This window comes from Diabrotica undecimpunctata, chromosome 8 (assembly GCF_040954645.1).
Source record: "Diabrotica undecimpunctata isolate CICGRU chromosome 8, icDiaUnde3, whole genome shotgun sequence".
NCBI lineage: Eukaryota > Metazoa > Arthropoda > Insecta > Coleoptera > Chrysomelidae > Diabrotica > Diabrotica undecimpunctata.
Window position 1 is genome coordinate 58,738,801 of NC_092810.1, and position 288,358 is coordinate 59,027,158.

Consider the following 288,358-nt stretch of genomic DNA (forward strand, 5'->3'; position numbering starts at 1 on the left):
GAAGAAGATCTGAACGACCCCTATAATATATACACATGAACTAAGCGATATACATTTATGATACAGGGGTATTAACGGGCTCCAAAAAATTTTTATTAATTATTAAACTCTACATGTTGATGAATCGACTGAACCAATATTACGGAATTGTCAAGTGAGCTCCGTATATCGGTATCCACTTGACCACGGAGCTCAATTGAACCTGAATTTTAACATGGGCGGAGTTCACTTAATGCCGTAGATATATATATATATATATATATATATATATATATATATATATATATATATATAAATATATATATATATATATATATATATATATATATATATATATATATATATATATATATATATATATATATATATATATATATAAGAATTGTAAGTAAATATTTATTCATTCAAATTCTGTGACAGTGTCACTGAGACATTTTTTTTATTATCTATTCTATTTCTGTTTACTGATCTCGTATAGTTTTGACTGCTTTAACAAATTTTATGTCTCATCTCTTGCATAGACATCTCTCCTTATAGGCAAAAACAATAGGTGTATAATATACAAATTATTTATTACATATTAAAACATAGAAACATATCCAAACATGATTATCACACTCTTTGACACTCTCTAGCACTTTCACAAATAAAGTAAGCTTCCAATTGACAATTTAAATCGTTCCAGGTGAAGCCACCCCATTCTCGAATTTCCATACAATTTTCTGTAACATTAGATGAACTTTTTCCACTTGGTTCACCAGGATACCAGTTCGTATATGTCATATCCAGACCTGTTGACAGCCAGATCCATTGGTCATCACCAACTAGGTTTACTCCGGATGTAAAGTAGCCTCTGTGTTTAAAACCAGCTAAAATATAATTATTATATTAAATCAAATACCAAAAATATAATATAATATATGTTAAAATCAAAAACATAATTAAATATTTATTTGACAAAACATTGTCTTTCTTTTATGCCTTTTGCTTAGCCGCACGTTCTAGCATATATAAAATTAATAAAAACAATTTTGGTACGCTCCTGGGCTATATATAAAATTTCTTTTAAAAGTTGTTTACAAAAACGTGTTGCGACGTATTCAAGAGAACTGTGTAATAAAATAATTGATATATATTACGTCTTAGTTCTACAATTTTAAAAGCAAGCAATGATTCAAGGACATTGCGATGTGTACGTGTTTGAAAAGAATTACGTTGCGAAGACGGGTAGAGCGATGAGAAGCAACACTGGATGCCGATACGGTAGGAGGCGTCAGGTCAGGAATTGGAAGAATCTTTGAACAGTCAAGACGCTGTGGGTGTCGGCGTAAAGAACCGGCAAATTTGTTAAAAAAAAAGTGATTTATACTCAATGCAATGTGTCAGTTCTAATAAGAGTAATCACTGTTTTTGTTTTATGTCGTCTCTCACCTAAGATAATTGTATCTAAGAGATTTGCGGCGTTTCCAACAGATTTGAAAGGTACCCACATGTGTTCCAGTTTTTTAAGAAGCCGAGTCTAAAATTTGCGTCCCAGTGAACAACTTTCAGTCTCAATTTGTTTGTCCTAAGAAGCCATTTCAGAATATTTTGACTACCACATAGGGTATTATTATAAGGGGTTGAAAATTTGGGACAGAAATTATTGGGATGAAGATAGAGCAAGCAAAATAAAACGAAACTGTTGCGAACGGCTACTCAGGGGTTATTTGGATAACTGTGTCGTGGATAAGTGAATAGCAAGGGAGTTGGGATTGGGGCAACTACAAAAATGAAACAAAGGGGTACTCACATGAGTCTCTTGGACAAACAAAACATAAGAAGGTTCTCAAGCTATGAAGAATCTTCCTGCTGGATGAAAGAAAAAGCTCTTCCATCGTAAAAGCACAAAAAAGGGTTAGAGAGTTAGTTAAGTAAATATTAACAATAAATACAAAATACCAAAAACAAACTTACTATGTCCTCTCCGTTTACAAACTCTAGAAGTTGGAGATGCTACAAGAACTTACAGTTGTTACTGGGCGATAATTTGTAGCAGAAATAAATTATTACAAATGAAAAATATCTTTTTAAATGGGACTTTACATAAAAGTTAACTTAAAAAAAAACATAACAAAAAACAAGATCTGTTATGATTAGGTATATGTGTCAAAAAAATGGCAGGAGACACGAGAGAGCGACAAGGTAAGTGAAATGAGGTGCGTGTCCACTAAGGCGCAGACGGATGACGAAAAATGGCACACTTGATATCTTATCGCGGCTCTGCCTTCCACTTGGAGGCAGGGTCGCAATGCGACTGAAATAACAACGGTCGGGAGGTATGTATGTGTGTATATATGTAAGTATGTGAGTATGTATGTATGTATGTATGTATGTATGTATGTATGTATGTATATATATATATATATATATATATATATATATATATATTTGTGTATGTATGTATGTATGCGTAGGAATGAAAGCAAAGCAGAAAATCTAGTCATGCAGAGGAGGACATGGTGGTAGCATGAGTGTGAGACAAAAGCTGATGTGTGATGGGGAGCAGATGAGACTCGGGCAAAAAAAGGACGTCGAGGAGAAGTTATGTTCTAAGCGACGACCTCAATGCGATGCCCTAGTATAAGAGTGGTGGGGTTTAACTGGTCCCTGCTACATCGGAATTACGGAGAGCAGGCAGGTCCAAGCTGGTTGACGTGAGTCTGATGGGGTTTTTACTTTAGGAATGAAAAAAGAGGCTCATTGGCTTAATGAGTCACTTACTAAAAAATGTAGACATAATTAACCCTCAAATCAGATCTAGAAAGGTTTTGATAAAGCCGTCATGAAAAATTGTTGACTAGACTACAAAAAGAAGGTAGAGGGATAAGACCTCAGCATAATTTAAAATCTTTAGTGGAACCATAAAACAACCCTAAAAACTTCCAATCATACTACTAAAAGCGTGCATATAAAAATAGGTGTCCGACAAGGCTGTATGATTTTTCATATGGCTTCGCAAGATCAAAGCTTGGACAGGTATGAACGTTCAACAATTATTAAGAGCGGAAAAGAATAGAGAGGATTTTGATGTAGGGATCACAAACAATTAGTAATGGAGTGCACCAGAAGAAAAAGAAAAGAAGTAATGATATTCTTTCATAAGAAAAACGTTAGAAGACACGAAGAGAACTTAAGAACAAAAACGATACGAATGCACGTGTACTACAACGACTTAATAAAGATATTAATAAAGCAGTGAGAAGGGACGTACGGCAATATAACACAAAAAAGATTACACCGGTTCTCGAGGGAAATAAAAGTTTAAAGGTGCTGAAGAGATGTCAAGCTCTAGGTAAGAAGAATATTGTTAAGCTCACAGATCGAAATGGAAAAGTGGTAACAGATAAAGATAAGATAATTAAGGTAGTTGAAGAATTTTACACAGAATTATATAAGAAAGGGGTAAGAAAGACGGCACTAAGTTGAGAAAAGTCCAGAATGTGGGTTCAGAGGATATCCCAGAAATAACAATCGAAGAAGTCTCAAAGTCATTAAATCGAATGAAAAACAATAAAGCAGCTGGTAATGACCAAATCGTTATTGAGGCAGTTAAAGCAGGAGGAAAGACAGGATTGAAAGCATTGACACAATTATATAACTTATGCCTTTCAAAAGAGGTTACACCATCTCAGTGGAATAAAGCTGTTATAGTAGTCATGCACAAAAAGGGAGATATAACAGAGCTAAAGAACTATAGACCTATTAGCTTGTTATCTCAGGTTTATAAATTGTTTATGAAGATAATAACTAATAGGTTGACATCAAAACTAGACTTCTATCAACCTAGCGAGCAAGCAGGATTTAGAGCTGGATACGGAACAAATGATCATTTGCAAACCATTAAGTCGTTGATTAAAAAAAAATGAATATAATAGACCCCTGATACATGTCTTTGTCGACTTTGAAAAAGCATTTGATACGGTCAATCAAAGTGAAATGCTCCAAGCTCTAACACAATGTAGAATAGATCACCGATACATATCCCTCATCAGATACATCTATCAGCATGCTACAGCCTGTGTAAGACTTAATGAAGATACTGGGACCTTTCGTATTGAAAGAGGCGTTCGGCAAGGAGACAACATGTCTCCTAAATTATTTGCAACTTTGCTAGAATACGCTTGTAAAACAATAGATTGGAACGAAAAGGGCATCAATGTAGATGGAAAATTTTTAAATAACCCCAAATTTGCAGATGATATCGTTTTTATTGCAGACAGCTTTGATCAGGCACAGATAATGCTCCAAAAACTCCATACTGCCACAAAAAGAGTTGGTCTTAAAATAAATTTTTCAAAAACACAATTTATGACAAATTTAGTCCACAACAAAAATATCTCAGTAGAAGACAAAGATATTGAGCCAGTTGACTTCCATAAATACTTGAGCAATGAGATCAGAATAAGTCGAGACAACCAAACAATCGAACTGAAAAGAAGAATAAACCTCGCTTGGGCTGTATTTGAAAAGATGAAGGATGTTTTTAGATCTAAGATTCCAATGCAAGAATTTAATCAGTGTATTTTGCCAGTGATGACCTATGGCGCAGAAACCCTAACACTCACAAGAACAACAGTGAGTAAACTACAAATTGCGGAAAGGGCAATGGAGAGAATAATGCTAGAGATTTCTCTACGTGATAGAATACCCAATGCTACTATACGCAAAAGATCAGGAGTAGCAGACGTTATTGAAAGGATAACAACACTAAAGTGGAACTGGGCAGGTCATGTAGCAAGATCAGTTGATGACCGGTGTACAAAAAGAATTTTGGAATGGAGACCCCGAATACAAGTTAACAGAAATAGAGTTCGACCCCCAACGAGATGGACAGATGATATAAAAAGAGTGACTACAAATTGGATTCAGATGGCGCAAAATCGGACTAAGTGGAAAAGCATGCGAGAGGCCTATGTTCAGCAGTGGACGTTAGAGGCTAGTTGATGAAGAACAACGTGCAAAATAGACAACATAACGGAGTGAGTGCAATGGAGTAAAAAAGAATGAAATCGATATATTAATAACAGAATCGCCGAAAGCAGAACACTTAAAATAGTTTTAGACAAATCACCAGGGGAAATGGAGGGATATTGTTTCATCATGATAAGAAGCAAAATTAAAAAACTAAAAAACTATGGCCGAAAAAAAAGAAGAAGGAAGAGAATTAGAAGAAGAAAAAAATTAAATTTTGTTTATGAACTGTGTTGTATAATAAATAACTTACTTGTTGCTTATTTTTCACGCTATAGATTGAGGTGCATACATTAGACAGATATGTAGAATATTTAATTATTAGAAGCTTATTAAAATATCTTACCGTTCGTTTCAATATGATTTTTGATGAGATCACTCTCTTCTTGATTTTTTAAACTTAAAAGATGCATTCCCTGTTGTCTACAAAACTGCAACGATCGATAGAAGTTTGTCTAAAATGTAATAAAACACGATTAATAATCTAAACTTTTTTCAAAAACTATTTAAAGTCAAACTTTGAGGAAACAAATTTTGTTCAACAAATTTTGTTCCTTAGTACTTGGAACGCGACGTTAGGTAAACGCGGCGTCCAACGCCCTTAACTTGTGTCCAGTCCATCCCAGTTGATATGCCAAGTATACCTATTTTTTTTAGATGACATTCTAATTATAGGAAGAAATAGGAAAGAACACACTAAGAATGAAAGCTTCTTCTGTTCATAAACAACATATATTTTTTCAAAATAAAAAAAATTGCTCAAAAAATTTTTTTTAGTATCTTTTACCATACAAATAACGTAAATTTAGTCCGTAAACTTTTTTGCAACGAAAAATAAAAAATTATGTGGTGAAGTGTTATATCTTGATTTTAAACATTTTCGGTGATAACAGAGAGTTGTGAAAAACTAAAGTCAAACAATCTATTCCAACCAGTTTATAGTTATATATTCTTTTCTACCAATGTTCACGACTTTCAAAGGAATTTGAAGAACTATGGAATTTTCCTCAATATTTAGCTGCTACTTATGACAAACACGTTGTAATACAGACACCAACAGCGTCAGCACATATTTCAAATATAAATCGTTTTTCAGTATTGTCTTATTAGCAATCAGGGATACCAACTACAATTTTGTATTTAACCCTTATCTGGAGAGACCCTATTTTAATACACAGAGAGATATGCTGTCTGACAGACTGCAATGTAGGAGAGGGGATAAGAACTAAACTTACAAACTTTTTTAATATATTTAATAGTACTCTAAAAGCTGTTTGTATTTGCTATTGAACACAGTAAAGAAACTCAAAATATTATCAAAGAATAAAAAAATAACTACGACTTTCTAGCAGCTAATCATTTACAGTTCGTGACAGTCACATGTTTTACTTTTCATTACAGTGAAAAAATAAATATACATCAAGTAAGTTTTTTTATATGAAAGGCACTAACACATACTGGGTTACGTAAAAATTAACTCGCGAAATTATTTTGATGTTGAAAAAAATGTCCAGCAACTGTAAAAGTTACATACAATTGGTACAAATTGGCTTCGTACACTGAAGACACACAGGTTTTCTACATCGACCACAAAGGTATTTTGTCATACGGACTTCTTGCGAGGGCACAAATAACATATTTTTCGCTTTTCTAGTACTAATGGCTCGTTATCATCTACTTGATTATTCTCAGGAATTCCAAGAATACTCGCTATAGACCATGTCTATAGCGAGTATTCTTGGAATTCCTCTTGGTATAGCATATAGACCATGTCTATATGCTATACCATGTCTTATCCAGATAATATATTTTCCGCTTCTACTCTCTATAAGCTCTTATCTTTTGAAGATATTCTCTTCGCCACATCACAATGTCGTCTCTATCTAGTAAAAGAGCGTTTCTTCCCCTACGTTTATATTGAAAATTAAGTTTTTAAATATTCGGTAAAATGTGGTTTTCGAAAAATTTGGCAAATCAGGGTCATCGTTCACCTTCTTTAAAACCTTATCAACGGTGGGTATTTCGTTGCTCATAAAAAAATTATGAAACAGTCTTCTAATGGCGCTTTTGTCAAAATCATCAATTTTGTCAAACTTCTTTTTCCGGGCAGACATACTTTTGGTCCAGCGAGTTGATGATTCGTTTTGTATTCCTTTATCACCGTAAACACACTTCTATCACAAACTCCAACTTTATTAGCCACTTTTTTCACAATTTCTTCAATCACTAACCCGAGATTTTCTTGTCTTTCACATTTAAAATGATTTCTTTAACTTCAACGCCAAGAGGGCTTCTTTTACTTCGTTTTCGAGGAGGACTCCATGTATTTTCAACCAATTCATCAGCAGAATCAGTGGAGGACATTTTTGGTTTCAATATCAGTTATTGAAATCCATGGTTATTGTTACAGTAATCACAATCACGTATAGATAGGGTCGTTATACAAATAAAAATATATACTTAAATAGTTTTAAATCGCACAACAAATAATTGCTAATTCAACATTAACAGCATAAATATAATTTATTGTCCTTTAACCGTCAAGATGACTAAAAATATACTCACAAATCGATTCAAATTACAAAATTTCAATACCGAAATATAATACCGAAATTAAATCGTGTCCGAACCTGTATGAGTTCCGACGACGTCGGCAGTAACGAAATAAAGATGGACATTTCGGTTAGTTTTTAAATATTCTTGAAGAACTGTTACTTGCATGTATGCATAAAATATTCATTAATTTTATAAATCGGATTATTTTTTTACTTACTATGTATTCAGCGATAAAAATAATTTATATACTATGCAATAAACACTAATAGTTGAGAAAATAAAAAAATTAATAAAGTGTCATAATTATACTGTTACTTATCGGAACGAGTAGACTCATTTGGAACATCTTTAACAATCATCTGTTAAATTTATCTTTGTTTATACGCCCTGCATCGCTTAATGAAAGTAGGTATAGCACGAAATAGTCGCGGTACATGAAAATTACCCATTCTTCGCTTCATATGATCTTCTACTAATTGTTTTGCTAATATTTTAGCAAAAAAGTAGATTTTTCTTGAATTTTAGAATTGTTTTTGTAACTTTGGTGCAGTATGCATGCATTTACAATAGCAATATCTATTATACGAAAGAAAACAGCAAGAGTCCATCTGCGAGTTCTTCGACTACACGAACTTTTAGCACATTTTTCGTCGATGCAGTCTACACCTCCTTTGTTGGCATTATAATATGAAATTATTTCTGGTTTTTCTATTGAAGAATCATTACAGGCTCTATCATGCATTGATGATATTAAAATTGTAGCTTTGTTTTTTCTGGCTACATAAGATACCATTGTACACTCTTTTCTAAATCCATAAACACTAGAACCAGGTTCTCTGGTTTTATTGGCCAAAAATGACGGAGGTATTTCACGTTTGTTCTTTTCAAAGTTCCTACATACGCAAGTTTATTTTTTAGCAAAACATCTATTAGCTCTAATGACGAAAACCAGTTGTCCGCAGTTATGTTTCTGTTGCTGCCAATTAAAGGTTTAGTTAACCGCAAGACTGCTTGTGTTGGTTTTGAGTATTTTTTTTCTTCGGGTAAAAGACTTAAGCCGTCCGAGTCTTTGCCACAGTATATATACCCGTTATAGAAATAACTGGTTCTTGCATCAGTAAGAGCCATTATTTTGATGCCATACTTACATGGCTTATTAGGCATATATATTTTAAAACGGCACCTTCCGCTAAAACTGACAAGCATTTCATCAACAGTTGCCGATTGACCTAGACTGTTTATTGTATTGTAACTAGGCAAAATTAAAACTATGGTGGACTGTAAAACACTGGCTTTAATGCTGTTTAAAACAAAAACATTGCCTTTTGTAAAATGAAAACTTATACGAATTTATTGTCTTTTACCGAAACTGCCTCACTGTTTGCTGCTTGATGTCTAGTAGTCTCTCTTCCCCCTTGTCGTCTTTTCGGTGCGCGCACTGCTGGGTGAAGACACGCACACTGTTGCCGGTTGTAATAAAAAGTCTAATATAATTGTTTGCGGCGCAAACATGCCCCCGGCCTTGAAAGCAAAGGGCCTTAGCTTTCAATTGGTAATGGACAAATTTTTGTAAAGCTCCGCTTAACGATTCCATCTTGGGTCTTGATTGATGCTACTCTTGCGACGTTATCAGAGCCTTTGAAAATATGAACGATGCGACCTAGACGCCATTGAGTAGGTAGAGTATTGTCCGACTTGAGTAAAACAAGAGAACCCTCAGATAGGCTGCCATGGTTGGTTTTCCACTTGGTTCTGTATTGAAGTTCGGCTATGTATTCGAGACTCCAACGTCGCCAAAAATGCTGACACAATAACTGGATGTGCTGATATCTGGTAAGACGGTTTACCCTTTCTTCAGTAATGTTGCGGTCTGGACATGCAACCAATGGTCGACCAATTAAAAAATGAGCAGGAGTTAATGGAGTATAGTCGGATGGATCGGATGATAGCGGACAGAGCGGACGGGAATTTAATATAGCCTCAATTTGATTTAACATAGTATTGAATTCCTCAAATGTAAAATGAGTGTTTTGAAGAACTCTCTTTAAATGGTGCTTACAACTCTTAACACCCGCTTCCCAGATTCCGCCCATATGTGGTGAATACGGTGGGTTGAAATGCCATGAAATAGCTTCTTGAGTATATGCTTTCTGCAAGGTTAGTTCGTTATTAGAAAGAAAAGTACCTAACTCTTTAAATGCCCCAACAAAATTAGTTCCGTTGTCGGAAAATATCTTTATAGGCTTGCCCCTCCGTGCAACAAATCTACGAAGAGCAAGTAAAAATTCGTTTGCTGAAAGACTTGAAACAAGTTCCATATGCACCGCCTTTGTAGTGAAGCAGATAAACAAGCTGATGTAACCTTTAATTATAGAACCACCACGCCCCTTGTGCGTTTTGATATTGAAAGGTCCAGCATAATCTACTCCGGTATAGCTAAAAGGACTAGACAAATTGAGGCGCTCCTTAGGTAAGTTACCCATCATAGGTTGTATGGTCTTTGGATTAAATCGAAAACAAGTGAGGCACGATTTAACTGTTGACCTGGCGAGTCTTCTGCCCCCGATGGGCCAGAATTGTTCTCGGATAGTGGCTAACAAACCCTGAGGACCAAGATGCATTAATCTATAGTGCTCAAATTGAAAAAGAAGCTGACAAAACTTGTGCTTTGAGTCTAAAACAATAGGATGAATTTTATTAAATTCATAGGAAGAATTGATCAGACGACCACCTACCCGCAGAAGTCCTTTATCGTCCAAAAATGGGTGTAGACTAGCTAGTTTGCCCTTAATTATTGATTTGTTATTGGTTAAGAGTTCAATTTCATTTGAGAAAGATTCCTTTTGTGACATTCGAATTAATGAATGAAAAGCTTGATCTAATTCGTCAATGGAAATAGGAAATTTATTAAGAGATCTTTTATCCTTATCTGAGCGAAGAGAATTTGATTTGAAACGAAAACACACAGCAACCACTCTTTTTAAATGACTAAGACGTGAAAAGCGCTCAAATGGAAATAACTTTGAGGCAGTGGCCAAATGAGTGAAATTCTGTTGCTTTAATTCTGGTAGGTCTAAAATATAGTCGAACTTTGAGGTGGGCCAAGAGGATTCATTCAACTGAAGCCATGGAGGACCTGACCACCATATCTCGTGATTCAAAATATGGCTGGGAAATAGACCTCTGGACAAGATGTCACATGGATTGTCACGTGATGATACGTGTCGCCATTTGCAATTGGAAGTGAGAGATTGAATTTCGGATACTCGATTACTGACGAATGTGTTCAGTAAATTTGGACTGGTGCGAATCCAGGATAGTACTATAGTAGAATCCGACCATAAAATGGTTTCGTTTATTGTTATTCTCAAAGATTGCTTCACTTTATTGAATAAACGTGCTAACAAAAGTGCTCCGCAAAGCTCTAACCTAGGAATACTAATTGTTTTTATTGGAGCTACCTTTGACTTGGAGCAAAGTAAATGAATGTGGACCTGATTGTCATGATCTAGACTACGCAAATAAATGCACGCCCCATATGCAATACTAGAGCTATCGGCAAATCCATGAATTTCAATGTATTTGTAATTCTTGCATATGGCATGCCTAGGAAGATTGACTTGACTAAGCTGGGCTATTTCAGATTGGAATTTAATCCAACGTTCTGCTAAATCGTTTGGAATGGGTGCATCCCAAGAAATCTTCTCGAGCCAAAGTTTTTGCATTATAGTTTTGGCTAACACTGTGCATGGACCTAAAAGTCCTAATGGATCAAAATTCTTGGATATTGAAGAAAGAACAGATCGCTTCGTAGGAATTTTATTGATGGGTAGTGTTTCCACCTCAAAATGTAGTAAATCCGCATTACATGACCATGTTAGTCCAAGCGTTTTTGCCTTTTCTTCTGGATCAAACTTCAAAATACATGCATCGTTTGAATGCTGCAAGCCATCTAATACTTTATTGTCATTAGAATACCATTTTCGTAGATTAAAACAACCTGCCTTTAAAATGTTTGAGACGGTTTGACAGATATGTTGGGCGTCTTCAATAGTGTCTGCTCCAGTAAGCATATCGTCAACGTAGAAATCGCGCAGAATAATTTCCGCTATCTCGGGAAAAGTTTTTTCATTGTCTGTGGCGAGTTGGATGAGACATCTTATTGCTAAGTAAGACGCACATGCTTGTCCGTATGTAACGGTGTTTAGAACAAATGTTTTTATTGGTTCGGAAGGATCGTCCCTCCATAATATTCTTTGTAAGTTTTTGCATTCATCGTCAACAGTAATCATGCGATACATTTTCTCGATGTCCGCTGTTACGACATATCGGTGCTGACGAAATCTAATTAGTATTGAAAATAGATCATCCTGTAAGGTAGGCCCGACGCATTGAATATGGTTCAAAGACAACCCTGATGTGGTCGGTGCTGAACAGTCAAATACTACTCGTAGTTTGGTAGTCAAACTTTGTTCACGAAGCACTCCATGATGTGGCATATAGTATACAGGATGAGGATAATCGTTTTCTTCTATCGCAGTCATGTGATTAAGCTCTTGGTATTCTTGCATGAACTGAACGTACAATTCACGGAATGATGGATTTCTTTTTAGTTTTCTTTCAAGGCTGTAGAATCTCTGTTCTGCTTGAACCTTGGATTCACCTAGTGATTCTGGTGACTGCTTTAATGGAAGACGCACAATAAATCGACCGTTCTCGTTACGACGTGTATTTTCCTTGAAGTGCTCTTCACAAAATTGCTCTTCAGTAGAGAGAATCTTCGTAGATTGGCATTCCTCCAATTCCCAAAATTTTGCTAATTGCATTTGCAAATCCAAATTAATGCTAGTGCTGAGGTGGCATCTGATATTGTTTAAACTAGAGAGGCCGACCTGACCCGATGCAACCCATCCTAGATGAGTCTCTTGGAAAACGTACTGGTTGATTTTGATTTGGTTGGGACATAATAGTTGCCAAAATAGATCTGCCCCAATTAAAATGTCAATAGGTCTAGATTCGAGAAACTTAGAATCCGCTAGGAAAATATTGCTTGGGATATTCAAGGTTTCATTATCGACAAATGTTGCAGGTAGATTGCTAGTTATTTCCTTTAGAATAAAAAATGTAACATCAGCTTTAAAATAGTGATATTGTGATTCTATACATATATTGCACTTTCTGGAAGAACAAGAAGTCTGATTGCTGATGCCAGTGATAGAAAGATTGGTAGCTTGACCCTGAAAACCTAAGAGATTGAAGAAGCGCTCGGTTATGAATGATTTCTGAGAACCTGAATCTAGAAGCGCACGCGCAATGTGATATTTACCCCTCGAATCTGCTATTTTTACACAGGCAGTTGATAAAATTGTTTGCTGCACAGAGGGCAATGCAGTTATGGTAGTTAGAGAAGTGTTATTGTTTGCTATAGTTTCATTGTTTTCATGTTTATTACTAGAGATTTCCTCATGAATAAGAGTATTGTGCCATTGCTTACATTTTCGGCAAGGTCCTAGTTTGCATTTAGAACGAATATGGCCTGTTCTTAAGCAGTTTAGACATAATTTGGCTTTATTGACAAAATTGCGCCTCTCAAAAATAGAAAGCCTAAGAAATTGCTCACAGGAATAAATTGAATGATCGCCCTTGCAGAAAACACAACCTTTGCTAGTACCGTTAAACTCGCTTGTAGAAGTAAAACTTCGAGCATACCCTTTAGACCGTTGTTTGGCATCGAATTTACCCGATTTCTCTTGTATTGAAGGCTGCTTTTCAATCTTACCCTCTATTTTTTCTAAATAGTCTGCACGATCCCTTAGAAATCGCTTTAAATCGCTCCACGTTTCGTCTTGCATCTCTTTAGTATGTTTTTCCCAATCACGTAAAATATTGTTGTCAAATTTAGATGTAATCATATGAATCAAGAGTAGATCCCAATTGTCAGTACTTTTATTTAAATTCTCTAATGCCTGCAAATGATTAGAAACTTCATCAACCAATGCTCGTATTTTGTGTGAAGTTTCCTTGCTTATTGTTTCTATATTAAAAAGTGCTTTTACGTGCTTGTGAATTAACATTTTAGCCCTATCGTATCTTTCGCATAGTGAGTTCCAAGCACTGTTGTAATAAGAAGCCCCGAATTTAATTTCTTTAATGACTTGTGCCGCGGAACCTTCTAATGAACCTTTAAGATAATAATATTTTTTCATATCGTCCAATTTTTTATTGCTGTGTATCATGGCTATGTAAGTATCGCGGAATTCGATCCAGTCCTCGTAGTTACCGCTAAATGTTTTTAGATGCATTGGAGGCAAAGAACTCAAATTTATATTGTCATTATCAGGAATATTGCTTGAATTTGAATTATCGTATTTGCTTATCAAGTGTTTGGCTAGTGCCACAGAATCGAAATAATTATTTTCGAAAGTGAACCTTTCGTTATCCTGAGTTTGTTGTAATTCTAGTTCTCCCTCAGCATTGATATCGATATCGCTTTGAATACTATCGAATTCCCCACATAATGGTTCTATCTTTTCTAGTCTTAATTTTAATTTTAAAATGTCCTGTTCTGAAATATTTGCCTCATTTGCCATATTGTTAACTATGCTAGTAAAGCTTGATAGTTTAGAATTTAGCGATGTGCGGCGCGAAATGAGTTTTTTCAGTTCTGCTTTCATGTTTAATCGAGTGCAAACACCACCAAAGATCGTTTAAATATAGTGTAATGTTAGCTAGATATGTTTGAAAAGAAAGAAAATAAAAAATATTTTAAGTTGAAAATTGATTCACCCTGTATATTGAATTTGCAGTAATTTTAACCTACTTAAAATAAATATCGTATTTGAGGTGACTGTAATATAGTTCAAACTTAAATTTATAGCTTTATTTTCAAAACAAATAAATTAAATTAATGAGGCTATAATAAAAAATGTTATTGTTTGGAATAGATAAAAAGGATCGCTCACCAATTTGCCGGTAAAAAGTGTTTGTCTTTCTTTTCTTGGCGTCGACACAACCGTAGAAACTTGAATTTCAGCCTTTCTATAGTTCGTCAAGAAATGTTCCATCCGTGCTCGTTTGGACCAATAATGTTTATTGTATTGTAACTAGGCAAAATTAAAACTATGGTGGACTGTAAAACACTGGCTTTAATGCTGTTTAAAACAAAAACATTGCCTTTTGTAAAATGAAAACTTATACGAATTTATTGTCTTTTACCGAAACTGCCTCACTGTTTGCTGCTTGATGTCTAGTAGTCTCTCTTCCCCCTTGTCGTCTTTTCGGTGCGCGCACTGCTGGGTGAAGACACGCACACTGTTGCCGGTTGTAATAAAAAGTCTAATATAATTGTTTGCGGCGCAAACATAGACCATATGCGTTTTGACAATTTTCAATAAAAGAATTGAATATATAAGAAACTGCTGCTACTGGATCATGTTTTTTTCTTTCTTCTCGATCATCTGGATTATCAAAACGAAGAACTGATAAAATGACTGCAAAACGCTTTTGATTCATGACAGTTTTAAAAATTTCCCTGCCAGTTCCATCTGTTGCAAAAAGCGTTTTTATATTCTCATGGTTCGATTTGAATACCGCAGAATATACGAGGAGTCCTATGAAAGCTTTAATCTCCGTTATGTCAATATCCTTGAGGTCATGTTTATTTGAATCATTATACTTTATTTTGATTAAATTCAATTTATGATTGGTTCACTGAATAACACATACTAACATATTTTCGTCAAACAATAACTGCCATACCTTTAGAGGATCAGCTTCATCTCCAAGACTTCGTGCTTTTGTTATTAGGACGGGAATTTTTGTTACTAAATTATGTTTCCTTGTACGAGATACTGGTCGAACTTCAGATTTACACCACCTGAATCGGTTTTTTCCGTAGAAATATGTTTGATTATTAGCCTCAACTATATTTTTTTCCGAAATATTTTCTTCATCACTTTCCGTAGAAATTTCTGAATCCGTCTGGCTATCAGATTCCAAATAAACATCATCTTGTACTCGATCAACATCACTAGCGTCACTATCTAATTCGTCAAACCACTTCAAAGCTGTATCTTCAAAATCAGCATCGGTAAAACGGATTTTTTTTATGGACCGGCCATGATTGTAACAAATACGCGACGTTTTCAATGAAACAAAATGTAACCTGAACCGAGACGTGCCGTCTAACAGACTAACTAAAACTGATTTTCGGTTATAACTTTTAAAATACTTAAGTCGGGTCACTAATAGTCAACGAATAATATAAAGAATAAATGAAGTGATGTGCCGATGGGCGGAGTTATTTGTACAGGGTGTTAAAAATTCTTTATGCTGTAGTCTGTCAGACGGCACGTCTCCAGTTAAGGGTTAAAATGATATATGGTTGAATGCTCGAATAAATAAACTTTAATCAAATAAAAAAAATTGTATTTGCCGATGTGAAGTCGGAAGACCAGGTATAACAAAAATCGCCGAACATTTCTCAACCTCCAGTACTTTAAGGATGTTCAAACACTGTACCTTATGTAATATTGATGAAGTAATGAATACACGAAAATGTATTGGAACTTTATTCTGGCATATGAGTGGAGGCCAAAACAAAATATTCAACTATTGTTTGTCAAGAGCTCGGTGAGTTGTTGAAAAAGTTTTGCCATACTCTGTGTTTAGAAGTTTCAGAAAACCTATAATCTTGCAATCTCAAAGAGACGTGGTTTTGACGACACTTTATTTGCATGACTTTTATTGATGAAGTCAATTCAAATATTTGTATGCGCCTTACAGTACTTTTGAAAGTGAACGAAATGATGGTAGAGTAATTGAAGTAGCTCGGTGACGAGAAACTATTGAGTCATCATTAGAAGGCTTAAAAAAGTACCCTGGAAAAATTGTTCGACCGCTAAAACAATCTGTTAGTTATTTTGTTTCAAATGACATTTATCTTGGTAAGACTATTAAGCTTGAATTGAATAGAATACAATGTTTTGTTAAGATTTCACAAAGAATAGGAGTTAGATTAAAGACCCTTCAAACAACAATTGGATACAATCGACTTACACCTACACAAATTGAAACACTACTTACGCCATGTAGGCGAAATAGAGGATATTTCTTAATCACTATAAGATGCAATGAAATTGAAAGTTTTAGAAGCAATCAAATATATAAAATGCGACGCAATATCAACGGGAAAGCCAACATACTGGCCTACTGACATAAATGAAATCCCAGACCTTATCGACTTCTTTGTAGTCAGAAATATTTCAACAAATTACACTGAGATAGAAGAGGCATTGGATATGAACTCGGACCATTCTCCAATTATTCTCACACTCAATGACACTGTTATCAAAACAGAAAGCCCCCTAGACTTGTTAACAAAAAAACTGACTGAAAAAGTTTCCAGATAGACCTTGAAGAGAAGATTAACCTCTCAGTTCCATTAAGGACCGTTGATCAACTAGAGGCAGAAGTAGAATTACTCAATAAAAATGTACAACAAGCTGCTTGGAACAATAGCACGAACAGTGTTGAAAGAATAAAAGGAAATAACTACCCGAAAGAAATCAGAGAAATGATAACCGAAAAAAGAAAACTGAGACGCAAGTGGCATCAGTCTAGAGCACCAGTTAATAAAACTAGATTAAATAATGCCACACATAAATTAAACAGAGAAATTCATAAAATTAAAAACGAATCGGTTAGCACCTACCTAAGTGAACTATCAAATGATAGCGCTACTGATTACTCATTGTGGAAGGCTACCAAACGATTAAAAAGGCCAATCTTACAGAATCCACAAATTAAAAATACTAATGGTAGCTAGGCAAGAAGCAATATACAAAAGGCCAACAGGTTTGCTGACCACCTAGAAAATACTTTTCAACCAAATGAAGAACAAGAAATAATTAACTGGGAGCTCCCTGATCAAGATGAAATGGAGATTAGCCCTGTAACTCCAAAAGAAGTATATTTGGAAATAAAAGAAAATATAAATTCAAAGACAGCTTCTGGATTTGATCTAATTACTGGGGAAGCGTTAAAGCAACTTCCAAGGAAAGTTATAATAAAATTAACACATCTTATAAACGCTTCCTTTAGGCTGAGGTACGTACCAAAGTTATGGAAGGTGGCAGAAATTATTAGGCATTTCACTGCTACCTGTCATGTCTAAATTATATGAAAAATTACTCTTGATTTTAACTAAGAGACTAAGAGACTAAAACCGATTATAGTAGAAAAAATCTAATTCCTAATCATCAATTTGGGTTTAGAGCAAGCCACTCAACGATAGATCAGGTGCATAGAATAACAACCTAAGAAGGAAAAGTCTGTTCCGCAATTTTCCTCGATGTAGCGCAGGCTTTTGACAAAGTGTGGCATGACGGATTATATCATAAAATGAGATGCTACTTACCAAAACAATATTCTGAACTACTAGAATCATATATATCTGACAGATACTTTCGAGTTAAATATGAGGAAGTATACTCAGAATTAATGGAAGTTAAAGCTGGAGTTCCACAAGGAAGTGTCCTGAGGCCAGTGCTATACCTACTCTATACCAGCGATATTCCATCATTAGAACCTAACACAATTGCGACATTTGCAGACGACACATGCATTTTAGCAGTCGGACAAAACCACGAGCATGCAGCAACCAAGCTACAGAACTCTGTTGAACAAATTAACATCTGGACCAGGCGATGGCGTATCAAATTAAATGAAACAAAATCTGTTCATGTCAATTTTACTAACAAAAGAGAACAACATATCCCAGTTATAAATAGAAACCAAATACCTTATGCAAATACTGCATAATATTTGAGTATGACATTAGAATCCAAGCTACGTTGGAAAGCACATATTAAGAAAAAACAAAGAGGAATTAGAAATTAAGTTCAGAAAGATGTACTGGTTGATGGGGAAAAAATCCACTCTGTCTACTTATAACAAACAAATTATACAACGATATCAGAATAAATTATTAAGTAACATCGTTAACGCTCCATGGTACTTCAGAAACTGTGATCTTCATCGAGACCTCCAGATAGATACGGTTATCCAGACAATAAGTAAGTTTCCAAGAGTCATGAACAAAGGCTCTCCAACCACGTGAATGCCGAGGCCGTCAAACTCCTAGACAACGCCAACCAGATAAGAAAACTTAAGAGAACGAAGCCGTTTGAGTTAGTGCTATAAGTGAGTGAAAGTGAAAAAGCAGAGCAAATTGCGGCTAAAGTGTACACGTTAGCTAGTAGTACTATAATGTATTAGAGCCTAAGGAATATTGCTGAATGTAACCTTAGATAAGTTTTTCGTAATATTTGTATATAGAACTAACTTGCTTATTGATCAGAGTGAATGACCAGATAGCAATAATCATAAGATTCCTGTTGGAGTTTTATTAAATAAATAAAAAAAAAATATAAGATGCAAAAAGTAGTAAACATATGTTTATAAACATACAAGACGCAAAGTCAATGAGCAAAATCTGTGATCAAAGAAAAGATGTATTTGCATGCTTGGTGGACTTCGTAAAGGCATTCGATAAAGTAGAGCATGTAAAATTAGTGCAGATAATATAAAATAGTGATAATATATATTTTAATGAATATAAAAAAATATCTAAAAAATATTAAATATAAATAGTACTGGAATGAAACTGCTATCGTAAAAATTGGAGACAACTACTCAGACAAAATCTCCATACAACGAGAAGTCAGACAAGTTGCATTTTCTCTCCATCATTGTTCAACGCTTAGTCGGACCACTTATTTTAAAAGGCACTTAAGAGACAGCATATGGAATAAAAATCAACGGTGAGCCCGAGCTACTTAATGTAATTGGATACGAGGACGATAAAGCAATTCTATCCGAAAATGTTGTCTCCAAAATCTGCTTGATCGTATTTACGACTTAGAAGAGGAAATGGGCATTAAAATTAACTCAAATAAAAACACATTTTTAGTCTTTAGTCGTAACCCACATTCAGATGCAGAGCTTTAATTATATGGAGGCCAAGTAGAAAAATTTCACAAAATTGCATATTAGATCCAGACATAGAGAATAGCAATGACTAAAACTGCTTTTATGAAAATGAAGACATTTATTTGCAATAATCATCTTAGTTTAGAACGAAGACAAAGAATTTTAACTGTTATATTTGGTCTGTACTTTTGTATGGAGCCGAAGTATGGACACTAAAAGTATGAAACATGAACAGAATTGAATAATTGAAAATGTGGATTCATAGACGTATGCTAAAGGATACCTTGAAACGCAAGAAAAACTATTGAGGAAGTACTAAGGAGGGTCAACAAAGATAGAGAACTGCTAAAGATTGTTAAACATCAAAAAATGTCTTATCTGGGACATATAGTGAGCGGAAATCGATACAGAATACAACAACTAATCCTTAAAGACAAATTGGAAGGCTGTAGAGGAGTAGAAAGAAAACAGGTTTCTTTTTTAAAAAACATTTGCTAATGGACCAAGATACCAAATTCAGGACAATTATTTCATGTGGCAAAAATCGAGAAGTTGGTGATCACTAACGTCGGATAATTCTGATATGGAACGTAAAGAAGATAGATAAAAGAGATAGAGAAGTTGAAGATGATACTTTATATCAATAAAATCAAGATAATGAGTTTAAAGGCAAACATTCAAAGATAATAACATACAAAGGTGGAAACCTAGAGAAGGTCTCAACATTTGAATACCTAGCAAGTATATTTTCAAATGATGGAAAATGTATTATACGCTAGACAAAACAAGATACGGAAAAAATTAAATAATCAACAAAACTAAATTGCTAGTATATAATACGATTGTAAAAACATAAAACATAACAAGAATATTAAGAACTAAAAGAGAAATATAGTTCAATAAAGAACAATTAATTAAAGCTATTAATATTTAAATAACTGTACTAAATATGTTTCAAGTGCTTCCTTACTTTGTCCTTTTTCTTCTTATAGTGCCGTGCACCTATAGTGCGTTGGCGAATTATCTTAAGGCCAGACGTCTTTTGCGGCGTGCATTTGTCCAGTTTCCTTTAATTTTTTTGCATTTCTCTTCTGTATGAAGATAGTTAGAGAATTCATCTTGGTCTTAACTTAAAAAAAAAACGCCTTAACTGGACAAATTAGAAAAGGCATAACTCTAGGAAGTATGCTTGCACCTCCTCTTTATAATATTTACACTAACGATTTGACACATCATCTCGGAACAAGACGTGTTATTTATATATAATATAAATAACACGTATAACGATACCTCGCTGGAAAGACAGATCTATCTCTCAAAATAGCAATATGAGACTGGTGAATGCCCTTGTATTCTGAATATTTTTATACGGGGCAGAGACTGGGACTCTTCGCGGACGCGAGTGCTAAAAAATTGATGCTTTTGAGATGTGGTGCTGGAAAAAAATGCTGCGCATACCTTGGACAGCTCATACGACAACCGTTTCCATTCTAAACCAACTCGAGGTTAAAAAAAGACTCTCCACAATATGTCTACAATGTATTCTGCAAGTTTCGGTCACGTGATTCGCAGAGGTGACAATAGTTTGGGTAGATTAATTGTTTCTGGAAACGCTCCAAGGTCAAGACGACGATCACCAACTAGATGGTCCGACCAAATTAAGAATTCAGCTGAAAACTCATTCTGCGAAGCTCTAATGGGAAAACCACAAGAGAGATATATAACTCGTTGGCTGCTCAAGAAAAAGGTTTTAAAGAAATAGAAAATAAATTGTCGGCTGCAACAGAATACTACAACAAAAAATCGCTAAGACGAAACCCTAAGGAAACTCAATTACATATAAGCTTATCATCTAAACGACATTGCTACATGAAGGTTGAATAAAAACTTGGGGAGTAAAACTCTTAGACCATTGAACAAAAACAAAATATTTGGGGCTAAAATTGAATCACATTCTTAGATTTAAAGGTCAGTGCACGGACATCAAAGCAAAAATTTCCTCAAGAAATAACATACCTAATTCGTAAGTTAATCGAAACAAGTTCGCGACCTTAGCCAACTGGGTTAAGAAAAACAGTCCTGACTTTGTGTTTATCTGCTGCAAAGTATTCGGCCTCCAGTTTGGACCCGCCCTGCTCACACCGCTCACTTAACTAATAACTTATGTGAAATATTTCCAAAGGTTACAAAATGGGATAGACAGTATCGGATTCAGTATCCGAAAAAAGCTCAAATAAAAAAACGCAAAAGAAATAAACGCACAAAAAAAACTCACACAACTTCACAAGAAATATCCACACGTGTAGAATTGCACACATGGATTAATTCGCACAAAAAACCTTTCATGTATCTTTTTTTTCTTCTGATGCACGTCATTACTGGAGCTTTGCGATCACTACATTAAAATGTTCTAGATTTCTTTGGTATAGCTAAGAATTCTGAGTTAAGCCATTCCTTTATTATTACGTCTTCAAAGTATGTGGGTATCAGTAAATATTTTATTTTACCAAAAAGTTTCATTTTCTATAAAGTTTAAATAAAAAATATGGATGTTATCAATTTCTTATATACCTAGGTATTAATATTACTAATCGATTTGACTGAACAAAACTTATTGTAAAATAATAATACCTATAATAAAAAAATTCTTAATAACAGTACCTAATTATCCCATACAATTAAACAGTAATATCAAATATTTACGTTTTATGAACACAAATGCTCATAAGTATTAAAACTTCCTATTTTATCCCTGATAACTTTTATGTTATTGTAATCAGGAAAAATAGAGAATTTTTTTTTTATTAAATACAGGGTATTCTACTAAAGAACTACAACTTTGGTTTGACACCGTGTTAGAGAAGGCTTAGTACCTCCATAATTTTAAAATGGGTAAGAGGTCTAAAATTATTTTTATATATACCTAACAGGTATTTTATAATAACGTAACCAGTAATTTGACTATTTTAAATTAAATACTTTGTACCTTTTTGTTCTATCAAGAAGTGTATTTTTACTCTACTTTCAAAGATATATTATAAGCAAAACGAGAATATCTACAATTACAATAAAAATAAAGGTTTCAACTAACTGTTGCGTTCTGCACATACGATGACCTCAATATAACAATTGGGGTCATCCTGAAGGGGGAGGGAATGATATTCTGTTCAATCTAGAACTCGCTGGTTTCCCCCTTTCGGATTGGGTATGTATATTTAACTAAAGAAAAGAAATGAAAGTTGGACTGTATAAAACTCTATTTTAAAAAGAGGTGTAATTAAACATAAATATACATAACCCAATATACAATTATAACTAAAGAAGAATATATACAAACTTAAATATTAGTCAATACGAGAAACGACACACAAAAAGAGAACCATAAACAAAACAAAACTGTCGATTCTAAAAAATTACTGATCGAAAGCAGTAAAATAATTTGGTATATATACCACGTTATACAGAGAAATAATATTATAAAAAAATAAAAATATGAATATATATGTCATATAAAAACAAATTATTAAACTCAATTCAAACGTATACTCATAATACACATTATTAGTTAATATACATATATAAGGTAATAAACTACACAACGCTGTGATATACATACAAAAATAATAGTGAAATTATTATAATCTAATAAATATACAAATCTCCGTAAAGGTAATAAAGTTTAATGTTCTCAATAAAGTTCAAAAGTTCAAAATCGCGACACAATATGTAATAATTGGGCACCAAATAAACGTACTTAGCCCATGCAGCAACAAAATTAATGGTGTATTGTTCCTTACCCAATGAAAAGATAGCACCCCGGCCACCGCAAAAGATGTCTTCACCGACAAACAACAGGAACCACAAAATTCCTAGTGCAACTTTTCTGCATCAAACGACTTTCTCGGTCAAAGGACCGATGCCAAGTGTCTTAGGTACCTTTTACCGAAACGCCTATACACATGTGTGTGGTTTGAGAGATAAAACTCGACTCTGATTGTGTATGAAATGCATCCCCTATGGTGATATTTCGCAGATGGCTGGTCTTGCAAATTAGTTCTTAACACAGATGTATTTTTGTACGGGCTGTAAGCTGTAATCTTGATATACGGGGAGAATCAAAACTACTACAAAGTCTGTTAATATTTTATAAATGTTTATACACAGTTGCGAAACTGCAACATTCTCCCCGCGTTGGCATACGTGCCAATAAATCATAACTGTACTTTGTACTCCCGACGCACTGTACAAATTACGAAACCGTAAACACATCTTCGGTTACGAAACGAACGCCACACTTACAATACTACGAAGAAATACATTTACAAAAGAGTACAAAGAACAATAACTTATACATCAAACGATAATAGAATAGAAATACATAACTACATACTAAATATACATCACTACAATTATACAATTATCAGTACTATACATAAAACAGATTTCCTCTCTTATAGGAAGTGCATTCCTCTATTATCCTAGGATACAATACATGAACTTGACGCCATCGAGATGTGACTACTCAAGCGAATCCTCAGGATATCATGGACGGACCAGTTAACCAACGGAACCGTATGAAAAAGAACGAGGAAAGAAAGAAAAGTGATGTATATGATTAGAAGACAGAATGTCTCGGACACATGATGAGAGACGGCACTCAATATAAATACTAAAAATAACCTTCTAATAGTTTTCGAATAGCAAAGAATTAGGAGAAGACAAATATCCTGGTTAACAAACCTAAGGAAATGGTTCTCCGCAACAACAACTAAGTTAAGGACAAATAAACAGAATAATTGTAGCCCGAATGGCCACTACAATATTCAAAACGAATAAGCAGCAAAGGCAAAAGAAATATCGTATGAATTGTAACACTGTCCCTAGATATTAGCAATCTACCTGGACAGACATAATCATGACGAAAATACGAAAATGTAAAACGAAGAAACTATATTCTTCCATAAGCTTTATCCATAAAAGATAATTATGATAATTTGAACAACAATAAGCAAATTATATCTCAGGTTGAGACTTAGCTCCCTCTCGATAAAAAGCGGCGACTAATTCTAAGCTAGGAGTAGACTTAGTCAATTAGAATAAATCAGAATTACGATAAATAAAGAGATAACAGAATAGATAAAATACGAACATTATAATATTTAATAAACCAGGTCTTTTTTTTTACATAAAAAGGCAATTTTGAAACGAACGAAAAACAAAAGTGGTGCGACTTCAAAGAATTCTTTGTACCTTAAAGAATTCGTACAATGTTACAAGAAATGTCTTAACTATTAAAACGTTAAAACCGTTATTTTAATATAACGTGGCGCAAATACATAATCAGATAAAGCTATGTAAGCTTTAAGCAAAAAATATATTCCATAATCTATGGCAATAAAAAGAAATCTCGAACAGGTAACACAATGATAGATGGGACTCTCAACATTATAAAATGTGCAACAACTAAGTCCGAAATGATGTCTACAATTGGACGTACCTTGGGGCCTTACACGGCTCCACCGTTTGTGTGTTTTAAACATCTTTAAAGCAACTAGATTGTTCGAAGAAAGAAGAAAATGATGCTTTTGAGCATAAGGAATGGTAGCATTCCTCAACATACCGCTAACTTTCGCACGGTGAATAATTTCATCTGGAAATAAATTCGGAATATCCAACTGATTATCCGGATTGGCAATACCGGATGGCAACGATTCCAATAGACGAGGAAACGAGAGACTTTTTAAGTCTTGAACAATAAGCAATTCAGCTTGCTTTTTACGAACGTTTCTGATAAAACAAAATACAAATGCCTTTACTCGGCTTAAACTAGAAAGATAGGAGTACGTTTTAAACATATGCACTCCGAATGCTAAATCTAGAGATAGGTGTAATGCCACTCTAGGAACTTTTGACCCAATTATGGTCGCAATATCTAAGTTAATAGCTTCTTTAGAATTGTCTCTGTCACGAGACGATAAGAATTTTGGCTCACAATACCAAGATTTCGATCGAGCAAGTGTATCGGTGTTAGCTCCCCGCGAAGCTGTATCGGCGACGTCATCATCAGACACCCCATCATGGAAATCATGCAAAGAAAAATCCTTGGGCAAGGATTGAATATTAGAATGGACCTGAGGCCCAGAGAGATGTACATCATTAAAGGATAGCCCCGTAGAATAACTCGCGTTTGTAAGAGCGTCACGAGTCTCGTAGGACTCACTATCATTTACCATTGTAACAGGTGGAAGGGAATATGCAATACTGCTAAGGCCCGTAGGTAACGCCTTACGGACAGTATCTACATGAGCTAAAGTCGAGGATAGCTGACCTGACGAACTAGGCGCCATCACACGAGGTATTCGAGACGTGGATGTCTCGAAAGAAGGTTGAGGTTGTGAAAAAGATGAGTCTTTTGACATATAATTTTGAGAAGATTTAACTACATTGAGTAGATGGCATAAATCTGAAATAAGTGTGGAAGGTCTTTCCCCCACATGTAACCTAGAAGAACAATGGGATGCACTACCTACTTTATAATACGTAAAGGATGAGAGGACGGGCTCCCATATTATAAGTCCCATTGCCTTACAAAACAAATCATCTACAATGTTTCGATCCTCGCTATCTTCAGCGGAATCTACCAATAAATTCTCGATTGCATCCTGTGCGCATTCATATTTATCATATTCAACCTGTAAATACTCACGACGAACTTTCAAAAGATAATCAATATCCACCAATGAAACATTTTCTCCAATCCAATTACAGTGACGAATAATTGCATTCTTTGCAGACCGTCTCTTGAATTTGAGGGTATCCATTGTTTAGACAAAAATTGAGCAGCTAATATTTAAAACTGACAAGACAAAAAAAAAGATTGTGAATGAGTAAGAGTAATTGTAAATCCCTGGATTTTTTACAGAAACAAACCAAAGAGATACTTGTAATAGTCGAAAGCAGGTCTCTATAATAAGACAACTACAAACAAAATAAAAAAGAACAGTCTCCACAGACCAGGTATCTTATCAAGGAAAAGATATATCCCAAGATAAAACGATTACAATCTGTTACTAATGTCCCTACAATCAGGAAAAATTAAACAAAAAAATGGTTGCAATAACCGAAAATACTTTTTCCACCCTCACAAACACTAACGAACACCAAAGAAGAAACGTCTCTACGGACTGGGTATCTTTTTTCACAAAATAAATACCCCAATGTAAATGGTTATACTAACCGCAAAAAGGTCTTTAGCATAAGAAAACCCTGAAAAAGTAAAAGTAAGAATGTCTTTCGGCAGACTGAGTATATGCTTAGACAAAAGAAATACTCCACTAAAAGCACTATCAAAAAATCAGCAAGAAATAGGTATAAAAACCTGAAAAAGGTCTCTGTCATAAGAGCACCTTGAATAAAGTGTATAAAGAATAAATAGTCTTTCGACAGACTAGTTATCTTTTATGGTTATAAAAACCGTAAAAAGTCTCTGTAAAAAGAGCACCTTCAAAAAAATTAAAGTAAAGAACAAGATCGTCTTTCTGCAGACAACTGGATATCTTTTAGTATAAAAGATATACCGTAATGTAAAATGGGTATAACAACCGCAAAAAAGGCCTCTGTCAGGAGAACCACGAGAAAGCAATGTGTAAAAAAAAGAAATATGCAATAAATGGTTATAACAACCGCAAAAAGAAGGTCTCTGTCAGAAGAGCACCTGGAACAAAGAATGTAAAGAAGAAATAGTCTTTCGGCAGACTAGATATCGTCTTTCGGCAGAAGATTAGGTAACCTTTTTCATAAAAGAAATACCCGACTATATAGTTATGATAACCGCAAAAAGGTATACAGTAAATAAACCTTGTACAACGTAAAAAGTAAAATGTCTTTCGGCAGACTGGGTAACTTTTCAGATAAAAGAAATACCCGACTATACTATGGTTGTGATAACCGCAATAAGGTCTCTAGCATAAGAGAACTTCGACAACGAAATAGTCTGTCGGCAGACTAGGTATCGTCTTTCGGCAGACGACTGGGTATCTTTTCCAGATAAAAGAAATATCCCAACAAATAGTTATCACAACCGACTAGGCTCCTACCATAAGGAACCCGTGAGCAAGACAAATAAAATGGTTATCATAATTGATAAGCCTCCTACCATAAGGAAACCGCAACTACACATGAAAAAGAACATGGAAAAAGGGTATCTACTACCAGAGAACCCCAAATACACACAAAAACAGAAAAAGAAGAAGAAAATCCGGCTCGAAGGACCATTATGTTGCGTTCTGCACATACGATGACCTCAATATAACAATTGGGGTCATCCTGAAGGGGGAGGGAATGATATTCTGTTCAATCTAGAACTCGCTGGTTTCCCCCTTTCGGATTGGGTATGTATATTTAACTAAAGAAAAGAAATGAAAGCCAGTGGACTGTATAAAACTCTATTTTAAAAAGAGGTGAAATTAAACATAAATATACATAACCCAATATACAATTATAACTAAAGAAGAATATATACAAACTTACATATTAGTCGATACGAGAAACGACACACAAAAAGAGAACCATAAACAAAACAAAACTGTCGATTCTAAAAAATTACTGACCGAAAGCAGTAAAATAATTTGGTATATATACCACGTTATACAGAGAAATAATATTATAAAAAAATAAAAATATGAATATATATGTCATATAAAAACAAATTAATAAACTCAATTCAAACGTATACTCATAATACACATTATTAGTTAATATACATATATAAGGTAATAAACTACACAACGCTGTGATATACATACAAAAATAATAGTGAAATTATTATAATCTAATAAATATACAAATCTCCCTAAAGGTAATAAAGTTTAATGTTCTCAATAAAGTTCAAAAGTTCAAAATCGCGACACAATATGTAATAATTGGGCACCAAATAAACGTACTTAGCCCATGCAGCAACAAAATTAATGGTGTATTGTTCCTTACCCAATGAAAAGATAGCACCCCGGCCACCGCAAAAGATGTCTTCACCGACAAACAACAGGAACCACAAAATTCCTAGTGCAACTTTTCTGCATCAAACGACTTTCTCGGTCAAAGGACCGATGCCAAGTGTCTTAGGTACCTTTTACCGAAACGCCCATACACATGTGTGTGGTTTGAGAGATAAAACTCGACTCTGATTGTGTATGAAATGCATCCCCTATGGTGATATTTCGCAGATGGCTGGTCTTGCAAATTAGTTCTTAACACAGATGTATTTTTGTACGGGCTGGAAGCTGTAATCTTGATATACGGGGAGAATCAAAACTACTACAAAGTCTGTTAATATTTTATAAATGTTTATACACAGTTGCGAAACTGCAACACTAACACCTAATTAAAATTAAGCACTTGCTAATCTACTCAGAGTCACTGCTATCACTAGTATATCTTATAAATTTATAGTTAGTTTGGTTAATGCTGGTAAATAGTTGACATAGTCATTTTCCTCTCCGATTACATATTTGATTACATTTTTCCAGTTGGTTGTTGTGAGTTCTCTTCTAATTAACTGGAAAACAGTGGACGGAAATTTAGGAGCCACGTTTCCTCTCCTGATATTTTCTTTAATTTGAGCCCATATTAACTCTATTGGGTTCACTGTACAATAATATGGAGGAAATCTAAGCACGGTATGCCCATTACTGCGTACACAGTTATCAACAAAATATTCCTTCTGATACAGTCTACTATGAGCAACCTCCAACAATTGCTTTTTACTACATGATGCCTCAAAATGCAAATCTTGTATTTCTTATCTTCAGTTGTGTCTACGAATTGGTTGTTTGTAATTTGAATATGTATTATAATTGTTGAGACTGTGCTACATTTTATAATTTATCTATAATAAATATTAAAGTGAATCTTGTTGTTGCATTAGCTCTGTTTGATACGTTAGTGAATACAGATAAAGAAACTGGGGACTCCTGTCCAAGGTATTTGTAAAACTGGTTGGGTTGAAAGGCATGAAGGTCATCTTCAGTTCCAGGGCGAATCAATCATCAAAATATACAACGCTCTTGAAACAATTTCTACGTGGAAAGACAGTAAAATGTCAGCTGATGCATTTTCATTAATGGAAACTATTAGGGGCCCAGAATTTCTCATTTCAGTAGTTTGTCTTAGTGATGTTTTAGGTACAACTGTATCAGTTAGTCGTCTTCTTCAGTCACCAAAATTAGATTTGAAGAAGGCTACTGAGGCCATAGAGGACGCCAAATGCATTCTTCAAAATAAAAGATCTTCAAATGCTAATCCTGTTTTTAGCAAACTTTACTATGAAGTGAACAAAATAGCTGAACAACTAGACATTGAATTGAAGATGCCTCGTATAGTTTCTCGTTAAACCTGTCGTCAAAACCAATCTGCTAACTCTTGTAAAGATAATTTCCGAAGATCTATTTATTTACCCCTTTTAGACAATATCTTAACTGATTTAGAAGAACGACTTTCACCGAAAGTATGAATCTATTTAATCTTGAGTTATGTTTTACCTAAAACTTATAACATACCAGAAGATAAAGTTGCATTAAAAAAATTGTTGACGTCTTCTAGGATATTATTAGACCAACTACTTACTGCATATTCCACAGTAGAACAAGAGTTTTCACTGTGGATTCAAAAGTGGAAAACAGTCGTGTAAAATAATGGAAAACTTTCAGATTGTATTTTAGAAGTATTAGAAAACTGCGATATTCATATGTATCTAAATATCACAATATTTCTGCAAATATTAATTACACTGCCATTGCTATAATTGCGTGCCCTCCAAGTAAAGACTTGGCAGGACCCTGGGCTACCTGGCCTTTCGGCATACGCCCGTTAGTGAAACCTCTGCCCCTACGAGTCCGACACCAAACTCCCGTGGGTCCCCCCGTGGGGGTACCCCGTGGGGTTACCACGACACGTCTACTATACGCGACCCGTGGGGGCTCCACCTTCCCCGTAGTACCTGTGTTGTGAGTACCTTGCCTACCCGTTACTCCCACACTACAAGCGGGTGTCAGTGCAGCAACAGCAGAGCGTTCCACGCTCAAGCGTCTAAAGACTTGGCTTAGAAATAGAACTTCGAAGAAAAGGTTAACTGGCGAAAAGAATATATTTTATAAAATGATATAATATTTACTTATCTTATTCTTATAGTATTTTTAATCACTGAAATTTTATTTACTACTTGTTACCGGCTGTTACTGACAATTCGTGAGAAAAATTTCAATACCGAGTAAAAAAATATTTTACTCACTTGTAGCCTAATATGCCTAATTATAGACCTAACTATTCTTAAATTATATTATGTTTTTTGTTGAATAAATTAATTTAAATAAAATGCTGTTTACACTTCCTCTTAAGGTTCCTTCTTCATTACGGAAGGGTGGCTATAACTACAGCAATTATCTTGAGCTGTTCTTAGTATCGAATGTGTGTCCATGCCTGTCCATGTGTTGTTTACAATATTTAGGAGTTCTATCAGTCTTCATTATTCTCAGCACCTCGTTGTTGGCCACGTGCTCTGTCCAAGAAATCGTCAGCATCATTCGAAAAACACACATTTTAAAGGCTTCTATACGCCTCATACTTGTAATTCCTAGAGTCCATATTTCCACACCGTATAGCAATGTTTTTTGTTGAATAAATTAATTTAAATAAAATGCTGTTTACACTTCCTCTTAAGGTTCCTTCTTCATTACGGAAGGGTGGCTATAACTACAGCAATTATCTTGAGCTGTTCTTAGTATCGAATGTGTGTCCATGCCTGTCCAGTCTCTTACATTCTTCAGCCAGAAACATTTTCTTCTTCCTGGACCTCTTTTTTCTTCTACTTTCCCTTCCATTATGAGTCGTAGAAAGTTATATTTTTCTGCTCAGTAAATATGTCCTAGATCACTCGTTTTTCTGTTGTTTACAATATTTAGGAGTTCTATCAGTCTTCATTATTCTCAGCACCTCGTTGTTGGCCACGTGCTCTGTCCAAGAAATCGTCAGCATCATCCGAAAAAAACACATTTTAAAGGCTTCTATACGCCTCATACTTGTAATTCCTAGAGTCCATATTTCCACACCGTATAACAATAAGGAATAAATGAATGTTTTTACAAATTGATAACGGATATCCAACGATAAGATAGAGTTTATTAGGAATGTTTAATACATTCATTAATGTTTACACTTACATTGAGTTATTGCATTTAAATTACTTAACATTGGTTTATACTTATTTATCTTTGGTTTGTTCTTGATTTTGTAGCCAAAGGATAGGTGGGTTTAAATTAATTGTTTTTCAAATACCTAGTTTAAATTGACAGTCCTTGATTTTTCAATATTTATATTTTAATAACTTTCCTTTAGTTTAATAGTTTTGTACACTTGATTTTACTGTCATAGAGTATGTGGGTATAAACTATTTTTTTTCTGGTTTAAATTTAAGACCCCTTAATGTTGTACCCTTCTTTGCACCCCTAGGGTATTTAGGTTTTAATAACTTCTCATTCGTTTAATGAGGCGCAAATCATATCAATCGTAAAGGTGCAAAAATCTAAATTCTATATCAAAATCACCCTCAAGACCCTTGACCCCCTCACTTGACAAAAAATTTGTGGGGATCAGCCACTGAAAGGTGCAAAAACCTAAATCTTGTATCAAAATCACCCTCAAGACCCATGACCCCCCCTGACAAAAATTTCTGGATCTGCTACTGTAACTACTCCTGGTGGAGTACTTTTATTTTAATTTTTATTGCATGCATTTATTACAGACAAATATATTTTTACACAGTCTCACCGAAATACGAGGCGACTCGTGTACTTAAATATGATAACTTGTCCATGCCCATTCTTTCATAATACTTTTCTACTAAATTGCCTGTAAAGTTTTTTCATTTTACTAGCATAGGTTTTTTAGGGCTGCAGTCAGTAGGTTTGGTCGGGATGTTATAGAAACACTCTTTTGACTTTTGGTCGAGCTTTCGAAATTCTTTTATTCCTTCTTCAAGACACTGTAATTAGAAGAAAGTGTAAATATTTACAACATATCTCAAATTGTCATTACAACTTACTAGTCGTTGAGATTATTTTTCTAAAGCTACGACACTCAACATTAAAAACACACATATAAAATATAACATTTAAAATAATGGACAATATACATTTTCAAATTTAGTTGGAAAGTTAAAATTTTGTTAGTGACATCTTTTTATGGTGTGTTTTGACTGATCCATAGAGAACAGAAAAAAAAACAAAAATAGTGTGATTAAAAAGTAATTAGGAGTTCTTGCTATTATATTAATGGAAGTAGTATATTAAACCTGTCTTGATAGTATGCAACATGTTTTGTATGCAAGTGTATTACGGTGTGTATATGTAAAAGTAAATCTTTATTTTATTTTTGATGTTTTGTCAGTAAGTAACAATAAATGTTGCTCAAGTTATCTATGTCTGACTTTTTATTTATACAAGACGTACTAGATTTTATAAAACACATTTCCAAGAAAATACGTTTTGAATGCTTTTTTTTTCCTTTGCCAGAATACAGGAATATTCGAAATTAAATTCATGTTTTAAAGTTAATGCATGTTCTGTGAGCGCACATGCGTTTCTCTTTTTGGTTTTTATGTCGCTGCAATGTGATATTACTCTATTGTGAAAATTACGGGATGATTCTCCGATATACACGTTTTTACAATTGGCACACGGTATAGAATAAACAACATTCGATGACTCCTGTATTGTGAAAGGATCCTTTGTCTTTGTGTACAACTTCGATACCGTTTTCACATTATTAGTTGCAATTTTTAAGCGACTAACATTTTTGAAAATGTTCAATAGCTTAGGTGTGAGAACTGGAATATAGGGTAGGCAACCATACGTTATTTTAGATTGTGGTAGCTCTGATGTGTTCTGTGTCAATGTCTGTGTCAGTTGTCGGACCTCATTCACCTCATTATTATGAAAATTTTGGTTGTCAGAAAATTGCAAAGGAAAAGGAGAACCAAAAATTAGTTTATTCAAAAGCCCTGTAGGATAGGAGTTCTCTTGTACTATAGATCTCAACTTTTTTAGTCCCTTGTCCCTGAACTCGATGTGTGATAAGTTGATAAGCCTAGTTTTAAGGGCCAAAACCAAATTTGTTTTCATCTTAGATGGATGTTGAGAATAAAAGTTTATGAAACGTTTACTAAAACAAGGTTTACGATACCACTCCGTCCTTAGCATGCCATCACTGCCGCGATGTATAAGCATGTCTAAAAACGGAATCATATTATCAGCTTCTCTCTCAACTGTAAACTTTAAGTGTTCAAACTGGGCGTTAAAAGTGTTTAGAACATCAGATACTTTGTTTTCAGGGACCGATAAGATCAAATCATCTACATATCGTTTGATAAAAGGTATGTGAAAAGGTATCTTTTCCTTACATGTTCTTATAAGTTCATCCAATACAAAGTTTCATAGTATGGGGGATATTTTGCTGCCCATTGGAGTGCCAAAAATTTGTTTGAAAAAATTACCATTAAACAAAAAGATGTTAGAGTCAAAAATAAATGTTAAAATTCTTAAGAAATCATCTAAACTGATCTTGGTATGCAGAGAGATGCTGTTCCAGTTATTTTTGATGCTGTTGAGAATAGCATCTAGTGGTAGGTTTGTAAATAGTGACACAACATCTGAACTAATTAGTATATAATTATTCGGAACTTTAACATTATTAATGAAGTTACTAAATGTGAAAGAATCTCTAATATAGAATTCATTGGATTCGTTGTAGGACAGATATGTACAGATATCCTCACAATTTCCTACAACGAATCCAATAAACTCTATATTAGAGATTCTTTCACATTTAGTAACTTCATTAATAATGTTAAAGTTCCGAATAATTATATACTAATTAGTTTAGATGTTGTGTCACTATTTACAAACCTGGAACAGCATCTCTCTGCATACCAAGATCAGTTTAGATCATTTATTAAGAATTTTAACATTTATTTTTGACTCTAACATCTTTTTGTTTAATGGTAATTTTTTCAAACAAATTTTTGGCACTCCAATGGGCAGCAAAATATCCCCCATACTATGTAACTTTGTATTGGATGAACTTATAAGAACATGTAAGGAAAAGATACCTTTTCACATATCTTTTATCAAACGATATGTAGATGATTTGATCTTATCGGTCCCTGAAAACAAAGTAACTGATGTTCTAAACACTTTTAACGCCCAGTTTGAACACTTAAAGTTTACAGTTGAGAGAGAAGCTGATAATATGATTCCGTTTTTAGACATGCTTATACATCGCGGCAGTGATGGCATGCTAAGGACGGAGTGGTATCGTAAACCTTGTTTTAGTAAACGTTTCATAAACTTTTATTCTCAACATCCATCTAAGATGAAAACAAATTTGGTTTTGGCCCTTAAAACTAGGGTTATCAACCACACATCGAGTTCAGGGACAAGGGACTAAAAAAGTTGAGATCTATACTACAAGAGAACTTCTATCCTACAGGGCTTTTGAATAAACTCATTTTTGGTTCTCCTTTTCATTTGCAATTTTCTGACAACCAAAATTTTCATAATAATGAGGTGAATGAGGTCCGACAACTGACACAGACATTGACACAGAACACATCAGAGCTACCACAATCTAAAATAACGTATGGTTGCCTACCCTATATTCCAGTTCTCACACCTAAGCTATTGAACATTTTCAAAAATGTTAGTGGCTTAAAAATTGCAACTAAGATTGTGAAAACGGTATCGAAGTTGTACACAAAGACAAAGGATCCTTTCACAATACAGGGGTCATCAAATGTTGTTTATTCTATACCGTGTGGCAATTGTAAAAACGTGTATATCGGAGAATCATCCCGTAATTTTCACAAGAGTAATATCACATCGCAGCGACATATAAACCAAAAAGATAAACGCATGTGCGCTCACAGAACATGCATTAACTTTAAAACATGAATTTAATTTCGAAGATTCCTGTATTCTGGCAAAGGAAAAAAACCATTCAAAATGTGTTTTCTTGGAAATGTGTTTCATAAAATCTAATACGTCTTGTATAAATAAAAAGTCAGACATAGATAAATTGAGCAACTTATTCTTACTTACTGACAAAACATCAAAAATAAAATAAAGATTTACTTTTACATATACACACCGTAATACACCTGCATACAAAACATGTTGCATACTATCAAGACAGGTTTAATATACTACTTCCACTAATATAATAGCAAGAACTCCTAATTACTTTTTAATCACACTATTTTTGTTTTTTTCTGTTCTCTATGGATCAGTCAAAACACACCATGAAAAGATGTCACTAACAAAATTTTAACTTTCCAACTAAATTTTAAAATGTATATTGTCCATTATTTTAAATGTTATATTTTATATGTGTGTTTTTAATGTGGTGCGTCGTAGCTTTACAAAAATAATCTCAACGACTAGTAAGTTGTAATGACAATTTGAGATATGTTGTAAATATTTACACTTTCTTCTAATTACAGTGCCTTGAAGAAGGAATAAAAGAATTTCGAAAGCTCGACCAAAAGTCAAAAAAGTGTTTCTATAACATCCCGACCAAACCTACTGACTGCAGCCCTAATAAACTGTGTTGTTTGTTTATATCGACAGTCAATAATATCCAGTATTTCTTGTATATATATATATATATATATATATATATATATATATATATATATATATATATATATATATATATATATATATATTATAGTTAGGTTTTATTTTATTATCGAAAAAAAAGCACTATGATATGCGCCTTTTTCAATGTGCGCATTTATATATGAGAGGTTTTTCCCTGTGCAATTTATCCATTTCTGAATATGTCTTGAAGGCTTATGTAAAATTTCACTTTTTCTGTGCCCTGATTTCATTTACCTACATATTTTTAATTGTTATTTTTTCCTACATTAGGACAATTCAATTAATTCAGAATTAATATTACCTTCAAATTTGAAGGAAAACTGTCAGACTAATATTATATATGGCCCCTAAACGGCAATAAAATGTAACACGTATACCAATATTAATATTAAGGTTTTTTTAATAAAATCAACAATCTGCTATAATTTTACGCTTTTTTTAAATGCTATAAAAAGTATAAAGTAAACAAAACAATAACAGTAATTATTACGTTACCTACCCTAAACACATTATTAATATAATATGTTTTTCCTTTATGAGTAAGCCAATTTGGACCTCTTCGATTAGTTTGCAAAACAGGAGAAACAAAAGCACTATCACTCTGTTTCTGTAGATGTACACTGCAAATATAACACACAAACCACAGTAAAACAATTTTACAATTCATTCTACCGTCAAATAGTGTTTAAACGTATACATAAACTTATCAATCAAACTAAACAAATTAAATATATTCGTAAATAAGTAGTATAACCAACTGCTATCCTTGTTTGCGAATTCCGAGATTGCATTCTAATTGGATTTGAATCTTTTATCTCGTTCCAAGTGATGTTGGTAAACTGGTATTTCCACTTTGGACTAACCTGTCTTTTGAACCGTGATGTAAATAATTTCTGGCAATTTTTGTTTATTCTTTTATAAATAAACTCAATTTTTGTATTAATTTTATATGTTCCACATTGAATTAAATTATATATACAGTGTGTCCAATTAAGTCGGCACCATATGGAAACCTTTTTTATTTTTAGTTTTATGAAAAAAAGGTATTCTTAATAAAAATTTCCCACTGAACTAAATTGTAGTAAAAATCAGCATGTTGCTTGTTATTTAAAGAAGTTATTCGTTAACCGTTGGTAGGGATTGCCAAGTTCTTGTAAATTTCAAAATCTTGTCTTGATCTTGTGTTGATTTCAATACATGATCAATACAAGAAGTAATTTTATATTTCAAGACATAGCTTGATATATTATCGAAACGTACGGTCGTTTGCGATAATTAAAGTAAATCTGTTAAACGGTAATTAAGTGAATTGTTAAAAAACATGTTTTTGTATATATCGGAAATCAGAATGGTAAATAAACAACATATTTATTTTGTACGTAACAAATAAAATCTGATTTTAAATTGCTGAAATTGATTATAATAGTGTCGTTCCTATGGCTCACACATCACAGCCATTTCATATGTATCCAAATCAAATACCATCCGCACCTATGATGCAATCCGGGTTTCTTGGAAACCAGTCAGTAGCGTGCCCCTCTCAAATTCAGATGTACAGTGAATATCCACAACAATCTCAAATCTCAAATAATCACATCGAATGCTTTACCAATCTCTTATTTGTTTACCACTCGTATAATCCATAGATACCAAACCAAATGCCATATTCTACCTCATTTTCGTCAATACCTTCATCTAACCCTAATAACGAATGGCATATAGTTCCCAGTAGGAAACGTCCGAGAAGTCCAGAGAAAATAAATAGAAAATCGGCAAGAAAAACCAAACTCAATGAATATTGGCTAAGCAATAGATTCAGTAGCCTCAGTGAAGAGTCAGAAAAATAAACTATGGAAATATCAGATTCAAGCACCAAGAAAGAACCCAAACCAGCACCAATATTTGTCACTGGAGTAGAAAATATAAATCCCCTCATGACACTGTTACATGAAGAAATTGTAGGTAAGGTGGACAAACCTTATCTAAAATCATAAAAGCCCTAAATGGGAAAAACACGTAATATCATACATATAAAACTAAAGAAATGAAAACATTTAGAGTAGTACTAAAGACCATTCACTCATCAACAAACATTAAAGACATAGAAAAAAGCGTAAAGGACTTAGGACACAAGCCCACAAACATCTGGAATACCTAAAAAAACGACTACGTATGTTCTTTATAGATCTAAAACAAAATGAAAATAACAAACACATATATACAATGAAACATCTAATGCACTCAAATGTAGGTTTTGAATCACCCGCCCCAACAGAGAGATACCACAGTGCTTGCGATATCAAGGATATGGACACACACAAAATTTTTGTCACAGAAAGTCTCGCTGTGTAAAATGCACAGAGAGTCATTTTGCAAAAAAATGTACTCAAAACTCAAAACAGAAATTCAACCATCCAAATAACAATAGAACATCCAACATTCAGCTAGGAATCACATACTCAAGTTGAGTTGCTTTCATCAAGTCCTCGTAGACACATCGTCTCAGGACCAGCAACTTCATGTGGAGTCGTACGTCGCCATGTTACCAAATCCACTGGTAACTTTAACATCATAATATTTAATACCATATAATGTAAACTAAATTTAAACAAACAATTTTTAACGGGTTTTTACCCACATATTTAGTGGCTCAATATATGTATACCTAGACACTGATGATGGAATATGGATTTCGAAAACGTTTTGTGATATAGCCCGATTGGGTCTTTAAATTATATACCTTTTATAAAGGATTTTAATAAAAATTTTTGTGATATATGGTATACAGCCAATTACAGGAACTTAGATTCCTTGTGGACCTTGGTAGAAGAACGAGTTATAATACCATTGTCTGTCTTTATCTTAAAAACTCTGGCTACACCATCACTGCCGCGTATAATTTCGATCACGCGACCTAACTTCCACCTTAGTGGAGGTAAATTGTCCTCTTTTATGAGCACTAACGTGTTTTCCGCAACTTCACCGTTAGGAGTAGTCCATTTCGTACGTTTTTGTAGTTTGGAGATGTATTCTTTGTTCCATCGTTCCCATAGAAAGCTGCTGAATATGCTGGAGTTTTGAGAGCCGATTAACTGGAATATGACGCAAATCTTGATCTGGATTGGTAATAAGTGGTGTTCCGATGAGAAAATATGCAGGAGTTAATGGAGAGAGAGAGAGAGATCATTTGGATCACAGGATAAAGGATGAATCGGTCGGGAATTTATTATAGCTTCAATCTGCACAAGCAACGAGTAAAATTCCTCAAACGTTAAGTGCGCGTTTCCCAAAACTCTATGTAAATGATGCTTAACTGTTCTTACTCCATTTTTCCACAGTCCGCCAAAATGTGGAGAATATGGAGGTATAAAAGACCACGAACTATTATTCTTAGCAAGGATTCTCTTATAGCGGAAGTGTGCTGCTCCAAAAATTCTCTTAACGCTTTTAACTCCGAACTAGCTGCTATAAAATTGGTTCCATGATCGGAAAACATCTTTTGAGGCTTGCCTCTTCGTGCAATAAATCTTTTAAAGGCCAACTGAAATAAACTAAACAACAGTACTGAACTAAACTAAACAACAACTAAAAGGTGAACTGAAACATCCCCACAAGTGTATTGATTGTCAGATATTTTTGGTATTCAGGATGTACTGTTAATTATTGATATGCTCCAGAAAGATCCAATACATAGTGCCCCCTGCTAAACTAGCAAAAATATCTTCGGACTCTGGTAATGGGTACTGATCTACATTCAATCATTATAAGTGTCGATTCTTTAGGTATTATATCTATTCCATACATGGTATTGAATAAATCCAAAAGGTCAATAGATTCAGTATTCACAATTTTGAGTAATTCTATGGGAACTTAATCAGGCCTGTAAGATTTACTACTTTTAGCTTGGTTCATTGCATATTCGATTTTTTCTCGTGTAATGCCAGTATCATCTTTACATTCTTTTGGTGCTTCTGTTCTCTATTTGTCTTCAAAAAGCTGCATCCATCCCTGCATTTTCTAGTTTAAATATGTTATAGTGTACGTCTCTTACTTGCCTAGTTCAGTTTATCAAGAATACATAAGGCCAGTATAAGACCAATAATGACGAACGCATCAGAAACAAGACCCGACACAGCCAAAACATAGAGAATGCTGGATATAGCAGAAAAGAGACTACTCAGATGAATTACAGGAAACACGCTAAGAGGGCGAATAAGGAAAGATTAAATCAAAACAACATGTAACATACAGGGTATAAACGAGAGGACACTAAATAGAAAACAGAATTAAGAAAACACATCAGTAGAATTGCAGACAAAAGAGTCGTTAAAATAGTAAGATACAAATCACTATGTGGTAAAATTATCGGCCGATCGCGCAAGAGATGGAGTGACCATCTTCCATAGAGGCGAAGGAAGAAGAGGAAGAAGAATTTACAATTTTTTTTGCGCTTGGGTTTTCCAGTTTCACTCACCTCAGCATCTTTTCGGGATCTTGCGTCACCCTGTCTGTCTACTCACATTTTTCTTACAAGTGTTGGACTACCCCGTTTTCTCGTACCCATGCAGTCTTAATTATTATTTTTATTGTATTCGATTCAATATAATAAAAAGTATACCAGTAAATTGAGGCTATTCAGAAACCTTTCAGATTTTGCAGAATTTGTTTTTTTTACAAATTCCCATGAATATTAAACCTCCGAATTTCATAAATATTCAAACAAAACATATTAAAAAGTGTATAATTTCAAATTCTTCGAAAACAAATAACGGATTTGGTCAGACAAAATAAATAGGTAACGGATTAGATCCAACTGTGTATTTAAAACCCAAGTATATAAAAAAAATACATTTTTTTCGTCCGTTTGAACGAATCTTTATTTGCTATAGATCATCATACTTTTTGTCATTTCAATTACTTTAAGTGTACTTTTCTTTACTGAAAATAATTATATACAAAGGTTAACAATAGGGTAGGTCATCAATTAAACCACAATATTCTGTAACAAAAAATGAATTGATCAAATTTAATCCAACTTGGTATACACAAAAAGTTGCCATTTAAATTCTTTTTTTTTTTCTTCTTCCTTTATATAAGCAATTTTGCTTGTTGATTTGCGGGTTGTTGCCTCTATGGAATATTCTAAAGTTGCCTCCCTCAATCTATCACAGCGGTTTCCAACCTTTTTGAGCTTGAGGCGCACTAACTTAAAAACTCGTTCAGCCACGGCACACTTGGGTAAATAATCTCTATAGTAAATGGGTAATCTCTTGGGTAAATAATAAGTATAATAATAATTTATTGTCATGTGATTTTTTTACCATGTAACTATCTTTAAAAGTATAATTTAAACCATAATTCATTGAGTTAATGCTGTGCTCATTATGGAAACTAATTAGGAAAATTAAGAAAACACGATTTTAATACACTTACAAACATATATTTTGTGAAGACATGAGTTGATAATAAAAATAATGGAGTATCAAACAGTAGAGTAACCTTTCATTATTAAATACTTTCAAGGAAGTATTGTAGACAAGTTCATCCTCAAGTCGTCCTCTAAAGATTTAAGCTGTGAACAATTTTTGTTCTTGATGGCGTTCATCGACGAGAAAGCAGATTCAAAGATATAAGAAGTTGAAAACGGTAATTGCATTCATAGCTTTCTTTGTGATCTGTGGATATTCATTGAAGAGAGGAATCCAAAACAATGCAACATCTACGTTAACTTTGATTTTCTTCAGTTTTGACTGAGGCTCTGCTTCTTCAACTAGTTTACTGTACTTAAGTTTAAGTCCACAGTCGTTTTTTATGTCTATTGTTATGTCAGTAGTGAACAAGGTTGTGTCATAAGCCGACTCTATGTATGGATTTTGCAACCAGTCCATTGATGACGTATAGAGAAGGAGAAAATACTTTTTAATATTGTCATTTAGCTTACTAAGACTTTTTAAAAAAAGGTCGGACAGACTTGGTTCTACAATGCAATTGTTTGTTGACTGAAACATGTCCCACGTGGCTTAATTTTTACCTTCCTTTATCAACAGTAAAAGCTTTAACTGGAAAGATCTGATTTTATCACTAGAGGTGAGGATGTTTTCTTGCTTTCCCTGCATGCTCTTATTTAAAATATACAATTTCTTAAAAATATCTGCCAAAAACGCAACTTTGGTGGACAAGGTGTCATCACTAAGGAAATTGGCATATTCAGACTGTTAACAGCGACTCATTGATCTTTGTGAAACATTACAGCTTAAAATAATGAATGGATTTTATCAGCACAAAGATATACATAAATTTACCTGGGAACAACCAAAGAAAAAGATAAAATCTATAATCGACTATCTCATCCAACCAGAAAACAAAAGGCTCCAAACAAATGACGTAAGGGTGTATCGTGGTGCCGAATGCGGATCTGACCACTATATGGTGGTCGCAAAAATAACCATACACTACAGGAAAGTAAACAAGAACAAAATTGAACACGAGAAGGTAGCAGCTTCCACAAAGATAAGATATAATATTGATAGCCTCAAACAAGAATCAGTACAATTCCTCTACAAACTTAGACTAGCCTCAAAACTAACTCACTTAACTCGAAGAGAAACAGCCGAAAAAGAATATCAAGATATAAAAAATTGCATTCATCAGGCGGCCAAAGAGGCATTGGGGTACGAAGAAGCTGACAAAAGAAAAAATCCTGAGTGGTGGAACGAAGAAGTAGGAAAATTAATTAAAGACAAAAAAAAGCTTATCAAACATGGCTATCCACGAAAGACTCAGAAGACCGCAGTATTTACAGCAGACTCAACAGGGAAGCAAAGAAGGAAGTCACTAAAAGAAAAAACGAAATGTGGGAAGAGAAATGCGAAGAGATGGACCGATGCTTAGGAGGAACCAAAGTGACACAAGCTTGGAAATTCATAAAAAGTATTAGAAAAGAAAGAAAAGATGAGGGAAATATAAACCTGATTCAAAATAAAAAGTGGGAAAAATATTACGAAACGCTATTAACAGAAAGTAGGCACGAATTTATGGAAAGACCTGACCATATGTCAATGACAGAAAACTCAGAGGTGCATAAGATAAACAAAGAAGAACTGAAAAAACAATTGAAACAAATGAAAAATGGAAAAGCACCCGGGCCTGGAGACATTCCCATCGAGTTGGTGAAACATGGACCGGATGCTCTTTTGGAAAGCATAGTGAATATTTTTAATAAATGCTTAATTGAAGGCCAAACGATTCCAGACGATTGGAATTTGGCCCACATTAGCCCCATTTATAAAAAGGGAGACAGAAAAGAATGCGGAAATTATAGAGGCATTAGCGTAACTAGCTCGCTGGGAAGGTTATATGGTCGTATATTGAAAAGAAGAATAGAAGAGGAGTATAAAGAAATTGAAGAACAAAGCGGATTCAGAGCAGGAAGATCGTGCGTGGACAACACATTTATCCTTCAACAAGTAATTGAAAAACGAACAGCTCGAAACCTCCCTACGCATCTGGTATTTATAGATCTGGAGAAGGCTTATGATACAGTTCCTTTAAAACTCTTATTTAGTGTCTTGACGAAAACGGACCTTAGTAAAACATATCTAAAAGCAATACTGAACATCTATAAATGTCCTCAAAGCACTGTAAAAACAGGAAATACTTTCTCAAGGGTATTTACAGTAACGAAAGGCCTGAGACAAGGATGTTGTCTTTCCCCCACCCTATTCAAAATATATATCCAAGAAGCACTGCACCAATGGAGACAAAAATGTGCGGGAATGGGGTTGAAGCTTAACAACCATTATCTGACAACGCTGTTCTTTGCAGATGATCAAGTACTAATTGCAAGCTGTGAAGAAGATGCAGATTATATGCTTAGAAAGCTCAAAGATGAATACGAAAAATGGGGGATGAGTATGAATATGTCTAAAACAGAATATATGCGAATAGGCAATGAAGACGAAGACCCGGATTTGGAAATTAGACAAATGAAAAGGTGCTACGAATACAAATATTTGGGAAGTATTATCTGCAGTAAAGGAACAACGGAACGAGATATAGACTATAGAGTGCAACAAGGCAGGAAGAGTGTTCAAATTCTGAATTCGATACTTTGGTCCAACAAAGCTACTATGAGAACTAAAATGACTATCTACAAAGTAATTGTAGAGCCCATTCTTACATATGGAGCAGAATGTTGGCAAATGACAGTAAAAGGAAAGAAAAAAGTTGACACGGTTGAAATGGACTACCTAAGAAGAGCTTGCCGTATATCAAGAGTAGAACGTATACCTAATTCTGAAATTAGAAGAAAAACAGATAGAGTACATACAACTTCTGAAAGAATAGAAACTAGACAGTTAATATGGTATGGACACGTACAGAGGATGGACGACAACAGATGGCCAAAAAGAGCTATGGAATACAATCCAAGTAATAGAAGGAAACGAGGAAGACCAGCCAAGTCTTGGATACAAGGTGTTATGGAAACCATGAAAGATAGAGCCATTGATGAAGACACCTGGAGAGATAGAAAAAGATGGCGATCGAAATGCGGGAAGCGGAAGAAGCTGTAGGATCCCCGCTTATATATATATATATATATATATATATATATATATATATATATATATATATATATATATATATATATATATATATATATATATATAACAAGTAAAAAATACTAACAGCTCCTCTTTAAGTTCGTAGAATCTTTGAAGGACATGTCCGCGAGATAACCATCTTACTTCTGTATGCAAAAATAGCTGCTTATACTTAGAATCCGTAGCAGAACACAAAATAATAAATAATCTCGATTTTAAAGGCCTACTTTTGATGTAGTTAATATGTGTGAAAATAATATCTGGATTTTCTTTTTGAACTTAAGCCAGAAACCCTGTTAAGTGTCCTACTCGCAGGGCAACCGTCTATGCAAACACTCAAACAAGATAGCCAAGACATACCAGCAGTGGTAAAATAACTGTTTACTAATTAAAAAATGTCTAGTCCTGCTGTATTTTCAGGGAGGTCTTAATACAATAAAAAATGTTCAATTACGTTAGGTTCGCAGATAAATCTAACGAAAGCAATAACCTGGGGTTTCTCAGTTATATCTGTGGTTTCGTTCACTTAAAGCGCAAAAACAGCTGTTGAGTTTCCCATTTATTTGGGTTTCAACATCCTTAGACATGTTGTATGGGGTTTCATATTTTTTGCAATAAACTCAGCCACGGCGTTACTGGCTTCTTGTACTTTATCTGCTACAAATGAAAGTTTTTTAAAAGTGGAAGCATGAGTAGACTGATTTGACAAAATCCTTTTAAAATATTCAATAATGTTGGGTTAAAATCGCTTGTTTGAATAACTAGCTTGCGTAAAATTTGATACACTAGTTTCTACTTTATTTTTACTAAAACAAACACAAAAATTGTACTTCTACTCTCAAAATAAAGTCTATAGCTATCTTCATGTTCTTCTTCTTTCTTCGCGTCTGCTGTCACTTTTCAATCAAGGGTGTGGACAACTGCACTCATGTTTAGTTCTCCGTAAGAAATAGGTTTTTCAGCCGCAAATGAACACTTTTCGAGTAGGTCTTTTTAACTTACCAGACACCATGGCTTCTTTGGACAGCTGTTCGCCACATAGCAAGCATCGATGTTTAGGCTATTCACCACCAGATGACGTGAAACCGAATGATAAATACTTTTCATGGTATTGACGAACAATTCCATTTAAATTTACACAATCACTATTGGCAATCCGTTTGCGTTTTGTAGCTTTACACTATGAAATGTTTTCATCATCAGTCAGATGTTCATTTCGTTCACTTAAATTGGTACGCACTAGCACTAAGTAATTAACTACTAATTAGAAATCAATCCATTTTAAAAGCGAGCAGTAACCTAACTCTGACTACAACGTACAAAGAAATTCAATCATACGGGATTTGATAGTTTGACGTTTGACCAACGACTGTCTGTGTGAGTGTGTGACATGTGAGTAGAGATGATCATCGTTAGTTTTACGATCAATAGTAGCGAACAACAATGACAGTGTGCAAAAAAAGTTGCCTAACCTGCGATCATCACCCTCTATTAGACAAATTTATATATATATATATATATATATATATATATATATATATATATATATATATATATATATATATATATATATATATATATATATATATATATATATGATCGTGCAGTATGTTTGGGAAAGAAAAATCCTAAGGAAGATCTTTGGCTCTGTGTTGGATGAAGCATCAGGACAATATAGGATAAGAACTTAAAAAGAGCTCGAAGAACTTTACCCAGACGCCAACATCATAAAAGAAATAAAGTCAAAAAGACTCCAATGGGCAGGACACCTCAGAAGACATTCTGACGAACGAACAGTAAGACTGGTGTGGGAGGAAGTTCCAACTGGAAGGAGACCACGCGGACCCCCTCGTCTTCGGTGGCGAGATAATATAGCAGGAGACCTAAGCACTATGGGCGTGGAGAATTAATGGAGGTTGCTCAAGACAGAAAACAGTGGAGGCATGTTGTTGAGTCGGCTAAAACCCACGAACGGTTGTAACGCCACGGAGTAAGTAAGTAAGATCGTGCAGTTATTTGAATGAAATTTCTTCTATTGATGCTTTTAGTTAATATTATAAAGAAATCGGTTTCAACTGTAGTTGTTTATATTAAAAAATGTATTACAGGTTGCACCTAGAGAAAAATACCAAGCTTTAGTTTCTAAGTTTTTAAGAAATGCTTCCAATTATTCCACTTCCACGAGAACTCGTTCTAACACGTTGTTGGAAGCTGCTTTTTCTATTTAGACTATTTCGTAGATTTAAAAAATACTATTGACGCTTTAACGTATGAAAGTTCCCAATCTCTGCTAGATGCTAAAAAATTTTTTAAAAACAACCTTCTTTAATAGCAAATTTCATTTATTAAATTAAATTTTAGTTTGCTAAATAATAAAAAACTAATACTCAATTAAAATTATCAAAGTTGTCCTTAGTAGAAATCAACATAGCCTTAATAAAAGAAATTATTATCAAAATGTTAAAGGTGACACTGGAAAAGATATTTTGTTAAAAATTGAAAACAATAATTCCAAAGAACAATATTTTTCAGAAACTTACTGAGATAGCTGACGTTCTTGTTGATAATTTTTGCGAAGTAATAGATTTAGAACCAAATATTTTTGTGAATTTAAAACATGCTCCAATTAAGAAGTTTTTGAATTTACAAATATATGTACACAGATAGAAGCTATAAGTTTTTATTGGATAATTTTGAAAAATTATCCAATAAATAAATATTTGGTCATTTATTATTTCCATAATTCTAAGGAATTATAATTATTTTCATACTTTTCAACTTTCATTATAATTAATTAGTACATTACAATTACCTACTTAGTTTTTAAATTTATTTATATTGTTTTCTAATTATTAAAATAAACATTAACTAATACACCATTATTAAATATATGAAACAATCACACTTACCTTATATTGTTAGTAATATATATACAGGGTGGTCCTTAAGTTATTGTACAAAAAGAAACAGTAGATTCTACACTTTAAAATATTACGATTTAAGCCAAATTGCTTTAATAAAATGTTGATATTAAGAAAGATACAGGGTTTTAAAGTGCAAATTTAAAATTTTATTTTTCGCTAAAACTTTCATGTTTGTAAACATTTATGAATAAAAATTTACAACTGGGTACTTTTAAATATGAAAAATTATAATTTGATGCACACTTTGATCTAGTTGATAGAGGTCGCCACATATGCTACATATGTGGCATAAATTTGCATTTAACTTTTTTGCTCTTTGAGTTACCTGTATTTGTGACAAAAAATATTAAAGATACATTATTTTAACAAAAAAAAGATATACCTGCTAATAATTTCAAATCTCAACAGTTTTCGAGATAATCGCATTTTACAAATCAGCTGCATAATTCTGATTTAAGGCAATTACTCCAGGCAACGAAGGAAAAATAGACAAAAACATTAATACTTCTGAATTTTGGTATAAAATACCTTTCGCTAAAGTTAATAGTTAACGAAATATTAAATAAAATAAATATATCAGCAGTATAATTAATAATAGGATTTGACAAAAAAAAACAGAATAATAGGATTTTACATCAAACATTTTACGTTTTATGTTAAATTAAAGTCGTAATCAAAACAATTTGTTTACAAACCAAATAAAGAAATAGTTAAACTAAATAGCATAACTTTTTGTGAAATTAAGTGTTTGATATTTTCTTTAATTCATTTGTCAATGTATTTCATAAAAGATCGTCTCATTTTAAATAGCTTCATTGGTTCTAAAGAAACTGCTGCAGTATTTATTTCTTCCCATAGGTACGTTGTTTTAATACGCCCCATACACCAAAATCAAGCGGATTAAATTCTGGGTTACGTGGTGGCTATAATGTATAATGGATGAATATATTCTTTTGGATACATATCCAAATCTTATGGTATATTATGGAACTACATCTTATTAGTCGCAGAGGTTAAATAATGTATTAAACTGTGATGTATCTCATTAATTGGTTACTTATATACACACACGGAATAACCTATCGGTGACATTACTTATTTATATGATTATGTTACAGCTTACGAGTAACTATAATTACATCTCGAACAAATGTACTATTATGATTAACTAACGAACTAATATTATGCTGAACTAAATTGCCTGTGTGTTTACTATATTTATAACAATATCGGTTATTAGGCCAACGATGATGTTTTTGTAAAAATGCTGAGTCTTAGATTTGTAGCAAAAGTATCATGAAACAAGATACATATGTGTTATTCAATACCTGTGCTTTAGTTTCTAATTGTCCTAATAAAAGTTGGTAAATAATTATTTACGTAATGAATAATAAGTATTCTTGTGGGATTTTGTTCTCACTGCCTTTTCTCTAGAATGTGGTGGTGTACCATCTTATATAAACCACATATTTTGGGTTTTTAGCATTTTACAGTAGGGAAAAAGTAATACAACGCCAGTAGGTATAGAAACTTAAAAAGCGATAGAAAAGGGAAATTGTAAACATGATGACGGCCAACGTCTGAATACGGACACGGCACCTAAAGAAGAAGATGAAGAATATTTTCTTCAATAAGCCATTTAGCAGCCGTAACAAAAATTTCGTAATGTTACATTATCATCTTTGAGTTGTTTTAATAAGAATAAACTATGAATTATGCTTGTCTACAGGTATTCAGTGCTTTACCGCACAAATATCACAACGAAGAATTATTATACAGCTGACTATAAAATGCGATTATCTCGAAAACGGTTAAATTTTGAGGTTACTAATAAGTATACCTTTTCTTTGTAAAAATAATGTATCTTTAATATTTTTTAACACAAATAGAGCTAATTTAAAGAGCAAAAAAGTAGCGCAAATCTATGCCACACATGTGGCATATGTGGCGCCCTCTATCAGTTACATTAAAGTATGTATAAAATTTATCCTACTTAAAAGCATCCAATTATAAATTTTTGTCCAAAAATATTCACAAACGTAAAAGTTATAACGAAAAAAAAATTTAAAATTTCCACTTTAACACCCTGTATCTTTCTTAATTATCAACATTTTATTAAAGCAAGTTGGCTTAAATCGTAATATTTTAAAGTGCAGAATCTACGGTTTCTGTTTGTACAATTACTTGAGGACCACCCTGTATTTATTGTTCAAAAGAAAAGTAGATATTTAGGTCTAGAGAATATTACTTAAATTAAAATATTACTATTAATATAAAAAATAATTGGTAATAATTAGTTGTTTTGATAACTATTGTCTAGGACGGGAAAGATTTTTGTTTCGGTTCAGAGCAGTGGCTATACCGTTCTGAGGAGACCTAAAGAGGTCGAAATACGTATAAGCGGCTTGTTGCTGCCCTGTATCGAAACAAAAATCTAATACCGTCATTATCTTTTATGTTTAATTGGTATTTCTTAAGGAATTTAATAGATAAAAAATTTACAGAATAGTTCATTTAAAATAAGAAAGTTCATTAGATTAAAAAAAACCGAAGGTCTGACAACAATGTTAATACTACGGTAATACCTATCTCATAGGAAAATTAAAAATACAAAGTAAGTACCCTAGCTGTATTTATTACTGGCTAAATCATAAAACCCAGTATAAAAAATAACTGAACATATTAAATATATTATACAAAAACAGAAATGTCTATTACAAAATGATACCTTCAAACACACATCTTTATAAAAATTTAAATATTATTTCTTTCGATGCCCTGGCAAACTATTTTATTTCAGAATGTCGAAATAATAAATGTTATTAAAAAATGGAAAATAAATAAAAAAAATGTAATCCATATATAATTTTAGTCTAGTATTTAAAAACAATGGTTATTTAAAAAGGTAAAAAAAAATAGGAAATATACCCCATTCAAAAACACTGAATACTTCGCTGGCTCTGGGTATCTGATATTTTGAACAATTAAAAGTGTTTTTTTTTATTTATTACTATCAGAAAATATTCCGCTTTGGAATTGCTGTAGCAAGATATATAAAAGATAAAAATTTGCAGTGAATTATGGTTTCATCACAACTAAGAGAGAACCATACTGCACCCACTTAATTTTTATTTCTTGTTGAAGTTATACTTCTATACGCACGGTCGGCGTTGGAAATTTGCATGAGAGTGAATCTGTGAAACCATTACATATGTAAGATAATGAGTAAGAGAGACAGAAGATATATTTTCTCTCTCTTCCTCTCTCGAGAATAAAAATGTTCCTTTTGTATATATTATATATATAATATTGTATATATATACATATAATATTATATATAATATAATATGTATTAATATTATTATTTATGTGATATGTTTTGTATTATTTAAAATTAAACGTTTATAATTATTTTAGGCTTTTGTATTTCAAAATAATCACTGTTTTACCGAGAACTGTCAATTTTGAAATCCGTTAGTGTCATGTCTAATTGGCAAATCCTTTACGTGTTTGGTTCATACGCTGGTGGTTGTGAGTTCGAATCCCAATAATGAATTTCCTTTTTTATTTTTGAAATATTTAAAAACCTCACGTTAATCTTATTAAATATATGTAATATACGCAAAAAACATAAATTTTAAAATAAAGAAAATTTACAACATAATCCGAGTTGTTGGTTTTTTATTTTTATCTTCGTAAAGTAAGTTATGTATATTGGCAGTTTTAAATACTTATGAATATTACATTTTAATTTATATTGTATTATTATATTGAATTATGTTGCAGTGTATTTATTGTATTGTAATTTTTATATTAATCACAAAATAAACAATGAATTTTACTGCAGAGTATGTGTAAATTTTTTTTTGCATTTAACTTCTTTTATACATATACAGGGTGGTCCTTAAGTAATTGTACAAACAGAAGCTGTAGATTCTGCTCTTTAAAATATTACGATTTAAGTCAACTTGCTTTAATAAAATGTTCATATTAAGAAAGATACAGGGTGTTAAAGTGGAAATTTAAAATTTTATTTTTTGCTATAACTTTTACGTTTGTGAATATTTTTGGACAAAAATTTACAGTTGGGTGCTTTTGAGTAGGATAAATTATAATTTTATACTTACTTTAATGTAGCTCGTAGAGGGCGCCACGTATGCCACATGTGTGGCATAAATTTGCGCTTAACTTTTTTGCTCTTTAAGTTAGCTCTATTTTTGTTAAAAAATATTAAAGATACATTATTTTTACAAAGAAAAGGTATACTTGTTAGTAACCTGAAAATTCAACCGATTTCGAGATAAATTCATTTTATAAGTCAGCTGCACAATAATTCTTAGTTTGATATTTGTGCGGTAAAGCACTGAATACCTGTAGATAAGCATAATTCATAGTTAATTCTTATTAAAACAACTCAAAGATGATAATGTAACATCACAAAATGCGTTGTTATGGGTGTTATTGTGTTAAAATGTCTTATTGGAGAAAAGATATTTCATGTTCTTTAGGTGCCGTTTCCGTATTCAGAAGTTGGCCGTCATCATATTTACAATTTTCCTTTGCTCTCGCTTCTTAAGTTTCTATAATGGCGTTGTAGTACTTTTTCTCTATTGTAAAATGCTAAAAACCCAAAATATGTGGTTTATGCAAGATGGTACACCACCACATTCTAAAGAGAAGGCAGTTAGAACGTACTTAAATACAACTTTTCTGAACGTTGGATTGGTCGTGTCCTATATGTGTCCTGTTTCATAATACTTTTGCTACAAATCTAACCTGAAAGACTCTGCATTTTTACAAAAACATTATCGTTGTCCTAATAACCGATATTGTTATAAATATAGTAAACACACAGGCAATTTAGTTTAGCATTATATTAGTTCGTTAGTAGATCATAATAGTCCATTTATTCGAGATGTAATTATAGTTACTCGTAAGCTGTAACGTAATCATATAAATAAGTAATGTCATCGATAGGTTATTCCGTGTGTATATAAGTAACCAATGAACGAGATACATCACAGTTTAATACATTATTTAACTTCTGCGATAAATAAGCTGTAGTTCCATAATATACCATAAGATTTGGATATGTATCCAAAATAATATATTCATCCATTATACATTATAGCCACCATGTAGCCCCGAATTTAATCAGCTTGATTTTGGTGTATGGGGCGCATTAAAACAACGGATCTATAAGAATCCCATAAACATTCGCAACCAACTATGGGAAGATCATAATAGGAAATAAATACTGCAGCAGTTTCTTTAGAACCAATGATGCTATTTAATATGAGAGGATCTTTTATGAAATATATTGACAAATGAATTAAAGAAAATGGTGGACATAACACTTACTTTGACAAAAAGTTATGTTATTTAGTTTAACTATTTCTTAATTTGGCTTGTAAACAAAATGTTTTGATTATGACTTTAATTTAACATAAAACGTAAAATGTTTGATATAAAATCCTATTATTTTGTCAAATCCTATTATTAATTATTATGCTGATATATTTATTTTATTTAATATTTCGTTATATATTAACTTTAGTTAAAGGTATTTTAGACCAAAATTCAGAAGTATTAATGTTTTTGTTTATTTTTTCTTCGTTGCCTGGAGTAATTGCCTTAGATCAGAATTATGCAGCTGATTTTTAAAATGCGATTATCTCGAAAACTGTTGAGTTTTGAAGTTTTTAACAAGTATATCTTTTTTTTGTTAAAATAGTGTATCTTTAATTATTTTTGATCCCAAATACAGGTAACTTAAAGAGAAAAAAAGTTAAGTGTAAATTTATACCACATATGTGGCATAAGTGGCGCCCTCTATCAGTTACATCAAAGTGTGCATCAAATTATAATTTCTCATATTTAAAAGTATCCAGTTGTAAATTTTTATACATAAATGTTTACAAACATAAAAGTTATAGTGAAAAATAAAATTTTAATTTTGCACTTTAACACCCTGTATCTTTCTTAATATTAACATTTTATAAAAGCAATTTGGCTTAAATCGTAATATTTTAAAGTGTAGAATCTACTGTTTCTTTTTGTACAATTACTTAAGGACCACCCTGTATAAAATAAAAATATATATTTTCATTAAAATATTGATACAATCCTTCATTTACTATACTCCTATTACAGGTCAAATGTTTATATACAGCAAACGATGCACTTATTTTTCTCTTTCCGCTCTCTCTTATCTATAGCATTACATATGTAATGATTGTGCAGATTGACTCCTATATAAATTTTTAACGGCGAACGCGTGTATAGAAGTATAACTTCTACCGGCAGTCCCACTGGACTGCCACACCCGTTTTTTTATATTTTCTTGCTAGTGTTACTACATACTTTTATTTAATCCATACTGTTTTATTTACTACATACTATAAGTTAAAACACTGCCAAACATCTCTGGTTTCCAGCCTCTATTGCTGGAGCAAAACTTTTCTTGCTGCCCTAACTAATAGGGGCCTCAAAAAACTTTTCTTCAGTGGTACAACGCTAGGAGGGGTCCAGAAATTTAATTTTGTAACGCGTAAAAATGATTTGTCCATCTCTGGCCTATATTGATTGAGAACTCAGCTATGGTTTTAACATTACTATGGGCGAAACCAAAAAATGAAAAATACTTGTTAAGGCGATTGGTTATACATGGGAAAGTGGAATTAAAAAAAACTGGATGGTTGAAAAATTTAAAGCAGTGGAGTCGAAAACAAACAGCAGCACTTTTCAGAACTGTTTCATATAGAGTAAAATAGGCCGTGATGATCGCCAATATTCATAAAGAATATGACATACCAAGAAGAAAAATGGGTGAGACAGAGAAAATTAATTAAAAAGAAAGATAGCGATTGATTTTACCCGAGGCCGTTTGGCTGTATAAATAACCATTTAGAGTATGCTTTCTTGTTCGAAATTCTAAAACTCAACACTAACTGCTTAATATAAATTTATTAGATTTTTATGATATACTGAGTGAGAAAAAATTCCACAACGATAATAATTGAAAAAACCAATAGTGTAGTTCTTTATAATTATACCAAATATTAAGTAGCTACCGCATTTTAAACTTATAATATGTAGCATTTTGATTTCCCTTCGTATGTATTAAAATACCGAAAAATATTCTCAATCTTTTTGCGTCGCTGAGATTGATAATATAAACATTTTTACTTTGTTTATATAACACAGATTGGTATTTATTTGGTATTTCGTTTGATCGTAATGCCGCTTTAGAATATTTTGCTCGTCAAATAAACAGGAATATTTCCGTTTATGCTTTGTTTATACCGGGTTGGGCGAATAATGTCACTCTACGATGAGCCCGCTGTCAGGGCAGTTGGTTTCGTTGTTTAGTCCGGATTTTCTTTAAATTCGTTATTTGTTATTGGATTTTCGTTATCTGAAATTAGTCAGTGAGCACTTAGTGGAAAAACAGTTAGGAGAAGAGAGATTTTAGATTCGGAAGAGATAGCTTTTGGCGTCTAGTCTTTAAAAGCCGGCAATTTTTTTTAAGTTGAGAGGTAAATTTGGGCTCAAAATGCATATTTGGCAGTTTTTGTTGAGTTATTCACCAATTGGTTGTGCTGTGCCCTATGTGGGAGATTTGTAAGACGGCGTTTCCAACCATTTAAGAAGTCCACATGGTTTTAACAAGAAATTGAGTGGCCGAGTTTTGAAGATTGCAGTTTGTTGTCATCCAGGATAAATAATTGTCTATTTTGTGTTCCATGGCCACTCCAGACCAATTCCAGTTTGTGTGGGACACATTTGTGTCACAGAATAATAAACAATCAGAATGATCACTCTGCTTGAAAAAATAAATACGCGCATCTCGTTCGCGCAGACCGAATCAGCTATGTTTTAATCGGAACCAGTGCTGTTCAGTGACATTTTATCTGGTTTGCATAGAAAAATTAACCCGGTTTAATTTATTTACGTCAACTATAGACATAATATACACTAATTTATTCGTACTTTTAGTTGAAGAATATATTAAATTATGTCAAATGTACTAAATTATTAATCTCTAAAAATGTAAATTACAGTTCTGTCGTAGCTTGTCACAAATTTCTCAATTCGAGTCTATGTTTCCGTTTAAAATATGACGATCGGGTGCTGACAAACCTCAAAGGTGGCATCTGGTTGTTATTTATTCTGTGGTTGTGTTGGCGTCAAACGGCGTCCAAATTCAAATAGTTTAGGAACGTTCTTGTGTTTTGTGGCCCAGGAAATCTATGTAAGTATTTTCTTAATTTCTTTCTTTGTAGTTACCTCTAGTAGTCCCTCCTTTACTTACTTACTTACGACCCAGCTCTTCAACCAAATCAAGAGTGGCCGTTCGCAAAGGTTTCGGTTTGTTTGCTTACCCTATCTCCAGCCCAGTAATTGCAGTCCCCACTTTCAACCCCCTACAAGTGATACCCAATGTAGTAGGCAAATTAAATCGTTACAAACATAACAATAAAAAGAGCGTTACCATATTCAATTAACTATATTTGCATTATATCCTTAATATTCGCTTGATTTCTATGAAATTCCTCAGAAAATATCCCAAAAATTTGCTTGTATGAAGATAACAAATAATATTAACTTCACACAAGTAAGATGTATAATACAAACTTTTGGAAAAAAATTGGTGTTGGTATAAAAATTATATATTTAGTCCAAATTAAATTATATTTTAACAAGCAATCCAGATTCCTTTACAATTATTTCGCTACGTGATGTAAAATTGACAATCCTTAGTAGATTCGCAAATAAAATTCTGTGCAACCTCGCAATTTTGATCATTTCAAGTAAATCCTCGGAAAACTTTAATCTCGATATAATTTTCTACGATGCCGTTAAAATTTTTTTTGACTAGGCTGTCCAGGTGTCCAATTTTTGTATGTAAGTTCTCGACCTGTTGAAATCCAGATTCATTGATCCAGTAGCTAGGATATTTAAAACCTGTAATACAAAAAATAAAACAGTGTAGAAGTTGCAGAGTCTATTTTAAAGATGAACAAATTCCATCCATATAAAATACATTTAATACAGAAACTGAATGAGGATCATTATGACCGATATTTACATTTTTTGAAATAATGAGTGAGCGAGCAGTGACTGATCTACAATTTTTCTTTAATATCTGTTTCTCCGATTAATGCACTTTTTCAAAAACGGAACTGTAAATATTCACAATGGCCGTTATTGGTCTGATTCAAACCCCAGGATTTTCCACGAGATTCATATACGGCTAACGCAAAAATTAAATGTAAGGGATGCGAGGGAATAATTAAGGTAAAGTATAATGGCATGTCTCGCAAAACACGAAAACAAAAAATGAAATAGATAAGTCGATACAAAGGCAACCGTAAATACGTTTTCTTGCAGCCAAGTTACAAAAGAAGAATATTAACTTGAAAAAAATTTATAAATTATAGTTTATAAAACTATACCTTATTTTTTAACGACAATTAGAAAATGCAATGAAATATAGGGTGTCCATAAGAAAAAATATAAATTTGATACGCCCAAATTTATTGGAACGCCCTGTATATTTCAAAATAATTTTAAAATGTAGCTTGTATTAAGTTACAAACTATTTATGTAAAAAACTTAAATCTTTTACCCTTTCGCTGTAATCTTCCGTCCCGTTAGTGGTGACTCACCCTGTATATATATTTTGTATTTTGAAAAAAATGCTACGTTTTTAAAATAATTTATACATTAAAATTAAGCAGTTGCTTAAATATTTTAGCCGATTATAATAATTATTAATTTATTAAATTTTAAATGAATTTTTTTTTTGAAATTACGTAATTTGAAAAAAATGTTTATACCCTTAAAAAATTTCTTAGGGGCTCGCCTGGTTTACCGATTTAAATTTTTAAAGTGGGTTTGAGAGATTGAGCCTTTCTTCATTTAAAAAAATCGGCTATTTGAAGAGCCTATTTTGGAACCAGCATAATTTTGAAAATTTGCTGAAAAAAGCCTCAATGTCATAAATTGTAATCATAATTGTAATTGGTCGCTATTTGTACTTATTTATAAATTCAATTGTTTTTGTGTTAAGAAACTTTTTCAAAATTATATTAAAATTTCAGGGAAACATTTATTAGATAAGAACATTTTTATAATAATTCTTTTTGAAATATGTTAGCAGCAATTTTATTAACCAAACTAATTTTATTTGGTGAGTTAACAAAATTTTTTTTTCTTTCTAGTTCAACTTTGTAAGAGATTTTGTATGTTTTAGCAGCTCTTGATAATAATTGTAAACACAATTGAAAGCTCGAGATAAAAAATAGTTAACCAATAGCCCCTTTTATTGACTCCAACCCATCCAAAACATTTCCAAAACGTTTATATATATATATATATATATATATATATATATATATATATATATATATATATATATATATATATATATATTATATCAATAGTATTCGAGACTATACGCCAAGACGTGTCACGCATATTACGAACAGCTAAACCGCCAAAACGAAACTTAACACACGAGGAAAAAGAGGCATTAAATTCATTGCGCAAAAATAAAGAAATCATTGTACTTCCAGCTGATAAAGGCAATGCTACGGTGGTTATGAATGTCATAGACTACGATCAAAAGATGAAAGATATTCTAGACGATCCATCATACGAGAAGATATCGACTGACCCGACAACATATCTAGAAAAAACAACAAAAGCAAAAATACAAACATCTAATATTAATAAAGAACATCATTTTCAACTTATTCCACGGGAAAAATCATCGAGATGTCCAAAACTGTACGGTCTACCAAAAGTTCACAAGGATGGATTACCACTACGACCAATAGTGAGCTCCATCGGATCACCGTTACAACCACTGGCAAGGTTCCTGGCTGAAAAGCTACAGCCTTACGCAGAAGAAGCTGATTCCTACGTTAAGAACGCAGGCCACTTCATCGAGCGTATAAAAGATGTTACTCTTGGGCCGGGACACTTGTTAGTAAGTTTCGATGTTGTTTCAGTTTTCACCAACGTTCCCATCAATGAATCCTTGGAAATTATAAGCAGAAAATACCCAGTACCGCAAGATACCCTAAATTTGACGAGGCACTGCTTAAACAACACATATTTTATATATGGTGATCAACGGTACAAACAAGTTAAAGGGGCACCGATGGGTTCATCGCTATCTCCCGTGATAGCAAATCTTTTTATGCAAGACATAGAGGAACGGGCAATAAGAGCAGCAGAATATAAACCCAAACTATGGCTTAGATATGTGGACGACACTTTCATCATATGGACACATGGAGTAGACAAACTTACTGCATTTCTAGAATACATTAACAGTATCCATCCCAAGATCAAGTTTACGATGGAATTAGAAAGTAATCAACAACTACCTTTCCTAGACGTCTTAATAATAAAGAAAGAAAACGGCAACATTGGATATACAGTGTATCGAAAACCAACTCACACTGACAGATACCTACATGCAGATTCACACCACCATCCTGCACAATTGAATTCAGTCATAAAAACTCTGACTACAAGATCTGAACGACTAACAGACGAAGAACACCAGAAAGCAGAAATGCAGAAAGTTACAAAAGCGTTAAAAAACAACGGCTTTTCCACACACAGAATCGAAAAAGCACGAAGACCACAAAAAACAACAAAAGAAATAAAAGAAGACGAAAAACCGATTGCCAAAACCACTCTACCGTATATTAAAGGCACAACAGAGAAGATAAGCAGGGTCCTGAGAAAACACAAAATAGAGACTGTTTTCAACACCGACAGAAAAATCGCAAACATATTACCATCTGCCAAGACAAAGATTCCCCTAGAAAACCAAGGAGTATACAAAATTCCCTGTGGAGAATGCGATAGAGCCTATATTGGACAGACAAATAGAAGGATCCAAGTAAGACAAGAAGAACATCGCAATGCCATCGAACGAAAAGAAACGACGTCATCCCTAGCCCAGCATTCTTTAGCTACAGGACACAAAATTGACCTCAAACATACGGTAATGTTAGCGAATGTCGAAAACAAGAGAAAACGAATTATTAGAGAAGCCATAGAAATAGAAAAACAAGAAAATAATTTAAATTCTCGAGACGATGCCCAACGATTGCCAAAAACATCGAAACCAATTATCCCGAAGAATAACGCAAGAACGGAATCGACCAAGACCCCGCCCACTGACCTGAGCACTGGACCAATTACAAGAGCGCGCGCAACGCGCAGTAACTACAAAAGCCAGCTGCCTAACACCCATGGTACAATGAATACACAAGGTATGATACATAATGTTCCAAAATCGGTTCGCTTTCGCGCATGACGTAGTCAAGATCGCTTATTCCCGCAACATTTGAATGTAGTTGTATAGGAAAGACTTTTAATTTTAAGTTTTTTTATATAATTTGGCTAATTTAATTATAGTAATTATAAAGAGATGATAAAATTATGTTATTATAATATTTATCCTTTATAAAACATAGATATCCTTTATAAGACAAGTTTTAATTATCTTTTATTACACGTAGGTACAGGTTAATTAACTTATACTCCAGAGTTCGATATTTCAGATGTTTAAAAAGATACAGAAAAGTGGTAATGGAGGTACACAAAATTTGTACGTATATATACCTACTGAACTAAACACAAAATCAAAATAAATAATGACAAAGTCAACTTTATTTATATCGAATGAGCTAGCTGGCCATCGAATATGAGTGTAGTGAGGGCACACAATATTGCACAACATTTAAAATGACATTTTTGTAATATTCACACATAAAATTATCTTGGTATTGTTTATAATAATGATAACATGATTTAACAAAGAAAAATATGTTATTTTGGAAGATGCTAAATTGATTTCCTCCGAAACAGTTCTTATTGCAAATTGCATAGCAGGCTGAGGCTAATTTCTTACTTAAATCGATATGAAAAAACCATTTAAGGTTTCATGACTAATAATTAATAAAAATAAAGATTTAGACTTACGTCGTTGACCTAGAAGTAGTAAGAAGCTGCTCGACATACTTTTTGGACTCTCTGTGTTCGCCTCCTTGTACGCGTTTCTTTTGGTTGGTTAAAAGGGTAGCCGATGTTGATTTAGGCAAATAAAGACTAGGTACTGCCTCAGGTTTGAGTTTTAGACCCTTTTTAGAAACGTAATTTAAAAGTTCCTGTTGTAGATTTCTTTGGTAATCTTCAGTTTTAAAATGTGTATAACAAATTCTTGCAGTATTACAATTAAAATTATCCTATCTACAACAAGATATAATCCACAGTTATCTGGTCACGCTATCTTTAGGAAATGTATGAAACCTAAAGATTTTATCTTCATTGTCACTATTGCAACAAGCAATTGCACAGCGTACTTTGAAAAAGGTACAAAACCAGATATACAATGGCAAATAAAAACTTTCAGTTTTACAAAAAAATACTATACAGTAGGTATAAATAAATAGTAACTAAACACCATTTGTATAAAGACACATATATAAGCATATATCTAAATTATTTTTCTATTATAAAATAGATGACTCAGTCAGTATTGAGATACTTTAAAATATATTTATTATCTCATAACTTGCAATTTGCAATAGTCACCATTGATAACCGATATTATTGTTGAACTTTTGTTTTTATACAAGCTTTCTGTCTTGCCGGTGTAAAGTCGTCTGAAGTCGATATTTATTGTGTTTTGCGTTTGAACTAATTCGTGTCTTATTTTCATATTATTATATTGTTTGATAAGTAAATTTTGCATATAATAATCGGTAGGTTATAGTAATGTGTATATTTTTTATTTTACTAAATTTCATTATAACTCATCTAAAATACCATATTGAATTGTAAAACAGATTTTTCTCTATTGTACTCTATTTTGTTTTTATTTCAGTAAAACTGCTTGGAAGTGAGTGACAGTGAATCAGAATAAGCAAATATACTACTATTTACCTATTCACAGTATTTCCTCTGCAGAAAATTTTTAAATTTCAAGGGATTTGCATACAAAAAGAGTACTTATATTATTAGTATATGTATGAAAACAAAAATAAATATTTTGCCTGAATCTCTAGGAGAAGTAAAGGTTTTACGCTACTGAAAATATATTTTTTATTCAATTATAACCAAAACAAAACATTTAAAAAAAATTAGATCACTTTTTAACCATAATTTCAAAATTAATGTGTACGTTAAGCTGTAATAATGGGTTCGAGGTGGTTCAGGCGATCTTAACTACGTCACACTCCTGGGCCAGCTGTCAAATGTTATGCGCAATATCATACCTTGTGTATTCATTGTACCATGCCTAACACCCGTAGCGTCACTTCCACTCGAACATCGACAAGAAGCAGACCATCCAGAGAGACTTGAAAATGGCAAGTGAGATCTTGCCGAAACGTCGTCAAAATGGTTTTTATCAAAACCAACAATATTTAACGCGGAGTCAAACCCGGAATACCATTGATATAACATACAACTCCCGCGGAAATATCAAAACCTATAATATATATATATATATATATATATATATATATATATATATATATATATATATATATATATATATATATATATATATATGTATATATATATATATATATGTATATATATATATATGTATATATATATGTATATATATATAGGTATATATATATTCCAAAATTTTTTGACTAGTTGGAAAAAATATATGTAAATACTTTTTTCTTTTTGGGTGTGGTAGTCAATAAAACAGAGCTTTGCTAAGGCTTACTATTTATTCTGAATCCAAGCTTTCGGTGGTTTTTTGCCACCTTTATCAAGGTCTACAAAGAAAATTACTATGTTGTAACAATTTGAATGGTGCCAGAAAAAGGCTATAAAAAACTATAAAAAACTTACCCGAATGTAAGATTCGTGGCATAAACAACAACGTTAAATAACATGATAATACTGAAGTTGCAACTAAACTTAAAAATGTTACTGTTAAAAAAACACTTTAAAAATTACTAATACGTTAAAAGTTAAAAACAAAATGAAGGACGACATGTTAAAACAGTCGTCGTTGCACGACGACTGTTTTAACATGTATACATACATACATACATATATATATATATATATATATATATATATATATATATATATATATATATATATAATAATAATAAGAACGAGAAAGTGTACAAAGTCAAAACAGTTTTAAGACAAAATGGCTTTTCCACGTCTACGATTGAAAAGGCACAGCAATTTTGAAACAAAAGTAAAGATCCAGAAAAAGACGAAAACCAATCGGAAAAACTATCCTGCTGTATATAAAGGGTAAGGCAAACAAAATCAGCAAAGCTCTAATAAAAAACAAAATAGAGACTGTATTATTTAACACCGGAAGGAAAATTGCAACCATATTACCACCAGCAAAAACAAAAGTTGTATTGGAAAATCAAGTAGTATATAGGATCCCGTGTGAAGACTGCGATAAATCGTACATCGGACAGACGAATCAAAAAATACAAGTTAGACGAAAAGAACATCGAAATGCCATTGAAAGAAAAAAAAAGACGTTATCCTTAGCACAACATGTCATAAACACAGGACATAAAATAAACTTGAATGGAACGACGATGCTAGCCAACATCGAAGATAGGACCAATAACATGTAATTAGGGAAGCAATAGAGATCCAAAATCATTAAAAAAAATTTAAATACGAGAGATAATGCCCAAAAGGTCCCAAATACGTGAAGCCAATACTATAGAAAAACATAGAAATTAAAATAGCGAATAAGAGCGCGCTCATTCTGCCCACAGTACCAATCACAAGAAGCGCTAAAAGGTGAGCGTTGTCATCTCTTTGGCCTTTGTCACACTTAGCTTAAAAAAACACAAAAAACACTCTGAAAAGAACATCACATTTAGACAGAACCTTTCACCTCTTATTCGATTTGACTCGGCGACTTCAACTCAACAGCCTCCAAGATGCTTCACAACAGACGCCACAACAACTTGCCCCAGTGGCTTTTTCGGTGCATTTTTTCCTGTACAGTGCTAATCAAAAACATTCAAAGCAATCCTGAAGAGGATCACAGGATCCTAAACGGGGACTTCATGTTCAATTCTAGTCGTAATAAAGTATCCTTACCCTTATCGAAAATTAACAGTCAAGCTTTGGTTGGAGAAAGGGGTCGAACCGCCTTTGTGTCCTCGTACGCCCTGCAGAGGGCTTCGACGTTGCAGGTGTAGAATCCTCTGCAAAGTCCATCTTTGACTATCGATTATTCGAAGTTTGGTTTGGTGTAGTTTGTCGTAAATAAGGCAAACTATTTTAGATAGAATGTTAAAAAATGTTGAAGAATTAGCAAAGTCCATACAGTCCCGCACACCATCGCCGACATGATATTAGTGTTAAGTGGCCCCAAAAACCCCCGAGTAACAATTTTGCACTGATTTTGTATCGAATTTCCACAATACTCTAGGAGATGAATCCCATCTTGAGTACCTGGTGCCCCGCACACTATCGCCAACATGATGTTAGTGTTCATCGAACCCAGAAACTCCTGAGTAATGAATTACTATTTAAATGGGAATAAGCCACAATTAAAGGTTAAAATACGTTTATTGACGTTTCAATTTCCACTTCGGAAATCGTTCTCAAAATGTAATTGAATAAATAATAAATATATAATAATAATAATAAAGTGGAAATTGAAACGTCAATAAACGTATTTTAACCTTTAATTGTGGCTTATTCCGGTTTAAATAGTAATTAATTTAAAATGCCACAAGAAAATAGCTTCAGAACAATATCCTGAGTAATGAGTTTGAACTAATTTTGTATTGAATTTCTGGGAACCTGGGAACAATGATTAACTCCACAAATGATTACAATCAGGAGATAAAATTAAGAATAGAAAAGGCTAGAGCAAATTTCAACAAAATGAGAAGAGTGCTATGTACCAGGGATTTAAAACTGGAACTAAGAGTTAGGTTGGCGAGGTGCTATGTTTTTTCGACTTTATTTTATGGAATGGAATCTTGGACCTTGACTGCGACATCAATGAAAAAACTGGAATCATTTGAGCTGTGGGTGTACAGAAGAATTCTGAAAATATCATGGACAGAACACGTCACAAACAAAGAGGTTCTGGGAAGGATGAACAAAGAAATGGAAATTTTAAATTCAATAAAAACAAAAAAAATTAGAGTATCTCGGACATATTACACGTGGAGAGAAATACACCTTGCTCCAACTGATTATGCAGGGAAAGATCCAAGGAAAGAGAAGCATAGGGAGGCGTAGAATGTCATGGCTGCGCAACCTGAGAGAGTGGTACGGATGCACATCAAATAAACTTTTCAGAGCAGCCGTCTCAAAAGTCCGAATAGCTATGATGATTGCCGACCTCCGCCGCGGAGATGGCACTTGAAGAAGAAGATTGAATTTCTACAAAACTTCAGGAGACGAGGCCCAGGTGTACCAGGTGCCTCAGAGATTATCGTCGTCAAGATATTCATGTTCAGGGACCCAAAAAACCCCCGAGTAGTAATATTCAACTCATTTCTGTCAAATATATCCGAATTAAAATTTTCCATTTTTTATCCTTTCGAAATGCACTTTCAAAAATGCATTTTCCTTGTTCAATACTGCAATTTCCGTTTCCACATCATCATTTTGCATACAAAATTTCTTGACACTCTTACAAATCGAATTCAATAAGTTGCATTGATATTCATCCAACTGCAAAAATTTGGTAACTTCGTTGGTTATTGCTGATTGAGTGTAAATGTTAAAAAGCTTAAAATTGAGATTACCCGTCCTTAAAGAGTTAATAAGTAAATGCAGTTATAGTATTAATATAAATATTGTCATTCATATTTAAACTAAAAAAGTCCTATCTGAAAAATTATTAATTCTAAATATCCTTTACATTATTAATACTTAGTTTAAAAGTCTTATCTATCAAATGTCAAACTTGGGGTAGTTTTAGTGATTGCTGGTAAATGAAAAAAAAATTTAATCCTAATTAACTACTTATGTTCTAAAAAGCAACACTCTGCTTTTTAAAATGAGGATGGCACGCTGTTAACTACAAATATTGCTTTTTCTGAAGTCTAATATTGCCAGTTAGACAGTTTTTACTTAGCAGGGCCACAAAATAAATAATAGTCAGAATGTCCACTCTCAGATGCTGCCTTTGAAGTTTGTCAGCACGCAAACGCCATGATTTAGACTGAAACATAGACTGGAATTGAGAAATTTGTAACAAGCTACGACAGAACTGTAATAGTGCATATTATGTCTGTCTATATTTATCTATACAGCCCTTGCTGTCCAATTTTGGACATAGGCCTCCTCTTTCTTCTTCCACGTCTCTCTATTGTAGGCAGTTTGTATCCACTTCGGGCCTACGTGTTTCTTCAAGTCATCTGACCATCGCATTTGTGGCCTTCCTCTTTTTCGTTTGTAACTATATGGTCTCCAGTGTCTAATCATCTTATTCCATCTGCCGTCTTTCTGTCTTATGGTATGTCCAGCGAACTTCCACTTAAGTTTTGCTATCTGCGTTAATACATCGGTCACTTTTGTTTTGTTGCGGATCCAAGTATTTCTTTTCTTGTCTGATAGCCTGATTTTGGGAAGACCCAAAAAGAGATGGATAGACGATATAACAGCTGTAGCTGGAAAGCAATGGATGAGAATTGCAAAAGATAGGGAAGCGTGGAAACAATTGAAGGAGGCCTATGTCCAACAATGGATGAATGAAGGCTGAAGAAGAAGAAGAAGAAGCCTGATGTTCAGCATTTGCCTTTCCATGGCTCTTTGGGTCTTTGCTATTTTTTCCATGTTTTCCTTTATAAACGTCCAAGTTTGAGAACCGTAGGTGAGAACAGGAAGTATACATTTGTTGAAGACTCTTGTTTTTAACTATTCTTTTACTTGTTCTATAGTTGTTTGTGCAATTGTAATTATTAATTCTTCTGGTTGGTTGGTCATAATTTTCGTTTTATTATAATTCATTTGTAGACGTATTTTTGTTGATTCGCTATTTAATTCATCCATCATATTTTGCAATTCTTCTCTTTTATCTGTTATTAATACAATGTCGTCTGCATATCTTAAGTGATTCAAGTATTGGCCATTTATGTTAATACCCCGTTTTTCCCATTTTAATTTCCTCACAACGTCTTCCAAAGCTTGATTGAATAGTTTGGGTGATATAGTGTCACCCTGTCTGACTCCTCGCCGTATCTTAATGGGCTCCGTTTGTTCAACTATTTTGATGGATGTTGTTGCTTGATCATATATATTGGAAATTAAGTCCGTATATCTATAGTCTATTCTCCCATTTTGTAAAGACTTCTTTACTGCCCAATGTTCCACCTTATCGAATGCTTTTTCAAAGTCTACCAATGTCATATACATTGGGATTTGATATTCGTTGGCCTTTTCAATTAATATTTTTATCGTAATCAGATGGTCGCTTGTACTGAATCCTTTTCTAAAACCGGCTTGCTCTCTTGACTGGTAATTATCTAACTTAGTTGTTAATCTGTTTGTTACTACATAGTTTATTTAACAGTTTGTACATTACATTCAGTAGCGTTATGGGCCTATAGTTTTTCAGATCTTTTCTATCGCCTTTCTTAAACAGTAATAGGTAGTGTTATTGCTTCGTTCCATGTGGTGGGTATTTGTTTTGTGTTCAATATTTTATTCATTAGTACATAAAGAACTTCCACTGTAGTTTCCCCCCCATTTTTTAGAATTTCCACAGTTATTCCATCTTTCCCAGGAGATTTGTTATTCTTCATTTCTTTGAGTGCCTTTTTTATTTTATTTTTACTGATTTCTGGTTGTAGGTAAGAGTTAACGTTCTTTATTTTCAGTTGTAACTAATTACGGATTTCTTGGGTTGGTTTTTGTTCTGTTTTATAGATATTTGTATAATATTCGTGCGTTATCTGTAAAATTTCTTTTTACATTATGTCTGTAGTTGCCGTAAATAAATTAAACCGGGTTAATGTTGTTAGTGTTTGTTTGCAAAACGTTTTAGAATTTCCATAGAATTATGTCTCCGCCTCGACAAAAATGCCATTTTCATGCAGAACTACAAAAGGATTACCCTTTTATGAAAGTCAAGTCTGTCTCATCGCAGCATATTATTTATTGTGAAGTATGTAAAAGTGACGTTAATATTTCCAGCAGTGGACGAAGTAATATTAAAGCTCATTTGGGCAAGAAGAAACACACATTGGTAGCGAATGCAGTGACTAGAAGCAATAAATTACATTCATTTTTTAAATCCGCAAGTGTCAGCTTCGAGAACTTAATAATTGCAGCCAAAGAAGGGACATTTGCATACCACACCATTAGACATATGCACAGTTTAAATCATTGTACTTCCAAATTGATTTCCAATTTATTTGAGTCAAAATTTTGTTCTGTTCGAACTAAAAGTGAAGCCATCGTGAAAAATATTTTGGCAAGAGAATCGCAGTTACGGCCAAGTTGAAATGCAGAAAGTAAATTTTCTTAGCATCATTATTGATTCTTTAAATCACAAGGATACAAAACTAGTACCTTTTTGATTACATCATTATGTGAAGCGTGCATTTCCATAACGTTGTAAGTGCCAATATGCCTCATTTGGTTTTTTTAAGTTAAATGAGTTGCAAGTGCCATGTTCCATCGCCTAAAATTTATTTCATGTCGATATGGCTAGCGACGGCGTGAAAAGTGGGGATAAAGTAGCGGTGCAAGTCATAACGTTGTAAGTATCGTAGTGCAATTCTGTTAAATGTAGAGTGGCGCATCAGTTACTAAATTATTTTTGTTTGGACGTGTTGGGTTGGGTATAAACATAAGTATTTGGAACGAATATGGATGAAACTACAGAAAAACGGTCCAAAAAGAAAAGAAGAGTTGTTGATAGTTGGAAAAAAAATAAAACCAAGAAAATGAGAAACTCTGGCGAAGAATATGTTTCTCTAGTCAATAAAAAGACCGTTACAAAGAAAATGCCACCAGCTGATGTAAGTATGGTTTAAAGAGATACCTAAATAGACGTTATCTATCTAAATAGACGTTAAAACATAAATAATTTTTTTTTGTTTAAATCTATCTAAATAATCCAAAATTGTTTTAGGTAAAATGCAAGTGTCCACTAGCATGTAGATCCATAAGAGTGGAATGCCTTGTTGAGTTGTACAATCATTTCTATGAAATGGCTGATTATAGTAAGCAGCAAAGTTACCTACAAAGGTTTATTCATCCCCAATTAATCAAAAGGAGACGTCATGGTCAGTACGAACATCCCAGTGAAAGTACGAGAAAGCACTCTTTCACCTACCATTTACTTTTGCCTGGAGGATCTGAAATAAGGGTTTGCCTCAAAACATTTTGTAGTACGTTTGCCGTAACTCCAAGAAGAGTGCAACTTTTGGGAGAAAAAATTCTTGATGGTAAAATGGATATGTCAGAAAAACGAGGAGGGGCTCGACAAAATATTTTCAAGACTGTCTGGACTAACAAGATTATAGAGCATATCGAAAGTTTTCCAAAAATTGAGAGCCACTACGCAAGGGCGAAAACCCCGGATAAGCTCTTCTTGTCACCGGATTTAAACGTAAGTAGAATGTACCGTGCATTTTTAGAGAAATATTGTGCGGATTATCAGCCGCCTAACAAACCACCAGTGACTAGACAATGGTATAATGAAATTTTTATATCCAAATTTAACTTATCTTTTGCAAGGCCTAAAGTAGATACATGCTCCACATGTGATAGTTTGGCTGTTCAAATAAAATCAGGAGATAAAGCTGCTGTAACAGAACAGGAGCTTCACCATCGGAGAGCAGAGGCTGCTACAAAAGCAATGTCAACTGAGACCAAAAATGCATGTACAAGTAATTGCTATGTTCTTTCCTTCGATATGCAGCAGCAAATGTACATTCCCCAATTAACTCACTCCGAAATGTACTATTCACAACAGCTTGCAGTGTGTAACTTAGGAATTCACGATTCCATCACAGGAAAGGGATTCATGTGTTTATGGACTGAGGACTTTGGGGGAAGGGGTGCCTTGGAAATTAGCTCCTGTTTATATACTTACCTTACTAAGGAAATTGGCAATCACGGAAAGAAAAAGCTTATTTTGTGGTCGGATAATTGTGGGGGTCAAAATAAAAATCAGTTCATGATCGCCATGTATTTGACCATACTAGCAAATAACGTTTTTGAGGAAATTATTCATAAATTTTCTGTAAAAGGACACACTTTCCTTAATTGCGACAGAGATTTCGCAATCATAGAAAAACGTAAAAAAGTGTGTAAGGCTTATACATTGATGAATGTTGTTAACATCATTACTAGTGCGGCCCAGAAAAATCCATTCTCGTGCATGGTGGTTAAGGACTTTTATGATTTCAAAACCGTTGCCTGTGATAAACTGAACACAAAGAAGTTAGGAATTTCAACAGCTACGCAGCTTCGTCTTACAAGAGAGAAATTTGGTATGGTGATGGTGGCTAAAGGACATAGTGAGCTCGCTGGATGGAGTGAGACCAATGTACTCAAATCTGGAGTTACATTAGAAGACTTTAAAATCATAGACCTTCAAAAAACTAGAACTCACTTTGGTATCCCAGAGAAAAAAAGAACAGATATTGAAAAAATGCTCCCTTATCTTCACGATGATGCCAAGAAGTATTTTAAAGAAAAATTAGGTCAACCAGGGCAAGTTTCTACTGTAGGAAACAACGGTTAAAAATCTGGCACTTAAAACGTTTTGACTTGCAAACCTGATGGCACTTACAACGTTTTGACCTTAGACAGATTTTTGAATTTTTTTTTAAGTAAGCTTTGTTTATTGTTCCTTTGCGGTATGTTTGTGCTATATAATACCTTTAAACTAATCCTTTTTGTGTATGTTACATTATAAGAAATAAACGTTCGATAAAAAACTGTTTTTTACTCCTCCTGAAAAATTTATAATTTGGCACTTACTACGTTATGGAAATGCACGCTTCATGTATTAAATATTTTACAAAAATACCATATTGTTAACAAGATTGTTTGACTAGCAGCAGATAACACAAACACTAATTTTGGTGGAATGAAAAGACAGGGAACTAATAATTTATTCACTAAATTGAGTAATTCTTGCGGGAGACCTTTAATCGGTATTGGATGTGTTGCTCACATATTCAACAATTATATTCAACGTGCTACTGATGTTTTACCAATTGATATCGAAGTAATAACAGTGAAAATTTATAAGCATTTCTATATTTACATTGTTAGAGTTGATAAACTAAAGTCATTTTGTGAATCGGTTAATTATGAATACAAAAAAATGTTATCATTTCAAAAACACGATCTCTAAACATGATGCCTGCAACTGAAAGGATTTTACAAATGTTTGAACCACTTAAAGCCTATTTTCTATCATCTGAGAATTGTCCCACAATTTTGAGACAATTTTTCAATGATCCCTTTGCAGAGATGTTGATGTGGCTCGTTCATAATATGGCGTCGCAGTTTCATGAAGCTATTCTAAAAGTAGAAGGTGATAAAACAAACGAGACAGATGCTGCCCAAGAATACTTTAATCTTAAAAACAAGTTAGAACATCGGTTGGACGCATTACTTTTGCCGCTAAAAGTGAGGGAATGTCTTGGTAAACTTGAAGACGGGCAAGTAGCTACTGAAAACTTCACTGCACAAGTGAAACATTTTTACACAAAATGTATAATCAACCTAGAAAATTGGAGTACCAATCTACATGAATTTAAACTATTCAAATGGATAGATCTAAGAAGTGAAATACCATTATGGAAAGATGTTTGTTATTCCCTCGAAGCTTTTAAATTGTATACCAAGGCAACTATTTTAAATGAAGATCAACTCTTTGACGAACTGGGAATTTTGAAAGACGTGGCTACAAGTGAAAAAATTGCTGAGTGAAACAGAGAAGAAAAAATAGTGAGGATCGATGGCTTGAAGTTTTTAAGTGTGTAGATCAATTCAAACTGAAAAACTTACAAATATTATGCGAATTTATTTTTTGTCTTCCGGGTACTAGTGCAGCTATCGGGCGTTTATTTTCCATAATAAATAATTATTGGACGTCGGAAAAGTCACAAATCTCCATTTCTACTCCCAAGGCAGCGATGCAGGTGTATGTAAATTTTAATGAGACTTGTAATGAAATGTTTCATTTGCTTCAGTCGAAGCCGGACCTTCTTAAATTAATTTTAAGTTCCGAAAAATATAAGGGTACAAAAAACCGAAAGAAGATGAGGTCCCTCGTTAAAAACATTTAATTACAGAATTTTTACTTTTTCAAAGTTAATATAATGTTTAATTTAATTGATATAGCTTTTTATTGTTTAGCAACATATTGTTTTAACCTCTAAAGGCTCGACCTTTCGCAGATAACCTTGTTGTCTATATCAAAGGAAATAACACCGAATCAATGACAAACGCTTTGCAATGTTTTCTAAACCAATTAGAACAATGGTCTCTAACGACCGGATTCAAATTTTCAGTAACAAAAACATCAGGTATACTCTTCTCCAAAAAGGTCTCATCAATGCCCCCTACATTAAAATTATACAACACTACGCTACCATTTAAACCAACGGCAAAGTTCTTAGGTATGTGGTTTGATCAAAAACTTACTTGGCAAGAACATATAAAACAAACAGTTTTAACATGTCATAAAAGACTGAATCTAATGAAAACATTGGCAAACCGAAATTGGGGATCAGATCAGCAAACTCTGTTGAGAATATATAAAACACTAATTAGATCTAAATTAGATTATGGATCAATTGCATATGCATCTGCTTCAAAAACACTACTTAAAAAACTTGACAGCATACACAACGCTGGTATTAGAATTGCACTCGGAGCCTTCCGGACAACTCCCTCCGAAAGCATACTGAGCGAAGCCGGCGAACCACCTCTAAATTACCGAAGAATATACTTAGCTCTAGCGCATGCTACATCTATAGCCTGAAATATAAAAAAACCCCTCTACTGTAATACTTTTAGTAACAAATATATTAATTATTACAATAATAAGCCCCGTGCTCCCAAACCTTATTACGAGAGAATCCGATTATATAGCTCCAGACTGAACATTCAATTCCCAACAGTATTTCAAACGAATACCAATAACTATCTACCTTGGACTATTGAACAGCCCAAAGTCATTACAGCGTTAAGCATATATAATAAACATGAAACTAGTCCTATTATTTTTAAAGTTAAACTAAATTCAATCCTAGATCAACAATACAATGAGTCGATTAAAATTTATACAGATGCATCCAAAGGTGAACTTGGCGTTGGAGTAGCAGTGGTAACCCCAAATGACACTTTTCAATTTAAACTTCCTCTAAATTCAAGCATCTATACTGCAGAACTATTTGGTTTGATCAAAGCCATCAAGCAAGTAAATATTAAAAACATCCCTTGTTGTCTAGTCCTTTCTGACTCTCTCAGCGCAGTCAAAGCTATCCAAAATGTATACCCTAAACACCCCATTGAGAAAATTATCAGGGCCGAATTAATGAAAGCTCAAGAAAATTTCAGAAGAGTCCACTTCCTATGGATACCATCTCATATAGGCATAGAAGGGAATGAAGAAGCAGATACTAGTGCGCGTAACGCTATCACCCGTGACGTATCAGAAACAGAGTGTCGGAGTATCGCAGGCGATCTAAAAGTTTATTTCAAAAATAAGGTGTTAAGTGCGTGGAATCGGGAGTGGAATGACTCTAGTTCGAAACTCAGAACCATCAAAAGTGATATTTTTTCATGGAAGTGCACAGCCAGAAGTAGAAGATGCCAAACTATTATTACACGTCTACGACTTGGACACTGTAGGTATACTCATGCCTATCTCTTCTCAAATAGTGAACCTCCAAAATGCGAAGCATGTAATACAGTAGACAGTATAAAGCACTTCTTGATATACTGTCCTAAATTTGTAAATCAAAGACAGTCTTACAATTTGCCAAATAACCTGAAAGCACTACTCAACAAAAGTTTAGTTCCGAACAATTTATTAGGTTACTTAAAATGTATAAATATGTTACACAAAATTTAACTTAATTAATTTTTACAAATGTTCAATTGTTCACAAATTTTAATTAATTGTTACAATGATTGACTGTTACAAACGTTAATTTAATATTATTACAAATGTTACAGGAGTGTCACTAATAACCTTTGGGTGGATGGGACTTTGTTTCTTTAAATTAAAAAAAAAAAAACATATTGTTTTAGTGTTTATCATAGTTTATTCTTTATTTTCAATGCCAAAAAGTTATAATTGTCCAACAAAAAGATTCATTTTGTGGTTTTACTACATTTTTGTATTTTTGTACTTTTTTTTCAAAAAATATATATGGTCACCGTAAGTATACATATATAAACTAACTGCAGCGTGGTGACCCACAGAGAAAATTTACAAATAATCTAGATACATAATTGAAATCCTGTCTAATTTACAATTACATATACATTTAAAAGATGACTCAGACTACAATCCATTCAGTTCACACCTTATTTATCATTGAAACTTACGATACATCCAAGAATTTTGACCGGTAGTTACAACGCCTTCAGAGTGCATTCAATGTCTTTGCAGAAGACACGAAAACCAGACGAGAAATCATATGATGAACTGGTAAATACAATGAAACTACATTAAAACCCTAAACCGTTGGAAATAGTGGAAAATTTCAGATTTTCACAAAGAAAACAAGATAAAGGGGAAAGTGCCAATGAATATATTACAGCTTTAAATAGATTAGCTACAACTTGCAAATTTGGTGATTATTTAAACAAAGCCCTGAGGAATCAATTTGTATTTGGTCTTCGAAACCAAAATATTCAAAGCAGACTCCTAGAATACAAGGATCTTACAATGGAGAAAGCATTAGAAGTTGCCGTCAGCATGGAGACATCAACCCGAGATGCAGCTCGATTACAGAAGTCAAATACAAGTGCTAATATAAATAAAGTTTCTAGTGTCAAGAATAAACAAGGACACATACAACCTACAAATGTGAAAAGAAATGATATTCATCATAACCAAACTAAAAATATATTGTAAAAAAATATACAACAAATGTAATAAAACACATTTAGTCTTTAGTAAATGTAAACGAGGAGGCCATCTGAGCAAAGTATGCATGAAAAGTAAAAGTTCGAATCAGGTAGATCAAGTGGAAGACATTTTCAACATTCATTCAGATGATTCATACTACAGGAAAAACAAGGTAAGCCGATCCTTTGAAATAGATTCAGGTGCAGCTGTTACATTATTAAATTTCAATGATTTTAAAACATATTTTCCTAATTTAAAATTACAAAATACCGATTTAAAGTTAGTTACATATTGCAAAAAGTCATTACATGTTGTGGATTTTACACAGGTCAATGTTCAAGTTCAAGTTGAGTTGTTCATGTTCACGTAGATTTTGCAGGACCATTCATGAATTCATACTATTTTATTCTAGTGGATGCCTATACTAGATGGCCAGAAATACATATGGTTAAAGATTTGACAAGCAAAACTACCATAAACTTACTAAGAAAATTTTTTTGTACATTCCAAACATTTTGTACATTCCGTTCCAAACACTATTTGGAATTCCAAATTGTTTAGTTTCAGATAATGCATAAACGTTTACTAGTCACCTACGAATTTAAACAATTTATACAGCAAAATAGAATCTTTCACAAATTCAGTGCACCATATCGTCCAACTACAAATGGAATGACAGAGAGGTAGGTACAAACATTCATCAAACAAGAGCAACGTGCACAAAAAGAATATAATAAGGAAAGGGAACTACAGCTCAACAAATTGTTACTAAATTATAGAAGAACCCCTCATAGTACAACTGGTGTCAGTCCTTCAAATTTGATGTTTGGAAGAGAGATCCGAACATTGTATATAATAATATACAATCGACACATTTTGACCTGGGTAATAATCCAATTCTTACAAATACTTTTGCGTCAAATGAACCAGCACCATGTTCTTGTTCAGTTCAAGATACAGATGTACATGATTCAAATCATACTTCAACTTTCTTACCACAAACACTAGATACTACAAATACTGCAGCTAGCTCAGATGGCGCCCCCGTACTGCGAAGGTCCCACAACGGGGGGTAAAAGAGTATGTAAGGCTGGTCTGTAAGTATTACGTTTTTGTTTTTAATTTATTAATCTTACAAGTTTAGCATTTCCTTACGAGGAGAAGAGTATCCATATACTTGACATTTTAGTGGTTCTATGACATGACACTTGGAAGTTGACAGATGTCATAGGACGTTACTCAATTCATTACTTACGGAGTTACGTCATGTAGGTTACCACACACATGTTTTTAATTAGTGAAATAAAGAAACATAAAATACGTTCAACACCATTTTCATTACATTACACGTACATATATCAGCTGACATGATCAACCTCTTGAAATTGTTTTATGTTAGAGAAGGAATTTTTGGTTGAGTGGTTGAGTTTACCGAAAGTACAAGCCACAAATGTCAAACATGGAACACAAAATTTCGCTATAGCAGTGTTGGCATGTTTGTATAATATAGATGCTGTATGCTTCAAATATAAAAAGATAAAGCTTTGGAAAAGTAGGTACATTTTGTTTGTATTATGTTATGAATTCTACAATTTTTGATTTATATAAAACAACAATGAGTGAATATCTGTTTCTTTGGAGAATAATTGCAGTTAATTATTAGACATTTTTTTAGCTATTACCCTTTGATAGATTAGGGGATAGATTTGGCAATCATCAAATCAGCAGTTGCCAGATTGAGATTACAATAAATGTTTGCAATTAATCTCGAAAGAGACAAATATCTACTCGTTATTGCTTCATATAAATTAAAAATTGCAGAATTCATAAAATAATATAGGTAACCAAAATGTACTTTTTAAAAGCTTTATCTTTTTATATTTGAAACATACCACATATCGTCGGTATACTGCGAAAACCAGGTATATGACAAATTTTAAAATATTGAGATAAGTATACCAAAATTCTCAGCTTTTTCCGCTCTATATACAGGTAAAACCCAAAATATGATTCGACTTACCGTTCAGCAGATAATTTGTGTAATGAACAAATAAGTTACACCTAACCAACTTTTCATTTTCAAATAAAACACTATATCGCTACTTACTTCCATAAAATTAAAGTTCTGTTGCATGTAAAACAAAGTAAGCCCACATATATTATTATGCCGGATAACAATACATTTTTACTACCGCACACCATATTCAGTAAAATGGTGATAAGTGTCTGTAATACATTTTACGTGTATGATTTATTAAAATTTCTCTTTCATATCGACTAGTAAAAACCTTTAAGTACACTTACTTCATTCTACCTGAAAACGGGGTTGAGTTAAAATTTAGAAATGATTACTAAGCTAAAACCATAAATGATGGTGTTATGTTAAAAGATTATGCTAAAATTAAGCAGACTATTCAATAAAATTGCTTGTCTTCTATATTTGTGACTAGGAAGAAAGTTTTGAAATACATACTTTGTTAATAGGTATTAATTAGTTACTTGTGCAATATCTTTTGATTTTTAGATTTCTTTGAAATTTAAGACACCAGTTTAATTCTTGATGATTCTGAGAACAATATAGTCTCAACGATGGAATCCATTTTTGAAAGTGACTTTTCAGATGTAGACCCCACATATCAGCTAAGTAAAGAGGGATTACTCTCTATAGGAAGTCTATATGAATTACAAACAGCTGACCTTGATAGCCTAAATGATGAGAAAGAAAATACTGAAATAGGTGCACCCACGAACAATTTAGTGTCAACTGAAATAGCTAGTTGAATATTAAATCTACTTCTTGACAAAGTATGGAAAGACGTACATCCACTAAAACGTTGGAGAAAAGCTAACTCCAAAGAATGGGTAATAAATGTCGCAAAAAGGAGGTGTGCTAAGGGTTTGCCTTATGAGATAAAAAAAAGAAGAATAGACCAGCAAAATTGTCAAAACCAGTTCAGAACAAAACTGTTCAGAGTGCGTTTACAAATGTGCCAGTTACTTCAGCGAAGATTACAGACAAAGACTATGTCGTGATCATTGAAAGTTAGAATATATAGGCCAAAAAAAATTTCTTTTGCACGTATTAAAATGGAGCTACCAAAGAAAGTCGTTGCAGTTTGTCGAAGTTTAAAAAAAAACACGTGTATTTTTCAAAAAGTGTTACTTTTCTTTGAATGTTCAAGACATACAGGTATGTGAGAAATTTTTTTGTAAAATACTTTGTATATCAGCGTCGTTAATACAAGATGTTCTAAGAAAAACTGATATTCTAGGCTGTTATGCAGATACGGATAAAAGAGGCAAGCATACACCGCCAAATAAAACAAGCAGTGAAACCCGAAAAATCGTGAAGGCTCATATTGAGTCGTTTCCAACCATGGGCCCACATTATATTCGCCAAAGTTCAAAGCGTAGATATTTGGACAAAAATTTAAGTATAAGAAAAATGTACCAACTTTATATAAATGACTGTGGGCAGAACAAACTGGAAGGTGTTAGCGAAATTATGTATATCGAAGAATATTTTCTAACGACTATAATTTAAACTTTTTTGTTCCTAAAAAAGATCAATGTTTAGTTTGTAATAAATATGATAGGGCTAATCCAACTGACAAATTTAATCGGTTAAAAGACAGTTACAGAGATCAGAAAAGAAAAGAAGTATGTAATCTTGAAAAACAAAATTCTACAATTTGTGTGTATATGAAGCCGCATTACCAAGTTGACTCTATGCATAGTATCGAAACCGCTAAAAAACACATATCTATATATGGGATGCCAGATTACTTGTCTGTTTTTCAAAATGCAAGAGGAACTGAAAATATCAATGTTGATGATAAAAAAGTATGTATAGAACCATACAAATGTAAAGATTTTAAATATCTACTACGACTTTTATGATTAAAAAAATTTGTCACACACTTTAATTAAAAACCGGACAAAAGACCAAAGCGGCAAAAAAATAATGTGGTTGAAGATAAAAAGAATGAGATTCGTAAAAGGAGAGACAAACAGAATCTATTTTTTTAATTATGATATGTCAACAAGCTTCAATTATTTCCTTACTGATACTGCACGGCAGTCAACAAGAAAAAAGCACGCCAAGTTATCAACTAATACAAACAAGCAATCTTGAAGAACTTTATGATGAACATTTGCCAATTAGCATAACAAAAAAGAGAGATTTGGTACAGCTATGTGATAAGGGAGTGATACCGGAGGAATATCAAGGGTGGTATCGTAATTTGAAAACGGGAAATGATGTAACAGACATCTTGCCAGAGCCTGCTTTCAGTGACGAATCGGACGAGGAAGCCTCATAATTATATTGTTATTATTATAATATATAATATTGTTATTATTATATTCGAAATAAATTTGTTTTTTCTATAAACTGCCTATCATTCATATAAATAATAACTATAACTACAAACAACTGTTAATAAAATTTTTAGGAAAAAACAGTTAAATGTCATAAATATCGACTAATACCTTAAAACATTGCTATTACCTAGTAAAAGCTTCATATCTCGATCACAAAACTAGAAAATATTATACTTGGTTGATTATATTTGTGTTAAATATGTTATTTAAAGAGTAACTGATTTATTTAGATTTACAGGTAAAACCAGGTAAGTGATGGCATTTCCAACTTAAATTTAGGATTACTCAGATAGGTGTCTCAACTTTTTCAAACTAATGATAGAATACCTATCATTTCAGATAAATTTATCATTCACTAGAATACCTAATATCAAAAAGAAGCTGACTGCTTAATTCACAATAAAAAACTAAACTTTAAAAACATTTTTTCTCGATTTCGGTATTTCGACATTTACCTGGACGATATGCATTATAAAAACATATCAACACTGCTAAAACGAAATATTTTTGACATTTGCGGCGAGATTCAGCTTGTACACTTCCCGTCATATAAAACTAGTACACTTTTTTTTCCCAATGTAAACCTGTGTTCAGACTGGATACAATGGTCCGTGAATCAATTCGTTGTTGCCATCACAGATAACGGAATTGCACAAAATCTAAATATAAAAAATAACGTTAAAAAATATATAAAGTTTTTAGATAGGTATTATTTTTATCATTAAAAACAAAAAACTGTATCTAATAAATTAAATAACCAAAGATAGGGTTGACCTAATATCCAAAATGTTTGAAGGGAACATTGGAATGCATCTACTGTAATTTTATACTTCAATTACCTACCGAACACGAACTGTATTTTGTGTCAATAAGTTTAGTAACAGGCAAACTACCAATATTAAATTATTATTTATTACAAGAACAATAAATGTGAAAAATTAACATTATTCTTTATCCTACGTATTATAAACTATAAAATATCCGGGACAAAAAAACGCTTTATAAAACGTGACAGTTACAATCCAATATCTCACTGTAATGTTTTATTATAATAATTTATTAGATTGATTATCATTATTTTTGAATTGAAATATTTTCATAAATTATAATAAAACACAAATCAATGTGTGGGTACTTAATTGAGATTATGGAAAATTACAATAGTAATAGGAGAATTTTTTAGGATGCCTGTTTAAATAAATGTGACTGACTGATAGAGAATGCTCGATAATGTTTTAGTTTTTAGTATACTCAAAACTGGTGGTCTGTCGCACAGCCCTGCTTTTAGCTGGTTTCATATAATATTTTCGTTGAACTGGCAACAGTGCCCTAGAAATTAGAATGACACATGTGACAAGATCAACGTACACAACTTAAAAAACACGATTTTTGGATAAGAGTTGTACCAGTTTTTTATGACGCGAACGGTACTTTCGGTAAACTCAACCGGTTGAGTTTACCGAAAGTACAAGCTGATTATAGCCGCAAATGTCAACAAAGAATTAAAATATTTCGGTTTGGCAGTGTGGGGATTTTTTTAGAATGCATCTGTTGTATGCTTCAAATATAAAGAGACAAAGCTCTTAAAAAGTACATATGGATTATACTATTTTATGAATTCTGCAATTTTTAATTTATATGAAACAATAACGAGTAAATAACTTTTATTCTCTATAAAATGATGTGTGTTCGTTGGAGAATTAAATAACGTAACTCTGAATGAAATGCACAAATTTATTTAGATGTTAACAGTTTAGGGTATAAAACTATATAGTACATCCACTAATAATTTTCCAACATAAACATGTCTCATTCTGGTATCAAAGAGACCGCCTTTCAAATCAAGGTTGTCAGACATATTTCCTAAAATTCCTAAGGTTATATTTAAAAAATATTCTCTATTCCCTATTCGTTATTATTCAATTGCTAGTCAACGAACGACACTCTTAAAAAATAATATAAACATATTCTCAAAAAATATATATATATATATATATATAAATTAATTAACTAGGTACTAATATTTCCATGGACTCTTCACTAATGAATTAAAGCAACCGTGAACTTTGTATATATTACTTATATTCTAAGTAATTTTCGAATATTGGCAACATTGTAGTCTGGAGAGAATTTGAACGTTCGACGTTGCCCTGTTGGTGAATTTAGCGGTAATACTTTTATAGATATAATGATTGACTTTTAAGAAATCAGACAACTTAGAATCCAAGTTCTCAAAAACGGTTTCAAGAATTGTATTATTTTTTTCCAAATTTCATTGATTTTATACCTTACCCGGAAACATGAAAAATTGCAGATATATTAATAATGGTATTAAGGTTATATTCACTAATTTTAAACTCATGCATTATGGCAACAGCGCGAAGCGCAAAGCCGTAAATTCTAATGAACACCTGTTTGTCTGGGTATGTGACACCCTAAAATATTTCCTTTTGCAGAGGCGGAGGCTTATTATAAGGTATAGGTAATATAAGTTATAAGTAATATTATATTTTTCTAGGATGGCATTTTTTAAGATGCATCAACTTCTGTGTTATCAATAAATAATGACAATTATGTTGACAGCTCTGAATTAAAAAATAAAGATTTGCACGTACAATCCCAAAGAATAGTTTTAAATATGTATGAGTGTTTGAAAAAAGAAAATATTGGTATGGCTGATAATGCAATTGTTTCGAGAATTCATGTATTAAAAAAATCGGGTATAAGACGATATATACAATTATTAAATTAGGCACAGTTACAGATCATTCCTTAAAACGAGAGCGACCAAATAAAAAATTGGGTAGGATTGACACTGCTGCAAAAGACGTTATTCAGCGAACAGTTTACAATTTTTACAAAGAAAATAGAGTGCCTACTTTAGAACTGATTCGTGAAAAATTAAGAGATTTCCCTGAATATAATTATATATTCCGCCGAATTCAGTGATTGTTATGGATAATGCGTCGGATCATTCTAAATAAAATACCTAATAATAACACGAAAAAGGACGAAATTTTAAAATTTATGCAACTTAAAAACATCACTGTTCCTAAAAAGATTTCAGTAAAGAAAGAATTAATTAGAATGATCAAAAGTCGGAATTTTAAAAACGAATACGTTATTGACACCATTTGCATCAGGCACGGCCATACTCTTTTGCGATTACCCTCATACTATTGCATTTTTAATCCAATTGAAATGGTTTGGGGTACCGTAAAAAAACGATTACGAAAATATAATCAGTCACCAACATTAAGCGCAATGGCCATTGAGAATATTCGAGAAATAATTAGTGGCATTAATAGCGATGTGTGGAAAAATTGCGAAGCTCATGTTGTAAAAATAGAAAACAAATATCCTGTTTTACCGGCAATAGCACCAATAGTTATCCAACCTGGGAACGATTCGACTTCAGAAGACTCTGACGATTCTTTTCAGTCCTTCTAATTAATTTCTTTACAGCTATCGCGATGCATCTTGAACACTAGTATTCATTATTATACAGTGTGTCGCATTTAAGATGAAGACACCTCTATATATCAGCTACTAAAATACATACAGATTTGACATTTTGCACAGTCATACATGTTGATAGTGCAAATTTTTTTAAGATAGTCATCTGAAATTTAAATTTTAAACGCGGCTTACTGCGAATCCACAAACAGGGTAAATTTTCGATATTTTGCTTCGCGTTAGAGAAATCGGAAAAACTTATTTGGAAAAGTTGTTCCACTTATTGTAACCGCACATACCAAATTTCATGACAAAATTCGCAATTTTAGTTTTTCAGTATTATTTGTAATCTCGATCCTAAATCTACAATTGGCTGTCTAAAGATGCATCTCGGGACAGCCAACTGTCCGTTTTAGAATCCTGACTACAATTGAAGAGCTTATTTCCAAAGTGTCTTACATCCATATAATGAAATCCATGAAATTACAGATTTTCATACAAATTTAACATACAAATTATACAATTTTACAATTTTCATATGCACTTTTAAATGGTAAATAAGAAGTTGTTTTGGTACATATAACTTTATTCTAGACTTGAAGAAATCTATAAAGTTTAAAAAAAGAAAATTTAAAAAATCGAAATTTTGGATTTAAGACACTTTGGAAATAAGCTCTTCAATTAATGAAAAAAGTAAAAGTGCGAATTTTGACATAAAACTTTGTTATGTGGGGTTATAATAATATTTGGAACATCTTTTCCAAATAACTTTTTCAGATATCTCTAACTCGAAGCAAAATATTGAAGATTCACCCTGTTTGTGCATTAACAGTAGGCCGTGTTTAAAAATTAAATTTCAGTTGACTATCTTAATTGCTGGATAGACAATCTTTTAAAATTTTCTGACAGAATGAGCCATTATTTACAGATAATTGTAAAAAAATATTATGGTTTATGTAAAAACTAAATAATAAGTCCAATATTCTTATAAATCACTAAAATTAACAAGCTTTAATTTGAAAGAATTAATTTGTTATTTATTCGATGTTGTGAGCCCGCTCCCATTTAAAAAAAAAACTGATTCTGTCCTTTGAAGAGTCCTATTCAAAAATGCCCCGTTTAAACAAATCGAAGGTTGAAGGGTGCCGGACATTTTTGCCGGAAACAATTCAAATTCAAAAGATCACCTTTTTCTGCTACGGAAAATATTGCTCCGATTTCTCACCAAAATCAATGTTGATACTTTAGTTTAGATACTCTTGAATCTCAAAAATACTCATTTACATATTTTTCAAGCCTCGAAAATGCATATTAGGTATCGCATTTTTCGGATTTTAAATCGCCTATATCTCCAAAACTATTAACTTTTGAGAAAAATGACATAGATCTTATTTAGAGTCACCCAAAAACCTAAAAAATATTTTTTGGAGCACAAAAGGTGATATTTTGAATTTGTTTAAAAAATTGTTTAAACAATTTCTGCCCAAAAATTGAGAAATTTTCCTGAATATATGAATTTCCTGAATATATATTATGTAAAAATTAATAAAAATTATATGATTTTTCTTGAAATATGCGTTTGATAACTGATCCCTTTTCTTAATTTCCACGCCAATGGTCGGCATTGACATCAAAGAATCTCAAAAGCCGACGCTTGGCAAATTGACGATGGAAAAAGTATACTAACTTAAGAATTACAAACTATATCCTAAAAACCTCTCATAGTTCTTGATAATATCGTAAACACCTCGAGATACTCAGCGTGGATGTTTATCATCTTCTAAGTAGTCTAAATATTGAGATAAAACACACACACACACACACACACACACACAGTGGCGTGCTCGCCTCTCATACTCCGTACAGGGCAGGTAGGTCTACATGGAACAAAAAAACCAACCGGCAATAACTTATTCTACTTTTGTTGTTATGAGAAAGCCGTAGATGAAGTGTACCACAAGGTAATCGAATTATATATTGCACTTATTATTGATTAAAATTCCTTTATAATATAGATAATTAAAGCTTATATCTACTACTTGTCGTGTTACACTTCAACTTCGTTTAGTTAATCGCATCATAAAATGGTTTTACATTATTAAAATGAAATTTTCGAATAACCTCGTTATCTAACTTAATTTTTAGAGTTTTATTGGTTTCATTGACTTCAAGAACAACATATGGTCCTGTATTTAATACCGATTTTGGTGTATTTTCATTTCTTGGTCTTTTTAAGAGAATTTTATCTCCAACTTTATACTTTACTTCCAAATTGCTCGTTCTTAAGTTATCAAAACGGTTCTTTTGCTTTTTCCTTTGATCGCATTGTTTTTCTCTTCTATTTTCTAACTGATTATTATACGAAATTTCATCAAATTCTCTATCATTTTTATAAGGAAATACTAAACTATAGGGTGTAGTGGATGTTGAATGATGTTTACTAGAATTATATGAGTGTATAGCGACTAAAAGTGCATCTTCTAAGTCACACTGGTTATGTTCTAAAAGATAACTTCGCAAAGTATCTGTTATCGTAGCATGGAAACGCTCAATTATACCGTTAGAGGCATGGTACTCAGACGAAGTAAGGTGCCATTCTATATTCAATGAATTAGTAAAACTTTGCACCTTTTTATTATTAAATTCACCCCAGTGATCTGACATAATCATCTTAGGAAGGCCGAAAAGCGAAAAATAATTTTTTAATTTACTAATTATGGTTTCTGGGTTTTTATCAGTTAAAATATACGCTTGTGCAAATTTTGTTAAATTATCTATAACGGTGAGCATTTTTTGTTTATCAAAAAAGAACAGGTCTACAGATAAAGCCTCAAATGGTTTCTCCGGAGAATGCCTTACATTAAAACCTTGAGTACGATTCCTACGATCAAATTTTGAGAGTTGACAAGTAGGGCATAAAGTAATAAATTCGGTTATTTCTCTATACATATTTTTCCATTTATAAAGTTGTCGAATTTTGTCTGCAGTTTCATTAATTCCTTTGTGATAATTACCCGGGTCGTTGTGATATTCGAAAATTATCCTTTGTCTATCTTCTATAGGCGGCATAGTAACGATATTTTTACAAATTATAAAGTTTACGTCTGGGTAAAGGAAACTGAGCATTTTATAATAAATATTACTTTCAAAATAAGGTATGCAATAAGTTTTATTTCGAACTAATACTAGTTTTTTTAAAAATTTTGAATAAAATCCTTTGTATAAAAAGGTATATAAAAAACCCAGTTGGGCTATGTTAAATTGGCAAAACGTTTTCGGAATAAGTATTCCATCATCAGTACCAAGTTAATACATGGATGTAGCCACTAAATATGGGGTTACAAACCCTTTAAAAATTGCTAATTGAAATTTAGTTTACATAATGTCTGTTTTACAATTTAGATGGTAAAGTTACCGTTGGATTGGTAACATGGCGACATATGACTCTGCAATAAGTTGCAAGTCCTGAGACGGTATGTCTACGAGGACTTCAATAAAGCAACTGTTTAGTTGCTTTATTGAAGTCCTCGTAGACATACCGTCTCAGGACTTGCAACTTATTGCAGAGTCATATGTCGCCATGTTACCAATCCAACGGTAACTTTACCATCTAAATTGTAAAACAGACATTATGTAAACTAAATTTCAATTAGCAATTTTTAAAGGGTTTGTAACCCCATATTTAGTGGCTACATCCATGTATTAACTTGGTACTGATGATGGAATACTTATTCCGAAAACGTTTTGCCAATTTAACATAGCCCAACTGGGTTTTTTATATACCTTTTTATACAAAGGATTTTATTCAAAATTTTTAATATATGGTATACAGCCAAACACAGGAACTTAGTTTCCTTGTGGAGTTTTTTTAAAGTATTAAAATTCTCAAGGCATTGGTGTGGCTTAATTTTAACTATAGTAATCTCTCTACTACGATTTTCGTTATATAACTTTAATATTTTTTCAAAATCCGAGTCACCAACAGTGGGAAAATTATCATTGATTATTTCGAAATGATTTACATTTCTGTCATTCTCATCGTATAGATATAAAATATTCTTATTGTTAACGTCTAAGATTTGCTCATTAGAGTAGGAAAAATTATTGAAATTTAAGTTAGTTTTAATATTCTCAAATTCGGTATATTCATTTTGTTTTTGATAGACATGGTTTAATCGAATTCTTGGCAGAGCTTCTAATTTTAGTTTATTTACAATAGTAACGATTTTTTCAGTTAAGTCAATAAAATTATTACTTCGGACTTGATGTTCGTGTATATTATTTACACTAAGTATATTATGTTCCTGATCATATTGAAACAATGGGATTTCCTCGCGATTAGCAAATAAAGTATTTAAACCAAAGTCAATAACACATTTATTCTTTTCTAAAAAATCATAACCAAGTATTCCATCAAAAGGAGAATTTATGTCTACTATATAGAATTTTTGAACACCCGAAAATAACTTAAAGTTTACGCTCTTTGTAACTTGAATTGGTTCGTTATTAATACCAAATATTTCAAAATTTTCATGATTAAAGTGATAAGAGTCTAAAATTTTACCTGGTTTCAATATTGATATAGCTGCCCCTGAATCAATTAATAATTTGATATTCAAATTTTTAATATGCGCGTAAAGAAGCGGTTTATTTGGTACTTGGTAAACTGTAACGTTGTCAGCGGCACTTGCTCTAAGAAAATCCTGATCAACTTCGATTTCTATTTCTTTTTCTGAACTATCGTTGTCGCAATAGGTATTATGAACAACATTGTGAGATTGTGGTTTACGATAACATTTTTCTGCTTTATGTCCATATTTATGACAAACAGTGCACTTTGGAATGGTTAATTTAATTGGTGGATTTATCGATTGATTTGTTGAACCGGGATCAGAAAATGTTTTTTGCGTAGAAATTTTGTTATCATTATTTATATTTAATTTAGAAAAATTGTCATTTGTTTGTTTGAAATATTGTTGGTTTTCATAATCGTTTAAAATTTGCTTAATTTGAATTAACGAACTAGGATTTAAAGAGCGAAGCATTTGACACAAAGGTTCTTTTATGCCCGTAATAGTGGTCAGAATTGCAGTTTTACTGTGAAAATTATTTAAACATTTTTTCTCAACATTGTTCAAATTTGAATCGTATTTGATAACTTTATTGATTCTTATTAATTGTTTTTCAATTCTATCAACGAAATTTGTAGGTTTTTCATTAGAACGTTGCTTAAAATGACATAACTCAAAATTTAGACAGTGCAAATCCAAATTTTCACCAAACTGAGAAAGGAGAGCATTTTTTATCTCTTGCCATGTCGAAAATTCTTTCGAGCCAATGAAATCAAGAGCTTTTCCCTCTAACCTGCTTTTTACAATAAAAGGAAAAATTTGCAATTCCGCTGGGTCAAATTTTGCAAAAATGAAATCAACAGAATCTATAAAATAATGTAATTTTGAAGAGGACCCATCAAAAACATTTATAAGCTTGATAGCTTTGTCACAATTAATATAATTATTAGAAGTGGTAGCGGAAATTATTGGCGTAGTTGCTGTTACGTCGTTAGTTGCCATTGTATTATCAAAAATAAATTAAACAATTAAAAAAAATGCAAATACTAGATATGATAGCTTAAAAGTTTGAAAATTGCGAAACAGAGTAAATAAAAAAAAATGAAAACAAATAAAAAATTAATATAATTCGACTAACCTCAAGTACTTCCGTGAGAACGTGGCTTTATACCGGAACGGGTCGAAAACGTTGCAGAGTCTCAGCTTAAGTGGATTTACACTGGAACGGGTAGAGAACGGGTGGAGAACGTTGTACCTTCTGGATCAACTGGGTTTACACTGGAACTGGTCGAAATTCTAAACTGTTTGTAGTCGGAATGGTAGCCGAGATGTTGCTTCTTCTGTGGAAATGCTTCACCGTTTCCAGGGTCGAGTGGCTTTTCACTAAAGCTGGTTGAGAAGATTTCACGAAGTTGCTAGTTGCGCCTCCCCAGAACTTCCGAATTACTTTGTGGCTTTACACAACAAGTGGCCTTACACTTGGAATTCTTCGAAGTTGCTTACGGGTTCATTCAGTTTTCCTTCCTCGTGGCCTTACACTCGGAACTCAAATACTAAGTCACTAATTCTCCAATTTTCCAATTAACGATAAATATCGATTAAAAAAAGGCTTTACTTTTTCTAATTGGAAATTCTACTGACTGCGCTACTTTTATTCTCTATAAAATGATGTGTGTTCGTTGGAGAACGTAACTCTGAATGATATGCACAAATTTATTTAGATGTTAACAGTTTAGGGTATAAAACTATACTAACTTAAGAATTACAAACTATATCCTAAAAACCTCTCATAGTTCTTGATAATATCGTAAACACCTCGAGATACTCAGCGTGGATGTTTATCATCTTCTAAGTAGTCTGAATATTGAGATAAAACACACACACACACACACAGTGGCGTGCTCGCCATAACAAATATTTATCTCTCTCGAGATAAATGATCTCAAATCGTTTGATTTGAGTGATTTAACGATTACCAAATCTATCCCCTAATCTATCAAAGGGTAATTGCCAAAAAAAAATTCTAATAATTAACTCCAATTAATCTTCAAATAAACAAATATTTACTCATTCTTGTTTTATATAAATCAAAAATTGCAGAATTCATAGCATAATATAAACAAAATGTACTTTTCTAAAGCTTTATCTTTTTATATTTAAAGCATACAGCATCTACATTATAAAATCATGCCAACACTGCTAAACCGAAATTGCTTGATCCATGTTTGACATTTGCGACTATAATCAGCTTGTACTTTCGGTAAACTCAAACGAATTTTTTTCTTCTCTAACATAACACACTTTCACAGATTTACAATATTAAAAGCATTTTATGCCCTTAAACAATTTATTTTCTAAATATCCACATTTTTTAAAAACATTCTTAAATTTCGAGATTTTTCAACTACCTATTACAATAATTATCCTTTTCTGAATATTTCAGTCTTGCACTTCAGAATCAGTTTACGCGCCATACTCAACCGCTAAGATATCAATCACCACAAAATATTACTAATAGCGCCACAAAACGACGAAACAAAACGAAAACGAGTCAGTTGTCAGTGCAGTTTGCAGTTTCGGCGGTGGTTTCGCGTTCGAATTAGTAAGAGTAATAATTGTATTTGAGTAAATTGAGTATGTAGGATGTAAGCTCAACCTGAAAGGAAGTGGTGGAAATAAAGTCGTGATTGTGATAAAAGGTAAGCATTTTTGTACATAATAGATACCTAAGGATTGTAACACTTTCTAATATTTTTTTTTAATCTAATGTTATTTCTACTTTGATTTTGATTTCATTATTTAGGTCTCAACCGTAATTTAACTATGATCTATTTCTACACGTGTGTATTTGTTGGGTTTTATACTATTCCCTAAATGTTAACTATCTTCCGTTGAAGTTTCGTTTTAAATATCCAACTAAATTCCATACATTTTAATTTTTTCGTATTTTTTTGTTTGTCTTGTGTTACTTTTGGAATGTCGCTTGAACGAATTTTGTTTTTCTAAATTTGTTGCCTCTTACGGTTTGCTTTTCATTATTTGATGTGATATATTAATTCTAATTCATTTTTCTTGTGTGATAAAATATGTTTCATTTTTGAAAAAAATCTCGCTTTTTTTCAAAAAATGTGTCATTTTTCAATCGCTATGTGTCATGACTATTTTAATCGTTTTGCCTTTATACGTACCTTACTATGTTTTCTTAAATAGGTAAATCCTTTTATTTCTGTGTTCATTTTCACCCTGTATAAACTGTGTTTGGCTCTCATGATTTTTCTTTTATTTCTATTCTGCTACATTCTAGTCTCATCTTTTTTGTGCGTCTTTGTTCAATCGTCCAACCGCTTTTATAAGTTTTAAGTTTTTATTGCCATATTACCTCCGGTAAGTGGTTGCTTAAATTAGGATTACCATCAGATTGGCGTTATAAAGCTTTGTTTTTCTCTGAATATACCCTAAAATGAAAGTACCTTTGTCTATTCGAAATTTGTGTTGTGTAGTACTTCCAATACATAATTATTTAATAGAGTGGGTAATTTAATTTTATGTACTAAAATTATTCGAATACATATTATAATTCATAGTGTAGATTATTTAAATTTGATATTTTTATTTGGCGCTTTTGGAAAAGTGATATGTTTAATTTTCTTAACAATAAACTGTTTCTTCTTTGAAAATCTAGAAGTGCTATCGATATCGTAAATAACAAAGAGTCATTGTTTCATTTTTAAAAATATGCGATCTCAGCTAAATAGCAGGTAATAAAACACAACCGTTTATGGCATTGTTCCTTTTTTAATATTCGTAAACCGCTAGACCTGTCAACTGACCGAGTTTTATATAATTATGTCAGGATTAGCAGTTTTTTGTTTTGGCTGATCATTTTTTTTATCTAGCGTAGTGTCTACTATCTTTCATTCGTCATCCTCTCTTCGCCTTCACTCTTGTGCGAGATGAGTTTTTATCATTACATTTCTCCACATTTTTTAATGTTTTGTAAAACCGCTATTATTTATATACATGTCTTAGTCTTTTGGGTGGTTATCGTAGCTTGTACGATAACCACCTCCACTCACCTAATCTTTTAGAGAAATTAAATTTTCACCTGACTTCTGTTCTTCTGATTTGCAAGGTTGTCATTCCGCCAGGGTGCTTTCCTATTGAAATACGTCACAATCTTCGGACAATTGTCTTCGAATGGAAAGATAACAACCTCTTGATATTGTTCGGCAGTCATGTCTAGGTCCAGTGTATGCCTTATCGTCCCTTTAAGCCTGCCTAAACAATATTCCAGGTGTCTTTGACGCTTCCCAGTCTGCTGTATTGAGCTTTCTTGACAGGCTCATTTACAGGCGTTCCAAAACAGATGTGTGTGCTGTATAACCTAGTTGGTTTGACGAGATTTCAGTTTAACTTCTGTTATATCGCAGAACTCACCTCCTTCCTTTTTATCCATCCTGTTAAAACTCTGTTTTTTGATAGTTTGTCTCTATTGTAGCATTTGCCTAATTCCCTTTCAGTATGTCATAACATCACATCAACAGCATACCTTAAGAATCAGTTCACATTGTACTTTTCCTGTTATCTTCTTTTTTTGCTTGTTAACTTGTCTCGGTCGTAATCTTTTCGTGCTTCTTACTTTCTTTATGTTGCCTAATGCCCCATAAGTGGGTTTTCAATACATATTCTCAAACTCCAGATACCCTTTAAATACTTCCTCTTGTATTGTATATTGTAGTGACTTAATTAGTCAGTATTAGAATTGTCCCAACTACCAAGTTATCTGTTATATGATCCAACTATTCCTCTTGCATAGCCATCGCCTTCATTTGATGCTAGTGATCAACATACTCTGTATCATTTGCAATTCTAAAGAGTTCAATTGATTCTTATCTTGTCCATTTTGTAACTTTTTGAAGCTAAGATATTAGGTATCTTTCTACGCATCTCTATCTTCAATGTTGACCTTCATTGTCAACTGATCAAGTGCATATTTTTCGTTCAAGTTTAAAAGCTTCTTGTATGTGCATCTGGTACTGTAGGTAATGACCAATATAATCACTATTTTCTACTTATATTCTCGATTGTTGACCTTTGGTACCAGTCGATCTGTTCAAAAGTTATTTCATTAGTTCATTGCGCTTTATTCTGTCAAAGGCTCTTCCGAAGTTTATTGGGCATATGTATCTCTTTTTGTTGAGCTTTACATTTTTTACCATTAATACTTATTATAGTATTCAGTATTGTATTTATATGTCACTACACCACAATTTATTTTAATGAGAATATTCAATTTTACATTTGTTGACGTTTCGATTTCCAATCTAGAAATCGTTTTCAAAAAATATACATTAGTTTCGGGACTGAAAATCTAAACGTCAAAAAAAATGTCTTCTTCTTTTTTTTCTTTTTATATATGACTCTGTCTGTTTTTGAATGTGCCTCCAGTAAGTTGTCGTTCCATCGTTTTCGTGGTCTTCCTACTGATCGTCTTCCTATTGGGAAACCGTCTCTTGCCGTCTTTACTACTCTATTTGTTGTCATTCGGCTTATATGATCGTCCCATTCTACTCTTCTATTTCTTACTCAGTCCTTGATGTTCTCCACCTTACATCTACGTCATATATCTGTACTTATAGCTCTGTCCCATAGTGTCTTACCATCAATTTTTCCAAGTGTTTTCATCTCGGCTGTTTCTAACATCCTCTTTGTCCTCTCTGTGTCAGGCCTTGTTTCTGCCGCGTATGTCATTATTGGTCTGATGACTGTTTTGTAAATTATGCCTTTCGTTTCTTTCCCGATATTTTTATTTCTCCATATTGTTTCATTTAGGCAACCTGCGTCTCTGTTTGCTCTATTCACTTGATCTTCCACATCAGTTTCGAGCTTTCCGTAGCTAGATAATGTGATACCTAGATATTTAAACTCCATCACTTGTTCTATGGTCATACAGAAGGATCCTGAAGATGCCATGGACAGACAGTCACCAATGAAGAAGTACTGCGGAGAATGAACACAACTGCGGATTTGGTCAACATCGTGAAGAGCCGTAAGCTGCAGTACTTAAGACATATAATGAGAAATCAAGGCAGATACGAGCTACTTCAATGCATTTTGCAAGGTATAATTGAAGGAAAAAGGGCCCCAGGACGAAGAAGAATATCCTGGCTTGCTAACCTGAGAGCATGGTATAGAAAGACCTCAACACAGCTATTTCGTATAGCAACCAACAAAGTCATCATAGCCAAGATGATCGCCAACGTTCGGAACGGACAGGCACCCTAAGAAGAAGAACTTGTTCTATTATCTGACCTTTCAGCTCCAATTTACATCTTAGTAAATTTGTTGTTGTAACCATGCATTTTGTCTTTTTTGGGGAAATTAACATGTTAAATTTTCTGGCCGTTATATTAAATTGGTGCAGCATATGTTGTAAATCATCTTCACTTTAAGAGAGTAGTATTGCGTCGTCTGCATTCCAGATTATTTTAACTTGCTTTTCTTCCATTTGGTATCCTTTTTTAGTTCTTACTTTTTTTTATTATTTCATCCGTTTTGATTATTCCTAGATGTATCTCTCTTGAGTACAGTAAGTGGATAACATCTTTTAAGTGTAATTTTCTGGGTCCGATTTATATCCGTATTAGGATGCTTGATCTCCATTCTTGAGGAATTCTGTTTTGTTCTACGATTTTTTGGATTAGTTTTAGTAGTTGTTTGGTCAGATCTGGTCCTCCGTACTTTAGGAGTTTGGTATTCTGTCCTCTCCTGGTGATTTTCTATTTTTTAATTTCCTTAATGCTTTCTTTACCTCTTCCTCCTCAATGTTTATTTCTTCATTTGTCGTCACCTCTGGTTTTGGTGGTTTATTATCGTCACCTTTAGCAAATAAGGATCGAAAGTAGTCTACCCATGTTTCCTTCTGTATGTGTTTTGTTTTTATTAGTTCGTTCATCTCCTTTCTTTGTTCTCTGATCATTCTCCATATTTTTTTTGTGTTTCGTAGAAGTCGTGTTCCATCTGTTTTGAGAAACTCTGCCAGTGTTCCTTTTTTATTTTTCTAAGTTAAGTATTCGTTTCATTTCTGATTCGTTTATAGTGGTTGTATGCCTGTTGTGTTTGTTGTTTTCTGTATTGTAAAAAGGCTTTCTTATTTTCTTCACATTTTGTCTTCACATTGTCTCTAAACCATGGTGTTTTCTTTTTTTGATATGTTAGTGTTCGTTACTTTCCTCTCTCCAAGTGATTCGGTTGCTGCGTTAATTATGTTATTTTTGAGTTTTTCCTAGCTTTCCTCGATGTTATCGTTTTCTAATATTTCATTCCCAGAGATCTTCTCTGATATTCTTTTCCTGTATAAGCATTCCGTGGATTCCGTATTTAGTCCTTCGACTTTGATTTTTGTTTGTGTTGGCGCCGCTCTCTTGGGTAGAAAAAACAAATGTAAAATGCAATTCTCATTACAATCTATTGTGGTATTGTGGTTCAATCCCACGTAAATACAATATTTAACATTTAATAAGAGAAAAGAAATGTTTTGCAAAATAAATATTCATCAGTTACATACACAATTCTCAAATTAACTAATTGAATTTTTATAATCTATGCAACGAGGTACCTCAAATTAAAAAAAACATCAAGTTTCGTTGATTAGAACCAGAGACATTGTGACTTATTTTCAATTTATGAGTTCAGTTTTTGGAATAGTAAATCGAGAAATAAAAAAAACTGCCAACTTGGTTCTTAGGATCGTAGGATAATGAATTTGGTTTTAAAATTCGTGTAAAAATGCCGACATTTCGAATAAAAAAAATTAACTTCTTATATAAGTTATTTTAAATATTTAGAAGCTTAAAATCACAGTACTTTTTTAAACCTATTTCAGAATATTTAGCATAATTTTTTTATCAATAAATTTAGCTTTAATTTGATAAAATAAGGCTTTCTCTTCAATTTGGTGCCTTCAGAAGTGATTTATATCTAATAAATTACGCATAATAACGATGTAGATAAAAAATTTCTGAGAAAAACAATTTCAATTTTGCAATATCTTTTACGTGAAACGTCTTGAGATTTTTATAGCTGAATACATGTGATATTGTCCCTATTATCACGCAAATTTAAAGTTGTTTATGCATTTTTAGAAAGGTGTTTAGGAATTCTCAAAATATCGATTTTTGAAGCTGTTTTTGCACTAATTAAGCAACAAATTAACAATAATAAATAACTTTACAAATAAAGGATTTTTTTATGCTTTTTCAATAAAATTGTATCAATTTCCGATCTTCACCTTTAGTATTTAAAATCAAACTTATATTGTTTATATATTGTTTATAAGTAGAAAATGATGTTTAATCTTTTGCCTATTTTGTTTATTACTTATTGTTATCACCAAATTTATCAAAAGCAGTTATTAGATACCTGTATCAAAGAGTGTTACGAAAAAGGTTTTTTTATTTGCTAATTTCTCTGGGCTAAAAGTCTGATGGCATTTGTACTGATGTCTCTAAAAAACCTGTTATCATTAACATTGCTATAAGCGCATAGCTGACGAAGAAATATACGGAAGTTGAAACACTATGCACAAAAAAATTAAAGAAGTACAGAATACCAGAAAACAACCCAATAGTTGTAGACATTGCACAGGCATAGTTGCAGACATTGAAGGCCAGATTTTGACTACCATTGAAGATAAATTACGAAGATGGAAAGAATATATGCAAGAATTATTCGAAGATGCAGCACGAAGTCCGACTGAAATAAACAATCCCTACGGCCCTGAAATAACAAACGAAGAAGTAACTATGGGCATTAAACAGATTAAAGATGGGAAATCACCAGGATCTGATGAGGTGCATGGTGAAATTTTAAAGCTATTAGATGCACACCAAATCACAGCTCTTACGAAACTATTCAACAGCATCTACGAGACTGGTTACTTACCAAAAGACTGGCTACTATCAATATTTATTCCACTTCCTAAAAAACCAAACGCTAGAAAATGTGAAGAAAATAGAATAATTAGTTTGATGAACCATGTACTTAAAGTACTTCTTACTATCATTCACTCGCGCATATACACCAAATTAGAAGAACACCTGAGTAAAGTTTAATTTGGATTCAAAGCAGGACTTTGAACGAGGGAAGCACTTTTTAGTTTGCAAGTTCTAATACAAAGATCCAGGGATGTCAACTGCGATGTGTATGCATGTTTCATTGATTTCGAGAAGGCATTTGATAAAATCCCACATGGGAAACTAATCGATATCCTAAAAACATCACGACTTGATGGTAAGGCTATAAGACTGATCTCAAACTTATATCTCCAACAAAAAGCAACAGTATGATTAGAGAATGAACTGTTCGAGATCTTCACAGTCGAAAAAAGAGTTAGACACGGTTGCATATTGTCACCGGCATTATTTAACATATACCCTGAAAGGATCTTTAGAGAGGCCTTGGACGAATCAGAAGATGAGATTGCTGTAAATGGCCAACTGATAAACAATATTAGATATGCAGACGATACAGTGTTGCTGGCAGATAGTGCGCAGGGGCTCCAAAGGATGATTGATAATGTTGTAGAAGAATGTAACAAATACGGCCTAAAACTTAATTGCAAGAAGACAAAAATAATGATCATTAGTAAGAACACCAACATAAACGTCCAAATTACAATAGACGATACACCGTTAGAAAGAGTGGAAAAAATATTCTATTTGGGCTACAATATTAACAATACTTGGGATCACAGCTACGAAATAAAAACTCGTATTGAAAAAGCCAGAAGCTCTTTTAACAGCCTTATCAATAATATATTTATAAGAATTCTCAGATGTTAGGTTTTTAGTGTCCTCCTCTATGGAGTAGAAAGTTGGAACCTTACAGAAGATGCCATAAAACGATTAGAGGCATTTGAAATGTGGTGCTACCGACGTATGTTATATACACCTCATATCGCTCACTGGAAGCAATAGTGGCACATCTTAAATTGTTGCTCATTTGAGTTTTAATACTTAAAATACCTAGCTTTTGAAGCTCTACCTTCTAAAAATACTGGCATATACATAGCTCACTCATTCCCCGGTAGATAGCGCAAATGACGTTATTGACTTTCGCGCATTTTTGCCACATCTGAGGAGCAACACCGGCTCAACAGTTTAGTACGTCGACAACCCTCTACAAGTGCACAAGGTGAGAGCGTGCAATAGTGGCATATTGATTTAGTTGGGTAAGTTTTAACAATTATCATAATTTTATTGTGACAATAATGGCACTTTTAAAAGTGCCGCTATTGCATGTGTATATTTATATTAATAAAGATTTATTTGTGAAGCATCTTCAATAATTGTGCCATTAATGCTAATATTTTTAGAGACTTACTGTTTACAAAGTAGAAATTTATAAATTGTACCACTATTGACAATGAAATTTAAATAACTTTTAGCAAAATTTTAGTAACTTTGTTTTAGTAATTACTATTTAATACATTCATTTTGCATAATATCTTATTTCCTACTGTAAACAAAATCACACCTCAAAGCCAAACAGGGTCGTACTTTTTTAAACACCAATAAAGTAAAATGTTTCTCTTATTTTATAGTTTATTTTTATGAACGAGAGAGTAATTAGCATAATTTTAACTGGTAGCTCCGACCACTCCATGGGTGTGCTCAAGATTAATTGAAAAATTACTTTGAATAATTGTAAAAAATAAATTAATTATTTCAGTGTTATAAAGTGTTATGTGTATGTAAACAAAAGTGACCTCTTTTATCACACACTATATTAGAACTGACTGGCCTACATTAAAAAGGGTTTTAAAAAATTCACATTTTTTTTAGAAAAAGAGTTTTTAAAACCGTCTAAGGTATGTTAAATAGATGAATAAAAATATTAATATAAAACTTACAGCTACTTGTTACAAATCCAAATCAGATTCAGAAGATGAACTTTCAGAACCAAGATTTATAATAACTGGCTCGATCATTTTATCAGTAATATTGTCCAGCTTCCACATTTTTTCCTCTTCTTTAATAGTGTGATTTACTGCCTTTTTCCAATTTTCAGGTTTTACATTATTTACGGCCTCCAAAAACAACTGTTTAACATCATGAATTTTAAAAGTGGTATTTTTTCTTGAAACTTCACTCTTTATCTGTGCCCATACCAGTTCAATCGGGTTTAATTCACAATGATATGGTGGGGATCTAAGTACTGTCATTCCACGATTTTTGGCAATTTCATCAATTTCGTATTTTTAAAATTTTTCTTTATGAAGGGCACACAACGAATAAAGTTCCTTTCTTATAGATCCGGGATGGTACGTAATATTTTTTGAACTCAGCCAATTCTGCAAGTCTTTTTTTAACCACTTGGTTGTGGGCAGTCCTTCTATAAGTCTGGAGTGATAACTTGCATTATCCATTATTATTACACAGTTCTTAGGAAGAAGATCTATCATTTGTTCGAACCATTCTTGAAAGACATCAGCGTTCATGTCTTCATGGTAGTCACCGGTACGAGTTGATTCAAAAGTTAATAAACCACCTTCAACAAAACCGTCTGAACTGCCAATGTGTACTAGTATCAGCCTGCGTCCCTTTCCTGATGGTGGGTTTAAACCAGTAGATAAGTTATTTACAAAAGCGTGCCTTTGACTTGTAACAGTTTCATCCTGCCAAAATTTATTTGATGTATGATCCTCGTTGATCCATGTTTCATCAAGATAAAATATTTTTCTTTTTTGGTTTCTCATTTCCTTTATGGTTCTTAGAAAATGTCTTCTCCATATGACAATATCGCTTCTTTCTAATAAAATAGACTTTCTGGGATTCTTTTTCCAGCGGAAGCCTATTTCTTTTAAAAGTTTCCATAACGTACTTCGACTCATTTCTGGGTAATCCTTATCATCTTGAACTGAGACAAGAACTTTATCCAATGTTGGAAATTCTTGTCTAAAGAAGAATTCATGCACTTTCCGTCGAAGTCCTTCTTTAAAATGATATTCTATTTGAAATTTTGGTTTCCCTGGAGCATTACGTGGCATTTGAAAACTACCACATTTCTCTTCTTTAATAACTCTGTAAATCGTAGATTTCCCAACACCAAGTGTACTGCTAACTAACTCAACGGTCTCATCAACACTTTCACATAAACGTTTGTCTGTAAATGATTTAAAACAATTAAATATTAATGTTTTTTCATTAACTGTTAGAGGACCAATTTTTCGGCGTTTACACGGCACTTCCAAATTTTCCATAACACTAGTATACACAATAAACTGCACCTTGCAACTGAAGTACCTACTTTTAGTGAACTGTTAAGAATTTTGAATACGCCACTTGGACCTTCCTATATACAAAATGGAAAAACCCACTATCACATTGTCTGTGGAATAAGTTTAGAAGGTAATTATCTAGTCAATTACTGTCGTAGATTCCTGGAATTAAAGAATTAAATGTTTGATTGTTGAAACCCTTACTTCGTGGAATGCACTCATTTCAGATAAAATAAAACGTTTTATTTTATCTAAAGAATTAAACTTTATTTTGCAAATAGGCAAAGAATTAAACTTTATTTTGCAAATAGATAAAATAAAACGTTTTATTTTATTTAAAGAATTAAACTTTATTTTGCAAATAGGTAGGTACTTATTAAACCTTTAATGGTTATATATAACCAATAAAATAAACATCTTACATTTCTTGCAAATTCATTAGTACCTGTTAACCTCCATCACTCCGACACTGGCAACCTTATTTAGGGATTAGTAACCCTCACAACTATTGTATTCTATTCTGCTCCAACCTTTATACCTGGTGGTCATAGTCAATTTAAAATTGTTTTCCTATATACTTCTGTAAACTTGTTGACAAATATCTGTTTTTCATTGAGTCACCCGTATCAACAGTTTAGGGATTTGCATACATAATTTATTGTTTTATTACTCTCTCATACATAGAAATACACTATAGTGATAACCGCAAGGTATGTTTACTTTTAATGAATATTTTGTTTTTGGATACTAGAAGTTCACTACACACTATAAAACTTATAAAAAATAACATGACCCAGTAAATAACAGTAACTATGTATGTATAACACACCAATATGCTACAATTTGAATTTAATCAAACTGAAAAGTTTGGACCTGTAAAGTGAGACAGTCTCGTTTAAGGCGATAAATCATAGTTAATAGTCTCTTGACAAATATTACAGAAAGCGAATACATACCAACACGTGTCTTTGTTATGTTTATACATAGTTGGGAATTTGCTGAATGAATAAATAAGTTTGTTTTTTGAATTTTGTAAGGTTGCATCAGTATTTTTTTTTAGTTAATACATCAAAGATGAATTCTTATTCAAGAGGTGCAAAACTGTTGGACGCTGTAGGTATCAAATTATTGAGATCTGTCGATGCCGACGATAAAAATATTTGGAAGATTGCACCACTCGTTTCAGAGCCAAGTGATGTCGAGAATAAAAATAAAAATTCTTGTGAGAGTGCTATTGAATTTGAACAAGAGACCCTCCACGTTGAAACATTAGAAAACAAGTCATTTGAAAAAACTAGCGATGTTCAGTTACAAACTGCTGTAATAATGGAAATAGAAAATATTTTGTTGGAAGAAGTTGAAGGAATAAAAGATTTGCACACATCTAAAAAAGAAAATTCAATAGAAAACCCAATTTTTTCTTTGATAAATGAAAACACCCCTTTCGAAGAAGATGAAGGTGCCGGTTTTTCAGATGACTCTATTGCAGATCCAAACTATGAAGACGACACAAACACATCTTCAAGCAGCGACGAAAATGTACCAATAGGAGTTTTAAAAGAAAAAAATGTGGAAGAAGAACCTGAGGCGAAGAAGAAAAGTAGGAAGAGAAAAAGGATGCCTGAAAATTGGAAGAGAAACCAAGCCAAAACTTTAAGAAATAGCGGCAAGCCATATAAGACACTTAATAAAGGTCAACAAATAGCGGCCAGAGAAATTAAACCACCATGTGGAGAACATTGCAGATTTAAGTGTGCGACTAAATTTTTTATGGAAGAAAGAGAACAGCTATTTAGCAAATACTGGGGTTTGAGCAATATTGAGAAGCAAAGAGCATTTATTTCGACACTAATGCAAGAAGTTATGAAAACTGAGACCAGCTTAAATAAAAAACGAACAAATAACAATGCATTCTATTTTCTAAAAAATAATCATAAAATTCGAGTATGTAAGATATTTTTTGTATCCACTTTGGGAGTAACAAGCCGTTGCATTAGAAGTGTAATAAGTGGAAGAATAGAAGGCAGTTTCGAAGAAAAAAGAGGAAGACATGGAAAGCAAAAAAATAAGTCTGGCGCCAAAATTGATATTCGTGCCCATATTGAATCAATTCCGAAAATCGAAAGTCACTATACAAGAGCACGTTCTGAAAAACAGTATATTGAAGGAGGAAAAACGATTACAGATTTATACCGAGACTATAAGAATTTGTGCCTAGCCGAGAACAAACAATTTGCCAGTCTAAGTACATACAGGGATGTATTTAATTATGAATACAACTTGGCATTCTTTGTTGCTAAGAAGGACCAATGCCAAAAGTGCGTTGCCTTTGAAAATGCGGATGAAGAAGAAAAGAAAGCGATGGAAATTGACTACTTATCACACCAACACGAAAAAAAATTAAGCAGGGCAGAGAAGCAAGCGGACAAGGATAAAATATCTGAATCTTATAAGGTTGCTTGTTTTGACTTAGAAGCTACATTACCAATTCCAAAAGATAATGTGTCCACGTTTTATTATAAGTCCAAACTTTCTATGTACAATTTTACAGTTTGCGACCTGGCGAGTAAAGGGCAGGGCTCGGTTTATTGTTTTATGTGGCATGAGGGACAGGGAAAACGTGGACCTAATGAAATAGGGTCATGTCTCTTAAAATATCTGCAACGAAAATCCGAAGAATACGAGGGAAATAATTTGGAAATTGTATTTTATTCAGACAATTGTTCGGGACAACAGAAAAACAAATTTGTACTAGCAGCTTACTTTTATGCATTAGCCAATTACAGTAAAATAAAATCAATTACTCATAAGTACCTGGTTTCTGGATATACTCAAAATGAGGGAGACAATGTCCACTCCCTCATAGAAAAAAATATAAAAAGGAGTCTTAGATCAGGGCCAATTTCAACACCAGATCAGTACGTAACATTAGTGCAAACGGCAAGGAAAACCGGAGAACCCTTTAAAGTAGTGGAAATGAGTTACGATGACTTTTTTAATATAAAAAATTTAACTTTGGAAACCTCCTTTAATTTTACTAAAGACTCTTTAAATGATACTGTGAAGTTTAGTGAAGCATGCGTGTTTAAAGTTGAAAGAGATAATTTGGATCAATTTTACTATAAGACATCATTCGGTCAGTCTGAATATAGAGCTGTTAGTATTAAACCAAGAAAAAAAAAACAACACTGTCTCTCTGAATTTTAGAAACATAAAATTAGAATATGCTTACAAAGCGCCTCTAGAGATACCCAAAAGAAAATATGAAGACCTAATCGAATTATTGCGGACCAATGCTATTAAAAAGTGCCATGCACATTTTTACAACAGTCTCAAACCCTGTAAAGAATAATAATCAACCGCAACAAACTTTGCGTTGTTGTGTTGAGATTTTTTCTATTTAAACAGAACAAGAATGCACTATTTTTATATTGTGTTTGTTTTATTACCTTTTTTGCAAACTATAATTTTAATGTATTGTCGCACACTTAAAAGCTGTAACAGTGTGTTCAAAATAAGTTAAAAACATATTTTAAAGGGTTGATTTAGTTGTTATACAAAAATATTTTTAGGTAGTATTTTTCTTTTATGGCTATAGTTGTAGCTTTTTGTTTTTTATTTACTATACTAATAGAAACTTATGCAGTCATTTTTTTCAAAATATTTAGGTTTTTTATTGTTAGAGTTTGTTTCTTTTCATTTTTCTAGAAATAGTGTATTATTACAGAAACAAGTAATATTTTGTAATATTTTGTCGAATAAAAATCCCAATAAAAGCATTTTTTATTTATTTTTATATTCTTCGTCTTCAATTTGTTACTTATTTTAATAACTATTTTAAAAAATATATAAATGGCAATAATGGCACATTTTCAATAATTTAAATTTGTTTCTTAAAAATAAAAACAAAAAAAATAATTTTTTATCATTTTATATGTAATTTTTTATAAATAACAAGATATGAGAAAAATATTTACAACTGACATAAAAATATTCACGAAAATCTCAATTTACTATTTTTAAATTACAAAACTTTAATTTCCCACAAAGTCTAATTTATTAGATGTGCCATTATTGCATCCAGTGAGCGATATATACACCACACAAGTAACATAACTATTCTCCGGAGGCTAAGAAAAGACAAAGAAATTATTAACACCATAAAAAACAGAAAATTGGCTTATTTTGGGAACATCATGCATAATAATAAATATCGACTTCTACCGTTGATTCTACAAGGCAAGATTGAGGGTAAGAGAGGCCCTGTACGTAGACGTATATCCTGGCTGGTCAATCTTAGGAAGTGGACTGGTCTAACATCAACTGATCTATTTAGAGCTTCTGTGAATAGATTAAGATGAGTCAATGTGGTCGCCAACATCTCTAGAAGATAGGCACATTTAGAAGATAAGGGGAAAGCCTAGCATTTGATATTGTAGGCGGCGAGAAAATCTGAGTAACATAATGGTTTGATCTGGACGTAGCAATATCTTAAATGAAATCGGGAATACCGTATGGATGATGACTTTGGTTTACACGATATCCAGATGTAGGTATAAAGTACATTTCGGTCCAGATTTGTGGTAGTTGTTTGGAATGCTAACAATTGCTGTCCGCTACCGAAGAAAAGTCTGGACCTGAACACGCGCTGAAGTAGGTACTACCAAAAATGATAGGAATACCCTAAATAAATAATCCTTATTTCTCTTATCTTTTTAAAACTCTCAATTCTGAACCAATATACGTCTTTTCCCATATTTCCTTTGCCCTGTATTATATTCATTGTATAGGTACGGCGTAGGATACTGTATGTACGGTAGGAATTATTGTTTTCTTTTTTTACCATTATTTAGTATCCACTCTTTGACACTAATAAGTGTACTAACAGACATTTAATTAAATGCATATTAATATTCAGGGGAAATTATAGAAAATTGTCCATTGAAAATTTCCGGTACATTCTTGAAATATTGTCACATAATTATGTCTTTAGTAATTAATTCATATTAACTTATAGTTAAAAAACTAGCGACCCATAGTTAGGTAATATAATTAGTAAAATATTTATCATTTGTTTCCGAACAGTTAAAATTGGTCCCATTATTATTAATACGTATTTCCCGACCTGTTATCGAAATCTGCTGACAATTCAAAATTCAAATCGACGTTTGAGTTTAAAGTACCTCTTGACTTGCTGACAGAAAAATGTTGATACTTACATAAATTCTAATTGATATTTTTCTCAAGCACTGCACTTTTAACTATGAGTCATTCTCGATAGGCTATCCGATTTCAGAAAAAAAAGTGGCTGTTAAATATTTTTACATAAAATTAGGAAGGATTTTATTAGACCAGTGACGTGGAATAGTAAAAAGGAGATGATAAAGTAGTCGGATAAAGTAGCATTAATTAGGTGTGTCAGCTTAACTATGGCTTTTCGTGGTAGATTTTTTAATAATTCTCCTGTTCATATCATATCCTGGAGCTTTCTTAGGATTTATATTCATTTTTATCTTTTGCTGATACTTCTCTAAATGATGTCAACGTTTATTATTTCTTCAGTTTGGAATGATTCTTCCCATCTCAGTTCTTCACCATCATTGTCGTTGGATTTGAACGTGCTTTCTTAATGATCTGCAAATCGTTCTGCTTTCTATTCGTTACTTCTAGCCCATTTGTCGTTTTCCAACTTGATAAGAGGAGAATGAATAATTGATCTCTTTATTATTTTTGTTGCCTTCCATAACGAATAATCTGTGTTCTGGTCAGCTGTTAAATTACTTCCTTTTTTCTACTATGAGTTCTCTGATTTCTTTTGGATAGTTGTTCCCTTTTGTTCTAGAAGTTATTGTGGGAGTATTTTCCCAAGCTACCTGTTGGATATTTTTTATAAAAACTTCTAATTCGTCATCAAGGTGCCTCGTGTTTCTCAATGGCACAGCAAGATTAATCCTGTGTTCAAGGTTAATCTTGAAGCTCTACCAGTCAGTTTTTTTATTAGTCAATCTTGGATTGAACTCTTTTTTAAATAGCTGTATCACTCATAGTTAAAATTATCGGTGGATAATCAGAATTCATGTCCCAGCCGTTATTGATATCCAGATAGTTAGCTGAGATATTTTTGTAAATAAAGAAATAGATCAGGTCTGGAATTTTGTTCCTAACGGTAGGCCAGCATGTTGGTCTACCAGTAGAGATTACTTCACCCTTCTGTTCGTTAACAGCTGACAATACATAGTTCTTTTCCTTTAGTTGTAGTTAGCCTAGAGCCCCAGTGGGTATTCTTTGCATTAAAGTCGCCACCGATTATATATCTTTTTCCTAAAGTGTTCATAAACTCTTTATATTGTTCTCTTTTAATATAGTGTCTAGGAGGACAATATATTGAACTTATATTTACAGTATGTGTTTTCATCTTCACACAGACTGTTGTAGCTTATATGTGCTCAGTTGCTCACCTGGAAATTCAGGAATATTAACATTTAATTAAGTTAACTTCAAACATCATCATATAATATATATTGATAATGATATAATGATATATATAATATATATCATTTTCGCATCGATGCATTATGCTTTTACCATCAATTTAGCATCGTCTTGCAAAGTAGCATCTGTATATCGACGCTATTTTACAAGACCTTAATAACTTTTTTCCTGTACTTGTTAAAAGAATTTTAACCATCTCATTGAGTAGAGTTTTGATACCGTGTTGGTATCTTAAAATATCCGCTTTCTCTTTTTATCCCTTACTGAGTTATATAAGTTTATTTCAGAAAATGTTTGAGTCTAAAATGATGGTACAGTGAAAATATTATATATATTTAGTTCAGGGTTTTACCGTTTCCTCGCTGCCATTATATACATGAAAATGTATATCCCACTTTCATTATCAATCATTTTAGCATCAGAAATTTGGCATCGTTGTTGAATATAATATTACCCACAACGAAATAGTAAATTTAAGAATATATATATATTTTCTTCATCCACAAATCATTCTGGCATCATGTTTGGTTAAAAGTAACGGGTTTTGATATATTGCAACTACCTATTGTATCTTCGCTCCAATTGGTCCAGTCGCGACGTACAGCCCCTCAAATGATAGGATTTAACCAATAAAATACAATAAGACAGAAAAATCAAATATAGCAGCATGTCAAAAAGGCCTTAATTATATATCTTCGTTTCTATAAGTCCAATCGTGACGTACAGTATCTCAAATGACAGGATTTAACCAATTGAAAACAATTAAATACAAAAATTAAATACAGCAACATGTCAAAAGGGCCGTAGTCACGTATCTTCGGTCCCATTAGTCCAATCGTGACGTATAGTACCTGTAATGATAGGATTTAACATAAAGAATACAATGGGATAGAAAAATCAAATGCAGAACAATGTCAAAAGGGCCTTAGTTGTGTATCTTTGGTTCTATTAGTCCAATCATGACGTGCTGTACCTCAAATGAAAGGATTTAACAATTAAAATACAATGAGGTATAAAAATTAAATGGAGTAGCATGTCAAAATGGCCTTAGTTATGTATCTTCGGTCCTATTAGTCCAATCGTGACGTGCGATACCTCAAATGATAGCACTTAACCAATAGAATACAATGCCATAGAAATCAAATACAACATCACGTCAAAAGGGCCTTAGTTACGTATCTTCGTTTTTAGTGGCCCAATCGTGACGTACAGTACCTTAAATGATAGAATTTAACCAATTGAATACAATAAGATAGAAAAATAAAATACATCAGCTTGTCAAAATGGCCTTAGTTATGTATCTGCGGTCCTATTAGTCCAATCGTGACGTTTCGTACCTCAAATGATAGAATTTAACTAATAGAATACAATGAGATATAAAAATTGAATAGAGTAGCCTGGCAAAAGGGCCTTAGTTATGTATCTTCGATCCTAGGTGTCCAATCGTGACGTACAGTACCTCAAATGGTACCATTTAACCAATAGAATACTACGAAGTAGAAATCAAATACATTAACACGTCAAAAGGACCTAAGGTATATATAGGAGCAAACTCCTATATATGTTATGTCAAAAGAGCTTTAGTTGCGTATCTCCGGTCCTAAAGGTCTAATCATGACATATGGGGCCTAAAATGATAGGATTTAACGGAGATAATACGATGGTGGAGAGAAATTAAACATGGCGGCATCTAACAACACCTTAAAAACTGGCAGCAATAAAACGAATTAACCCAGAGAGGTGTGTGGCATATTACGTGACAGGATTTAGCGAATACCATACGATTACGTCGTACATCTCTTTGCATACGTTCACTTTTAGTTAACTACTTAGTATGTATTCAGTACTTTGCTTTACGGTGTTGAGACATGGACTCTTAAATAGAAGAATGTTAAAAATCTTGAAAGCTTTGAGATGTGGTGCTATCGCCGTATACTAAAAATAAGTTGGGTGGATAAAATTACAAATGAAGAGGTAATACGCAGAATAAATAACGATCCAGAAGTTATACTGAATATAAAAAAGAGAAAACTTGAATATTTTGGGCACCAGATGATAGGAGAAAAGTACACATTCCTACAAAATATAATGCAAGGAAAAATCCAAGGACGCAGAAATCCAGGCCATAGAAGAGTGTCCTGGATAAGAAATTTAAGAGAGTGGTTTGGCTGTACCACTAACGAATTATTCAAAACAGCAGTAAATAAAATTAGAACCGCCATAATGATATCCAATCTCCGATAGGAGAGGCACTCAAAGAAGAAGATATGATAAACTCGAAAAATTTCCAACGTTCACTGTTAGACATATGCCTCCCGTTCAGTGCACACATTTACTGCTCCTTGATGCTGTGACGAGAATGAGATAGGATTTAACAAATAGAATGACAGAAAACTAAACAAGACAGTGTGTCAAACGTGGAATGCGTCGTAGAACGTGAAATATTAGCGTAAAATTATATGATGGCCATAGACGGTTCTTTAATAACCAGCAAACGACTCGCTTTGTAAAGTAACATAGGCGGGATATGTGCGAGAAAAAGTCGATCATTCGTTTTATAACCCAAAGGGGACCATAAAATATTCAACGTTAAAATGTGACATAATGTAACGGTATGACAAATCTTTTTTCTCCCGCACGGGTGCATGCCTGTATACCTATACAAGGGGAGCCGTGCATAACCTTTAAGTTGATCGTAATACATAACTGCAACAACAAGTATGTTGACGACTTGGGTTAGTATATACAGTGCATTCCGTACATTTTTCAAACATTATTAGGAAATTGTTGACTGGAGGCTGTTAAAGAAGTTCTTAAAATTTTTGCGGGTCACCTTCTGTTCTGTATATGGAGTGAATATTGTTATCCATTTAATTTTTTTCCTCGGTTAAAATAATTCCTGCTGGTATTTGGTCTAAGCTTACTTCTTTTCCCCATTTAAGCTGTTTCATAGCTAATTCTACTTCCTCTTTATAGTGCCCTGTTCATTTGTTTTGGTAATTTCGGACTATTTCATCTCTTATAACATAAAACAGTTGTTTCAGATATCTTTATCGCGTTTCCTTTTTTTATGGATGAATATGCTGCCGTTTTCATCTTCTACTATTCCATATGGAGCTACACGATTAACAATTCCAAATCAAAAAAACACAAATAACACTCCGAATTATATTATACAACTAATAGTCGAAAAATGAAGAGCAAGAGGTAAATGACCAAGAAGCCGAAATCTTAATGACGAATACAAATATAATCGACTAATCAGACAATTAAGATCAGCGCTACATGATGCACGCAATGCCACATTTGAACACTACATTAATACATTGTCTAAAGAAGATCATTCAGTATGGATAGCAACAAAAACACTTAAAGAGACCTGAACAACACAACCCACCAATTAAAAAAGATGACGTTAGTTGAGGAAGATCAGACCAGGAACAAATATCAACATTTTCAGAATACCAGATAATAATATTCAAGCAATAGAACACTGAAAACTTCTGTTTTTAACTGTACGCCCGTGAATGACTTAACATTTTTTAAATAACACTTAATATTGCACTTTTTTATTGTATTTTTTTCATCTTTCAAGATAATTCTTATAGGGATATATTTATTTATAACATACGGTCTTATGGTCTTATTACGGCTTTAAGATTATACGACCTAAATGTATCTTGTACTGCACTGCTAATTGAGAATTATGTTTGTAATGCGATAAGAGGTCCGGATATACGAGACATCAATGACTGAATTTCTATAAAAAAAATAGATTAATTTGTTTTGTGTATTAATTTAGTTTAGTTTAGTCGAACAAGAGTTGCAGTAAAAGATTTTTCTAAATATAGAATGTAAACCATATTTCCAATGCTTTGTGAAAGAGAACCAGTTTATAAAATTCCAGACGACGTAATAACACCTTATTTTAGAATATTGGTCGATGAATTGAAATCATTGTTCAAGAAACGAATTATTCATGTGCAGATGTTTTACTATAAAAACATGTAAAACCAAAATCTCGATTAAAAAAGTTGCAACCAGTTACTCACGATGAAACTTAACCCCATTATTGATTTTACAAGTGATAAAATGGGTCGACAAAAGACCAGTTTTAATCCTTACAACATTTAAACATAATAGTTGTATCTTGGTTTAATCAAATGAAAAGAAAAATTATACACAAGTACTAAAACCACAAACTATTCTCGATTATAACTTGGTGAAAAAGAGTGTTGATTTTAGTGATCAAGTGGCTTCTTACCAAAGCCCAATACGCAAAATTCTGAAGTGGTACCGGAAAGTGCCAGTGAAATTAATATTTAATACCACAGTAGTCAATGCTTAGTTGCTAAATAATAGAAAACGTAAAAAAAGCGACAACCTATCCTTGAGTTCAGACTGGAGTTCGCGAAGGCATTTGCAAATAAAGCAATGTTGTAACCCTCACGACCAGTTACACCCAAAAATACCATCTCAGGCAAAGCGATGTAGATAATACAAAGAGAAGAAAGTGTACAAGATGTTACAAAATTTTAAGAAGAAGCATGACTAGTAGAAAGGCCGATAGAAAAGTTAAAAAAGTTAAAACATACTCTGAAGAATGTGATGGCAAAACTGCAATATGTCTAGTCTGCTTCCATGAAGCACATTAAAAAACAATTTTACTTATACAGGAACTATTATTGAGTAAAAACGTATTGTTCCTCAAGTGACCTTATAGTATTGGAAGTCGTAAGTTGATAGTTTCTAGTAGAACGTTTTTATTGTTAATTACCTCCGTAAAAGTGAGTTACAGTATTTATAAAAAAATGGATGTAAATAATATGCCTTCGACATCTAAAAAAGCTAGATGTGAACATAAACGTAGATTGACCACTGCTGAATTACAATCATTGTTAGAAACATCTGGCGAGGACGATGTAGATTAAGTGAATGGTGGAAGTGACTCTGATTGACTCTGACGAAATATTTGCACAAAGTCTTTCAGAAAAATCGAGGATTGCGTTTTGGAAAGAGACAACACAAACAAAATTTAAGACTTTTCTCGGGCTTATGTTCCATATGGGGACAATTAAGATGAACCGTCTGAATGACTACTGGAAAAGTATGGACAACTTCTACAATAGTGTTGACTTGACTAGACAATTGCTCATAGCCCATATTAAGAAATAACCGAATAGACAATCCTCACTTGTCAAAGAAACTAAAAAAACGTGAAGTGGTCTAAAAACTAAAAAGTCCTTTAAAAATTTAAATTTCTGTATAAGATTTTTTTAAACTATTTAGCGAGGTTCCGTGAACTACTTTCTTATGGCATCGTCAAAGTCAAATATTATTTTTTTATGTGATTAAGCTACAATTATTGGTCGATATTGAAATGAAAATTATATTTTTAATTAACTAATATTTAACGATACGATTTCCAATATTTAACCTTGTTTATTGTACAAATTATGTAAAAATGTGTATACACATTTTGTACAAAAAACGTTTTTTGAGAACGATTTCCTGAGTAGAAATCAAAATGTCAAACATTAAATAATTAAAAATGTGATTCTCATTATAATCACGACCAATATTTTTGACTTAATTCCATAAAAACCTAATATTTATCTTAAACTATTCACTGATAGCTTCGATTAAACAGCTTGGAAATTGAAATATGTAAAATATTCCCCTATACAACTCTCTGGGAAAAAATATCTAAATTGAATAAAAACAACTGAACGTTGATATAAAAAACTTGTTGGTTGACCCCAGCCGCCTGAAACCAGCCGACAGGCAGGTAGATTCAATGTCTTCATTTGAACTTGACCCAAACGGATCGATATTTTTATGTTTTCAAATATTATTCTAAGTATTACCACTGGCAACATCTATTGGCTTTAAAATGATACCAAATACAGTAATTTTACCTCCCGAGGTTACAGTGATGGTTTGAAGGAAAAAATTTAATATATAAAAAAATCGGATTATTGAAAAACTGACAACGGTGCCAAGCCTACAAAGGTACACTAAACGAACATACACGACTTATAAATAGAAAATGATAGCATTTCTTGGTGATGCTAAATTACTGCAACGTGAAAAGAGCTCTAAATGATAGCGGGATGTATATATATATACATATATATATATATATATATATACATACATATATATATATATATATATATATATATATATATATACATATATATATATATATATATATATATATATATATATATACATATATATATATATATATATATATATATATATATATATATATATATATATATATATATATATATATATATATATATATATATATACAGTAGACTCCCTCTATAACGAGAACTGAAATGACAGACTAATTACCTCGTTATAAGCCGATCTCGTTATATCAGACAATAATAATACTGTGCATACATACGAATCTGTAGTTTTCTAAACCATTAACTTCCTATAGTGAAGCCATTCGGAGCAATATAAGATGCTAATAAATATTGTTTGAATGGCGTTTTTGAAACAAAGTTATTTACTTTTATTGTCAATGAAATATATTAAAACATAAAAGAGTTGTTTCCTTTTATTATCAATGATATACGTTAAAACAAAAAATCTGTACCAATCTTTTTTTCCAACTACATAATGTATAAAGCGTATTTTCAAGGATAACATAAACTATTGCTTCTGCAATTTTAAGAACTCTGTCATTTTTAACTACTTTAAATGGTCCAGTATCATTCTATCATATTTTCTAAAGATGTGAAACAGTTGTATTTATTCATTGTAAAGAAGTTTATTGCGGGCTGCAGTTAAGTTTATTGAGGGGCTGTTTGAAAAGGTATTTATTTATAGCCACGACCGGACCAAAAACGTAAAAAACACGTTTTTGGATCTTATTTTCTCTCGTTATAACCAAATTTGCCTCGCTATAGACGGTTATAGTTCAATAGAAATTTCACGGGACATCTAATGTATCTCGTTATAAGCGAAATCTCGTAATAACCGTATTCGTTATAGAGGGAGTATACTGTATATACACCTAAATAATATACGAAAAGGAATATTCACGTTTCATCAACCGGCGATTATATTATATGTATTTCGCTATTTTTAGCTCTTACAACTTGCTGGTCAAGACGAAATGAAGGATATTATATTGGTGGTTCATTCCAAAACCTTTCATTCTTTCGCTGACTTATGCGATCTTTTTGTTAAAATAACTTCTAAAACGAATTTAAACAGCGTTGAACATATGTGGTTCTTGTTTTCTGCTCGGAATTTACCTGTTGTAGTACTTTGGAAACATAGGAGTGCTTCAGAATTTTTCACAGATTTATTAGTTCTTATCGATCATTTTTTATGATTATTTAGAATAATATATTAATACGTTTCTTTAATTTAATACAGGCAGACGAGAAGATACAGAAAAATAAATATTCTTAATTGTTTGTTTACGAAATAAATATTTAATGTCATAATTTTATTAAGTTATCATTTATTTTTTATTCATTGATATTGTTTACATTATTTTTTTAATTTGTGAGGGTTTTTAATTTGGTGATTACAAAAAAAGAAGATAACATATACACCGAAGACAAGAAGAATGCGAAGAAATGAAAACCACAACGAAGAATGAAATAGAAGAAAAATAGAATGTTTGGAATAGACATGATTTTAGAAAGTATTTTACATTATTTAATTAAATAACTGAGCAATTTAACTCTTGTTACGAAAATAATTTTATATCGTTAGATACTTTCGACAATGTATTTCATTTTTTTTTTAAGTTTTTGTTAATTGATAATATTTTAAATTTTGTTTTAAATATTCAGATCACTGTTCTACTTTTGTACGTATTCTTTCCCTCATTCCATTCTCCCTATCCCCCTTTTTATTATAATAAAAATAACATCTAAATATTTACATATTGTTATAGCTCCGATTCTGCAATTAATAAACTAGTTTAATGTACTTGATATTCGATCCCTCGCTTCATATTCTTCTTGTAAGTTTTTGGTCATATGAAAAGCTATCACTATTTGATCACCTGCAGGAAAAAATGAAAAGATCTTGTTTTTTTTTTCATCAGTTTTCTGTTTATGATTCCGTTGTGTATTTTTTCATACTCTAGCGTTCCTAATATTTCTCTGAAAAAACTTCTTTCTTTTGAACTGAATAGTCGTTGTTTACGGTATGTATGCTCAAAATTTATTTGTATGCATGTTAATAGTATAGTCATTTTGATAATATACCAACATTTGATATATCTTTCGTATTTGTTGTTATAAATATTGATGTCCTTTTTCCTTATATCTCATTATATCCTCCTACTTCTTCTTCTTCCACAGCTTTTCCCTTTTCAGGGGTCGCTGTTCCTTACTCTTCGTCGACACTCAATTCTCTCCATCGGGTCTTCTTCACCTAAACCTTTTTCTCTTAAGACCTCTGCCACACAGTCCCTCCATCTTCTTCTCCTCGGTTTTCCTCTATCTCTTCTTCCATCAACTTATAACAGCTCTATCCTACGTCCCACATAGTTTTCATCTCTACGTCTGATATGACCAAACCATTGCAGTCTTTGTTTTTGATTCTTTTTTGAGACTGTAGGCTCTTCCCCTAATCAAACCGTTTCTGATCCTGTCCCTTCTAGTCTTACCCAATATCCACCGAAATATTTTCATTTCAGCTACCTCCATCTTCTTTTTCCTAGATCTTCTCTACAGACCACACTTCACCGCCGTACACCAACGCAGGTCTCACCACACTCTTGTATATCTTTTTCTTTCAGCCCTTCCCCGATTTTTCGATCACAAAGTGTCCCACTCGTTGGCTTCTACTTAAACCAAACAGCCTGTATCCTGTAGACAATTTTTCGATCTAGTGCCCCATTTTCCGTTATGTAGGAGCCAAGGTATTAAATTCTCCTACTCATCCTAGCTTTTCTCCAAGCAATTCTACGTCCCCAACCATTCCTCTTCCTATATATATTCAGGGATTCTACAGTATTCACTGCCTTCCCTCGCTCAACCGTTTCCATCTCTCTCTGTTGTCCCACTCTCCATCGTTTAGGCCTCTCTTACTCATGGCGTCGTCTACTTCGTTCCTCCAGGATTTTCGGGGTCGTCCTCTTTTCCTCCTTCCTATGGGGCTCCATTCCGTTATTCTCTTTATCCATCTGCTGTCGCTAGTTCTTCTTACATGTCCATACCACTTTAGTCTTTTTTGTTCTATATATGTTAGTATGTCTGTTTCTATTGATGTTCTTTGCTTTATTTCGTCATTACTTCTCCTATCCATTCTTATTACTCTGCAGCATCTTCGCAGGCATTCCATCTCTGTTGCTACTATCTTACTGCTGTTTTTCTTGTTTATGATCCAATTTTCAGCCCCATATGTCACAATACTTCGCACTAATGTTTTATAAATCTGTGTTTTTGTCTTTATATTTACGTGTCTATCCCACCATACTGAGTTAAGTTGTCGGATTGCTGTTCTTGTTTGTCCTAATCTTTGCTTAATTTCTTCCTCTGTTGTTGCCTTTTTCGTGATTATAAACCACAAGTATTTGAATTTATCCTTTCCTTTGATGGTTACGTTGTCGTCAATCTGTAGATCTTCTATGTCTTCTTCACTTGTAGATAGGTACTCTGTTTTCGCGAGGTTAATATCTATGCCAGCCTTGGTATATTCTTCTTGTAGTTTCTTCATCATGTAGCTGAGGTCGTCTTGGTCTTGCGCAATCACTACTTGATCGTCTGCAAAGCTTAACGTATATAGGTATTCGTTCCGTACCGGTACTCCCATGCCTTCACATTTTCTTTTCCATGTAGTCAAGGCTTTCTCTAAGTATATTTTGAATAGGGTTGGAGATGTGAAACGACACTGCAGGAGCCCTTTTGTTGTGGACGTCTCCTATGGTTCTTGTTCCCATTTTATTGGACACTTTATTTTCTTTATACAGAGCTTTTGTAGCTTCTATGAGTTCAGTCTGTATTTCTAATTTGTACATTGCCTCTCACAGTTCTGAGCTTGGTACAGAGTCATACGCCTTTTTTAGGTCCACAAATGCCAAATGTATATCTCTATTTTTTGCTTTTTTCCTTTCCAACAGTTGTTCCAGTGTGTATATGTGGTCTATGCATGATCTTCCTGCCGTGCAGCCTGCCTGATCCTCCCCGATTTTAACTTTTATTGCCTGCTCTATCTTTTCTCGCAGTAATCTTCGTATTGATGATATTACGCTTATTCCTCTATAGTTTTCGCATCGTTTTCTATCTCCTTTCTTAAATATAGATGTCATATATGCCTCCTCTTCCTTCCAACCACATATATCCCGTTTTAGACCTGCTAACCTTAAGTTCTATCCTCTTCAATAGCCCTTCCCCAACACTCGCAACTTCTCCATTATTTCTTTGTTCTCCTCTACCAATATGATATCATCAGCAAAGAGCATTGACCAAGGAGCCAACTCCCTTACTTTCTCTGTCGTACTTTCATAACAAGGATAAACAGGTAAGGACTCAGTGAATAGCCTTGATACAAACCAACCGTCATTGGAAAACTTTCTGACTGTCAGTCTGACGGCAGTCCTTACTTTGGTGTACACTTTCTCATACAGATCCTTCACGAGCCTTACGTACTTCTCAGGAACCCATTTCTCTCTCATACATCTCCATAGCTTTTATCTAGGAACTGTCTCATACGTCTTCTCAAGATCATAAATATCAAATGTAGCTATCTTTTCTTCTCGCTGCATTTCTGTATCAACCGTCTCAACGCAAACAAGGCATCCGTTGTCCTTCTTCCTGGCATAAATCAAAACTGTTCTTCTCCTGTCGATGTCTCTCTCTTTAACCTTTGCTTTAGAGTTCTCTTCCAAATTTTCGTGTGTGCGACATTAACTTTATAGTTTTTACAGGCCTGAATGTCCCCTTTATCTTTATACAATCATGTATTCCATCAGGTCGTACTGCCTTATCTTTATCCTATTTAACGCCTCGATTACTTCATCTTTCGCTATCCCCGGTATTACATTCTCATTTGGGATCCCGCATCCTCTGTCTCACCTCTGGTGTTCTTCATTTAGCAACTTACTAAAGTACTCATACCATCTTTGCTTTATTTCCACATCGGTTCTTAACACTTCCGTCCACATTCTTAAAGTCCTTTGATGACTTGTCCCTTGCTTTACCAATACTGTACAACCTTTTCATCACCTCGGGTGTTTCCAACTCTTCATACAGCTATGCAGAAGATATTTCCTTAGCAGTAGCTACAGCGCGCTTTGCTTCCGTCTTTATCCGCCATATCTTCCTCTCTTTTAGGCCTGTCATAACTAATTATAGCCTATTTCTTCTTTCTAACCTTCTGTTTATCGTTTAGCCACCAAGTTTATTTGTCTCTAAGAGGCCCTTTACTAGATGTTTTTCCTAGCACTTTCTCTCCCACCACAACTCTACTGTTGGCTTCCCACCATTCATTTACCGTATCTTTTTCCTCAAACTCTTCCAGCACTCTACTCTTAAAGACTATTGCCAAATCATTACCCTTTAACTTCCACCACTTTACTTTCTGGTGCCCTACTTCTCTTTTTATTCCCGTTCTTTCTGTACCAATATGTCCATTCAAATCACCTCCAATAAAACTCTTTTCGTCTACAGAAACCTCGAGTATCTCGCAATCAAGGTCCCCCCAAAATTCTTTTTTTCCTGTTCTTCACACCCTACCTGTGGGGCGTAGGCACATATAATGTTCACGTTGGTATTGCCTGTATTTAGTTATGACACTCATCATTCTATCACGTCTTCTGATTACCCTTACAAGATTGTACCTTAAGATTGTTGCACTCTTCCATTCGTTGTTCAAAATAATACCTGCTCCATTTCTGCTGTGACTGTTTGAACTACTATACTCGTATATTAACTTGGATCCATCCTTAAGATCTCCCTACTTACCTTTCCAACGAGTTTCCTGCAAACAAATTACACAAATCCTTCTCCCCTGCATAAAATCGGCGAACTCTCTTTCTTTATCTGTCATGCTTCCAACGTTGAGAGTTGCAACTCTTAGGGCTAGCTTCTATGGCCCCTTCCGTCCTCTAAGGAATAGTCCTAGCTTACTTTTCTCAGGGGTCAGGCGAAGCCACAACTGCGGGTCACTTACGAGGAATGACCTAGTAGTTACAGAGCTACTCAATTCACTCTGCATCTACCAGAGGCGGAGTTCTCTTATATCCTACCTTTTCCCAATTTCCCTTTTTCTTTCTCTCCCATAGAACGGTTATGTCTGGGTTTTGACTTAAAGGACTTCCGATATTTCTTGTTTAAATTAGATTATTTATTTAACAATTGATTTATTTAAATAATATATATTCGTAATGTATTTTATTTGAATTTAAATGAATTGATTCGATTCCAATCGATTCGTTTATATTCGATTCCAATTGATTCGATTATCACTACACTCGTTACACTCAGTTTTAATTTTTTCACACCTTTGTACAATCACAGCTCCGTCCGTAGCCCGCGATAAAAAAAACTTCCAAAAAAACGTAACGTCGAAATACATAAAAAACAAATAGAGATGCAGTTAACAGCTTCTTCTTTCTCCATCAATACCGCGAGTTTCAAGCTGGTCGATTTTGAGGACCATATTTTCACGCCTTGTGAATGATTCCGTTGAAAGGCAATCTTTTTCGAATTTGATACATTAAAACTTTAAAGTATGTTAGTGTCCAAATGTGAAAAAATAACTTTCCTGTGTTCAATGGTTAATACATACTAATTGTTTATAAGCAAGCCATCCGTAGAGTTATTGTAACTTATTATTTTCTGACTTATATTTATGTGAACGATCGCTTTGAATTTCTGATCATATTTTAAGCAGAACTCTTAACTTTTCATGTAATATTCTAAGATTCCAAGATTCTAAGTTTATTTTTAAAAAAGTTATTAAAATTTATAAAAAAAACCAACATATGTCACTTACTTTTTAATTTTCTAGGCAACAAGTAAGGATAGAAACATTTAATAATTTTTATATGACTTATAAGTAAGTAAGTTTCTTACTATCAAATTTGCAAATTTTTCAAATGCTTCATTTATTGCTAAAAATGCGAAAATTGACTTTTTTGACCTTAATTTGTTAATAACTAATAAAAAGGAAATGGTTCTTATTATAAAGTACTACTCAAAACAACTGTTGTTTACCTGGAGGCATCTGTGTCACAGAGAGAACTTTTTTTGCTTATTTCCCTGAACTATAGGAGAGAAGTGATAGGTCTGGGACAAGGGAGGTGTGGGACAATTCAAATTTACCACCTTTATATGTCAACTTTCAGTTCTGTACTTTCTCACCCGATGTATTACTGGTTGTAGCATTTCATATTCGTTTAGTGTTGGAGAAGCACATTTGTTGTGATAAATAGAAGACCAATACCCGACATACCAAGAAGTAATACAGGAAATTAAAAAACTTAAAAATAATAAGACACCACGTAGCGAAGGTATACCCGCAGAGTGCTTAAAACATGGAGGAGAAGCGTTGTACAGTTCTATATACAAGCTAATTCAAGACATTTGGCGAGAAGAAACAATGCCCGATGAATGGAAAGAAGGGGTTATTGTACCAATACACAAAAAAGGAAACAAAAAGCAATGTACTAACTACCGGGGAATAACACTCCTAAACACCACCTACAAAATCCTTGCAAACATCGTGCTAGAAAGAACCACAACATACACCGAAGGAATCGTTGGAGATTATCAATGCGGATTTAGACAGGGCCGCTCTACCATTGACCAGATATTCACAATAAAACAGATAATGGAAAAATGCTGGGAGTTTGATCGTGAGCTTCATCAGATGTTCATAGATTTTAAACAAGCATTTGATAGAGTATGCAGTGCCAGACTGTGGACAGCGATGCAGGAACTTGTCTTTCCAAAAAAAACTAGTCAGGTTGATACGGATGTGTATGGAACGGTTACGATGTAAGGTGAGAGTTGGACAACAATACTCGGAGACATTTGAAATAAACAAGGGACTAAAACAGGGAGATGCACTTTCACCACAACTCTTCAACTTAGCTCTGGAACACATAATCAGAAGTGCAAGAATCGAAAAACCGAATACAGTATTTCATCGAGAAGGACCAAACTTACTACTGGCATTTGCAGACGATATCGATATAATAGGAAACACACGATTAATGATGAGGGAGACTTTCGTGAGGTTCGAGAAGGAAGTAGAGAAGATGGGGCTCCAAATCAACGAAAACAAGACGAAATATATGTGTATGAGCCGCAATAACCAAAGCAGAGACAGAATCAGTCAGAACATCACCATCGATGACTTTAACTTTGAGCGCGTTAGAGAATTCAAGTATCTTAGAACAACAATAACTGAAGACAATATTGAGTCACAAGAAATAAATAACAGGATCCAGGCCGGCAATAGATGTCTTTTGGTGCTCTAAAACCTTATAAAATCGAAACAACTAACAAGACGTACGAAGATACAGGTCTAAAAAGTCTAAAAGTTCATTCGTTTAGCAAATTCCCATCTGTCAACATAAGCACGTGTTGATATTCGCCGTCTCATTCGTCAAGGGGCTATTAAATATAATTTATTGCCAGACAGATTCTCATGTTACAGATCCAAACTTGCCAGTATGTTTAAATTCAAATTGTATCGTGTGATTTTTAAGTTAATATATTATGTTATATTTATGTTATAGTTATTGTTAAGTTATTTACTGGTCGTGTTATTTTTTAGAGTTTAGTTTAATTGTGATTTAATGATTAAATTTCAAGAAATTCTTACACTAATAGTTTCAAAAGTAAATATTTTTAAAAATCATATGATACACATCAATACGACCCTGTTTAGATTTCACGTGCTTGTATTGACAATTGGGAATATGTAAAATGAAGACGGTTTATAAAACAATCATACGACCCGTTGTGATGTATGGAAGAGAAATAAGGACGATAACAAAGGCAAACGAAGAAAGACTATGTGTTTGGGAAAGAAAAATCCTAAGAAAAATCTTTAGCCTCGTGCTGGATGAAGCATCAGGACAATATAGGATAAGAACTAACAAAGAGCTCGAAGAACTTTACCCAGACGCCAACATCATAAAAGAAATAAAGTCCAGAAGACTCCAATTGGCAGGACACCTCAGAAGACACCTCTGACGAACGATCAGTAAGACGTGTGGGAGGAAGTCCCAACTGGAAGGAGACCACGCGGACGCCCTCGTCTCCGGTGGCGAGATAATATAGCAGGAGACCTAAGCACTATGGGCGTGGAGAATTGGATGGAGGTTGTTTAAGACAGAAAACAGTGGAGGCATGTTGTCGAGTCGGCTAAAGCCCACGAAGAGTTGTAACGCCACGGAGTAAGTAAGTTAATATTCCACCTAAGGTTGTGGCTAAGCGTGGTGAAAAGCAAGTAGGACAAGTGGTATCGGCTGAAAGGGGAGAGCAAATTACTCGTCTTTTTATAGTAAATGCAATAGAAAACGCTTTACCACCTGTACTTGTGTTTCCCAGAATCAGATATAAGGAGTTTTTCTTAAATGGTGCACCTCCAGTCTACATTGAACTAACTAGCAAGACAGGTTGTATATCAAGTGATCTTTTGAGACAGTCTAGAAAACATAATTTATTACACAAAATGCACTAAGGAACAACCAATATTGTTAATTTTAGACAACCACGAAAGCCATGTAGGTTTAGAAGTGATAATGATAACAAAAGAAAAGGGAGTTATACTTTTAAAGTTTCCACCACATTGTAGTTAAAGGCTGCAGCCCCTCCATATATCTGTTTTTGCCCCATTTAAAAGTCAATATAAGATAGTTTCTAATGATTGGCTACTGAATCACCCAGGCAAAACCACATCCATCTACTACATAGGTGATCTTGTGGGGCAAGCTTGACCTTTGATTGTAACGCAGAAGAACATTATTTTGCTGGTTTTCGAAACACTGGCATCTACCCTTTCAACAGTGAGCCATTCACCGAAGCAGAATTTCTAATGTCTTCAGTAACTGACCGGCCTCCTACATCTGCACAAGCTAATGGTACTTCTTCATCAGGAGAACAAGAATATCCTGAAATTGACCATACAGTCAGTTCACATCATTCCTCAAAAGATCCTTCTCCATCTTTTGAAAAACCATCAACTACTAAAGACTCTAACGGCACTTAAGAACTTATAATGCCAATGAAAATCTTGATTACACCTAAGCAAATCCGACCATTTCCTAAAGCTGCACAAAGCAAAGAAGCTCGAAGAGGAATGAAGAGAGGCAGGAGGATGAAATGGAAGAAATAGATTGGAATAATAGTTCTGTGAATCTTAAGACTGGCGATTTTGTGCCTGTTAAATTTTGTACTAAAAAGTCTGTTGTTTATTATGTTGGGAGAGTATTAAGGTGTGATTCATTTAATGAAGTTGAAGTTCAATTCATGCGTAAAAAAGAAGGAATCTGGAAATTTTATTTTCCGAATGTTGGGGACAATAGCGTTATTGAGAAACATAATATATTGCATAAAATACCTGCACTAATATCATCTGGAGGTACAGAGAGAGTAAAATCATTGTTTGTATTTCCGGTTAAATTGTCAAAATACAATGTACAATAAAGAAAAGTTTCTATTGTGTTGAAAAAAAAAACATTTATTACATCCTGTCCCGGACCTCCCTACTAGTGTCCCACTCCTCCCAGTGGTATGGGTGGTATGGGACATTTGCAGCTCCTCACACTATCCATTATACTTCATTTTAAAGAATACTTATATCAGCCTATTTTTAAAAATTGAGTAGGCCAAAGGCTATCTAACATATCCTATGAGCATGAGCTTTCATAGTGTTGTGAATTTATTAAAAGGTTCAATATTTATAACACTTACGGATTTAATTTATTTCTTTATTTATATTAACTTATCTGACAATAATTTATTATATCCGTACGTACAAATTCGCGAGCGCGGGTCTTGAGTATTAACTGTCTCTCCATATAAAAATGTTGTATTTATATACGAAATCCTGATATACTGGAATAGTCGAGAACATCAAGTTGGAGAATTCACCATAATTTGAATCTAGACTTCCACCGAAATTTCTACAATAAAACAGAATAATTAGTCATAAAAGTTAGGCCAGTATATTTATCGTAACATTGCCCCCCTCTTAAAAGATGGTTCCTCCTGGAACCTTGTCGGGACTGGAACCGGAACTGTATGCTGGTATCGGCAACTGGACCCTCTTTTACAACTTCCAGTTGTATAAAAATGACAAGGGACGGTTTTCTCTCCGCACCAGTAACTATGCGGATTGCAACAGACTAACACCTGGACTTCGGTGTCTTTAAAGATCTCCTCCACCATATTTCGGATAACCCTCCAATCTAATTGGCGGCACTCCAACTTTGGCATGGCTAACTTTTGCACGTCGGACTCTAGTACGTGCTCTCTCAATTGAAGTAAGGCTTCCCATACATCTCGGTAGGTAGGTTGGTCACGGGCAGTGTCTTTTGTTACCAGGTAGAAAAGGTAACGTGATGCATCTTGGAGTTTCAAGGTTTTACCGGGAGCTGGCACCTGGCATTGAAGTTCTGCAACTCGACCAAACTTCCTTCGAAAGTCGGATGCCAACCCTGGTGCGTCTTTGATACTGGCCGGGATGGTAAGGGCCAGCGAGTAGTCATCGGGGAGCGCGAGTAGATCTTGCTTTTCTTCAGTGGTAACACCATGTCTTGCTTTACCGGTACCTCCATAGGCACCCATGAATTCCTCAAACGTGAGGTCAAACACATCTTGGACTTGGTTTACTTCCACTTCTTCATCTACGTCGTGGTCACCTTCGAAAGATGCCAACCGGTTATGGTGTACTATCATCGGCTTTCCCCTCGGAATCTTGCTTATTCGGTAGATGACATCGTTGATCTTCTCCATGATGAGGTATGGACCTTCCCAAAACTGCTGCAGTTTGGGAGAACAACCTATTCGCTTCTTGGGATTATACAGCCATACTTTGTCGTTCTTCTTAAAGCAACCCTTTTCGGCTTGTGTATCGTACCGTTTCTTCATTCGGTCGCTAGCGATCTGAAGGTGGGAACGGACCAACTCATGTACATCGTCCATTCTTCTTCGTAATTCGATCACATAATCTTCACCTGCTACATCTTCTCCAGGTCGACACCCAAATTCTAGATCACAAGGTAGTCGCATTTCGCGTCCGAATAGGACTTTGGCTGGTGTCTGGCCTGTTGATTCGTTAACAGCAGATCTGTAGGCCATTGTGAAGAACGGAAGGTATTGGTCCCAGTCTCGCTGATGATCGGACACCATCTTTGTCAAATACTTGCCAACTGTCCTATTCATTCGTTCTACCATACCATCCGATTGCGGATGATACGCGGTAGTTCTTGTTTTCTTCATGCCTAGTCTATCACATATTCCTTGGAATAGATCACTTTCGAAGTTCCTGCCTTGATCACTATGGATCTCCAAAGGCACTCCAAATCGGCTGATATATTCTTGGATCAACTTATCTGCAACGGTGGCGGCCTTCTGGTCTGGAAGTGCGTAAATCTCGACCCACTTAGTGAAGTAATCCATTACTACCAACATGTACTTGCCCCCATTTTCACTTTCTGGAAATGGCCCTGCAATGTCCAAAGCTATTCTTTCAAACGGGCTTCCAACATTATATTGTCTCATAGGAGCTCTCCTTTTCCGGTGAGGCCCGTTACTCGTAGCACAAATAGTACATTTCTTACACCAGTCTTTTACGTCGTCGGAACTGTTCATCCAATAAAACCGTTCCCGAATTCGCTGAAGGGTTTTCCTTACACCAAAATGCCCTCCCGATGGACTGTCGTGTAACTGACGAAGTACTTCGGCTATTCTGCTCTTTGGGATCACCAACTGTCTTCTCTTCTCTGAACCGTCATCATTTTCCAGGACTCGTTTAAGCAAGCCATCTTCGATGATAAATGAGTCCCACTGGGCCCAATACGTCTTAACTACTGAGCATAGGTTTGATATTTCCTGCCAAGGTGGTCGACGGTTTTCCTCTTTCCATTTTCGGATTTTCTGTATAACTGGATCTCTCTCTTGTTCTTCCCTTATCTTAGTAGGCGTCCAGTCGTCGTTGACAATCGTCGTTCTTAGCACTGCTGCTTCCTTGGATTCCGTTTTGTTGCAGTGGGGACACTCTGCTGGGCATGGCCTTCTGGAAAGAGAATCAGCGTTTCTGTGGCTAACTCCGGCTCGGTGCTCAATCTTAAAATCGTATTCTTGGAGTCGTTCGATCCACCTGGCTATCTGACCCTCTGGATTCTTAAACTGCATCAACCACTTAAGGGCGGCATGGTCGGTTCGGATTAGAAACTTTCTGCCATAGAGGTATTGATAGAAGTGCTCTACTGATTTAACTACTGCTAGAAGTTCTCTCCTCGTGACGCAATAATTCCGCTCAGGTTTTGAAAGAACTTTACTAAAATATCCGAGGACTCGTTCCTGTCCTCCTTGAATCTGAGACAGCACTCCTCCAATTCCCACATTACTTGCATCTGTATCTAAGATGAACTCTCCTTCTGGCAGTGGATACCCTAAAATTGGTGCTGTTATTAAATGCTTTTTCAAGGTCTCAAAGGCATTTTGGCAGTCTGTATCCCAGCGGTAATCTCTTGCTTCCTCCGTAAGTCGCGTTAATGGCTTAGCGATATCTGCAAACTTCTTAATAAACCTCCGGTAGTAAGTACATAGTCCAAGAAAACTTCTCACTTGATGTTTGTCAGTTGGTTTTGGCCATTCCTTAATGGAATCGATTTTTCCTTTATCCACGGCCACTCCTTCTTTACTGACTATATGACCCAGATAATTGACTTTACCTTGAAATAGCTGGCACTTCTTGGGGTTTAGCATCAATTGGGCAGCTTTAAGTCGATTAAAAACGTTTTCTAAATTCCTCAAATGATCTTCGAATGTCTCCCCCAAGACGATTATGTCATCTAAATAAACCAGGCATGTTTTCCAAGATAACCCTCTCAACACATTTTCCATAAGCCTCTCAAATGTCGCAGGAGCATTACAAAGTCCAAATGGCATAACGTTGAATTGCCACAATCCAGATCCTGTGGTGAAGGCTGTCTTTTCTTTATCGACTGGGTCCATTTCTACCTGCCAGTATCCAGACTTCAAATCTAAAGTAGAAAACAATTTACTTCCAGCCAGTGTGTCCAATGTGTCATCGATCCGAGGCAGAGGATAACTATCTTTCTTGGTAACGTTGTTCAGCAAACGGTAATCCACACAGAACCTCGTCGTTCCGTCTTTCTTCTTAACCAGGACCACCGGAGAGACCCATGGACTCGTAGAAGGTTCTATCACCCCGTCTTTCTTCATTTCCTGAACAATCGTTTCAGCTTCCTCTCTCTTCGCCTGTGGTAATCGTCGAGCTGTTTGACGAATTGGCTTAGCATTACCAGTATCAATTTTATGCTTAACAACGGTAGTTCTTCCCGTCTTTCCTCCTTTCGGTACGAAAATATCACGATACTGCCGCAGAAATTCCCTTAATTTTCTTTTCTCCATCTGATTTAGAGACTGTCCTGCAACTGCAACCATTTGGTCGAATTTGTCGTTGGAATTATCAGATGTTGTCGCCTGACGGATTATGGATGTCACAGGTACACAAGTTCCTACTTTTGTCTCTTTCTTTATGGTCACTGGGTAGTCGTTGACATTGATAAGTCTCACAGGAATTTCTTTAGCCGAAGTCACCAATTCCTTTCCAATTATGATTCCACGACCAACCTCATCGTCGTGGTTCCAAGGCTCCATCATAACAGGTCTCCCTTCGTCTACAATTCCCTGTAGTCGCGCTACTATGATCGTTTCGCTTCTCGCAGGCACGACTGTATCTTCTGTAATGGCTGCTTGCACAGTGTTGTCATTATGTGGATGGAGAAATACCTCCTCGTTGCCAACTTTGATTACCTTATTCTTAAAATCCAATTGGAATCCATGCATATTCATTACGTCCATTCCTAATATAACATCCTCTTCGATGTCAGCAACTATAACAGTATGGACAAACTTTTCTGCCCCAATTCCCAATTGTACCTGGATTTCTCCATGAATGTTGGCATTTTCACCTGTAGCGGTCCGAAGTCGCAACCTCGTTGGTAACAGTTTCTTTCGGCTGTTTAGAACTGTCGGGCGTATAATGGTTCTGGTCGCTCCGGTATCCACCAACAACGTATGCTTTTTACCATTTATGTCTCCATCTACATATACACTATCTTCACGACATTTCAAAGAAGCTATTAGTATAAGAGGGTCTTTGGAAGAGTTCCGGGTCGAAGCTGCCTCCCTAGGGTTGACTCGTTCTGGTTTTCCTGATGGTGAGTTTCTTGATTTTATGGTCTTCTTTTTCTTGCATGTCATGCTTTTCATCAAATTAAAGAGCTGGTCAAGTTTATCTTCATCTTCTTCCTCTTTTACAGTCCTAACTTTACTGTAACCGCCAGAGGCCTGCGTAGCTGACTCATATTCGAGGGCGGCGGATAGGACATCAACCAGCGTCTTGTGACGAGCTAATCGCAGTGTTCTCTGCATTTCATGATCACGAAGACCATCAATAAACGTTTGAACGGCCAATTTTTCCATCATGTCTTCGGGAGCTGTTGGATAAGCATATCGTACTAATCTGGCAATATCTACCTCATATTCTTGAAGAGCCTCATCTTTCTTCTGTCTACGATTTTTAAGCTGTGACTGATATACATGCTCCAAATGTTCGTGGCCATATCGCATATTTAACCTCTTCTTCAGTTGTTCGAAATCATCGGTCTCCTCTACGGCTATGGTCTGAAGCACATCTAAGGCATCTCCTCGAAGAGCGATAGTCAGGTTTACAGCCTTTTCTTTTTCAGACCATCCATTTGCTCTTGCGGCTGATTCGAACTGTTTCATGTAGTTGTTCCATGATGATTTTCCGTCGAAAGTTGGGACTTTAACATGAATAGAACCTCCACTTCCTTCAAATTTCGGCCGTGTCTCCAACTTAAATTTCGTCTCGTCTTCTTTTATCTCCACTGTAATCGGATTGTTACCTCTCTCTGCTGTCCCTGTTTCTTCCATCTTCCTTTCCATCTCTTTAATCTTTTCTTCGAAGGCTAACATATCGGCAGCAACTTGGTTTTTTAACGAAGATATTCTATCGTCCAGGGCAGACATCTCAGAAGTGACTTTGCTTTCTAAAGAAGCGATGTCGCCGGAAACTTTCGAAATATCGCCAGAGACTTTGTTCTCTAATTTCGAAATCGACGAGATGACAGCATCATGTTTGTCTTCAAATATATAAGTCTCTGGATCTAGTCCTTCTTCTAGCAAAGCGTTCTTTAGTCGTTGGACTAACTCAGCCTTTTTTCCGGTAGAAGCTAATTCTCTGTCTTCTAGATGTCTTCTTAAAGTAGTCACTGTCAGCTCATAAATCGTCGTCATTTTCACAATTTATTTTATATTCACTTGTATTATTATTATAAGTCTAATTTATGTTCGATCCCACTTCTGACACCATTTGTTGTGAATTTATTAAAAGGTTCAATATTTATAACACTTACGGATTTAATTTATTTCTTTATTTATATTAACTTATCTGACAATAATTTATTATATCCGTACGTACAAATTCGCGAGCGCGGGTCTTGAGTATTAACTGTCTCTCCATATAAAAATGTTGTATTTATATACGAAATCCTGATATACTGGAATAGTCGAGAACATCAAGTTGGAGAATTCACCATAATTTGAATCTAGACTTCCACCGAAATTTCTACAATAAAACAGAATAATTAGTCATAAAAGTTAGGCCAGTATATTTATCGTAACAATAGCATTATTATTTCACGAGGAACAAATAAATAATTAAAAAAATATATTATTCAAAAAATAATGTCCCACATCTCACACCTCCCACTTCTCCCCTACGTATAGTTTCTGTTAAGCAGATAAGTTCCACTATTATACATTATTTCACTTCGATAATTAACATGGGTTTTATCTTTAGCTTTACCTCTTTTTATAGTATATTACATAACGAGAGTTGTAAGAAGCTTATTACATGCGAGTAAAAAAGTTGCGAGCCGCGTAGCGGCGAACGCAGTAATTTTACAAGCATTTAATAAGGTTACAACTTAAGTTGTGTACTACTTTTTCTACGATTATTTTCATTTATTCGGGAACAATTTAAATTGAACATTTATTTATAATAATTATTTTAAAATTTTGGCAATTATTTATACCTAACTATACCTTTATCCGAGTTTGGCGGTTGTTCAATAATACGTGGTGAATGGTGAGTTGACGTAAACTGTACGGTGTGTTCTTTTTGAACATTGATATTTTCAGTGTATGTAAAGACTATATTGATCGCCAACCTCAACAGAAAAGGCACTTAGGAGGAAAGGTCTGTAAATTACTTTCAATTGAATTTATAATTGGCTTTTGACGTCTTATTATTTATTGACTCATCGACATATCCTTCGGCCGTTGTTGAAGATTTCCCTCCGCCATGTCGTTTAAGAGCCAATAAATCACCACCGGCATCTACCAAAATAGTGGCAGAGGTTCGTCTTAAACAGTGACCTGTGTACATTTTGGGATCTGGTAACTTTAAATATTAGGCTATTTGTTTAGGAACACCGCCTATTTTGTTTAATCCTACCATATGTTTCGTACATTTACCTCTTTGACTATGACAGCTTCAAGAAGATCATGACCAACTTCAGGTCACTTTACGAATATAGGTTAAGCACATGGTAATATGTAGGATTTCAAGTAAAACTTAAAAAAGAATAAAAGTATATTATTTCATAATAACAAACATAAGACATGGTGTCAGGTAATTAAATAGATGATAAATAAAAATCTTAATATGGAGAGTAGCTTGTCCACGTGAATTTGGATAATTTTTTAAGAATCTTGGACATTTATTTGAAGGCGACCGGTTTGAGCGAAAAAGACGATGAAACCAAAGTGGCAATATTACAAAACCATGCCGGTAAAGAAGCCCAGAAAAAGTTCGAGACATTTAAGTTGTCAGATGCAGACCAAAAAATATTTAAGAGAGTTGTTGGAGCCTTTCAAAACCATTGTAAGCTAATGGCTTACGAGACTTACGATAGATAAAAGTTTTTCACGAGAATTCAGCAAGAAGGTGAGAGTTTTGATCATTACATCACCGACATAAAAACCCTTGCGTCTCCTTGCAACTTTGGGGACCTGGAAGATTCCTTAATAAAAGACAAGATTGTAAGTGGCATAAGAGACTTGTCCTTACAAGAAAGATTCCTTCTTGAAACTAATCTAACTTTAAAAAAGGCGGAAAAGTATTGCAGAGCCGCTAAAATAAGTTCAATTCAAGTAAAAGAAATAAGAAATGACAAGGAAGTGGATTTTGTAAGATATAGTAGCAAGAAATCAATGGGACACACTAGTAATAGACAGAGTGTTGATGTGTACAAACGTTTTAAATGTGGAATAAACCATAGTAAAATGAACTGTCCAGCTTATGGAAAAAACTGTCAAAATTGTGGAAAACTTAATCATTATGCAGTAGGTTGTTTTAATAAAAAACATGGTCAGGTAGGATCAGATCAGGCAAGTCAATCCAATAGTAGGTATCATAATGTTAAAAATTTTGGATATAAAAATAACAATCTTTTAAGAAAACATGTACATGAGGTTGATAATGCGAGTTCAGATGAAGATGTTTCATATTCTATTGATTATTTAATATTAGACTAAGTTGATGGTAATAATAATAAGGCTTGGTATGTACAAGCGCAGATTAACAATCAGGTAGTATCGCTAAAATTAGATACTGGGGCTAGTTGTAACTGCATGCCTCTCAGTTTATTTACTAAATTAAATCTAAACAAAAATAAAATTGACAAGTCTAGTGTAACGATTGTGTCATATGGCAATAATAAGCTTAAAACAGTTGGGAGTGTCAAAATAAAATGTTTAATAAAAAATGTTTCTATAAAAGTTTTTGTTGGTTGAGGAGGCTTCGGTGCCTATTTTGGGTCTAAATGCTTGTGTAAAACTAAATTTAGTACAAAAAATTGATTCTCTAAGATCACAGGGTGACGACAAAGAAAGTTTTGTTAAAAATAATATTGAAGTTTTTGAAGGAACAGGCAAAGTTCCTTTTCAGTATAAAATAATGCTTAAAAATGATTATAAACGGTATATAAGTTCTTGTCGTAGAGTTCCAGATACAGTAAAACCATTGTTAAAAACACATTAGAAGACTTAGAACGTAAAGACATAATTTGTAGGTTGGATGAACCAACGAAGTGGGTTAACAACATTGTAATTGTAGAGAAGCCTAATAAAAGTCTTAGAATTTGCTTAGATCCAATGAATTTAAATAATAACATATGTACAGAGCAATTTCCTATACCCACCGTAGAGGAGTTGTCATTGAAGTTACAAGGTAAGTCAATATTTACAGTATTAGACTTGAAAGAGGGTTTTTATCATGTCCCTCTTGACAAGGAAAGTATGAAGTACACTGCTTTTATCACACCTTTTGAAAATTTTGTTTCGAGAGGTGGGCATTTGGTTTAAATATTAGTCCACAGGTATTTCAACGTATAAATGAAAAGATTTTTGGAGATTTAGATATTGGGATATATTTTGATGGTCTTATTATTCCAGCATCTACTGAGGAAACACATGATTTAATTTTGTCAAAAGTGTTTCAAAGAGCTAAAAAATTTGGAGTAAAATTTAACAAATATAAAATTCAATATAAAGTAAGGGAAATAAAATATGTAGGTCAAATATTTTCAAGAGAAGGGGTAAAACCAGATCGTTCATATGTTGAGGCCATCTTGAAAATACAAGATCCGACAAATAAAAAGAGTTATTAAGAATAATTGGTATGATTAACTACCTAACTAAATACATTCCAAATCTATCTCAGTTATTAACTCCTTTAAGAGAGCTAACTAAAATTAATGTGCCTTGGTCTTGGACTATAGAGCATAAAACAGCCCTGAATAGTGTAAAATGTTTAATTACTAAAATTCCTAATTTAAAAATTTTTGATGCAAATTTGCCTATTGAAATACAGTCTGATGCGAGTCAATTCGGAATTGGCGGGTGACTTTTATAACAGGGACAGCCAGTTGCCTTTTGCTCAAGTAGTTTAACTGAAACAGAAACTAGATATCCACAAATAGATAAAGAGCTTCTATCAATTTGTTTTTCACTGTCTAAGTTTCATAATTATGTATATGGAAGGAAAATTATAATAAAAACTGATCATTTGCCGCTACTCTCAATTTGTAAAAAAGACTTTTATAAAGTTAGTGGTAGACTGCAACGTTTAAAATTAAAACTTCTTAACTATGATTTGGAGGTACAGTATTTACCTGGGAAGCATATGTATATAGCAGACTTACTCTCTAGGTCATTCATGCAAACCAAGAGTAGAGATGATAAAGACATGTTGGTAACAGTAGCTATTAAATGTGGAAATAAAGCCTACAATCCATTTAAGACGACAAAAGGACTTCTACAAGGCTGTGCTACGTCCCCTACTATGTTTAAAATATTCTTGGAAAAGACACTCAAACCATGGAGGAGAAAGTGCGAAGGAATGGGCATACCAGTAAGAGACGAATACCTATACCCCTTAAGTTTTGCCGACGATCAAGTAGTCATCGCACAAGATGAAGAAGATCTCAGCTTTATGCTCAGAAAACTAGAAGAAGAATATAAAAACAACGGAATGGAAATAAACTTAGAGAAAACCGAATACCTAACAACAGAAAACAAGGATATGAGAAACCTAGAGATAGACGAGGGAAGACAAATAAATGGAACAGATAAATTCAAGTATTTAGGAACCATAATATCGAACCAGGGAACAACAGAAGAAGATATAAACAACAGACTGAGACAAACAAGAAACTGTATAAGACAACTAAACTCAGTGTTGTGGGATAAGAACATTACGATAAAGACAAAAAAGAGAATATATAATACCCTGACAAGAAGTATCCTGACATATGGGTCCGAAAACTGGACAATAAACAAGAGAAATAGAGGTAGAATAAGAGCAGTAGAAATGGAGTTCCTGAGGAGAAGCTGTAGACTTACAAAAAGAGACAGAATTGAAAACGCAGACATTAAGCGGAGAATGGGAGTGCAATCAGACATAATCGACTATATAGAGGAGAAGAGATAATCCTGGTACGGCCACGTCGGAAGAGCGGACAGAGGACGCTGGATAAACAAAATCACAGAATGGAGCCCGATTGAAAGAAGAAAGAGAGGAAGACCCCGAAGGTCATTCAGAGATGAAATCGACGAAGCTATGGAGAAAAGAACACTGCGAGATGGAGACTGGAATGACAGGAAAAATTGGAGAAAACGGTTGAGTGAAGGAAGACAGTGAAAACTGTGGAAATCCTTAGTAGTAGTAGTAGTGGTAACAGTACATTCTCTCGAGATAGATTTGCCCATATCTGAAGAGAGATTAAAAGAACTACAGATTGCAACTAAAAATGACCCAACTTTGTCTACAGTTAAAAACTTTCTAAGTAATGGTTGGCCACAAAATTCTCAAAATTTTAATTCTGAATTAAAAACATTTTTTAAAATTCAAAATGATTTATATGAAAAAAATAACTTAATATTTTATGATGACAGACTAGTGGTTCCCAAAAGTTTACAAAGCCTTATGCTTCATAAATTACATATTGCACACTTGGGAATGGAAAAAACTAAGTCAAGAGCCAGAAAAATTTTTTACTGGTTAGGTATGACCACAGATATTGAAAATTATATTTCAAAATGTAAAGCTTGTCTTAAATTTTCACGGAAACCAACCAAAGAATCTTTACTTCCACATGATAGGCCTAACATACCTTTTCATAAAGTTGGATGTGATATTTTAACTTTTGGTGGTAGAGATTATTTGGTAGTAGTGGATTACTACACGAATTGGATTGAACTAGAAAAGTCAGAGTCTAAAACCTCTGGCGATGTGATTTATAAATTAAAACAAATATTTTCAACTTTTGGTATACCTATGATTTTGATTGCTGACAATATGCCATTTAATAGTGCAGAATGTCACAGTTTTGCTAAAGATTGGGAATTTAAAATTCAAACATCAAGTCCGTTATATCCAAAATCTAATGGTCTTGCAGAAGGGGCAGTAGGTATATGTAAAAATATTTTGAGAAAAAGTCTATAGAATCAAATACAGACGTTTTTAAGGCGTTATTAGAATATAGGAACACTCCTTTAGCAGGGTGCAATATTTCGCCTGCAGAATTGATTTTTAAGAACCAGTTGCGTAGTATCCTTCCCCTTTCAGGTAAACATTTGGAACCATCCTTGAATAGTGAGTCACAGAAACTAGCTGAAAAAAGGAACAAGGATAAGATTCATTACGATCAAAGTTCGAAAGGTAGGTCAGAATTTAAGGTAGGTGATAGTGTAATAATAAGGTTAGAAAAGGAGAAACACTGGATACCAGGGGAAATTGTAGGGAAATGTGATGCTCCTAGGTCGTATATGGTTCGGGATAACTTTGGCAGGGTAACGAGACGAAATACTTCATTTTTAAGACCATCACCAAATGAATGTCCTCCCATTCAGAAAGAATATATGTCTCCACTCATTAGGTCTGAACCTAGCTCCTCACAAACAAGGTTAAATATTAATAATAATAACAATAATAACTTTAAGCCTGAGATTTGTTCAAATGAACCAACTGTTTCAACCAAAATTGTGTCTAGTAACTTGAATTGTAACAGTAACCTGAATTTAGGTATTAATAGTAAGACAGTTACAACAAGGTCTGGTAGAGCTGTTGTAAAAGCAGCTAGGTATAAAGATTAGTTATAAGTTAGACATAGCTTTCATAGATGTATTCCTGAGCATAGTCAGAATAGTTATGTTTGTTTCTCAGTTTTAATTTTGTTAAAAAAGTGTATAAGGGGAAGATGTCTCATATGGCCTTGGAACTACTTTTATGTTCTAAGCATATGACTATGACAGCTTCAAGAAGACCATGGCCAACTTCAGGTCACTTAACGAATATAGGTTAAGCACATTGTAATATGTAAGATTTCAAGTAAAACTTAAGAAGAATAAAAGTATATTATTTCATAATAACAAACATAAGAGACCAATAATTGCAATAACCTTAAAATAAAAATATTTATAAGTGGGCACATTTTATGTTATAGTTTTAAATAATATACCTTTATTAACAAGTACTGTACATCAGGAGCTCCATTTAAAAAAGTTTTATTTCATGAGGATGTAAAATTTTAGATTTTTTGTTTTTATATCCTTCTGATTGCCTTTTTAGATAAGCTCGCAATTTCGGGTAATTTTCAATATTAACATTATTTTTCAAAGTTATAACAGTTCTTAGGATAGAATATATTGCCCACAATGAGGATAGTTTAAATTTCTTAGCGATTTCTCCAAAATAAGCCAAGAGTATGTTTTCAGAAAATGAATTTACATTATTTGTTGTACGCGAATCCATAAATTGCTGATATACCTTTTCATATCTTCCTCTAGATTTTTCTGGTAATAGGTTCTCGGTAGTGTTCGCAGCTAACTGCATAATATTGGGTATGCTACTAAATTCATCTTCACTATTCAATGAATTCATTTTATTTATCGGTATTTAAATTACCACTATATTTATACTGAGAGATTAATAATTTTTAATCTGTCAAAATAACGTCTGTTAATTCGTTTCCATGGTAACTCGACCAACTGACTTACAAGGCTTATGTGATACTACACATTTTTATAGAACTGAAGCGTAATTTTTTTTATTACGTGTTAGTCTTTACGTGTTAGTCATTACGTGTCAGTATCTGTTTTGATGTATTTACTTAGCATCCAAATAGTAGGTAATATACAATTTACTAGTAAGAGAGTAGAAAAAAAATTTATTGCATTTATTACCTCTGTCTTCATTACATTTGAACTGAGTCTCAATACATGTTTCATATCTATTTTACGAATTTATCACCCCCTATCTGAGAAACGAGCGACGACAAATCCATGAAATATTATTTTTGGATTCTGAGAACAGTCAACAATTATTTATGACGCATAGGTAAGTCATGACAGTCGTTATTTATGGTCACTCTATGTATATTGTAACACACACCACCATCCTTAATCGATTTATTTATCGAAAGCTCCTGATAATTTAAAACATATCGTTTTAAAAATCTGCTGTTGTGTTGCTAACAAGAAATGTTTATGTTTATATTTTAGAACTTTTCTTAACTCTGAGTCATTCTCGATAATAAACTATAAACTACGCACTCAAATTACAGTCCTTTTGTCACGTAATTTCGTTCAGGTGCGTAGTTAAATTAATTTTCAAATAAAAGGAGTCCAGAGGCGGGGTATCATAATATATTTTATATATTTTTTTATTTTATTTGTTTGATTTTATTTAACCCTCCGTTAGGCACGTGGTTAACTGGACACAGTTGGTCACGCGGTCTACGATCGTAGACCATTTTATTTATATTATTAAACATAAAAGTTTCATATTTTCAATAATTATACTGCATTAGGTATATTTGTTGAATTATTGTTAATTATACTGACCAGTTTTATAACAAAAGGTTTACTTATTTCTTTACTATACAATAAAACGACTACTCTATACATTTAAAAATTTTTATTAACCATTAAAATTATTTTGCTTTAATAAGAACTTTTGTGTAAATTTGACAAAAGAAGAATTGTTGTACCTAACAATACTTAGAACAAAATCACCCAAAATCACATAAATAAAAGTACTGTTAAAAAATTGTATGACTTAGAGACTACAGAAAACATCACATTTTTAGTCAGTAAAACAATCATTGCAGATTTCTTTTATGTGGGTTTTGCATGCAAACGCTCCGCACTTCACACAAGACTTTCTAGAAGATTTGTTCAAATTTCGAGGATAAATATGGCACCGCCCGACATAATTCTGTAGTCGCAAATGTGGTTGAAGGGGGTTATTTTCTATGCCCAGCAGAAATTGAGCTAGCTTCCTCATTTCTCTTGACAACCGAGGAATTGTTGATCTAAATTCAATTTGTGGTCGGAATAATTCCCTCACTTTTCAAGAAAGTCACTGCGTTTTATTTTCTGTTTGGGATGATTAGCCTTATACACACAGGGGGCGTTTATGCCAGAAATATTCAATAAACTGTAAAACACAACTATTGGTCAACGGCATGTATTTCTTGCGACGTTATAATTTTGACACTGATTGATCTACCATATCCACGCCGATTTTGGTGTTGTTATAATCAGTGATCATTACTGGCTTTCTATCATCTCCAGTATCTTCATCTATAGCATCATCATTGTGCATTAAGGATATCAATACCACCGACTTACTTTTCTTTGGCACATTATGATACCATAGTACAATCAGCTTGGAAATCAAACGTCAAAAGAGACGACTTAACTTCTCGATTTTTCTGGGGCAGAAACTCTTAAGGGGCTTCTAGTCTGTTTTTTCTTACAGTACCCAAATATGTAAGTTTTTTCTTTAATAAACTAAACCATTTGTCTGCCGTAATATTACGACTGGTACCTGCGATGGGCTCTACCAACCGAAGAGTTATTTCGTTACTGGTATTTACAAATTTGTATGGACCTTCTGACTGAGTTTCCACATAAGTTTCCAAATTGAATGTGTAAAACGTTTTTGCGTCTACCAGAGCAAATGTTTTAATGCCATATTTGGCTGGCTTCGATGAGATGTACTGCTTAAACGCACAACGTCCCCTAAATGCTAATAGTCGTTCATCTACTGTAAGATACTCACTAGGAATGAAGTTATTTTGGAAATTCACCAAAAATATTTCCAGAAGTTCTCTAATGGGTGCAAGTTTATCAATTTCTCCTCGCTCTATTCTTGTCTCCACATCATCGAAGCATATACATCTTATGAGAAATCGAAACCTTTTCTCGCTCAATGCCAGGTAGCATGAATCAACTCCGAATCCTGGAGAATTATCAAATATTTTATCTAATTTTTTTCTGGAACTTCTAAGAATACCAATCAAGAAAAATATCCCAATACATGCACGAATTTCAGTTTCATCAGTTTGTCTACAATCTTCATTTCTTTGGTAATTGCTCCGTATCTTTTTAATAAAAATATTTGTCGAGACAGTTATTACTCTAATAACTGTTTCATCCAAAAATAACTTTAGGCAATCAATTTCAGTTTCAACAGTGCGTGCGTTTCCTTTTTTACCAGGCCTAAGTTTGATGAGATTCTGAGAACGGACACGAACTTGTAAATTCGATCTATTCTTTTTCCATTTAGTCACCCTGTCTTTTCTAAAGTAAAAATTTGAAGGACGTGCTTTATCAGAGTCGTCTGACGTTCCTTCATCTTGGAAGAATTCCTCTTTGTCCGATATTTCTAATTCAGAGTCTGTTTCGTGATCACTACTTTCAGCAAAATTTACATTCACATCGAGATCATCTTCGGACTCATCATCACAGTCTTCTTCTTCCCCACTTGATATCTCTTCAAACCAAACCAAACTTCCGGGTCGTTGCTTTGTTCCACCCGTCTTCTTTTATTATCAGACATAATATTATCTAAAATATATCACAGTAACTACAAGTGTACCAAATGGTAATAAATAAAAGTTACCTTGAATTTTGAAAACAATAGAATCAAATATCAGCAATCTAGCCAGATGTAATGTCAGCGGACACGTGGTCTACAATCGTAGACCAGTACTGTTCTATTATTGACAAAATACTCAAATGAAGTGCCGAACACAAATAAAACAATAAATTAGAATAAGACGCCCATTAACAATAGCTACCGAGATGCACGCGCATGTAAGAGAAAATGACAGAGATATCTATATAACTGTTTGAAATAAGGTGGTCAAGAAATGAGTTTTTTAATATTAGCTAGGTTAAGGGTTGTGTGCATTGATATGTCATCCCAGTGTTTCTCATTATTGCTGGGTCCTATTTCTCTGTGCCGTACGCCTGATTCTAAGACATTCTGTCTGCTTTTGGTGAATGTTTTCATTCCACCAGTATGGTATTGTATATTTGACATGTTTGCTTTTACTGCTCGCTTTGTGTGCTTTTATTATGTTGTCTCTAAAGATATTAAAGTTGGTAGTTTCTTCTTGTAAGTTCCGTATGATTCGTGAATTTGTTCTTATCGAACTCGAGTAATTTCCTGCCTGGTTGTGACCTTAATGCCGACTTCGTATGAGATGTACTTGTGAAACGTGAAGATGTTATCATCAAGCACATCCTATCCCGAGATCTTCTTGGCGCGGTTGTTGGTTGCTAGTGTAATGTCTATGTTACTACGCGATTCACCCCTTCGAATGTGGGTTTACCGTTCTTTAACACAGTCAGATTCGCGGAGGAGATCCATTCGTTCCGAATTTCTCCTCTTTTGTCAATTTTTGGGGACCCCCAAAGCATGGATTTGGCGTTTATATCACCAGCGATTATATGTTGTTTCTCCCTGTGACGTCTCAATGATTTTTTCAACCCGCTCAGCATATTGTGTCATGTTTATATTAGGTGAGATATAACAGGCTATCATAGCTAGTTCATTTATTTTTATCTTTAGAAATCCCTCTTTTTTGGTAATTTTGTTTATGCACACTTTGTTGTTCACCAAAAATACAGCAACGTCTGCTTCGTTATCAGAGATCCAACCAATTTTTTTTTGAGATATTTTTATGCGGTTCTGGGACTATGATAATTCCCTGCGTCCTATCGTCCTGCGTCAATTTGCAGGGCTTTTGAGTAAATCAGGTCGTGTGCCACCTTTGCCCTTCCGATGTTCACCTGCAGTATTTTATGTCCTTTCGTCTGGATCGAAGCCTACAACAACACACGATTGACCTGCTTCAGTATGTTACGAAGGATTCACCAACATAAGCGTTAAATTCTTTTTGGCTTCCGAAGGACTTCCCACTAAGACTGAAGATCTACGAAAAATCCTTCTAGATCTAATTCTACGGAAAAAGATTTATTCACGTACAAAAACCAAGGGAAAGTCATCAAAACTACTATTCCGTTGCCGCTCCAAAACGAAATTTTTAAATATGACGTGTTCTGTGGAACTAAAAACCTCACATTTTTATAGGTATGACAACTTTAACATGGTTCTGATTAATATTCGTTCTATAAGATATAAAACAGATGAATTATTTTTGTTCCTAGAGGAATTAGGATTTGCTACGATAGTTGCGGTTACCGAACACTTGCTTGAAGTTAACGAGCCTTTTTTTGTAGAAAAATATACCGCAATTGCTAGGTATGATCGTCCAAGTTCAGCTCTTGGTGGCACCCTAATTCTTTCTACAAATAATGATTTTTCTCCTATAACAAAATATTACTTTCTGTTGAATGAATCCTTTTCTGAGTTTTCATTGGTTTATAACAAGAATCTTAATCTATACATTCTCTGCCATTTATAGATCAGCTGACTCTTCTACGAAACTATTTTTTCAGAATCTGTTAAATTTGTTAGACGATCTGCCCAATAAAAGCAGAAAGATTCTATGCGGTGCCTTGAATATTAATTACACTGTTGCTTGTGCTACCCAAGTATCCTTGGTCAATGTATTCGAATCGTATGGTTTTACAATGCGTGTTAATTCTCCTACAAGAATTACTAAAATAACATCTACCATAATTGATTATATTGTCTCAGATTTCTCATCCCTTGATGTATGTTCTACAATTATTAATTCAGGACTCTCTGACCATGAAGCAGTATATACCAAGTTTAACATTCTTACCAAACAATCCTCGAAAACCCAACGTTTAGGTAGGATTTTTTCAGCCCAGAACTTTCGTAAATTCCAAAATTTGTGCGTGACTTCTGGATGGCACTTTCCCTCTGTGGACGTGGACTATAATTTCAGTAATTTTTCAGATAAGCTTGTCTGAATTTCCTTTAATTAAAATTAAGTCAAAACATTAACAGTAATTGTCAAAACAAGAAATTTACTACGAATGTCTTTGTCACTGAATATATCTCCAAGTACAGAGGAACCTATCTAAAACTTATAAAAACAGCTAAAAAAATGTACGTTGAGAATTGTTTGGAAAGCTCTAAAAATGTTGCACGGGAAACTTGGTCTATAATAAACGATTTTCGAAATAAAACTAACACAGCTCAAACATTTTCTCTTCCAAACCCTGAACATTTAAATGAATACTTCGTTAATGTGAGTAAAAATATAACATCAGCTATTTTGCCACAACAAGATCCTGTTTTTTTTCTTCCCAATTCAAAAAAGGTCTCGAATTCATTCTTTATAAGACCAGTTGATAAATCTGATCTGATCCAAACAATCAGTAGTATCAAAAGCAAATCTTCCTGAAGTAATGGACTATCCATAAAAATTTTCTTAAATCTGACAAATAATGTATTGGAAGTCCTAGTCTCACTAATTAACGATTACTTTGAAAAATATATATTTTCAGAGTGTCTAGAGACAGCCATTATTGTTCCTCTTCATAAGGGTGGTGATAAATCTAATGTCTGCAACTATAGACCTATTGCCTTACTACCTGTCCTATCCAAAATTATTGAGACTTATAAAAGCCCGACTTATGTCCTTTTTCTTTTTTTTATTTTATCACAAAGTCAGTTCGGCTTTATATCTAATAAATGTACCAGCGATGCTATGTTTTCTGTACTACATGAGGTCTATCAAGCACTAAACAATAATCTTTATACTACCACTGTTTTTTGTGACTATGACACAGCTTTTGATTGTGTAAATCATGACATTTTGATAAAAAAACTAAATTTCTACGGAATTCGAGGTATTTCTTTGAATTGGTTCCAATATTACTTGAGGAATAGGAAACAACTAGTTCCAGCAAATGATACTGACTCTAGTCACAAAAGCATTGTATGTGGAGTAACACAAGGTTCAGTACTGGGTCCTCTACTTTTCCTTATGTTTATAAATGGCATCACTAACTTAAAGATCTATGGAAAATGTTTTCTTTTTGCTGATGATACCAGTATAACCTGGAAGAAATCTAATATTGCAACGCTTCATGCAATTATAACTTCTGATCTACTTAAAATAAAAACCTGGTCCGACTCTAATTTACTCTCTTTTAACATGGATAAGACAGTAGCATTCTCCTATAAAGGAACTCATCAACCTTTGCTTCTTAATAAGAGCCAGATCAGTATAATTTAATCTGTAAAATTTCTTGGTATTTTTATAGACAGCAACCTTAAATGGTCCCTTCATATCGATTTGTTAAGTAAGAAACTAGCCACAGCCTGTAATGCAATAAGATCTGTTTAACATACTTTTCTTTGTTTGAGTCTCATCTTGGATATGGCCTTCCTCTTTGGGGTTCTAGTACAGCTGCCCAATCTGATGTTATTTTTAAATTACAAAAAAGAGCAATATGGTGTCTTTTTGGAGCAATATCTTGTAGAATAACACATTGCAAAAGCTACTTCGAAAATAACGAGATTTTAACTCTTCTCTCTCTATACAGATTGAACGAATTTAAAACGGAACATACAATTTAATATATGTCTGTTTGAACTGCATTTGAAATAGTGGACCAATATTAAACTTGGACAAAAATAAATCCATACCCGGTGATAGACATTGTATAAAATATCGTTCAACTATCTGTCTCCTTTAAAGGAAAGAGGAGCTTGCCTAATAGTCGGAGAGATAGAGCCGAAATTTTGAACTGATCAGTAATAAGACATTTCTCTATTGGAATATATTCATTGTAACTGGGTTAAGACTTTGCCTTACAGGCGGACACCCCTCGTGGTACAGGGGGTGGCTATACAGGGATGAAGTTGTCATTTTTTTCGGAAAAATTAACGATCGATAATATGGCTGAAAATTTGCCCAGAGTAAGATCTTGGTATAACTAGACGAAATCCCAAAGGGCGGACGCGAGAGTGGATACATAAGGGGTGGCGGACAGGGGTGAAATTGCAATTTTTTGGGGAAAAATTAACGATAAGTAATATGTCCGCCATTTTCATGGCTCATTATTTAGCCCCTAAAAACTCTAAATCGAAAATAGCGGACAGCTGGGTTGTTACAGGGAGCCATAAAACAGGATCAAATGTACCACTTGCCTGCGCATTTTAGGTCTCGGTAACAATTTTCAAACTGATTTTATTATGATATTTTTATACCGATTGATTTGAAAATTTGTATGCTCACTTCTGTTACTATTCTGAAAGCGTTAAGTAGAGTTTTCCTCAAAATTTTCGAAAAAAATTTCCGTAAATGAAAATTTTCGTAATTTTTTGAGGTCAAATCTAATTTGTAGAATCCTTTCGATTTTCTGTCAGTTATACCATGATTTTTTTCCAAAAATTTTCAAACGATTTTTCCGATACGAAAAAAAAATTAGAAAAACTTTTCTAAAACACTTGATAAAACTCTACGTCATCGTCTGAATCTTTTATAGAATATTTTGTAGTTTTAAAATGATATTATGATAATGTTTTTTTTTCAAACTAAAGTCATATTTACTTTACAAATCACATTTTTTTCTTAAATATACCTCTGGGCAAATTTTCAGCCATATTATCGATCGTTAATTTTTCCGAAAAAAATGACAACTTCATCCCTGTATAGCCACCCCCTGTACCACGAGGGGCGTCCGCCTGTAAGGCAAAGTCTTAACCCAGTTACAATGAATATATTCCAATAGAGAAATGTCATATTACTGATCAGTTCAAAATTTCGGCTCTATCTCTTGGACTATAAGGAAGCGATAAGTGGTTTGACAGCATAATAACTGCTTGTGTAGTCTAGTTTTTTCAGTGATTCTAGGCAACCTATTTGGGTGGAGTTTTGACTTGTTCTTGAAAGAATTCAGAATCCAGCAGCCCGCTGAAGTATTGGATTTTTATAATATAATTATTTGACAACCTTTTGTTGGCCAACCACCTAGAGCGGAGTTGAGCCGAAATACATTGATTTCGTATGTTCCGTTTTAAATTCGTTCAATCTGCATATTGTAGAAACTGTTTGCTTAATTCGTAAACACCTACATGTTTTTCCAGTAAGACCTAGTCATGACTACTTCATTAGAAATTCAAGCTTTGATGTGTATTTACCGATCCCATCCATTCAGTTAGTAAAGAGATCTATATTATATTCGGCAAAAAAATTATACAACCACCTCCCTTTGAAACTTAAATCTGCAACTTTTTTCCTTAAATTCCGTAAATTGGCAAAAGCCTATCTATCTGAAAGACCTTATTATTCAGTGTAAGAGTTTCTCAACGAATCAATTAAGAAAGTACAGTTCGTTTAGGTACAAGTAACAAAGTATTTATATATATTTGGGTATCGCATGCAGCAGCTTAAACTTATTCGTAATCTAATTCGTAAGGTTTTATTATGCAATTTGCAATATAGTGTAATTTTGCAATGGATTGTATATTTTATGTTTTATTCTGTGATGTTGACGATTTATGTAATTTTAGTAAATTTTAATTGTTATTGTTATTATTACTTTTTTTTTTAACTTATATAAGCTTTGTCCATAAAATTGTAAATATTTCTAATCTAATGCTGCGATGACATTGAAAGTTGACACAAGAAAGACGAGCGTATTTGTCATAAAGCTTATACCCTAAGTTGACTTATCTATTATCCATTTTGCGTATATCACCATAAAGATTTGATTGTACTAAAAACTCTTGAATGATTGAGTTGACAAGCTTAGTAATATTTCTTTAATTAATGAATTATATCTAACAAGTATTGATTCTTTTTTTAAGGTGATCTGATTCACTACTAATGGATGACTATAAAAATTCTAATCGTAAGTGTCTATACATTTACGTTTGTCGTCATTTATAGTCTAGTTGGTTACAATTGACGGCTCATTACAAATGCAGATCTTCAAATAGCAGAGGAGGATGGGCGTAGAGGCCATAAACCATTGAAGTATGGATGTAATTAAAACCATGGTTTTAAATGTTTTCTTTTCGATACTATCACTCAAAGTTATGAAAAAAGTTACCGATGGTTTCATAGAAAAAATAAATTATTATTTACTGGCTCCGACCTCCGGCGCAAGACCATCCCATATGATATCACAAGGTGTCATTAAGAATGGCTGAGAACTTTTATTAAATTACGTAAATACCAATATCATAAAATTATCTGATTAATGTTTAATTAATATTCTAGCAATATCATAAATCACATTAAAAAAAAACGACTATTTGTGTATCAGATGACAACGAATCTGGTTCATTTGTAATGAGATGCCAATCTTATATACTAAAACGCTAAGCCCTTTTCTTGTCCACCACTTTACTCAAAAACCATATTAGATAATTAAAATATTTTTTCGGAATATTATTAGTATTACGTATGAGATTGTCAAGATATACTTTTGGTACAAAAATTCACTTCCGGTTTTGAGATGACCGGAAGTTAAAATTTACTTTTAAGTTTTAGACCCCACAATAGCGATTCGACACCGGAAGTGACCCGAAAGGCGCATAAAACGTCAAGATAGAGCAATCTGACACCGGATTCGTGATCAGCATGCAAAATTAACTGCTAAATGATATCCATGTCGACATTTAATGAACTAAAAATTGCATTCCGGTTTTGAGGTCGACTTCCGGTTTCGTTTTTATTAGTCAAATCAATAGAGAATTCAACGTAGAGTTAAAAAATGTAAGTTCACGAAATTATTAATTTAAAATTAATTCATGAAACGATGGATCGTTAGACTCCGCCCCTCTTAAATATCAGCAAAACTTACATCAAAACTCGATCTCGAGTTTGTCCGCTAGTTGCAACTAAATCGAGAACAGGTATTTGCTACTACCACCAAGATCTGTCATATACCGACAGCGGCTCCAGAGATCCTCACAGCTAGCCCTTCTGCGTACATCTCCGCGACCACCATACTTCATCAGGGTTTCCTGATCCCTATTAACGAACCGCACATGCCGCTGACGCCGAAGTATAAGATAAAATACAGGTACAACTCTTATAACCGAAAATCGTGTTTTTCAAGTTGTATAAGTTGAGCTTTTCAGATGTGTCATTCTAATTTCGAAGGCAACGTTGCCAGTTCAACGAAAATATTATATCAAACCAGCTAAAAGCAGGGCTGTGCGACAGGTTGCAAGTTTTTAGTATATTAAAAACTAAAACAATACGATCATTCTCGATCAGTCAGTCACATTTATATTTAAACATTTATTTAAACATACATCTTAAAAAATTCTATTAATTTTGAAATTTTCCATTATCTCAGTGCCCATACATTGATTCGTGTTTTATTATAATTTATGAAAATATTTCAATTCAAAAATAATGATAGATAATAAATCTAGACATTATTATGTTTAATTTCAAATCGAGAGGTGTGATTGGTTTCTCGTAAAGTGTAGCACAAAACTGTATAAGTTGTAGAATACTACAGTAAATAAAACCCATTGGAAAAATTTAAAATTTAATTTAAAATTAATAAAAATTGAATAATTTTTGCAGTGAACAAGTTGTTGCGTTCTGCACATACGATGACCTTAATATAACAATTGGGATCATCCTGAAGGGGGAGAGAAGATATTCTGTTCAATCTAGAACTCGCTGGTTTCCCTCTTTCGGATTGGGTATGTATATTAAAATAAAAGAAATAAAAGTTTGGGGACTGTATAAAACTCTATTTTAACAAGAAAAAAAACCAATCATAAATATACATAAATACATACAATTATAACTAAAGAAGAATATATACAAACTTAAATATTAGTCAATACGAAAAACGACACACAAAAAGAGAACCATAAACAAAACAAAACTGTCGATTCTAAAAAAAATTACTGGCCGAAAGCAGTAAAATAATTTGATATATATACCACGTTATACAGAGAAATAATATTACAAAAAAAAAATAAAAATATGAATATATATGTCATATAAAAACAAATTAATAAACTCAATTCAAACGTATACTCATAATACACATTATGAGTTAATATATATAAGGTAATAAACTACACGACGCTGTGATATACATACAAAAATAATAGTGAAATTATTATAATCTAATAAATATACAAATCTCCGTAAAGGTAATAACGTTTAATGTTCTCAGTAAAGTTCAAAAGTTCAAAATCGCGACACAATATGTAACAATTGGGCACCAAATAAACGTACTTAGCCCATGCAGCAACAAAATTATGGTGTATTGCAGCTTACCCCATAAATCATAGCACCAACCGCTATTACCAACGACGTCTTCATCGACGTACACCAGGAACCACAAAATTCATATTGCAACTTTTCTGCATAAACCGACTTCCTCGGTCAAAGGGCCGATGCCAAGTGTCTTAGGTACCTTTTACCCAAACGCCCATACACATGTGTGTGGTTTGAGAGATAAAACTCGACTATGATTTTGTAGATGCATCGCTTATCTCAAATACACATCTGTGTCATTTTGCAGATTGCCCGTCTCGTAACATGTAGTTTTTAACCCAGATGCACCCTTGTACATGGAATCTTGATATACGGGGAAAATCAAAACTACCACAAAGTCTGTTAGTATTATATAAATGTTTATATATCGTTGCGAAACTGCAACACAAGTGTGGAATTTAAATATGTGTATTACAATTCGAAAAGTTAATATTTTGTCATAGCTCCATTATTATTAATCACTTCTTGTAATCTTCTGGGAACTGAGTTTATTAAATTTAGTGACAAATTTTCATCTTCGAGCAAGCTTTCACAGGTTTCTTCAATGATGGTCCATATATGATCCCTGTTTTGGAGGACTACATTTAATTTTTGTATTTTGTTGATCATAAGTCCCCAAACGTTCTCTATTGGATTAATGTCTGGACTTTTAAAGGGCCATGGAAGAGCCTCAATTCTATTTTCCATAAGGTAATCCCGTACACGGTGGGCTATCATCACATTATCTAATATATGTAAATAGGTTTCAGTATTGAATCGTCCTTCAATTCTCCAACACATTCCTAAACCTCCTCTATACATCCAAGCCCAAACATTGACAGAGAACCGTCCGGACATATCACTTGATAAAATATAGTTTTCGTTAAACCTATTTCGATTCGGTCTATAAACCCTAATATGGCCATCATAATGAGACTGGAATACTTTTTCATCAGTAAAAATTACACGGTCCCAAAAATTGACTGGATCATTTAAAACGTAATTTAAAGCAAATAGGAGTCTACTTTGTTTATGTTCCTCGCTAAATTTGTATTTTCGGGCGGCTGCACAATTTTTTAAATCTGTTCTTCTAATTCTCCTTAATGCTGTAGTTATAGAAGCATTAAAGTTTGTATTAACTTTTGCTTACCTTGCCGTATGGAAGGGATACGCTCTTAAATATTTAGTTAATGTTTCATCTTGTTGGGCTGTAGTAATAACTAGTCTCCCACTCCCTCTTCTTCTATCCAAAGTCTGCTCGTTTTCCCATTTTTTTTTAATGTTGTGGATTGTGGTTTTGCTTCTATTTAACTCTTGAGCCAGTTGTCGAATAGACCAACCATCTTCTATTTTTGAAATTATTCTCGTTTTATCAAACTGACTTAACTGACGTGGCATCTTTAAAAATTAACTTTGACAAACTTGTCAAATCTGACTGAAGGCAAGCAATATTTTTTATGTTTAATTTTTATGTTTAATCGTTCGGATATGTTCGGGAAGTTTTCACGCACTGATAACATCTGTAGATACTAAACCAACATTTTTCAGTTATAAGAGGATTTTTGAAGTTATACTTCTATACGCGCGCTCCACGTTGGAAATTTGTATGGGAGTGAATCTGTGAAATCATTACATATGTAAGATAATGAATAAGAGAGAGACAGAAGATATATTTTCTCTCTCTTCCTCTCTCGAATATAAAAATGATCCTTTTGTATATATATTTAATATTATATATACATATAATATTATATATATAATAAAATATTTATTAATTTATGTGATATGTTTTGTATTATTTATTAAATGTTCATAATTATATTAGTCTTTTGTATTTTAAAATAATAATCACAATAAATCACTGTATGACCCAGAACTGTCAATTTTGAAATACGTATGTGTCATGTCCTCGGTAGTATAGTAGTCAGTATCCCCGCCTGTCACGCGAGAGATCGGGGTTCGATTCCCAGTCGGGGAGGACTTTTTTATTTTTATTATTACATGGTAAATTAGTGGTAAGTAGGAAAGTTATGTATATTATTGTCATTTTTAAATACTTATGAATATTGCATTGTAATTTGTATTGTATTCTTATATTGAATTATGTTGCACTGTATTGTAGTGTATTTTTATATTAATAAAATAAACAATGAATTTTACTCCAGAGTATGTGTAAAAAAATTTTTGCATTCAACTCCTTTCATACATATATGAAAATAAAAATATACATTTTCATCAAAATATTGATTCAATCCTTCATTTACTATACTTGTATTACAGGTCAAATGTTGTTTATTAATTGTTAGTAAGTTGTTATTAATTATGTTTCTCTTTCTGCTATGTCTTACCTATAGCATTACATATGTAATGATTGTGCAAATTGACTCCCAAATAAATTTTTAACGGCGAATGCGTGTATAGAAGTGTAACTTCTACCGGCAGTCCCACTGGACTGCCACACCCGGTTTTTTAAGACAGACGATGATATCTTACTCCGCTTAATTTTATTCTCATTATCATTTATACACCGTAAATCATTTAATTTTGAAAAAATATGCATCTCAATGGGTAGGTTAATGTTTTTTGTTTACATTTTATACATAATAATGTAAAAAAGTAATACTCTATTTATAGATAAAAACGGATTACAATTAGGGTGTAGATTCAACCTCCATAAGGAACATTACAGTTAGATATTGGATTGTAATGTAATACTGTCACGTTTTGAAAAGCATTTTTCGCCTCGGATATTTTATAGTTTCTAATCTACGTAGGATAAAGTATAATGTTAGTTTTTCACATTTATCGTTTATGTAATAACTAATAAATTAATTTAGATAGTTTGCCTGTTACTAAACTTATTGACATAACATACAGTCAACAGTTTGTGTTCTGTAAGTAATTAAAGTATAAAATTACAGTAGATGCATTCCAATGTTCCCTGTGCCAATACCCTAAGTTTAAATATCGTTGAACATTTTTGAACATTAACTCAATCCTCTCCCTGGTTATTAAATTTATTAGATACGGTTTTTTGTTGTTAATAATAAAAATAACACCTATCTAAAAACTTTATACATTTTTGAACGTTATTTTTTACGTTTTACGTTTTATTTAAATTTACTGAAATTCCGTTATCTGTGATGACAACAACGAATTGATTCACGAACCATTGTGTCCAGTCTGAACACAGGTTTACATTGGGAAAAAAAGTGTACCAGTTTTATATGACGGGAAGTGTACCACCCTTGGAGTGATACAATGGACCCGTCTTACGAGGTCTAAGTGCCTGAAGAGCTCAAAAGTGGGCCCTGTCCCGATCTACCATAATCATAAAGGTACCACCCTTAGACTTTCCTTAATATACTCATTTAAACATTCTCATTTCCACCACATGCATTTGTTGTTCCTCTTTTTAATTGACCAACGTTCAGTTCCGTACATCATACCCGGTCTAATATACTAGCTTTACGAATTTTTCTTTTGGTTTCATTGGAATCATTTTTCTTAAAGAACACACCACTCGTCTCCTTCCATTTCATTTTTTTTAAATCTTTTTCTTAACCTATAAATCGATAAATGTGATATGGTAATTACTGTTATAATTTATACAGCAATCCCATGTACCAAACTTTATCAAAAATCAATAGATTTTTGTCAAGAAATATCGACGTAATTTTTTCCCTTGCAGGCTTTATTTGAGTTTATTGACAATTCTGTGACAATGTGGAGTCTCGAAATCAAAACTCGTGTGATCAGATCAACTTCTTTAAATAATATTACGTAACTTTGTAGAGGGTGATCTTGTTAAAAACACCCTTTCTCTGCAGTTTTGGTAGACCAATGATTTGATATATAGTAGTATTGCTTGGGTAGATTCTATTTTCTCGTGTCAATATCTCTTTCATTAGGTTAGTTAACTATTGAACAACATGTTCGCATTTAAACTAATACGTTAGTTGATGTGATTTTTTTACTGCACATTGTTGCAATAAATCTAGCTTCGTAACAATATTTATACTTAATCAATTAAATTTTGAGCGATACTTTCATGATTTAATAATTATTAAAAACATATTTTTAGATTCAGATGATTTGAATGAGAAGAACAATTACAGTGAATCGATTAATTTTACAGACATGGAAGATAGTCAAGGTACCCCAGCTACACCAGCTACACCAGCTACACTAGCTACAAAAGCTACACCAGCTACACCAGCTACACCAGCTACTCCAGCTACCCCAGGTACCTCGGCTTATTATTTACTTTCTACCAATATCATATATACAAATTAGCAAGGACAATTTTGTTGTGTGTTCGTAGGTTTTAGAAGATATTCGAGTAATCAGCTTTATTCAAATTTTCAACTTATGGAAAATTGCTATTGCTTTATTTTTTGTTTGTTATCATAAATGTATCGTTTAATTGATCCAATTTTTTCATTACATTATTTCAATTAATTCAAAACAATTCAAATGTTCGAAAGATGTTTTTTGTTCGATGTTGTTGTTTGTTTACAAAATTGTTCGTTAATAATTGAATAAGATTAATTAAAAAAAAAAATAAGGTATATCGCTTGTATTGACGTATAGAATATTTTTATATATTATGTTAGTTATTTTGAAATGCAAAGGACAGAAAAAGCAAATTTTACTTAATTCACTTACCTTGACCTATTTATTCTTGTATAGTTCAATTATCTTTGAGAGCAAATACATATTTTCTTCTGCAGTCTTCTTATCCGATCCGGATATTGGCGATCATCAGGGCTGTCATGGTTTTGTTGACGTCTCTGCGAAACAACTCCGCGGAGGTCCTCCCGCGGTACTCAAGCTTACGTTGTTTCACTAAATTAAGCACTTCTGTTTCTTTTGTCATGCCCTGTAGGACCTCAACGTTGGTGGCATGGTCCACACAAGGTATTTTGAGTATCCTCCTATAGATCCACATCTCGATGGCTTTAATTCGCTTTTCTGTGACTTGCGTCAGTGTCCAGGCTTCAACTACATATAATAACACTGGAAGAATGTAGCACCTCACTATCCACATCTTCGTCCCAAATTGAGATCACTGAAGCACAGCAAGGATCTCAACTTGACAAATGTAGACCGTGCCATTTCAATTTTGGATCTAATCTCTTGAGCGTAGTCCCATTGTGAGTTGAGGGTAGTTTCGAGGTAAGTGAATCTGTCGACTCTCTGGATCTCTTCGCTACTTGCCATTAGTGCCCCGGAATCTAAATTTGCACGGCTGACAACCATGAATTTAGTTTTCTTAATATTAAGGTCTAGTCCGTATGTTACGCTTACAGTTACCTAGGTTTGTAAGGGCTTCAGTAAAAATTTCCTCAGAGTATATATTGAAAAGAGTCGGCGAGAGCACACAGCCTTGCCTTACTCCGCGTATGATCTTCATTTCGTCGGTGAGCTGGTCTTGACCTTGACTTGAGCACGCTGGTTCCAGTATAAATTCATGATGATCCGAATGTCCTTCTCATCCAATCTAACAACGGTCAAATGCCTTAACGTAATCAATAAAACAAATATAGACATCACAACTGACATCGCAGCATCTCTGACGTAGGACTTATAAGGTGTACCCATGAAATTGCAGAATCCAAATTGCATTTCACCGACATTGTCTTCTCATTTCTTGTATATTCTGGCATGTATGATTTTAAGAAAAATCTTTCGCAGATCGTTTTTTTTTTGGTAGTGTTACAAATGTTGACAAGAGCCTCTGGGATATTACCTGAATCGTATATGGTGTTAAACAGTTCAGTTAACTCCTTCGTGCTCACTTCACTCACTCATCACCTTAACAAGTTCAACGATATTTCCTCCGGACCTGTGGCCTTACCATTCTTAGACTGTTTTAAAGCTGATTTCACCTTGCTTTCTAGTATTGACGGCCTTGTCATGCAATTTATTTCTGGAAGATTACCTCGGTAGTCTCAGAAAAGTTCTTCGATGTACATTTTCCAGGTCACCAACTTCTCCTTAACTGTCGTCGAGAAGTTCCCGTCTTTGTTTATGAGAAGGCGCGTTTTTCTCCTGTATTGATGAGTGGCTTCTCGAATCTTTCGGTGGATATTTATATGATCGTATTTCTCTTGCATCTCTTCGATTAGTTTACATTTTTTTTGCATTCATGTCTCCTTGGCTCTTCGTATTTTCTTTACTAATTGTTTGGTTGATTTCTTGGTATTTTTTCGCGTCCCTGTTTTTCATTAATCTATTTTGATCCATCATCTGCAGAATGTCATATTCTATAGACTTTTCTTTTCCCGCATTTAGCATGACGTCTTTGATATAATTCCATTTTTGTTCTACACTCTGTCCTTGTTGTTTAGCAGTTTCTAGTTTTTCTCTCATTATATCTCTTACGTTCTGATGAATTATGGAGTCTTTTAGAGTGTTATAATCCAGGTTCTGTTTAGGTTAACTTTTAATAAGTTTCTCTAGTTTAAGTTCTATCTGGCCCACTAATGGGTTGTGGTTCGATGAGACGTCTGCTCCTGGGAAGGTCTTCGCCGAAGTCAAGCTGTTGTTGAATATTTTGTTAATGAGAATATCTGCTTTCTGATGATATTCTCGGCTATTTCTGTAGGTGACTTCCACGTATAAAGTCGTCTCGGGGGAAGTCTAAACAAGGTATTAGCAATGGTAAAAGTAAAATCTACTTCCGAATAAAAGTCGGTCTCCCCTTTCGTTTTTCTCGCCTAAGCCGTGTTGTTCGACGATATCTTCTATTCTACTTATGCCAACTTTGGCATTGAAATCACCCATGATGATGGTAAGCTTGTTCATAATTATACCAATATTTTAGTGCTTTTTGTACAAGTGCGTAGAACTCCTCGATATCCTCTTCTGGCTTTTCTGATGTTGAAGCGTAAATTTAAATGATGTTCGTATTAACGGGTTTGCTTTGTATCTTCATCAGAATGACTCTATCAGAAAGAGGTAGCACGCTGATCACAGCCCCAGCGAACTTTTTGCTCAGAATCACCGCTACGCCATTCCAGAGATGTGGTTTATCGTTTCCCGCATACATATCTACGAATTATTAATTTGAATTAAAATTATATTTGTTACACTATTAATGAAATATTCAAAGACTTACAAATTTGGCTGAATGCTCCTTCTGGATTGTATGCTGCTAATAACTGTATGTAGTAGTTGCTGATAACTGGATCGAGTGGCTACCAATTACTGAATCGAGTGTCTGGATTTACTTTCTTTTGCACCCGGGGTTAGTTACTGGTCTGGGCCTTGGTGCTGGTGATTAGAGTGGACTTTAGGTCGCTAGGTGGCTTGTCTGTTCTTCTCTGAGAGGCTTACCACAAACGATGTTTTTCTTTTTGCTCGAATTATCATAAACAGAATTTTGATCAGGAGCGAAATGAAGTTCTGGATGTAAGTAAAACCACCAAACCCAATATTATTACGAGGTCAAGCTTCACACTTCGAGCCTTATTACAAATATGAATAAATATATATATATATATATATATATATATATATATATATATATATATATATATATATATATATATACATATATATATATATATATATATATATATATATATATATATATATATATATATATTCAGGGATTCTACAGTATTCAATGCCTTCCCTCGCTCAACCGTTTCCATCTCTGTCTGTTGTCCCATTCTCAATCGTTTAGGTCTCTCTTACTCATGGCGTCGTCTACTTCGTTCCTCCAGGATTTTCGAGGTCGTCCTCTTTTTCTCCTTCCTATGGGGCTCCATTTAGTTATTCTCTTTATCCATCTGCTGTCGCTAGTTCTTCTTACATGTCCATACCACTTTAGTCTTTTGTGTTCTATATATGTTAATATGTCTGTTTCTATTGATGTTCTTTGCTTTATTTCGTCATTACTTCTCCTATCCATTCTTGTTACTCTGCAGTATTTTCGCAGGCATTCCATCTCTGTTGCTACTATCTTACTGCTGTTTTTCTTGTTTATGATCCAATTTTCAGCCCCATATGTCAGAATTAATGATACAAACACTGCAGACCCAAAATCTAAACATTTTCTATCAAAATGTACGAGGCCTACGCACTAAAACAAGTGACCTATATACCAATGTTCTTAGTGAAGAGTTTGATATAATCCTATTAACTGAAACATGGCTTATAGATGGAATCTCTGATGAAGAACTTTTTGATAATCGCTACACAGTCTTCCGCAAAGATAGGGCCAGTGGCAAGACATTGGGTGGTGGAGTTATGGTAGCATTAAAAAAAGAAATTTATTGTAGAAAGTATTAAAGTTAATTGTAATATAATTGTTAAGTGCTTATTACTTAAGGTAAGGTTTAAAACATATTCATTTTATGTCTCCTATGTATATATACCTCCTGGTATAAGGTTAGATATTTATGAAGAACTTTTAGAACTTTATAACCAAGTATTGTCAGAAAATGTTAATATTATCATATTTGGAGATTTTAATATTCCTGGATTTATTAACTTAAGTTGTGAAAAGAGCAGCTTGCTTAAAGAATTTCAAAATCTAAACAATTTAAATCAGTATAATACAATTTCAAATTGTAAAAATAAACTGCTTGATCTTATACTGTCAAACATATCCATAACCAATCTAACTAGGTCTGGGTCTCCTTTGGTACCTGAACATTATTATCACCCGGCACTAGAAATGTTACTAGAATATAAAGATAATTCATACACTGAGAGTAATATACAACAGTCTTATAGGTATGATTATGCCAGAAGGGAGTTTAATCTTCTGTATCAATTAATAAGGGACACTGACTGGTCAGATATGTATAATTGTATAACTGCTACAGATTGTATTAATAAATTTTACGATAAATTGTATGACTGCATTGATCAAGCCATCCCAAAAAAAATTATTAAAAATAGACAAAAACAGAAATATCCAGCTTATTTTAGTATAGACCTTATTAAAAAAATCAGACAAAAAAAACAAATTAAGCAAACATATAAAAATAAGGAAAGCTGGTGCTATCGATAACAATAAATTCAAGAGTCTTAGAAATACTATTAAAAAGCAAATCAAAAATGAATTTATGCAGCATCAAAATAATATTGAAGATAACATTTTGCATGACCCAAATAGTTTTTGGACATTCATAAGAAGTAGGAGACAAACCAGCGGTTTTCCTCACGAGATGTCTTTAAATGATCATACATATACAGGCCCTCAGGATATTGCCATGGCTTTCTCTCATCATTTTAGCTCAATTTATCAGGTATCATCCATACATCAGGGTAGTTCACAGGGATCTTTTAACTTTCAGTTATTAGTGAAGAAGATGTAAAGGTTAGTATAAAAAAATTAAAGCCAAAAAAGGCCACAAGTAGTGATAATATCCCTGCCTATATCTTTAAAGGATGTTCTGACATATTTCAAAAGCCATTATCACATCTATTTAATCTATCTCTTAAAACTAACACCTTTCCAGACAAACTCAAAGAGGCTACCATTACTCCAGTTTTTAAATCAGGTAATAGAAACAACATAGAAGACTATCGTCCTATAAGTATCCTTAATTCCCTGGCTAAAATATTTGAATCTATTCTCTATATGAATATACTGAAAAATTTTGAAAATGAATTTGCTCCAGAACAACATGGTTTCTTGCCTGGGTTATCCACAACTAGTAATCTGTGCATTCTGTCTAATTTTGCTAGTGAGGCAATAAATAATAAACTCCAATTAGATTTAATAATGACTGACTGCTCAAAGGCCTTTGATATGGTTGACCATGGCATTCTTTTATCGAGATTGAATGAGTTTGGTTTTTCGCATGATGCTTGTACATTTATAAAATCGTATGTGGATTCAAGGTTTCAACGAGTCAAAATTGGTAGGTGTTTATCAGATAAATTTCAGATAATTTTTGTCAACTCACTACCACAATCTCTTAAATTTTCTTCTAGTTTGATCTATGCTGATGATTTTAAGCTTTTTAAGACTATACATACTTCAAATGATTGTCAGTTACTACAGCAGGACCTGACCTCAGTTGTGGAATGGTTTAGGGACAACAATATGATCTTGAATATTAAGAAGTGTAGAGTCATATCTTTTACGCGCAAAATCGACTACATTCAAAATAATTATAGAATTGACAATTGTGTAGTATCTAGGAAAAATAAAAGGAAAGATCTGGGAATATACTTACAGGCTAACATGAAATTTAATGAACACTATATAAGTATTGTTAATAAGGCCTACAAAATATTGGGATTTGTAACAAGAAATTCCAAACACTTTAGTATAAACACAACCATTAGACTACATAACGCTTTAGTCAGACCAAACTTGGAATATGCATCAGTGGTATGGACTCCAGAAGCCAAAGTTCATATTAATCATATAGAAAAGGTACAAAAAAGATTTCTAAGGTATTTATACCTTAAGAAATACAATGTGTATACTCACCTTACGACATCAAAAGATTTGCTTCAAATATTTGGCTTGCAGTCATTAGAGCAAAGAAGAAACATGCATTGTGTTGTATTTATTCATAATATTATTAACAATGTTAAATATAAGACGTGTGGTTTGATCAACTTTATTAGGTTTTATGTGCCACAGGTCAACCTAAGGGTAAACAGTAATGACCTATTTTCTTGTAGTCCATATAATTCTTGTGCAATAATAAACTATATGCAATATCAGTGTAATGAGTTAATAAAGATCTGTGATATAGACCTATTTACCTGTAGTGTAAGGGATATTAAAAAATGTTATGAATAGATAAGTAATGGACTGAATTTTAAAATTTTATTAACTTGTGTCTTTTTTTTAATGTGTTTTTATTTTGTACTTGTGTGTATATTGTAGTATATTGTATTTTTTGTGTGTATATTTTTATACCAAGTAATGAGCACTCTTAAGTGTAATTACTACCTAGGTGGTGTTTGTAAGTTTTAATAAATAAATAAATAAAAATAAATAAATAATACTTCGCACTTATGTTTTATAAATATGTGTCTTGTCTTCATATTTAGGTGCCTATCTCACCATACTGAGTTAAGCTGTCGGATTGCTGTTCTTGTTTGTCCTAATCTTTGTGTAATTTCTTCCCCTGTTGTTGCCTTTTTAGTGATTACAAACCCCAAGTATTTGAATTTATCCTTTCCTTTGATTGTTACGTTGTCATCAATCTGTAGATCTTCTATGTCTTCTTCACTTGTAGATAAGTACTCTGTTTTCGCGAGGTTAATATCTAGGCCAGTCTTGGTATATTCTTCTTGTAGTTTCTTCATCATGTAGCTGAGGTCATCTTGGTCTTGCGCAATTACTACTTGATCGTCTGCAAAGCTTAAAGTATATAGGTATTCGTTCCGTACCGGTACTCCCATGCCTTCACATTTTCTTTTTCATGTAGTCAAGGCTTTCTCTAAGTATATTTTGAATAGGGTTGGAGATGTGAAACGACACTGCAGGAGCCCTTTTTTTGTGGACGTCTCCTATGGTTCTTGTTCCCATTTTATTGGACACTTTATTTTCTTTATACAGAGCTTTTGTAGCTTCTATGAGTTCCGTCTGTATTTCTAATTTGTACATTGCCACTCATAGTTCTGACCTTGGTACAGAGTCATACGCCTTTTTTAGGTCCACAAATGCCAAATGTATATCTCTATTTTTGGCTTTTTTCCTTTCCAACAGTTGTTCCAGTGTGTATATGTGGTCTATGCATGATCTTCCTGCCGTGAAGCCTGCCTGATCCTCCCCGATTTTGCCTTTTATTGCTTGCTCTATCTTTTCTCGACGTATCTTCCCGTATAATTTTCCTATTGATGATATTACGCGTATTCCTCTCTAGCTTTTGCATCGTTTTCTATCTATTTTCTTAAATACAGATGTCATATATGCTTCCGTCCATTCCTTTGGGAGCTGTTATATGAATAAATAACAGCTTAAATCAACAGCATGTGGCAAACAAATAAATGCAGGCTACACATACGCAGTAATAATATTAGAGAAAATTAGCCTTCTTTACATAAGGCGATAAAATTCATTGTTTAATTGATGATATTAAACAACGTGTGTTGATGTGATTTTTTTACTGCACATTGTTGCACTAAGATTTTGGATGGCCATATTTTTTAAGATGTCATTTGAAAGTTGGCAACTTTTATTATATGAAAATAGAATAATATTAATAATAGCTTACAATGTTATTTAGATTTGTCCAAGCTCAACCTGCGCAATATCTGTTAAAATAAATTTACTATAGGGGTGTGGCGGCCAACTGTTCATAGTGACGACGCTTTTTTGATCTTTCGATGTCAGCTTTCCTATTATTGCATTCGTGAATGTGTGGTACTTGGTGATGCAGTTTTTACACTGCGATCTATTGACACTCAGTTCTCAGCTTGTGAATTCGTCGTGTCGATTAGAGCAGACCCTTGGTATGTTTTAAAAAATAAAGCCGTTTCAGTTGATGAGGCCATAATTTTATGTGTCGTGCAATGATATTTTTGCGTGTTTGCGGTTCGATTCTGATGTTGGAATGATGATTTTAATTAAATTGGTTTTTTATTTAACTGGTTATAATTCTGGTTGAAGTTGCAATTGATATCAAGCAAGCGAAGCGTTTTGCAGAACTTAGTCCGATAATTAACAATCTAGAGTCAAGTCATCGTGACACTATTTATACTTAATGAATCAAATTTTGGGCGATTGAAACTTTCATGATTTAATTATTAAAAATATATTTTAGATTCAGATGATCTGAGTGAGAAGAACAATTACAGTGAATCGATTAATTCTAATTCTACAGACACGGAAACAGGTATTTTTACGACAAATGCTTACTGACAAATGCATTTCTTATAATTACAAAATATAATTTTAGACTCAGATTCTACTAGTGAAGAAAAACAAAGCGAATCAGATGTAAATGAGCTTTCAAAAACGCAGGAACGGGTTTCTTCAGGTTCCTTTACTAGTTGCAGCTTGTACACTAGTAAAGGTATCCCAGCTACACCAGCTACCCCAGATACACCAGCTACCGTAGCTACACCAGATACCCCAGCTACACCAGCTACACCAGCTACCCCAGCTACACCTACTGCCCCAGCTACACTAGCTACCACAGCTACACCAGCTACCCCAGGTATCTCAGCTTATTATTTACGTTCTACCAATATCATATATGCCACTTAGCAAGGACAATTTTGTTGTGTGTTCGTAGGGATTGGGAGATATTTGAGTAATCAGCTTTATTCAAATTTTCAACTTATGGAAAATTGCTATTGCTTTATTTTGTGTTTGTTATCAGTAATATACCGTTTAATTGAACTAATTTTTTCATTACAATATTTCATTTAATTCAAAACAATTCAAATGTTCGAAAGGTGTTTTTTTACAAAACTGTTCGTTAATAATGGAATAAGATTAATTGGAAAAAAATTGAAGTTATATCGCCCGTACTGCCGTATAGATTATTTTTATATATTATGTTAGTTATTTTGAAATGCAAAGGACAGAAGAAGCAAATTCCGTACTTCACTGACTTTGACCTATTTATTCTTGTGTAGTTAAATGATGTTTGAAAGCAAATACATTTCTACGAATCATTAATTTAAATAAAAATTATATTTGTTGCACTATAAATGAAATATTCAAAGACTTACAAATTTAGCTGGATGCTCCTTCTGGATTGTATGCTGCCAATAACTGGATGTAGTGGTTGCTGATAACTGGATCGAGTGGCTTCCAATTACTGGATCGAGTGTCTACATTTACTATCTTTTCCACCTGGGTTATTGTCTAGTCTGGGCTTTGATATTGGTGATTAGAGTGGACATTAGGTCGCTATGTGGCTTGTCCGATCTTCTCTGAGAAGCTTACCACAAACGATGTTTTTCTTTTTGCTCGAATGATCATAAACAGAATTTTGATCAGGAGCGAAATTATGTTCTGGTTATGAAGGAACGAAATGAAGTTCTCGATGGAAGTAAAACAACCAAACCCAATATTATTACGAGGTCAAGCTTCACACTTCAAGCCTTATTATAAATATCAATAAATAACAGCTTAAATTAACAGCATATGGTAGCATTCTTTACACGAGGTAATAAAATTCATTGTTTAATTGATGATATTAAACAATGTGTGTTAATCTGAGTTTTTTACTGCACATTTTTGCACTAAGAATTTGGATGGCCATATTTTTAGGATGTGGCATACGTCATTTGAAAGTTGGCGACTAGTTATTACACGAAAATAGAATAATACTAATAATAGCTTACAATGTTATTTAGATTTGTCCATACACAGCCTGCGCAAGATCTGTTAAAATAAATTTACTATAGGGGTGTGGCGGCCAACTGTTCATAGTGACGACGCTTTTTTGATCTTTCGATGTCAGCTTTCCTATTGTTGCATTCGTGAATGTGTGGTACTTGGTGATGCAGTTTTTACACTGCGATCTATTGACACTCAGTTCTCAGCTTGTGAATTCGTCGTGTCGATTAGAGCAGACCCTTGGTATGTTTTAAAAAATAAAGCCGTTTCAGTTGATGAGGCCATAATTTTATGTGTCGTGCAATAATATTTTTGCATGTTGGCGGTTCGATTCTGATGTTGGAATGATGATTTTAATTAAATTGGTTTTTTATTTAACTGGTTATAATTCTGGTTGAAGTTGCTATTGATATCCAGCAAGCGAAGCGTTTTGCAGAACTTAGTCCGATAATTAACAATCTAGAGTCAAGTCATCGTGACAATATTTATACTTAATGAATCAAATTTTGGGCGATTGAAACTTTCATGATTTAATTATTAAAAATATATTTTAGATTCGGATGATCTGAGTGAGAAGAACAATTATAGTGAATCGATGAATTCTAATTCTACAGACACGGAAACAGGTATTTTTACGACAAATGCTTTCATATTTCTTATAATTACAAAATATAATTTTAGACTCGGATTCTACTAGTGAAGAAAAACAAAGCGAATCAGAAGTAAATCAGCTTTCAAAAACGCAGGAACGGGTTTCTTCAGGTTCCTTTACTAGTTGCAGCTTGTACACTAGTAAAGGTATCCCAGCTACACCAGCTACCCTAGCTACGCCAGGTAGCTCAGCTACTCCAGCTACCCCAGATACACCAGCTACCGTAGCTACACCAGATACCCCAGCTACACCAGCTACCCCAGCTACACCTACTGCCCCAGCTACACTAGCTACCACAGCTACACCAGATACCCCAGGTATCTCAGCTTATTATTTACGTTCTACCAATATCATATTCGCCAATTAGCAAGGACAATTTTGTTGTGTGTTCGTAGGGATTGGAAGATATTTGAGTAATCAGCTTTATTCAAATTTTCAACTTACGGAAAATTGCTATTGCTTTATTTTGTGTTTGTTATCATTAATATATCGTTTAATTGAACTAATTTTTTCGTTACAATATTTGATTTAATTCAAAACAATTCAAATGTTCGAAAGGTGTTTTTTTACAAAACTGTTCGTTAATAATGGAATCAGATTAATTAGAAAAAAATTGAAGTTATACCGCTTGTACTGACGTATAGATTATTTTTATATATTATGTTAGTTATTTTGAAATGCAAAGGACAGAAAAAGCAAATTCCGTACTTCACTGACTTTGACCTATTTATTCTTGTGTAGTTCAATGATGTTTGAAAGCAAATACATTTCTACGAATCATTAATTTGAATTAAAATTATATTTGTTGCACTATAAATGAAATATTCAAAGACTTACAAATTTAGCTGGATCCTCCTTCTGGATTGTATGCTGCCAATAACTGGATGTAGCGGTTGCTGATAACTGGATCGAGTGGCTTCCAATTACTGGATCGAGTGTCTAAATTTACTATCTTTTCCACCCGGGTTATTGTCTAGTCTGGGCCTTGATGTTGGTGATTAGAGTGGACTTTAAGTCGCTATGTGGCTTGTCCGATCTTCTCTGAGAAGCTTACCACAAACGATGTTTTCCTTTTTGCTGGAATGATCATAAACAGAATTTTGAACAAGGGCGAAATTATGTTCTGGTTATGAAGGAACGAAATGAAGTTCTGGATGTAAGTAAAACCACCAAACCCAATATTATTACGAGGTCAAGCTTCACACTTCAAGCCTTATTACAAATATCAATAAATAACAGCTTAAATCAACAGCATGTGGTAGCATTCTTTACACGAGGTAATAAAATTCATTGTTCAATTAATGATATTAAACAATGTGTGTTGATGTGAGTTTTTTACTGCACATTTGTGAACTAAGATTTTGGATGGCCATATTTTTAAGATGTGGCATACGTCATTTGAAAGTTGGCGACTAGTTATTACACGAAAATAGAATAATACTAATAATAGCCTGCGCAATATCTGTTAAAATAAATTTACTATAGGGATATGGCGGCCAACTGTTCATAGCGACGACGCTTTTTTAATTTTTAGATGTCAGCTTTTCTATTATTGCATTCGTTAATGTGTGGTACCTGGTGAAGCAGTTTTCACACTGCGATCTATTGAGACTGAGTTCTCAGCTTGTGAATTCGTCTTGTCAATTAGAGCAGACCCTTGGTATGTATTAAAAAATAAAGCCGTTTTAGTTGATAAGACCATAATTTTGTGTTGTGCAATGATATTTTTGCGTGTTGGCGGTTCGATTGTGATGTTGGAATGATGATTTTAATTTAATTGGTTTTTTATTTAACTGGTTATAATTCTGGTTGAAGTTGCAATTGATATCAAGCAAGCGGAGCGTTTTGCAGGACTTAGTCCGATAATTAAGAACCTAGAATCAAGTCATTCGTGACAATATTTGTGTACCTCGGAGGTAAAGGACACTATGTCCATTTTTATCGAAATTTAGATTATTGCACTTTTGAATATAACTTTTCTGGCTCTACACATAGGTAAACCATACTATGTCCAAAGACAATTTTACGGTAAGTTACCGACTTTTTAATAAACACCAAGTCCACTTCCAGTCAGAGGTAAACAACACCATGTGGACTTGGTGTTGTTTACCTCTACTATATGTGTGCACCGTCATTTACCATCGGGACATAGTGTTATGTCATGGTATAATAAACGACGATGGTGTTATGTACCCTTCTACACTTCCCGTCATATAGAAATGGTACAGTTTTTTTTCCAATGTAAACCAGTGTTCAGACCAGAGATAGAGATATATATATTTTGCCATCAGAGATAATGGAATTGCACTAAATCTAAATAAAAAGAATAACGTTCAAAAATGTGTTTAGATAAATATTATTTTTATTATTAACAACAAAAAACGGTATCTAATAAATTTAATAACCAGAGAGACGGTTGAGTTAATGTCCAAAATGTTTGAAGAATTTTTTATTAATGGAGATATGACAAAATACTATTATTTCAGTAGTTTCGAATTATAATACATATATTTAAATTCCAGACTTGTTCACTGTAAAAGTTATTCATTTTGTATTAATTTCAAATTAAATTTTTAATTTTTCCAGTGTGTTTTATTTATTCTAGTACGCCACAACTCAATACAGTTTTGTGCTACACTTTACGAGAAACGAATGACAGCTCTCGATTTGAAATTAAACATAATAATTTAAAGTCATGTCTAAATTTTTTATTTTTTAACACTATTTTTGAATTAAAATATTTTCATAAATTATAATAAAACACGATTCAAGTCCTTCTTTTAGCTGGTTTGTTAGCTGGATATTGATAAAATCTATGAGCCTCTAAGTGGTGAAAGCTCAGAATCGGACGACAATGATATAAGACGTATAAGTAAACCAGCGAAAACAAACGTGAAAAAAAAAACTATTATTACTCCTACGATTACCGATTAGTGGGGCAATAAAAAAAATCTTCTTTAGGACGATTTATCCCTAAGCAGTGATGCAGGCAATTTCAATGAACATAATGAAGTTATTTTAGAAGAAGAAAAAATTGTTAAAAGAAATGTACAAAATATAACTAAGTGCAAACAAAAAGGTTAAAAACGTGTAGTAAATGAACAAAATTGGACCTGTAATGTTCGCAAACGAAAAATAGCTGGTGGGAAAGAGTATCTCAGTAAAAGAGGCAAAGACATGCCTGCAAAAATGTTAAAGCCTCCTTGCATGTGTCGCATGAAATGCTCTGAAAGATGGCCAGAATACGAAAGACAAAAAATTTTCAACTCATACTGGACTGAGACAAACGTTTCAGATCTTAAAAAGCAATTTATCTTCTCGTGTATCGACATCCAACCTACTCTTCGATCAAGAAAAAAAGATCTAAATTCTACCAAATCTAAAAATAATACACTACACTACCATTTTACAGTGAACAATCAGCTATTGAAGGTGTGCAAGGTTATGTTTGTAAACACACTTTGTATATCTAATTTAGTAGTAGTAAATATGTTGAAAAAAATTGAGCCAGGTTTAATAAAAGCTGATCAAAGCGGTAGACACACGCCAACCAATAAAACTCCTACCGAAACCATAAATAGTATACATCAACATATTAAATCATTCCCAAAATACGAGAGTCATTATTCCAGAGAAAGGAGTAAGAGAGATTATCTGGGTACAGAACTTACAATAGAAAAGATGTATCAACTGTACATTGATGAATCCAATGAAAGACCTGTAGATCCAAAGCTCAGAGCAAAAAAGTGGTTGTACGCAGATATTTTTAATAAAGAATTCAAGTTGTCGTTTAAACCGCCCGAAAGAGACATTTGCGATACATGCAGTAAATTCACCACTCAATTAAAAAATAATCTGACTGCAGATGAACTAACCAGTGAACAGGCTAATCATGATGCTCACCTAATTGAATCTAAAACTCGGTATAACTTAAAACAATTGGACTTTATAATAGCTAAAGAGTTACCAAAATACAAAGTTCTATCTGGTGATTTGCAAAAATGTTTGCCTTCACCACTAAAAAACAATTGTATTAGCAATTCTAGGTAGTCAAGTAGAGGACATCACTCTTTGGACCAATAACTGCTATGGACAAAATAAAAATATAAGTATTATAATGTGCTATTTTTGGATACTGCAAATAAAGACGATCACTCAAAAGTTTTTACTGAAAGGGCACACACATATGGAAGTAGATACTGTTTATGCTTTAATCGAAAGAAAAAGAAAGAAACTCCAATTTGGCCATTTTAACACCATGGGACTGGCAACAACTAGTTAAGCAAACATTAGGTAAATACACAGTGCACAATATGGAACTTGCAGATTTCAAAAACTTCAAAACGCTGTTCGATAAGAAATTGTCATCTAATCCTCCTTTTGTAAGTAGAAAAAAAAATGTTAATAAAGACCTTGTTCTACTGTCAACATGTATTTTCCTACAAGTCCAACAAGAACACATTGGAAAGTTCTTTTATAAGACCGATTTCAATGATAAAAATATGTATGAAGTGGACTTCATGAGGTATCGAAGACAGCAAGTAACGTTTCCAGCCCAATTAAATTAAGTCTCAGTAATCACATTGCCAATCACAAAACAAAAGTAAAATGACTTAATTGCATTACTGCGTTTTGTTCCGTCAGTTTGTCATGCGTTTTATCAAAATTTAACACATAGCGATGTAGCCACAAACGATTACCCACAAGAAGATGAAGATAATATGGAGCATCTTTAACACTTTTGAAACTTGTCGTCTATAATTTTACTTAATGATTATAACATTATAATATTTACCTCTAATAAAATAATAGTATAGGCTGTTTAATGTGTTTGTATTGTTTATTTCGTAAGGACCCTAACATGCAATGCCACATTATTTAAAAAAAGTTGTTAGAGGTAAACAACACTATGTCCAACTATACATTTTTAAAAAAAATTTAAATAATGAACGGTAAACCTCAGGTATATGACACTTCATGGAATGAAAAACGATTATACACACCACGATAATAATATATTAATTTTGGTTAAATATAAGAAACTTTGGAGTTTTTACTGATTACAAATTTAAAAAATTTTAAAACTGCTCTCCTGAAAAAGTAAGAAAATGGACATAGTGTCCTTTACCTCCGAGGTACCGATTTATACTTAATCAATTTAATTTTGAGCGATTGAAACTTTCATGAATTAATTATTAGAAATATATTTTTAGATTTGGATGATCTGAATGAGAAGAACAATTACAGTGAATCGATGAATTCTAATGCTACAGACATGGAAACAGGTAATTTTAGGACGAGTGCTTTCATATTTCTTATAATTACAAAATATAATTTTAGACTCGGATTCTAACAGTGAAGAAAAACAAAGCGAATCAGATGTACATCAGCTTCCAAAAACGCAGGAACGAGTTTCTTCAGGTTCCTTTACTAGTTGCAGCTTGTACACTAGTAAAGGTACCCCACCTACACCAGCTACCCCAGATACACCAGCTACCGTAGCTATACCAGATACCCCAGCTACACCAGCTACCCCAGCTACACCAACTACCCCAGGTACTTCAGCGTATTATTTACTTTCTACCAATATCATATATACCAATTAGCAAAGACAATTTTGTTGTGTGTTCGTAGTGATTGGAAGATATTTGAGTAATCAGCTTTATTAAAACTTTCAACTTATGGAAAATTGCTATTGCTTTATTTTGTGTTTGTTATCATTACTGTATCGTTTAATTGAACTAATTTTTTCCTTACGTTATATCATTTAATTCAAAACAATTCAAATGTTCGAAAGGTGTTTTTTTACAAAACTGTTCGTTAATAATGGAATAAGATTAATTGGAAAAAAATTGAAGTTATATCGCTCGCACTGACGTATACATTATTTTTATATATTATGTTAGTTATTTTGAAATGCAAAGGACAGAAAAAGCAAATTCCGTACTTCACTGACTTTGACCTATTTATTCTTGTGTAGTTCAATGATGTTTGAAAGCAAATACATTTCTACGAATCATTAATTTGAATTAAAATTATATTTATTGCACTATAAATGAAATATTCAAAGACTTACAAATTTAGCTGGATGCTCCTTCTGGATTGTATGCTGCCAATAACTGGATGTAGTGGTTGCTGATAACTGGATCGAGTGGCTTCCAATTACTGGATCGAGTGTCTACATTTACTATCTTTTCAGCCCGGGTTATTGTCTAGTCTGGGCCTTGATGTTGGTGATTAGAGTGGAATTTAGGTCGCTATGTGGCTTGTCTGATCTTCTCTGAGAAGCTTACCACAAGCGATGTTTTTCTTTTTGCTCGAATGATCATAAACAGAATTTTGATCAGGAGAGAAATTATGTTCTGGTTATGAAGGAACGAAATGAAGTTCTGGATGTAAGTAAAACCACCAAACCCAATATTATTACGAGGTCAAGCTTCACACTTCAAGCCTTATTATAAATATCAATAAATAACAGCTTAAATCAACAGCATATGGTAGCATTCTTTACACGAGGTAATAAAATTCATTGTTTAATTGATGATATTAAACAATGTGTGTTGATGTGAGTTTTTTACTGCACATTTTTGCACTAAGATTTTGGATGGCCATATTTTTAAGATGTGGCATACGTCATTTGAAAGTTGGCGACTAGTTATTACACGAAAATAGAATAATACTAATAATAGCTTACAATGTTATTTAGATTTGTCCATACACAGCCTGCGCAAGATCTGTTAAACTACATTTACTATAGGGGTGTGGCGGCCAACTGTTCATAGTGACGACGCTTTTTTAATCTTTAGATGTCAGATTTTCTATTATTGCATTCGTCAATGTGTGGTACCTGGTGAAGCAGTTTTCACACTGCGATCTATTGAGACTGAGTTCTTAGCTTGTGAATTCGTCTTGTCAATTAGAGCAGACCCTTGGTATGTATTAAAAAATAAAGCCGTTTTAGGTGATAAGACCATAATTTTGTGTTGTGCAATGATATTTTTGCGTGTTGGCGGTTCGATTGTGATATTGGAATGATGATTTTAATTTAATTGTTTTTTTTTAACTGGTTAATTCTGGTTGAAGTTGCAATTGATATCAAGCAAGCGGAGCGTTTTGCAGGACTTAGTCCGATAATTAAGAACCTAAAATCAAGTCATTCGTGACAATATTTATACTTAATCAATTTAATTTTGAGCGATTGAAACTTTCATGAATTTATTATTAAAAATATATTTTTAGATTCGGATGATCTGAATGAGAAGAACAATTACAGTGAATCGATGAATTCTAATTCTACAGACATGGAAACAGGTAATTTTAGGACAAGTTCTTTCATATTTCTGATAATTACAAAATATAATTTTAGACTCGGATTCTAACAGTGAAGAAAAACAAAGCGAGTCAGATGTACATCAGCTTCCAAAAACGCAGGAACGAGTTTCTTCAGGTTCCTTTACTAGTTGCAGCTTGTACACTAGTAAAGGTACCCCACCTACACCAGCTACCCCAGATACACCAGCTACCGTAGCTATACCAGATACCCCAGCTACACCAGCTACCCCAGGTCCTTCAGCGTATTATTTACTTTCTACCAATATCATATATACCAATTAGCAAAGACACTTTTGTTGTGGGTTCGTAGGGATTGGAAGATATTTGAGTAATCAGCTTTATTCAAATTTTCAACTTATGGAAAATTGCTATTGCTTTATTTTGTGTTTGTTATCATTACTGTATCGTTTAATTGAACTAATTTTTTCATTGCGTGATTTCATTTAATTTAAAACAATTCAAATGTTCGAAAGGTGTTTTTTTACAAAACTGTTCGTTAGTAATTGAATAAAATTGGAAGAAAATTGAAGTTATACCGCTCGTACTGACGTATAGATTATTTTTATATATTATGTTAGTTATTTTGAAATGCAAAGGACAGAAAAAGCAAATTCCGTACTTCACTGACTTTGACCTATTTATTCTTGTGTAGTTCAATGATGTTTGAAAGCAAATACATTTCTACGAATCATTAATTTAAATAAAAATTATATTTGTTGCACTATAAATGAAATATTCAAAGACTTACAAATTTAGCTAGATGCTCCTTCTGGATTGTATGCTGCCAATAACTGGATGTAGTGTTTGCTGATTATTGGATCGAGTGGCTTCCAATTACTGGATCGAGTGTCTAAATTTACTATCTTTTCCGCCCTGGTTATTGTCTAGTCTGGGCCTTGATGTTGGTGATTAGAGTGGACTTTAAGGTCGCTATGTGGCTTGTCCGATCTTCTCTGAGAAGCTTACCACAAACGATGTTTTCCTTTTTGCTCGAATGATCATAAACAGAATTTTGAACAAGGGCGAAATTATGTTCTGGTTATGAAGGAACGAAATGAAGTTCTGAATGTAAGTAAAACCACCAAACCCAATATTATTACGAGGTCAAGCTTCACACTTCAATCCTTATTACAAATATCAATAAATAACAGGTTTAATCAACAGCATGTGGTAGCATTCTTTACACGAGGTAATAAAATTCATTGCTCAATTAATGATATTAAACAATGTGTGTTGATGTGAGTTTTTTACTGCACATTTTTACACTAAGGTTTTGGATGGCCATATTTTTAAGATGTGGCATACGTCATTTGACAGTTGGCGACTACTTATTACACGAAAATATAATAATACTAATAATAGCTTACAATGTTATTTAGATTTGTCCATACACAGCCTGCACAAGATCTGTTAAAATAAATTTACTGTAAGGGTGTGGCGGCCAAGTGTTCATAGTGACGACGCTTTTTTGATCTTTCGATGTCAGCTTTCCTATTATTGCATTCGTGAATGTGTGGTACTTGGTGATGCAGTTTTTACACTGCGATCTATTGACACTCAGTTCTCAGCTTGTAAATTCGTCGTGTCGATTAGAGCAGACCCTTGGTATGTTTTAAAAAATAAAGCCATTTCAGTTGATAAGGCCATAATTTTATATGTCGTGCAATGATATTTTTGCGTGTTGGCGATTGGATTCTGATGTTGGAATGATGATTTTAATTTAATTGGTTTTTTATTTAACTGGTTATAATTCTGATTGAAGTTGCAATTGATATCAAGCAAGCGAAGCGTTTTGCAGAACTTAGTCCGATAATTAACAATCTAGGTCAAGTCATCGTGACAATATTTATACTTAATGAATCAAATTTTGAGCGATAGAAACTTTCATGATTTAATTATTAAAAATATATTTTAGATTCGGATGATCTGAATGAGAAGAAAAATTACAGTGAATCGATGAATTCTAATTCTACAGACGTGGAAACAGGTATGTTTACGACAAATGCTTTCATATTTCTTATAATTACAAAATATAATTTTAGACTCGGATTCTACCAGTGAAGAAAACCAAAGCGAATCAGATGTAAATCAGCTTTCAAAAACGCAGGAACGGGTTTCTTCAGGTTCCTTTACTAGTTGCAGCTTGTACACTAGTAAAGGTATCCCAGATACACCAGCTACCGTAGCTACACCAGATACACCAGCTACACCAGCTATCCCAGCTTCACCTGCTGCCCCAGCTACACTAGCTACCACAGCTACCACAGCTACACCAGCTACCCCAGGTATCTCAGCTTATTGTTTACGTTCTACCAATATCATATATGCCGATTAGCAAGGACAATTTTGTTGTGTGTTTGTAGGGATGGGAAGATATTTAAGTAATCAGCTTTATTCAAATTTTCAACTTATGGAAAACTGCTATTGCTTTATTTTGTGTTTGTTATCATTAATATATCGTTTAATTGAACTAATTTTTTCATTACAATATTTGATTTAATTCAGAACAATTTAAATGTTCGAAAGGTGTTTTTTTACAAAACTGTTCGTTAATAATGGAATAAGATTAATTGAAAAAAAAAATTGAAGTTATACCGCTCGTACTGACATATAGATTATTTTTATATATTATGTTAGTTATTTTGAAATGCAAAGGACAGAAAAAGCAAATTCCGTACTTCACTGACTTTGACCTATTTATTCTTGTGTAGTTCAATGATGTTTGAAAGCAAATACATTTCTACGAATCATTAATTTGAATTAAAATTATGTTTGTTGCACTATAAATGAAATATTCAACGGCTTACAAATTTAGCTGGATGCTCCTTTTAGATTGAATGCTGCCAATAACTGGATGTAGTGGTTGCTGATAACTGGATCGAGTGACTTCCAATTACTGGATCGAGTGTCTAGATTTACTATCTTTTCCACCCGGGTTATTGTCTGGTCTGGCCTTATGCTGGTGATTAGAGTTGACTTTAGGTCGCTATGTGCCTTGTCTGATCTTCTCTGAGAGACTTAACACAAACGATGTTTTTCTTTTTGCTCGAATGACCATAAACAGAATTTTGATCAGGAGCGAAATTATGTTCTGGTTATGAAGGAACGCAATCATGTTCTGGATGTAAGTAAAACCCCAATATTACTACGAGGTCAAGCTTCATACTTCAAGCCTTATTACAAATATGAATAAACAAATAATTGTTACAGCTTAAATCAACAACATGTGGCAAACAAATAAATGCAGGCTACACATGCAATAATAATATTTGAGAAAATTAGCGTTCTTTACATGAGGCGATACAATTCATTGTTTAATTGATGATATTAAACAATGTGTGTTAATTTGTGTTAATTTATTTTTTAGTGCACTAAAATTTTGAGTGGCCATATTTTTAAGATGTGGCTTACGTCATTTGAAAATTGGCGACTTTTTATTCCACGAGTATAGAATAATATTAATAATAGCTTACAACGTTATTTGTCCATACTCAACCTGCGCAAGATCTGTTAAAATAAATTTACTATAGGGGTAACTGTCTTGTGGCGGCCAACTGTTCATGTCGACGACGCTTCTTTCTTTGATCTTTTATGTCAGCTTTCCTATTATGGCATTCGTCAATGTCAGCAAGTTCTCAGCTTGTGAGTAAGTCTTGTCGATTAGAGGAGACCTCTGGTATGTATTTAAAAATAAAGCCGTTTTAGTTGATGAGGTCATAATTTTATGTGTAGTAAAATAGGATACATTAACCTCGATTGTCAGCGGTATTGCAGTTCATTAGTCCAGCCGATCAGCAGTTTAGACAGATACTGCAGACAGGTCGTCATCAATTAATTTCTTATAAATACTGTTAATTTTTGTTTTAAAGTCAGTTGTAATTTAATTAAATAAAGTGCTGTTACTCTGTTAGTTGTACCTTTAAAATGGCCTTTTAAAAAGTACCTTCGGGAGTGACAACCCTTAAGTGGGCATAATGATATTTTTGCGTTTTGGCGGTTCCTATGTTGGAATGATGATTTTAATTTATTTGGTTTTTTATTTAACTGGTTATAATTCTGGTTGAAGTTGCAATTGATTTCAAGCAAGCGAAGCGTTTTGCAGAACTTTGTCCGTTATTTAAGAATCTACAATCAAGTCATTTAATTCAAATCTAGTTTACAGTATTCAGGCGTTCTTGTATATTTAAGCAAAGTGAAGACATCAACAGTGTTAGGTTATACGTAATCACAGGTCATTTATCTGGCCACTGTCTGTGCAAGTTTAGCTTCTTGATAATATTTAGGGGAAATGTGCCTGTGATGGACCCCTTAAGGTAAAAGCTCCCTAATAATTTTAATTATTTACTTAACGGGCTTTAAATATGACCACATAACGTCTTTTTATTTGTATAATATGCAAATGTTTCAAATTTTGATAAAAATTAAGATGACAAAAGTTATTCATAGTTTACTAAAATCCTGTTAAGGGTCGATCATGGGCATATATGCGCTCATGATGGACCCTTTGATACGCCCATGATGGACCCGTTGCATTTTGTGTAAAATAAGTAAATACCATATTATTTTATTAAATAAAAAGATATTCTAAACGATAAATAATATTACAAATAGGTATTTTTAAGAAAAAAGTTACATGCACAATTCACACACAAATTGTTTACGTCCAGGATTTACATCTGCAAATTTATTGTGACAAAAATTCTTACACACTTGACAAGGAATCCATTTTTCTTTGGATCGTAAATGCGAAAATAGTTCGTTACAGTAAATGCAAGCTGCATCCTCCGAGTCGTCTTCTTCAAAAGAAGATTCACAATCGTCTTCAGAACTGTTTGTAGTTGAAACAAAAATTTGCCTTTTCACTTCTCTTGCATATTTTTTTCTTTTTTTTTACTTCTTTTCCTACAATTTTTTGTTTTATATCATCAATTTCTGGCGTTAAATTTAACTATCCTGTTTTACCCCTTTTTCTACCCCTTTTCTGAGTTACTTCAAATACTCCAGCTAAAGGAGGACAAATATCTTCGACCGAGATGTTTAGGACTAACGATGATGTTGATTTCTGATCAGTGATTTTTGATAAACCTTCAATCGAAGAAACATTTTGGTTCCGATGTTCCGGTAGTGAGTTCTCGTCAGAACATCCTGGTAGTGGGTTTTGTTCATAATTTTCTCTATCTGTTGTTATAGATGGCAAAAATTGCCAATCCTCGAAGACATCTGGATTGAACGGTTCTATTCCTGTCTTTTTAAATGCACTTATTGCATTTGATGGAAGAGCACTTTTTAAATATGCTTTATTAAAGATACTGGCTACGTTAAATTGGGTAACTGTTTTACCTGGATTCTGTCGCAGCCATAATTGAATTTCTTGGCCGTACTAAGTTTGAATTAGTCTAAAAAATCCTACGTCCAAGGGTTTAACGTGATGAGAGCAGTGAACAGGAAAACAAAACATAATAATACCGTTTTCTTTTGCAAACTGGAGAGCTTCAAAACTTTTATGACTACCATGACCATCGAGTAACAACAAAACTTGGTTGGTTTTGGAAGCCTTTGAATACCTTAAAAAATGTTGCAGTCATCAAGAAAATGTCGGAAGTCATCCATCCTTATTCTTGAGCGAAGACTACACTTTCAGTAGGTGCATCCATCATAAGTTCGTCTTTCTTCCTCTGTCAAAAATCAAATCGTCTGAAAAAATCAAATCAGGAGGAACATATGTTCCAATTGCATTCATTGCACATACGACCGTAATATGTAGACCGCGTTCTGCACTACTTAAAGCACCAACTTGTTTGCGACCTTTACTAGCATAAATCTTCTGCGATCTCGTTTGCACAGTTGTCAAACCGGACTCGTCCATGTTATAAATGTTTTTCGGTGGAAATTGAAACTCGTCTAATATATTTGCTAATGCTGTAAAATAGGGACATATTTTGGTTTATTAAAAGCTAGAGCCCTTGCCAACGAAGTATTTTCTGGAGTTCGTAATGATAATCGAGGATTTCGCTTTAAAAAACCTCTGGCCCATTTCCAACCTGCCATCTTGGTTTCCTTATTAAAACTGTGGCCAATATTGTTCATTTCAGCTACTTCGTATACAAGTTTTCGTAAATCTTTACTAGTCAGGCCAAAAAAACGAGCTTCCATGGTGATAATATTGTCAGCAATTTCCTTTTCAATAGCAGTGGAAAATATTGGTCTTCATCCTCCCAAATCACCTTTGGTACTTCCTTGCTGTTTCCTTCCCATAGTTTTTTCTTGTATGCTTTTTAAAGCTTGCTGCATATTACTCTCATTCCACTGTTGCCTTTTATGAGGATCCATCCCTGTAAAATGTATTATGTTAATCGTTAAGTAGCAACTTGTTTCCTTTGTCCTATGATGGACCCCTAGTCCGTCATAGGTAACGACAAAGGGGTCCATCATAGACAAATAGACAAGGCAGTAAATTTAATTCTCTTACTTTTGTTTTGACCATTCTAACCTAAAACAAAGTATAGTATTTGACAAAGAAAGTGTAGTCTTTTATACAAAATAAAAGAAACACTTAGCTTAACGTATGTTACCAGTAAAATATTGCTTACCAAAAAATTTTATTAGCTCAGCAACGCCAAATTTTAATTTTATTTCACAAATTTACTGTTATAACCGCCACGGGTCTGAAACTTTGCAAATACTAAACTACAAACTTCGAGCGCAAGCGGCAACCAGCGATGTGCATGTAACCGCGCCATATTTGAAATTACAGCAGGGGGTCCATCATAGGAAGTGGTCCAACATAGGCACACTTCCCCTATACTTAATCAAATTTTGAGCGTTTGAAACTTTAATGATTTAATTATTAAAAATATATTTTTAGATTTATATGATACTAATGACAAGGACATTTGGAATATATCTACTACATATATAGAATCAGGTATTTTTGGAACTAATCCTTTTACAATTCGTATTATTACAAAATATAATTTTAGATACAGATGATACGAGCGAGGAGAATAAACTGACGGAATCGTCTAAGCTACCAAAAACGCCGGATATAATAATATACCCAGAGTCGGAAAAAACCTCTTCCGGTTCCGTTGCTAGTGGCGGCTCTTCTGTTTTTCGAGGTACCCCAGCTACTGGGGTATCAGATACCCCAGTTACCCCAGATATTCCAGGTGTCTTGCCTGTTGTTCTAAAGCAGCCGATGTCGATAAAATTGATACATAACAAATTACGCGTATTTGATCCTCCTGTAATATTCGGGTAAGCGTAGGGTGATGCGACACCATCTAGTAGAGAATAAACGGTGAAAATTAAATAAATAAAAATATATTTTAGGCCGTCAAATGTAAAGGGGCATCTCATTCGGCGAAATAAGAATTGGCAGGACAAATTGAATAATCCAGACGCATGTCCCTATACGGGAAAAGGTAGTAACCTCTCAGAGGAACAGCGGAATACGTTAACGTCAAACCTGAGAGCCATGATGGAATCTAATCCAAGAAAACGGAAATTGGATGATTGGTCCCAACCAATTGCTAGTTTCTTCTCTGACAACCCAGCAGGTAATTACTTAAATTTGTTCTATAGTTCCCTGACCAAATTTTTACAGCACTGTGTTACAAATGTGTTGAATTCGTTTATTTATCCATAGGAATTTCTTTGCCACAATAGGGAATTTGCATGATTTTTTATGTCTTATATTAATAATTTAGATCTTTATAACGTAGAAAAAAATATAAATAGACTTAAAAACATTAAAACTATTTTTCAAAGTGAAATTAAATACTTTGAATATATTTGAGCTATTCAAACGCTGTCCATTACGCTGGCATTACTTGTCATTATAGCAGCGATTGGTTTGAATTACCTAATAATATTATCTTTTATTATTTTTTTATTACCATGCCATTTGTTTCAGTGTGCCCCAAATATGGGGCACACTGAAACTATCGGTGGGGTACAATGAAATACTTTCTAAACAAAAATATGTTTAATGTAAAATATGTAGTGTCATACAAGTTTTACTCACTAGGACCTAAATGAACTTATTAGATATATTTTACCGAACGTCATGATTGTTAAAATTAATTTCAAAACTCATGTAGGCATTTTGTCTTGACGTTGAGCCAGAAAGAATCGGTTGAGGTAAAAGCATTTTAATATCTTCTAACCGAACAACTGAAATATCTGGATTTGTAGGAAAGAAGAATTTGCCAGTTACTTTTGCGCTTTTCCTCATAAAGGAAATTTCAAATTCATCTTTTCCCAAAACGTTCAATATTTTCCCAACAAAGTAAATCAAATTCTTGGTCGTAAACTGTACCAAAACGAAGTTATTTTTAGTTGGAGGTCTGGTTAATTCCTCAGTAAGATCTGGAATTGGATCTTCCGGTGTCCAGTCGCTTTCACTTGATGATTCCTGCCATTCTTGTTCTTCGTCATAATCATCATCTGTAATTTTTCTTGTCACCTTTTTAACAGCTGTTTGGTTTACTTTTTTTCTACTCAATTCCCTTTTAGCTAGTTCGTCCTTTTCAGGAGTGTCAGTCGCAATAATTGTTTTTCCTTGCCTTCTAGATTTCTGAATCTTTCTTTTTTGTGCCTTTGGAAATCCTCGAAAGATTTGTGGAGAAACAAAAGAAGATTTATTATTGGTTTTATTTTCTGCTGGCGTTTCATCAGTTCCCTCGATGCCTTGCTGTTTTTTTGTTTCTTGCTCAGGCTGTTGAATAACTGTTGGTTCAGAATGATTTTCTGGTCTGCCTGTTACAGCCGACATGAGGAAAGGAAAAATATTTACTGGAATACCAGGGTCATTAAGAAGCCAACCTTGCATGTCATTGTTATAATGCTCCTTGAACGATGAAAATACTGCTACATCTAAGGGCTGCTTTTTGTTTGAGCAGTGTGGAGGTAGTGTCAATATTGTGACCCCATTCGACTTTGCAAGATCCAAGGTTTCCATTGACAAATGGCTCTCGTGATTATCCATGATAAGAAGGCTGGGGTTGTTACAAGAACTAGAAGAATATTTTATAAAATGTTTCATTACTTGCGGAAATAATTCCCTGTTCATCCATCCAGAAGAAGCAGCCAATCTCAACGTACCAGCTGGAGCATCTTGTATCATAATTTCCTTGAAATGAACTCTGGGAAATACCATGGCCGGAGATAAGGCATAACCACCAGCACAAATGATACTGCAGGTCGTTACAAGAACCCCTCTATCCCCACTAGTACATCGAGAGACCTGTTTCATACCTTTTTTGGCAAGAATTTTAGGAGGAGCTTGAACTGTGGTGGTTCCAGTCTCGTCTAAATTAAAGACTCTACTGCCATCACTAAAACGAGACTCACGCTTAAGAACTGTTTCAAGATTTTTGAAAAAAGTTGAAACATTGTGCCTGTTAAACGCAGTAGAACGGGATAAACTACAAGCTTCTGGTTTTCGACAACTTAATTCTGGATGCCTTTTCCTGAAGCCAAAATACCACTCTCTACCTGCCATTTTTTGTTCTTTCCAATTATTAGGGATTTCCTTATTGTTTTTTATTGCTGACTCAAACGCAAGCTAGCGGCATTCCAGTGGAGTAAGTCCATAGCACATCTTTGCAGAGGTCAAAATATAGTCAACTAAGGTTTTCTCTTCATCATGTGTAAAAATTAACCTCACATCATATTTGGGACGAAAAACAGTGTCTGAATCGGGGTTCGCTTTAACTTTGCGTACATACCTAAAATAAAAGAAAAACTATTTTTAGAAATGAAAAATAGTGCATCATACAACAGAAAAAGTTACTTAAATGCATCTGATTTCTTACCTAAACAAAGTAACATAGGCAACACCTTGTAATTCGGCTGCTCGTGTCTTAGGCAGATTTTCTTGAACAACGAGACGCACAGCTGCTTTCATCTGCTCTTGACTGAAAGTGCCAATGTTTGTTTTGCTCTTACGGTTACGAGCCATCTTAAACTTGGATGACAACTAAAAAATAAATAATTAAAACATTGTTCCATGTGTCATGGGGTACAGTGAAACATGTTTCACTGTGCCCCACATGGACTTGTTTCAATCTGGACCATTAAGCACTTTTCCCAACAATTAACTTAACAACCTAACCTAAAACATTCAAAATGCCGCAAATTTCAGAAATCATCAATCAATTATGTACCTTACCCCGCAAAGTTCTTAGCAAATATTAAATTAAATAATTGGAGTCTTACCGGGTTGAAAATATATCACTTAAAATTTACTTGGAACCAGAAAAACAATATTTTTTTCGTCTCAACAGAACGGCGGATTTACACACACTGAGGTTAGGTTAAGTTAACAAGTAGAGGACGGCGGGAACTTTTCTGAAGCGAAGGTTGCGTTGATTTGGCGCGGTATTTGAATTTTAAAATCTCTTTGTTTCAGTGTGGAACATGTTTCGCTGTGCAACACCCTCCCCTATACATATCTTCAGTTTTCAAATACAGTGAAAGCCAAATTATTATACAAAAGTTGCGTTCACGTCATCATTGTGAACATTTGCAGCGTTGTCAGATGGTTCATGAAGTATAAAAATTAACAGAAAAGAACTGAAATGAACAAAAAAGGTGAAGGTAGCAAATTTCACACTATATTAAATAGAATTTGAAAATGGGTGTTTTTTTTTTTCATTTGTTTTTGGTAAATACATTCATGAATAGATTTCACAAAGTGAGGAATTTTTCAATAAAAGTGGTAAGGTTATTACTGAGTTACCAAACAATAAATATAATCAAAATAAAACCACAAGCAATAAAATAAAATATTTTTTAGTAATGAACGTATTTTCAAAGATAAAACATGACAAAAAAACATCAACGAACTAAACGTTGACGTTTCAATTTCCACTTAGGAAATAGTTCTCAAAATACAAACATTAGTAAAGTAACCAATTTTGTTTTTTTTTTGAATTTTAAAACTAAACATTTTCTGAATCTGATTCCACATTAGTGTCACTCTCTTGACGATCAAATATTCTTTCTCTATGCCCCAAATTAATTCAATAGGGTTAAAGATACAATGGTAAGGAGGAAGACGTAGTAAAATTTTGTGTCCATACCGTTCTGCCATATCGTCCACTATATACTTGGTTTGTGGTTTATTTCTAAAAAAATGTTTAAAATAAGTGACATTTATATGTAAGATTATATCTATATATTTACTGAGAAACGATGCGCAACAGTTCTGTTTTGAACATCATATGGGAATATGATGAGTTTTTTTCTGTCAACCACTCCTCAATAACACTTTTTGACCATCCTGCATTCGGAGTTTTATGCAATAACATACTGTGATTAAGTGCATTATCAAGTACAATTAGAGAAGGATTCTGAAGTTTTGCAGCAACTGATATTCAAACCATTTCAAGAAATTTAGAATTTTAGAATTTAGCAATGTAGAATTTTTGAACAAAATATTGCTTTAACACCCTCTACAGATCCGGTTACATTTCCAGCATGGAGTATAATATATCTGCAATGATATTATTTAAATGTTCATATAACTTCTTCTTCTTGTTCCACTCCTATCGGAGATTGGAAATCATCAAGGCTATCTTGACCTTGTTTACAGCCGACCTAAAGAGTTCATTAGTGGTACAGCCAAACCATTCTCTCAAATTACGCAACCGTAACATTCTTCTACGACCTGGATTCCGTTTTCCTTCTATTTTTCCTTGCATTATATTCTGTAGTAATGCGTATTTATGTCCTCTAATCAGGTGACCCAAATATTCGAGTTTTCTTCGTTTGATCGTTGACAAAATTTCTGAGTCTTTTCCTATCCTTCGCATTACTTCAAAGTTTGTGACTCTTTCAACCCAACTTATCTTCAGGATTCGACAGTAGCACCACATCTCGAAACTTTCAATATTTTTTGTTGTTCTGTTTGAGAGTCCCGACCTCTACACCGTATAATAGCGTGTTCAATACGTAGCCCCTTAGCATTCTTAATCGTAGAGGGATGCTTATATCTCTGTTGCAGAAGAATTTCCTCATATTTATGAAGGTGGCCCTGGCAATTTCGATACGTCTTTTCATATAACAACTTATGTTAATACAACAAACCTTTTGCCATCCATTTTAGTGGTTTTAACACTCTTTATATTTTTATTTTTCCAAGAATCACCAATGATCCTATTTTGAAATATCCAAGTTTCATCGAGAAACACGAATTGGTATATATGTTCATCCTTCGCTTCTTTATAAGTTCTCAAGAATTGTAATGTTTTACAAACAACTTTAGGTAGTCCTCGTCGTGGACTATCCTTCATCCACTCAAACCCAAGTTCTTTGAGTAACCTTTTTAAAGAAGTGGTACTACCATTAAATAATTCTTTATCTTTCAGTTGGGACCACAATGATTGAACCGTTACGTGCTGTTCTAAAAGCATACAGAAATAAAATTATGTTAAATGTATATTTGTTATAATCATACTAACTTCTCTGGTACATATTGTAAATGGTATCACGAATAGAGCTTGTATTTAAAGTTGTTGTATTTGTTACTCGTTTATTAGTACAACGCTTTTTCTTTGGTAACTCGAACTGTTCACCTTTTTTCTGCATTTGACATATGCTGCTTACTGTTCTTACACTGATTTTTAAAGCAGCAGCTACACGCTAAAATAATACAATTTTTTGTAAAGTAAAGTATTGATATTTTATTCGCATATTACATCTTACACAGCGTTTAAGGGTAACACAGGGCCATTATTATTCCTTTCTTCTTAAAAATAGTTAACTAATGAAGCCATCATGAAGTTCTTTGCATCGACTATTAAGCTGTTTGGACATTTTGACAAATAAATAAATGTTTTTCACGAGATAACCTTAAAAATCGATGATACCACGAGTACAAAAGTACACAGAACACTGATTGAAACATGACAATATTTCTGGTAGTGACTAATAATCCGTCATTAATTGGTGGTTTCTTCATGAACATTTCAACACAAAATTTTACAATGAGGGACGTCTAAATCCAAAAAAGCTATATTATATATACATTATTTTTTTACAAAAGTTTTTTTATTGATCGGGTTATTTTTAGAAGTGCTTTTTTAGCAAACTAAAGTAACAAACACTTTTCTATAGAAATGTAGCCACACATACAATAGAGTTACGACCTTGGTGACGTGCACGCAACTTTATTTAGCTTTTACTGTAGTGATTTATCCTACAGAAAAGAGACCTGATGTCCAACTAGACTGGACATTTACTATTAAATATTATATAGTTTTTTTGGCAAGAACTAAATTTACAGCGCCTAGTCCTACGGTCCATCGTAGTGTATAGTGTATACATACTTAGTGAACCTAACAACAGCGCGCCGTATTGCTGAGATCACATTTTATCTTATTTATAAATATCAAGTCACAAACAGAGCAAGCAGTTGCAGAAAAACAATTGATGGTAAGTAGGTAGCTACTGGAATCAGACAGCAAATCTCAGAGTTGAAGGTGAACACACTGACTATGTGAAAATCATGCGTGAAGTGAGGCAAGGCTGTATCTTATCTCCTCTAATCTTCAATCTGTACTCTGAAAGAATATTTATCGAAGCTTTGCACGAAACTGAAAAAGGTATTCTACTAAATGGTTGCCGGCTAAACAACATCAGATATGCAGATGACACCATAGTATTTGCGGACAACTTAGAAGACCTACAAGTTCTTATGAATAAAATCATGTATTACAGTCAACAATATGGACTCAATATAAACGTTAAGAAAACAAAGCTTATGATATTTTTTTTTTTTTTTTTTTTTTTTTTTTTTTTTTTTTTTTTTATGGCCTTGGCATAGCCAATTGACCAGACTATTTTGTAATTTGTATTCACAGAACAACAATCAGAGTTCGAGTTAGTACTAAATATAAGTTTTAATTTTTCTTTTTATTTTTCTTTTTTTTTTTTTATTTTTATTTTTATTTATTTTTTTTTTTTTTTTTTTATTTTTTTTTATTTCGTTATATTACTTTTTGATATTGTATGTAATATGTATAAATATTTTTTATTTTGTTTTGGTCATCTTTTGTAATAATTTTGTTTTACATCTTTTTTTTGTTTTTTTTTATATATATATATTTTTTCTTTTTTTTTTTTTAATTTTTTTTTTTGTTTTTTTTTTCGTATTAAAAGGTTTATTACATGATTGGTATGTTCGCAAATTGCTTACAAGTTTCATCTTAATTCTATGGTTAGTAAATTATATTATTTAAAGTTTATATTTACAATTCCTTATTAACTGATAAATACAATTATAGATTTCAACGTTTCCAGAGAAAATTAATTCATTTATATGAAATGGGAAACAGACATTTAATTTTCGTAAGTTTTCATAAAAACACGTAATGTTTCCTTGTTGGTTTACACATTCTAATAGAATATGTGTTAAATCTCCATATTTACCACAAGTACAGTTTGGAGTGTCTACTAAATTCATTTTGCACATTCTTGAAGGTGTTAGAGCATGATTTGACCTTAGCCTATTAATAGTTTTAATAAAACGTCTGTTGGACTCTGAATGAAACCACCTTTTTTTAAGAAGTGTGGGTTGCCAATATTTAAAGGATGACTGACTTTCTGATTCCGTCCTGTTTATTATATACATCTATATCTGACACCGGTAAAATATTGTTGTCTATGGTTTCTCCGCTTGATAATGCTTCTTTTGCCAGAGCATCTGCTATTATATTACCCATTATCCCAGAATGGCCTTTGATCCATGCGATAACAACTTCTCCTCCGAGCTTTGAAACCTCGTAGTACAATTTTAAAATCTCTGTATCAAGGTGAGTCAATTGCTTGGATTTATTTGTTACACATAATCTTTCTACTGCACTTTTGCTGTCTGTAAATATTACACAGTTCTTCATTTCCTTTGTTAAAGCGTGAGAAAGAGCAAACTTTAAACCCAGCATTTCGGATGTGTAGATGGTGGCTTCATCAGGTAACTTATATTTATGCTGTAGTCCAGAATTCTGTTGGTATACTGCGCAAGCAGTGTTATTTCCTTTTTTTGAACCATCAGTAAATATATAATAATAATTAGGCCATTTCTTCTGAATTTCTGCGTTAAACATGGGGCCTTGGACATCATTGAGAAATTCGGTCTTGATTTTTATTGAAAACAGTACATGAGGCTTTTCAGTATAAACTGGTGGAAGATGACCCTTATAAAGTACCTCTTTGAATTTAGACAGATTTCTATAGCTTACCGCCACGAGTGGAGATTTTTTCTTAAACCAATACCTTTTAGTCAAATCTAAAACAGCCAGATTGTGTATATCTTTAAGAAATACTTGGTCTCTGCTAATGGTACGAGCTATATATTTGTCGGTAAGATACTGCCTCCGTAAATTCAATGGCGGTTCAACAGCTTCAATTTCCATTACATTAATTGGTGTAGATTTCAGATACCCAAGACACAAGCGTAGGCACTTATTTTTCTGTACCTCAATTTTTGTTAAATGGGTGTTCGATGCGTTTCCATACAAGTGACAGCTATAATCGAAAACTGGACGTATCATAGATCGATAAAACATTAAACTAATGTTGGGATCTGCACCCCAGTTTGTTTTACAGAAAGCTCTTAGGATATTCATAGCTTTTTCGGTTTTTTTAATGATATGTTGAATATGGTCTTTCCACAAAAGTTTTCTGTCTAAATAAGTTCCTAGGTATTTGATACAGTTTTTAATTGGAAATTTGAATTGACCACAACTTATATAACCTTCTGGAATTCTATGTTTTCTGGAAAAGAAGCAGATTTCTGTTTTGGATTCTGATAATGTTAATCCATTTGATTCATAATATGCATGTATTGTTGAAATAGCTGTTGTTAAATTATTTTTAGAAACATCGATTGATTTGTCTGATGAATAGAGTACCACATCATCTGCAAATTGTAGTATTTTTGTGTTAATAGGAACAATGACTTCTAAATCTATATTATATAAAATATATAAAAGTGGACTTAAAATACTTCCTTGCGGCAGGCCTATATTGGACAGTCGAGGAGAAAAAAATTTCTCATTGATTTTTAAGTAAATCAATCTCTCTGAGTACAAAGTTTTCAAAAAGGATGTTATACCTATAGGTATCCCGACTGACAATAACTTTTGTTCAAGGATATCCAAATTTATATTATCAAAAGCAGATGATACGTCCAGAAATGCAGCTGCAGTAGATGAGTTTTCCGTGAAATTGACTTGAACCGTTGTTACGAGAGAAGTTATGGCATCTTGCGTGGATTTAAACTTGCGAAAACCAAATTGGGAGTGTGGGAGAATGTCATTAAATTCTAACCAATGCTCTAATCTATTTTTAATTAGTCTTTCCAGGGTTTTAAGAAGACAAGAAGCTAGAGATATTGGGCGATATGAATTGTGATCGTCATCACGTTTGCCAGGTTTTCTTATAGGTATTATAATATACTCCTTCCAGCTTTCTGGAATTGGTGCTTGTTTCTGCCAAATATTATTTAGAATATGAAGTAGATGGATTTTATGTTCATTTGTCAAGTTAGAAATCATAGAATAAGATATATTATCTTTACCAGGAGCAGTATTGTTATTTTGTTTGAGGACCCTTCTTAGTTCCCATAGATAGAACGGACGATCTAAGCAAAGGTTATCTCTAGAAACAGTGGCTATGGAGTTGGTAATATCATTCGGAACCCAATCTGGAGAAATTTTTTGGTAAAACTCTGTTATCCATGGTTCGTCCGGGTCAATAGGTAATTTATTGGATTGTTTGCGATTTTTGAAGCAATTTACTTTCCTCCATACCTCCTTAATGGGAGTATTTTGATTCAAACTTTCACAATACTCCCTCCAGTTTTTCTTTTTCTTCTCCTTAAAGGTTTTCTTCGCTAATGCGTCCATCTTTTTGTATTCTATTAGGTTACTTATTGTGGGATTTTGCTTATATTTAATATAAGTTAATTTTCTGCGTCGGGCAATTTCCTGGCACGCTTTATCCCACCAAGGTTTTGGAATGTGATGTTGGTTGGTAATATTCGTGTATTGTGGTATTGCTGTATTGGCTGAGAAGTAGAAATTTTCAATTAGATCACCATACGTCCTGGGTTGGTTTAGAGATGTAAAGAGTGATGAATACAAATTCCAATCTGCTTTGTTGAAATTCCAGATTTTGTGTAGTCTCTTGGTTTCTTTTCCCTTTGGGTGATAAATTGAAAAGATAATGGGTAGGTGGTTTGATCCATGAGGATCTTGTAAAACATTCCAATTCAGTAGCGCTATAATATCTTGAGTACATATTGTGAGATCTATTGCAGATGCTCGTGAATGTGTGGTTAAAGGAACAAGAGTGGGTGAACCGTCATTTAAAAATACAAGGTTACACTGCTCGATAGCATCCAACAATGATTTTCCAGATGTGTCATCAACTTCACAGCCCCATGCGACATTGTGCGCGTTAAAGTCACCTCCCAAGATAAAGGGTTTTGGTATAATTTTAAAAAAGGATAGCCATTGCTGTGTTGTTGTTTTGTTTTTCGGTTCATTATATAGGGATACAAGATGAATGGTTTTATTTGTTGATGGTAGTTTAAAGGAAATACATGTGTATGTAATAGGAATATTTATGTTAAATCTAATTTCTTGACATTTAATATTTGTTTTCAATAAAATAGCTGACCCACCATATCCATCTATACGATCTGTTCTAAAGCAATTAAAGTTTTTAAAGTTATAATACAAACCAGGCTTAAACCATGTCTCCGATAATAAGGCAATATGAATTTGATTTTGATGGAGTAAAAATTCTAAATTTACTTTATTTGAAACTGCCGAACGACAGTTCCATTGCAAAACATTTAATTTTGAGTTTAGGTCTGCGAATTTGATAACACATCTGGATTTACATGTTTACTAATTAGTTGGATGATTTCTGATTTAGAAACATTTAAATTATTTGTTTGTTGTAGAGAATTAACAATTTTCATAACCAATTCTAAAATTACATTAATTATACTAGGATCTAGGACCTCTGACTGTCGATCTGTGATAATTGTTTTTTTGTATTGAGGGCTACTTAATATTCCTCCCGAAGTACTGGGAACATTAACCTGAGAAATAATCTCTTTTCTGATCTGTTCAGATGGATCAGGAGTATTTGGCCTTGGCCTTTTATTAGATTTATCTTTTAATTCGTTTGAGTTACTGTTATAAAGCAAATGGGAAGCAAATTGTTTTCTAGAGGAGTTGACTTTTGGAATATTCTGAACAGAAGTAGAGGAAGAACTAGAATGTAAATAGGTAGAAGAAGTGGGTTGAACAAGTAAGTCAAATGGATGGCTCGTATTGCTTTTATTTAAAATATCTGCATAGGAAGTTTTGGGAACCTGTTTATTGGCATCAAAAAAACTTATGTTGGAAAAACTCATAGCTTCCTTAATTAATTTTTGTCTCTTAAACTCTGGACACACTGATAAATTTGTTGTATAGTGATTTCCTTGGCAACTGAAACATTTTGGGATATAGTCATTTATTTGGCATTCTTTTGTATTATGTGACTCTTGGCATTTACCACATCTTGGGCGACCTTTACACTGACTACCTAAATGCCCATATCTGAGGCAATTAAAACATATTAAAACTTTTTGTGTATAGTGTTCAACCTCTTTAATAACTTTATTTATTGAAATATAACGCGGCAATATCTGAGATTTAAAGGAAACAATACACGATTTTGTGGGAACGTAAATTATTTTTTTTGAATCATTTTCAATTACTTCCTGTTTGCGTTTAATTCGCCGAACGTTTACAATTTCAAAGTTACAATGACTATCATATTGTTTAATTTTTGATTTTACATATTCTTCAGAAAATTCGGTATCAATATCTCTAATTATCCCTTGTCGGAACAGAATGAATTTAGGTATATACAATTCTAAGTTATTTTTAACAAATACTGATGAATTTTTTTGATTTATTAAATAATTTGCATTTTTGTAGTCTGTTAATTTAATCCTAATTCTATTACGACCAATAGAATCAATATTTGTAATTTTTGAGTCCAATTCAGGAAACGCAGAAAGAATAATGTCACCAACTCTTAAAGCATTTAACTTACCGGTGAAAGATCCCGAGAAATTTTCTACGTAAACATGATATGGTCCGGTATCTTTATTTGTATATAAATAAACCTGTCTATTATTTACCTTCTCATTAACGTTAGAACCATTATCGTTTTTTCCCAAAGAATTAGACATTAAATTTGTACTTACATTCTGGTTCTCTTGTTTTTGTGAAATTGTTTCCATATTTGTAAATTCCATCATACCAACCTGATTTTCATCTTTATCATAAGGGGGAGGGTCGGGGGGCTTGCTGCCCCCATTTAATTCACTCATCTTTATGAAAAAACACCTATAGTTTCACCAAAATTAATTGTTTATCGCAAAACAACAAAACAAATAGGAAAAAAGTTTTGTTATCGATACTATTAACGCCGATAATTTACACACGTCCGATCGATTTGAATTCTACCGAACAACTGAAGCTTATGATAATTAGCAAGAAAAGAATAACAGAAGATCAAGTCTACGTCAACCAATCCCCTGTAGAAAGAGTGACGCACTACAACGACCTCGGCACCATAATAAATAAAGAATGGGGGTCTTCTTCAAGAGTCACAACCTCTCTCTTGATACAAAAGTAAGAATGCTGCGATGCTACGTCTTCTCTGTCCTTTTTTATGGTGTTGAATCGTGGACCTTGAACGAAGATATGTGCAGAAAACTGGAAGCATTTGAGATGTGGCTATATCGGAGAATGCTTAAGGTCCCGTGGACTGACCGAGTCACAAATGAGGAGGTCCTCAGAAGAATGAATAAGAATCGAGAAGTACTGACCACCATCAAATCTCGAAAGTTACAGTTCTTCGGACATATTATGCGAAATGAATCCAGATATACTCTCCTTCAAGCCATCCTACAAGAAAAAATATTTGGAAAACGAGGTCCAGGAAGAAGAAGAACATCTTGGTTAAAGAACCTTAGAATCTGGTTCAATACAACATCTGTGCAGCTTTTCCGCGCTGCTGCAGATAAGATAAAGATTGCCATGATGATCGCCAAGATTCGTAACGGATAGGCACATCAAGAAGAGAAGAAGGTAGCTAAGTTTATTAGATTATTAACTTAAATGGTGCTCGATATTATAAATAAATTATGAGATGTAGTTGTCATAGCAAACCATTTTGAGTTTGTTTTTTAATCTAAAGCAGGGTTTTTATCTAAACGTTTTTATGGACGTCTGGTCCTTAAGCATACATAAAATATTATTATGCATGAAACGTCAATAAATTAATTTGAAACTACAGTTATTGTAGCTTTAATTACCAAATTAAACAGCATATTATATAAAATACTATATTAGACTTTTTTGTTTCAGCTGTCTTTGGCAATAAAAATATTTAAGACCCGAAGTTGACCATGAAATTCTTCTTGAATGTCTGGAAAATATAGACGTGACAGATTCTGAAAACTCTGATGACAGCTTTGTATCAGCCTCAGTAATCACGTTTGGCTTAATATACAGTTGATAAATAAGACACAAAAAACCATCCAAAGATGAATTAGATAACGTGCCACTCAATGAACGAAAAATGGCTTAAGAACCGAAATACATGGAACAAAATGGGGGGTTTTGTTCCTTAGCATGTAGACTTTTACTGGAATTGTCGAGATAGTCCACGAGAAGCAAAATTGGATGAAAGTTGAAAACTACGTCGGTATGTATTTTGATGATTCAGATTTTGAGAATATTTGTAATTGTACAAATATTAAATTTCTGCAAGAAAACGGAAAACCTTTGAACGTTACGCTGAGGTGAAAATTTTTTTTGGAATATCTATTCGTCTAAAAGTATAAATTAGAATGTTTTCGGCTGAGACAACAAAGGTCAACAGTATTGCACAAGCTACGGCACGTGATAGATTGATATTTTCAAATCAGAAGCAATTTAAAAGTGGTTATTGACGCTGATGTGTCTTAAGATCAAAGAAACTCTGACAAATTATTTAAGATACGGTCTTTAGTTAAAAGAATACGAAGAGGTTGCTTGATACTTTTAAGATACAGTGAGGTTGCTGTTGACGAACAAATGATAACAAATCATGATTGTAACATGAAACAATTTGTTCAAGGTAAACCTAATCCAGAAGGATTAAAAAATTTTGTCTGCGCCACTCCCAAAGTATTAATTTTAGACTTCGATACATATATTAACGGATTAACGGAAAAATACATTTCTGTAGAATGATGATGATGTTAAGAAGTTAGGTGTTGGTCCATCGGCAGTTATTAAGTTATCTACAACATTATTAGAACAAACACATGTATTCATTAATAAATATTTCACCACCTTACCATTACTTGAGTACATGTTAAACAAAAATATTTTTTTAACTGGTACAATAATGAGGTCCAGAATACCCAAAGCAGTTCATGTAACATCGGATAAGGTGATGAGTCGATTAGACAGTGATTCTTCTGAGCAGGATGTAAGATCTAATGGAAAAATTAACATAGTCCGATTATATGATATGAAATCAGTTATGCTAGCATTAACTGCGTTGCAAATAGAACCTTGAGATGAATGTAAGCGATGGTCAAAAAAGGACTCCCGATATGTTAAGGTACCTAGACCAAACATTGTAAAAAAGTACAACGAATCCATGGGGGTAATAGATTTAATTGACAGGATTATCAGTTATTATCGAATGAGCGCTACAAGTAAGAAATGGACAATCAAAACCATTTTTCACTTATTTGACCTTCCGATTGCCAATTCTGGGAATCTCTACAGAGATGACCATAAGCAACTTAGTGATGCTAATAAAACCGTTATGAAGTTCCTGGAGTTTAAAATAGCTGTTTTTGAGTTGCTCCTTAAAGATAACATTTCGGAAAATTACGATTTTGGGAACATTTCAACCCTAGTAACTAGAAACAGGTACATACCTAGAACATCATTTCAAAACTCTACTATGAGAAAGATACAACACATTCCTGCAATGGCATCCGAGTTAAAAAATTCTGTTAGGTGTAAGCTTCCAGGTTGTACGTGTAAAACAAAGGTTTATTGTGAATCATGTGACATATTTTTATGTTTAACGGGAAATAATAATTTTGTATTGATGCGATTCTGATGTCCTTTTTGAATCGACATATTTTTTTACATTTAACAAAAAAATAAAAATTTAGAAAAATTTACATGTGTTTTTATACTAAAAATCATACAAATTCTATTATTTAATAAAAATAAAATTAAGTCAGGTCTCAGGAGGTTATATAAAACAGTGCCTATGCCTCTAGGAGAAATTCTAGTACTTCATCTAAAGTTACACTGTAACGGGACACTATGTATCTCTAATTTACCTGCCATCAATGAGTTCATATTTCATCAAAAACATTGCAATATGCAGATTCGCAAGTTTTTGAAGCTGTGATCCTTCTATACCTTAGCTCGTGTCACAATGAGCAACCATTTTGATTCAGAGTTTTTAATTCAGATTTTTTGCATGCATCTACTGTCATTACTTGTTTACAGTAACTATTCTACAAAACCAAGAAGATTCTTTGTATCACCAACCATTGTGCATTGTGATTTTTAACCACGATGTGGAAGCTTTTTCAGTACTCAAAGCTACTGGCACAAATTTACGTTTAAGTGCACTATAAATTTAGCTTATATAAATTTTAGGCTAATAGCAATTTATGCTAATTAGGATTGTTTCAATAACACTCCAGGCTAGTTTTTGATAGATCTTCACTACGCCAGTGTTGCTACGCCAAAAAGGCTTATGCTTACATCAATTTGAAATAAATCAAAAGAAATGTAAATGTTTCTTATGTAAATTAGTTGTATACTTAAGAACCGCAAAATACCCCAATACTTGAGGAGCAAAGTGTTCAATCAATGCATCCTTCCTATCATGACATATGGATGTCAAACCTGGAGCCACAACAGAAAGAACAATGGAAAGAGCAATGTTAGGTATACGACTGTCAGATAAAAAGAGGAACGACTGGGTAAGATCCAAAATAAAAGTCGAGCACATAACAACAAAAATTGCCCAACTTAACTGGGGCTTCGCGGGCCACAATGCTAGACAAAAAGACCAACGTTGGAATACTACAATACAACGTTGGAGACCTTACGAAAGTAAACGACCAAGAGGAAGACCACAGATTAGATGGGTTGATGACATTAAAAGAATAGCCGGAACAAATTGGAAATATGTTGCTCAGGATAGAGACCGATAAAAGGAGTTGGGAGAGGCCTATGTCCAAACATGGTTACAGAAGGCTAAGAAGAAGAAGAAGTTATGTAAATATTATTTAAAACATGTAAACAAGGGAAAATTTCATGAATGGACCAATTACATTGAACAACTATAAAACATAAAAGATAGCAAAGCTAGTAAACAAGATAATCAAATTAAAACTCGTTAATAAAGGTGTTATTGATGTTGTGGTTGAAATATCAGACTGCCACAACTCTCATGTTCATTACAACTCATTATGAAGTTCAAGGAATTCTCAAAAGGGCATCTCAATAAATGGCTGAAAAATAAACCACCTACGTTTTGTAGACGACACAGCCCAGCCCTTCTTTCAAATAGTCAAGAAGAGTTACTTGATCTTATACGATTGGTTGAAAACGAAAGTCAAATACTTATTTGGTCTGCAGTTAAACATATCAAAGACAAAGATTATGGTAGTGGATAGACTACATTACAATCATCCACACTTAACCACGATTGACCGGTTTGACGTTGTGAGCTCATATTTATATTTGGGATCATTGATCACAGCCACTGAGTCACTACGGGAAGAAATAAAACGTAGATGTGATCTAGCAAAAGGCGCCGTACCAAAGAGGACCAAAATATGGAAGGACTATCAAATTTCACGAACTCTAAAAATGAGGTTGATGGATATGAATCTTGGACCCTACGACAAGCGGAAAGAAGGAAGATAGACGCCACTCAAATGTTCTGCTGGAGAAGAATGAATTCCGTGAACCGACCACAGGAAAATATTTCCATTTTAAATAAGCTAAAAGTCAGCACACGGCTATCCAGCAAAGTGCATCTCCGACAATTAAAATACTTTGGACATGTTATGAAAGCAGACACAGAAAACACGGAAAGATTTATTATCCAAGGAAAGGTAGAAGGCCGAAGATCACGAGGAACATCTCCAACAAGATGGATGGATCAAATTACAAGAGTTAAAGGAAATAAAAGAAATGACCAGAGACTGATATCTTTGGAGGACGACAATAATACATGAAATCATGATGACCACTACACTCCCTCCGGGGGGTCAGAATTGAAAAGAGAAAGAGAATGCAAAAAATGAGTATCAAACCCATCATCAGAATGCAGCAGGCTTTGGTTGCCATTGCCAATACCATAAAAATAAGTCAATAACAAGTATATACCAACAATAGCGGATTAATAGGAAGTCGGAGACATATCATCTAAAATTTATACACAATACATATGCAACACACAATACACATGCAACATTTAATACAAATACAAACACCACCCTCAGATTGAGGTCAAGTAAGTCAATTATCAATTTTGAAAAACATAACCTACATACCAATAACAATTTGTTGGTCATTATATTTTCGCAAAATTTTTAAATTAATTTTTTTTTGAAAACAATTTTTGGAGTGGAAATCGAAACGTTAAACATTTGTTTAGTTATAAATGTAATTTTCATTACAATCAATTGTGGCTTAATCACAATGGACATATTAAAATAAATATAAACTTTTATGACTACTTAAGAAGAATCGATAAGAAAGTTGAATATATGAAAAAAAAAACAAAAATAAAATTAATAATTCAGGAACACATCAGACCTAACAGTACATCATCATACCTAACATGAAGGGACTCGTATTAGGGTAATTCCAGCAATAATCGACACAACTCGGTGGGATTACCCTCTCCGATTTGGCTGAAAATTACACACATGTTTTTCATAGATATATCATATGATATATAATATGATATTACAGCAGAAGCCCCTAAATAAATTATAAAGGTATTTTATAACGACTTCACTAATGTTTAAAGGATTAGGAGAAATTAAGTGATACGATAGCGCTATTCATCGACTTCCAGCAAGCATACGATAGAATAAAGAGGAAGGAATTAAAAGAGACCCCTGAGGAACTGGGAGTTAGCAGAAAGTTGCGTAACATGATCCATCTTACTTTAGAGAATACAGAAAACAGAGTCAAAGTAAACAATCATGCATCGGACAAATTTATAGTAAACGAAGGATTAAGACAGGGCGCTCCTTTGTCATCATTACTCTTCAATTTATGCCTAGAAAAAATAATGCAAGAAGCGAAAATTAATACAGAAGGACTCATATATCATAAAAGACACCAAGTTTTGGCATTTGCAGATGATGTAGTGTTGCTGGAAAGAGGAAAAAAGAGCTACAGGAGATAGTACAGAGAATAGTAAAGCAGCAAAGAAAATGGGACTTGAAAATGGGAAAATAAAACTAAAACAAAATGTATGCAGTGGACAGATGATCAGTTCAGGGATGGACAAAAGTTTAAAGTAGAAGTAGAAGAAAGATCATCATACGAATTTGGAATGGTAGAAACATTTACAAACCTGGGTGCAATAATATCACGTAAACCTAACATTAAAGAAGAAAAATACAAGCTAGAATAGTGACAGGCAATAGAAGTGTACATGCTCTTAGTGGAATGTTGAAAAGCAAGTTTTTATCAAGAAAGGCATAAATACAGTTATACAAAACAACTATACAACAAATAGTAACAAACTGCAGTGAGACATGGACAATGACCAAAAATGAAAAAAATTTACTGGAGATATGGGAAAGGAAAATCCTGAGGAAGATATATGGAGGCATAATAAGGGACGGTTTATGGAGATCAAATGATGAGTTAAAGGAATTATATAATCAACCTAATAATAGGAGTCATAAGGGCACAGAAACTAAGATGGCGACGTCACCTAGAAAGGTTGCCGAACACGAGGACTCCAAAAAGGGTACTAAACTACATTATAGCTTTAAAAAAGAGAAAAGGAAGGCCAAAAAATAGATGGTCAAGAGGTAGAAAAAGATATGGAAGAAATTGGACTAGAAGGCCAGAAAAGAAAGATGAATAACAAGAATGAATGGAGAAAATCACATATCGAGCCAGAGAAGATATCAGTAAATAAATGAAAGCGAAAATGAAGAAAGAACAAACTTTTTAAGCCATGGGCCTCTAAAGCCTTTAGTGCTATTGTATACATACAATAAGTGATACTAAAAATCGCCATTTTTAATGTAAATGTTGACAAACGACAATATACAGTGTCTGTAGGATCTTTTGAACCAGGTGAACTTACTGAACAAGAAGACAGACAAAACTGGAGAGATAGAAAGAATACGTTCAGACACTTTTTGTCGACGATAGACCTTGTGCTCCTCCATCCATAGATGATTTAATAACTGAAAAAGTTAGGAATAAGCCACAATTTTACTTTAAAATTAAGTTTATTTGACTTTTTGATTTCTAAATTCAAAAATCGTTCTCAAAATACAAAACATTAATAAATTAAACAATTTTTTTTTGTTGCTTGGTAATATTTTCTTTCTATCTGACTCATTTATATTGACAATTCAGGTATATTTTATACATTTTAAAGTAGATGACTTTAAGATAATATTGCCAATAAGGTTAAGTTGCGTTCCCGGGATGACTTTATTGTAGGATAGTTCATTCGATTACATGAAATCAACAACTATACAAATTACAAATCAACTTTAACTAAAGAATAACCGTCAGAAGAATCATAGCATGTGATTTATTTTCAAAAAGACAACCACATGCAATGATGACAGTAAGATTCTACTGTTAGTAATCTCATAGTAAATCATGAGGGAAAACCAGGAACAAACCTTATGATACTATCCCAACATGGTAAGTATTTAATTTTACATTTATCTTTACGCTCAATATTAACAACAATTTCCGATTTTATATGAATCTTATTTTGAATATAAATGATGTATCATCGATATGTTAATGACTTAATAATAGTGGTATTTTATTTCTATTGATTTTTTCTTTAATATGGATAACCACATCCTACTAATTGGATTTATTTAACTTAATGTTTTTAGAGTTGTTTCTTTGATTTTTCTCTTTTTATCACGTGTTTCTTTCAGCATTTAAAACAACAAACAAAATTGAGATCTATTTGATCAAAAACTAAGCAGCCTAATAATGAACAAAAAAGAACAAGGAATTGTATTTATAAAATACCCTGCGAAAATTTTTATGTAGGCGAAACATCAAGACTATTAAACGTTAGAATAAGTGAACATCACTCTTATATTAAATATAGAGAATTTGATAGATCTCAAATAATATGCGAACACGCATAGAAAAATAAACATTCAGTGAGTTCAGTGGAGAGATTCAAGTATAATCCTAAAATAAACAGATAATAAAACGAGAAAAATTAAAGAAGTGGCTATAATTATGTTAAATGAATCCAATTACGTCGCAAATTCACAAGCAGATTGCAGTAGGATGTGGTTACCAATATTAAAAGAGGAGATCAATAGAAAGAAAATACCACTATTAATAAGTCAATTAATAGTAGAATTTGGTGTTAATATTAAGAGTAAAAATAAATTTAAGGCCAAATACTCAACATATCAGGAGAGTATCATGAGGTTTTTTCCTGTTTTTTTTGCCTCATGATTTACTACGGGATCACTAACAGGAGAATTTTATTATCACTGCAAGTGATATCTTTAATCTTTCAAAGACAAATCACATGATGCTATGATTTTTCTGACATTCTTAAGGATAGTCCTAAGTTAAAGTTGATTTTATGTAATCGAATGAACTATCCTGTACAATAAAGTCGTCCCAGGAACGCAACTCAAAAATTGTGGCAATTTCATTACAGGCAAATATTGGCAAAGACATATATTTTAAAATGTACAATATCGTAGACAACACAAGAACTCTATTTTCCTTAATTTTTCAGGAGATCCTAAAAACAGTAACGATTCCACGGATGTCTTTCATTTGAAGAAGAACGATTAAACAACTATTTTGAGTTTTTAAGTCATGCTGAATCATATCAACTTTGAGTTTAAAAACAAGAGGATATAGCTAAAAATACAGAAAATTTGGAGTTACAGGTCTTTCTTCTTTTGGAATGAGCCATACCTGCGGACTTACGCAGCTTTCTTTGTAACGCTTGGTTTAGAAAAATTTAATAAAAAATATTTATTAATTATCGATGTATAAAATATAAAACTTGTTTTTTTATTACGTGAGAAATGAAAAATAGCATCACTTTGCAAAAACAATCATTAACGTTTTAATCTAAAATTAAAATTAAACCTCAGGTTAGATAGCAAACTTTTAAATGTTGAGATTGCAACCAATCATAGAGTTCTCAAACAGTTAGAAAAATCACTCACTGAACAAAAAACCGAAATCATTAAATCTTGGAATATGATTGGATGCAATTTTCACATATTTAATCTATTAGATATAATAAAATATTTTATTCAATTAAATCAGACAATATCAAAAAAATTAACTCACTATAGCAGTCCTGTTGTAAATCTGTTCTTAAAACTGATTCAAAATGGATTAAAAATTTATCTACCACTCCTGACCGCTGTGCATTAGCTAAACATGTCCATTCCACTGGTCATCTCATGGACTATACTAACACTACAATTCTCCACCGTGAGAACAATAAATCTAAAAGAGAGTTAATTGACATTAAGAATCTAAGCGATATATACCACTTCTTACTTAAATCAGATACCAAGAACAATACAACATCACAGATAACTAACTTGACTGATATATCCATTAACAACTAACCTACTTTAATAATTAATTTTCATTAACTAAAAAAGATAACATTCCCTTGCTTTTCTTAGATACATCTCAATAAGATATAATAATACATGAACAATATAATATAATTAAAAAAGAAAATCTAAAATAATATTTCCCTATACTGGGATTTAATTTCATTCGGTTTTACCAATGAACCTTACATAGTAACAAAAAACACCATTATGTTGTTACTAGCAAAGTTTTTTTTTTAATATTCTAACTTCTAAGTTACGGTAAGATCAATAATGTTTTAATAGATAATATATGGTAGCTAATTATAATTTATTCTCTTTCAGCCCTGAAGAAGCCAAATTAATTCTCTTTGGCGAAAACGTTCGGCGAAACAATTGATACTCATTAGAGTCCTTCTTGCAGCTTTACCCAATATTTAAGAGTTTACTATATATATATATATATATATATATATATATATATATATATATATATATATATATATGTGTGTGTATTGAGATGATATTAACATAGGAGAAAGACAGATGGTGATGGTTTAAAGAAAATTATTTATAAATTACACACTAGATAATGTTATATATAAAAAGTATTTGGTTATTTTAATAAGTTATATACTTACTAGAGAATATTATAAAATATATTTATGTGAGGGCATTTTTAAGAAATTAGCATATAATAAGTGTAAAAAGTTTTTTTTTTAATAATTATGATATATTTAAGTGAGCCATGTGCATAGGCAACCAAATATACTCTGAATAAGTGATAGACAGTTAAATAATAGTTACGAATATAAAGTGGGGTTATTTGTTAATTTGAAATGTTTAGTTTACATATAGTTACGGATTTGAAATAGTGTAGTTTATTAATTTAGGTTGTTTAATTTACAACCTAAATTACAATAAATACAACATTTATTTAGTTGTTTAGTTTATATTCTGATCTGAAAAGCCTAAATGTCAATAAAATTTTCGATAGAAAAATAAAGAATTCTCTAGAACACAGAATTTAACCTTTGTTTACGGTAGAACCTTCGCGAATATGGTTATGTCTGTGAAATGGACATAATCGAACATATACTTTTTCGAGAACATTCATATATTTAGGAAATAAAACAATTCGAATATGATTTCTTGCCAGATGATTCTGGAACAATGAAAAGATATAAATACTCGGTGATTTGGATTCAAAATGGTCAGACAGTTACTATGAAGTCAGTATAAAGTCAGTCAGTCAGTAAGCAATCAGTATATAGTTAGTCAGTTAGGGAGATTTTCAAGATAGTAAAGTCAGTATAAAGAAAAGAGGACACAATTAGTAAGCAGTCAGTATGAAGTCAGTATAAAGTCATTAAGTCAGTCAGAATTAGGAAGAAAGTATAAAGTATGCAATAATCAGTGATTTAGTATTAAAATTTGATAGTATTGGAAAGTATATTAGAAGAATATTGGTTGGAGATTGGAAGAAATTAAAAATTATATTATGATTGGAGATTAGTAGAAATCAAATTATAATAGTTATATGGTGATTGGATATTGGTGTATTAAAAAGAAGAATAAATATAAATGCTATTAAGAAGAAAAATATTTTAAGTTGGTGGAAGCTGATAATTGGAAAAAGTAATTTCACAAAAACAAGGATAACCGAAGCTGAGAACGAAGACATTGAGTGGTGATTAAAATCTATATAGTGGAGAACAGTTTCATTTAGGCATTCAGTGACAGAAAGGTACAAAATTTTGTTAATGTAATTTAGTTAGTGTCATAACAATTTCAATTTTGTTTCAATAAGTTAGTTTGTTTAAAATTTACATTGTCTATATAATTTAATTAGTTTCATAAGAATTTCAATTTAAAGATAGTTTATTTTAAATTTACATTGGCTATGTTAAATATATATGTGTGTTTCATAATAGATATAATAAAGATAATTTCAAAAAGTGCTTACAAACTAATTAACTAATAAATATATATATATATATATATATATATATATATATATATATATATATATATATATATATATATATATATTATTAAAAAACACTCATTGCTCATTAAAATATTCACAAATAATACATCACAGTATATATATATATATATATATATATATATATATATATATATATATATATATATATATATATATTATATAAATATGTATAATAAAGGTTTAAATTTATAGTAACTTAAGGTTTAAAGGTAAAATGATTTCTGAGCCTACAAAACACGATTGATATAATATTGAATCTTTACAAAATAAAACAACTAGATACAAATTAAAAAAGAACTAGAAAATAAATAGTCAATATCAGCAAAAAATGAAAAAGAAAATGTGGATGAACAATCGGAAAACATTAAAAATACTGTACATAAAGCTTTACAAATTGTTCTAGCTTACAAAAGAAAATAATCAAAGAAAAGTTGAGAAACTTAAAGAATAATAAAAGTAAATACAAAGAAATAAATAAACGAATTAAAAAGAAAATAAAAACACTTCCACAACAGACTCAAAGAAATAGCACACCTTCAGAAAAAGTAACTATTCAAAAATAAAAGACAATAACGTAACAGATCACAACGAACTATGCAAACTCTGGCAAGCATTTATACTAGACCTTTTCTGTGACCATGACTTAGATACTACGAATGAAAATACAGATTTGACTGGTCCACCAATATTAGAAACAGAAGTGATATTAGCGATTTTCGGTTTAAAAAATAATAAAGCTGTAGGACCCGACAACGTAAATGCGGAAATAGTTAAACTCTTCAAATATATAGCATTTACGCAATCTCTTTAATAACATATAGAATAGTAGAAAAATACCATCAGATTGGCTGAAGTCAACTTTCGTAGCAATTTCAAAGAAGCGCAACACCAGTTGCTACGAAGGTCATCGCCTAATCAGCTTAATAACCCAAGTACTCAAAGTGTTCTTATAAGTAATTTATAAGCGGAGTTAAACAAATGCGAAGAGACAACGGGAGACACTGAGTTTGGTTTCAAAAACAATTTAGAAATACGAAAGACACTTTTTGCATGCAGTTACTGGTGCAAAATTGTTACAACCAGAAGAGGGATGTCTTTCTTTGCTTTATCAATTACCAAAGAGCTTTGGAAATATGACATATGTTAATACAGGCGTTAAGGGAGATTAAGGAGATGTCTTTATTTGGTTTATCAATTACCAAAAAGCTTTTGGCAATCTAAGACATAATGTGTTAATACAGGCGTTAAGGGAGATTGATCTTGATGGAAAAAATTTAAGGATGATCTAACAGCTGTACTCAAATCATAAGACAGACTTAGGATCTCCATCAGTCTACATACGCAACAAGTAGAAAAAAGTAAGCGCGTGAGACAGGGCTGCATCCTCTGTCCTCTGCTGTTTAACATTTATATAGAAAAAATATTTCAACTTTTCATATTCCCATAAATAATTTACGGTATGGCGATGATACAGCTATTATAGCAGACAACATAGAAGAAGTACAAGAGATAGTAAATAATAATACAGGGGGAGAAAGATATGGTCTCAACATTAACATCATCATCATCATCAATGGAGTTACAACTCTTCGTGAGTCTTTGCTGCGTTTACTATTGCCTTCCATGTTTGTCGGTCCTGTGCCAGTAATTTCCATTGTCGCACTCCCATTTTCTCTAGATCTTCTTTGACTGCATCTTTCCATCTTTTTCTAGGCCGCATTACAGACCTTCTTCCCTCTGGCCTCTCCCAGAACACATTGTTAATAAGAGCATTAACATTAACATCACAAAAACCAGGCCAGCGTGGTGGTGAAATAGCTAATTTCCCCTGTAAATGACATGACATAAACTAGAAAAAGGCCCTTAGTCCTCGAAGGCTCAACGGTACCTGGTGACGGTAGCCATCAGATCAGACCAAGGAAAGAGGGTGCAAAGAATCACCGGGATAGACACAGCTATCATGGACAACGAACATTGCATATTGCCAATTATATCATAAGAACGCTTGCACCTAAGAGAAGCTCATTTAATTGCAGAAAGAGCTTGAGTTCATAAAATGGGATGTATTGGGACTTTTTAAAATACGAAGAAAAAACCAATTAGTTTTATAATCAGGATATGTGCTGCATTCCACTGGAGAAAAAGATGAGGCAGTTTGTGGCGTAGGCTTTGTCGTGCACAAGAAACACCGATATAAAATTAAACAAAAAGAGCGTAAGCTCAAGAGTTGTGTACCTCATACTTAAACGGAACAAGAGAGGCTCTATTTAAATAATTATTATAGAAGTATATCCACCCAAGTCTAGCCATAGTGATGAAAAAATCCAAAACTGAAGATATAAATAGAGCTATGAAAAAAGATAAAACCCAAAACCTAATGTTAATGGACGATTTTAAAACTTTGATTTAAAGAAGATAACGCAGAAGTGGTTAGGAGCTTATTTGGATACGGTGAGCGAAACGATAGAGAAGATATGCTACTAAATTTTTTGTTGCATCATCGGCTCGATGGCATAAACACATTTTTCAAAAGGAACCAATAACGTAAGTGGACGTATGCTAGTCCAGATGGCATAACGATAAACCAAATTGATTTCATAATCACAAACAGAAAAAATATTGTCCAAGATGTTAAAGTAATTAATAAAATCCCTGTTGGGAGTGACCATCGGCTGGTTAGAGCAAAAATATTGATCAACATTAGGAGAGAAAGGAGAGCAATGACAACAGAGAGACATTCTAAGAAATGAAAACTCCATAGAAGATAGAGTAGTTTAACAGAATCTCATAACTTCAAAAGAAGTAGAACATCTAAATAAAAATGAATAAGACATGGAGGTAACAAACATGGAGAATATAAGGAAAAAGAAAAAAACAAGGATAAACTCACTCACTCAAGGTACCAAAGATCTTAAAGATAAAAAAGAAGAGAATTGAAAGACAAATAGACAGATAATTTAGTAACACATAGTTAAACTAAGATATCTCCAATCAAGGCAAGAGGAATATCAAAACAGAGGACGACCATCAATTAGATGGACGGATGATATCAAGCGCATCACCACAAACTGGATGCAAGAAGCACAAGATAAAAATAGTTGGAAAATTTTACGGAAGGCCTACGTTTAGCAGTGGACAAATATAGGCTAGTTGGTGATAACACTAATGAGTTAACAGCAAATCAAAGACACATCATATACTAATCAACAATAACACAACTAACACATTTTCAATCAAAAAATGTTAACATGGTTAATGCTTTCAAAATCGAGACCAAGTAAGTCATAACTGTCAAGATTTCTTCCACCGCCAAATGATTATAACATTTATATAGGTTATATTACTTATTTAAAATTTTATTTCAGAAACTTTTTGAAATCGATTTCCGAATCTAAAATCAAAAAATACAAAACAAAAAGGTAGTTTTTATAACAATTAATTGTGATTTATTCCCATGTATAAAATATTCGGTAATAAATATTGTCCGAAAGGAGTAGCTAATCAAATAAATTAACTCCAACCAAGAGTAGGTACTTTGAAACGCAGTACTTTTTTTGTAAACATTTTCGTCCCGATTAGTAAACAATTAAAAAAAAATAATCATATTTAAATGCAGTTCCTACCTTAAAAACTGTGTTAAGTTTTTCTTTTAAAATCAAACCAATGTGGGCCTCTGCGGTGATGTGTTTGCAACACTGGTGAAACAAACTCACTAGTCCTATTCTCTAGCTTTACGCAATCAATGTAGCACATAAACGTAAACAAAGCTAATATATAATTCATTTTAATAATTACTGAACTTACTAATCAGTTAAAACCGCAATAATGAATCTTAAAAACTTAAATTCGTCTTTTCAGTTCTGCGAGATTAGTTAACTGGTTTTTCCAGTTTGGTTTTACCCATCTGATATAATTGTATATAATTACTTATTTATAACAACAAAAACAATAATCGACTCTACAAATCAGAAGAAAAGATTAACATCAACGTTTCATATAATTACCAATCTATAATCTATTTCTAATGAGTGTAGAGTAATAAAATCTCATGAAGTATTCAAAAGCGCTACAGGGTAATCCGTCAATAATCCGTCAATAAATTCCGTCCGCATTGCAAAATTCTGTCGTTTCATAAAGAGCAGGTAGGTATCACCCTGTTTTAAGGGATTAGTCCATTGTTATCGACAGATAAACACTGAGCCAGAGGCGCGCTAGTGGGTTAATTGACAAAAGAATATGCATTCTTAAAAATCATATTAAAGGAAATAAAAATGTAATACAGCAGAACAGTGTTATTAAAAAAATATAAAATGTAACAATAAAATATATACGAACCGAAATCGGGAAATACTCACAAACACACACGAATGAACTTTACATATTGAAACACTTGTGGGGAGTTTAAATCAATTTATTCACAAAAACTACAAAAACTTTACTGGATACGTTATTACAATTCTACATCACTATAGTCTTCATCCGAAGAACTGTCATCATCCCCTGGTGTTATAATTATAGGGTCAACCACCTGATCGACCAAGTTGTCCAGTTCCCACATTTTATCTTCCTCTTTTAAAACATGCTGGATTGCTTTTTGCCAGTTTTCTGATGTGATTTCCATAATGGCTTGATCAAACAATACCTTGACATCTTTCATTTTAAATGTGGTATTGTGCCTTGCAACATATCCTTTAACTTGTGCCCATATAAGTTCTATATTTATGTTGTTTTACTACGGCTAGTAGTTCCTTCTTTATTGAATTCGTCTCAAACTGAATACCTTTATTTGACAACCAGTTAATAATTTCTTGCTTTCTCCAAGCTGAAGTTGGTACCTTCTCTATGCGCCTTGAATGGTAGCTTGCATTATCCATAACCACGACCGAATCAGCTGGAAGAAATTTTAACATTTCCCCGCAGTAGTCTTCGAAGACATCCGAATTCATGTCCTCATGATAATCTCCCGTCCGACACGACTCAAAGCTTAACAAACCTTCTTTTAAAAATCCTTCTTCGCTTCCAATGTGAGCAATTATAAGCCTCTTCCCTTTTCCCGAAGGCACTTTAATACCCGTCGAAAGGCCTTCTATGAAAGCTTGGCGAGCACTTGTTACATTTTTATCTTGCCACATTTTTTGGACTATATAACCTTCGTTTATCCACGTCTCATCAAGATAAAAAATTTTCTTGTGCTCTCTGCGGTACTGTTTTATAGTTCTCAAATATTTTCGTCTCCAGCAAATGATTTCATCACTTTCCAGTAATAGTGCCTTTCGATTGTGCTTTTCCCAGGAAAAATTCATACTTTTTAAAGTTTTCCATAAAAGTTTTCTGGATATCAAAGGAATATCGTTATCTTGGCTTATCTCCATTAGTATTTTGTCAAGGGTGGGTATTTCCTTTTTAAAATAAAACGAATGAACTTTTCTTCGAATGTCACGTTTGGTGTCTTCACCTAAGATTTTTATTGGTCTTCCTGATTTTCTCTTGCATGGACTTAACTGGCCTGATATCTTTCTTTCTCGCAATAATTTAAAAATCGTGGACTGTCCAATTCCAGTCATTCGGGCACATCGCTCAACACTTTCTTGCACAGACAAACTAGGGTGATCGTGTTTTATGCAATCATATACATTTAAAATTATAACTTTTTCACTAACAGATAGCGGAGAATTTTTTACACCTCTTTTCTTTGGAGTAAATGTCGCCATTTTATAACTTTTTCACTATTTCTATATCACAATATTACTGTACGTTTAATTGGTGTAGCAACAATTACTAACTCGAATGTCGAATGTCGAATGATAATAATAAAATAAAAGAGGGATTATAATGAAAGTGTAAGTAAAACCTCATTACGCGTTATTAGTCTTCATGTTGATTTATTTTAGTTCTTAGTAATATTAGGAGGTGCGTCATACCCTTATCAGTTTCTTCTAATGCTTTTATTCGTTCAGTAAGGAAGTGAATTTGTTTTTATAAATAAAAATGTAATTAGCTTTAATGACCATATAATGGAATACGAGTTTGAAGAATAAGTTAATCGAAAAATTAAATAAAATTGGTTATCACAAAATATCCAAAATATGATATTTTGAGGTACATCAATTTTTGACGACGAAGTTGACATCCGTCCATTTGCCTACGCCCATGACGACACCGAAATTCAGGCAAATTTTATGACACTTCATGATTTATTACTCTACACTCATTGGAAACCAATTATAAGCATATATTATAAAAACTCAAAAAATGTATACGAGGTTAAGTCAAATACAAGGCGGTTCGTGATTGTATATATGCGATTATATGTATGCGCATTTATGCATACATCTGCATGTATGCATATATGTATGTAGGTATGTATTTGTAGATGTGCGGATACATGGGGATGTTGTCAACAATGGCTGATAGGGAACGTCCTATGTAAAAAATAGGACAGGTGTAAATAAGGTACAACCAAATAAACACCCGTTAATCAACTGAGAACATGGCGTGGGGGTGGCAGAGATGTCATTACTTTAGATTTTTCAATTGAACATGGCACAGACACACATACACAAACACGCACAAACACTCATCACGATTAATTGACAAATCACAGAGAGCTGCATCATAACTCACCGGTTATGAGGTAATATTCCTTGCTGTGCAACTACTGCGCAACTTTACAACGAAAGGATGCAATTGATAGAACAGTAGTCACGACCCATATGGCTAGAACTATTAAAAAATGGTATGTCTCAGATGAGGTTTCCTGTTCAAACCATCGACACATTTGTTTTAAAATGACTTGCAATGAGCCTCTTAAGGAAACTTAGTGTAATCCTCGTAAAACAAACAACGAAGAATATCAAGCAGACCTGGAATATACTATTTAGATAGGGTTAAAGGACCTAGACATGGCTGCCGAACAATTTCATGTCAGCGTTCGAAGATAACTGCCCGGAGATGGTGAAGAATTCCAACAGAAAAATACCCTAGTGAAATGGTAATCTTGCAAATCAAAACGTTGAAGTACAATTTCAGCGTACAATTTAAGGAAAACAAAGGAAATTAAGTTCTGCAAGAAGTATCTGATTTTAATGTACAATATCGAGCAAAGAAAATAAAGATGCCACGAAAATGGTCAAAAATGATAAATTTACCAACATTACGTGCGGATTCCGATCTATCGAGATTACCAGTTTTAACACTTACTTCTGAAAGTAATCCAGTTGAATTTTCTTAATTATTCATGAGCAGAGAAACACTAGAGTATTTAATTAAAGAAACAAAAAATTATGCTGCCTCGAAAAATCAAAATATTTCAATAGAAATTGACGAATTTTATGTATTCTTGGGAACTTTAATTTTAAGTGATTACGTTCCATTACCAAGGCGAAGAATGTATTGGGAAAACTCCGATAATACAAATAATGTTTTAGTAACGAAATCTATGAGACGCAGTAGATTTGAAGATATATTTAGATTTTTCCACGTTGCAGACAACAACCGCCTTGCCGAAAATGATAAATTGGCCAAGATTAGACCTTTCATCGAAAAATTAAATACAAAGCTTTTAACGTTTGCACCCACTGAAAATCAAATTTCTATCGACGAATCTATGATTCCTTACTTTGGTCGTAATGGGTGCCAACAATTTATTTGAGGCGGATTTTACTATAAAGCATGGGTAATGGCTTTATCAAATGGATATTGCCTAAATTTTGACATATATCAAGGCTAAAAATTAACAACGTGCTGATAAAAATTGTGGATTAGGAGAAAGTGTGGCGTTGACTTTTGCAGAGATTTTGCGATATACATATAAAAATATAAAATTTTCCTTCTATTTTGATAACTTTTAAACTATGCCTGCTTCATTGTTTTCATTTTAGGGAGTACATGTTTAATTTTTTAGAAGAAAATAAAATAAACTGTAATTGCATAAAAGTTATTATTTTTATTTTGTACCCTTTGTGCCCAACGGGTGGTTAATGACCCAGCATGATTTCCGAAAATCAGTTTTTGAAAAATTTTTTTAGTTATTTTTCAATGCATTTTAGGGTATTTTATTACATTCTTGAGAAAATCATTGATATATTTGACAAAAATAGTTGTGAGCATAAATGGGTTAATATCGGTCGGGATAATTTATAATTAATAAGTAGATAAAAATAAAATAAAATTTTTATACTATTACAATAGCCCAGTCGGGTTATGCAAAAATCATCGATTTAACAGAAAATTTTTTCGCAGATATATCTAAAGCTTTTAACACGTAAGTGGGGGTTACTAAATGACGAATAGATAAAAAGGTACTCGTATTTTTACCTTGCGTTTTTTTTTAAACAATAATTTATGGTCACAATTTGATTTTTTGTCTATAATTTTTTTCCTCTTATATTTTACATAAACAATACCTATTTATATCATTTTTTATATCAAGAATTTCTTTATTTTTTAAATTAAAATTGATAATTAATTTACGGAGATATTTGCAAAAAATCAGTTTTTTGCACCAATTTATAAATTTTATTAATTTTTGTATTAACAAAATAAAAAATGTGATTATTACATTGGAACATCGAGGAATTACCGTCTTTAAATTTCCCCCCGATCGGTCAAATAGTTTAAAAGTTATTTAATTTATTTATCCCTGAGCTAAATATTTAAACTATTGAACTTGCTCTATTAATGATGCTAGATACATTTAGCAAATTTCATAGGATTCTTTAAGACTTAAACTATCTCAGAAGTTAAATGCAGGCCCGTTCCTAGGGTAGTGAGCGCCTGCGTGCAGGATTTTTTGTGCGCCCCCATATTATGTTTTTAAGGTACCTATATCAAATATGTTCTTGTGATATGATTGAAAATACGATATGAATGTAAAAAGAAAAATAAAACGAACCATGTTTGAAAAAGGTTTTATTTTCAGAATTAAATGAAGAAAAAAGGTCATTTTAAAACAATATTATTATGTAAGCTAACAGTAAGAAAGAAAACACTTAATTCGCAAATTAATAAGGCATTCTGCAATATAACATGAAATAATAACAGAAGGGAGATACCCTCAATGTAAAAAAACTTTATTAAATAGGATACATATATACCAAGTGAAAAATAATTAAATAACAAATATTGGAATTACAACATGACACGTCGTGCTTTCACAGATGCAAGCTCATTAATCATTTCATTGTGATCAATGGCTTCACAAATTTTATTTTCAATTGAAATGACTGCCAAATCTGATAGCCTTTCTTGGCACATTGACGTTCTTAAATAATTTTTTATGAGCTTTAGCTTTGAAAAACGCCAGATGCCACCGAAATTGGAAGGGTCAGGAATATTCTCAAGGCTATAAATAGATTTGGAAACAAGGATTGTAAATTTTTCTTTGTTATATAATTTAAAATATCTATGGGCGAAATTTTGCTAGAGTCTGTGAGTGGGTTAAGAACATCTGTCTGTTATATGACAGAATTTCATTATGCAAATCAAGACCATCAATATCTTTGCATATGTTTCCTTCATGTTAAATTTGTAAAGCTAAATCCAAATCCATACATGATCTTTTAATCACATTAGAATCTAGATTTTGAAAATTACCCAAAAATCCAAATAAATCGTGGCACTTATCTATTCCCCCAAAGCGTCTATATAGGGATTGAATTGTTGTGTCCAAAATTTGAAAATAAAAACTGATCTTAAATTTTTGTTTTGGATCGAATACTGTTTCATCTGTACCTTCATACGAAAATTGAAGCTTCGTCTTTCTTTGTCTTAATAATGGAAATTTTTGCTCTACATCACTTTTTTCTGCTTCTGCTACAGCATCATTCATGATAATCTCGAAATGTTTGTCTGACCTTTTTTCAGTGAAATAAATAATAAGATTTTTTATTTCTGTATGGCATTCATTTAAAGTTGTATTTAGATTCTGGACCATTTTACTTACTATATTAACTTTTGTTAACACATCATGCCAAATTATAATAGAAAAAATAAATTTGAACGTTTTAATTTTGTCTAATAGTGTGAATGTGTTGTTGAATGTTTCGTGTTCATATCTCTTGAATTGCATGAAAAGCAGAAATGAAATTGCGCGAAGCAGAAAAAAAATTGAACAACTCCTGAATAATTAAAAAAAAACCTACAGTCTCATATGAAATGTTAGCTGCATCATTGACACTTAAATTAAAAGTGTGAGCTGAACAAGGCAAAAACATTGCTCTGGGATTAATTCTGAGAATTTGAGTTTGAAGGCCCACATGCTTGCCAGACATATTTGCCCCATTGTAGTAACCCGGACCTCTCATGTCATCAAGGTTTATTTCAAATTTTGATAATATTTCTTCTTTTAAAAAATTGAAGAGCCATTCTCCTGTAGTATTTAAAACTTTGAAAAAACCCAAAAAGTGTTCTCTAATTTCGACTTCGTATGGAGAACAATAAACGAAACGAATTATGAGCGTCAGCTGCTCAACATGGCTAGCATCTGGAGATTCATCCAAAATAATTGAGTAATATTTTGCTGTTCTGAGGCAACTCAGAATTTCTTTCTGAATATTTCTTGACAATAAATGAATTAATTCATTTTGTAAGTGATTGCTCTAGACCTTCGAATATTGCTCAGGTGTTACATCATAATTGGATCGAATTTAGCAATAATTTCAACTAATTTAAAAAAATTGCCATTATTAGTCTCATAAAAATTCGTACTGTCACCCCTAAAAGCTAAATTTTGGCCAGCTAAATACTGCGCAATACAAATCATTCCTTTAATTATTTCACGCCATCGCTGTTTTTCAATTTCATAATATTTTTGTTGCTCTTTATCAATAGTACATTCTTTACTCAAACGCGGCGAGCGGCATTAGACGGCGCGTCTTGTACTGACACTAATAAAATTGTAGGGTGGTAATTTAATTAGAAATTTTGGTATTATAATAGGGAATAGCAATCGGATGAAGTGATTGCTTTAGCGCTTACCGGTGAAATACTGAACACTGACTTTTTTTGTTTTAGAAGTGAGAATATTTTTGTAATGGTAACCAAATATTTGGCGCCCCTAAAATTTAGCGCCTGCGTGCGGGGCATTCATTGCATACCCGCCAGGAACGGCCCTGGTTAAATGCATATTGCGTTTTCATCTAAATTATTTACAAAATAAACGTTTGAAAAAGGGGTATGTTTTTTACTTATAAACAATTATAATAACTTCTATATTTTTCAAGCTACTGACTTGTACGTACAACCATTGGATAGCTGGTTAAAAAAACCTTCTATGACCAATAGGAACGAAGTTAGGGACTAGTTTTTAAAAAATCATATCTCCATTGTTTATAAATAGTAAGAAGTAAAATTTGCACAAATTTTGAATAAAAATCTAAACTTTATATTGTAAATATATATAATATATATATATATATATATATATATATATATATATATATATATATATATATATATATATATATATATATAACTTATAGCTATAAAATTCATCCAATTTTTCGAAACGAAGTTTCGAAAGATCGACATAGGAAAATGTAAGGGATAACTGTTTAAGCTCCGTTTTTTTTCTAGATCGGAACTTCAAATTAAAACACGTAAGAAAAATTTACATTATGTCGGCCTCCATTGCAGCTAGAAGCCTCTTTTTTTAATCTGGGGTAACTCGTCGAAATATGAATAACTACATAGTTTTCACTGGCCGGGAAATATGGGAAACCTCGGAAAAATTGAGTCCATTTGAAATTCGCCTTAAAAACTTACTTTTTTTTAAATTTGTGGAATAGTCTGTCGCAGTATTAATAATGATGACATAATTTTCACCCCTCCCGGAAATTTAAATTTCAGGTAATTTTTTACACATTATATTATTATATTCCTTATATTAATTATAATTATTTACTACTTTGACGATCTACATGTTTATATGTGTATAGGTATAATGTACCGTACGAGGACGGTAAACACATTTATTTATGTTTTTAGATCTAAATATCTCCAAAGATCACAGAGTATACCGTCCTCATGTTCCTACATTTTATATGTATTCGTATGAATAGGAGAAAGGTCATCTATATAATAGAAAACCGGTAATATATCTTAGGATGCGTAAAAAAGGCGGAATGAGTAGCAGCTGCCACATTCCAAAATTTCGTCAGTCTCAGTGTAATGGCTTTAGAAAGCAATATACTTATACTTCTTTAAGTAAAATATTTTAACTTCTGAAACAGTTATTCCCTCCACTTTCCTATGTCGAAAGTACCTTCGTTTCAAAGGGCTGTAGGTTTCGAAAAATTGGATGAATTTTATAGCTATAAGTTTTATTATAAAGTTTAGATTTTCATTCAAAATTTGTGCAAATTGTTCTTCTTAATGTTTATAAACAATGGAGATATGATTTTTAAAAAAATAGTCCCTAACTTTGTTCCTATTGGTCATAGAAGGTTTTTTTGTTTTTTAAATGTGAGTTTTTTTCCAACTATCCAATGGTTGCACGTACAAGTCTGTAGCTTGAAAAATATATAAGTTATTACAATTGTTTATAAGTAAAAAACATAGGCCTTTTCCAAACGTTTATTTTGTAAATAATTTCGATGAAAACGCAATATGCATTTAACTTCTGAGACAGTTTAGGTCTTAAACAACCCAATGAAATTTGCTAAATGTGTCTAGCATAATTAATAGAGCAAGTTCAATAGTTATTATTATATGTATTTAGCCACAGTAGTACATGTATTTAGCATCAGAGATAAATACGAGTAAATTAAATAAATTTTAAACTTTTTGACCGATAGGGGGAAATTTCGCACAAATTGACGGTAATTTCTCGATGTTCAAATGTATTAATAACATTTTATTTTGTTAATAAAAAAATTAATAAAACTTATAAATTAGTGCAAAAAAACTGCTTTTTGGCAAATATCTCCGTAAATTATTTATCAATTTTAATTTAAAAAATGGGAAAATAAATATATTCTTGATATAAAAAATAATATAAATATTGTTTATGTAAAATATAAGGGAAAAAACTTATAGACAAAAAATCAAATTGTGATCATAAATTATTGTTAAAAAAAACGCACGGTAAAAATACGAGTACCGACTTTTTCATCTATGACCTTTTTTTTTTAACCAGACTACAACGTAAAGTTAAATGGGACAGTGCACTGAAAATTATACGAACCTGTGAGTAAAAAACTGCAATAACCTTCAACATCAGACAAGTTTAAAAGGCAAACAAAACAAACGCTTATTAATTTAACTGTTTATTGGTTCAAGTTTATTAGGCGGCAGGTTGAAGGTTGAACTTTGTTATGCGGCCAGGTCCGGATTCGGTCCCCTATTCCAATACACAAAAATATTCAGCGGGAAGATGGAAGAACCGGATTTAGGCACTAATTCACGATATACACTCACTACATCACATATATCTACTTCCATGCATTAAATAGTTTGAAATATCCGTCGAAAGATCAAGGATGAATATGAGAAGATACTTTAGATCATATAAGGAATAAAATTTTTTGAATATATAAAAACTGTTGGATCAATACTGCAGCTCAGAAATGTTGTTTGTTCATTCAGAATCACAAACAACTGCATATCCGTCTACCTCTTATCTTATAACGTCTATTCTTATCCCTAAGGATATTCAAGAGAAAAACGCCCACCGTTCCATCCATCAGAATGGTGCTCTGCCCGACTGCTCAGCCCTGGGTTCGTTCCCTGTTCATTCTCTCCCCACACCAATCCCATAAAGGTACAGGAAATAAAAAAAACTTATAAAGTCATAGTAAAGGTATATATATATATATATATATATATATATATATATATATATATATATATATATATATATATATATATAATAAACAGAATTCATATTATTATGAATGTGAAACAAAAATCAATTTTTAAACTGAGACTCAAAGATTCTGCCGGTTGCCGGTATAAAATAATTTAAGTATAAAAAAGTATTCAGCTTTAGTTCGTTCTGAAGGAGTCGTTCAGTTCTCCAGGAAGAGTTCCGATCTTTGTAGAAGTTAGCCGCTGTCGGTGGTTGTTGGTTGGGCTAAGCGGCGTTGTTGGTCTAGATTATAGCATTCATTTTTGTCCCCATGGTAAATGGATTTCAAATTATATTCTGATGCATCAGTGGATTTAAGGTAGTATGGGTGGTTGCTGATTGTTTCCCCAAGGTAGTGTGGTTGGCTATTGCTTGCTCCCCACGGTAGTGGCTAGAAACTTCATACAAAGATCTGTTTTCTCCCAGAAGAAAAACCCGATCAGAAATAAATCTGAGTAATCAGCAAAATCTCTTATCACAGCGTGGTATTAATAAAAATAAATTTATAGGAAAAGATTTTATTAATAAGATACTAAAGAAAATAAGGTAATATAGGTACATATAAAAAAATAATAGTTAACATGTTTTCAGCTTTAATTTAAGAAAGAAAGTATCTGCTATGTAAAAGAAAACAAGTAAAAACAGAGGCCTAAATCTAGAAAAAGATACTTACTCTGGTATACGGCTAAGACACTAACCAATTTGTGTGACTAAAGTTTAATTTTAGAATGATTGTAGTGATATGATTGAAAAGAGAGCGAATAAAAATTTGTATCGGCTTATATAGGATGGAACGGCTACTAAAAATATTTACAATTTAGTGAGCTCGCTTTGGAATAATATAGTACGGGGGATAATATAAGTAGTGGTGTCACTTTCAATTGGTTGATTGAAATATTACAATCTAAATCTGTAGTTGAACAATTTGTTAGCTCCATTAAATATATAAATATTGATGGTTACCAAGTTAACTTAAGAATACTCATAATCCCTCTCAGCGATTAATCATATGTAATGTATGTTCTACTATACCTACTAGCACAATTAAAGAACGTTTAAAAACTCTGGTTATAAAATCGGCATAACAACATAATATGACGTTTAGACGAGTAGGAATGCAAGACCCCAATACAGCCACGTGTTTAGCTTTGAAAGGTAAATGTATATAACTTCTATAGAAAATGATAATACATTATCTCGACTTCTACAGTTGGTTTAAATTGTTCCAGAAGCGATGCACTCGGACACCAAGTCTCTGATTTTCACTCCATAATATCATAAAACAGCCCAATTAATCAAATAAAAACTGATCATCACGTGAATATAAATAACTCTCCTAAATATGATCAAACTATCGAGAAAATTAATCCATATAAGCACCTGAAAAAACAACCACAAAAAGAATATATAGAAATACAGTACATCAAACATAGCTGAAAGTGTGAAATTTCCATTGCCTGCACGAACAATGTGAGAACGCACTCGAACGATAGATATTAACAAGACAGTTAGTGCGAGGTCCCTCGTATGACAAATGCGCATCATGAGCGTAATTATTTTTACACTTTCAGCTATGTTTGGTGAGCTGTACTAATGGATCCGGAACCCAACAGCACTCGTATGCACAAATTAATAGCAACTACAAAGGACCGAGCCACTTCAACACAAACAAACACAGATTCACAGATTTTACTACAATTAAAAATAAGCGAAGATAATTCTCCGACGATAATAATTAAAAGCAAAAAAACAAAACACTGAAGTTTCTCATACCACTAAAAGATAAATTTTTACCCCTCCCGAAACCTTTAAAAATTACCTACTTCTTTTCGGTACTCAAAGGCTTACGAAAAGGCCTAAAATTCAAGATGACGTTCCACATCGGCGCACTATAACTGGCCCCCGAATTCTATAAAAACCACTTTAAACCTACACGAATTGGCTCCCAAACCCTTACATGAATTGGCTCCCCCCCCATTACGGAGAAAAAAAGGTATAATATAGATACACCAAAAATTATAAATATAATCGTAAACAATTTATTTATTAAAGAAACTGTAGAGAGAAACCTACAGACTATCCAGGTTAATACGTTCTTAAGAAATTTTTTAAAAAGAAGTTATAAGTTTTTCCTGTAAAAGACCTATTTGATATTTAATGAAATTTCTTTTAAGACGTATTAGTTTTCGGAATACTCTTTTAGGGATACAACTATTTCTTACTTTATTACAGAACATCTTATACAAAAATTGGAAAATATTCGGATGCGGATGGCAAGTATAAAACAAAGAATTGAATTTTGAATGGAAACTCTCGCATGCATTCGTCGTTCTTTGTAGAGACGTTCTATTCTCGGTCCACATAGAAGGTGGAAATTTGGAGTCTTCAGCAATGTAGTTTTCCGCCAAGAAATCTGCAAATTTTTGAATACTAAATGTCTGGGTAAGATTTCTCCAATCTCAATCGCAACACAATCGCCTACGTCATCGGAATACAGAAAATAGAGACCTAACACGTATTTTAAGTAACACGAAATGTCTGATTCTTTTTAATATTTTACTGCCAAGCCCAGTTTCATACATTTAAAGTTCATATAGACTAACAACCGTTTAATGACAACGTTTGATGATAACATAAAACTACAACACATCTTTTTAACTTTCGGTATATGAAAATGTCGTTATACCAAAGGAATAGCTTAACTTAAAATTCATAGCTATATAAGGTTAATGAGTCACTAACTAAAAATATTCTTAAACATCATACAGAATCCAATTTATAAAGAATGTGAAATAGACATAAGTGACTCTCAGTTTGGATTTAGAAAGGCCTTGGGAACAAGAAAGGCGTTTTTTGCGATTCAAACACTCATTCAAAAATGCATTGATCGCCACAAAATAGGATATCTCTGTTTCACCGACTACCAGAAGGCTTTTGATAGAGTTAAGCATGAAAAATTGTTGTACGAATTGCAGAAAATGAAGCGAGACGGAAAAATCTGGTCTCCGATAAGGCTGTGTCATGTCTCCATTACTCTTTGACTTGAACTCTGAATGCATATTCAAACAAAACCTCCAGACGACCAAAACATTTAATTTATGAGAAATAAATCAAAATGTTGCAGTCAAGTGTATAGTCCATGTGAAAATGAATTAGAGTTTAGGATATTAATAAAAGCTTATACTATTCTCGAAAAAACAAATTGAAATAAGCAGTAGAAAGCGCTCGAATTGGTATAAAAATAAAAAGTAAATATATTAACAATATCAAGTACGCAGACGATACCGTTCTGATAGTAGAAAAAATAGATGATAAAAATTACAAAATATACTATACATAGACAAAGTTATAGACAGAGTTAATAATGCAAGTGAAGCAATGGACTGACAACAAATCTTCAAAATCTTAAGTAATTATGATTAGCAAAACAGATGAAAATTGTAGCATTGACCTAAATAACACTCAGATATAACAAGTTCACAAATCCAAATACTTAGAAGTAGTACTAAACGATAAGCGGAGCCCAGGTATAGAAATAAAAACACAAATAGAATAGGCTAGGAGCATGTAAAATAAATGGAAACAAATTATATATAACTTAAAACTAAGCTTAAACATCCGAATTAGAGTTATTAAATGCCACGTTTGGTCAGTCCTTCTGTATGGCGTCGAAGCCTGGACATTAAAATTAAATATCATGAGACATTATCGCAGAATGCTTAGAATATCGTAGACATTCACATTGAGATGAGAATATCGTAGACACATTGAGAATTGAATAGTATTAAACACCATAAATAGAGAGTTAGAACTTATAACAACGATTAAAAAAGACCTCGTACCTAGTCCACATAATGAGAAGTGACAAATATAATCTGCTACAAATAATAATTGAAGGGAAGATAGGGAGCTGAAGAGAAGTAGGCCAGAAGTACAAGCAAAACGCAAAACTATCAGTAAACTAATTTAAAATAAGTTTGCTGCAAAGGGTATACGAATTTAAGGAATGGTGGAAAAATCCAATTTTTAACTGGCCATCCACCCCAATAAAATCCATCGCCTACCTACCTAAATTCCCAAGAAGTTTATCGGGAGCCAATTGACGCAAACCCTTTTATCGGTAGAGAGCTTATTACCTGCAAGCGGGTGCCAATTCATGAGCACCCTTCCAAATATCCCCAATACAATGAAAAAAAAAGAGTGTCACTTGGTGAGAGCAGAATGAAGTGAATACTTCTTATAGCGTGTTAATATGTAGGTTATTGAAATTTTATGTCTGCTTATAACGTTATAAACGTCACATCTTTATTAATTTATATTTAAATAATTATTTGATTTTAATTTCTTTATTAATTTATTAATTCCTTTACCTTCAGTTTCTTTTTTACTATTTTTTCTTCAAAAAGTACGTCTACGTAAAAGTCTACGTAAATTGTAGCGTTTAGTGTTGGTATTGTAAGAGTGACGTGTTTTCTTTTGAACCCCATTAAATATAGAAGAAATATTCTATTCTACTCCTTGGTGCTATTAAAGTTTCTTTAATAGCACCAAATATTGAACCATCAACAGGAACATTTCTACGTCATTCAAACGTTAAAAATGAAGGAGAAAATTGTCACTTCATGTTTAGCTAGACGAATCGCTTGGGCTACCTATTTTAAATTTTCCTTGTCCCAATCTTAGCATTGTACCAAATTTTTTTTTTCCTTAAAGTTTTAAAATTTTTGGAAACAAATTGTTTTCCATTATCAACTGCAAAGATCTGTGGTACACAAAAAATAAGAAAAACTTGATTTTTAATAAACGACAATAGGTTTACAAGTAGCATTAGGCAAAGGATGTACAAACATGAACTTTGTAAACTGGTCAACAACAACTAAAAGATAACGATTTCTATTTTTAGATCTAGGATATGGACCAAGTAAGTCAGCAGATAAAAACTGAAAAGGAAAATTAATATCACGATATTGTCCCATAAGACCAGCTGGAGGTAAGTTATTAGGCTTGCAAGAAGCACAAATTTTACATTTCTGAACGTGGTTCACAACAAAAGATCTCATTTTAGGCCAGTAATAAAATTCTGAAATCCTAGAAAGGGTTTTAAAGACACCTGAATGAGCAGCTCTGGGATTATGATGATAAATTTGCAAAATTTCTTTCCTATGTGGAGAAGGAACAAAAATTTTTCATTCTGGAGCAGAATCAAAAAACTTTGAGCTAGAAAAAACATGTTTATAAAGAAAATGGTCTTGTACCTTAAAAGCAGAATATAAGTTAGGATTATCTGTAACTTTTGCTATCATATTCCTATACCAAGCATCTGTTTTTAAGTTAAATAAATTCAAGAAAGAAACTGGAGATGCTTAAGGAATTCTTGAAAGAGACTTAGCTAGTACATTTAAAAAGCCACTACGATGAACAACAGTAAATTTGTGACAAGACAGTTTCATTATCCATCTGGTAATTCTAGGAGAAGGATTCTTCATGCTGTATAACTACTGTAATGAGGAGTGATCTGTAATAACAGTTAAATCATTACTACCTTCAATATAGCATCTAAATTTTTCAATTGATAACAAAATTGCTAACAATTTTTTCTCAGTAGAGAGACTTTCTTTGCAAGATAGCATACTATACACATAGTATGAAGTCTATACTTTGTCTCAAAGTGACTAGTCTGTGCAGGCTAAGATATGCAATGCTAACTGTAATTTACAAATATCGTTTGCTAATAATTTTACATATTCATCATCATCAATCAGCCAATCCCGTCCACTGCTGGACATAGGCCTCCCTCAGTTCTTTCCAGTGTTCTCTACACTGGGCCGCTTGTAGCCAGTTTCCCGCTACTCTTTTTATGTCGTCGGTCCATCTAGTCGGTGGTCGTCCTCGGCTTCTTTTATAATTTCTGGGCCTCCATTCCATAATTCGTCTTGTCCATCGTCCATCTTGTGTTCTGGCTAAGTGTCCTGCCCAGTTCCACTTAAGTCTCGTGGTTCTTTCGATGACGTCTTGAACTCCTGATCTTTGCCTGATTTGTCGGTTTGTTATGTGGTCTCGGAGGCTCACATTCAGCATTTTTCAGAATTTTACATATTACTATACATTATTTGTTTCTACTAGTAACTTATCTACTTTTAAATTTGCTTTAAATAAACATTTGTTTCAAAGTTTAAAATAATTCCGGTAATTTCTACTAACTGCCAAATTTAAAATGTCATTTATATCCCTGCTATGCTAATTACTGCCATAATGTGTAAGAAATTTGTAATTTTGGTTGATATCAACTGCAAATACTTTCTTCTAAGTTATGTAGTAATTAAGAAGCAATTAGAGTAATTCTTGTACAGAGTATGTTTAAAAGCTTGATACATACAGGGCTTTAATTAGTCTTTAATTGTTCTTCGGAGCGCGTAAACATATTCGAGTTGCGATTATTTGTACCATCTTGGATGTACTGTTACTGTTTTGTTATTGTTATTGTTGTGGTGGTGTTGTGGTGGCTGTTGTTGTGATTTGCTGTTGGCAATTATTGTTATTTTCTGTTGTTGGCTATTGTTATATTTGACGCCGAATTTTTTCCGCAAAATGGAGGAAATTGTTCAATGGAAACGTGGAAAAGCTCTGAAACTTTCAGAGAAGCAGATACTAATGAATATTATTAATTATCATCTTAATTAGGATAACAACGATTCTGTATGAAGGGTAATTAGGAAAGTGTCAGAAATGAGTGGTGTTAGCGAAAAGACTCTGTTTCGCATACGACAGGAATATTTATCACCTGCTGGATTACAATCTCCAAAGAGCAGGCCCAAAAAGCGAAAGGTTGGTAATTCTCGTGACAACAAGTACGATGAAGGTGTCAGGTGCCAAATTCGTAGAATAGTTCATCAATTTTTTCGTGACAACATACCACCAACAATAAACACCATATTAGCTGTTGCAAATATCGAAGAAACTTTGCCCAACTTTTCACGGGCCACGCTACATCGCTTGCTGAGTTATAATATGGATTTTATGTTTATAAAACGTGGCAGAAATTCAATTTTGAATATAAAACCAGAAATCATTTTGTGGCGTCATCGTTATTTACGCGCAATTCGTAAATAAGGTGCAGAAGGATACAACATAGTGTATTTGGATGACTCATGGGTAAATATTGGGCACAGTGTGAAAAAAGAATGGGTTGATAAAACAATTACATCTCATCGCGATGCTTTTGTTCGTGGTTTGACAACAGGATTAAAGGCTCCATCAGCTTGTGGTGCACGGTTCATTTTATTGCACGCAGGATCTACCAGTGAATTTTTTTATGGAGCAGAGCTCACGTTTTTGGCCAAGAAAAATACTCAGGACTACCACGACGAAATGGATGAACCGACGTTTGAAGATTGGTTCGAAAATAACTTAATGGTAAATTTGCCAGAAAAAACTGTTGTGGTAATGGACAATGCTTCCTATCACAGCAGAAAGTCAGAACAAATTTCCAACAGTTCAACACTAAAAAAAGATATTCAAGAATGGCTTCTGTCAAAGGACCTATTTTGTGAAGAAGACTACCTTAAATGCGAGTTACTTGATGTAGTCAAGGCCTTCAAAGCAAAATATGACAGGTACATAATGGAAGATATTGCCAAAAACACAATGTGAAGATTCTGAGGCTCCCACCGTATCACAATGAACTCAGTCCTATCGAAATGGTTTGAAGTGAAGTAAAACGGTATATAGCTAGACGCAACGCGAATTTAAAAAAGCTGAAATGGGAAATTTAATTACAGCAGCGTACCAGGTCATTACGCCAGAGAAATGGAAAAACTATGTAAACCACGTAATAGCAACAGAAAAAAAATGTGGGAAATTGACAATTTGTTGGATGATATCGAACCAATTATTATAAATATAAATAACAGAGATAGTGATGACAGTGACGATAATAATGATGATGATGAAAGTGAAACAGAAACTAAATGTGACAGCAATTGACAGAAAAAGGAACTAAATATAATGGTGTACAATTACGATTACTTACACACGAAATTAAATACAATGCCTTCTTTTATTTTCAACTTATTTATTAGTTTTATTTTTGGATATTTCTACGTTTTGTTACTGCTAACATATAGAGTGCGGTTTTTAAAAGTTCTTTCCCCCTTAACTTTTAAACGGAACAATTCATAAATAAAATGAAAAATAATAGAAATATATAAACAGTTAAGTTATGGTCAAATAAATAAGATTAATATGTTTATCATAACAATCAAAATATAAATATATAAAATAATAAAAGATAATGCTTTACCACATTATAAAACATTATTGAGACTCATCATCACTAGAATCAGTAACATCTAACTTAATATATTGCACATGAAAATTACCAAGGTCATTACCATCTAGATCCTTAAGATTATATACTAAAGAAGATAAAACTTTATGTATAATACACGGAATAAATTTGGGAGCTAATTTAGCAAAAAAATCATCCACAGCTTTTGAAAGGATGTAGTAAAAATAGTAAAAAAGAAACTGAAGGTAAAGGAATTAATAAAGAAATTAAAATAAAATAATCATTTAAATATAAATTAATAAAGATGTGACGTTTATAACCTTACATGCTTATTACTGAATTGTTAATACTTTTTTTACTAACACTGCACATTTAAGTCCTTTAAAATTTAAAAAAAATCTCAATTTTTCCTTTAAATTTTTTTTTAATGATTTTACTATTTTCAAAATGTGTTAACAATAATACCTACAAAATTTATTCATTATATACATATTCGTTATTAACTTGTATTCTTGTTTAATTATTTTATTTTCATTATTATTATATTTTAAAAATATTCATGAATAATGGGGGGGTATATTAATTAATTTTAATTAAAAACTTTACAATTGTAAATACTTATCTACAAACGACTGTAAAATTTTTATGTTTTTTTATTTTTACGTATTTTTATTGGCTTTAATTTAATTTATTTTTAATTTTATAAAATTTTATTTAATTTTATTTAATTATATTTAATTTTATTTAAGTTTATTTAATTTTATTTAATTTTATTTAATTTTATTTACTTGTATTTAATTGTATTTAATTTTATAGAATTTAATTTAATTTAATTTAATTTAATTTAATTTTTTTAATTTTATTTAATTTCATTTACTTTAATTTAATTTTGGAAAATTGAAAAAAAGAATTGAAAAAATTGAAAACAAAAGCCATTTCCTTTGCACTTTCTTTCCATGAAGTATGTGATTTTCTAGTAAATACCTCACTAAAAACATTCTGAACTTGTTCAAAATTACTCGAATGAAAGCAAAGAAATAAAATAAATTTAAAATTTTATATAATATGAAAAACAAAATAAAACTTTAAAAAACAACATCACCAGATTGAAGAAGAAATTGTTGCTAAGCAATAGGTGCAAGATTAGTTTTAGGTGACACAGGAACCAATCCAGTAAGTAGTCTACAAGCTCTAGCTGATTAAGCCAATAAAGGCAGCTACTGTCAGTAAATTACGCTGCAAGAATTTTAGCAAACAAAAACATCGTTACCAACAAAACAATTTTTTGCTTAACAAATGTATATTTTGATCTTTACAGAAACATAGAAAGACAATTCTTAGCATTTCCTGAAGAAATAAAATGTAATGATTTAGGATTAGAAGGATTAGTGATCAAGTACTATCTTAAACAAAATTCAAGAAAGCCATCTTTGAAACACATACAAAATAGCCGTAACGTTTACATATCTTACGGCCACATACGACGCTAAGGGAAAAAAATTATCTAGAAGCTAATTAAGATCATTTCATGGCTTAAACCTGCTAAAACTAATAAATAACCTTCTAACAAATAGACTGTTTTAGGTATATATAAATGATGCAAACCTACCACTGCATCATGCACATGCTTTACCTGGTAAAGCGCTTAACAATAAAGTAACGAAAACCGAATAAAATAACCAAGCTTACTGGAACAATTAGGGGTGCCACTGTGTGCTAGGGTTTTAACATCTAAGTATTAAAACATAAAATAGTTTTGAAATATAATATTTAATAAAATGACTTATATCAAATACAACAATAATGTTTAATATTTAAACCTTCGCTAGATATATATATATATATATATATATATATATATATATATATATATTATATATATATATATATATTATATATATATATATTATATATATATATATATATATATATATATATATATATATTATATATATATATATTATATATATATATATATATATATACATATATATATATATATATATATATATATATATATATATATATATATATATATATAAGAGTAAGAAAAAACGAAAAGACTTTATCTATGAGACCAATTGTTTCATCTTTATGTCCTCCTAATGGACCAATAGCACAGCTCCTCACTGACATCTTAACTAATGCTTATAATTTAAACAACAATTTTTACATTAAAGATTAATTTGATTTTAGTTCTTTCATTAATAATTTCCAATTACCACAAAATTATGTTTTAGTTAGTTTTGATGTAACATCTCTTTTTACCAATTTACCTTTAGATTTAATCATAAGTACTGTTGAAAAACATTGGAATGAGATTTCGCAACACACTAATATTGACTTATTACATTTCAAAACACTTATCAACTTTGTTTTTGATTCTAATATTTTTATATTTAATGGTGTCTTTTATAAACAAATTTTTGGTAGTCCTATGGGATCTAGTCTTTCACCCATTCTAAGTAGCTATGTCATGGATGATGTTATCAGTGATTGTATTAACAATTGCACTTTTTTCATTCCTTTTGTTAAAAGATATGTAGATGATTTAGTTTTGGCACTTCCTAAACACAAAATTCATGAAACAGTCAACATTTTCAACAATCATAATCAACATATACAATTTACAGTCGAGGAAGAGGTAGATAATTCTCTACCATTCCTTGACATAAGAATTGTAAGAGGTACAGACAACATGTTGAAAATCAGATGGTTTAGAAAACCCATATGTAGTAATAAATTTATAAGCTATTACTCTCATCATCCAAATAAGATGAAAATGAACCTTATAACAGGAATAAAAGAACGTGTTTTAAAACTTTCTCATCCAGATTATCTACATGAAGATCTTCAATTATTGTTAAAAAATATTTTAATTGAAAACTCTTATCCTCCAGATATGCTACATAGGATGCTTTTTTCTAATATTGTTAATATAAATAACTTAACACCATTTTTTGCTAAATCTCAAAACATTGTATCTAACAATCAGAACATCTATTATCATTCACTACCTTTTATACCATCATTAACACCTAAATTAATACAAACACTAAAGGTTATTGACAATATAAAAATAGCAACAAAGAACATCAAAACTATTTCATCTTTATATTCCAAAACTAAATATCCTATAGACAAATTTGAAAAAACGAATGTAGTATACACTATACAGCATTAGTTGTACTCAGTGTGAATCTGACTATGTTGGTGAGACCGGAAGAAATCTTTCAAATCGCATTATTTCTCACAAAAGTGATTGCAGAATTAAAAAACCATCTTGTGCTTTGGCAGAGCATATAATCGATAAAGACCATATTATGGATTTTGATAACATTAAAATTTTATGTAGTGAAAATAATAAATTCAAAAGGACTTTTTTGGAAATGGTTTGTATTAGCAAAAGTGATAATAATTTAAACAAAAGATCAGAAATTCGAAACTCAAGCAAAATTTATAATTATATTATTTCTTTATAATTTATATATAAAACTTGAAAAATATCACATTTTTATTTAATTTTCCATATATCTGTTACATTTTTTTAGACATCTATCAATGGTGAATAAATCTTATTTTTTGTTACTAAACAAAAAAGAATTTTTAAACAAAATTTTATTTTTGACAATATAATTGTCAAAGGTAAACATTTTAAGTTGGAATTTATGACATTGAGGCTTATTTTTAATTGGTTGCTACTTTAAACTATTTATAAATTCAATTATTTTTTTGTTAAGAAAATGTTTTCAAAATTATTAAAATTTCAGGGAAGAATTTATTAGATAAGGGCATTTTAGTATTAATTCTTTTTGACATGTATTTACAGCAATTTTTATTAACGAAACTAATTTTATTTGGTGAGTTAACAAAAAATGTTTTTCTTTATAGTTCAACTTTGTAAGATATTTTGTCTTTTTTAGCAGCTCTTGATAATAATTGTAAACACAATTGAAAGCTCGAGATATTAAATAGTTAACCAATAGCCCCTTTTATTGACTCCAACCCATCAAAAACATTTATATATATATATATATATATATATATATATATATATATATATATATATATATATATAATATAATATAATATAATATATAATTATATAATATTAATAATAAAGTATCTAGTTAATTGAAATATATTTCGTTAAGTTTTTAATACTAAAAACCGAGGACATTTTTATCCTCCCAATACCACAACTGTGACTACACTTAAAAAGTCTGCGCTAGCCCTGGTGTATTTGGTGTAAATGTCACTTATGTAAAGAAGATAGATGTTCAACTAAATCACACTACACTCACCAAGAGTAATATATAAAACTATTAAATTAACTACAATAAGGTGGCTTCCAATTCTGAGTTATATAGCACCGCCAGATATTTGAGGCATGGCAAATTTGACATGTGGCTGTACAATTTAGACATTCATGTTTAGTTTAGTTTTTGAAATAACTTATGTTGTATTATGCAACTTACATTTTTTTCTTTTTGCCTATTGTATTTGCCATTTGTGTTATCGTAAATATCGTATTGTAAATGACCCACGAACTATAAGAAATGTGTTTAAGGAACTCCGAAGCAAGAATCAAATTGAATAAAAAGAATTTAATACTGAATGGAATTCAAATAAATATTGAAGAGGATATTAATACAATAATTAATGTAACAGACTGGAAGACAAAATGCAGAAATAAAAAAGAGTGGAAACAAATAAACAACGTTGCAAAAACGTATAGTGATTTATAAGAAATAAAAAAAAGAGGAGTAATCCGCCTCAAAAAAGGATTGATATATGCTCTGACATTGCCATAATCCGACAGGATTGAGCGGATATTATAGTGATAAAATGACCCATACGCTAAATAAATAAAAAATCAGAATCCTGAATCAGCAAATTCGTTTTCGACTATGAAATATCGCGGGTAAGATTATTATTAATTTAACATGAATACAATTCTTTCAATTTTATTTTGAATATATGATAAGTATCTCAAGTTCGTGCGAAACTCATAAAATATCTTATAAACCAATGTACCAAAATAGATTGACAGATAAAAATTAAATACGCATACTGATAAATTTCCAGTATGCCTGACTCATTAATAATATTTACAGTAATTCCCCTTGGGTTTTGTGGGTACAGAAAATAGTGGTAATGTGATCTTAAATGTCTTTAATTTAAGTGAAATTTTACAAGCGTGAGGATGTATAACAAAGTAGTTCTTTTATATTTGTTTATTGTCGTAAGTGGACAGGAAGCTCAGATTTTTACATCCAAAACGTTGTTTAGGAAAAGTAGTGCAAATTTTTTGGAGTTTCAAAACTATACATATTACTTTAATGTCGAATACGAGGTGAGTTGTATAAGTAACTGTACGCAATTTTTTTTTGTATACTTCCGTTACAATATCTCATTTAAGTGTTATGTTCTTCTAAAATCTAAAATATCGACTACTAATTGCATTATTCTTACATGATCTGCTGCTGCAGATATTTCGGTATAACGTTTTCTTATACCCGGCCAGGTTTTTCTTAAATTTTGACTTTGGTTATTAGTTACAATAATTCGCATTTTTTATTTCCTCTAACCTGGTCAAATATTCTAATTCTCTTTCATTCATAGTGTTAATAACTTCAGTTCGTTTATTAATTTGGCGAAATACACATTCATTGGTTAAGAAACTTTTAAGGACCTATTGTATATGCTTCTGAAAATAAGAATTGCCAATATATAAATGAATAGCTCCAGTATACGTGGCAGACTAAGTTTTATTCTTATTGTCCATAGTTTAGTTAATATTATTTTTAATTTTATCCAAAGATATATTTATAAATAAGTTGGTTCAAGAAATTTTTCTCAAGACATCGCAATAGAAAGGTATTTGACGAGTTTTTCCGTTATTATATATTTATAGTAAGAAAACCTATAGGTTTTCTGAAGAAATTTCGGCGTTGTTTTTTTAGAACAATTTAACCTTAGAAAAGCCTTTCAACTCCTAGAAAGAAGCGGTTCCTGAACAAAAATAGAACCAAAATCCCATTTATTGAATTTTTACATGTAGACAGTGGACAAAAGAACATTGGAGTAAGGTCATTTGAAGTAATGAAACCAGAATCTCGATCTATGGAAGTGATGGAGTGAAGTTTGTTCGCCGCCGACCATGTGGAGACCTTTCGCTCCAATATTATACGGCCCCTGTAAGAGTCATGATGTGTGCTTAGTATGACCAGTAACGGAGTTGGACGTTTGGCATTAATAGAGGAAAATATTAATGCAAAAAATATCACGAAGAAATACTGCAAGTTAAATTGCGGCTAAGAGTGGAAGATGTTGAACTGTGACAGTTGGTCAGTTGATCTTGAGTTATGCTTTGACATTTCAATTTTATGGTTTTCCCATTGACTGTGGGTTTAACTGAACTATCGGGATTATACCCCATTTATACATTCTGCTTTCAATTTTTATTTTTAAATTTCAATTATTTGAAGTATTTCAATTTCATAGTTTCATTTTTTCTTTTCTACAGTGTTGATAGTGCTTGATAGACCTTTTATTGTAGTCAACCACCCATTATATAATATATTGTTTAGTCTATTTCTTGCATTCATACTCTATGTTCACGTCAATTGCCCCCAAACTTACATCCCAATTATTACTGACAGGTTTGAGTGTGAGATTTGGATTATGCAATCTACATAAAGTAATTGCATATTTCATCAGTTGATTTCCTATAGTAATGTCAGTTGGACCTTTGGTCAATGCTCAGTTTCATAGAATTTTGAAATGTACAGATCACATCACCATGATTGTGACTGACCATCCAAGTTGTCATATGTCAGATGTCGCTTTAACGTTTCCGTTAAGACCAGGAGCCATTCTCTCTCCTGATGCCACCCACTATGTAGGTTCGTCGATTTTTAATAATTTTTAAACTGTTTAATAGCCTAATTTTGACGAAGTAAGTCTAAAACGTAATATTACATAAAGATTTTTATCAACCATCAACTTCGAGTTTTTCGAAGTTAATTAATTTTCATTCAGTTGAAAAAACGTTTCTTGGCTTATTTCAGATGCCCCTGAAGATGTTCTAGGAGCTAAAGTACTTGGGTAAGATTTAATAAAAACTGTGCTCGATATTTGCCTTTTATTTGATTAAAATTCATTTATTCAAGCATTCAACCTTATAGCACTTTATAAGGGATTTGTTGAAAGGGTCAGGGTTAAAGGGCTCAATAATTCATCTTACAGCAGGACAGAGTGTCCTGTCTTATGGCCAAAAATTCCATGGAATAGTTGAAAAAAATAACATTAATGTACTGACTTAGCCTAGAAATATTCCCGATCTTAATCCAATCGAAAATCTAGGGTCAAAGCTGAAAGTATTAGTATTACACAGAAATCAAAGTAGCAAGAGCTGATATAAACCTTTTTCCAGCAGAATGGAACATCCTATCATATGGCCAAGATTTTTACAGATTGATTACGAAGCCATGATGATACTTTCCTGCCTTAGCCAGAAAATAGTCCCAATCTAAATACAATAAAAAAATCTATGGTTAACGTTGAAAATGTTAGTTTCACGCCGAAACTCAAGTAATAAGACAGAACTGAAGAGAAAAAAAAAACTTGGTAAAGTAACTATTATTCAAATCTAGTGTAGTGGTGTGATCACACCGGAAGACTTGAATCGTCTCGTCAACTCTAGTTAGTTATCCCACCAAATACTATTTGTCTTCATAATAAATATTCTGTCTTTTTTTTATATATATCTACTAATAGCTAAAATTTTTAAATATTAAGTAGAAGCATAAAACGATACAATAAAGTTATAGATAATCTTCTAAACGACATGAATAAAAGACAGAAATGCTGCTAGTAAACCTAAATTTTTTGTAAGTTTCCAGAATTTTGGCCACTAGTGTAGAGTAAATTGCCAGTTGGATTCCATAAATATACGAAAAAAAGGATCTCTTACTATCGCAATTAATTAAAAACGAAGACTGAACAACTTACCACAAAATTGTGAGTCTCTCAACCATAACTTAACTACAAATTTACACGTCTGAATGCCTATTAATATACAAATAACAACTGGCAACTGATAACTAAAATTGGATATTGGCTTTTTTATAAGTTATATTGTTGTTTTTATAAGTATGCGAGATTAATACTTGAATGAAGTAGTTCAACAGAAAACGTAAAATATAACCCAAAACATAATATATATATATATATATATATATATATATATATATATATATATATATATATATATATATAAATATATATATAATATATATATATATATATATATATATATATATATATATATATATATATATATATATATATATATATATATATATATATATATATGTAGAAAAATTAATAATCTCTAGATACGATACTGCAAGTTTTAAATTCAAGAAATTCGAAATGCTACAATATCTTATTTATCAATATTGGCTGTTGTCAACTTACCTCATTATTTCCGATAATATTATTAGCATAACACCCCTGATGTAACTGTTAACGGAAAATAGAAATTAAAACATTAGGTACCTTTTCCTTTACGAAGTAAGGGTGAATTATCTTAATGCAATGACGTATAGATTAATAATGCGCATTTGTTCGAAAAGTACCATTACGTATAATTTTTACTTTCATCATCATCATCAGTAGCTCGACAACCCTTTCTGGGTCCTGGCTTGTTCTAGGATTTTCCGCCATTCTGTTCTGTTCCTTGCTTTGTTTTTCCAGTTGGTAATCTTAAGTGTTTTCAGATCTTGTTCCACTTGTTCCATGTATCTAAGTTTGGGTCTTCCCTTTGACCTTCTTCCTACTGGTGTTTGCCTCATAATATGTTTTGGTGTTTCAGTCTCCAACATTCGTTCAACATGGCCCATCTAGCGCAGACGTCCGATCTTTATGGATGTTATGATCTCGGGTTCAAAGAACAATTCATAGAACAACTGCAAGAAGAAATCGAAAAGAGAAAGAAGAACCAAGAAATAATTATCGCCGGCGACCTAAATGGAAGAACAGGAAGAAAAGAAAACGACAGAACAGTTGGTAGATTTGGAGAGGATATAATGAACGATAACGGGGAGAGATTGATTGAGCTATGCGAAATAAACAACTTAAAGATCACAAACGGCTTCTACAAACATAAAGACATACACAAATACACTTGGACACAAGAAACAAGAAAATTGAGGTCTATTATTGATTATGTTATAGTAAACCACGAAAGCTCGATAAAAATAAAAGACGTAAGAGTAAAGCGAGGCGCAGAATGCGGCACAGATCACAAACTAGTAATCGCTTGGATGGAATTCCCCTTCATATGGACCCAACAGAAACCGACCCAGGGAGAGTCTGACCAAGTTACGGCTCCGGCTACACCTGTCAATACGTGCTCAACACAAGAAAAGAAATTCAAAATCAATTTATTAGAAGAAGACTCAATAAAAGACCTATATAAGCGAAAATTAGACCAAAAGCTAGACGAGTTTCGGTATGAATCATTAGAACAAACATACGAACACATAAAAACCTGCATGAAGACAGCAGCCCTAGAAGCTCTTGGAGAAGTGGACCAAAAATACACCCAACAAACTACGAAATTAACCGAAGACACACTAACATGCATAAAAGAGAGAAAAGAACTTCATATAAAATACCTGAACACAAAAAACTATGAGGACTTGGAACTATACAGAAAAAAAAATAAAGAAGTGAAAAGAAAAGTAGCAAATGAAAAAAATGAAAGATGGGAAAAAACATGCACAGAGATAGAACAGCACATAGGAGGAACGAGAAATTCAGAGTCATGGCGCATCTTAAAGTCGCTCCAAAGAAATAAGACAGAGAAAATCAAGATCGGTCAAATCAAAGAAAACGAATGGCAAGAATACTATAAAAAATTGCTAACCGAAGACCGCCCCGAATTCAAACAATCAGAAATAGACGGAATAGAAATCTAAACACATGACGAAATCGAATTAAGCCTAGCTGAGGTAAAAAGAACGATCAAAACTTTAAAGAACAAAAAAGCAGAAGGCCCCGGCGAAATACCAAATGAATTGATAAAAAACGGATCGGAAAAGTTATTCCGTATGATACATAAAATGTTTGAGAGAGCACTGAATGGAGAAGACTTACCGGCAGAATGGACCCAAGCATATATGGCATCAATATACAAGAAAGGAAATAGAAAAAACTGCGAAAACTATTGGGGAATCAGCATTATATCGTCTATAGGCAGACTGTATGGAAAGACCATAAAGGAAAAATTAGAAATATATATACAAGATAAAATCGGAGAAGACCAGGCAGGTTTCACAGCGGGGAAAGCATGCTTAGATCACATTTACATGGTCGAACAACTAATAGAAAAAAGAATGGCCAAAAATAGATCCGTCCATCTGGCTTTTGTTGATCTTAAGAAGGCATATGACTCAATACCTAGAACCAAGCTATGGGAAGCAATGGAAGACATCGAAGTTCCACGAAGATTAATAAACGCGGTAAAAGCACTCTACAAGAATAACGAAGTAGCTATCAAAACGGGCAATAGAATATGCAGACCATTTAAGACGACAAAGGGACTACTACAGGGTTGCTCCACATCCCCCACCCTGTTCAAAATATTCCTGGAAAAAACCCTGAAACCATGGAAAAGAAAGTGCGAAGGAATGGGTATACCAGTAAGGAACGAATATCTATATACGCTAAGTTTTGCCGACGACCAAATAGTGATCGCACAAGACGAGGATGACCTCAGTTTTATGATGAGAAAACTGGAGCAGGAATATACAAAGAATGGGATGGAAATAAACCTAAAGAAAACTGAATACCTAACAACGGAGAATACAGAAATAAAACAGCTGGAAATAGACGAAGGTAAACAAATCAAAGGAACAGACAAGTATAAGTATTTAGGTTTCATAATATCAAACAAAGGAACAACGGAGGAAGATATAAAAAATAGACTAGGACAAACAAGAGACTGCATACGAAAATTGAACCCGGTACTATGGGATAAGAACATCAGCATGAAAACAAAGAAAAAAATATATAATACCATGGCAAGAAGTATCCTCACTTATGGGTGTGAAAATTGGACAATAAATAAGAAAACCAAAAACAAAATAAGAGCAACAGAGATGGAATTCCTAAGGAGAAGCTGCAGAGTAACAAGAAGAGACAGAATAAATAACATGGAGATTAAGAGGAGAATGGGAATGAACTCCGACATAATAGACTACATCGAACAGAAGAGATTAACATGGTACGGTCATGCCAGAAGAGCAGACCAAAATCGGTGGATAAATAGAATAACAGAGTGGAGCCCGATAGGAAGAAGAAAGAGAGGCAGACCCCGAAGATCTTTCAGAGATGAAGTGGACGAAGCAATGAGTAGAAGAAACCTACAGGAAGGGGACTGGCTAAACAGGAAAAATTGGAGAAAACGGTTGAGTGAAGGAATACAGTGAAAACTGTGGAAATCCTTGTATATATATATGATCTCGGGTTCATTGTATGCTGTGTATAGTTCAAAGTTATATCTTCTGCGCCATATGTCATTTTCCTTTATCCCCTTATATGTGAATCTAAGGATTTTTCGTTCAAATGTGCCTAATCGGTTTTCATCGCTTTTCGACAGTGTCCATGTCTCTGATCCATATACAAGGACCGGTTTTATCAGGGTCTTGTATATTTTGCATTTGGTTTTTCTTGTGATGTTAGATCTTAGATGTTTAATTAGTCCATTATATGTTTTATTAGCGATATGTATTTTTCTCTTAACTTCTTCACTGACATTGTTATCTGCGGTAACTAGTGAACCTAGGTATGTAAAATTTTTCACGCTTTCGATGTTATAGTCTCCTATTGTCAGATTCTGTAGGTTTCTTTGGCCTGTCGATTTATTGGCCTTCATGTATTTGGTTTTTATTTCATTAATGTTTAGGCCACTGTTTTGTGCCGCTCTTTCTATCGCATTAAATGCTTCTATCATCTCTCTTTCGCTTCTAGCTATGATATCAACATCATCTGCAAATAATTTTTACTTTATTTAGGCTTAAAATTAACCCAGTGAAACACATTGAATACTTAGTCGAACACATGCCGCAGTGGCCAGGAAAGAGTTAAAGGAGTTCCTCAAAATATTCCCTCCTAATGATATTTTTAAATAACTTGCCTGGGCCCGTAATCTGGCATAGCCATGTATCGAAATATTACACAAATTATTTTAGTCATAAAATACAATGGAATTTTCTTCCATCAAAAATGACATACTTAAAAAATATAGTAAGTTAACAGAAATATTAGTTTGGTCCATTTTATCAAAAGTATTTAAGTATTTATAGGATTTTCTACATGTATGTTTTAGCAGTTTAGCTTGTTACTTTAAAAATTCCTTTTGACATATTGTGAACATAAAAACATTAGATAAGAGCATTGTATCTGTCAAAGATCGTTGTTTATTGTCATTTCTACTTGAAGTAGAATCGTGCACTTAAAATTTAAATAGTCTGTTTGTCTTTGAGCAACGTGAAGGGACCGTCTTTCTTAAACTTTTTTCCTTTGTCTCTGTCTCTTTGTACGGAAGTGGGATAATATATATATATATATATATATATATATATATATATATATATATATATATATATATATATATGTATATATATATATATATTATGATAACTTAATTATGCAATTCCATAGACAAAATCAAATTAATTATGATCAAATTAGCAAATTAAAACAAAAAATTTATTATAAAATAATATATGTTTTTATCATCTCAGGGTTCTTAATGTAGTTCAAAAATATTACCTTTTCTTTTAATAGTGGTTGAGAAAAAAGAGAAGTAGAAGGAAATAAATAAAAGAAATCAATTTGTCCAATAAATTCAAAATACAATGACCAACTACCTTTGTAATATTTGTTTCCTATAAATAAATGTTTCCCTAAATTACTCTGTTGCATAGCTGTTGTATAGCTCGATCAATGTCTCGTTTCCACAATTTGCCTCTGTATTTTTCTAAAAGGATTTACTTTAATTAGTTCCCTATTCTCTATGTTTCCTATATTTCCTAAACAACCCAAAGAGCGATGGAGAGGGCCATGCTAGGGATTAGTTTGAGAGACGGGATTCAAAATATCGACATTCGTGAAAGAACACAGATTACTGATGTCGCAGAACCTATATCAAGGCTCAAGTGGCGTTGGGTCGGACATGTGCCCGAGATAATCCCGAAAAATGGACCCAAAGATTAACAAACTGGAGACCAAGAGAGAACAGGCGAGGAGTAGGCAGACCATAGAAGAGGTGGGCAGATGATATCAAACAAGTCGAGCAAGCAGTGGATGAGAATTGCCAAGAGTAGAAATCAATGGAAGCAAATGGAAGAGGCCTATGTCCAGCAGTGGACGAATAAAGGCTAAAGAAGAAGAAGAAGAAGAAGTTCCCTATCCAATGTATATGTATATATAGCATAAAAAATAATTTATAATTACGCATTTTTCACAATTCTAGAGTTATATAGCCATAAATAAATACCCCTCACACGTTAAAGTGTAAAATAAAATAACGAGCTAGAGAGAGAATGAAAGTTAGTTGAGAGTTGTTGGTCTATTTTATTTAAGTCTTTGAGTAGAATCTATGAATCTATAGGTTTTGTGTTATAGGTTATATGGCGCGAAATATATAAATAATAAACCATCTTGTTTATTATCAAAATATTTTGATTTTATTTTAAATTTTATTTTTAGATCAATTTTTATGGAGCTTTACAATATTGTAAATTGCGTAACATGGAGTTAATTAATATTGATTCTGCAATTGAAAATGATAAAATTGGTCTACATATAATAGAAAAAGGTATGTAAATTACTGTTTCTTTTATTTATTTAATACTGAAGATTTCGATGATTGTGAGTATGATGAGATATTCGAGAAGTAAAAAATTTTTCTCTAACCTAAATTGCTACTGAAATTTTAAAAGAAAGAACAGACTCACTAGTATCTTTTAGAGTATAAAATTTTTTTAACCAATAATAGTGTGTATCCTCACTGCTTCTCCCTCTTAAATCGTCTGATTAGATCTGCGTTGATATATTCTGTCCTACTAAGCTTGATAGCTAAGCACCTCATTATAAAATAAAAAATGTGTACGAAACACTAGACTAGAGGGCCGTTCAAGTATCAAGTAGATTCTGGTAGCTGATACATTAGGTTCGAGGGTTAACATAAAATGAAAATGAAGGATTAGATGAAGGAAATGAAGGAAAATGTCACGATTACTGCCGAGGAATTGGGTAAAAATGTTCGGAAAATGAAATTTTATTATAATTTAAATTTATTATAGTATTAGACTAATCAAGTTAGTAAAAAACAAGTCTGTAGGGAAGGTGTTGTACCTTGGGTATGCGTGTACCTTTTTTCCACTTGCTAATACTACTACAAAGAAAGGTTTTAACTGTTACCGGCAATAGCTAATTGTTCCCACCAGTTATAGAGGGCGATAAAGTGCTATTTGAACGTTATGAATGAATATTTGGATGACCAGTGTTTATGTTTATTTTGGTGTAGCTGTGTAAAAATTTAGTTTATTTTAAATCTGCAATCATCCTATCTGATTGTAAGTAATTTGTACTCAATTTTATGCCTAATTTTAAATTGTGGTTTACATTTTTATTTGCCATAAATAGTTTTCTTAAAAGTATATTTTTCACATCTTTTATTGAATAAAAAATCAGGACGTCACCACTTTGTACCTCGGATCTAGTTTAGGGCTTGTACCTTGGACCGGTCCAAGGTACAATGCCATAATTTTTGAATTATTTTATTATCTGATTTTGTGTTGTTTTTATATACGTAAAAGTGTACTTTTTTTAAATAAATACTAAACTAAGTTTTCTTTTTGAGAATAAAGGTAACCATGCCTCGCAGCAAAAGCGGAAATAAAAGACGACCTATTAATCCAAGCAATATCAACTGTGCAGTAGAAAAAGCTCTCAATGGTGAATTGTCCATATGGAAAGCTTCTCGTTGTTATAATGTGTCTAAAACAACACTTCTTAGGCACATGACTAAACATAAAAATTTAGAAGGTACGGCGGAGTTTTGTTATGAAGCGAGCAATAAAACTCAAGTTTTTTCAATTAAAGAAGAACACAGTTTGAAAGTTTATTTAATAACAGCAGCACGCGTTCACTATGGCTTGACAAGAATGGAGGTTCGTTGTTTTGCTTACCAATTCGCTCTTGCAAATGATAAAAAATTTTCATCATCGTGGGAGCAAAATATGAAAACCGGTAAAGGATGGCTAAGATATTTCCTAAGGCCTTACACAGCAGAATTATCACTTCGAAAACCGGAGTCTACAAGCCTAGCAAGATCCACCTCGTTTAATAAAGCCAATGCCAGCTCATTTTTAACAAATTACAAGAAAACTCTATCTCGAACTGAATTTTCGCCACACAAAATTTGGAACTGTGATGAATCTTCTTTTACAACCGTGGAGAAAGAGGACAGAATATTACTGTGATTGCGGCAGTAAATGCCTCTGGTACTCATATTCCACCTATGATGGTGTTTACTAGAGAACATTTCAAATCCCATATCTTGAAAGGAGCTCCTGTAGGCACAGTTGGAGGTGCCAATTCATATGGCTGGTCTAATGAGTCACTTTTTTTGCAGTTCCTGGAGCATTTTAAATGTCATGTACAACCACCTAGTGAAGACCTAGTTATATTACTTCTTGACAACTATAATAGCCACGTTAATATATCAGTGATTTAGTTTTGTCAAAACAATGGCATAACATTGGTTACTTTCCATCCTCACACAAGCCATAAGCTTCAGCCGCTCGACAGGACTGTCTTTGGGTCATTGAAAACGTATTACAATACACCTTGTAGTGAATGGATGCTTATGCACCCAGGGCAGCCTGTAAGTAAGCTTTCGTTCCAAAAGCTTTTTGTCCATCGAATATTCTTAAAGGATTTGAAGTATCTGGGCTTTATACCCTTAATGAAGACATATTCCAAGAACACGAATTTCTTACCACTTATGTTTCGGATCGTCCACTAGAAAACAACAACAATGGTGTTAATGCTCAATCTGAAAGTACCGAGAACTTTGATGTTTAATCTAAAACTTCAAATGGTTCATGTGATGTTGTAGCCTGTTCAAGTGTTGCTTTAGCTAATCAGACCGAAAACTGTTGTAGTATTCTAAATAACCGAAATCAAATTAATTCTTCTTTGACATCTGTTGCTGTTACTCCAGAAATGCTACGACCATTTCCTAATTCCCCGAAAAAAGGTCAGTGGAGAAAGACCACGAGGGAAATCTCGCATATTGACAGACACTCCCGAAAAATATGAAATATCACAGTTAACAAAAGTAAAACCAACTACTCTTAAAAATACTAAAAGGCAAGTTTTTGGAAATTCTACGCAAAAGAGTTTATCAAAAAGAAGAAAAACTTTTACTTCTAAGGACACCAAGAAGGAATTATCATCAAGTTCAGAATCAAAAAATGAAAACTTATCCCTTAGCAGTAAAAGCAGTGACGAAGAAAATTGGAAGGAGCATATTCAAAGAGAGGAAGAAACAACACTACTGGAGAACAAGTTTGGAAACAAGGGGAAAAAAGGTTCCGTTATTATTTAGCTGAAATAATACGTTGTGACGACGAAAATGAACTAAAATATTTACGTCGGTATAAAAACACCAATAAGTTCTTCAATGATGTGACTACAAGCTTTAATTTTCTCGAAGAAGATGTAATTGCAAAATTACCCCCTCCAATTTACGTTAGTGGAACAGCTCGTCAAGCTCAAATGTTGAGATTTGGAATAAGTTTTGGACAATATGACGTGAATGACCACAAATATGTTTAATTTTTAGTAGAAAAAATAGAATAAGGTTTATCTTTCAAGAACCTGAACCATTTGATTTTTTTCCAGCTGACTAAATCCCCAGTTACAGTTTCATACCTTATTTTTTTTTGTTGGTTTGAGCCAATTCGTTCCAATCTATGAAAGATGTGTGCTCCAAATAAACAATGTTGTAAGGCTTTGGTGTTTTTCTTGCAGTCTGACAAACAACATGCCATTCTGAAAGTACATTAATTTGTACATGCTTTGCTGCCCTTTCAATTGTTGAATGCATCGAATCACCTTCTTGCTGAGAGTGTCCTGGTTTATAAAATACGTGATCGATTACTTTGCAATTCGTACATCTGACAGCACGTGATAAGGCAGTTGCAAAATATTGATTTAAATTTTGCCCATAACAGCTATCGGTCATTAGGAACAATTCTTCAGTTTGTGGATGGTTTGCTATGTAATGAAATACACAGGTTCCTATTTTATTAGCACCCCTTTTCCCTTCGGTCTCGTCCCATAGGTTGCAAGTTCCTTTCATATTCATCTGTCCTTGATTTCTTTTCATCTAGGGTCAGTGATTTGTAATGATAACAGGTACTGCATTGATCCTTCTTAGGCTTATGAAAGCGCAAGTTTCCATAGGAGTAGAAATAGGCTTTGTACATTAATTTGAAAACAGGGTTTCACAATGCTTTTTTTATTGTTTGAATCTAGTTTTTTATTTTCTATAGTGGTTTTTGAGTTATCTTCCCTACATTTTTCAAGATATAAAATATATAACTTTTCAAGATTGAGTTTTGAAGAAAGGTAGAGTTTATTGCTGGACTTTCTGCAGTAGTGGGATTCTTATTTTGGTATGGATTGAATATGCTGACGGGCGTGTTCTTCAATCCAGGCTGGTATTTTGTTCACAGTCGAGGCTTTCCCTCTTTGGTCAGTCGATACAATTCCAGCAACGCTCCTTTTTTCCAGACAGGTCCGAACAAATTTTTATGTTACGGACAAAACTGACAGGAAAAATAAACGACAAACACGAACGTGCTCTGAGTGTTTCTCTAAATGATAGTGAAGACTGAAAGTTTTTCTCTGGATGCAGGACTACTTCGTCGTCTACTAGGTTCACTTTCAACTACAAAAGCGATTAGCAACAAACTGTTGTTGTCGGTCTTGACAACTATCATCTTCTCCCATTTTCCAAAACTGAAAGAAAATATAATTTTTTTCAAATTCGAAAAATTTGTCATTTTACTTAAGAAAGCATTTAGTACACACAAAAGTTTGCCTTTCTTTTTCACTTCTTTTCCCTTTACATTCCTGTAGGTTTTACCAGCACTCCTTAAACACTTTCTTTCTTCTTGTTTCTTTTTAGTTGTAGCCTTATTCGTATTGTCAGTCTTCTTTTTTTTTAATAAATGTTCAGTATTATTTGTCAAACTCAAAGCATCATCAGATTCTGAAAGCTCCAAAATCATGTGACGCTTCGATATTTGCTGTCTCAAAACCTTTTTGTTTTCAAAAATGATGTTGCAATGGTAGCACATGAACCCCTGTCTAACATAATTTTTGTCATTTACTTGATTTGGGGGTGTTCCTAAGCATGACTGAATATTAGTATCAGGGGGCTCGCCTATTGCGTCGTAGGTGATTGTTGGGTCAGTTAAATCTGGATGATTTAATGTTAGTTCTTTAGATAGTAGGTCATCGATGACTTTGGATGTCACAGCTGAAATATCCACAATGTTTTCTACGCATACCGATAGCATAAATTGCTCATTTTCCTCGATGAATGATGGGCTTGCCGGTTGAAGTTGCTGTAATCTTGTATACGCTCTTCATTATTATCTAATTGGCCTAGCTCTTGTTCTGGTATTTTGGCACTTACTTGCATGTTTGTGTTATTACCGTGGTCAAACTCACTGTTTAGAACCTCTATATTTTGCTGGGCAAGAGCCATGATTTTTTGAGAACGTGATTGAAACATTTTCCCCCTGAAATAAAACAAAAACGTAAATGTGTGGTTTCGATAGTATTTAATGTATCTAGATTTAGTTGACTAGATTTAAAGACTTTCCCTACAATGGAAGGTTACTTCTATTTTAAGTTATATAACGTAAAGAGTTTAGGCCTAGTTAAGAATACACAGCCCATAGTGTGCAATTAAAAGTCAACTGGCATTATTTGGTATTTCCATAAACATACCAAGGTACTACAGTACAATACTAACAGCCGAATAATTATTTTTGTGCTGTAAGCATGAGTTTTTGACGAATTATAGGCGTACAAACATTTGAAAACACTACAGAAACTAATACTTGGACGTAGATTAGGGATATTAGAGATACTATTTGTAAACAAAGAGTTCAAAAAACCGTTATTAGGGATATATTCCAAGGTTTAGTTCACACAGTTGTGGCTTTGGTAGTAATACAAAATTTAAGCATATGGAAGATGTTACAATAATTTATTGGTACTTACCAAGATAATACACTCAAGAGTGAAATGTTAATACATAAATTACACAGAAAAACATATAAACAATTGAGTAAACAGATATCTACACCACCACTCAGTTGTTGTTGAAAATCTTTCAGAGCTAACCTCAAAACAAAACAGCTGACAACAAAAGCCGGTAGCCTGATCTAGCATCAGTGCTACCAACCAACGGCTTAATTGTTAGCGTAGTAAAAGAGTGGATTAGAGAGCTATAACAATGGGTTTTCAAAATAAAATTCGTGTGTTGTCTATCGTTTTGTCACACAATCACAATAATTATGACTATAGTATATCATGAAAATATAATCAATCGTGTTATTATTACTAATGTAAGAAGGGCCAACGTGCACATTCGCCCTTCTTACCTATATGTCCGCCCTATTTACATAATACAAATTGTTAAGAATCAAAAGTAAGAAAGGCGAATGTGCCCATTCGCCTTTTTAACACACTTGAAATTATGTAACAATAAAACACTGAAAACTTTGTTTTCAAAACTTCCACAAAATTTATTTTGTGTTAACACTTAACACTTGAAATTACATTCGCCTTTTTTTCACTTGAGGTTTCTATGGAAACCATTGGTCATACAAGTTCGCCATTTTTACATAACTGTAGCTCCCTATATCCACATGTCAAATCGGCGAAAACATCAAAAACGTAAAAATGGCGGATTCGCCCCTATTACATAACAACGACGATTTCTTTAAACATTTTAAATACATTGGTGCTTAAGAAACATACTGCTAATTTGCTATGTCAAATCTCAACTCAATACGTTACATAGTAAAATAGTTACAGGTCATTAAAAAAAAGTGTCCCAATGTACAACACTCTCCCTATAGATGGGTTTGACAGTGGTAAAAAGTGACATCTGGTCAAAAAGTTGTGCTCCACGTATATGACCGATTCTACTAGGAAGTGTTCTACTAGATTTTCACAAATTATACCCTAGGTGGCGCTCTTCTTCCTAATTTTTGCCGCAGTAATTATAAGCTAACCTCCATATTTCTGTTGGATCATTGAAGTGTTTGCTATTTTGTGATTTTGATACTATTTATCATTTTTTTAACTTTTATTGTTGTAATGGTAAGTACTAGTAATGTTTATTTATTCAGTATAAGATTTTTTTATTGTTGTTTTTATGTTACAAAATAGACCTGTACTCATCTGAGTACAGTGGGTTTGTATGAGACCAAAATGATTATTTGATTTTTTTATTGTTTCAAAGAACAAATCCGGGGTAAATCTCCTATAGAAATATTTGAGACATTTTTCGACAATGAAATTATTGAATATATTACACAGCAGACAAATTTATATGCCGCTCAAAATAATCATCATCAATTTCATGTAATGCAGGAAGAGATAAAGATATTTCTGGCTATTTTACTTTTTACTGGATACCATAGATTGTCACGAGAGCGCAACTATTTGGGTTTAGATGAGGATCTTCAGGTTCCTCTTGTGACTAATGCAATTTCAAGGAACAGTTTCCAAGAAATTAAAAAATACCCACATTTGGCAGATAAATCGCAAATTAATACAAGGGTCAGAATGTATAAAGTGAGGCCTCTCATGAACTAAACTGGAAATAAATAAAAACTTTCAACAATTTGGCATATTTCACAAAGACGCGATGATAAAGTATTTTGGGCATCACTCATCTAAACTGTTCATAAGGGAAAAGCCAGTACAAGGACTAGATGCTTTGTAGTTCAACTGGTTATTGCTACAATTCTGACACATATTGTGGAGCATAAGTGGATAAATCAAAAGTCGCGGCGTTGCCTTTAAGATCACAAGTTGGTCTAAAAATGCTTGATGTCGTTGATGTGCCTACTGACCACGAAGTATTTTTTGACAATTATTTTACTAGTTACAATTTGATGGAAACTTTAAAAGAGAAGGGCTTTAGGACAACAGGCACAACAAGAAAAAATCGTATAAAAAAATGTCCTTTGTTACCTTTCGCAGTAATGAAAAAGAAGAATCATGGATATTTCGAATATCGCTTTGACAAAACAAGTCTAATGTGGCCACAATGGCATCAAATTACGATAGTATTGAACCACTTTCAAAAGTGAATCGTTGGTGTGCTGCTGCCAAACGAAAAATTGATGTACCCCAACCAAAACTTTTCTCATCATACAATGCTTCAATGGGCAGTGTTGATCTCTTTGACCAATCGGTTAATAACTACCGAGACAGTATAGAAGGTACAAAATGGTGGTGTGCCATTTTTACCCACATGCTCAACTCAGCTCTTGTTAACTCGTGGAGGTTACAAATATTTGCTGAAAATAAGGAAATGGATCTTTTGGCTTTTCAACGAGATGTAGTACGTCATTATTTAAAAAGTTTTGGAAAATCTACTTATTCCAGAAAACCACTAGCAGGATCTCTGACAATTACAGTAGACTCCCTCTTAACCAGTCCCGCCTTAACCGCCATCATATTAACCGGCCACTCCCCCCTTCATATTGTTTTGCGTACGAGGCGATCATCAAGCGCCGCTTCATGATCGTCTCTCGCTCCTGGTTGTCAGTTCTGTTTTTGCTTTCGAGGAGGATTGAATTCGTCTTGTGCGAAAATGAGTGAGAAGCGTAAACGTGTGTTTGTGACGATGGAAAAACGTCTAAGTGTGCTTAAACAGATCGACAAATCTGAATCGGTAAAGAAAATTTGTTCAGAGTTGAATGTGGAGAAAAGTACAGTGAATGACTGGCGAAGGGATCGGCATTCAATCAAGGATTTCTGCGCCCAAATAAAATCAGATGAAAATCTAAACACTAGATGCTAAAAAAAAAACAAAATTCGAGATAGTAGATGAAGCTCTTTGGTTGTGGTTTCTTTAAGAACAGCGAAGGGGCACACCTATTAGCGGCCCGATTCTAAGGGAAAAGGCTTTATGTATACACAGCAAATTAAGAGACGGAGGCGAATTTATTTCAAGTGAAGGTTGGCTGACTAGCTGGAAGCCACGTCACGGAGTTAATTATGCACACGTAAGTGGAGAAAAAATGTCCGCTGACGCTTTAGGTGCAACTGATTTTACCTCCAAGTTTGTAGAAATTTTAAAAATGGAAAAATTAAAACCCGAACAAGTATATAACATGATTGAGACGGGTCTCAATTTTAAAAAAATGCTTCGAGAAAAAAACATTTTGGGAAGTCATGAAAAATCGGCTTTTGGATTTAAAAAGAATAAAGAGCGCATTACAGTTGCTGTTTGTTCAAGTGCAGCAGAAACACACAAAATTCCTCTTTTCGTTGATGGTAATTCCGCTATACCGCGTGCATTTAAAAATTTACATCCAACGTCCCTCCCCGTATTCTACAGATCACAAAAATCAGCATGAATGAGCGCTGATCTATTCAAAGAATGGTTTGAGCGTGAAAATCTTCTCACTAAAGCAGTCCTACTTCTGGATAATGCTTCAACTCATCCTGGAAACCTAACATGTGAGACATATGACATAAAAATTATCTTTCTTCCTCCTAATGTGACAAGTTTGGTGCAACCGATGGATCAAGGGGTGACAGAAAGCTTGAAAAGACGATACAGACATAAATTACAGTCCGAAATTTTACAATGCGTAGAAAGTGAAGATCTCAATCTTATTGATATCATCAAAAAAATTAACTTAAAGGATGTAATTTACATGTTAGCTTCCGACTTCCAAGAAATTCCTGCTTCTACTTTCGTTAAGTCTTGGCGAAAACTTTGGGCCAACACCGAGGAACTTGTTGAGTGTCAACAATAACACGAAGAAGATTCATTCCACCACCACCATTTTTCAATATCTCCAAACGTTATCCAATTTTAAGATCTCCAAACGTTAAATGTCCAATTGCAGACCGAAGATATTGAAGAATGGATGAACTGTGACGAGGAACTTAAAAACGAATTTTTGACAGACGACGAAATAATTACACTAGCATCACATGAAGAGCCCTATGAAAATGAGGAGGCTGATTATGATGATGACTGAGAGCAAAAGGTCGGCCACGCCGAAGAGAGGGCTGCAATGGAGGTGGCATTGAAGTATATTGAACAACAACCTAGGTCATCTTCAATAGACGTCTTGGTTTTTTAAAAAATGGAGAGATATTAGCTTTTAAAAATTCACTTAATGTCAAGAAACAGAAGAAAGTTACTGATTTTAAAGCTAAACCTAAACGAAGTAAGCCTACACTAAGCTTTTTAAGACGCAAGAAAAAGAACAGTTTTGATTGTATATGATGTTGATTTGCAAGACATTGTAGAAGAAAATGAAATATATTTAGATAGCGAGAAGAAATTTGAAATGTTCTGTAATATCATTGATGAGCAGACCTGTGGAAATTTTCAGCAACTAGGCCTTAACCAAATTGTTAAAAAAGTTGGAATATGTAATCTTTGAGTGGAAGAGTATTTGTCAGATTGGGAAGACGTTAGTGGTACAATTGAAGAACCAAAAATTATTTCTAAAAGAGGGTTTTTTCATGTGAAAGAATTGCAGCATTTGTGGGACATTATATGAGATTATAAACGCTTCTTTACTAATCTTATTTTTCAATTTGCAGTTTCTGTTTCATGAAGAATTTTGTTTAGAAATATATTAAGATATTAGTTTTGATTTGTTCAGTTTTAATAAACTCTTTAAATGTAAGTTTATAAACTTTTTTATGAAATGGCATTAAATTTCAAGTTGTTAGCTGCAAAATGTGTATAATTTGTTCATCAACCTTATCTGCTATACGAGACGATACCCTTACATTGAGTCTGGTTTTAAATTCGCTCAATTTAAATTATTGTTTGAGGTTTCTTTGAAAAGTGTAAAGATATGCAATGAGGCCCAGATAGCCGACAATAATTTCTATCAACTCTTATCAGATTTTAAGCTGGCTGCTCTTGTTACCCCTGTTAATTGAGGTTACTGGACCCACCGTACGTACAATTTTATTATTTATTTTATTATCGCTGTAATACTTTCAATCAAATTAAGGTTCCATATATTTAAATAATATTAAATAAAGGTCATGTTTTTATACAAATAGTTTAAAATTTACTTATACTTTGATCATTAGGTAACTAAAAATCTGAGCCGAACGCAGATTCTATTAAATTATTATCAGTAAAAAACGTCGATAAAATAGTTGGAACTAGCCACAAAATGAGGTCAGATGACCCTTAAATTACATAATTTGAGTAACGAACATTATAATTATTACGACACTAGGTCGATGATAAAGGATTACATTTTTTAAGGGAATGCACAATTTCCCAGCTCTAAAAAAGGACCTTACGCCATAAAGGCGGGGTGCCACCAGTCGCGCTGTTCTGCGCTGCGCCGCTCTGCTTCGAGCAGCGCGGAGCAGAACTACACAGAGCGGCGCAACTTTGCGCATGTGATTCTAGAGGAGCAAATAAGTTCCAGTTTTTATTTACGCGCGCACGATGGAAACAAAATTAGCAATAGCAAGTGCTGCTGTTATAGTAATTAACCATTTTTTACAAGAAAAACGAAAGACCCAGAGGAAACGTCGTTATTGGGTTACACCAGTATTTAAAAGTAGACAATTTTATAATGGAAATAATCTTTTAAGTGATTTAGTTGCAGGACAGTTTCAAAATTTTTGTCGTATGTCGTTACACGATTTCGAGTACCTGTTAACAATGATTGAACCAGTAATGAGAAAGAGATGAAACAAAGCATTTATCAATGTCTACTGAAATTAAAATGTAAAATTAGCTTTGCCTGTGCCCATTGACTTTTTCATTTTCACCTTTTCTCTTCTATATGAAGACAACAAAGACGTCATCTTTGTTTTAGCTTCAGCTACGGAACAACCGATATTGTCTGCAATAAATACCCATGCATCATATTTCTTACTTTTTATATGATAATTATTGCTTTTCGGATTCCACAATTCCGGTTTGTCTCTGTATGCCTAAATAAGTTTTTCAACTTCTTCATGATTCCACTCAAAACTCATCGCGAAGATAGTACAGAAACACAATAATCTGTAAAAATGGTCTTCAATCACAAACACCGTTCCAACTAAACGCGCACTTTTCTTTGATCTACACTACTTTACCGACAACCAACGGATAATGCTCGTTCTTGTTTGAACTTGCACGGCGCAGCGCTACTTGTCGTTCCCACTAGTCGCTCAAGCTCGCTCCTCGCACAAATGAACCAAAACAAACACCGCGGCACAGCGCAGCGCGACTGGTGGGACCCCGCCTTTACAGTTGGTTGTTACGTTGGGGTTTTTTTTTCTGAAGAATGAGTTAATCACAACGAAATTCTTCTAATGTAAGAAGTCCAGAAGCCTGTTACCTCTCTCATTTTTCTCACCAAATCCAAAGTTTCGCCATAAGTACCAGATTCTTCCTCATCTTGTTTAATTTGGCGTTGAAATCTCTAATTATCATTGTATAATGGGTTTTTAAAGTTTGTATAGCTGCTCTGATATCTTCAAAAAATTGCTCAACTTTCTCATTTAAGTGGCTCGTAGAGTGAGTAAGCCTGTATAATTTTAAGTTTGTATTTTGCATTTATTTGAATAATAATATCACACAATATAAATCACTCTGGTACATAAACTTTTATTATAATATGTTTGTAGTATGATTAAATCGTATTAAAACAAGGTACAGTTTTTATTAAGAAGGAGAAAAAAATTGTAAATGAGAGTAAACATTGCAATACGCATTAAAAGCACTGCCTTTTTGGCCTTTTTTGATTCAACTCATCGATATCTTAAATCATTTGCTATTACTGGCTTTGAATATTTACAAGTATAATGGCTGAAAATACGAACAATTAAATAAATATTATCTTTAGTATTTAGAAACAAAAATACAATTATATTTTTTATTTCTAGGTTGGGCTCCGAAGAAATTTTGGACTTCTGCAGTGAACATGGTTGCAGGAGGAAAATGGATATGGCTTTCTAATGGCCAACCAATTAAATATTTCAATTGGGATAGAGGAGAACCAACAGGGATTATTCCTTTTGTAGCTTCCTACGAGAACTGCATACAAGTAAGACACGAGGGAACGAGAGGTTTCACATGGAATGATTTAAATTGCGGGGTGAAGAATTATGTAATTTGTAAAAGACCTAGTTCATGTAGTTGTCCCTAATATAAAAGGATACTAATAAGAATATATATATATATATATATATATATATATATATATATATATATATATATATATATATATATATAATACTAATATTATTATTGATTAAGTGACAAATTTATAGACAACGTTGTAGTTAGTAGTTATTTCGAGTTGAATTAAATAAATTAGATTCCTACTATCTGTAACATTTTATTTTGCTTTAATGTTAGCCCTAAGTCTTCATTTTTAGCTTACCTATTGTATGTTTAACCAACTTCTTTAAGGATATAATTGGTGACACCTTTTTAAACAAAAATTTTATTACATTAATAAATTAATATACATATTTAAATATTTCTTTCCTTCTAAGGTGACCTGTATATCAAACGTTCAATATGGTAATGTTCTAAAGCTATTTTCTTGTGGAAACCTAATGCAATTTACTATTTATATTGGGAATAAGCCACAATTTTACTTTAAAACAAGGTTATTTTGACATTTCGATTGCCACTTCGGAAGTCGTTTTCAAAATACAAAACATTAATTAATTAATCAAATTTTGTTTTTTGTCAGTTGGCCAAAAAATTCGTCTAATAATATAATTTTATCTGACTTGCTCATATTGACACATCGAACATACATTATAGATTTTAAACTTAAAATGATGAAATCCACTTAAGAATACCAGCTAGAAAAATCATAGAATATGATTTGTTTTTAAAAAGATGCACTGATGACCGTACAATTCTCCTGTTAGTGATCCCAAAGTAAATTAAGGAAAATTTAAGGAAAAATCCCAAAGTAAATGGGAGGGTAAAAGGAAAGTGATCCCAAAGTAAATTTTAAGGAAAAAATCTTACGTTACTATATCGACATGGTAAGTATTTGGTCTTATATTTAGTATGCTCTCAATATTAACAACTCTGATGTTATATTTAATTAAATAATCATGCGGTAACTTTATATGATTAAATCTAATATAAGTTATGATTAATTATTGTCTTTTCAAGGTAGGTAACATTCCAGGGCACTATGGAGGATTTCACTAGTCTAATTCACTCAATCTTTTTTCCTCAACACGTTCTCAGTTGATATATATATATATATATATATATATATATATATATATATATATATATATATATATATTGTTATGATGTTTTATTTGTGAATGATGAGCAATGAGTGTTTTTTAATAATATATATATAGGGTTTTTATCGCGGTTCTCAAAGAATTAGTTTGTAAGCACTTTTTGAAATTATCTTTATTATATCTATTATGAAACACACATATATATATCTAACATAACCAATGTAAAATTCAAAATAAACTATCTTTAAATTAAAATTCTTATGAAACTAATTAAATTATATAGATAATGTAAATTTTAAACAAACTATCTTTAAAATTGAAATTCTTATGATACTAACTAAATTATATTAACAAAATATTGTACCTTTCTTTCACTGAATGCCTAAATAAAATGTTCTCCAAAATAAAGATTTTAATCACCACTCAATGTCTTCGTTCTCAGCCTCGGTTATCCTTGTTTTTGTAAAATTACTTTTTCCAATTATCAGCTTCCACCAATTTAAAATATTTTTCTTCTTAACAGCATTTATATATATTCTTCTTTTCAATATACCAATATCCAATCACCAAATATATTATATAATTTTAATTTTCAATTAATACTTCCTTCCATTATCCAATTACCATTTTTACATAACATAATTTTTAATCTTCAATAATATTATCTTTATTCTGTTTCTTAATCTTCATTGAACTTATTATATTGAACATCTGGACCTTCTGACTGACTATCTTGAACTTACTGAACAATTGACTTCACTAACTAAATGTGTCTATCTTCTAACTAACTTTCTTACTAACTGACTGGCCTCATAGTAACTGTAACTGATTCCTTGAATCCAAATCACCGGGTATTTATATCTTTTTCCATGTTCCAGAATCATCTGGCAAGAAATCATATTCGAATTGTTCTATATGATTGTTCTCGAAAAAGTATATGTTCTGGTTATGTCCATTTCACAGACATAACCATATTCGAGAACGTTCTACCGTAAACAAAGGTTAAATTCTGTATTCTAGAGAATTCTTTACTATTCTATCGAGAATTTGATCGACAGTTAGGCTTTTCAGATCAGAATATAAACTTAAATCAGTAACTTAAACACTCTAATTTAATAAACTACTCATTTTAAACAACATATAACCCTACTTTATATTCGTAATAATTATTTAAAATGTCATTTAAGTGTATAGTTGGTTTAATATATACTCAGTGACATTAGAAGTGTTACACCCAGAAGGAGTAATTTCTTGAACTTAATTTTTTGGCAACAGAATGACTATATTTAAAACATGCTATGATAACAATAACAATCGTTTATCTCTTCTACTTTTTGTAAAAATAAAGTTTTATCTTCTAATTTTTTTTGTGAGAGACCGACCTGTGAAAACCGGTTCGTATGGAAATTTTTAGTTATTGTTCCTCAGTCTAACTGTATTCAGTGTAAGCAATGCCTCGAGTTCGAATAAACCATAATTACCACCATTTTAGCTATTTTGACAGGGGTAGAATTATTGTGTATAAAGATATGGATTTGTCGTATCGCGAAATTGGCCGTCGTGTTAATTGTACGGCAATGACGGCTATGCGTGTCTGTCGTGTGTGGACAAACTAAGGCAGAGGAATACGAAGAAGACCAACTGGTCAACCAGGGCGTACCACAGAGCGTCAAGATAGGCGCTTTAGATTACTGGCTCTGCGAGACCGTTTTGCTACTGCGCGTCAAATTGCTGACCAATGGTTTGGAGTAGTAGGTAAACCTGTTAGTATGCGTACACTATACCTTCGTATTCGAGCCTTTGGACTGGTTTCATTCCGCCCATGACTAGTGCTTCCTTAGACTGCGGACCATGGTCATCAACGTTTGAATTGGTGCAGAGAACGGCAGCATTGGGTAGCAGAATGGCGTAATGTAGCATTCAGCGATGAATCACGATGCTGTTTAGGAATGCATAATGGTCGTAGGATGGTAAGACGCCGCCGTGGAGAACGACGAGATATCGGGTTTGCTGTTGAGAGGCATGTATACAGGACAGATGGAGTAATGGTTTGGGGGGCTATTGCCTATGGTAACCGATCACCGTTTGTGTTTATTCGAGGCAATATCACAGCTGCGCGTTATATTGAAGACATCTTACAAACCAGTTTACTGCCTTATCTCGACGGCCGTCGAGACGTCCTTTTTCAGCAACACAACGTGCGTCCTCATATTGCTCATCAAACTATGGACTTTTCCAAGAAGCTAGCGTTAATGTGTTGCCACGGCCGCCCCGTGTTCCGGATTTAAATTAAATTCTATCGAACATGTATGGGATATGATGTGAAGGAGACTGTCCACTTTGCACCATCCTGTACAGACTCTGGCACAGTAAATACATGAAGTTTAAGTTGCTTAGAACGAGAAGCCACAAGCAGACATTGAACATCTCATTTTGTTCATGCCTAGACGTATACAGGAGTGTATTCAGCTACGGGGTCGCCAAACACATTATTAATTTTTTTTTTGATTACTTGTTAATAAAAATTCTTGACAACGTTATCGTTTCATTCTTGATGTTGCCATGTTGCTGTTGTAGTTGATCTACCATGTTGCCAAAAAATTAAGTTCAAGAAATTATTCCTTCTGGGTGTAACACTTCTAATGTCACTGAGTATATATATATATAAAAGTATCACTCAGAAATGCATCCATCTCACTACAGTTATCCATTTCATTATTTTGATTTATAAAGACCAATCATTTTAGAGGAGGTTTTTGAGAAACGTTGTCGTAAACCCTGTAAGACACTAAAAGAGTCTGTTAACCCTGCTGTCCTATTCGGGTAAAAAAAAATCTTATTTCTTATTTTGCAAATTATCTATTACGCGGTGTAACGTTTTGGTGTTTCGTGACTTTTTACCTAATAGGAAATCTTTCAATTGCATACGAGATAAAAAATCAACTTCCAGATTTTTTTCACAAAAATTAAATTGTTACCTATATGTTTGGGTCAATATGATCCACGTATTTAAACCGTTAAACATTACATGTGTACGTATGTTTAGTTGGCAGTATTTTATATATTTTCTTTACAGTTTGTCAGTCAAGTACGTCTATAAATAGAAACAAGTTTCTGCAAGCTAGAACTTGTAAAAAATGTGTAGTGTAGCTGGACGATGTCATTTAGAAGGAAGTGTGGGTGATAGACAAGTGGTAGGTTGGTAGGACACTAATACGCTAAGCGCATTCATTTACATTTCAAATTTCAGTCTATGTTTGCATGTTGATAATGTCGCATCGAGAGTGATAAGTGCATATCAGAAACAAAAAACAATACAAGTAGTGAGAGTGAGGAAGAAAGTAAAGATGATTCTGCTGTTTCATTCTACGTACAACATCCTGTAGAACCTTCTATAACAGTTCCTTCAAAAGACGGTAATATCCAGTGGTCTCTCGATCCTCCCTATCAACGCGATCGTTTTTTAAGCCAATGTTATAAATAATGCTCCAGGAGTTACAAGGTACGCATGTGTACGAATTTTCAATAGTAATACCACTAGTGATTCAATTTTCGCGATAAATCTGTCGATTTACTTCTAAACGAAACTGAGTTGCTTGAAAACACCACGAGTCCGTAGGACGAGTGGTGTTTTCTTTAAGAAACTCAGTTGAGTTTAGAAATAAAAGAAAGACTTATAAGCTAAATTAACACGAGTGGTATTTTATTAGACTATTTCATGAACAAAGTGATAGGTGAAAAATTCAGTAGAATGAGAGGAAGGAATTTAATAATAATACATTTGATCTAGGTAACCCAAATCTACCCATTTTTTGAATAATTCACAATTATTAGTCATAATCATGAAATATTTATTATAACAATAAATAATTTGTATACAATACCTATAACAATACATTGTATCCACCTAATAACGGTCATACTATTCAAAATGTTTACAATTGCACCGTTTATAATAATTATAGTCGAGAATAATGTATTTTTTTTGTATCTCGCTTCCTTGAAGGTTATATCTTTGAAGGGATCAATATGTCTCTGATACTCACAGAAATATTTTTCTTGTACCAATTTTGCAGTAGTGTTCCATATGGTTTTAATAACACTCTCCTTGTAATAACTACCATCAATTTTTCGCATGTTGAAAGCCCAGTCTTTTAGAATGAATGCTAGTCTTTCGTTGTTATTTTCTGCATCTAATTTGTAGTTGCGATCCACACAGAACATCATAAATTGTCTCCATATATAAGATTTAGATTTTCTTGTGTTACTCGGTATATTTTCTTCAATGTTTTGGTTTATAACTTCGTTTGAAATACCACCGAAACGACTCATTTTGACGTATACAGCTACAATAATTTTTTTGGCAAACGTCAAACTTTGCTTTGCGATCGGTATCCATGGTTATGTCGTTGAAAACACGAAGCTGATAGACCAAGCAGTATTGAAAGACAGTTGGTGTTTTCGCGATAACACAAGCTGTCTTTAGTTTGTGATTGGTCAGATTATGTGAAAATTTTAAGATAAGTGAAATAGTCGATATGAAACTAACCAAGCCAACTGGAACCAACTGGAAAGACTTGGATAAAATTGGTTTTCAAGCATACATTGGTCTATTATTGTTAACTGGAGTTTTTAAGTCCCATGGCGAATCAACTAAAAGTTTGTGGAATGAAGAAACGGGTCGTAGTGTATTTCGAGCAACAATGTCCATGGAAGTATTTACAACAATTTCGCAAATAATACGTTTTGATAACAAGAGTACTATACAGGATAGGAGACTTACTGATAAACTTGCTGCAATATGTGAAATTTGGGAAAAATGGGTAGAAAATCTATCAAAATTTTTTAACGTTGATGAAAATGTTACCGTCGATGAGCAATTAGTTGCCTTTCGAGGCCGCTGTCCCTTCAAACTGTACATTCCAAGCAAACCAGCGAAATATAGCACAAAAATTTGGGCTTTATGTGACAGTAAAAGTTCGTGTGCTCTAAAATTGCAGATCTATACAGGAAAGAAAGCAGGTGCCGCGCTGGAACGGAATCACGGAATTCGTGTGAGAATTGTGTAGTGATTTGAAAGGCCACAATATTACTTGTGATAACTTTTTTACATCATACAATTTAGGAAAACTTCGTCTAAAAAGACAAAAAAACAATGCTGGGGACTATAAGAAAAAATAAGCCAGAGCTTCCAGCACAAATTGCGAATAAAGAAGTTCATAGTTCGTCTTTTTACTTCACGCAAGATACCACTGTTGTTAACTATATTCCTAAAAAGAATAAAAATGTTATTCTTATGAGTACTTTGCATCATGATAAGGCTATTAGTGACAGAAATAACAAAAAGCCCCCAATTTTTTTAAATTACAATTCCAGTAAAGGAGCAGTGGATACTCTAGATCAGCTTGTTGGTACATATGCATGTAAGAGGAAGACAAATCGCTGGCCTATGATTGTTTATAATATGCTGGACATTTCTGTCTACAATACGTTCGTTTTATGAACATTAATAAATCCCCAATGGAACACCAACAAACTTACAAAACGGCGAATTTTTTTGAGGAATTGGGAAAAACACTGGTGAAACCACTTATCCTTTCCAGGAAAAATTTACCAAGAACTAAAGACTCACAAGAACTGGTAAAAAGAACACGAACTGAAGCGAGTAGAGAAGATGGAAAAGATAGTAAACCATCTATGGACAATCCAACTCCGCTGTCAATTTTGCTCTAAAAACGATAACAAGACTAATATTTTATGTTCTATATGTCACACATACATATTTGTAAAACCCACTCTTTTTATTACTGTCCCAGTTGTAAACTAAATTAAATTTTGTAGGTATTTGTTCTTAGGCTTTTCTGGGAAAGAAAAAAATGCCTATTATTTTTGTTAATAAGGTTTAATTTACATTAGTAACATAATTTTTGTTTAATTAACTATAATTTTTAGTTAATAAAGTTTTGTTTAGCACCATTAGCTTATTTTATTTCTATTAAGGACCGTAAACCATAGTTGGGCCATATTGACCCGAATAGTACGTTTGCATAGTTGACTTGAGCGGTACAGCAGGGTTAAAACCTCACAGGCTTGTTGTTAGGCTAATTAGTTATATTATGGCGTAATAAAGTTCAGCTGTGTAGAGAGCACTAACATTCGGTAACCTGAATTTAAGAATCTTCTTATAGATGGTATAGATCATGATATAACTCTAGTAAGACTAAGCAGTTCTGTGGAATGTGAAATAAATAAATCGTAACTGGTGAAATTTTGCCTACCAGATATTTAGCTTCGTTGGTCCATTTAATTTGGGAGTCGATAATTGCTGTGGTATTAACTGGAGGGTTTCTCTTCTTGTTGAAAATTACAGACTTTGTTTGCTGGGATTTACTGCGATCTTCCACTGTATGAACCAACAAGCCCATGTAGGGTATGCTATATATAGAATACAAATACAAATAAAGTAAATGATAAAGCTAGTAAAAACGCAGAACAATGAAGCTAAAGAAAACTGGATGAAAGAAATAGAAGAATTTAATTTAAAACATGACACATATAACCTACCTAAGAAACTCAAAAGAAATTACAGGTAATATACGAAAGAGAGTACCACACGTTATAAGAAACTACAATGGATAATTATCAGAAGAACAAAAACAACAAACTTGGGAGAAATACATCAAGAACTTATTTTCAGATAATAGGGAAGAAATAAATCAAACATTACCAACTAATATAAATATACAAATTCTAGTTAAGAGTGTAATTCTACTGAATAACGAAAATATAGTGTGTCTGGTTGAAGGCTTCTGGCTGCCTTTGCATATACGCTAAGTATATGCAAAGCAGCATACGCATATATAATGCAGTATTCTAATAGTATACTAGACTCTTAGTATATATAATAGATTTTGTCCTAATTTCATCCTATGAGACTGGACTCTATACTCTATACCATTACCCTGATAGCCACCCTTGTCTATCGAGGTAATAGTATATTCCCGATGGTATCATAATTATTTATCAACCTGTATACGTCCACTGCTGGACATAGGTCTCCCTCAGCTCTTTCCATCTGTCTCTGTTTTGTGCGGCTTGCATCGAATTGCTAACACGCTTCTCCGCACGACAATGCGTTTTGTCCATCGGTTGTCTGATAATCTGGCGACATGTGCTGTCCAATTCCATCATTTAAGCGATTTTTTTGATGGGGTCTGTTGTTTTCGTTGTACGACGTATTTCTTCGTTTGAGCCTTCTTGTTTCTCCATAGCCTTTGAGTGACGCGAATCTTATTCACTACCTTTCTTGTGAGTGTTAATGTTTCCGCTCCATAAGTGAGAACACACATTGATCAAAGATTTTTATTTTGAAACGCATGGGTAGGCACGAGTTAAATACATAGTCTAATTTACCAAACGCTGCTCAGGCTAATCCTATGCGACGTGGGAACTTACATGTCTGGTTATCTCTGCCCAATCGGATTTCATGTCTTACGTACTTACACGATGCAGTGTGCACAGTATCCCTTTCATCAACAGAAATATTTCGATTTAGCACCAATTTAGTTCTTATTTGCGTCTTGTTCATATTAATCTTTAGTCCGACCTCCAAAGAAGCGTAACTTAATTTTTCAAATATTATTATTGCATCATATATACGATTGGCTATAAGAACGATGTCATCTGCAAATCTCAAATGACTGAGCTTCTCTCCATTTATGTTGATACCATGCTCGTTCAGATATTCCTTCTTACAAGTATGTTCTAAAAGCGTCGTGAATAGCTTTGGAGAGACGGTGCCTCCTTGCCCTAATCCTCGCTGTATACAGAATGTATTTGTTTCTTGTTCAGATAGTCTTACGCTATATGTGGCATTTTGATAGATATATTTGATTATGTTAGTGTAGCGATAATCTATTCGGCATTCTGTCAATGCTTTTAACATTTTCTGATGGCTCTTTCAGGTTCTTTATCACGAGTAACTGGTCTTAAGTACTAAAGCTAAAATACTGTACTAAATTCAGCCTGTTCTCTTTATCACTAGTAACTGGTCGTTAGTGCTGTATGTTGATCTAAATCCAGCTTGTTCACTAGGCTGATCTAGGCTTTTAGATCTGTTATGTCTCCTTGGTTGCGTAATAAAATAATGACTGCATTGTTCCATTGAGAAGGAGTTTTCCCTTGGTAGATGTATTTCGTGAAAAGCTTGGCCAAAGCCTAGATAATTTTATTTTCACCTAGTTTGATCGCTTCGATCACTTCATTACGTCATTTCAAAGGTATTTGTTATTTTTCATTTCTGGAAGTGCAGTTTTTATTTCGTATGGAGTTACTTCTGGCTTTAATTCTGATCCCTGGTTAGTGTTTTTATGCAGGAGCTTATCTTGACTTTCGTCGGTGCTCTCATTCATTTTGCGATTAAAACGATTCGACAACCTCAAGGATTTTGGTTCTATCCGTAATAATGTTTTCAAATTTGTATTTTATTTTGTACATATTTTTGTTGCCTATGTTGTTTGTATTTTGCCTTAAAACTTTTGAACTTTTGTTTTATTGAATTATTCCAGTCATTTCTTTTGTATTGTTTTCTCTTACGTCTTTTCTGATTGACCGGTGGATATCTTTATTTAATTTCTTCATTGTTATGTAGTTGGAGTCGTATTTTTTCGTCAGCTGTCTCCTTTTACCTATTAGCTCGTTACATTTTGCTTAGTTTTTCTTTATAGGTCAGAACTGTTGGGCAGCACTGCGTTTCCGTTTCTTTTAGAGCCTTCGTTATGCCATCATTTGTTTTATTTACTTGTCTGTCTTGTATATATCTGTTTATCGCATACAAGACGTTGTGTTCTGGAAGAATCCATTTTTTTTCTTGTTTTTAGGATCATCTTTGTTTTTTCCAATTTGATATTTAATAGTATCTTAGCTCGGATTAATCTGTGGTCGCTTCCTATTGAAAATTTGTTAAGTACTTCGATGTTTTTGATTATTTCTTTTCGGTTTGTTATGATATAGTCTATTTCATTTTTGACACTGCTATCTGAGCTGATCCATGTCCATTTACCTGAGGCTTTTTATCGAAAAAGAGTTCATCGTGGATAAATTTGTCTGGCGTAAGAAGTTCAGCAATCTTTGCCTCGTTTATTTCTTTTGCCATATCCATACTTACACATTAAATTCGCCCATAATTATTGTGTAATATGCTAGTATGACATATAGTGTAAAATGTCATATGTTAATACCAAAATATTATTAGATCTTAGCTTATAATAGGGATAAAAACACGCATATTGGATAGCATGTAATATTCTGTAATAAGAGCTTAAACAACCGTATACACACGTCACGACAAGACCACCCGTCTGTCATGACCGACAACGATAACGATAAGCCATAAGCCCGTCAGTAGTTGGTATGTGTGTAGGCATATTGGCCGACAAAAATTATTGTCATGACCGGTTGAGTATGGGGAAGTCAGTGGGCCCAACCATCGGGTAGCAATATATTGTGGCTCAAAAAGCCTACACATACAGGAACCGACGGGCCCAACGTTGCCGGTCACGACAGTTGGGTGGTCTTGTAGGTACGTGTGTAGGCCGTTTAAGCTAAATATATAACCGAAATGAGAGAATAAACCATTATAAAAATATTTAAAATGAACACATTCAAAGAATAGATTTCTGTTAAATGTTTTCAACTATAGGAAGAAGACCTATAGGAAGAATAAGAAGACGATACATTCAGGTCATTAGTCGTTAATACAGTATTAATGTATTAATACAAAGTTAATAGAATGTATTTTTTATATTCTGATTCAATTGTATTAATTTTTAGTTATCAGCATTCATAAAAATTCTATTGCCAATATACTTTTATAAAAATATGTTATAACCATGTAGTTATTTTGTAAACAATAAAAATGTAAAATATTTTCTATACAACTAATATATTATAGTGATATATTGGCCTACTATATTCACTTCCAAAGAATGAAACATACGCTAGGAATGATAATATTACAACATAACCTACATTTTTAAAACTACATGTGTATGAAATAAAGATCGCAATAAACGGCAATATTTATATCAATAGTTATAACGAAATATACAGCTTAAATCTAAACTAAACTTAATCATACAACCAGTCAAAGTTTAAAAATATAATGACAAATATAAACCCAGAACCAGAACCCAGGCAGAATAGTACGGAACCAAATAGACTACATCCTAATAAACCACCGATTTCGAAACAATATTAAAGATGTAAAAACTTACCCCGGCGCTGACATAAACTCAAATCAGAATTTACTCTGCTCCAAAATACAAATTAAATTAAAGAAATTAACAAAGCCAACTAAGCCTTGTAAGATATATCTCGACCCCCTGAAAAACCCTCAAACGCGCGAACACATATCACAGCAGATAAATAGTAAAATACACAGAATATTAAATATACCAAACGAAAACAGAACCATTAACGAATGCTGGTATGATATTCAAAACTCGATTTTAGAGAACGTACAAGAGTCTTTGAAAACACCTACCATGTTGGCAAAAAATGAGTGGATGACACAAGAAATTCTAGACCTGATGGAAGTTCGACGGCAACACAAAAATAGAAATATTACCGAATACCGTGAAATCAATAAACGCATAAAAAGAAAAATTAAGCAAGCCAAAGAATCCTGGCTTAAGAATTTATGTAAAGAAATAGAAGACCTCCAAATAAAGCATGACAGTTTCAACCTCCACAAGAAACTTAAATATACTGCCGGAATTAGAAAACAGAAAAATGCTCACATACCTACTTAAAAGCGCGGACGGAAAAATTTGTGATCACCAACAAAAGTGCAAAGAATGGGAGAGATACATCACTGACCTTTTTGACGATGCTTCTAGAGAAAATGCTCCAAATACTGCCTGTGACAACCAGTTAGACAGAGATCCCAGTATACTGAATTCGAAAGTCAAAAGGCAATACAGCAAGCCAAAAACAATAAAGCACCTGGACCAGATCAAATCCCTGCTGAGCTACTTAAACTTTTGGATGAGGAAAGCATTGCCTGCTTTACCACTTTCTTCAACAAAATTTACAACGAAGGAAAAATACCAGATGATTGGTTAGAGTCACTGTTTATAACATTACCAAAGAAAAGCAGGCCCATCAAATGCAGCGATTTTAGACTAATCAGTTTGATGAGTCACACACTGAAGATACTCTTACGAATTATACAAAACCGAGTATTCCTTCTATGCGAAAGTAGGATGGGTAATAAGCAATTTGGATTTAGAAACGGTCTAGGAACTAGAGAGGCACTATTCTGTATGCGCGTTCTACTACAAAAAGTTGTGAATTTCGAAAGAATGTTTATGTTTGTTTTATCCACTTCGAGAAGGCGTTCGACAGAGTACAACACGATACACTTTTCGATTGCCTACGGGTAGCAGGACTTGACCACTATGATATAAGACTGCTGAAATACTTATATTACAATTAAGTAGCCTCTATCCAAATTGAAGACAGTCCGACTGAAAAAATATCCATCAAACGTGGAGTACGGCAGGGTTGTATTTTGTCACCCACTCTTTTTAACCTGTACTCTGAAGCAATATTTAGGGAGGCTTTGGATGACAGACAAGAGGGAGTAAGACTAGGTGGAGAAGTAATCAACAATATTAGATACGCTGACGATACAGCCATTCCTTGCAAAAAATTTACAAGATCTCCAAACATTACTAAATATAGTCAGTGAAGCAAGTTATCGGAGAGGCCTTAAAATCAACATTTCAAAGACAAAGTGGATGGCTGTTGGAAAGATCAATATAGATCAAGGTCTGATTTCTCTTAATGGAGAGGAGATCGAAAGGGTAAATCATTTCAAATACCTTGGCAGCTGGTTAAATGTAAATTGTGACTCTGATGAAGAGATAATAACCAGGATCGAAATATCACGTAAGGCTTTTATGACCTGGAAACCAGTTTTATGCAACAGAAACCTGTCGATAAATATTCGTAAGAAGGTCCTGAAATGTTATGTGTGGTCCATCCTATTGTATGGTTGTGAGACATGGACGTTAAAAACCACAATGCTAAACAAGTTAGAAGCATTTGAATTGTGGTGCTATAGACGAATCCTAAAGATATCGTGGGTTTCGCACACTTCCAATGAAGATGTTCTTCAAATGACCAATTCAGAACATCTGCTCATAAACACCATAAAGAGGAGAAAAACAGAATACTTCGGCCATATAATTAGAGGACCTAAATACCATCTACTTCGCCTTATAATACAAGGAAAAGTGGAAGGAAAAAGATGGATTGGTTGAGAGAAACTTTCATGGCTGCGTAATATTAAACAATGGTGTGGTTCCACAGTAGAAGAATTATTTCGCGCAGTAGTCGACAGAGAAAGGTTTTAGGAAATTGTAAGCATGATGACGGCCAACATCTGCATACGGACACGGCACCCAAAGAAGAAGATAAACCAAATCTACCACATGATAAACATAATATAGTGACCTGAAAGCCCAATCCGTAAAAAATTAGATGCATTCGAAATCTGGCTATATGAGCGTATTCTAAAAATTCCTTGGACTGCAAAAGTCTCAAACGAAGAATTGTTAAGACGAGTTGAATATGTACAAGTTTGACGTTTGACAAACACAATAACCTACTGTAGAGAGCATATCTTTTTCTAAACCGTTAACCTGCTGCAGGTATCGTGATATCACGGAAATATTAGCTGATTTTTCAGTGATCCGTCATTTCTCTTTCTTCTGCTATTATAGGACATTTTGACAGTGAAGTGTCAATAGTAGCAATATGGTTCTCGCATCGTGTGGGAGCTCTATCTCGACTCTTTTTGGATTCTACCTTGCCCTCGATTGTAGGTTTTTAAAGAATATTTCTTTGAAACACACATATACATAATCGTTTCTCTTCTACCGTTAGGTATCGAGGGAAGTGATTTTAGCTTTTGATGAATTTTCTCCATCTTTTTCTATTCTTTGATATTCGTGTTGCTTCTGGTTTAGCTTTATTTTGTAATATTTAGGCAATGTTCATGTTTTAATGTTTTATTGGTCTGCCTCTTCTATTTTTCCTATTGGTTTAGCTTCCCATACCCTTTGCGCTTGCCTGTTACTGTCCATTTATATTATATGACCGAATCATGCTATTGTGTCAAGTAATGGTTTAATTTTAAGGTGATTTTGTATTTCTTCATTTCTGAGGCTGTCTGTCCTTCTTGTCCTTTTGAGTTATTTCATCCCTGCTGATTGTATCCTACTCTGGTCTCTTCTGTTTAAAATCAAGTTCTTCTTCACATTTCTTTGTTCTTGACGAATCTCTGTTCAGTACCTGGAATAGTTTTCCTGTACTCTCTAGTCTGTTGTTGAGATCATCCTCGATGCTTCTTCTTTTATTTATTACTGCTCACAGGTATTTGTATATGTTTGTTTGCTTAATTTTTTGTTGATCTATAACCTTTTTAATTAGGTCTTCCGTGCCTTTTTTCTTGTTAATTTAATTATCTGTATTTTCTTTCATATAACAGCTGGTTTCAAGTCCGGATGAAATATAAAGAGTTATTGACAAGGTTAGCAACCTACCAATCGTAAAAACGAATACGGACCAAAGAAACAATCTACAGCCTCGAAACAGGACTAATACTATGAAGACGACCACGGCAAAATATAAGGACTAGCGAAAAATATTCAAAACCCATTAGATCGCTCAACTCAAGGGAATATTAAATCGCTCAACTCAAGTGAACAAGAAATAACCCAAGTGCTAAAAGAGAAACAAATAGATATTTCCGCTCTACAGGAAACAAAAAAGAAACGAAAGGCACAATTAACATTGGGTGAATACATAGTAATCTACAGTGGACTAGCAAGAGAAAACAGGGCCGAAGAAGGTGTAGCCTTACTTATACACCAAAGGTACCAAAATCATATCAAACAGTGTCAAATGAGAATAGATTGTAGCAGCAAATATAGGAATGGAGAATAAAGATCTGAATATCATCTGAGTACATGGCTCAGAAAATAAGAAGCCTAAAATAACAAAGTAAATTATTTATGACGATTTACAAGTAGTAGATCACGTCAGAGGGAAGATGATAATATTATGGGATTTTAACGCTCGAATAGGAAGTAAGTAATACCCGAAATTTAGTAAAAACAAAACGAAAACAAAGAACTGATAATAAACTTCAGCACAAATAAAGAACTTATAATAAACAACACATTTTTTGACCACGAAGACCAACACAAATATACATTCAATAACACCCGTGGCCAAAGATCTATGATCAACATCATCACTGGCTCGACAACCCTTTTTGGATCTTGGCCTGTTTCAGGATTCTCCTCCATTCTGATCTGTTTCGTGCTTTTTTTCTCCAGTTTTTTATTTTTAAGGTTGTTATGATCTGTAAGATATGATATGTAAAGATCTATGATAGATTATGTTATAACCAATGGAAATATATATCCATCAAAAACAATCAACGTAAGATACCTTGACTCAACTGATGTAGGTAGAGACATAGCCTAGTATTATGTAAAATAAGAATCATCATGAAATATTTTACACCCAAGAGAGCGGAGCCAACACAAACAAAAATCACTGTCGAAGGACTAAATACCAAATCTGCAGAATACTTATACAGAGAAAGAATATTAGAGAAGATTGCTGGAAATGAAATATTAGAAAACAATAACGTTGAAGAAAGCTGGGAAAACTTAAAAATGACATAATTAACACAGCAACATAATCATTTGGAGAAAGAAAAGTAACGAACTATTAAACAAGAAAACCCCATCGTTTGGAGAGAAAGTGAAGACACAATGTGAAGAAAAGAAGAAAGCCTTTCTACAATATAGCAAACAACAAACACAACAGGCATAGAACCACTATAAACGAATCAGATATAAAACGATTACTTTAGTTGGACAAATAAAAAGAGAACACTGGCAGAGCTTCTTAAAACAGATAGAACACGACTTCTACGAAACACAAAAAGAAATATGGGGAATGATCAGTGGACAAAGAAAACAGATAAACAAACTAATAAAAACCAAACACATTCAGAAGGAAACGTGAACAAACTACTTTCAAACCCTATTTGCTCAAGGTTTTAGGTCGCGAAGATTATGAAGCGACGCTGTATGTATAATAAGACAAGTGCAAGAGAAATCACTAAAATATAACAAACCGGCATATCTTTGTTTCGTGGACCTAAAGAAGGCATTTTACCGGCTTAAATTAAAGGATGTTATTTACTTATTACCACACACACACCACACATTAAAACCACACAATAAAAATAAAAGTAGAAGAAGAACTAACTGACTTTATTAAAGCTGGCAATGGGATAAGACTCCATGAGGGAGATTCCATGAGTCCTTTATTGTTTAATCTGAATATGGACGAAATAATAATAAAGTAAGAAATTAAAAAAGATATACAATGGAAGAGAAGCAGTTTAAAATATTCTGCTATGCAGACGAAGCAATACTGCTCTATTAAAGTAAAGATAATTTACAACTTATGCTGCACCAATTTAATAGTACCCCCAGAAAATTTAACATGTTAATTTCCTCAAAAAAGACAAAATGTATGGTTATAAGGGCAAAACTAAGATGTGAATTGCATCTGGAAGGTCAAATAATAGAACAAGTGATAACATTTAAATATCTAGGCGTCACATTATCTAACTACGGAAAGCTTGAAACAAAAGTGGAAGAACAAATGAATAGAACAAACGTAGCCGTAAATAAAACAATATGGAGAAAAAAATATTGGGAAAAAAATGAAAGTTCTAATTTCCAGCATTTTCTGTCGAAGCTATCTTCAATCTTTAAATGACCGTCTTGGTCTACTTCGTTTTATTCTAGTAGGCGGAGTCCCTTTTTTTTATCTTTTTATCTTTTTTGGCCATCTATTTTTAAGCATTGTCTGCAGATGTCCATTTTAGTTTAGTCTTTTGGCTACGAGAGTGTCTCTTACTAGAGTACTACCCGTTACCCCCTATGTCTGCGGGTAACGGTAAGGTCTGTTCTCCCTTTACAGTTCCCAGTAAAGGACAGACTACTTCTTGCACCAGCCACTGTTTCTCTCCTAAGCTACCCCTAGGAGAAGACAAGTCTCAATCCAGTATAAATATGACCCCCATATATCCTTATCTACCCACACCTCGACTGGAAGGTCTTTAAATATTCCTGATGTAGGGCAGCAGCGACCGGCAGTACCAAGATAAGGCACATATAAAATGATCCTGGACCGGTTTATCATTGGATTTTCATAAACAGAGCTGTATCAACAGAATAGTTGGTATTCGGCGATACAATAGGACAAGCGAGTACATTGCATTATCACTCTCAAGAAAGTTATGCGTGATGTCTAAGACAATGCCTCGGATATTGTCACGTAGTCCCCGACCACCGGTCACCGGCCACCCAAATGTTAGTGATCAGGCATCGTGTGGAAATTCAGCTACTGGTCCACAGAAATTAAAACTCAGAAAATTAATTAATTTTGGTACATGGAACGTACAAGTTCTAAAGAGAATCAAAGGTAAGCTGACAATGATTAAAAGAAAGCTGGCAAGGTTTTACAATAAAATTTCTGCACTAGCTGTCAGAAAAGATTAAGAATATTTATCGGTTTTTATAATGTACGGGGTTAAACGAAAATGCTACAATATTACAATCTTTTTCTGGATAAGTTTTACCATCCTTAACAAAATTAATCCAACGGATTTTTACCTGGATAGAATCTATCTAATTTATGTATTTATTTTCTGGTGATATTAAAGTATATAGTCATCTGGGGGACGTCAGAAGACTATGTTAGTAAAATACATATGGTCGTCTATGTAAGCGTTTTCCTCTGTCATTCCTTTCGCCTGTTCCAACGCGCTGTAAAAAGTATCGATTTCTTCATCCTGAGCTTCGCTTGTTTAAACATATACTTATAAAACATTAAGATTAACTGGACTGGCATTCAGTCTAAAAACAATTATCCTATCAGCAACGTATTATGTATTATTTTACAGATCTTTAAATGGCATTATTTACTATCACTGTCACGTCATTTCAAAATTCGTTATCGTTACCAAAGAAGCAAACTTTATTGCGATTTTTTTATATAAAATGTCCTTTATTCTTCCAGTGCGTTTGAGAGAGATCTACAATAGCGTAACGTTTTATCCCGTTTTTATTACATCCAATCTTCTGGTATCCAGCAAGTCCAGAACATTACACGTACCGATTTTAAGGATGCTTCATATTTTATTTTTATTCCAGACGCAAAATTTACATGTTGAGCCTCGTATCTTACAACTCTGTCTTTGCCTATTAATGCAACATCATCGCCAAATCTCAGTTGGTATAAGTTTTCTTAGTCTATCGCCACTCCTTATTTTTCCACCTTAAAGTTCGAAACATATCTTTTAGGACTAAAGTAAAAAGCTTGTCTGAGATAGAACCTTTTTGTCTATTTTTGTATATCGGTTATCAACTCTATTGTTGCTTAAGCCACTGAGGTTTGCCCACATTTCTATGGGGTCAAATCCGTTCTCGTAATCTGCCATAGCTATCCAGAATGTTATATTCTATTCGTTTGATTTTCTGATTAGTGTTATTGCTTTTGTTTCGTTATGAACATATTGACAAACAGGATAAGCAAATTATATATATATATATATATATATATATATATATATATATATATATATATATATATATATATATATATATATTGTAGCATTTCTATTTTCTTTCGTATGTATTAAAACACCGAAACATATTTTCAATCTTTTTGCGTCACCAAGATTGATAATATAAACATTTCTGGTCTGTATATAATAATTTGAATTCCATGCCTTTGATCGTGATGTCTCGCCTTACATTGCGAGTCAAATAAATATCCACTTGGGTTGGTGAGAAACTTATGCCGGAAAGATTATGGCATCACTCGACGCTAGACCGCGTAAGCAGTGAGTTATTGTTTGAGGCCGGATTTTTCTTCAAATTCGTTATTGTTTTTTTTTTTGTTTTTTGTTATTAGTTTTTATTATGGAAAATATGTAGTATAGTAGCAGTGTGCAGTCTAACTTAAGTTTGTATTGAGATTCGGAAGAAATAGCTTGCGGGTGTAGGCTTCAAAGCCGGCAAATTTGTTCAATTTGAAAGGAGAATCTGTACTCAAAATGCAATCTTGCAGTTTCTGTTGAGTTAATCACCGATTTCTTTGTGTTGTCGGTTATCTGAGAGATTTGTAAGACAGCTTTTCCAACCATTTAAGAGGTCCAGATGATTCTAAGAAGAAATTGAGTGGCCGAGTTTTAAAGATTGAAGTTTGTTGTCATCCAGGATAATCCCAATCAGTGTCCAACTTCGCAAGAATTGTCTATTTCCACGCTCCAATTGTCCATTTGATGTTCCATGAATTGTGTAGGACACAGTTGTTTTTGTTTGCAGTGTTTTTATCCAGTTCCAATCCCAAAAACTTTCTTAAAGGAAATACATCAGCCAGAGTGATATAAGGCACTTTTTATTAAAAAAATTTCTAAGTAAAAATAGACATTTTTCGTCATGCTTTCATGACAAACTAAAAAATTGTAAATGAATGAAATTAAAAGTTTTATGGATTAATTAATCATCCTATTATTTAAATGCAATTTATTTTTAAATTTAATTAATATTTTAAAACGTTTTGATATTTCATTCCGACATATGACAGTCAGTATTATCCTTTTTTTGACAATTGATACATAGCCATAAATTAAGTTCCGTTGAAAAATCTAGATATTTTCATTTTAATAATAATTTAAATTTCTGTAAGTGTCCCCAACGTTTGAAGCTTGTTGTAAACGGTTACAAATAACGCCATTGTAAGTTTTGTTTTTAAATTTTGTTAATATTATTTGTAATAAGTGTTGATGTGAAGTAATAATAAATATGTATTTTCTCTCTAAACCAGCAGTTGTAGAATTATTTCCTTTGAAAAGATTTTCACACTTTAATATTTTTTAGGAAAGAAAAGCCTTTCTTTCGATCCAGTAAGAGGATTCTTTCAAACGGCGTCCAAATTAAAGTAGTTTATTAATATTCTTGTGTTTTGTTGCCCAGGAAATCTATGTAAATATTTTCTTGATTTCTTTCTTTGTAGTTGTAGACCCCATCCAGTCCCTCTTTTATTTACTTACTCACGACCCATCCCTCCAACCAAACCAAGAGTGGCCGTTCGCAAACGTTTCGGTTTGTTTGCTTACCCTATCTGCAGCCCAAGAATTGCTCAGTCCCCACTTTTAACCCCCTATAAGTGATACTCAATGTGGTAGGCAAATTATACCGTTACAGTATATATATATATATATATATATATATATATATATATATATATATATATATATATATATATATATATATATATATATATATATATAATTAATTTTTATGGTGTGTCATCCATACTTTATCATTTCTAATAATATTCCGTCTTCACCTGGAGCTTTTTTATTTCAAATAGTGCTCATTGTGTTTCTTATTTATTTCTTTGTTATATCTGGTATATCTTTAGATTCCACATTTTTTTTTACTATTTTTTGCTGCTTTTTCTTTACCTAGGGGTGGTCTTGCTACTAACTTACTCGTATAATGTTTGGTAGTAGCTTTTTATCATTATGATTATTTTTTGAATTTCTGCAATTTCTTCCTTTTCATCATTAGTTAGTTTTTTAATTAGATTTCTAACTTCGCTTGTTTTCTTCTTCCAGTCTCGTATCCCGTTTTTTTCTTATAGTATTTTAATTAACTGTGTTATTTTGTACTTCCTTTTGTCATCCGCAGACTTTTGTTAATTATTTTGTTGATTTCTGTTATTTCTGTTTTATTAACTGTTTAATCTTGAAAGTTGTTATCTCTTCCTTATTAAATCGTATGTTTCCTTGCGGAGTTTTTGAAATTTATCTGTTTTATTCTGGATCAATTCTTTTGCTACTGATATTAAATCATTCTTTCAATTCTTATCTAGGATTGACTCTTTTTCTATTAGTTCAGTACGTTCTGTCAGTTTTTGTCGTATTGGATTTTTCTGTTTTGGTTCGTTCCTATTTATTGTTTTTTGCCTAGCATTTATAAGTTCTTTTTTTGGTTCTGTTTGTTTATCCTTATTAGTGTTTCTAGCATTCTGTAATTGCTATCTGTGTTTATCGTATTTAACACCACTATATCCGATATTATGTTTTTGTCGTTGCATAGTCTATTTCATTTTTTGTGGTCCCATTTGGGCTATGGTCTCTCTTCGCTGTTCTGGTTTTTTAAAGAACGCATCGGTTATGTGTATGTTGTTTTCTTTTGCATAATTTACGACTATTTCTACTCTGTTATTTCTTTCGTCTAATTTATAAGCTGCTAATAAAGTTTCATTTTGGTTATCTTGTTTCCCTATTTTGGCATCGAAATCACCCACAAAGAGTACATGCCTTGCTTTGTTTCCCACCAATGCTTTAATAATTTTTTCCCATCATCTTCGTGATTTGATATCGGGGCATGTCTGAGTATAATTTTACAGATATAACGTTGGTTAATTTGGATGTCGACTAATATTACTTGTTTAGATATAACGTTATACTGTGTGTTACAGGATACTGCTTGATTTTCATCTCATTTGTAGAATAGGTGATCACAGCTTATTAATTCGATAAATTGCTCTCCTTTTTTTTTGTCGTTCTCTTACCAGTTATAATATTTTTACTTTATTTTAATAATTTTTTCTTTTAATTCTAGCAGTTTTTCTTCCGAACTTAGTGTGCGTGAGTTGAAAGTAGCTAGGAACCATCAGTTGTGTGATGTTTTGTGGATTTTTTACATGTCTATTTCTGTTGTTTCTTATCGAATTTCTGTCCTTCCATAATCCATAGAATTATCTGAGGTTTCAGTATGAGATTTTGAGACACTATTTCTACTCGTATGGGGTAATTCTTTACGGATATTCGACGTTCCATAAGGGGTGTCTTAGCCTCAACTTATCACGCTGGTCAGATGGGTGGACAAGTACCTGTTGGTCCGCAGAAGGTATTTTATTTTTCTTCCGCCCAAAGATAAAACGAGCCTGGAATTCCCCTATCCGTCACCTGGGAACGCGCTCTCTAGAGGTTATAGGTTTCACCGAAAGGTTCTACAATTACTGCATTAAGAAAATTAAAGAAAATTTAAATTCTGTTAAAAAATAATCAAAAAGAAATATAATAAACAAGGAGAGTAACAATACGATCCAATAGGTCTAAGTATAATAAAGAGTTTAACTAATAACTAGACTTGAACAAATATACAAAAAAATAAAAAATATGTATTAAACATGCATTTCTTTAATAAAATATGCATTAAATATACATGTTTTTTAGAAAATACTGTCAATGGGAACATTATATAATAATGGTATGGTAATTAATGTTTATTTGACTATTATAAAACAATATAAATATATTTAAAAACTAAGTAATGTACTAATTAATTGTAATAAAGGTAGTCATCATCATCATCATGCAACCTCTTCTGCCACTGCTGGGCATAGTTCTCTCCCATTTTCCGCCACTCTTCACGGTTCTGTGCTTCTTGTTACCATTTCTTGGATATTCGTCTAATGTCATCCATTCAGCGTGTTGGTGGTCGTCCTCTGCTGCGTTTGTCTTCTCGTGGGCGCCAGTCAATTAGTTTTCTGGTCCATCTTGTGTCTTTCAGTCTCGCTATGTGACCTGTTCAATTCCATTTCAGCTTGGCTGTATGTTCGACGACATCACTGATACCTGTTCTTTTCCTCAAGTCTTGATTTCTTATTTTGTCTTTTTTTGTCACGCTGAGAATTGATCTTTCCATGCGCCTTTGTGCCACTCCCATTTTTAGTGCTGTTGTTTTTGGGAGCGTGAGAGTTTCTGCTCCGTATGTCATAATAGGAAGAACACATTGGTCAAATGTCTTCCGTTTCATAGCTATCGGGATGTTGCTCCTAAAGATGTCTCTTGGTGAACCATACGCCGACCAAGCAAGTGTTATTCGTTGTTGAAATTCGCAGGTCTGGTTGTCCTTGCCTATTCTGATTTCATGACCAAGATATATCTACTTTTCTGTCAATTCTACTACTTGATTTTGGATGACTAGGTGTTCGCTGGTAACTAAATTTGTCATAAATTTGGTCTTACTGATGTTCATTTTAAGACCTATTGTTGATAAATAAAGATAGTAAAAAAGTAAAATTCTATTTCTTGGAATTATAAAAATGACCAATTATTTTTTTAAATTACAAGTATGTTCTAAAAGCGTCATGAATAGCTTTGGAGAGACGGTGTCTCCTTGCCCTACTCCTCGCTGTATACAGAATGTATTTGTTTCTTGTTCAGATAGTCTTACGCTAGCTGTGGCATTTTAATAGGTATATTTGATTCTGTTAGTGTAGCGATAATCTATTCCACATTTTGTCAATGCTTTTAGCATTTTCAGATGGCTCTTTCAAGTTCTTTATCACTAGTAACTGGTCGTTAGTACTGTATCCTGATCTAAATCCAGCTAGTTTTTTGGGCTGATCTAGGCTTTTAGATCTGTTATGTCTCCTTGCTTGTGTAATAAAATAATGACTACATTGTTCCATTGAGAAGGAGTTTTTCCTTGGTAGATGTATTCGGTGAAAAGCCTAGATAATTTTATTTTCACCTAATTTGATCGCTTCGATCACTACATTACGTCATTGCAAAGGGATTTGTTATTTTCATTTCTGGAAGTACCGTTTTTATTTCGTATGGAGTTATTTCTGGCTTTAATTCTGATGCCTGGTTAGTGATTTTGGGCAGGAGCTTATCTTGACTTTCGTCGGTGCTCTCATACATTTTGCGATTAAAACGATTCGACAACCTCAAGAATTTTGGTTCTATCTTTTAGAGCCTTCGTTATGCCATCATTTGTTTTATTTACTTGTCTGTCTTGTATATGTCTGGTTATCGCATACAAGACGTTGTTTTCTGGAAGAATCCATTTTTTTTCTTGTTTTTAGGATCATCTTTTTTTTTCCAATTTGATATTTAATAGTATCTTAGCTCGAATTAATCTGTGGTCGCTTCCTATTGAAAATTTGTTGAGTACTTCGATGTCTTTGATTATTTATTTTCGGTTTGTTATGATATAGTCTATTTTATTTTTGACACTGTTATCTGAGCTGATCCATGTCCATTTACCTGAGGCTTTTTATCGAAAAAGAGTTCATCGTGGATAAATTTGTCTGGCGTAAGAAGTTCAGCACTCTTTGCCCTCGTTTATTTCTTTCGCCATATCCATACTTACACATTAAATTCGCCCATAATTATTGTGTAATATGCTAGTATGACATATAGTGTAAAATGTCATATGTTAATACCAAAATATTATTAGATCTTAGCTTATAATAGGAATAAAAACATGCAGATTGGATAGCATGTAATATTCTGTAATAAGAGCTTAAACACCCGTATAAACACGTCACGACAAGACCACCCGTCTGTCATGACCGACAACGATAACGATAAGCCATAAGCCCGTCAGTAGTTGGTATGTGTGTAGGCATATTGGCCGACAAAAATTATTGTCATGAGCAGTTGAGTATGGGGAAGTCAGTGGGCCCAACCATCGGGTACCAATATATTGTCGCAAAAAGCCTACACATATAGGAACCGACGGGCCCAACATTGCCGGTCACGACAGTTGGGTGGTCTTGTACGGACGTGTGTAGGCCGTTTAAGCTAAATATATAACCGAAATGAGAGAATAAACCATTATAAAAATATTTAAAATGAACACATTCAAAGAATAGATTTCTGTTAAATGTTTTCAACTATAGGAAGAAGACCTATAGGAAGAATAAAAAGACGATACATTCAGGTCATTAGTCGTTAATACAGTATTAATACAAAGTTAATACAATGTATTTTTTATATTCTGATTCAATTGTATTAATTTTTAGTTATCAGCATTCATACAAATTCTATTGCCAATATACTTTTATAAAAATATGTTATAATCATGTAGTTATTTTGTAAACAATAAAAATGTAAAATATTTTCTATACAACTAATATATTATAGTGATATATTGGCCTACTATATTCACTTTCAAAGAATGAAACATATGCTAGGAATGATAATATTACAACATAACCTACATTTTTAAAACTACATATGTATGAAATAAAGATCACAATAAACGGCAATATTTATATCAATAGTTATAACGAAATATACAGCTTAAATCTAAACTAAACTTAATCATACAACTAGTCAAAGTTTAAAAATATAATGACCAATATAAACCCAGAACCAGAACCCAGGCAGAATAGTACGGAACCAAATAGACTACATCCTAATAAACCACTGATTTCGAAACAATATTAAAGATGTAAAAACTTACCCCGGCGCTGACATAAACTCAAATCACAATTTACTCTGCTCCAAAATACAAATTAAATTAAAGAAATTAACAAAGCCAACTAAGCCTTGTAAGATATATCTCGACCCCCTGAAAAACCCTCAAACGCGCGAACACATATCACAGCAGATAAATAGTACAATACATAGAATATTAAATATACCAAACGAAAACAGAACCATTAACGAATGCTGGTATGATATTCAAAACTCGATTTTAGAGAACGTACAAGAGTCTTTGAAAACACCTACCATGTTGGCAAAAAATGAGTGGATGACACAAGAAATTCTAGACCTGATGGAAGTTCGACGGCAACACAAAAATAGAAATATTACGAATACCGTGAAATCAATAAACGCATAAAAAGAAAAATTAAGCAAGCCAAAGAATCCTGGCTTAAGAATTTATGTAAAGAAATAGAAGACCTCCAAAAAAAGCATGACAGTTTCAACCTCTACAAGAAACTTAAATATACTGCCGGAATTAGAAAACAGAAAAATGCTCACATAGTTAAAAGCGCGGACGAAAAAATTTGTGATCACGAACAAAAGTGCAAAGCATGGGAGAGATACATCACTGACCTTTTTGACGATGCTTCTAGAGAAAATGCTCCAAATACTGCCTGTGACAACCAGTTAGACAGAGGTCCCAGTATACTGAATTCGAAAGTCAAAAAGGCAATACAGCAAGCCAAAAACAATAAAGCACCTGGACCAGATCAAATCCCTGCTGAGCTACTTAAACTTTTGGATGAGGAAAGCATTGCCTGCTTAACCACTTTCTCCAACAAAATTTACAACGAAGGAAAAATACCAGATGATTGGTTAGAGTCACTGTTTATAACATTACCAAAGAAAAACAGGCCCATCAAATGCAGCGATTTTAGACTAATCAGTTTGATGAGTCACACACTGAAGATACTCTTACGAATTATACAAAACCGAGTATTCCTTCTATGCGAAAGTAGGATGGGTAATAAGCAATTTGGATTTAGAAACGGTCTAGGAACTAGACAGGCACTATTCTGTATGCACGTTCTATTACAAAAAGTTGTGAATTCCGAAAGAATGTTTATGTTTGTTTCATCGACTTCGAGAAGGCGTTCGACAGAGTACAACACGATACACTTTTCGACTGCCTACGGGTAGCAGGACTTGACCACTATGATATAAGACTGCTGAAATACTTATATTACAATCAAGTAGCCTCTATCCAAATTGAAGACAGTCCGACTGAAAAATATCCATCAAACATGGAGTACGGCAGGGTTGTATTTTGTCACCCACTCTTTTTAACCTGTACTCTGAAGAAATCTTTAGGTAGGCTTTGGATGACAGACAAGAGGGAGTAAGACTAGGTGGAGAAGTAATTAACAATATTAGATACGCTGACGATACAGCCATTCTTGCAGAAAATTTACAACATCTCCAAACATTACTAAATATAGTCAGTGAAGCAAGTTATCGGAGAGGCCTTAAAATCAACATTTCAAAGACAAAGTGGATGGCTGTTGGAAAGATCAATATAGATCAAGGTCTGATTTCTCTTAATGGAGAGGAGATCGAAAGGCAAATACCTTGGCAGTTGGTTAAATGTAAATTGTGACTCTGATGAAGAGATAATAACCAGGATCGAAATATCACGTAAGGCTTTTATGACCTGGAAACCAGGAAACTATCTAGGCACAACATTATCTAACTACGGAAAGCCTGAAACAAAAGTGGAAGAACAACTAAATAGAACAAACGTAGCCGTAAATAAAACAATATGGAGAAAAAAATATTGGGAAAAAAATGAAAGTTCTAATTTCCAGCATTTTCTGTCGAAGCTATCTTTAATCTTTAAATGACCGTCTTGGTCTACTTCGTTTTCTTCTAGTAGGCGGAGTCCCTTTTTTTATCTTTTTTGGCCATCTATTTTCAAGCATTCTCTGCAGATGTCTATTTTAGTTTAGTCTTTTGGCTACGAGAGTGTCTCTTACTAGAGCACTACCCGTTACCCCCTATGTCTGCGGGTAACGGTAAGGTCTGTTCTCCCTTTACAGTTCCCAGTAAAGGACAGACTACTTCAGGGCTTGGCAACCCTGCTCCTGCACCAGCTACTGTTTCTCTCCTAAGCTACCCCTAGGAGAAGACAAGTCTCAATCCAGTATAAATCTGACCCCCATATATCCTTATCTACCCACACCTCGACTGGAAGGTCTTTAAATATTCCTGATGTAGGGCAGCAGCAACCGGCAGTACCAAGATAAGGCACATATAAAATGATCCTGGACCGGTTTATCATTGGATTTTCATAAACAGAGCTGTATCAACAGAATAGTTGGTATTCGGCGATGCAATAGGGCAAGCGAGTACATTGCATTATCACTCTCAAGAAAGTTATGCGTGATGTCTAAGATAATGCCTCGGATGTTGTCACGTAGTCCCCGACCACCGGTCACCGGCCACCCAAATGTTAGTGATCAGGCATCGTGTGGAAATCAAGCTACTGGTCCACAGAAATTAAAACTCAGAAAATTAATTAATTTTGGTACATGGAACGTACAAGTTCTAAAGAGAATCAAAGGTAAGCTGACAATGATTAAAAGAAAGCTGGCAAGGTTTTACAATAAAATTTCTGCACTAGCTGTCAGAAAAGATTAAGAATATTTATCGGTTTTTATAATGTACGGGGTTAAACGAAAATGCTACAATATTACAATCTTTTTCTGGATAAGTTTTACCATCCTTAACAAAATTAATCCAACGGATTTTTACCTGGATAGAATCTATCTAATTTCTGTATTTATTTTCTGGTGATATTAAAGTATATAGTCATCTGGGGGACGTCAGAAGACTATGTTAGTAAAATACATATGGTCGTCTATGTAAGCGTTTTCCTTTGTCATTCCTTCCGCCTGTTCCAACGCGCTGTAAAAAGTATCGATTTCTTCATCCTGAGCTTTGCTTGTTTAAACATATACTTATAAAACATTAAGATTAACTGGACTGGCATTCAGTCTAAAAACAATTATCCTATCAGCAACGTAGTATGTATTATTTTACAGATCTTTAAATGGCATTATTTACTATCACTGTCCCGTCATTTCAAAATTCGTTATCGTTACCAAAGAAGCAAACTTTATTGCGATTTTTTTATATAAAATGTCCTTTATTCTTCCAGTGCGTTTAAGAGAGATCTACAATAGCGTAACGTTTTATCCCGTTTTTATTACATCCAATCTTCTGGTATCCAGCAAGTCCAGAACATTACACGTACCGATTTTAAGAATGCTTCATATTTTATTTTTGTTCCAGACGCAAAATTTACATGTTGTGCCTCGTATCTTACAACTCTGTCTTTGCCTATTAATGCAAAATCATCGCCAAATCTCAGTTGGTATAAGTTTTCTTAGTCTATCGCCACTCCTTATTTTTCCACCTTAAAGTTCGAAACATATCTTCTAGGACTAAAGTAAAAAGCTTGTCTGAGATAGAACCTTTTTGTCTATTTTTGTATATCGGTTATCAACTATATTGTTGCTTAAGGCACTGAGGTTTGCCCACATTTCTATGGGGTCAAATCCGTTCTCGTAATCTGCCATAGCTATCCAGAATGTTATATTCTATTCGTTTGATTTTCTGATTAGTGTTATTGCTTGTGTTTCATTATGAACATATTGACAAACAGGATAAGCAAATTATATATATATATATATATATATATATATATATATATATATATATATATATATATATTGATACGATTAGGGTTTATAGAAAATAATTTATAAGCTATATACTACATAATATTAGATATTTGGTTGTTTTAAATAAGTTATATACTAGAGAATTTAATAAAAATTATTTATGTGAGGGTATTTTTAAGAAATTACCATATAATAAGTGTAAAAAGTTGTATTTTAATGTTGTAAATATATTTAAGTGAGCCATGTGCATAGGCAACCAAAAATACTCTTGAAGTGACAGATAGAAATTAAGAATTATAGGGAATATAAAGTGGGGTTATAATAATATATTGTTTGAAATGTGTATTTTATTAAATTAGAGTGTTAGTTACTAATTTGAATGTTTATTCTGATCTGAAAAGCCTAAATGTCAACAAAATTATCAATGGAACATTAACGAATTCTCCAGAGTGCAGAGTGTGACCATTGTTTACGGTCGAACATTCTGGAATAATGATTATGTCGGTGGATGGAACAGATATTTTTTCGAGAACATCCATATCGAAGAAATAGAACGAGATCGAACATGGCTTTTTACCAGATGATTCTGGAATATCCAAAAAGATATAAATACCCGTGATTTGGATTCAAGATGGCAGTTTTTAGTCAGAAGTCAGGCCAGTTCATTATGAAAGTTAGTAGACACATTTAGTTAGTGAATAGTGAAGTAAATTGTTCAGAATTTTCAAGAAGTCAGTCAGAAAAGTTTAGTAAGAAATATGAAAGTTAGTTGGAGTCAGTGAATCAGGTACAAATAGTCAAATTGTTTAATATAGTGAGTTAAATGAAGATTAAAAATTATGCATATAATTTAATGCACATTTATAATTATACACAAATAATTATTGAAGATTAAAAAAAGTATATTGGAAGAAATTAAATTATATTATGGTTGGAGATTAGTATAAATCAACTTATAATAATTGGATATTGGTATATTGAAAAGAAGAATAAATATAAATGCTGTTTGCTGGTTTGGTTGGTGGTGTATAAATGCTGGTGAAGAAAACTATATCTTAAATTGGTAGAAGCTGATAATTGGAAAAAGTAATTTCACAAAAAAACAAGGATAACTGAAGTACGAAGACATTCAGTGGTGATTAGAATCTATATAGTGGAAAACAGTTCATTTAGGCATTCAGTGAAAGAAAGGTACAAAATTTTGTTAATATAATTTAGTTAGTGTCATAACAATTTCAATTTTGAAGATAGTTTGTTTAAATTTTAGATTGTCTATAGAATTTAATTAGTTTTATAAGAATATCAATTTAAAGATAGTTTATTTTAAATTTACATTGGCTAGGTTAGATATATATGTGTGTTTCATAATAGTTATAATAAAGATAATTTAAAAAACTACTTACAAACTAATTCTTTGAGAACCGCGATAAAAACCCTATATATTATTAAAATTACTCATTGCTCATCATTCAAACAAATAATACATCATAACAATTTGGCACCCAACGCGGTGGCTCTCTATTTAAAAGAATTAGTTTGGGAAGATAAGTGCTCTCATATAATTAAATTAATTATCAGTAGAAAGAAAAAATTATAGATTTTATTTTTAATTATATTTGAACAAGTAAAGTCTCAAAATGTCTCAAGGAAAGAAAGGTACAAGAAGCAAAAAGAATGAAGAAGATTTGGAAGTAGAAACACAACCTATACAAGAGGAGAGTTTAGTTCAAGTTCCACAAGATACTGCAGAAATGAATCCAGAAAGAGAGGAAAATGTCAATATGGCAGCCTTGATGTCATTAATGATGCAGATGAACAAGACAATGGAAGAGAATATGAAAAAAATAGAACACAAAATGGAACAGAATTCACAAGAAGTCAAAGAAGACATGAAAAAATGGAACGGAAATTGGAAGAGAATTATAGAAAATTAGAAAAGAAAATAGAAGATAATAATAATAAAATTGTAAAACAAATGGAAAAACAAATGGATAAAAAACTTGAAGCTGCAGAGAAAAAAGTTGCAAATGAAATAAAAAGTATACGGAATGACTACAAGAAAAGGATAGACAATGAGAGGACAGAAGTAAAGAGGATTATTCAAGATAATAAAATAGATATAGAACAGAAAATAGAGTTACAGAAATGTAACTTAGAAGTAAAAATTAACGAAGACAGGAGAAACACAGAAGAAAAATTAGACGATATACAACAAAATATCCAAATAAATAGTAATCAAATAAGAAATGTGGAACAGAGAATAGATGATATTTCACAAATGAGAGACATAGGGAGACCTTACTTAAATTTAAAAAATGAGACTGGGATTAAATTCTCTGGTAATATAAAAAATTTGCATCCTAGAGTATACATAAATATTATTAAACTGTTTATTCGGGCTGTTGGGCCGTTGTCTTCTGTTGAGATTTGTTCTCGACGTTTCGCCAACACTAGGGGTTGGCATCTTCTGGAGATGTTGATGCTTCGCTTGTAAGCAGAAACTGACGACGCGTTGTACTACGGAGGCAATATTTATAATTCCCACTCGCCTCCCCTCCACTGGTTTCGGCTTGAGGGGGCGTGTCGTTGTTTATAGTAGCTTTTCTATCTCCGTGTTTGGCGGGAAGGGCGTTTGTGGATTTTAATACTGGTATCCATGTTTTGTTGATTTTTAGTCCTTCTTCTATCCTATTGAAATTGTTAGATGAAGATGCCAACCCCTAGTGTTGGCGAAACGTCGAGAACAAATCTCAACAGAAGACAACGGCCCAACAGCCCGAATAAACAGTTTAATAAGTTAGACGATGGCCGTGAAAGCCTAACGCAATTTATACATAAATAGTTTAAAACATAAATTAAGATTTGTGAATAATATTAATGATATTAAAGATTATATTAGAATGACATTAAATGACAATGCAGCAACTTGGTTTGCTAGTATTGAGAATGATTTAGATAATTTTCAAACATTTGAAAATAAATTTTTAAATTATTATTGGGGTGAACTAGAGCAAGCCAAGTTTAGAGAAATTCTATATTTTGGAAAGTATAATCACAATTTAAAATCAAATATGGTAGATTATGCATTAAAACTGATAACAGTTGCAAAATATTTAGAACCACCACTTAGAGAGGATGAAACAGTCTTAAATGTATCTAGACATTTTGATGCTGATGTTGTGCAAACCGTAACTGTACAAAATATTCAAACAATAGATAGTTTTATTAATTTTATTCAAAGAATACAAAGAGGCAATATGACAAGTTATAATAACAACAGAAAAAACAATAATAACTTTCAATATAATAAAAATGATAATCAACAATATAGACAATCATATAATAGATATGGTAATAATTTACAAAATTTTAATAATAATAACAGTAATTATAATAGACAACATTTTAATAACAGTACTAATAATAATAGACAAGATTTTAACAATAGAAGAAATACAGAGCGACCTAACTATAACAGACAGGTAAATTGTGTTCGAAGGAATAGGAGCTGCGAAGACAGGGAACGAAGTAGTACAAGTCAGGAAAAAGTGACTAGAAGTCATAGTAGGGAAAGACATAGGACATCAGATCCAAGTGGTCAGATACAATCTGACAATTCTAATAATCAAAATTTTGTGCAGTAAACTTTCTGAATTACAAGTTAGGCCATTGCTATTATGAAAAACCTTCTGAATTTATTTCTTTAGATGAAGAGAAAATTATTGAATCTATTAATTTAATTTATATAAATGCTTTGGCCAAAAATAAAATGATTAAGATTATGATAGATACTGGTTCAGAAAGTACTTTAGTCTCGGAGAATTTTATTTTTAATACATTAAAATTATCAGATATAATAAAGATTCCAAAAATTAAAATTGTTGGTGCAAATAATAAGAAGTTGGGTGAAATTGATATATTAATGGGAAATGATGAATTGGAAAAGAAGAAAGTAAAGATAGATTTTGAAAAAAAAAAGGTAACTTTGGAAGGGCAAATAATTAAATGTATGCAGAAAGATGAGGTGGAAGAAGGAATAAGAGTTGATAGGATATTATTAAAAGAAAATAGTGATGTTTATGAAGAAGAAATGTATTTTGATGATAGGGAAATGTCCCAAAAGAATGTAAAGAATAATTATTGTAGTGAATATTTAAGGAATGGAAATTTTAAGCAGATGGATGCCTACGAGGCGGAGTGCGTAAAATTGGAAGCAAGGAATAATGAGTACATAATGAAGAATAATTTTATTTGTAAAGAAGAAGATATGATAAAAGTTTTAGATTGCCCTGAAGAATATAAATCAATAGTCATTTCCATATTGCAGCAACACAAGGGACTTGTCAATAAAGAAAATAGAATTGCACAAAATTATATTCATAGTATAAAAGTTAAAGAAGAAAAAGATTTTAAAACAAAATCATACCCAATACCATATAAATACAGAGAAGAAGTAAACAAAACAATTAATAATATGTTAGAAGATGGAATCATTGAGAAGGCAGATACACGTTTTATCAACCCTATAGTAGTAGTGCGTAAAAGATCAGGTGAAATCAGGTTATGTTTGGATGCAAGGAATATTAACAAGATCACTGAAAAGCAATTTGAAGCACCAATGAGTATAGATGGAATACTAGGAAGAATTACAGGAATGTCATTTTTCACTAAAATTGATTTACAGCATAGCTTTTGGTTAATACCTCTAGAAAGAAAAAGTAGACAGTATACAGGATTTCAGATAGATGGAGTAGTATATCAATTCAAAGTAGTACCATTTGGACTTCAATCATCTTGCAGTGCTCTATGTAGATGTCTTCATGATATTTTGGATCAATATGAACATTTTGTAATTCACTACATTGATGATATATTAATTTTTTCTAAAACGGCTGAAGATCATGAGAAACACCTAAAAATTATAATAAATAGATTAGACAAAGTTGGACTAAAAATAAATCAAGAAAAATGTACATTTTTTCAAAAAGTAGTGATATATCTAGGTTATAAACTTAACACTAACAGCTTACTGATATATCCATTTTATTCAATAGACTTGATTTGTTAAATAGATGGTAGATTTCATTATTTTGAATCAATTTGACATCATACTTGTTGAATTTTGTATATATGGAAATTAATTTGTACCCTAAAAATTATAATTTGGGGTTAGACACAAAATTGGTACTATAATTGCTATAAAAATGTCTTTCTAATATAATAAAGTGAAAAAAAAACTTACCAATTTATATTGATGAAAGTTATTTTGAATGGAAATAATTCCTAGATTTTGTCTATAAACAAACAGAACACCATATCGATTATATTTTTAATTAAGGTTATATTTTATTCTCTGATATCGCATCCATTGCCCCATTTGACATGACATGAATTATTAATTTATTAAATTTAATAAGGTATGAGAAAATTAATATTTAAAAAAATAATAAGTAAATTATTTATTTTAAATATTATTTTGGGGTATTGATACGATTAGGGTTTATAGAAAATAATTTATAAGCTATATACTACATAATATTAGATATTTGGTTGTTTTAAATAAGTTATATACTAGAGAATTTAATAAAAATTATTTATGTGAGGGTATTTTTAAGAAATTACCATATAATAAGTGTAAAAAGTTGTATTTTAATGTTGTAAATATATTTAAGTGAGCCATGTGCATAGGCAACCAAAAATACTCTCGAAGTGACAGATAGAAATTAAGAATTATAGGGAATATAAAGTGGGGTTATAATAATATATTGTTTGAAATGTGTATTTTATTAAATTAGAGTGTTAGTTACTAATTTGAATGTTTATTCTGATCTGAAAAGCCTAAATGTCAACAAAATTATCAATGGAACATTAACGAATTCTCCAGAGTGCAGAGTGTGACCATTGTTTACGGTCGAACATTCTGGAATAATGATTATGTCGGTGGATGGAACAGATATTTTTTCGAGAACATCCATATCGAAGAAATAGAACGAGATCGAACATGGCTTCTTACAAGATGATTCTGGAATATCCAAAAAGATATAAATACCCGTGATTTGGATTCACGATGGCAGTTTTTAGTCAGAAGTCAGGCCAGTTCATTATGAAAGTTAGTAGACACATTTAGTTAGTGAATAGTGAAGTAAATTGTTCAGAATTTTCAAGAAGTCAGTCAGAAAAGTTTAGTAAGAAATATGAAAGTTAGTTGGAGTCAGTGAATCAGGTACAAATAGTCAAATTGTTTAATATAGTGAGTTAAATGAAGATTAAAAATTATGCATATAATTTAATGCACATTTATAATTATACACAAATAATTATTGAAGATTAAAAAAAGTATATTGGAAGAAATTAAATTATATTATGGTTGGAGATTAGTATAAATCAACTTATAATAATTGGATATTGGTATATTGAAAAGAAGAATAAATATAAATGCTGTTTGCTGGTTTGGTTGGTGGTGTATAAATGCTGGTGAAGAAAACTATATCTTAAATTGGTAGAAGCTGATAATTGGAAAAAGTAATTTCACAAAAAAACAAGGATAACTGAAGTACGAAGACATTCAGTGGTGATTAGAATCTATATAGTGGAAAACAGTTCATTTAGGCATTCAGTGAAAGAAAGGTACAAAATTTTGTTAATATAATTTAGTTAGTGTCATAACAATTTCAATTTTGAAGATAGTTTGTTTAAATTTTAGATTTTCTATAGAATTTAATTAGTTTTATAAGAATATCAATTTAAAGATAGTTTATTTTAAATTTACATTGGCTAGGTTAGATATATATGTGTGTTTCATAATAGTTATAATAAAGATAATTTAAAAAAGTACTTACAAACTAATTCTTTGAGAACCGCGATAAAAACCCTATATATTATTAAAATTACTCATTGCTCATCATTCAAACAAATAATACATCATAACAATATATATATATATATATATATATATATATATATATATATATATATATATATATATATATTGTAGCATTTCTATTTTCTTTCGTATGTATTAAAACACCGAAAAATATTTTCAATCTTTTTGCGTCACCAAGATTGATAATATAAACATTTCTGGTCTGTATATAATAATTTGAATTCCATGTCTTTGATCGTGATGTCTCGCCTCACATTGCGAGTCAAATAAATATCCACTTGGGTTGGTGAGAAACTTATGCGGGAAAGATTATGGCATCACTCGACGATAGACCGCGTAAGCAGTGAGTTAGTGTTTGGGGCCGGATTTTTCTTCAAATTCGTTATTGTTTTTTTTTGTTTTTTGTTATTAGTTTTTATTATGGAAAATATGTAGTATAGTAGCAGTGTGCAGTCTAACTTAAGTTTGTATTGAGATTCGGAAGAAATAGCTTGCGGGTGTAGGCTTCAAAGCCGGCAAATTTGTTCAATTTAAAAGGCGAATCTGTACTCAAAATGGGATCTTGCAGTTTCTGTTGAGTTAATCACCGATTTCTTTGTGTTGTGGGTTATCTGAGAGATTTGTAAGACAGTTTTTCGAACCATTTAAGAGGTCCACCTGATTCTAAGAAGAAATTAAGTGGCCGAGTTTTGAAGATTGCAGTTTGTTGTCATCCAGGATAATCCCAATCAGTGTCCAACTTCGCAAGAATTGTCTATTTCCACGGTCCAATTGTCCATTTTTATGTTCCATGCATTGTGTAGGACACAGTTGTTTTGGTTTGCAGTGTTTTTATCCAGTTCCAATCCCAAAAACTTTCTTAAAGGAAATACATCAGCCAGAGTGATATAAGGCACTTTTTATTAAAAAAATTTCTAAGTAAAAATAGACATTTTTTGTCATGCTTTCATGACAAACTAAAAAATTGTAAATGAATGAAATTAAAAGTTTTATGGATTAATTAATCATCGTATTATTTAAATGCAGTTAATTTTTAAATTTAATTAATATTTTAAAACATTTTGGTATTTCATTCCGACATATGACAGTCAGTATTATCTTTTTTTTTTGACAATTGATACATAGCCATAAATTAAGTTCCGTTGAAAAATCTAGATATTTTCATTTTGATAATAATTTAAATTCCTGTAAGTGTCCCCAACGTTTGGAGCTTGTTGTAAACTGTTACAAATAACGCCATTGTAAGTTTTGTTTTTAAATTTTGTTAATATTAATTGTAATAAGTGTTGATGTGAAGTAATAATAAATATGTATTGTTTCTCTCTAAACCAGCAGTTGTAGAATTATTTCCTTTAAAAATATTTTCACACTTTAATATTTTTTAGGAAAGAAAAGCCTTTCTTTCGATTGAGTAAGAGGATTCTTTCAAACGGCGTCCAAATTAAAGTAGTTTATTAATCTTCTTGTGTTTTGTTGCCCAGGAAATCTATGTAAATATTTTCTTGATTTCTTTCTTTGTAGTTACCCCATCCAGTCCCTCTTTTATTTAATTACTCACGACCCAGCTCTCCAACCAAACCAAGAGTGGCCGTTCGCAAACGTTTCAGTTTGTTTGCATACCATATCTGCAGCCCAAGAATTGCTCAGTCCCCACTTTAAACCCCCTATAGGTGATACTCAATGTGGTAGGCAAATTATACCGTTACAATATACATATACATATATATATATATATATATATATATATATATATATATATATATATATATATATATATGTATATATATATGTATATATATATATATATATTTGTATATATATATATATATATATATATATATATATGTATATATATATATATGTATATATATATATATATATATATATATCTACGGCATAAAGTGGACTCCGCCCATGTTAAAATTCAGGTTCAATTGAGCTCCGTGGTCAAGTGGATACCGATATACGGAGCTCACTTGACCATTCCATAATATTGGTTCTGTCGATTCATCAACATGTAGAGTTTAATAATTTATAAAAAATTTTTGGAGCCCGTAAATACCCCTGTATCATAAATGTATATCGTTTAGTTCACGTGTATATATTATAGGGGTCGTACAGATCTTCTTCAATGTATATTTGAACCATACGTTTATCGGTTTAAGTAAGCTCTGAGAGTTTGGCAACTGTGCGATTATACCGTATATTTTCAGCATATACCCTGAACGGTTCATATGGGCTCCTTATTTTTATCTACTGTTCGTAGACAGTGTAATCTAATACGCATTACACTGAGTAACAGAGGATATCTTATTACCTGGTATAACTACGTACTAAAAGGTAACTGGTTCTTTAAAAACAGGTATATAGATACAAAAGGATTTGGGCTTATTATTTAATGGAATATTCGCTTGCATAGGAAATTTTATTTTTTCTGCATTTTTAAAAATGTTGTTCTTTTATTTAATTTAATTTTATTAGTTCAATGCCGAACTCGATGTTTTTTTTAATTACAGAAATTTCGTAATATATTTTGTTTACGTGAGTATGTCTTTGTACGTTTTATGTAAGCATCCGATTAATAAAAACTACTTTTATTTCATCCAATCTTCTGCGATATCTTGTATAAAGCTTTTTTATTATTTTAGTTCTGGTCTTATTTGTGTACTACATATGATATCTCGATGAACAGTTATCTCAAAATAAATATGGTTAAGAGCTACAATAGATATTTTTGTGTTAAAATTGGTAGTAGTGTGCACAAAAACAAAGAATGGTTAATTTGTCTAACAAGGTATATTCGGCGGCAGATGCATATAGTGCAAGCGTCTATGTTTTAAGGGTGGAAGGATGTGCACCTCATTTTTAGCTGACAAGCTTGCGAACAATATTATTTCTGGTCCTCAATTTACCTTTTAGTTTTAAACAATAATCTGTGACT

At 33.0% G+C, this 288,358-nt stretch overlaps 5 protein-coding genes across 8 annotated transcripts; 3 read left to right on the top strand and 2 right to left on the bottom strand.

Moving 5' to 3' along the window:
* Window positions 1–553: 553 nt before the first annotated feature.
* LOC140448418 (C-type lectin mosGCTL-7-like) lies at window positions 554–37,110 on the bottom strand. The gene is made up of 3 exons (XM_072541501.1): window positions 36,766–37,110; window positions 5,360–5,468; window positions 554–869 (listed from the first exon to the last, which is right to left on the bottom strand). Exons 1-3 carry the CDS (start codon window positions 36,931–36,933, stop codon window positions 613–615), a joined length of 534 nt encoding a protein of 177 aa, XP_072397602.1. The 5' UTR covers window positions 36,934–37,110; the 3' UTR covers window positions 554–612.
* A 52,818-nt stretch (window positions 37,111–89,928) lies between these two features.
* Window positions 89,929–160,617, top strand: LOC140448214 (uncharacterized). The gene is made up of 4 exons (XM_072541322.1): window positions 89,929–90,023; window positions 151,504–151,665; window positions 160,172–160,243; window positions 160,307–160,617. The coding sequence occupies exons 2-4, from the start codon at window positions 151,560–151,562 to the stop codon at window positions 160,615–160,617; spliced, it is 489 nt and encodes a 162-aa protein (XP_072397423.1). The 5' UTR covers window positions 89,929–90,023; window positions 151,504–151,559.
* Window positions 160,618–162,258: 1,641 nt separating this feature from the next.
* LOC140447599 (uncharacterized) lies at window positions 162,259–198,308 on the top strand. 2 transcript variants are annotated; one of them, XM_072540348.1, is made up of 12 exons: window positions 162,259–162,326; window positions 162,382–162,669; window positions 167,566–167,637; window positions 167,693–167,908; window positions 169,592–169,663; window positions 169,719–169,916; window positions 171,600–171,671; window positions 171,727–171,969; window positions 176,550–176,609; window positions 176,665–176,941; window positions 177,017–177,243; window positions 197,798–198,308. In XM_072540348.1, exons 1-12 carry the CDS (start codon window positions 162,296–162,298, stop codon window positions 197,854–197,856), a joined length of 1,815 nt encoding a protein of 604 aa, XP_072396449.1. In that variant the 5' UTR covers window positions 162,259–162,295; the 3' UTR covers window positions 197,857–198,308. The 2 variants fall into 2 exon arrangements, with proteins under 2 accessions (XP_072396449.1, XP_072396450.1); XM_072540349.1 differs by lacking the exon at window positions 197,798–198,308 and adding an exon at window positions 190,132–190,551.
* LOC140447600 (uncharacterized) lies at window positions 170,291–215,214 on the bottom strand. Of its 3 annotated transcripts, none has more exons than XR_011951611.1 (3): window positions 215,154–215,214; window positions 198,367–198,528; window positions 170,291–170,673 (listed from the first exon to the last, which is right to left on the bottom strand). XR_011951611.1 is itself a non-coding variant. In XM_072540350.1 (3 exons), the coding sequence occupies exon 3, from the start codon at window positions 179,187–179,189 to the stop codon at window positions 177,741–177,743; it is 1,449 nt and encodes a 482-aa protein (XP_072396451.1). In that variant the 5' UTR covers window positions 179,190–179,415; window positions 179,503–179,666; window positions 204,258–204,439; the 3' UTR covers window positions 177,676–177,740. The 3 variants fall into 3 exon arrangements, 1 of the variants encoding a protein (XP_072396451.1); XR_011951610.1 differs by lacking the exon at window positions 215,154–215,214 and adding an exon at window positions 204,258–204,439; XM_072540350.1 differs by lacking the exons at window positions 170,291–170,673; window positions 198,367–198,528; window positions 215,154–215,214 and adding exons at window positions 177,676–179,415; window positions 179,503–179,666; window positions 204,258–204,439.
* Window positions 215,215–227,879: 12,665 nt separating this feature from the next.
* LOC140448419 (CD209 antigen-like protein C) lies at window positions 227,880–249,589 on the top strand. The gene is made up of 3 exons (XM_072541502.1): window positions 227,880–228,123; window positions 236,553–236,661; window positions 249,048–249,589. Exons 1-3 carry the CDS (start codon window positions 227,974–227,976, stop codon window positions 249,308–249,310), a joined length of 522 nt encoding a protein of 173 aa, XP_072397603.1. The 5' UTR covers window positions 227,880–227,973; the 3' UTR covers window positions 249,311–249,589.
* The last annotated feature ends 38,769 nt before the right edge of the window (window positions 249,590–288,358 follow it).

Coding starts and splice junctions, on each gene's coding strand:
- LOC140448418 (XM_072541501.1), bottom strand. CDS start 36,933: ATGAATTGTAAAATTGTTTTACTGTGGTTTGTGTGTTATATTTGCAGT. Junction 5,469..36,765: donor ATATTAATAATGTGTTTAGG/GTAGGTAACGTA, acceptor ATTACATTTTAG/ACAAACTTCTATCGATCGTT. Junction 870..5,359: donor AAATCATATTGAAACGAACG/GTAAGATATTTT, acceptor ATTATATTTTAG/CTGGTTTTAAACACAGAGGC.
- LOC140448214 (XM_072541322.1), top strand. CDS start 151,560: ATGGAAGATAGTCAAGGTACCCCAGCTACACCAGCTACACCAGCTACA. Junction 151,666..160,171: donor AGCTACTCCAGCTACCCCAG/GTACCTCGGCTT, acceptor AATATATTTTAG/ATTCAGATGATCTGAGTGAG. Junction 160,244..160,306: donor TTCTACAGACACGGAAACAG/GTATTTTTACGA, acceptor ATATAATTTTAG/ACTCAGATTCTACTAGTGAA.
- LOC140447599 (XM_072540348.1), top strand. CDS start 162,296: ATGAATTCTAATTCTACAGACACGGAAACAG. Junction 162,670..167,565: donor AGCTACACCAGATACCCCAG/GTATCTCAGCTT, acceptor ATATATTTTTAG/ATTTGGATGATCTGAATGAG. Junction 169,664..169,718: donor TTCTACAGACATGGAAACAG/GTAATTTTAGGA, acceptor ATATAATTTTAG/ACTCGGATTCTAACAGTGAA.
- LOC140447600 (XM_072540350.1), bottom strand. CDS start 179,189: ATGGCAGGTAGAGAGTGGTATTTTGGCTTCAGGAAAAGGCATCCAGAA.
- LOC140448419 (XM_072541502.1), top strand. CDS start 227,974: ATGTATAACAAAGTAGTTCTTTTATATTTGTTTATTGTCGTAAGTGGA. Junction 228,124..236,552: donor ACTTTAATGTCGAATACGAG/GTGAGTTGTATA, acceptor TTTTATTTTTAG/ATCAATTTTTATGGAGCTTT. Junction 236,662..249,047: donor TCTACATATAATAGAAAAAG/GTATGTAAATTA, acceptor TTTTATTTCTAG/GTTGGGCTCCGAAGAAATTT.